Below are 287,681 nucleotides of genomic sequence, written 5' to 3'. Positions count from 1 at the left end.
ATGCTCTCAGATCCCCTTGAACCTCTGTAACGCCATGTGCCTCACCGGGGTTCAGCACGAGGTAACCTGGGCACCACGCGGGTTTCTGACTGATGAGGGGTTTCCATAGAACCCCAGCCTAGTTTGGGTGGGCAGGGACCTCCCAGCCCACCCAGTGCCACCCCTGCCATGGGCAGGGACACCCTCCACTAGCCCAGGTTGCCCAAAGCCCCATCCAACCTGGCCTTGAACCCTGCCAGGGAGCCAGGGGCAGCCACAGCTTCTCTGGGCACCCTGTGCCAGGGCCTCAGCACCCTCACAGGGAAGGATTTCTGCCTCACATCCCATCTCCATCTCCCCTCCTGCAGCTTCAGGCCATTCCCCTTGGCCTGTCACTCCCTGCCCTTGGCACCAGCCCCTCTCCAGCTTTCCTGGAGCCCCTGCAGGGACTGGAAGGGGCTCTAAGGTCTCCCCGCAGCCTTCTCTTCTCCAGGCTGAACAACCCCAACTCTCTCAGCCTGAGGTCTCCAGAGCAGAGGTGCTCCAGCCCCCTGATCATCTCCGTGGCCTCCTCTGGCCTGGCTCCAACAGGAGCAAGGATTTTAAGGAACCCTTCTGAGGGACAAGATGACATTTTCACGAGAAAAACTCTCATGTCTCAGCAGTGAATGAATCTATGAAATGTCTTTATCTTTACAGCTATTTATAATTACTTGCCAGTCATTTCCTTTCCAGTCATTCAGAGCTCCGCTTAAATAAACACCCTTCATTCAGCTGCTGCGATGAATGGCACCAAATAAAGCAGCTCAGCATTTCTTCCAGCAGCATTAAAAAAATAAAAGCAACAAACAAATATATCCTAACCCTGCGCAGGGTGATGCTGTTGCTGAAATCCTGGCGACAATTACCAGAGCTCTGCAAGCGGCAGGCGTAGGGACCGCAGCTCCCTGGGAGCAGCCCCTCAGCTCCCCTGCACCCCCCGCAGGCGTTGCCTCGCTGCTCCCACCGAACCCTTCGCTGCGGCCGCGGGCGTTGGCGGAGCGTGCCTTGGTTTCATGGTTGGTGTCTGGCCTGTCCCCCGCTGCCGGCCGCCCTTCTGCTCCAGTTACCGCTGTCCTCGTGGAGACAGCCCTCCCCGCAGAGGCGCTGGGAGCAGTTCGTCTGTCGGACCGTTGTCCCAGCTCCACTCTCCAACCGAGGGACTCCAGGGGGTCGCTGCTCCCTCTGTGGAAGTTCCCTTCACCCAGGGGAAGCAACACAGCCAACTCCGCTACTTCGAACCATAACCTAACAGCAGCATTCTCACGCTCGTGCTGCTGACCCTCCTGCCGTGTTTTGACTGGCCGTCCTGTTACCATTTCAGGGATGGCGGCCAGGAGAAGACAAGCCACGGAGGACTGCGTGGTGACAACGTATATCACACACTTGCTGGAGGGGACAGGCGTGGTGAGGGAGGGGGCTCAGAGGGATTTTCGGAGCAATAACCCTGTGAGTCATTTCCTCAGCAGCGTGCTGGGTACCGGAGCAAGGATGGGTTCTTCTGAAAAGGCTGGTGAAAAGGGGACTGGCAAGAATGTGCTTAATGGAGCCCAAGAGAAAACAGACTTCTTGGACCGACATCCAGACAGTTCAAAGGAGCTTCCCAAAGAAGGTGGTGACGAACCCCAACGTTGTCAGTCCCCTCTTCGTGCCATGCCTGGGTCCAGCTAGCCGCCTGGCCAGGGCTGGGCTCACCTCTCGCGTTGCTGGCGGGCACAGCCCAGGGCCGGACCCCCGGCAGCTCCTGCCCCCTCCTGAGCGCCCGGTCTCTCGTGCACCAGATTCCTGGTGCATTCGCTCTCTTACGGGGACCAGACAGTGGTGTGAAAAACAGATCGTACCCAGCTGGCTGGGGGAAAAATCAAATCTATGCAACGTTATAGCCCTGATGTTTGCCATACGGATGAGAAAACAACCCATACGCATTCGTGACTGTGACCCCAGAGGTGATGACATACCCACTGCTCAGACCAGTTTCCATCCCTTCGTGTGATGCCACCCAGGGGCCCAGAGAGCGCCCGAAAATGGACCAGGGGTTTGCCCCAACTCCACGTTCTCTGTTACCACCGCAGTGCGACAGCATCCCCCCGGCTTCCGCACAAGCACCAAAGCACCGGATTTTGGCAGGAGCCAGCGGTGCAGGTGTGGGTCAGGGAAGTGGACAATGACCTCCGCTAGCAGACGGCGTCCCCGGAGCTGCACGCTCCGAGTGCCCCTCACCCGAGCGCAGAATGGGAGGGCTGGGACCAGCCGCTCCTGCTCCGTTTGGTCTTGCAACACCCGGGTCCCCCGACAGCAGCACCCACCGGCGTGACACCCAAGGCCCTGGCAGCTTTGAAGGGTTTAAATTATTTGTGGTGAAAACAACCTGCTATGGTTTCAACTCTGATCCATGCCCAGCTACTGTAAATTGGCCTTTTTTTCTGTAATTTTCAGCAATTTGTATTACAAATTGCGCTGTCTGCGGCAGCAAAAGCCCAGTGCAGCTATTCTGATGCCTGGGAGGATGTCTGACATGCAAAAGCAGTAATTATCACTGCTCAACACCCTCTAAAGTGCAGATCCTTGGAAGTGTTGGGATGTATTCCCCCCCCACACCGTGTTTTCCCCCTCCTGCTGAGCAGACACTGCTGCAGGCGGGCAGGGGAAGCCTCAGTAACCGTACCTGCTGCTCCACCAGCGACGCTCACCTGTGGCAGAGAGGAGCTGGAAGATCCCGCGGGTCGTTCTGCAGCATCCCTCCCCATTTCAGGCTCCTCTGAAATCCCTTCAGCTGCAATCAGGGTCTTTCACTCTTATTTCTGGAGAGCACAGGAGGGAGAACAGCCAACCATTTTCAGCAGATAAATTATAAATTCGCTGTAGGTAGTATTTACAGGCAGAAGTGCCTCTCGTGGAGCACAGAAGCAGAGCTCACATTTCAGTATCACAGTGAAATGGTTTCAAGTGAATTATTTGCTCAGGCATAATCAGGAGATGTATTAAGTATTTAACAATGCAATTATTTGAAAAATATTTTAAAAGGCCTTTGTAAAGATTTACCACGCTAGCAGGGATTCCAGCAGTCAGGGAGGAGGGTGGCCAGGCAGTGCTGCGCCGTCTGGGGGAAACGTTATTGGTAATGAAGTTGCTTTATGACTGCGGCGCTCTCCGTTACTGTACGAACAAGGGCTTCCCACGCAGCCCGTGCCAGCGAACAAACCTCCTAGGAAAGTGAAATATTTTATTTTATTTCCGAACGTTGTGCAATGACTTCCCAAGCACCTGTGACTGCAGCGGAGACACCGCGGGTTGCCTTGCCGTGTGAGAGCGGACGGGACGCCCCCCTCGCCCGCGGACGGGGCAGCCGGGTGGTCCCAGGGCCCTTTGGACAGGACCGAGCTGCCGCAGCCGCCGTGCGCAGCCACCCCCGCAGGCAGGGAGACGCCGGGCACCCTGACCCCTGGGTGCAACCTGCCAGGTCACCCCAGGATGACCCATTCCCACACCTCCTCGGCAGTGCCGGAGCAGCAGGCGGTTAGAAACGTGGCCAACAACGCGACTCCCTGCAAGCAAAGGGCCCCAGATGTCGGTCTGTGCTTGCACACGTACGGGGTTACGCGGGGAGGAGAAGCTTTGCCGTGCCCTGCTTCTGGTGCACTTCAGCTGCGTAACGTAGTGACAGGAAGTGCAGCTTTACCTCAAATAAACCTGCCCCGCATTTACCCATCTTCAGACAGCTACTGAACCTCGTCCTTTAAACAAGCGACGGGGCAGAGTGGATGCTGGGGAGGAGCCGTACTCAAGATTTGGTGAAAACGGCAACAGGTTGTTTAGATGCTCAGCTTGCCTATTTGCCTTTTAGAAGCGGTCTCCAACTGGCTGCAAATATCAAAACAGCGATTTACAGCGCGTTTCCAAACGGCTCATTCGCTGGCAGAGGCTTTCCTCCAGCAGCCCCCTGACGGGCAGCCAGCGCTGCCCCGTACGACGCAACAGCTACGCGGGCGCTTGGCAGGACCGAGGCCGCAGGCGCCATCCCGAGCTCCGTGTGCCTGAACGCAAAACTCCGGTTCGGTCCTACAACCCAGGCTGAATCCTGAAACGCTGCCCTGGGCTTAGCGCAGAACTGTACAAGTGATTTAGAATTCCTGAGAAGCGGAGAGCGTTACACAGCTGCTCACCCGAAGCCAGCACACGTGCACGCACAGTTGGCAGCGAGGAGAAATCCTAAGGTAAAATTAAGAAACCAATTGTCAATTAGGAGCTCATTTAATCTCACACTCTGACTTGAAAGAGAAGATTCCTCGGGGCCTGTCTGGGTGTGCGTGCTCGTGTGCGCCTGTAAATAGTGTCACGTAGAAACGGTGGCTTTAGTTATTTATCTTTACAGTGAAGCAAGCGGGCTGTGCTGGTGCTGGAGACCTCTGCGGTTATCCATGGCTAATCTTGACTATCACTTTCTTCCTACAGTCTGAAAAATTAATTTCAGTTAAAAACTTCCTGATGATTTTTGGTTTGTAGTTTAGCTTTTCTCGTCTATCTACCTTCATACAATTTTATGCAAAGAATTTTTCTTGCTAGCAGCGTTGCTATTGACACACTACCATTTGCTGCAAATTTCAACTTTTAAAATTGCCAGCGATAAAACAGTGGCACGATGAAGGATGCGGAGATTTTTCCAAGAAGACTCAAATCTAAATCTTATATGAGACACCCTAAAAAGAAAGATTTCAAAGTCATTTGAAGTATTTGCAGTCAAACAATTGAGTTATCCTGGCTGGACAAGTACAGCAGCCTGGCCATGGGCAGGGTCCCTGCACACGCACGCACGCGCACGCACGCACGAGCCTGCAGCGACTTAGAGCTGTGCAAATGCTCTGGAAAGGGAGCGGCAGTGACCCTTGGTACGGCCTTTCAGCTGCAGGACCAACTCAAGCTGTAATTCTCTATCTGAACAGGCCAGGCAAACTGGTAGTAAGAAAGACCCGTCCTGAACCCGAGGAGCTGTCGATGGAGACCTCGCACAACAGGCGAGGAAGTTCCAGGAGCTCCTGGCTGGAACACGATGCGCAAAGCGTTTTGCTATACCCAAACCTGGGCCAAGCTACGGACCCAACGGCATCGGGCAACATTGTGCTTTACGTAAAGCCTGTTTGATGGGGGATAAAGGGAAACGAACAGTAAAACATTTCAAACCCATTGGCAGCAGAGATGAGCAGGTATCCAAATATTCACCTAACCATATCACTGCAATGATTTAATGAATTAACCCAGCGCCCAAGAGTCGATCGCTTCAGCAGCAGCCCCATTCCCCGTGCGACGCATGCAGAGAGGAACAGACATAACAAGTAATGCAGGAAAACAAATACATTCCTTTGGGGATAAATCAACCACAACTCTTACACTTTGATCTTCTCCCTAAAAAGATAGCAGCTTTCTGCTCATCTATCCCACTGCATAAATCTGTACTTTCCTTAGAGAATTTACAAGGTTGGTAGAAAACCTGATGCCCGTGCAGCTGATTGTGGCACAACATCGCATTTGCCCTCTCAGACTCACCAAGCAATTGTTCACGTACCAAACACATCAGAGTTCCTGTCTGTGCATTTGGGTTTAAGTGCACAATTGCAAACACTTTTCAAACGAGGTTTATTCAGCGTCTGTGGGTGTGTAGTTGAGACATCGCTCGGCGTCACAGGTGCCGTGCCACAGGCTGGAGATGACAAAGGATGCTCCCAGACGTGCCAGAGAAGCCGCCGGCATCGGGGGGGGTCCCCAGAGCCGGAGGAGACTCGGTGTTTCCACGCGAGGAGCAGGGCTGCTCGCCGCTCACCGCAGGGCACGGGTGCGACGCCTTGCAGAGCGATGTGCACGGGCGAGACGGGGCGGCAAACGCAGCCGCCAAACGCAGCCGCCCTCCCGGCCCCAGCCCCGGCGCTGACGGTCTCTGCCAGCAGCCAAAGGCAGCAGGCGGCTGCCAGCGGTGCTGGGGCACGTGCCCGAGCGCGGGGATATTTAAGGGTGTTTTTGCCTCCACGGTCTGGTGTTGTGGCTGGCACTCAGGCTCCAAACCCTTCAGGGCATTACCCAAAGGGTCAAACTTAAAGAAATACTTCAGGCATTTTTTTTTCCTTTTCTTTAAATGCACCTTTTAAACTGGTTTGGAAGGAGGCTGGGTTACGGGGTTGCCTTTTTCTGAGCTATATTCTAGCAGGCACAAAAAAATCCCAGGCATTTTCTAACAGATGCATGGAAAGGTCACCTTTCAGAGAACACGATGTAGCCAAATTTGGTTCTACATCAGTCCAAACACACAGTGCAAACACAGCCCATAATTTACTAAACCTGGGCTGAAATGAATACTGGCTATTTTTGCAAACAGAACAGCAAATACACCAACAAGGGAGTACTTGGGAGCTCGCTAAACCCCGACAATAATCAGGTTAATGCACCTCAGTGCCCCGTTACCCACCGTGATCCCGGACACGCGGCCGTGTGAGCGGCCGGACGTCGCGGATGTCAAACCGGCCAACGCAGCTTCAGCAGCCGGGACCGGCGGCATCGGGCTGCAGCCGCCCTCCGCGGCCGTTGTGCACGTGAAGCAACGGCTCTGAAACGGCTCCGCAGCGGTTCAAACGCTGATCCGCCCCCCCAAAACCAGAGCAGCCCCTCGGAAACGCTGCCAGCACGCTCCAGTCTCGCTATCAGCGTTGGCGTCGCGGCCGCGTTGCCACCCTGATCCTCCTTACCAGAAGGTGCTTCACGAGCTGCAAAGGAGAGCGGGAAGCGTCACGGGCTATTAGCAGATGTCAGCTGTGAATGCGAACCAGGACGCGTTATCTCATGACAAAAAAATGGTTTGGTTTTGCAGTGGATGGGTCAACAGGAGCCCAGAAAGGGTTCTCGTTCCTTTATGATCCGAACGCACACCTAAAATAACAGAGTTCACAGAGGGAAAAAAAAATAACATCAGTCTTGCAGGATGAACATCTCATAATGGAGTTTTTCACACATTAGAGTTAATATCCTGGAATTTATATATGATATTGTATTTTATCTGGTCACTAAATTACTCAATTTAAAGCTGCCTACACTGGAAAGTTAAGTTTTCTTAGGGAAAGGGATATTGCATTCCAGTGCTCTCCCTAAATAATGAGTTATGACAAATAAAATGCTTAAAGAAAGTGCAATGAGCAGAATTTAATGAAGATTTCAAGCAGGAGATGGGGTGGATGAGGTTCATTCCATTTATGACCACGCAGCTCTGGAAGCAGGATGGAAACCCCAGCCAGGCACCCCTCGCCGTGCAGGAGCAGCGGGCTCGGGCTCACGGCGTTCCCAGGATCACCAGACGCTGCTTCTGCAGACGGCAGAGCGCGGGATCTCACACACCTCTGCTCCCGACGAACAGCCGACCCCCTTCCCAAAGCCTCCCTTGGCCACTCGGCTTGCTTTTCCAGGACATGTGTGGGGATGAAAGGGCCACGATTCGTGCTTGGCGTTATTTGTCCCCTCAAGATTTTGCTCTTCTAGCAAAGGGGAGGGTGCATCCTCTGAATTCCTCCTTCAACGTGTCCTTGCCAATGCGTAGCACCAGGGAGAGTCCTGCACCTCGCCAGAGGAAGGGGCAGGAGCGTTACACGTGACTCAGTTACACAATAACAAGACAGACAAATTCTAAGAACAGGATTGCCAACGCAGCCTTGAGAATGATTTCCAGAGATTCCCCGTTCCTCGATGTCCGCACATCTGTTCAACAGCCCGGCACCCGTTCCCACCCCGGAGAAGTGGCTACCGACAGGGCTGCCCGGCTCGGCCGCTGCCTTAGCCCCTGCTGAAGCCAACGTGACCTACGGCAGCCGAACCAAGGGCGCAGGGATTTGCTCCGTCCCTCTCTGTGGCTCCCCGGTTTTCAGATCTGGCATCCAGCATCGCAGAGCACACCACCGGCACCAGCCGCACGGCCACGCCGGAGACACCCGCAAGGGCAGCCTTAAATGCCAAAACCAAAATAAAAACCCCAAACAGCCAAGACTTGCATTTGCAGAGAACATAGTAGATGCACGTAAGAAATAAACATTTTGGGTTTTATTTTAACTGGAAAGAGCTCTTTGGGGAAAACCCGCCACAGATCCAAGAGAGCAGGTCACGTTGTGGTTCGCTGCAAATGACAACAGAAGGGTTTAAATTCAAAACATTTGCAAAAGACTAAAACATCGTTCGGAAGGTTAATGTCTCCTCACATCTGCCCGGGCTGACAGGAAGGGAACCCGTGGACACACACATGAGGGACCGAGCTCTGGCTTTCTGCTCGGAGAAAGAGGCCCCGTGCGCGTTGTGCCGGGTGCCCCGGGGCTGGCGAGAGGTTCAGCGACCCGCGGAGCGGGACCAGAGACTGCTGCCGGAGCCGTGCAGGTCGCGGGCAGCAGCGACACGGTCCTGCCTCTCACAGAGTCTGGCCCCAACACTTGAAGGACACAAGAAAAGGTGTTGCCGTTGAAGGTATACTCTTTAATGTATAAAATGTCCTAAGCTTTGGAAGTAACTGTTTTCCTTCCATTCATTTGACCAAACCGTGACAGCTATTTTCTGTGTATGACAGTGGATATCATTGCCATATTAAAGAAAATGAAGTGCTGCTCACTCAAATATCATTAAAACAACAATAAAAACCTCTAAGGGATGCTGATGTAAACTGATATACACGCCACGAATGTCAAACACATTGACCGTTACGCACCCAAGCATTTTTATTCTCCTCTGGCCAACTGCACAAAATTTAAATGTCTTGTATTAATTGCTATGACACACACATCTGTGGGACTGGACAGGACCCCCCCAGGGCACTGAGGGAGCCGGTGGCAGTGCTCACCAAGCCACTCTCCATCATTTGTCAGCAGTCCTGGCTGACCGGAGAGGTCCCCGTTGACTGGAGGTTGGCCAACATGGCGCCCGTCCACGAGAAGGGCCAGAAGGAGGATCTGGGGAACTACAGGCCTGTCAGTCTGACCTCGGTGCTGGGGAAGGTGATGGAGCAGATCATCTAGAGTGCCATCACACAACACGTACAGAACAACCAAGTGATGAGGCCCAGTCAGCATGGGGTCGTGACAGGCAGGTCCTGCTTGACTAACCTGATCTCCTCCTATGGATGAGGGAAAGGCCGTGGATGTGTCTACCTGGACTTTAGTAAAGCCTTTGATGCCGTTTCCCACAGCATTCTTATGGAGAAACTGGCGACTCATGGCTTGGACGGGTGTACTCTTCGCTGGGTAAAAAAACGGCTGGATGGCCAGGCCCAAAGAGTTGTAGTGAATGGAGTTAAATCCAGTTGGCAGCTGGTCTTGGGGCCTCAAGTTGCACCAGGAGAGGTTTAGGTTGGATGTTAGGAACAATTTCTTCCCCCAAAGGGCTGTCAGTCCCTGGAAGAGGCTGCCCAGGGCAGTGGTGCAGTCCCCATCCCTGGAGGGATTTCAAAGCCGTGGAGATGTGGTGCTTGGGGACATGGGTTAGTGGTGGGCTGGGCAGTGCTGGGGCAACGGTTGGACTTGGGGATCTTAAGGGTCTTTTCCAACCAGAAGGATGCTGTGATTCTGCGATTAAAAGGCAGACCTAAAAGCAGGAGTCAATAATTACTCTGTCAGAAGGTTTGCTTGCAGTGAAAACCAACCAACCAGCCAACCAACTTCCCATTTTCCCTCTGCATCTACTTACCTCAATGGATCTACTACAGGTTATACTCACCACAGGTTTAGTCTGTTTTAAACAAAAATACTGCCTGCTACCATGGTTTGAGAAGGAATATTTTGAAAGCAAAGTGTCCAGTCCCAATTACAGCCAGTCTAGAGTCAAAAGAGACATGGCCCTCAAACAGATTTGGTGCTTTCTTTGCAGAGATCCCAACGACAGGCTATGCCCAAAGCTTCAGGACTCAGTAAGAACATCTTTGAGTATTTTGCATGGTATGTATTTTACTTACAAGATGTATTTTTACAAACCTACCTTGTTGCTCAGGTTAATTTTTTTTGCATTGCTTTATTTCATTACAAAACTCCATCATCTTCTAAGGAAGACAAGACCTTTTAATGCTAATACTTATTTTAAAGCTAGAATACTTAATGTCGAGCAACTTTGCAATTTCTTTCAAATTTAATGACTTTAAGCTGAAATAATGACACATACTCATGAGTAAGTTTACACGGACATATTCCATAAAGCCAAGCGTATTCATGTAGAACAGAAGAAGTTGTCTCTGTCCCTCAGCTCCCCCCACGCCTCCCCACCACCTCAGCCAGGTCACTGGAGCATCAGCGTCCCCCAAGAAAAACGCTGCCCCACAAGCGCTTCCAGGGGGGCAGGGGCAGGGCAAGCTCCCGCGGGATGGGAGCGGGGACAGCGGCCACGCAGAGCCACGTCCGTCAGCGGCCACGCTACCACGCTGCCAAGAACCCAGCTCAAGGCTGCAGCGGCACCCCGGTCATTTATGCCCCATCTCAGAGTTAGATGGCCCACAGTGCTGGGAAGAGAAACATCAGCACCCCAATCTGGTTATTTTGAGGCAGTCTGAATGACAGTTATGTGAAAATTCAGCATTTTAATAAGTACCCAGATACGCCGAAAACTGGGAAAAGCTAAGAAGTATTTCTCAGCGTTAAGCCTTCTGCACGGTTTTAAGCGTCGCACCACTGCAGCACTAGCTCTTCTTCCGCTTACTCTTGGGAAGCAGTTGATCATTTTCTGGCATTCGGGGCCGATGTGACTTTCTTTTGTTAACTTGCAGACCCAGAAAGTAGCTGCTGGGGAAAAAAAAAAAAAAAAAAAAAGGAAAAAAATACAGTTTTGAAGATGCTCTAAAAACACGGCAAGTACCGAGGGCTGTATTAAAGCACTGTAAGCAGTATGTGGGCACACATGTGTGTGTGTGTGTGTTACTGGTGATGGTGCAGAGAAATACTGCTCTGTCTTCTTGTTCGAAGAAGATGCCGGCGCTCAGGAACCATCCCGTTCACCCTGAGCCTGCGGGAACAGGGCAGTCACGGTCCCTCTCCGCTGTCACCAGGCACCAGTTTGGAACAGGAAGGCCCTGCAGCAACCGTTCAAATTCCTTGTCCATAAATGAGAAGAGCCCTTGGCGCTTACAAAGCCACGATTACGTTATATCAGAAAAGGTTGACTTGAACCAGAGTCATCCTCAGCGGCACAGGCACTGAGGAACAAGACGTGGTTTTGGTCACGGTTACCCAAGAAGGCAAGCGCATGGGACTCCCATCTTTAAACAGGCTCTCTTTGCCAAACGCTCTTCTCATTTATGGACAAAGAATTTTCCACTGGAAACTCAAAGAAGTGTTTTCTTTTTAGTCATAGAGTTAATTTTAAAGAAAAAAAAGTTAAACTAGCCATATTTAAATTAAGCAGCTAATTTCCATCATTCAGCCTCGGAGCTTAAAATTCCACATAGTGTTGACATGAAAGATATTGCTCATCTATCAATAGCTATTACTAATTAAACATTCCTTATATGCACTCTTCTTTTACCATTTGCTAGGATGAATCCATCCTGCAGGGACTATTCATTTGGCTTAAGCTGGGAATTCGCAACTGAAAATAACAATGGAAAGCTCTCAAATGCCAAACTCTGCATCTCTGTTGACTTTCAGAAGAGATATACTAAAAGTGATTAACAGGAACAGCCCGTATGTCAGAGTTCAGCTCAGCACCACGACGGAAGCAGAACTCCTGCACCTGAGAGCATTAACCACGTCCAGGAGGAATTCCAGCGGGAATGCCAACGCAATGGGATTCCGTCTGTGCCTCTGGAGACGGCAGCGATTAACTGCCCAGACATACCTGCAGGGTGCAGAAGGGAGAGATGACGCAGACGCACAACCCCATCCGACCCTCCCCAATCCTCAACCCTACACATCTTACGAGCGCGAGCTCTATCACGCACGAAGGCAAAGGCCTTTCCCTCCCAGCTGTACCCTCCAGTCCCTGAGTCCATCCACCTCCATTTAGTGGAGAGGATCACTCATGGTAACCTAGAAGTAGCTATGGTTTTAAATGTTAGTGAAATTAGACATTAACAAAACCCCTTTATAAAAACACCACCTTTTTCTCTGCTGCAGTTCACAATTTTGTATTATTTAAATTCAATGCAAATGCTAAGGCTGAGGTTTGTGAAGTCTCTCAGTACAGTAATGCACTGCCAAGGGCAGCCCCACGCCGAACGAAAACACACAGGCTAACCGAGGAAAGTATTCGTACATGGATACACAGATGTCTTAAGAGTGCCGTGATACAAACTACTTTTTTCCTTTAAATTAAGATTTAAAGCAGCTATCTTCAATCAAACCCAAGGGAGCTGTTGCTCTTTGTATCCATCATACCTAACTCTTGTATGGGGGCCGTATCTCTGTTCTAGGTCAAGGAGAATTTGCCTCTCCCCATCCAATTCCGCCATTGTATGCCAGAGCACAGGATAACTGACTTGGCGTTTAGGTCGTTATGAGCCTCTGACGAACGACACTGGAGCAGCACGCACCTTAGGGACCGGTAAGACATGGAAGTGACACAGTAGCCCTTCTGCAGAGCACAAGGCTTGGCCACTGATGAACCAAGGATCCCGAGCCGGATGGACACCTTGTCCGATGCAGCGTATCATCCATCAGTCACCTTTGCTTCCCCGCTCCGGGCGCTTTGCTAGCTCACGGGCAGAGCAGCCTTGGTCCTGCAGGCCAGGTGGAGCCCTGCAGCTGCACACGTTGGGGACCAGACGGCCGTGGCCTTGACACGGAGTTCCCCCAACCAAGACCACCTCCCTGCGGCCTCAGCTAGCGGATGAACGGGTGAATAAAATTAACTCCTGATGGTCTGCAAAGCACTTCTCGATGGCGAGACCAGCCCGACAAAACAGCGTAAGGGTTTTTCTCCAAAAACTAACTGCATTAAATAAAGGTAAAAATACATTAAACACTTAAGGTTTCTTTCCCTAAAATTAATTGCTGCACTTGCCCAGAGACATTATTTGCTATAAAGAGCAGAAAAATATACACAGACAAGGCTGTGGAAGAAGGAAGGGCTCTTACCAATTTTTAAGATCTCCTTGTCAGACACAGCTGGCGCGCTGGCGCAGTTTGGGAAGAATTGCATTGCTTGCTTACTAATGAATTGTTGAGGTCTGGCTTGAAATAACCTGTCTATAGGCTGACAGAAAACTGGTAAGAAGTAATTCTTGAGATGTGGTAAATTATTTCAAGTATGATTATATAATGAATATAGAGAAAGAATGTTTAGGGGCTCGTCTAATTTACTATTCACTATTACCCCTCAAGCCTCTCGGGATTGCCTTGCATTTTCTCCACAGGGTGCTGTGCGCACTCCAGAGGATGGGTTCGACAGTGACTCCCCGCTGTGCCGCACCGCACGGGGACTCGGTTACGCCGCAGAAAAGCACACGGAGCGAGGGGCTGCGGAACTCGGGCAGCACGCTCGGCGGTCAGTAACACCACGATGCCCTCACTGCCCTGCGCCAGGAAGGAGCTGGACGGCAGCGAGCGCTCGCAGGCAACGACGGCGCCGGGGCACGCAGCAGAGGTGGGTGACAGCCCCGGGCACTCGCAGCCAAGGATCCGAAACCCGGCCGGGTTTGCAGGGTGCGTTCTGAGGCTGCAGAATGAAAACCAGAGTTGCATTCGTTTGTACTGTTTTACGTTTGCTTTGGCACAGACCGTTCTCTGCCTTAGATCAGGATTCTCCCTCCTGCAGTAAATAAAAACCTGAACTTGATTACCTATTGAATACAGAGGATGTTATCTCAAAGGATTTCCAAACGTCCTTGTAGCTTGTGATGGCAAAGTAAACTCTCTGTGGCAGCCTTCATCTCCTACCAAATATCCCACTGACAAAATAATTATATTTGAGTTGAAAGCACTTGAGGACAACGGAATTTTATTTTTACTTCCATAAATACTTTTATAATCCTAGCTCTATTTATAAGTATTCATCCACTTTATAGATAACCTTACAGATATCACTTTCTACTGTCCTTTTACTATATCCAGATTTTGTTCTATAATGAAATATCTCACATTTTCTGCCTTTCTTTTGCTGAATTTAAGATAGATAATATTAAGATAAATATTAGAAAAATTAACATTAAATTAAATGAGGAATTAATAATTTATTTTCCATGCAAATAAAAAATAATTTAAAAAAGGAAACTGAAAAAATGAGGAAGTTAATTACAATTTTTAGTAATCTAAAGCTTTGTAACTACCACTAAGCCAGAAAAGACCTTGGTCTCAGAAATCTATTCCAAGAAATAACTGATTAGAATCAATCTATCTAAAGACCCACCCTGCAAATACTATGCCCTTTGTCTTAACTGGGACTGTTCACATGATTTAGAGCTGCTTGTGTAAGTCTGGAGAGCGCTTAAATAAGCTGCTGTGTAACACTGGAGCCCGAGGCGGCTGCGGGGTACCAACTCCACACCGCCGCACCACCCGAGCGTCACACCACTCCAGCTAGGTCCCATCGGCACACCCCGGTGTCAGTGCCGCTACGTATCTCGTTACGGTTTTCACACTTATTGAGCATTTCAGAAATAAACTAATAACTAATTCTCAGTCAGTAACATTTTAAGTTGGCCAAAGAGACAGAGTCTGCACCCAGTACCAGCGCTGGTGACTCCTGAGGAGTCTCGAACCAATTTGCACCTCAAATGCCAATATAGAACGTGCACGAAACCCAACCAGTAACGTATCTGAGAAAACACACGCCTGCACGGGAACCACTCCACCGAAGAAGTGTGACATTTCACTAGAGCAAGGTAATCGTGTCCAAAACCATGCTGGTTAATGAGGTTCTGCTGGATTATGGGGAACTTGTGGAGGATGCAAGACACTCGAAGGGCTGGAAAGGGGAAATACAGCAGCTGGGACACAGAGGGGCACAAACCAGACCACAGCACTTGTTTTCCATAGAATCCCCCCAGCAGGGTCAGCTGGAGCGAGGTCTCAGCTGCACCACCAGAACAGTGCGTATATGGCACGGTGCTTTTCCCCCATCGTCCCCTCCTCCTCCAAAGGAGGCTAGAAAAGAAAAACACCTAGAACATGACATGAGCAGGGAACATGTCTTACAAGGGAAGGTTACAGAAACTGGCTTTGTTTCCTCTGAAAAGACTGAGGAGAAATGGAAATAGTCTTCCATTTGTCTCCTTACGAGTGTCACTCGCTCTTCGGCAAAGAAATAACCACCCTTTTAATGACGGCAATAGTTTAGCAAATTAACACCAGGAGACTGTGGAATCCTCCCCGCTGGACATCAACATGAACCCATTAAATACGACGCAGCAGCCCCTTTCCCACCATCGCAGGTACAGGATTTATGAAGACACCAGACAAATGACTGGATGTCTAATAATTTAACAAAGCCCATTTGAGTTCCAAACTCCATCTGACAGTATTTTCACTATAGCTACAAGGAATACAGATGACTGCACCTGCAAAACTTTAGAGAGAAAAAATATTTTCTTATTCATCTGACACCTCTGTGGGTTTGTCTTGACCTGAACTTGAGCGTCCCAGATGTCAGCTATCAGCTCCAGACAGGAACACACATATCCTGACAGTCTGGGAAAAACCACGTAGTGTTGCCAATCCCAACTATCCTAGAAAGCAAAGTGACATAGAAAATGAATTCCTTGTCTTCTCAAGTGAGTCTCCAGCTAGCTTTCCCCAGCTTTAGCAGTGGAGAAGGATGGCAGCACCTGCAGAGCTCCCTCCTTGGCAGGCAGCTCCACCCCCAAAGAACAGGGGGCCCTTCCAGGCAGCAGCGACTTTTGGAACCCCCTGACTCGAATCACTCTCCTCAAGTGTAAAGGGTAGAAGAGAAAATACAAAATTCACTAAAAAAAATCTCTTTTGATTACAAAATATGTAATCACATTCACAAAAATATGATTCAGAGATTTACATTTCTTCCCAAACATCACTAAGCAGACTGGTACTGTCATCTGCAGACACAAAAATGGGTTAAACAAGTGATTGTTGCCTGGAGGTTTTGTTTAATAAAGCAATTTCTGAAGGCAGGGCCCATGTCAGCATAATGCTCATCAAGCCATGAACCTGCAGTGTTCGGCATTTGTATAATCCTACATGCCAGCAGCACACGGAGCTACTCAATATATAGCTGCTTCCAGGAGCAGGTCGCATGTGATTCAAATTTTTATGCCTCACCTATGAACACTTACCTGCACAAAGATGCTTGCTCAGGATTGGAACTTAATTTACATCTGAAAGATTAAAACCTTACTCTGTTTCTGAACTTGAATTTAAAACCACTTGTCTGCCAATAAAAATAAAGTCGCCAACAGCACAGACTAACAAATAAGTGTGGTTCATGGGGAAAAACAGGCAATGATTAGGGTATATTCAACTCCGGGAACGGGAGGCAGAGACCACAGGAAAAAAACCTGGTTGAAATGGGTAAAGGACTTGGTTTGTGGAGCCAGCCAGGCTGCAGTGAACGCATTCTTCTGAAAGCAGTGAGCCAGCTGTCCCAACATGAGCCTGGTTAGTACACGGCATCTTGCTAATGGGGGACTGCTGCTTAAACAGTATCCAGAAAGTTAAGAGTTAAAGGTGATTTTGATTGAGTTAGGCATGTTCTTCGCCCAAAGAAAAAGGAAGACAACTATTTTAATAACTAACTACAGAAAAGCAAAGGAGCATTTAACTCTGAGCTGTCTTACAGTGGAATATTTTAAAAGCACGTGGAAAAACGTGTCTCCACTGCATGGCTGAAAAGACACACTGAAGTAGGACAAAACCGAACGCGTTCTGATCTTTGATATGCTTTCTGTATCAGAGAGCTTTCTTTTTAAGAACTAAGGCAGTATTCAGAAGTCTTCCAAGCTCTGCACAGCAGTTAGGCATTTCAGAAGGCCTGAGCACCTACAAGCGGAGGAACATGCTCGGTGGCACTCGGTACAGCTGCTGATCCCGGCACCGGGATGCTCCTGTGGGAGGGGAAGGCACCGGCTGCAGGGCTGCACGGCAAGGAGCCACCGCAGGGAGGTGCCCGGCGAGGGGGAAGGTCTGGGAGCCCCATGGCCTCTCCACGCACACCTCCCTGTGCGGTAAGGACAGGGCTGATCGCTGCAGAGGTGGTCCAGCACATTCAACTTTGGTTTACGTTCATTTTAATTAGGGTAAGAATATTTCTGTACTCTTAGACTTTGAGCCACTGGTCACACGGCACAGTGCCACCAATATTAAAAACGCAAAGCAAATGTACTTGACCTTCTAGAGAAACGTGCAAATGTTAGTACTTTGGTAAGTCAGATCCCTTCCCGTGTCTTGTGGTGCATTTTGTAACGATGAGGTTTGCTTGTCTAGGGACACACCACACAGTCATTCATCCCCATCTCCGGTCCAGTCAGGCACGGATACGTTGCAATGACATTTCTAGCACCCACCTCACCTCAGGGATGAGGTGAAATTGTTTCTCACAATATCAAGGTACACTTTGAGGTAGGCAGGGATCCTGAATTGCAATACTGCACAATTAATGACTGACTGGCCTCTTTTGAATTTAATTTTTCTCCACACAACAAAGTCACATAGGAAATATATCCACCAGCTATCACTTTTGGAATTTCATTGAAAGCTCTACAGAAAAGCCGCAACTGTATTTAGCAGTGAAACTGAGCTGTGACTGAATTGCAAAGTCACTCTAAAAGCCTTGCATCAAACCCCACATTAATTTTTAGACATTCAGACCTGATATTGCCCAAGGAACTGACCCAAACCTGCCGTCAAGTCGGCAGCACCACTGACCTGTTTGACATCCACATCAGAGAACCGCGAGACTTTCCATACGTGTTCACCAAGCGGTTATCGACAGCCTGAAATGCTGCTTCAACTCCATCAGACACAGAATAGTATGAACTTACATCATCCCAATAACATCACTCCACTGCAAGGGGATTTGTTACTTAACAGAAGATGAGAAAAGCAAGAAAAAAAATTCATTTTGCAAGCTCAGAGAACACTGAAATTATGCTTAAGCAAGTTTCAGGAAAGGAATGAAGTTTTGCTAAAAATATGCTCCAAACTGCCACTAAAATATCCCTGAACTGCTCCATTTGTGCACTTTTACAAACAAATAGCAAGGATGCCATATGCAAATATTTGGGTTTACTTCTGAGCACTAACTTCTAATCTCTGTGTGTCAAAACGAAACAATTAGTAGAAATGAAAGAAGACTCTAGGGAATTTATGTAATGTCTCAATTTACATTAAAAGCTTGACAAAACAGACAATTTATTCTAAATGCAGAATATGAATGTTTATTGCTCCTTTATTAGATCTGTCATGCAAATTAAAATGCTCAACAAATCACTGTTCCACTGAAAAAGGCACAATCTCCTGGTTCAGGACTTTGCCAGGACTTCACACAGAGCACGCACCAGTAGTTACACCTCCTCCCCATTTTTGTTTTCTGTTTGTTTTCGAGAATTTGCAAAATACAGCTACCCTTGCAAGAACAAATCACATAGGACACAGGATGAAGCAGAAATCTCATTTAGTTTAAGGCTAGCTTTACTGTTTTACATTCTGCCCGTTCCTAGCTTTGATGCCTACGCTTTTGTGTGGCAGAATGGTAATCACCTGATGTTCAAAAGTATATTCCAACACAAAGCCAAAAAATTGGAGCTTCTATATCACTTGGTTCTCTTGCAAATATCTGATTAACTCCTATAAAGTAAGCTAGATGATACCTTTCTGGCATAACTCAACTTTTATAAAATCTGGGCTGGTTATGAAGCTGGCCATCTGTCTGTTCTTTGGTTATGCTGGCCTGTGCCCTCCCATGGCAAGTTTGCCAAAGCAAAGCCCTCACTCACATCACCACCGTGCCACTCAGCACCCTGCAGGATACTGTTCTGCAGTGAACAGAAAGAGTAACTTTCATCAAAGTTGTACATCTGCTTTACTTAGTGTTCTTCTGCACTCGTCTACCTGGCCAAACTCTATTACCACTCAACTTAAACAAACCCACCAAGTGACTGAGAAGTTTCCTGGGTGAAGGAAATTATCAGAGGAACAAATAATTTCGCTATGGATACATATCATAACCAATGTTAACGTCCATTGCTGCTAGGTAGAAACACTCCATCAACAAACACCAGTACTGTTTTATTATTGACATTCCCATTTCTTCTTCCACTAAGCAACACGTTCTTCCAACTCATGCGAGAAGATGCCAAACCCTTAAGCCACAGCATATTATCTCCTGTGCTGCAGAAAACAGTTCTGCCAGTTGGCATCTCCAGAATGGAGTTCAGGGAGCACAAAAAAAGAATAGACAATAATTTGATTGTGCCATCACCAAAATGAATTGCAAGTCACTGTCACTGATAAAGAAACTACAGCCCACCATCTGCGAGTCTAGAGACGGCAGGCAGTCTCCAAAGATATGGCAAATACGACTGGGAAGGTGAAGACTGTTGGCCTTGCCATTCACTTTTACAAAATTTCTTAAAAATACTTTCAAACTGGATGTTTTTAACATGTATGGTAGACTAGCTACTACCTGCAAAATGAAAGCTAGAAGTAATAAATAGAAGCCATATACTCCAGACATTACATGGACAATTAAAACATCATCAGAAGCATGTTAAACACCCTCCTACAGGAAGCACGGAATCATCAAACCCTGTTTTCCCTCAATAAGAGGCTGCAATAAATTCTTATAGAAAATACTGAGGAAGTACACAGTTCCCTATGGTAATTAATTACAGTCCTCCCACCAAGTGCACGTTTGAATTAAAAATATTGTTACCGCACTTGTTACTGCTCTTCACGCTGGTGCTGTTGCAGAACAATTCACTCCGTGGCCGTTCCCTCCCAGCCTGCTCCTGAGCCCCCGCACAGCCAGGCCAGCCCCACAACACCCACAGGGTACCACTTCCAGCCCCATCCTGCACCACCACGCAGAGCAGTCACTTTTCATGCTCAAAAGCTGAACTGATCGGGTACGATTTTATGCCAATGTTTGCATCCTGGTAAAGGTCACTGCTTTTAAGAGCAAGAGCACACACGCTCATCACACCGCCCAACGTCAGACACCCTCGCATCTTCACTCTCATCAGGTGAAGTAATTCTAACAGGTACAGTTTGAAGAACTGGAAGCAGTTCCAACCAGAGGTTTTTAGGCTGCTGTGAAATCCTGGTTTGTCACAGATAAAGCAGGATGCTTGCTACGCCAGCCCCGGGAACGCAGACATTCGTGTGGAGCTCTGCCGCCAGCCCCAGGACCTGCCCCTCCACGCAGCCGACCACTGCGGGACAGCCAAGTTCTCCGTGCCAGGCTCCTTCTCCTAAGGCTAAGGCTAGCCAGCGGGCCTGTTCTGGCAGCGTGCGCCACAGGCCATTCTTCCACATAACCAGGCTGTCTTGGCTTCTCCACTCATGGCTTTCACTGCTCTCCAAACAGAGGAGGATGCACTCAAAGGGACAGACACCCATTTTCTCCATCTCTTGCTGTGCATTTTCATGCCTCAAGCACCTAATCGAGACAACACAGGGAGCTGCAGGCTGCTGGCTCTCTCACTCGTGAGCCCTCCAGCTCTGGGAGTCACAGGTCCACCTTTCCTGTTTTGATCACAATTCAGAGCCACAAATCCTTATGGACTGGCTTTCATTCAGGACCTCAATTCCTAGCAGTCCAACTCACTGAGAAATAGTCAGCTGAGATATAATACTTGGCAGGTAATTGATAATTACACAATGAGATGAGGTGGTTACCAAGGACTTCAGAGGATCCCTGGCCCCTGTTTATCAGGGTCAAACATAAATCTTGTAGCAGGTCTAAAACCATCTGCGAAGACAGCTGTGGCTAGTTACTCTGACACACGGCAGCAGCAGATCATCACCAGGGGACCGGAGAGGAGCATCTGCAACATGTGCCACCACGTATTTTGTACTGCGGTGCCCGTCTCAGTGAGTCACTGGCAGGTACTACAAATAAAGTGCATTTGTGAGCGTGCTTCCAGTAAACAGCACTCACCCGCCCAAAGCGATGCCTCTCTCTACCGGAAAGGCTTTACAATTACTTTCTCCAGTTTTGCACTGGTGTACCCTAACACTGACCTCTGGCCCCACTGTAACCAAGGCCTTATCAGGGCTTCCATTAAAGCTCCTTAAAATCCATTAGATTATCTAAACACACATTTTAAGAGAGTTTCAAATGTTACTTCTGTCATTAATCACGAATTTTAAGAGCTGTCACAATCTATTGACCACACACATATGTAATGGCCAATACAGAAAACTGTGTCATAAATACTCTTTAAAGAGCGGACTAAGAGAATGAAATGCAATATGGTTGTCATCACGCCCCTAAGATCAGCTACCAAAGTGGACGGGACATTTGAAGAGAGATCCCAGATCAAGCAGGTTTCAGCTCAAGGGTAGACTGCGCTACTTTCGCAGACCCCGCTGCTCTTCATTCCTGTTTCTTTGTATAACAACTACAAAGCTTTTCAGCTGATCTAACACTACACTATTCCACGTGTCACTACAACTGCACACCTTCAACGCCCCCATCGATCCCTGGATTTCCTCTCCATCTCCATGTATTTCATTGGGTTACCTCAAGAATCCAGGGATGGTTTCATAGTATTTCTTTGTACAACACCTTGCACAGCTAGACCCAAATTTTAAATGTTACCGCTGTATAACAGAAGAGGATTTGAGGCTTTAATAAATAAGATGTTAAGATTTTAAAAACAAGAAAATGCTCTTCTCTCCTCAAACAAAAGTCAAAAAAGATGCTGCAATTCCAGCATGTTCCACTTGACAGATATGTAGGTGAGACTTAGCACTATGTAACTTTAAATACAATAGAAGATCAGATTCTCTTAATTTTCCATAAAAATCAGTTCTTTCATTATTTTTTTCTTTTTTTAAATATATAGTCATACTCAAATATACCTTAGAACAACGATTTTCAACTGGTCATCTACAGATCCTTGGAGCACCCAGGTATTATTTTCCAAGGATCCAAACCCCCTGACCAAACTGTACCTCCCACAGCGGTGGGGATTCACCACAAACCTGACTTTTCAGAGACATTTGCCTCTCCTGCAGGAAGCGCACAGGATTCCACAAACTACTGACCTACATCAGCTGCAAGGACTTTTCCACCTATACATTCTACTTACTTGTCAGAGGATGCTGAACATGTCTCAGGCCCTTGCAGATCTCTCAAAATGTCTGAACTGGAGCTGAAGGGGAAAATAAGAGAGACGTAAATTATTTTAGCAAAACCTACAGCAAAGGAGGGCTCTACTTAGCAAAGGCAGTAGAGTCCGTAGATGAGACAGACCCCTCCACGCAGCACTGGCAACAAGTAACTTCAACCAAGGAGAAATAATTTCAACCAACAGGACAGTCCAGACAGTTCTGGCTCCGTATCACGTAGTTTTCAGAGTTATTGCTGGGTCTCGTTTTCATTCATACAAGACAATTCTCTCTGCTCACATCTGCTTGTTGGTCACTACAACACCTTTATACTCACAGACCCTAGACCATTTTCCTGGAGAGGATTTGTAAGACACTTTGATGGGTAAAATACAACATTTCAAAGAGTAAAGGTGCTCTCAACCTCAAAACTTGATGCTTAGGCATAAGCTCACATTTTGACCAGAACAAAAAAGATGAACCAACATCAAAGGAAAAAAACCTTAACCTGCTGGGCAGGTGAGAAGCTTCAATGTAAAGGATTTAAGATGGTAACTCAAAATAAATAAAGCAAGCAGAACAACAACCCTGCATCGTGAGTTTTATGGCAATAAGCTTAACTCTACCAACCTGGCTAACACGGGAATCAAGCAACTCCTGTCAGTGCTCAGCAAGCCTTCCAGCCGTCGCAGTAGTGAGAGCCCAAAACGTCACCCCGGGCTGCTTTTGTAAGGGCAAGCATATAGATGCATAAAGTCTTTATGGTTAATTTGTTTCTTTTAAACCCTTAGGCCTGTCTAAGATGTAAATGTGGTTTTAAGGCCCCTCTAGCAGCGAAGAGTTACCTAGTGTTCACAGCACCAGAGGCTAAAGCTGAAGAGCAGCTGCCTGAGCTCCTGCTCCCGCTGCAGAAAGCAGGAGCTTACCAGGCGTGCCCAAAACGGCGATGGAGCAGAGGTTTGCTCGCTCCATTTGTATGTACTTTGCAGTAGTCACAGAGGCTACTTAAATCAGGGCATTTTTAAATTCAGCTATCACTACTGCATCACCATTGGAAGAATCCAGGCATGTGTAGGGATATGCACACATATACATACACACATATTTAATTAACTACAAGCGTGAGCTCAGTGATGTCAGTCAGACCTCTTCCCATGCTCAAAGTTAAAAAAACTCACTACACAGACGTTTTCAGCCTGTATTTTAAATAAGAGGAAAACTTTGTCAAATTTCAATAAAATCTGAACAGGTTTAACATGGAAACAAAGTCACCCAAAATTAAAAGCAGTGACCGCACATATAGGGAAGAATGTTTTATCCCCACAGAAATTATTAGTATCACCGCTTACGATAACTGGAAGAGGAGCAGGGACAGCACCGAGCCCAGCCCCGTGCGCGAGGGCTGGGGTGGAGGCGAGGAAGCCCCGGGACACAGCGACCGGAGGAAGAGGGTCATGAATCTTCCCAACTGCTCCTCAAAGCATGAGCCACACAGGGCTACACCTTGGAAATGCAACTGTCTGCCGGACCCACTGCAATCACCCGCACACCTCCGTTACCCAGCCTGCCTCTTCCCATAGCCTGGGCTCACTCCGGCAACCGCTTACATTTCTTATTTCAGCACCAAATCTAATATGTTCAAATGAAAAACATGGTAGAGCATGCTGTAAAAACAACGGTGGGTGGGGAAAGTTTTGAAGTCCAGCATTTTATTTTTACTCTCAAGATTATAAGTCCATCAAAACCCCATTTTTGGTACACAAACTGGATGGCCAAGGAATGAGTTGTTATCATACTTTTAAGTCCTACCCCAATGTTCCAGTTCCATTAAAAAAAAAGGGGAGGGTGGGGGGAGGACGACACGGGGCTATTTGTGTGCTTTTAGTCCCCTAAAATAGGAAAAGACAGGTTTGATGCCTGAACACGATGTACTTCCTTGCCTTGAAAAATGTAGCCTTATTATCATTTATCACCAACTGTGTTTGTCACAAGCAAAACAATGAAAGTGAAAAAATTTGGCTAACGCTCAGAACAATAATGCAAGTTCATAATTTGCATCTGTAATTCACAGTCTGTGCCTACCAAATTCTTTTCAAACCGAGCACAAAACATCCTAGAGCAAGTGCCCACCTCAGCCATACGTGTGGACGCGACCGGGCTAGCAGCTCCAGAGCCATCAGTCCCCCAGCGACCCAAATCAACCCGATGCTGTAATTGCACTGAGACACCAAGGATTTACGTACGTAACGTACAAAACCAAGCTGCAGGGTTATAAACTTTCCAGCTGTAGCTAAAAAGCCCTTTGTTTCAGAATTTCCTCAGACGATCCATTGTTCCAAGCCAGTCACTCAATGAAATGGTTCTCTGCATCAGGTCTCTCTCAAACATCAAAGACTGAGCTTTTGCTTGATTTTGAGTTGAAGTAATTACATACCTTTTTTCTACATGCAGAGGAAAAAAAAGGTTACAAATTAAAAAAACTCCTTAAATATGCCAGACAGTTGAAAAAACTATCAAAAAACATTTTCAACTATGCAAAAGAAATTTTGACCGCCAACTGAATTCATATTTTAAAATAATTCTTTTGTTTCCCCCTGAAGAAAACTCCTAAGCACTTCTTATCATTGAATAAATTCGCCTAAACTGGAGAAAATTAATTAAATAAAAAAGAAACAGCTACGTCATTATGTATGTTTTTTCTATAAATTTTAGCCTAGGGGTCCCAAAGAAATCACAGAATTTAGAATAGTTTGGTTCATTTCTTCAGTGTTTTCTGCCTTTCCAACACCCCACAGACATCTACCTGCACTGGGGCCAGACAAAGGAAAACGCATCTTCAGGCGTCATTCAGACTCCAAACCCAAGACAATTTCCCACAACAGGTTTTCTGTCCTTGTCTTTAAGAAAGGTCATTATTCAATCCTAAGATTTTACGTATCTGTTCCAGATGAGTAAATTTTTATAGCAAAACCATTAACATTCTGAAACTTAACTCAAGGTGCAACATGCTGACTGACAAGGTGATGGGGCGTGAAGAGGTTCCGTTTCCTGGACTCATGTCTCCAGGCTGAGAAAAGTGTGGTGACCTGGGCAAATCCCCAGTTCTGCCTCACCGGTCCGCAAGGTTGGCTTCTTCTGAGCACTTACAGATAATCAACCAACAGTAAACTATTCCTTTAACCAAGAGTAAACTCTTCCTTTCTTGACCATCATTTGGATCTGACTCCCCCCCAGCCTTTTTTTTTTTTTTTTTTTTTTAAGATAAACACACCACCTCAAAAATAGCGAGAAAAAAGCTGACGCAAGTGTGAATAACATGTCTTGTTCTAAAAATGAAAGGAGCAAACGTCTCTTTGAATTTGTTTATGTTAAGGCAGATTAAGTTCCTTCTTGGCTTCATGGTGAACAGCCAGTGTCCTTAAATCAGTCCTTCTTGCCATGCATTATGTACTTAGCGCTGGCTCGTGTATTGTGCATATTTTTCCTCAGAGCTGGCATGAGAAGGGAGCTACAGGCTGTCTCATTTTACCAATGTCATTTGAAGGTGAATGCCTGGTCGCAAGAAGCAAGGGAAAACGTTGTTCTCCACCTTGTGATCCTGCTTTCGCTTTAACCTGCCTCTGATAAATAGTACCAGCTTGCTGCTGGAGTGGCCATAACTCTTGCGTAACATCTGAGCTAAACTGGTCACCACAAAGTCTTCTTGGCTTCTCAGTACCCCACTTCAAACCGCACAGTCCCGGCATGGCTTCATCGTCCTGTCTCTGGAGGACAGCAGGCTTGCCACCTTGGACCCTCCCCAGGACTCCCCAGGGAGGGCTCTCGTCTAAACTTTACACAGCTTCCGCTCTTCCACTGCTTTTCTTGTCTTTTTCCAGGCTTTCTTGGCTTGCAGTGGCCCCTCTGCAGCTCGAGAGCATGCCTTTGAGGCTCTGCCTTCCAAAGAGAGATCCAGCACATCTTTTCAACTGCTTTCCTTAGGAGTCTGGCATCAGTTGGGTCATCTAGGCTAAAGTACTGGAGAGCACTGGTGTACTATCACTCCTGTTTTCAGGGTCAAACATGTCCAAACCCCATGGCTCTAGACTAGGGACTGATGTCCTTCTGGATTCGTGCCATACGTAATCCCTTCCCCGCAAACACATCTTGGATCTTCAGCTGTTGCTGTTGGAAATGACTTCTCCAGGACTCTGTTCACCATGCCTCACAGTTCTTGCCCATCTGTTATGGCTCTCAGTTTTTGGAAGAAAGGTGTGAATCAACAACACAGCAGAGAAGTATCATCATCCTTCCACAACAAGCCTATATTTGAGGTCAAAAATCAAAGATAAAATGCTCCTGTCTAACACTGTAATAGACATCATCTCTAAGCCACAGTAGTTCAAGATTTATTAAGTCAAAAATGTACTAAATAATTGAAAAAGGCAGTTATTCCCCTGATCAACACATTTTCCTATACTTCTCTCATGTGACAGCAATGGCCAGCCTAGTGATCAGGACAGTGCTTTCTTTAAACTCAGACTGAACGAAGGGCCAGGGAAGAGCTCACACAGCTTTTTTGGCCATTCCGTCCTGTCTCTTTGACAAACCAAGAGGTTTTCAGAGGATCGCTGCCATCCCGTGAACTCTAGACCAACTGAAGCACAGCCCCCTGTTTCTACCTCTTCTTCAGCTGATGAACTGAAGCCCAAATTCTGCAAAGCACATAAATCCAAGAATAAACAACTAGCTAAATCCAGATCTTAGATCCTGATCAATAGCTCCCAAACTGAATGCCAAAAAGCCCCACTTACTGCAAATGAGGTCCCTTGCCTGGGCACCACTCTCACCTGGCAGACACAGCAGTCGCTCCGCCTATTCCAACGGCAGAGAGATTTACGCAAGCTGTGGATATAGCACTTTTCCACCAGGATTTCAAAATTAAGTCACTGCGTTTCAGAGTACACCTTAATATCTCAGACAAGGCCAACAATATACATTGTCTACTGTTGTGTCATCAAGAACTGACATTCCCTTCCAACACAAATTTTAAAGAGAAATAATTTGTTTAAAAAAACTGAGTATTATCCCCATTATATAAAATACTTTTAATAGAATATTTCCTCTACATAGTTCATTAACTGGCTTATCATTGTCCCACCTAGTTTCTTGTCCAATTTTCCTATTGTTGAAGTAGTTGCATAAAATTTGGCTTCAGTCCCAGAAAGTCAAAGAACGCAATGGGACTATTTATATGAAGCATTAAAGTTCTATGAAAGCTTTATGTATGACTTCATGGCTTTGAAAAAATATCCTTTAAAAGTCATGGCTTTGTTTGGTGTTTATCTGTTTTACAGATTTTGCTCCCTTGCTGGGATCACCAATTTATGAAAAGACCAACCGTGCTTGGGTCAATGCTATAACCTCCATGCATGACCTCTATCTTTCTTCCAGCAGGTGTAAAATTTTCATTTTCTCAATTAAAGTATCAACGTTTGAATAATATCAGTACCTCAGTGATTATTGTACAATGTATGAATTTCTAATATTGACCAACTGCTCCCTTAGCAAATACTGATACGAGATTGACAATGGGCAGAAAGCCTTATGAAGGAGAAAACATAAGAATCATTAATTTACTTGCAGCATCTTTTTACAGAGCAAACATTTCAACTCTCTGACTTCCCGATTGTTTTGTTATATTCTACATGCTGCTCAAAATCCTAGTATTATTTTAATCCATCATAACATCAGCCCTCCATTTAGAAGTGCTCTCTTCATAAAACCACAGCACACAGATTTGGACTTCCAAATATATTTCAAGTTTTGACATTTCAATGTGAAAAACATTTGCCCTTGTCAAAGGATATCCTCTTATTATCAGAAATAAAATGCAAGCCTCAGAAAATCATTACTTGGTACAATAGCACAATGCTACTTGAACCCTCAACGTCTAAATCATTCTGTTTTGATTTGTGCTCTATTTATTTCACTGCACTTAACAAAACATTAACTCCATGGTAACCAGAGAGTGACCAAAGACATCACTCTCTTCCATGCAGTTGATAGGACTACACCTACTTTTTACAGTCCCTGAAGTCTCGCCATCGTTCAGGTCCGGTTTGATTACGCACAAAGGCGTAAGCGGCACGCCGGGAGCAGGAGCCTCGTGCAGCCCCAAGCTGGTCTGCAGATGCGGCAGAGCCCGGCAACGGCCCGGCCACTGCAGTGGGACAGCAGATCCGCTGGTTTCGCACGGCGCCGACCAGGAACGGACCAGCCAAGACAAAAAGCACATTTAACTCTCTTTCATAAGAGTTCTCCCACGTTGGCATTTGGAGATGGCGTGATCCCTGTAACCTTTGTTTCCCAGAAAACACAGAAAAAAGCACCAGAGTGTTCTTCAAAAAGGTACGGTTTGGCACGAGGAATGTCACGTCAAACAAGAGGGGCCTTCCGTGCATCACAAGGCAGTGTGTCACTTTAGCTAAATGTTCACTGTATTATCACTGCTGCTTTCATCTCTTTTTGAGCAGAGTATAAACCCAGGGTTAGGATGTAAAGGATGAGAATCTACAAGGCATGCTGCAGAGCCCAACTGCCAATCAGCTGAATTTAATATAACAGGGAAAAAAACCCCCTAAAATAAAAACCCCCAACCCCCCCACCACTTTATTGACCTTCTTGGCCAGTGCAGTAGCTAGCTTTTAAGGTTAAGCAAACTGCCCTATATTTAAATAAAAATAAATAAAAAACACACCACAGACATAAGCCAGGCGATATGCACAAAGTAAGAAAGCAAAGAGGAAATCCCAGAGAGATTCTGAAAAAACAATTCTGTGCAGACTCTAGTAATTCTGTTCCTGTTCCACAGGAGCTGAATTTAAACCACAGGGAGCTATTAAGCATGTTTTTTTTTAAAAGAAGGTCCAAATATCTGCAATGCATAGCCACTGGTTTGTGCAACCAAGAGATTCTGTGCTTGATTCAAGAAGTCTATGGAAATATTTCATTTGGAGAGAGTGAATGCATAAAAAGAAGGAATAAACAACTCCGCCTTGAGCCAGACATAACACAAACAAATGCACGCTTTCCAACAAAATCTGCCAGCTTGGTTCATGAAAGCACATTCAGATCATTAGTAACTGCCACATGCAAGTACCCGTTAGCAAACTTTCTTGCAGTCTCAGACACACTTTCATCCAGACTTTAAGTTTATACACACAAGCCTGCAGACAGACAAAGGTAAAGAATAAACGTTTAACTTTGATGTTAAAGACTACGGGGAGAATCATTCATAATGTCATTCACACAGCAAACTGGCAGCAAAACAGAGATTTAATGATACCTTGGATGAGCTAATACAAGCCCTTTCTACCTCCCAAGAACTCACTCTGTAAGATTAAAATCCCAAATTTTCCAAGGTCTTTAGTGCCAAAAGGTTAATTTGCAATCAAAAAAATAAATTAAGCAAAATAGGGAAGAACAGGAACACCTCATTTAAATTCTGGATGAAGAGCCAAGCTGAAGGCATTTATTCTGTGGAACTGAAATATCAATCAGAGCTGTAGGGCAACCACAACAGCAGGTGGTTGAGGATGAAGCAGCTCCATCTATCACCTGCACACCTGTCAGACGTGACACCGTGTACAAATCGGTGAGAGCTGGCCTTGCCCTAGCCCTGGGGAGAGCTCCTGCCTGCGCTCCTGCCTGCACTCCTGCCGCCACCGCTACACAAACCAGACGCCAGGCTCCTGCTGCCGCGCGCTTCCCCAGGATTGCCTGACAGCCGCAGGGCAGCCGTCGCCCAAGCTGCAAACTGGGACGCTGAGGCTTCAGGCATGTAAAACCAGGCTCTGGAACAAAGCCACAGGGCCAGTTTCTTCCCTTCTAAGCGGTCCCTGTAGAGTTGTTTTCCCCAGCCCATTTCATCTTTCAGTACAGATCCTGGGTGGAGCAGCTTCAAGAAGAGACGGTCACAACCCAGAAGAGCACAAGCCTACAAGAGCCCTCCAGGAGGTGCATCTCCCCCTCCGGTTTCAGGCTTAGTTCTCGGTCCATTTCTAAAAGGCTTCGGCACTTAAAATCAGAGGGGCTCTGGCCACAATCACAAGGCAGCACTGCTGAGCCAGGCACTGCACGCTGCCAAGGGCGGACTTCAGAGACACTCTGACCTGCGGTGTCCACTAAGTCCGTGCAACTCGCCACTTGGCACGTGGCTTCACACAAAGCTAATTCTGAAACCTTAATTCTTCTTAACTCTTCATTCTTCTAAGATTTAAGAGGAGCAGCTGAGGGAGCTGGGACTGTTTAGCCTTCAGAAGAGAAGGCTCAAGGGAATCTTATCAACGTGTAGCAATGCTCAACGGGAGGGAGTGAAGACGACAGTCTATTCTCAGTGGTATCCAGGGACAGAACAAGAGACAACAGGCACAGCCTGAAACACAGGAAATTCCCTTGAAACGCAAGAAAAAGCCTTTGTACTGGCAGAGGGGGCGGGGAGCAAACATCGCAGCAGGCTGCCCCCATCCCCAGGGGTGCTAGAAGACAGTGGCCACCCTGAGCTGCCTGCGCCAGCGGGCCCTGCTCTGCGCAGGGCTGGACCAGATGATCTCCAGAGGATCACTCAGCCTCTGCGATTCAGTGTGTCCTACCAAGATCGCCAGATCCTGCTCTGAAGAACACAGACCTGAAAATAAGATACCCAAATATCGGGTATTACGACATGCAAGTCTTCATGAGTCATCTCCTATGAAGATGGAGATAGAGAGAGATATGTATATACATATATATATGCACACACATTGCTCAAGGTTACTGGCAAAGCTGGGGTTTTTTCCACAAATGTTTGGTCTCATCCGGCACAAACAAGGGAGACCAGACTCTTCTTCACTAACCTGCTTGTTGACCCAGATGACAGTGAGAACGCAGGAGAGACCGATCTCTGGCCTTCCGCCATGGGAGCAGATTCACTTCTGCCATCAGGAGTTTCTGTTTTGATTGTCTGGGCTTTTCCAAGGACGAGAGCTAAGCGATGCTCTTCTGTATGTTCTACCAAGAAGAAAGACACAGATTAGCAAGAATGACAAAGCAAAATACTATTGTTCAAATTTTTGCAGCTTGAAGACAGATTTTTAAGAAAAAAAAAGAAGTTTTAAAATATTTAAATACCAATGCCTCATTCACACTTATTTGCTTCCCGAAACCCTCACAGTTTCAAAGGTTTAATTTCTTTTCCTGCACAGTATAAAATAAAACTCCACCCTCTAAGAACCGGAGACTGAAAAAGGAACATTTTGTTGTTATGAGTTTCAAACACAAAGAAGGAGAGAAATAAAGGGTAAGGATATTTGCTACATTTCATAAGATGAAACTTTATTTCAGAAATTAGCAAACACTTAATGAGGCAGAGCTGTTCTCTGCTTCTTGCTACCAATTCACTTCATCCACTGCACGAGACAGCTGGAGAGGGGCTGGTGCCAAGGGCAGGGAGTGACAGGCCAAGGGGAATGGCCTGAAGCTGCAGGAGGGGAGATGGAGATGGGATGTGAGGCAGAAATCCTTCCCTGTGAGGGTGCTGAGGCCCTGGCACAGGGTGCCCAGAGAAGCTGTGGCTGCCCCTGGCTCCCTGGCAGGGTTCAAGGCCAGGTTGGATGGGGCTTTGGGCAAGCTGGGCTGGTGGAGGGTGTCCCTGCCCATGGCAAGGGTGGCACTGGATGGGCTGGGAGGTCCCTGCCCACCCAAACCGGGCTGGGGTTCTGTGATAGCTTTAAAGTTTTACAGATCAAGTTAATAGGTTTGTTTTCAGTAAGAGAAGCATTAAGAAAGACAATGTTAGTCTAGATAATTGACATTTCCATTTTTTTTAATAGGAAAAATCATTTTTAGACAACACACATCAGACACAAATTGTAAAACCATTCCATTATTTTTGTGTCAAATGTTTTTATCTATAAAAAATGAACAGTTCTCTGAAAAGATACCTTCTATCTCTCTGAAGAGAAAGCAAATACAGACTAGAAAGTATGGTATGTAAAGATAAACTACTCTTATGCCATAGCCACAAATATTTTCGAATGCGTTCTTTAACTAGAGAGCTGCACAGGACGTTAGAACCGTACTGAGACCGATCTCATTAATAACCCTTACCATGGCTGGTCTGTCCACCCGCGTGAGCCAAGCCCTCTTCCTGCTCAAACCACTTTGACTTTTCTACCCCTCCAGAAATGCGTTTGACAGAAACGGCCAAACAGAGCTGTCATTACAGTGGGGAAGAGCTATACAGTCGGGAAGAGCTATACAGTCCTTGAGTTTTGCTACAGTTTGCCCTTTCCCTTCTGCTTAATTGTCTAATTAAATACCAGGAGCATATTTTTGTCTGTTGAAAACAACCGGCAGATTACTGTGAGTCAGTTGTCCAGTTAATGAAACAGAACTCCAAAACAAACAGGTTAAAAATAGCAAAGGTCCTGTGCAATAACCATCCCAGAAGAGGTGCATCACAAATATTTATCAAACTCTTCTGGTGCTTCCCCTTGGGCAAAGCAAAAACCTATGTTTAAAAGTTATAAAACATAAAGACTGGAAATCAAACATTTTAAGGTTAAGGATGCAAAACAAGGTAATGTAAATCAGGAAGGGATGATTAAAACATCACCAAAACCAGAGTGATATTTCCAGAAAGGTTTATGTCACATCAACCAATACACAGAAGAGGGCGATGGGAGATATGAAGGGTTTAAAAAAATATAAATAAATAAATAAAAATTATGTTTTAATTCTGTGCAGTTCCACTACTTCCATGAGAATCCAAATAAAGCGGGTAAGGAATGCAAGGTAAGCCTTTGCTCTTCTCAGCAGTCACGCTTTCAAATGGCAAGTCATCGGACCACTGCTGGTTTTCTTCTGTTCACATATTATAATTTCCAGTTTAATAAAGAGGTAATTGCTGTTAATAAGGAACACTGAGGAAACAGGCTTTAGGCATTTGTTCCTTCACCCACAAGTCTGCTTTTCATTTTGTTTTCGTTGTTAATGGTTTTCAAACAGTTAACCAGGTGCAGATGTTTGGCATAAAACTAGAAACTGAAATTTCAAAGATCATTGAACTCTCAGTTCACAAAAACCATAATGAATATTTTGCAGATTTGTCAGAACCAGACAAGGTGGCATCGTGTACTTAAGTCAACATGACACAGGTTGATACACCTGATAGAAGTTATTTTCTACCTGAGCACTCTTTTGGAAAAATTATATGGCTTTACTTCAGCTTCTCAAAGTCTGCGGTTCAGCACACAAAGAAAAAGCTTACGTAGAAGACAGAAACCCAGTAATTCACAGTAGCCGATCTCATCACAGAGCGTAGCTAGAAATTAATATTTCAAAGTCTCTGATCCCATTATCTAATAACACATTGCTTCTGTCTCTGCTATAGAAGAGGAACATCCCAGTAAACTATGTCAAACAAGATAAACTTTATCCTTGAGTTTCCTTAATTTTTCCCCTTCACATGGAAAGGATTATGCATTGCATTAAAGTCTGCACGAAACGATAAGGATAAATTCATACTATTATATTGGTATTTTCATTTATTTTTATTCTTGAGAGCTCTGCTAGAGGAGACAGCGCAGGAGACAGTCAAAGATTAATTCCGTTCAACTGAGGAAGAGCAGGGATTTGTGAGAGCTGACGCCAAATAAACTGCCGTATTTTCCCAAGGATATGGACAACAGTGTATCCAATTCTGGGCAATGGAATTCTCTCCAAAATTCAGTATCCCAAATAGATTATAACTCCACAAGTTACATTAGGTTGAGGAACGCTCTTCTAAATCACACATTCAAAGACAAATATGCACTGCCAAAGCAGCCAGGAACATAAACCAAATGAGACTGAACCAGCCCAGAGGGAACGAGTTAAAAGCCTACCCGGGTATCTCCTTGATGCTGTGCGGAGTGAGGATAACAAACATATGCTGGATGTTGTTCCTAACTCATAAAGAACTGAGTAACTGCAGTTGTGCATAAGCGCTTTTCACTGCCTTGACGTATATAAACACAAAATGAAGCGAGTTACAAAAAGAGAGGCAACATACTGTATAAACAGTCTAAAAGAAGCCAAAGTATTTTATTGCTTCAACCTCAGGACAAACAAATAGTTGTTCCAATCCACACAAACGTCTTTGCAGCTCCCAGTGACCAACTCCTTATCACGTTAACGATACAGAGAACCAAAACCCAGCCAGCAATACCCACCATCCCCTTCGTTTCAAAGACACAGACTGCCACATGTCCACTCTCAGCAACCTCAGCAGATCTGGATTGGAACCAAAGATCCCATTTCAACCAGCTAATTAAAACATGTACCTAAATAAAGCACATCTAGACACAATCCCACTAAAATCAAACAAATCATATGTTCATTACGGGTTGTGCTTATGTATCACACTAAAATCAATGGCAGTCAATCTTTTTAGGGTCTGTTTGATTTTTATGGGGTTTTTTTTCCTCCTTCAGGACTGTAGGAGAAGAACAATAGGAAGAAAGAAGATTTCTTTGGGAACCCCTCCCGCCTTAGTAGTGTGGATTGAAGAGGGGATTATATTAAATACCACCACTAACCTGTGGCCACTGGCAATTCTTTGACAGTGACGTCGTCTTTGTTTTGAGCACTTTCTGTTTTCCTCTTCCCATTTTTCTTCCACCGAGAATTTACTTGATCCACCAAAAACTGAAATTCAGTTCTGTGCTTGTTTCCTGAAACATAACAGTGCATTACTGATCGTTGCCGCAGGACCCTTAAGGTATACCGTAAAAAGGATGTGAACAGAAATACACACAAAATACTGAATTAAAAACATTTTTGTTACAGCAAACAAAACCCAACTCATCGCTGCAATATGTCCATATTCTATTAACGATCCAAATCTGTGTCTATGCTTTTACAGTTACCCAGTAGTCAGGAACACTTGCACAGATGAAAACTTAATTTTTGCACACAACAACTGTTGTTTGTTTCTTCTTTATATTATCTGTCTGTCTTTCCCCCTGTACTTGCTAACTATTGCAGTTACCACTGTGAGAACATTTAATATTGTAGTCACGTCACCAAGCCTGTCAGAGCTCAAGGAGCACCTGGACAATGCTCTTAGTCGCACGGTTTACTTCTAGGTAGTCCTGCGAGGAGCACTCTGCTAGAGAAAACAAGTAAAATCTCCTGACTACTCTGCAAAGTGCTTTAGAGTGGCTTTGGGTCTTTCCCCCATTTCTGCACTAAAGCGACGTCGAAAGCCTTTGTGTCATGCTTGCTATACTGTTTTGATTCAGATCCTCTAAATCACAGTTAATTCTTCTCTGGCATACTCTTTGCGCTTTCAATCACTTAGTATGTTTTAAGCAATCCTCTGGTACTCAGTCAAAGCAATGCTGGTTTTTAATCTAGATACTTCAAATTCTTTACTGGGAAATTCTGGCTGGGAAAACACCCGGGTTCCTCAGGCAGACAACGCGGATTACCTAACCCTCGCTGGGCACGAATGGAACACGTTATTTTCCCTGCAGAACGCACCAACTTCTACTGAAACAGCATATTTGAGGGTAGGTACCCACAGCTAGTACAGCACGAAAGCCCACCCGTCCATATGCATGGCTTTATATTGCCACCTTACCGCGAAGGCAGCAAATATGGATTTCCTTTCTTTGGAGGGGCTTCCAACAAAAAGTAACTCTGAGAAACAGATTTGTCCTTTTGAGACAAATAAAGCATTTCAGCTAAAACCTTTGGCCTAGTTTTTAGCCTACGGAAAAAACATTCAAAATGCTTTCCATGTCCGAGGCAGGAAGGCCCGATGTACATCCGAAACGTCCTTGGGGCAAAGCCGCTGTCTGTGACGGCATGGGACGGTGAAGCACTCAGTACCCTTCCTCTGGCTCCGAACTGCCCTCCCAGCGGTGCCTGGAGACCTCGGAGTGCCGACGCGCAGTAAACCCCCGCTCCCAGGCAGAGCGTTTGCGGATCCATCCTTGCAGGGAGCAGGACTGCGCAGCGGCAGGGACCCCCGGGCTCCCCCCTGCCGACAGAAGGCTGGCGGCACGCACGCTGTCTGCAAGGACGGCTTCCCGGTGATCGCCACACAGCGAGGCACTAAATAACACAGCTCCCGAGACGAGAGTACACCTTGCCTCGTACACCACTGCGCACACACAGTCTGTCGTTTCTTTGCACACGCAGAACTGATTGCTGTTTAAAGCCTCTGCTCTGTACAAGCCACACACGCACTGCCCGAGTTACACTTCCAGAGATAAACCCCTGCAGAGGGGACGGGCAGAAAAGTGAACGGGCATCCTCAGGACACAGGACACCGAGGGCTAGCCATGGGCAAACTGGGCCACCCACTGCCCAGCCTGCTGGCGCTGCAGGCCTGGCCCGTCCCACCGCATGTGGCCGGCTTGCCCGGGCACCCCCGTGCACACACAACTTCACACACGAGTGCCGAGAGCAGTGTCTAACTCATGGCAGCAAAGCAAACGTCCTGGTGAATCAGGGTACTTGGAAATCAACTTCGAGCCCAGCTGCAACAAAGAACTCCCTCATAAGCGTTCCATTTTGTTTGTTTGCTTTGGTTTTTCCTTTTTCACATCAGCACCACAGGGCAGGGAGAGGCAGGAACAACCCCGACCCTCCCCACAGCTGCAGCGCGGGCGCTCCGCGGGTTTCCAACCCACATCTCCCCATCACCCCGCGCTCCTCTGCGTGTGCCGGCAGTTCTCCACCTTCTTCCCTTCCTGCTCCCCACGCTCCCCCATCCCTCCCGGTGGGGTCTGGCTTCCCCCGCGAACAGCCCTGACCTGCTCCTTGACCACGACATCTTCTCACAGCACCGCCTGGCCTCAGCATCCTGCTCGGCACGGCCAGGGCGCCCGACGCCGGCCCAGGGCGCGTGCGGAGACGGGGTGGTCAGCGCCTCAAGGAGCGGATCGGTACGGCAGGTTTAAATAATGGCTGCACCTAACCCAGATCTACGTCCTGCTGCAGTGACAGGAGGGGGAAAAGCCAAGGTAAGATCGTACCAAGTTCTGCCCCCCAGATTTAAAACCGACTCCCTCTCACTGCGTAGCTGAAAACGCCACATAAGGTCAACAACTCCTTTCGTAAAAAGAAAGTTCTTCTCCCAGATACTTGTGTTTGAGCCGCTGCACATTCATTACGTAATTGCTTTGGCGCTTCGGTTTTTCCAGTATTACTATTTTTTGTTGTTTTGTTTTATGGCGTAACTACAAAGCTTTTCAAGTGAAAAAGAAATGTCCTGGCAAAGCAAGGCGCTACTCAGATACACTGTAAATCACCACTGTGCTGAAAGGACATACCACGCACATTTCATAAAACGACAGGCATTTCAATAATAAAACAACCGCAGATATAATTACAAATATTTAAAACACAAAAGATAAATCAGTAAGCCTCTGAATAACGTTGCAAATTAAAAGATTTACAAAAGAGCAACAGAGTAATTTTTTCTGAGCCAATGTTTTTTTTTTCCCCCTGCAGATTTTTAACTCTTTGATAGCAGCCTGCCCACGACACAGCAGAACGAGGGTGTCGCTGAGCTCCCAAGGAGCCCAGGCTGCAGGGGCAGCGGAGTCGACTGGACCTTCCAGGCACAGACGCTGGCGGCTGCTCAAGCAGAGCTTCCAGCTAACAAATAAACCATGCTCAGGTTCATCCAGCCAAAATATTCATTGCTATTGCAAAAGCACTTCACGCACAAAAAAAAGCAAAAAATACTAACAGTGTAATTTACAATTTGCCAAGAGCCTGAGAAATTGCAAAGGAGAGAAGAAGAAATAAAAGGGGGTTATCACAGCTGGTTTATCTCGCTTTTCAACAAGGCTGTTACATAGCTCCACTGTGCCGCGTGTTTCACATGGAAATACAGAACGAAGAGTAAATGGTTGGGGATTTTTATTCAGAACTTATGCCAGAGTTAATTCATTCATTAACTCAGCTGTGAATTGGGGACCTAGGGTGCAAATGTTGTAAATTAAAAGGGGAAAAAACCTTCATTGTGTAATAAAGCTTTTTAAAGTCCATCTGTGCTACAGTGAAAAAAAAGGCATTTGATAAAAGTTCTTTTAATCTCTGTCCTCTACAATTCTTTTTTGATGCTTATGATTTCTTCTCTATTGCTTTTATGAGAAATAATTTGCTGACACTAGTTAACATCGACCTCTTTGGTCAACACTTTTTATTAATTTTACAACCATGTGTTCCCATTAAAATATTCTTCTATCTTCTCTTTTTTCCTCTTTTTTTTTTTTTAATAGACTTTTAAATGTTCAGTTAAGCTGCCTGAGGCTAATTTATTCATTTGGAGATCCTTTTAACAGTGTAAACTAAATTAAATACCTGGTTTTGGAAAATTGAGATGGCACTTAATATCTAGTGTTCTAAAACGTGTACAACAGCCCCAGACAATAAAAGGAAGGACGGGCAGCGGCAGTGCCCTGCAGCCCCTGCCAGCAGCGTCCGGTGCCGAGCGGGCCCCCGCTTCACCCCCCAAGGCAGCACAGCTGCCCGCAGGGCTGCGACGTGGCCCCGGCCAGCGACCCGGCTCGACAAGGAACTTGTGGCCAGCCAAAACCCACAGAAAGCAAGCTCAGCGGTTCCTTGCACCGCATCGGTTGTCTGGTGAGAGGGCCGTGCGGGCACGGCTCCTGCGCTGCTGGCTCACTGCACGCCAGCCCCAACGTGCCCCGTCCGCAGGGACAGGGGCCGGGGGAACGTGCTCACCACCGGCTGAATCCAGGTACCTTCCTCGGACGGCGTTTGTTCGGAGTCGCCTTCACGTGCAGCAGAAGGCTATCGAGCGCAGCACTAACGCTCGTTACCAGGCCTGTGCTCTGCTCCGGGACCCTCCCGCAGTCACTGAACTTTGGATTTCATCTTTACAAGCCTTGGGGGGGGGGGGGGGGCAATTACCCAATTCGGGAACTAATCAGTTTTATGTTATTTTACTTTTTGGGTTGTTTGTTGGCTTGGGTTTTTTTTTAATTTTATTGCTAGAGATTTCTGCATGGCAAGAGAGTAATTATTAACTAGTTACTTGGAATTAGGAGAGAATGCTTAAGATTCAAAACCACAAAGAGTGCATGTGCACTTAAAAAAAAAAATACATTCTCAGGAACAGCAACAAAAAGCAAGGGAAAAATTTGGTAAAGATTTAGGGCCTTATTTAGCCTTCACAGAAACCCAACTAAAATCAACAAGGCTAAATCTAGCTGCATTATGGAATAATTTATATGCCTGAAGCAACACAAGGAAATTCAGGAAATAGAACCATATTGCAGATTTAAATACACCCTTAAGTATCATCAGAACAAGTTGTCCCTTCATGGCTTTGCTCCGCTGTGGCTGAATGCAGAGAAGTTTAACGTTCACTGAATGCTGTTTTAGCATTACGTGGCTAACTACCACGTTTGAGTGTGCAAGCAGCGCACAGGTGAAGCGAAATGACTGGGAGACAACAGGGAAGAGTTGTGAATAAGAAAACGCTGCTAGGGACCTAAGTACGAAGTAAGGCTTTCTGTGCACAAACACACAAAGAAGGGTCAGGAAACCATCTGTAAAAATCACTTTACATTAGCCATTTCTCTACTCAGTTACTACAACAGGATGCTAGTCCTGCAATCTTTAACTCTCACAGGAACGTTTGCTTCTACACTAACTGTAAAGATGGTTAGATGGTTCCACAGAGAGAGAAAACACTGTTCTCAAGTTTAAGCACACAGTATGCTGTGCTTTCCCAGGGTCAAGTTAAGCAGGAATCAGTTCTCTGTTGAAAACAAAACAAAAGAAACCCCAATAAATTCCCCCCGTCCCCAGAAAACCCACCAGAAATTTGTATTCTGGAACTATAGGTCTCCCTGTGATATTTTTCTTATTTTTTGTCTCTTCATTTCCTTAACTGTTTATTCCAGTTACACTTCCCGAAACAACTGCTGTCGCTCTGTCGGGGCAGAAGCAGGTTAATAACCAACACAGGCACGGGTCTCTTGCACAACCTGAGGGGCCTCTGTGCACAAGTGAAACACCACCACCAACATCACCTGGTTTGCACTGAATCCCAGTTGCCTGCACAGATGGAGGGGAAGAGTCAACCCAACAAGCAGAGTATTCTTTCAAAAGATTGCTTCAAAATCACAGGGCTGGCCAGGAGGGGAACGTAGAAAAGGATGCAGGGAGGAGGCAGGAACACGTGAGTGCTTGTGGAGAGGGGTATGAAGGAAAGGAGCGGATGTGAGGAGCACTGGGAAACCCTGGATGATTTGAGAATCACAGTATTGAAACAAAATATGGAAAAAGCATTTTTGGCTCAGTTAAAACATGCTTTTTTAGCAGTAAGGGCCACTTTGACAGCTGTAGATGTGTAAAAAACCCACACGGTTGAGGAAACACGCAGCCATAAAGTATTTTAGAAATGCCATATTAAATATTAACTGACAAGCAATGTAGCCACAGTAGTTTATGTCACTCTGCACTGGACAGCAAACCTAGAAAACTAAGGAATAGAAAGAGTAAATTTATACAAACTTAATCTGCTACAGGATGAGTTAGAGGACTTGGGAAGACCGACCACCACTCAGGCGCATTTTAAATAAAGCCAATGTCTGAACATTAATTGCGTAGGGGAGGAGGGAGTATCCTGAGTAATGGGAAAACCCATTATCAGTGTTACTGGGTGTACTGGTGAGTGCAGGGCCAAGAGAGCCAGCATTCACCCCGTCTTGCCAGCTCAGCACACTCCTTGTCGGCAGAGATGCCTCCCTGCGGAGTGGCCCAGCTTGCCTGAGGCTGGAGGGCTCACAGCCAGCAGAACTGCCCGCAGAGAAGTCATACAGGGCCTGGAACCTCAAAAAAGGGAGAAAACTGTATCAAACCTCAAGCTGAGGAAATTCTGTATGTATAAAAGCCCTCAGGAGTGCATGCCATTGTTCACAGCGACACAGCAGTACAATCAGCAAGTGACTTAATACACACAGGTTCATATGTTGCAAGCCCAAGTTCTAACAAAGTATAGAACTGGCAAAATAATTAACCAATTTACATGAATCTTTGAGTAATTCAGATTATTCTCTGACCATGTGCCAAAAAATCTCGGGCAAGGAAGGGTGAAATCTCACATGCAAAGCACAATCAGCTTTCCCTGCACTCACAACTGCTCCTCTGTTCTTCAAAACCAGCATCATGAGAATTGCACGGAGAGCCTTGCGCAGAGCAGGACGCTGAAGCAGAGCCCCCCTCCACGCGACAGCCAGCAGCCCAGGCAGCTCGAGGGGATTCGGCCGGCACAGCGCCCAGCACTGCTGGGTCTCGGGAGTCCTTTCAGAGCAGTTCTGCTCCGTATCCCTGCCTGAGGGCTCCCGGTGAAACCACACAGTTATGCGTCACACATCCAGTGCGGGAGACAGAAAATCTCTACTTCGCTGCTCTATGTCCGACAAGCGTAGGAGGACTGAAGAAGGGAAGCAGAAATAAACGGAGAGGTGCTAAGGAAGCAATCAGCTTCCATCTCAATCTTATCCAGCCCTGGCAGTGAGTTTTGTCAAATGTCAGTACTTAACAGAGACAGAGTTCCAAAGAGGAAGTTTCAGCCCAAACAGAGAACTTCCCGCTTTGATTTATTAAATGGGGTGTGGGGGAAGCATACACACATGAAAAGCATCACTTTTGTTGGTATATTTTAGTACAAAGGAAAAGGAGGTGAATTTAAAAGCAAAATAAAGTGAAACTTGTGTATTACTTACGATAATCAGTGTGGATCTCATCTATTTCTTCCTCTGTCTGGTTCTTTGTGAAGGTCAAGCTCTACAGAAATCAAACAAATGTTTATTTACAGAAACACAAAGATGATAAAGCTGCATACTTTAAAACTAGACACTTTAAACTGGAAGAAGGATGAACTGTCTGTTTTTTCCCCCACCAGCTCTCACCACCTCACCTGCAGACAGCAGTATATATTTAAAGTACGCATACATGGCTGGCTGCTTTCACAGAGTCAACAGGACTAAGCCAAGCCATCCCATCTCACACCCAGCATGTGTGACCATGAAATACTTCCTAACACTGTGCAACAAACATGCTCTAAAAGTCACAAAAGTATCATATGTCATGGGAAAAGACAAGCGCTACTGCTGATACGGAAGCAAGGAATTTGCTAGCTAAATCCTAGAGAATTCTAGGAAGCAAAATGTTCCCCACACTGCCATGGAGGGTCAAAATCCTCCAATATGACCAAGGGGAACATTTCTCAAGAATTTTTATTGCAATCAAAACAATGCTCCTACTTAAATGGCTTGGGCATAGAAACATCAACAGTACACAAAGAATTGCCCACGACAAATGAGCGGTATGAGAAAATAATGTTGATTTTAAGATAATATATGTGAATTCCAACGTGCAACCCAGGAATCTGGGAATTCCCATAATAAAATGATAGGCAAACATGTTCAGTGCCCACTCTGCAACTTCTCCTCTTTGAGAATAAAGATAATTAGCTTACATTTTCACCGGATTTATTAAATTCAAGCTGAACCCGAATCTTCTCATTCTTTTCCAACTCTTTAACAACCTCTGCAACTGTTTGAAAAGACAAGAAAGGGATCACTGAAACAGGACCTGTTAAATAAAAAGATGTAACAGCACTGAATGAAACTACCATGAATTTAAATCAGAAGGAGACGAAGCAGCAGTAGCTCTCCAAGAGCAAAAACCCGCACTCCAGTGACAGGCAGACCCAAACACCACGGTTTTACACACTGCTCGGCGGGCGTTTGCTCACGCAGAGGAACCGCTCCCAGCCGCGACGGCTGAGCAGCAGAGGCAGTGCCCGGGACCCAGGACCCGGCGGCAAGGCTGGGAGCCGTGGCCTTGGCCGAGGTGCGCTGCAGAAGCCCCGTGGCACTTGCCGGCAGCTGGCACCCGGCCGCCTCCTGCTCTCATTTGCTTTGTATTAAATCCACGGGAAAACACAGTCTTTTCAAATCATATTTGAATCTTACTCTAGCATGCTATAGCGTTTCTGTGGTGCACAGCCATGCCTTTTATAAAAAGTTTCCATTTCATAATGTATCTTTCAATGAAAGATAAAATAACGACATCTCCTGTTTATCTTACTTTTACCTCCAAGGACTGCCTTCCGAGGCAACACAAAACTGTCTGCAGGCTTGTGTCCAAAACCCATAGTCCAAAGATGAATTACAACCTACTCGAAAGATTAAGCCATACACCTCAAAAGCATATAAACACACATAGCTGTGGTTGCTTACATTTCGACTAAAACCACAGCTATGCAGGACCCTGCATGGTTTATTTTGACATTTACTTTTACAAATCTGTTTCTACACTTAATCATTTTCACAGAGCTACTAGGTAGCTATGGGTATTTATTAAAACAAACGCTTTCACTAGACAGTAAAGTAGCCAGAGGACAAAAGTTTATTAAGCTGTGAAGGAATAAAACCTGTTGAAAACTGGGTTAAGCAAAATCCAGGAGTTTGGCACCTGTGCTTCCTCAGAAGCTCAGCTATTTGTATTATATAGCGACCTTCGGTTCACTGTTACCACTGACAATCCCTGCCTGCATCTTAGTGCGAGTTTAATAATTCACCCTTTATAAATCGGTATGGAGCCAGAACTCAGCAGGAGTTTTGCATTATTTAGGGCAGACCACCTAAAGGACATTGTAACACACAGCGAAACCCTTCACTGAGCTAGCCTGCATGAACGACGCCGACAGAGACCTGGCGCTACTTCATCACCAGCATCACGTGAGGAATCGCCCCAAGAGCCGAGTCCCTCCAGCACGTTCCAGGCCTGACAGAGAACCGCCTGTTCTGCACAGCGTCGATTCTCGCACGCCTTGAGCGGGCACGAGGCTCCAGTTGAGCCAGCCTCCACTTCTCCCGCCGACCTTGCTGCGGCACGACGGCAGCGGCGCAACCCCACGACCCTTCCTTTCCCCTCACCCCGAGCTGCGCAGCTCCCGACCGGCCCGCTCCGCACGTTACTGCGGAACTGCTCCGCTCCTGTTCAGCCATCGGGCACGAGCGTACCTCCACGGCCTACGGCAGCTGTACGTCTGCTCCCGCGGCTGGGGGAACTCGGACAGGGGCTCTGAGAGTGCTTAATTAAATTTCCAAGATTAACACAAATCATAGTGTGATTGAAATTCTGACACAAGTGCTATTCTCACAGACTTAAACAAACTTCCTAAACTTCCACCGATGCTGAAGTCAAATACAATCTTAACTGTGTGTGCTGGTTCTCATCCCAGAGACTTCCTGAAGTCCTAGGAAACAATTTTTGAAAGCATTTATGTTTATTTTCTGAAGTGCTTAGACACAAACTTCTCAGTGACACTTGGCCCCTAAATCACTTAGGCACTTAACCTTCTTAGTCAGGTTCTTAAAATGGTTAAAGGAGCAAAATGAAAAACCAGATAGTCTTGGTTGCAAACTCGCTTTTCTCATACACTTGCTCCCACAATCCAAGCCAAGAGCTGGCAAGTGAAATCCAGATTTCAAAAAGCAGGAGCCTAAAGTCTGGCTGCTAAATTCCTATTTATAGCCCTCACTGACTGACTTTACTTTTCACAAAGCACATATGGTGGTACTGCCTCTTTATGAAAGAGTGGAACACCAAAACCATACTCTATTTTTGAAACACCACAGGAGCAGTGTGGATATTCAGCATTTCCAACCGTCTGATCACATATAAGGCCACGTGTGCATGGAGTTAACATCTGAACTTTTAATTTTCACTAGAAATAAAAGCTCCCCTATACTGTCAAAGCTGTTAAATGACAACTGATAAATGAAGTGGGTTTTACTCTGGTTAAATTTGGCAGCCTTCTCCAAGGGTACCTCTCACCCTGGCCCCAAGTTATTCCCATTACAGATAAGCAACAAATAGCAAACGTAAAATTTACCTGCACACCGCACTGGCACGCTGCCTGACCCACGGAGATGCGGAACCCAGCTCTGCACGAGCAGCTGCCCTGCCTGCGCTGCCCTGCCTTGCGCTGCCCTGCCTGCTCATTCAGTTCCCAACAGTCCCACTGCCAGCGAGACCAAAAATTTATCTGCTCCAAATAGTTTCTGAGCCCTTCAGTACACACAAAACCATTCAGAATCATTAACAACATCTGGAAGAAATGGTGAACTTGTGTTTCAGGACTTAAGTTTCTCTGTAAACATGAAAATTAAAGACATCAAACCACGCATGAGGAACAGTATTTCTCACCTTTCTGCCTTTGAAGTAACAGAGGCCAGCTCTTGCCAGCAGCAGGACCGACCTACGCTACAGTCCTAGCAGATAGCAAGCTGCATCCTGCAACCAGTGCAGAAAATGAAATACCAGCTATATGAGAATTTCCAGGACACTAACGGCTGTGCAGCTCCCAGGAGAGTAATATCAGAACATGATCGTGTTGGAAATTCCTTTAAAAGGACTGTTTGCCATAAGCTTCTAAGCAAATAAAAAAATAATGTAACTATAAATCTGATGTCTCTCTCTCACCCGCACATGCCAGTGTATTTGTGCTGTTACTTGCATCACTTGCAGAGCTGAATTGAGACATGACAAATGACACATCTTTAAAAAAGATGTATGCTTTCATCTTGTAGAAAATAGAATATAACAAGATGAGCTGGGACAATTCTCCCTCTAGCTCATACGTGCTATCAAAAATTTTAAATGTGGCCACACTGCCTACAAAACCAGGCAGCACAAATACCGTCTCGGATCTCATCCTCCCTCTTCCAGGAATTTTCTAAGCCTTAAGCCTGAGCACATGCAAAAAACAGACTGCTGTTTAAAGGAAGTTTATATTGCACTCACATGAGAGACTAAAACACGTTCTCCTTATCCCATACAGCTGTTTAATGCTAAATATAGTCTGAGTTTAATTGTATTAAATTGCTGCCAAACACCTAAATTGATATAAACTCCAGCAACATTAACACATTCTTATTAATTCATTCTAGCCTTTCCTATCATCTCCAAAAAGAAATCTCATTTTGAAATTAAATCCAACAAAAATATAGAAGTCTCAGTGTATAGAAGGCAGAGAACAAAGTCAGAACGAAAGATAAATTAATAATCCATTCACTCCTAAGAACCTCAGGTATTTCCAATATTTTTCACTAAAAGCCTCGGAGTCTAATTTGGAGGCACTCATTAAAATGAGCTCCAGTTTTCCCAAGTTTTCAAACCAGTCTTATTCCTATCCATGAATGAAGAGGAGAAATACATACAAATAGTTGGCGATCGTAACAACTTTCCTAGAATTTCTAACTTACCTGATTTGGGATTTAGAGAATCACACTGAGCATTATACATGTGCACAAATTCTTGGTGTCTCTTAATGAGCTGTTGTCGGGTGCCATGGGTAGACAGACCATGCTCCTTTAGTTTCTTCTTCAAATCACGTTCCGAGAGCAAGTTGTAAACAACTTTAGACATAGGCTTCCTTTTGTGAGTAGAACTGCAAAAGGAAAAGGAAACAAACTTTTTTTAATTAATACTCCTATGAAAAGCAAAATACTGGCTTACATTTTTACAGGGTATTTCACCCACGCTGGGTAAGAAACACCGGAAAGAATCATTTCAGCCATGACAGACTCACAACCAATTACACAGTGTATCGCAGATGCAACAGCAACAGCTCCTGGAAGCCAGAACACTTCTTCCATCTACCACAAAGGAAATTTCAACCGTGCAGAAAGCAATAGGTCTAGTCTGGTTTTCTTTAGGACACGATGCAAACACTACTCATGTAACAAGTACTGCGGCTGAGGTTCTAATATCTACAGCAAAAGCTTTGGAATCACATCAGCAAACACAGTATGGTTCATCTTCATTGGGATCAAGCCTTACACTCGCTCGGAATTCAAAAGGAAGTGCACTGCATTCAGACTGCTGAAACACGGGGTTTCCACCCACGTACTGGCCAGGTCTTACCTGAACCAGTTGGTGAAGTTTTAAAAGCATTAAAACTGCAAGCCAAAACCTGAATTAGGAAATTTTTCTGCGAAAATGACTTTGAGAAAGATAGTCATGTACCTGAAAGCAAATCTGTAGTTCCCACCTAACAGAAGGGCAGTTTGGTAATACAGAAAGTGACAGTAAAGAGAATTAATAGTGCTGCTCTCAGATGAACAGCATTGAAACCCAGAATTTACTCCTTCACACCAGAAGAGCTCAACGTTCCTGGCATAGCTAGGGAAAACATCTTAGTTACAGGAAACTGCCATAGAAAATTCAAGTCCTACTACAGCTTTTGTCATCTAAAATTAGCAGAACAGTTTCCTTCTGCACAAGTTAGCTCAGTCTTCCCTACACCTCCTGGTGAAACACACTCAAAACTACCCAACAAAGGTACTGAAATACATCTACTGCCTCGCTCATCTCCTTCAACTTTAATAATTTATTAGTTACAGAACAACACCATTTAGTTAGAAATTTTTCTTACTGCAGCAAAATAAAGTTCAGCTGCAGTGCTTTGAATCAAAGAGAAGTTAACAACTTTCCACTGTGAAAGCAAGAGACTTATTTGAAAACTGTATTCAGCACTTTCAACTTATGTTGAAAATAAAATCAAAGGGGAGAAAAAAAAAAGGCTTATGCAAAAATTGTCATTAATTCATTTACTCATACAGCCCCTGAGCATAGCTGGCAACAAGAAGATGCATTACCACAACACACTCTTCAGGAAAAGACTTTTTTCAGATTCTTTTGGGAAATACAAAATAATTTCATTGAATGATTACACCTTTTGAAAGTCGTAAAAAAGCTCTGTCTGTATTATAAATCACCAGCAGTGTGACCTAGAAGAGAGACGACAGCTTTGCGAGCAGACAGCTACCTAAAAAACAGTTCACAACAGTTTTGAATCTTAATGTTGGTGGTATTTTCCCATCCTTGAGAAACGCAGTGTTCTTTGTGAACATGCACTTACCTGTGGTAATTACTCCTGGGCAGGTTTGAGGGACTAAATTACCAATTCTGCTGAAATACCGCTCAACTGCTAACAGAGCATGCCATGTGCTCCTAGTTTGAGAATAAACAGAGCTAAAATTCCACAGAGAAGAACTAGAGATGTGCTGTTACTGAAACCCGACCACCACTGCCATAAACCAAATACATTGCCAAAAAGACAGCATTTAACACACAACAGCCAGCCCCTAAGGAGAAGTATCTTGCCTGATACTTCCTTAAGATCCAAGCAGTCTAGATAAAATAAGCAAAATTTTAAATTCTGTTAGGGATATGGGCTTGACACCAAAGAAAGAGCTGGCCTTTATTTTCATTCATTAAGAACAGAGAAAACACTAAAAACATCCCAAATGAGAATTTAAATGTAACATCAGATTTCAATATTAATTTACCATTTATTCATCTTCAAAGTCCTTTAGCTTACTGATTGCATTCCAAGCATCACTGGGCAAAATAAGAGCTTTAACATAAAATTACTTTCTCATTCAGGGTTCAGAGGAATTGGAAATACAAGCATGCAGTAAAAGCACAGGCAGTAAGAGTCCCTCACAGTTCTTCAGTCTGGTCACTTAGAAATAATAATGGCCTGAATTTATGCTAGTAAGTAAAACAAACCGAAGTCTACACTTCTGATGTGAACGTGGCAGCTGTGACAAATCCTAGGGTGGAGGCATAAAGTCAAAGGCATGCATTAATCTTATGGAAATTGAGATCTTAAAGAAACGACCTTGACTGGGGCAACTTGAAAAGAACCACAATGAGCAGACTGAGGTGCAATTTTTATTTTTTAACTTAACAGCTAGTGAGGCAATTGTCTTTGGGCCCACCTGAGTTGAGGGAAGCAATTCATTCACCAAGTGAAAAAAGGGAATAAGTGTTACCTGATTAGAATTTTAATGCTAGTGAGCAGAAATGTGACGAGAATAACGTGCACACTAAGTTTTACTCCCTGTGTTGAATTCTTTAAAACATTATCCAGTGTTTTCTTGTCACTAAAAGCCAAAAAGTAATTCTGCTGGCAATCCACAGACTTTCTTGAGAGGGGGAAATCACCACTATCAGATTTATATAGGGATTTTAGAGCATTCTATACAGCAGGTAACCAAGAAAGAAACACAATCCACTGTATTATAACCCATCAACTAATATTTCGTATTTCAGCAGTGCAGAAACATGGCTACACGCATATAAAATTTCTTAAAGTTGTTTCTTACCTTCTGAGGCTGTCCTTCTTCTCCTCTCGTGTCAAGCAGCTATCCAGATGTTTGTTTATATACTGCTCTGGAATAGTAACCTCACAAACAGGACATTCCACTGAAAGCAAGGGAGAAGCAATTCACTAGCGTGTATATTACAGCAAAGAGCAAATGTTTTTGTCTGAGAAACTAACTGTTGATTGAAGAAAATGAAAATCCAGAACTTCAGACTTCTTTTTTTAAGAGATCTGGCACGTCTATCCAGAATATTCATTGTTCACTCTCATTTTCATTCCATAACACTTATTTCCCTCTCTACATAATATCACAATGGCTCTCATCTTCCCTGCAGTCAGACAGAATGAAATCTTTAATAAAAATCCAGAATAGCATACATACTACACAGAAATCTAGGGGCTAACATAAACATAAGCATATTTCCATGTAATGTCTTTCACTTTTGCAGTATTCCGCTCCCAAAGAAAGGAAGCTGCTTCGTTTTGATAAAAGTGTAGCACAGGCTTTATTCCCATCAACATGATGCTCCCAGCCCATGGCTCTCACCAGGACTGTCAGCGCCCGAGTTAACTCATCCTCACAGGAACCGTGCCACCCAACCATGCCTTGCACTCAGTTCTTAGGACAGATAACTAGATTTTGTGACTTGGGCTCAGGGGCTCGCAAACGCCCCATAGCACAGTCCCACCCAACTCGGAATTCTTCTTGCATCATGTTTTCAAGAAGCACCCATAAATATTACCTGCAAAGACAGTCAAAAACCACAGACTTAAAATATTTGTCTTTAGCAAGCACATTATGTCAAGAACAAAAGGCTAACTTTAACTGCACGGTATGAGAAAGAGATCCTTTAACTGACATCCTCTGTAATAGTACGAGGGAAGTCGGGTTTGATTTAAAAGACAAAACAAAAAACAACCTATGAAAAACATTGTGAAATGTTGTGGGAACTGAGAGAGTTATCTGGTAACACTGCTTTGCAATTCCTCACTCCCATGACATCATATTCTAGCCAAAGGTTAAAAAAAAAAAAAGAAAAAAAGAAAAAAAAAGTTGAGACAGTAACATTAACACCATAGCTCTGAGCAGTCTGTTAGCGTAGTGGAAGTTAACATTTCAATTCGTACCACAGGAACAAAGAATACTTACTGAAACCATCTCAGTGTTGCCTCATTTCAAGTCTTTCATTTATATTGTTTGACCAGCTACTTTGCATTTGTGGAAATAATCTCCATGTAATGCAAGCTTGAGGATTTAATAAGGTCATAAAATGGTAAGCAAGTAAAAATTTCAGTTGCTCAAGAATAAATGAGAGGTAAAATTTAAATTACTAACTCAAGCAAGCCTGATGCATAAAACTGGAAAACATAACTTCTGGCTAAGTTGACGCCATTTTCACATGGCTATGTTTCAGCTGTATTACATCTTTAAGCAGTATTTACCCAGCTAATGAATAAATATGATCTTCATAGTTCCAACAGAATAAATTCTTAAACAGAAGAACAGGTAAATATGAACTAATAAGAATCAGTGGTTTACTCCTACATGGTCCTTTATTTTAAATCAGGCTTTCAATTGGGTCAATAGGATGCCTTCCATTATGTCAAAACTAAGGATTCTATCATTTGATTGTAGCTGATTTGTATAAATGGGCAATTTCGTGCTTCAAAATAAATTAATCTTACAACTGTAGAATTACAGAAAAATAAAGCAGATTACTTTCTTCTGGAGAGTGTATGAACAGGAATATTAACAAAACTGAAACCACGGTCATTTTGATTGTGGGTGCACCCCTCAAATAACAAACACATTATAAAATACCTTGCTTCTGGTTACCTAAGGATACGACAGCAGAATGAATGTCGATGTTGTCTGTCTAGTCATTAAGGGGAAGGAGAAAATTACTTCATTTTTTACTGAGTATGTCTATTGTGCAACCATTGTTTTTTAGAGTTGTTACTCAAAGCAAAGGAATCTGTAAGCGTTGAACTCCATTTAATCACTTGGCATGAGACCAAACTTCCTCATCAAGAATATGCTTGCGGCAGAGCCGTCCCACATAAGCAGTAACCTGGATGAAGCACAGTCTAGTTAAACGGGAAGCATCTGAACGTGCCAACGCAGATCAGAACAATGCAGAGAAATGAGATGATGCCACCTACTGAAGGTACTCTATCACATATAGCCAACCACCACCACGGACTTGGGGAAGAGAACAAGACAAAAAAACAGAAATTAAGCATCTCACCTTTCTTGACTACTTTTACCACAGATGTAGAAGGCTTTTCATGACTTTTGGTGCAGTCAGGACTCTCTTGTGATCCCCCTTCACTGTCTTTACCATCAACCTCTGCAGAACTGCTGTAAAAGTTATGGTCTTCCTCAGTTTTGAAAATCTTCTGATCTGTTCCTGCCAGGCCATCTGCCTTTGTCGAGGTGCAAACTTTTTCCTTTCTCAAGAAACTGTCAATCACTGGCACCTCTTCTTTTAAAACTGGCCAAGAAACAGGACTCGTAACGTGGCTTTTGCCAGCTGAATACCTGCTACAGGCCAATGGCGATGAAATCAGTGGAGCATCCAAGACCAACCGGAACAGCTGTTGTCTAGAAGCATCCAGAAGACAACGTGCAGTTAGCTGCATTGGACAGTATTAGCTTTTTCTTTCAGAAGAAACCAGAAGGAAAACAGATGGAGCTTCTCCTCCATTCCTTCCTTCTTTCCTCCGTCTCCCCCTTGCTCACACGCAGCACTTTGAATTGGCTAGCCCACACAAACCAGGAGCAGGAGCACGCCAGCTGAGCCTCACCATGCTCAACAGAATCCAAGCGTTATCTTCCCAGTTTTCAAACAAAACAAATTACATTTTGCAAATGTAATAAAATGCCTCTCAAAACATCACAGCGAACACAGTAAAGAACAAAAAAGTTTTCCCCGTTACTTGAAGATGGTAGATGACCATTTTCAAGTCAGAGTACTTCAAGCACTGTGTCACATAGCTGTGACAGGGGGTCCTGAAACCAGAGAGCTTGGTCGAAAGCGCTGCCATATTCCTTCTGTCCCCCCATGCTGTGCATCTCCTTAGCACAGCTGCTCAGTGCCAGTCCAGCTGAACAGAACCCCACCAAGAGATAACAGCATGCGTGTCAGCTCTTGAGAGGTACTGTCAGGTAACCCGAACTATTTCGGTCACATTTCATTGCTGATCAGCCAAAGAGCACAAACTCTCCATTCTTTTCTCGTATAAAATAAGGGGAAACCATAGCTGCTGTCAAGAACAGCCCACTTCAGTCTCCACCAGAACACCTACCATCCATCTATGCATGCTTTACTCCCCACTTGTACTCCCTCCCCTCCTCAGGGCTAGCAAATGTCAAGATGCAAGTTAAAGTCTCTTTTCAAAGAAATAAATTTTATCGGCAGGAACACGGTAGTAGCAGAAGGCTCATCCTCCTGTCTGTCTCATTAGTACTTCTAGCTTTGAGCTAATATGAAGAATTATAAAGTCACAGTTGTTCTACTCAGGCAATTGCATAAGATCTTAAAGACATGTTCTATTCCTACCCCCGCCCCAGGGGTTTCTGCAGAATCCTGTTTATTTTACCATGTATTTTATACAGATCGATCTAAAATAAATTAAGCTAGAGAGTGCATTCTTGGCAGGGAAACGGCGTAGCAATGCAGCTGTCTAGCCTGCCCGCATACCTCGTGGTTCACTTTCGCTCCTGTATTTGCACAGGTAGAGGGAAGGCTTTCCCAACTAACATCACCGATGCACAAACCACACGTCCCGCTCTTGCCCACCACTACTTTGGCAAGAGTCCTCCACGTCCTGAGGGTCACAACAAAGCTCCTAACACCCAAAAGCAGCCGGAAGAGCACATGCAGTCATTAACCTTTAATGCACTGCCTCTCCAGCATCCCGTGGCCGCCTGCACGCCATTCCCTGCCGAGCTCCCCAGAGCGCAAAGCCAGCACAGCTGCCCAGGGGCTGCTTAGCTTTCTGCCCGACTCGCTGCCATGCTCACAACCACCTGCCGAGCCCCAGCCTGCTGCATCGTCACAAGTCCTACCCAAAAAATAAGGAAAATGCAAAAAATTTTTTTTACCATCTACAAGCTCTGAGAAACTGGGACAAGTTACAAAAAATGGAAAATCTTAAAGGAAGGGCAGCATCTCTCTAACAACGAATGGAGGAGATGGGTTCACCTCAAAATGATTCTCTGTCCCCACTTGCTAAGTGGGGCAGGGAGGACCTTCCTCTCACCTCTCTTTATGGCAGGATGACACAAGCGGGATGGACAGGAACAGCTTTTGAGGATGCTGAGGAGTCTCAGAGCCTCTACACGGAAGGGCACGCTGCACCTCCCAGGCCCCGGTGCCTCCTCCTCTCCGATCCACACTGCACTACTCGCCGCTGCTGCAGCCACCGCGGAGCCGCAGGCCCAGAGCTCTGCGCTCGGGGCACAGCACAACAAGGATGGCGTTAGCTTCTGCCAGGAGACGAGCCCCGTGCACTAATTACAGCTGCACAAGATGCTCCGTACCCCTCGGACAGGAATGCACGGCCCCAAAAGACTACAAACAATCTGTAATACCCGAGAGTCCTCCTCCTTCCCATCTGTAACACATTAACTTTTTCAAGCGCTAGGATTTTTACTGCTGCCATTGCTCAGCAAGTGCATGCTCTTTACTGAAATGCCACGGCTTTACAGCTTTGATTGTGACACAGTTCACTGCACCTGAGGTGACAAAGCCTGTGAAAGCTTGTGGGTCCTCAACATGCAAAGTTTTTAACTCAAGAAGAATAAATAACAGTTGAAATAATTTGAATTTCTATTCCTTTTCTGTAAAAAAAGTTAAATAAAAAAATTATTTCTTACAGCACTTTCAAGAAGACACAAGGCCCAGAAGAAGTCTGAAATGCAGCTATGCTCTCAGATTTTAGAGTTGAAGACATTTCAGTATCAGCGAAGTACTTAGAAAACTTTTCAGTCTTTTAAGGTAAAGATTTTTCATATCTAAGAGAACAACTAAATAAGAACTGTCTGTACATATATAATTTAAAAAAAGTTCATCCAAGTTACCAGGTAGCCCCACAATTATACCAGTTTAAGAGAAGTTCCTGGTGAACCACCACCAGCTCAGCACACCCAACGCTCTGCTGCGGTTGTATTCAAGGCAGATTCAGAAGCCCGATTTGGAGTTTCAGTTTCCCAGATTACCGGGTGTAACAGCCACATCTGCCCGTGGCGACTCACATCTGTCCCAAAACGCTGACCTTCTGCAGTGCAAACAAGTGCAATTAAGCGTGGCAGCAAAACTATGTTTTTCTGTCTGCTCATGCCTAGATATGGACTGGAAGTTTTGAAGGAGGTTAATTCCCCGCTGACACAGAGCGGTCTAGCTACTGTTGGTGCAGGATCAACTCCACGGGGAGCTCAGGAGCTACTGAATGGGAACACACCGAGTGCCCTCACGCAGCCCCAGCCCGCTCCTGCTTCACCTTCGCTGGTTACACGGGGTATTTTTCATTCAGAAGTATCAGCGTATCGCTGCTCAACACCGCCATCAGCAGCAATAATTGGCAGATAAAGTATCTCAATTTACTGCAGATAAATGCACAGTATTCTTCAACTTCAAACTATCGCCTCAGAGACTTGTCACATCACAGATGGTTATATTCTACGATCAGGTTCCAAAGCAAACAAATTAGTTGCCTTTTATTCCTAACATACTCAGGCAAAGTTTAATCCTCAAAAGGATGCAGCTGGGTGTTCTACCAAAGACGTACTTTTTTTATTTATTTATTTTTCTCCCTTTTTCAAACAAGGTATTTATCTTTTGGTTATGCAAAAACCATCTGTTTCTTCAGACTCCCCCAGGTTTTCATAGAGGCAGCCTCCCATTAACGTAGCTAATCAAAGTCAACACACTTCTTATCACAGTTTTCTTTTGGCTGTTAAGCGACCATTTTTACACAAAAGCCCAGCATCCTATGCTATAGCAAGCTAAATTCTGCATGGTTCAGATAACACAAAATGGAGCCATAAACACAATCATTCGGCATCGCATCACAATTTAGTTTCCCCGTGAAATAAAGAACAATACAGCCCCAAAAGGCAAAAATATCTGAACAATTAGCCAGCTGCCTACATTCATTGCCTTCATCTAGAGAACACAACTCATCTCCCTCATCTTATCCGTGTATTTTCTATTGCTTTTGAGAGCTCCTCCTCTTGCCAAAGTAACACATTCTACTATTTGTAAACACCAACTATGTCTGTTTATTTTTCCTAACATGTATTCACCAGCTAAAATGTATTTCCCAATGTGTTCACGCTACCTGACAACACTTCTAAAATTCAAACATCCCATCAGTTTATCTTTTCACCAGGCTTCAGACCGATTCATGTGTCTTTTTCTCAGCATTTCCTTCTCAGGAAATATCATAATAGTACAGCTTATAGTACCTCGAATTCTGCGGAGCAGAGACTTTAGCGGTCTGATCCGTCCCTCGGGAAGGCCAGAGCTCCTGGCTGGAGCTGGGCCCGGACCCGAGTGGGCTGCAGCCCCCAGCGGGGCCATTCCGACGACGGCTGGAGGGAGGAAGGCAGCTCCGTGGCCAGCAGAAGCGGGCGGCAGACACACAGCAAAAGGCTCAGAGTGCAAAGTGCAGCATTTTGGCAATGTGTCCTGTACGAAAGGATAGGCTTCTGAACTCAGTAAAATATGATCTGGTATAAAACCAAGAGAGAGAAAGAGACTGGGGAAAAAAAAAAAATACAAAATCTATCCTAACGATAATTTGATAATAAAGGTTGCTGTAATTAAACCATTGGTCTACAAATAAACACACGGTGGTTTTCCTCATATTGAGGGATAAAGACTTAGGAATAGACTTTCTGAAGGGATCTGATTTTGGCACAGAATCAATGGAAAGAAGACTAGGATGAGAATATGAAAACTTGTTTGCCAGAACACACGTGAAATCTCTGTATACTTTTTTTTTTGGTGGGAAAATACAGAAAATGCTAGTAGAAAATTCAAAAGAGGAAAGCAAAGTCCCAGGCTGTTTTTCCCCGACGGCAGTATTTTGGGCATGCTGACCAGCTTCACTGGCCATGCAATGACATCTAGTGGCCCTGCCGGACCCGCGCCCCAAGCCCCAGCACCCCAAACCCCGGCACCCCAGGGATGGAAGAGCCAAGGAGCACCGTGGGCACTCCTCGCACCGCCCACGGCTCTCCAATAGCACCTTTATCAGCTGCCATTCCCCTCCCTCAACGCCAGAGCTAATTACTCAAATTTCTCGTTATTCACAGAAATTCTGATAGTTGTTACTGCAGTGATCCGGACAAGCATGACTAGACTGGAAGACTCATCCATCATTCAGAGACGGACAGCGGAGTCGAGAGAAAGCATGCCGTTGATGGAGAAGTCCAGCCCCTACTGCCCACTACCAGCTACCCCCTACCTACTGCCCGGCTCACCTACAAACCGAGTGATTCTCCTGGTAAACCTCAGGACAACACCATTTTCAAAAAGCTCTGCGTTTTGCACGCAGCTTTCAACATTATCTATTATACTCTTACAAACTGAACTCAGACTACTATCAGTTCTGAAAGGTTTTAGCAGATACAATTTTACCTTCCTGGCACACAAGCAGTAAATGCGTCACAGCTAACAAACCTCTGCTGAGGAGCACAGCCCGTTAAACACTGAAAGATCAATCAACAAGATGCTAGTGAGTCCTAACTGGCACTGTTATAGCCACCACCCAAATCCTCCCCTGAGACCCATCCGCTTTAATCGCTGGTGAGGGTTAGGATGGGGAGTTATGCCTCTCGGTTTTACTAAAAACAGACGGTCATCTTAATGCGCTGTATTCAGCATACTCTCTGCCAGGCATGCTTTAACAACAGCATAAACATCTTGCAAATTTTTTTTTTTTCTTCAGATCTGCAAGACCCGCAAAAAAAAAAAAAATTCAGGGTCGTCCTCCATCAAGATCCTGGTTCCCATTTTATGGTCCATTTACTTCTCCCTTGCCAAAGCAGCTATGAAGCAGAGAAAGTAGGTGGGAAATCTAGTGCTTCCACAGAAATAAATTCCGGGCAAGAGATGGGGTTGTGAATCTTCCTAGGAACAGCTCACACAGGACAGTGCTAACTGTACTAGAGGACAGTTTCTCTCCTTGAAATTCCTTCTGCACTCCTCCTGGAAGTTTAATCAGTGTATTAGAAATGACAGTACCTGCTCTCTCAAGCACTCAGAGTGGATGTGTTTATTCCTCTGACTCACTAGCTGTCAAGTAACCCTGATTAGGAAAGTAAGATATAAACTTGAAAGCAAAAACGTATTTTTCTTTCCTATGTATGAAAAAAAGCACAGATCATTTTCAGCAAGGACTAGTTTTCTACTTATGCAAGTATATTTCCAATTTCTGTTGCTGAATATTCGAACTAGGTGATGCAGAAACTGACTGTTTTCATCAAAAAAATCTCTTTATTAGAGGACAACGAAATTAATGTCTAAACAAGGCCAAGTTGGATGGGGCTTTAGACAACCTGGGCTAGCGGAGGGTGTCCCTACCCATGGCAGGGGGGTTGGAACTAGATGGGCTTTAAGGTCCCTTCCAATCCAAACCAGTCTGGGACTGGAAGCGAACCCCAAAACTTTACACTTACTATTTTTGAAGACACTAGCCTCACTGCAACTGATATAAATATTGTTCATAAAGGAAGGGTGGCACACACAGCTCTCCTGGCCTGGCCAGTGATGAATTCTGCCCGCCAAGCACAGCACAAGCAGCAGAGAGCAAGCTGAGCAAGGGTTGCTCTCGCCCTGACAGCAGCCTGTGGCGTAGCGGATCAGAGCAATGCACTCCCTTACTCACTCGCTGCTCAGGGTCTTTGTGTGCACCTGAACACCAGGGCAGGCAACGTGAATTCACACCTATTAAAGGCTCCTCAAGCTCCTCTACCCTTTCACACAGAATATAACGCTAACGAGCCATAATGAATGACACATCTTCACTTTTACTGGGAAACATCAGTCCACCGCTTCTGCAGGGAGGAAGCAGGACTCCCAAGACGACACTCACCGAGCACAAATGCTCACAAAGGCTCTAATTCTGCAAACACTTGTGCACAAGCTAAATGTTGAGCAGAAGTATAAATGGGATCAGCACTCAGGTCTATTTAGAATGATTTCCATTCCATGCACACACTGACCTTGGAGTGCAGCTTTTACTTTGCTAAGTACTACCAACATTAACATTTTCTTTCCCTACAGGCCTGACTTAAGAAATGTGTTTGCATTTTGTGAAATACTGAAAAGATTTAAGGCCTAATTTTCATAAGCGCTAAACTACCTGAGGCTCAAAGTCAAGTCAGGATGGACTTGAAGAGCTCAGCATATTTCAAAAATCAACGCCTGGTCTTCGAATTTGTTTTGGGGAGGGCCAAAAGGAAACAAAGCAGATGGGGAAGGAGGGGAGGAGAGAGATTTGTCCTGTACCAACATCGCCAGCGCAGAAACCAACAACGCTCTTATGATTTCACGATACTTGTATCACATAACACTCTCCAAGCAAGTAGTGTTCCCCTCGAACTCAGGACCAACTGCAGAGCAAATGCAATCCCAGGCTGAGAGAAGCACGAACGCGGGGTGCCCAGCATCTGAAGCAATATGCTTCAGATTTATTCAAAATCTATATTCCTATTACGAGTCTGTCTTATTAAAGCAGTTATCTTAGCAAGCCATTTGTTGTTGGGCCATTCTTATCAGATCCAGAAAGAATCCTGCACTGGCTCCCTCCCACTGCACCCCGTGGCTGGTGCAGAGCAGGGGACTACATTTTTTGTCTTATTGATCTAACTTTATATTGAGAAATTGATTGAACTCCAAGTCACAAAAGGAAAAATTATTAAACTATTCTGACTGGCAAGATTTATACCGATCCATTAAAGTAGTCAAAAAAATTAACATTTAAGATCAATATCATAATGGATCCAGGTCAGCACTACTTGTTCCCTAAAAAATTAGGCATTACCAAAAAAAAAAAAAAAAAAGTAATCCATTTATCACTAGGAAACACCAAAGACAGAGTTCAAGCTATAATAATGGAACTGTAGAATTTCAATTCTTCAAATAATCCATTCAATCTAACAGTGGACATACAGAAGATTAGATCTTCATCACAGAGAAACTCTCTCAAGAAACAAAGCCATAAACTGAACTATGCTTCCTATCACTTATGAAGCCAAGTTCTCATTGACTTCAAGCTCCAAGTTCATTTCAGAGAAAAAGATGATAGTGTGTTTGTCTCCTAGAGACATCGGAATACCTACAAAATACCTAGAAATCACTGAACTAGTTCAAATCAAAAGAAAACAGAAAGATAATACAAGAAGTCTCATATATCTACTGTGGTAAGTGTTTACCAAGTCATGCTTATTCTGTTGTTCCTGTCTTTCACAGGGGTGAAGAGATCAACAAAAAAAAATATTAAAACCAAAAAGTCAGTAAGAAATCCAGGTGAAAGCACAACACTCCACTACTACTCTTATCTAGGAAAACTCATATTTGCAGCCCCTCAATACCTACATTTTTCCCATCTAATGACTTCACCAAGAGAATTCTCTTGCAAGTTAACCATTACCACTGGACAAAGTCTTTCTGTTCAGAATTTCCCCTACACACATAGAAAAGATCTTAGAAGAAAATCTTTATTACCATTATTCTCCCTGTAGAATCCTGACACATCTGCTTGACTTCCTACACATTGGAAGAGACTCTAACCTGCACGGCAGCTAACCAGAAGCAAAACCAGAATAAGCTTACACAACCTCCACACATCACCTGAGCAGACAGTAACCTTCAGCCAAAAAAACCTGTAGGATTCCTCCAAAAGCATAAACATTCATCTTTGACAACATTTCTGCAACACCACAATTTTTTCACTCAGTCCTCACACTGCTCCTCACTCTGCTCCTCTACAAGGACCCCTAGTCTGGTCACACAACGTAAGTCACACCCGCCTTTCCGGCTGCCAAACCAGAGAGAGTAGTCATAAAATTACAGAATACCTTGCAGAATTAAAGCTCTTCACTAGTTCATCTAATGTCCGGTTATTTTTCAGGTCAGATTCTGAGACTGCCTATTAAAAAAAGAAAGAAAGAAAAGGGAAAAAAAAAAACCAACAAACATTCAAATGCAGTGAAAACAACAAGTACCTGGAAAATGTTGAAGTGATCAATAATTTGTTTCTTGGATCAATGCCTCAACTACCCCCCGCTAAATTGCTATGTGAATGAAGATGCATAACGTGTTAACATTTATTTCCTGAAAAATATCTCAAACGAAAATAGCTGCCTGAGAACTGTAAGTCTGGAAAATGACAGGTAATAGGTAAAAATGAAGCATAAAGTTAAAGCAACAAAATCCAGTGTACCCAGTCTCCAACAATGCTTTGTTGTAGCCCAGTTCTAATTATTTTGAAAACCAAACCAAGGATCCCATGAATGTGATAAGAACCTTAAGCAACAAGGCATGAAAACAGATGAAGGGAAGTGTTAATCTTCTGATTATGAAATGAAAAATATGAATTATGATATGGCTTTGTGCATTCAATTAATTCTTTTTAAACGATTTCTGATTTTCTCTCTCTGGCTGTCTGTCTCCGCTCTTCTTTTTTTACAAAACTTTTATTAATCTTGCTCATATTGATACCTGTGATTTTCAAGGTGGTAGTAAAGTATACCCCACCAAGTAGCCTGCACTTTTTGAATGTTTAAAAACTGGCAAAGCTACAAATAGATCTGTTTTCCAGACTTGAAAAGTTGAGTCTGGTTCATGCTTTAGAAATACAGAAGAAAATTACTTCTATTTTGCCAATATTCCTGAAGCGCCATTCGTTGTTTTTAGGCAGCCTACCATTTTTAGGAGTTCAATAAAGTCCAATTGGCTTAAGATGAAAAGTTAGATTAAGGCCTAGCATAAATTGCATTCTGTGTTCTTTAATCAAAAAAGGCCTTCAAGTCAGATCATAATAATCACCCACCTGCAGAGCAGGCTGAACCTGCCTCTAGTGCTTTTCACATTTAACCTAATTCTCATGGCAAACGCCTCCTCTCCCTGGTGCCTAACATAGTCCTCTCATCCCCGGAAAGGCTACACAGCCAAGTCAGCGAGGTTTAGGTCTAGGTGCTCTGTAGACACTTCTAAAAAGTCCTCAAAAGATGGACTGAGGCCACTCAATCACAGAAAATTTAAGCGCTTCAATTTCAGCACTCATATTTTAAATGACAGTGTATTTTAACAAATTAGGAGACAACATGAAATGTTTCACGACAGATTGCATACACAGATGTGAGCCAAAACCCAGGTTTGATGTTCCATCTACTTCTGCCTATGTTGGCAGAAGAGTAGCTCTGAAACAGGAGAATTCCACTTCGAAAAGCACCACACGTTGCCCACAGAGCTGCTCACCTAAAGGAAAGGTGGTAATACATGGCCATGATTAATTACTTAGCATAGTCCAAAGGGAAAAGCTCCAGAGATTTGCCAAACAATAAACAAAAAACAAGCTGAGGAAAACTAAAACACTTACCACACAGCATGCTGGACACTGAGTTTTGTAGGACAAAAACTTGCGTATACAAAGGGAACAATCTGGAGAAAGGAAATACATAGTTTGTAAACAGGCATTCTTCCAAATCCAGTTCAGCATCCTTACTAGTATATTTTCTTTTTGTACAATATATGCAAACTATTCCATGATACACCAATATTGAAAATGCACAATGTTTCCACAGAATTAAGATTACCATTGTAGCAAAAAATACATATTTTATGCAAGCATCTTTCAACATTCAATCTGAGTCCCTCTGTCAAAAGCAGATGTTTACTTTTGTTTCTTTAACACAAGACAAGGAAACTTTAGTCTGCTACCATCACTAAAAGCAGTGTCTGCACTGCTTACTCCTCCATCACCACTTTATTATTTTTTTTACATGACTAATGTTGGATTACATTCATCCTCCTGCAGAGCCCCAGACAAACTCTCTATCCTCTCTTTTTCCCAGCTGTTTCTTCTTCTTTCCAAAACAATACCAAGCTGTTGTTGAGGGGAAAGGCTAAAAAGGATGGGAAACAGCACTGGAACGCTGAGAGACGGCATAAATGTTTCCCAGGAAAAGCAAGTCGTATCATCATCACAGGATGTGTCAATAGACTGGAGAAATATGGTGTAAGCTTCATTTTGTTGCAGTAAATTCCTGAAATTATTCTACTTTCTCTACTTATCTATGAGCTTTCACAGCCACTTCAGGATGTAAAAAGTTTCATTACTCTCCAGTGAAACAGACGTTCACTTACTGGATCACTGCTGGTCGGAGTCTCAGCACCGTGCAACACTTAGCGACAGCTACCTAAGCAGATGTATTCAGACCCTCTCAGAAGGAGTCTGAAAAGCAGCAGGAGCATTAATGCACTAATTCAACACTTAAAACCGCAAATCCATCTAAACACTCCAAAATTACATTATATGCTAAGATGTGATATGGGGGGAGGAATCCATATAAAAAAGAAATAAACTTTAGCCGAATGGATATGAGTCAGCTCATAGATCTAGCCTGCCAACATCCCACAACCAGTGACCTCCAGCGAGCAATGGGACTGACCTGCTGCAACCATCACCGCTCACAGCCGGGGAGCTGAGCATGTCTGAGGACAGCAAACGACATAAACTCTTAGTCTTAACATCTGTGCCTAGGGCTGGCTCTGGGTACGTGCACAGAAGACAACAGCCTCACAATTCTTTGTGCCCAGTCCCTTCTCTCCCGCTCACCTCCTCTTCCTACGGGAGAAATAGCCACGGCCCAGGTCTCAGCCTGCCACTCCTGGGGTAACAAAGCAGGTCCCTGTCTACTGTACGTGGCACATACACCAAGAATTAAATGGTGCCACAACGGTCACTTCCATCTGCACTGACAGACCAAACCTGCCTGTAAAACCACATCTACCAAACTCATTATAAGATTCAGCCACAGCACTGTATTTCAGCATACAGAGGAGAATCCTAATGTATGAATTTAATCTGACAACCATCACGGGACACTTAACGGCAATGACAGAGTGGAATTATGCAAGTTACTGCCAGCAAAAACCAGTCTCCAAGTTTAAACTGGAAGTAGCGAGGTTGTGAGAAAAAAGCGGAATAAAACAAGCCTGGCAGGAGAAGAGTCAGTAATGCCACAATTTACACACCACACATCGAAGACCATAGGTGTTTTTTAAGTGAGCAAGCAATTCTGAAGCCTGCTTAGCTGGAAGTACAGTAGTAATTTCAATACAAATTTAAAGAAAGGAAAATACTGGATTAAAAGAAAGAGCTCCCTCCAACAGCTTATAGCCACTTCTAAGTGAAGAAGTCAAGCAGACACGGGTTTCCCTGCCCACCTTCCAAGCTACGCTGGCCCCAGGCCAGGGCTGCACGGCCACACTGCCGCCGAGCTCTGCTGGGGATAAAGGCTCCGACTTCGGCACGCTGCCGATTCACTGGGGCCGGTGGCTGGTCCCAGCACCAGCTCCATCCCTTGCTGGGGGGCAGCACCCTGACGTGGCAGAACGCAGAGCTGAGAAACCCTCAACCACCACCAGCCCCTGGCTGGTTCCAGCCGCCCGGGCTCCCCAGGAGAGCAGCACGTTCTAACAACCCGGTGCCAGTGCTCACACCCGCTGGGCAGCAAGAAACGGCGCTGGCAGCGATAACCTCTTACACCACCTCGGCTTGAATGGACTCAGTTGGTCATCTTGGACTGAAAGAGTAAGAAATCTCAGGGGCACAATTTACTCTGCCCTTGGTGAGATGCCAATATTACAGGAGACGTGCCATTCATATTTCTTTCACATAATAAAAGTGTCTGAAGATGGACATCTATTCTGTCACTAAAGATACAATCCAAAGCACTGCGGAAGTTGAACAACTACTGTCAAGAGAGCTACTGAATGCTCTCAAGTCACCCGAGAACAAGCAGAGGAGGAATTTTAAGTGGCTATAGGTGCAAACAGATTATAGAGATGACTAGAAGCCCTGTAATAGATCATTAAGAAAAAGAGAAACAAAACAATTTTGTAAGCAAATGTATTTCATCTATTCACAAACAACTACTCAAAGAAGCAGAGGGCTTTTTGCTCCAATTATACAATCTCAGTGGACCGAAGAGATTACATAGAGACAACTGAGAAGAAAACACTTCAGGGAATCTTGATTTATTGTAGAAAACTTAGGCTTGCTGCAATTTACAGGGGGAAATTCGATGTGTAATCTGTGAAAAAAGAAGGGAGACAGATTCTTGTCGACGTTAAGGGCCTCTGAACCCAGCTGTGTCACAGGCAGGCTGTAACACCAGCTACCGTAGAGAATTTCCAGTGCTCCCACCATACACATGCTGTTCTCAATGGTGAGAGGTTTGCCAAGCTAAACTGAATTTAATTGCTAAACTACAACCTCCTTCTTCATGTAAGGAAGAAGAAGTGCTACAGTTTCTGAACAAAACAATTATAAGCATTTATTTTAACGTGATAAAAGGCAATGAACTTTCCCCTAATCTGACTTTCAGCAAATCACTTTGCTGCCCTGTTCCAGCAGATACCAGCCTGAGGCAGACAGAGCAGCACAGAAAATTTTAGCTCATAAGACTTAATGCTCTCTGCCATACAGTTTTGCACTTGATCCACCCTCAAGATGTTATGAAAAATATTTAAATGAAGAATTGTAGTAATAGGTGGTGTTTAAGTGCATTAATCCAGATGACATGTGTTCGCGTGGTCGGAAGGTTACAACCATAACTGCACAAGGAAAGGCTGCTGGCTGCTTCACAGCTTTCATCCAAAAGAGCTCCTCAGAGGTAAACGTCCTTGCTGGCTAAGCCACAAGTAGAAGAGCTACATGTTTTCTAAAGGACATAAAGGATCAGTAATCTTTGCTCTACATGCCAGTAAATAATAAATACTCTAATGATGACTTGTGTCTGAAGCTCTAAAGGAGAAAACTCTTTTTTGAGGACATTTGTAACAGTTTTCTGTCACTCAGCTGAGGTGCAAGAGGATTTTGCAAGCCCATAGGGCCCATTCTCCAGTCCTGCATTTCGCAGGAAAGATGTATGAAGCCCAAACCATTCACTCAAAATTTGAGTGCCCCTTCTTCGGCCATACCTGTCTGCCTTAGTCTGTCAACTGAACAGCAAGTCAGGCTTAAAGAGAGTCACAGGGCCAAGACACGCTCCCATCAAGCCACCCCGGTACTCTCTGGAAGGTATGGCAAGGTGCACTTACATGAAATATGTCAACTCTAAATTCCACAAAACCACAGGACAGATGGAAGAACGACCTCACACCCTTTTGCTGACTTGGCACAAATGCCCCATTTACCTTGGCTCCTACTCACTCAAGCAATTGTTATTAAAACTGCTGTTTCTGTGCGATTTTTAATAAAACTCAAGTAAATTTAAACTGCAACCACCAAGTCAATAGTGATGTATTAATTGATCCTCCATAAAATACGTTCCTCACAGGACAGGAGGCACAGATTTACGATGAAAAGGAAGTAACAGTTTTGTGTTGACCCATACGAACTTAGTTAGTTCTCATGCCGTTAGCACACGGGACAGTAGGACGGGATGAGTCCCGCAAGAGCAAGAAATTCACACGCCGCACTTTCAGTGCGAGGAGTAACCGCGCTCCTACACTGTACTTACAGTTATGCGAACACTGTGGAATGATCATCGCAATGCTGAAGTAATCGAAGCATATCCCGCACCGCAACAAGTCATCCACTGCCTGCAATGAAAAGTCGAGGTCACTGAACAGCTCGCGGTCGGACGTCGTACATGAACGTGGCCTCCAGCCACGTAGTCTTTTGCTGTACGTTCTCACACAACGCGGGTTAAGGTAAATCGCCTGCATCAGGCCGGGATTCCGCGTCAGGGCGTTACGGCCCTCGGCTGGGCCGCGCTGAGCCCGGGACCGCGGACAGCCGGTGCCCGGCCCCGCACGGGGACACGCCGAGGCCCGGAGGAGCGGAGCGGAGCGGGCCCCTGCCCCGCCGCCGGGCAGAGCCACGGAGAGCGGCTCCCGCCCTGCTGCCGCTCGCCAGCCGCGCACCTCGCGGTGCAGAGCGGGGCGCGGTGCCGGCACGGCTCCGCCTGAGGCCGGGCCACCCGCGGGACGCTCCCCGGCCAGCCCCGCTGACGCCCCAGCCGCCATCTCGCCCGCCCGCCCGCCGCGCCGGCAGCAGGCCCGGCCGCGCCTCACGCACCTTCAGCGGGGACAGGCTCGGCGGCCACGGCGGCTCTAGCACCGGCAGCGCCAGGGCCATGGCGGCACGGCCCGGCCCTCGCCTCACGCCCTCCGGGGCCGGCCGGCAGCGAGTCCAAATCCCCCGCGCTGAGCCCTGCGCGCCGCCACCGGGCCGCGCTTCCGGCGGCGCCGCGGCTGCTGGGAGCTGTAGTCCGGGCGGCGGGGACCGGCACCGCCCTGCCTCCCTGTTTGCCTCCCTGCCTGCCTGCCTCCCTGCCTGCCTGCCTGCCTCCCTCCCTCCCTCCCTCCCTCCCTGCCGCCCGACGGGGCCGGGGCCGCCAAGGCAGAACGCGGGCGTGCGGACACGGAACCTGCTCCGGGCACCAGCGGGGCCGGTGCCGCTGCCAGCCGTGGCTGAGCCCGTGTCCCTGCCCGCACCGCTGGCACGGCAGGACGCGTACCGAGCCGCCGAGCAGCCTTTCAAACCTTAAACTGCTCGTGCCCCAGCTAGAAGGGATTCCATTTTTAATTAAACACCTACTTGGGAAATTTTGAAATCCTATGGATGACTATTAACTGCAGTAATTTTTCAGCACCAAATGCATCACGTACTGGGCATTCTCGGTACCTTCCTCTCCCTGTCGTAATGCGCCTGCAGAAGTTACGTGGTAACAGACACCCCAGAGGAGCTGAAGTAACAGCACTGATTTCTCTGCGTTCGTCACGTTCATTGAACTCCCACGGACACCTTAGGGATGCAATATAATTCTCAACCGCTGTGATAAGTTGTTTACTTATGACAAAGGAGATGTGTCATTGAGTGGTCCCATGAGCAAAATGTGAGAGTCTTCACCTGTGTCTTCCAGGAGACGTTCCTTTAAAAAACATCTCAGGCACTGTGTCAATGACATTCGGAAAAATGGTCCCCTACCTAACCTCCCTTCAGCAGCTAACCTGCTCCACCGCCTCGCCATCCATCCCACTTTCTGTTGACGTTTCTCCATACAGGTGTACGTCAGCCCTTTGCCATGGGAACGACCTCCTGCACAGGGCTGTGCTGCGTTGCCATGGAAACGGGCATCGGCACCATCACCTCTGGCCCCGGCACGGCCAGATCTGGCTTTTTGATTTCCACAGAGGGGACATCGCAAAACCCAGGCTAAAAATACATGGCCTTATGGATGAAAAACAAAAATATAGCAGGTAGCGATGACCGTGGCTGAGTACTGCAGATGTGGTTTCAGAAGGTTTAATAATTGCCCGGGAGTTCGGGGGAACTCAGCACATTGCCAGAGTCACGTAGGAAAACACTGCAAAGCAAATTGCACCATCTCGGTGCAGTTCAAATCTCGGAAGCCAGCCATGCACCGAGCCTCTGCCGGCGCTGCTCACGTACTGCCCATCGCACATGGTGCTCACTGAAGGGAATGACGTCAGCCGTAGCATCCCAGCATCCCAGCCCGGTTTGGGTGGGAAGGGACCTCCCAGCCCACCCAGTGCCACCCCTGCCATGGGCAGGGACACCCTCCACTAGCCCAGCTTGCCCAAAGCCCTATCCAACCTGGCCTTGAACCCTGCCAGGGAGCCAGGGGCAGCCACAGCTTCTCTGGGCACCCTGTGCCTGGGCCTCAGCACCCTCACAGGGAAAATATTTTTCCTACTTCACTGCACACTGTTAGGGATTTTCCTGTGGATTAAACTTCTTGTAGCAGAGGTTTTTTACACACAATGCATATTTAACTATTTTATATATTAGCCTGCATAACAATAACACCTCACTTTGCTTCCTTCATTTCACAGGTTTGTTTCAAGCACTTCATTTTTGTAGCCGCTAGTGAATCAAATGTGCTGTTGTCCATAAACCGTGCACACGCATGCCTGATTTTTCTTACAAGATGAGGTTTTGTAGCAGTGTAATTTCCATGGTCTTACTCCTGATTTGTGCTAGTCTGATTTTTGAATCAGATAAAGTCAAGCTCCATGAACCAGCACTCAATAATTCTTATACGTAGATATAAAAGGTACTCCATGACCCACATGGAGGAGGTCAGAACAAACCATCATAATGGTCTCTGCTGGCCTTACACGTTATGAATCTCTGAATTTATATATTTGAATGGATCTCATTACTGTCTGACACCAGCCAAAAGTGCTAGAATTTACAGAATAATTTTATTGCCATTCCAGTGCCCATTCTTTTCACCCTAAGGAATCCATTTCTTCTGCTTTCTCTGTGAGCTGTGAAAAATTAATGTATCAATCTCCTACAGTTCTTTTTCAATTTTCTGTTCTTTCTCTTCCCTCACACACTCTGCGGATCTCATTCCAGGTTCACACCCTTTCTTACATGAGCTTATTGGCTGGCAATTAACTCATCCTCCCCAGGAACGGACACAAGGGTTTCATCACTCAGCAACATGTTTATTTTGTACTTTGGTCAACTGATGAATAGCAAAGGGCAATGAGTTTATAGCCAAGCGCCTTCCACAGAGGCTGCTGCTGAATAAAACGCAACTTACACTATTCTGTGGTAAAAGCACTACATGAAAAAACCCTGGAAAAACCTGTGCTTTCACCTGAATCCTGTAGACTCAGAAGTTGGAGAGCATCCGCCTCGTTAGGCAGCGTGGCCAAGTCATCCCCTTAGCCGGCAGGGAGGGGCTGAGCTCGGGGCTGGGGGCTGCTCCGTCTGACGGGCAGCGTTTCGCAGAGCCATCCCGCAGCGCCGCTGGCTCCCGGTGCCTCTGTGCTGGGGGATCTGGGGAGACACGAGCGGGGCGGCAGGGACGGAGCCGGGTGCCATGATCAGCCGGGGGGTCTCGCCCCGTGGAGGGGCAGTTGTTGTTTAGATGCTTGCAGAAGTTTGCGGAAGCTTGCTCTGTCCGGCGGAGCTGTGGATGCCCACCCAGCCTTGGCAGCTAGAAGAACGTTATTTGGGAGCATTTTCCCGCAGGGTGCAGCCTGCGGGCTCCCTGCACAGCTCTCCCACCGCAGGGAGAGGCGCTGGGAAATCTCTCACCCCCTCCAGCCGTACCGGACTGCCCGGAGAATGCGGTCAGGCAAAACGCTCCTGCCTGCTCGGGTGGAGCCTGCCCGGGCACGACGGGTCCCAGGGAGCAGATTTAAACCCAAGGACTCCTGCCGAGCGAGGACAGTTTTCCTTCTCTGTAGGAGTGCTTCCCGCTGGTTTATTGGCACTTTGGTGTAGCAGTACTAAACTGGTTCATTTTGCTCAACTACTGAGTTACAAATTGTTATTATACACAGAACACCAAAACAGTGAACATATACCCTCCTCCCAACCCCCTGAAATATTCATTTAAGTTAAAATACCAGTAGGTATCAGTCTGCACTTCTGTCAGCTTATTGCTCTGTTCGGTTAGCAGAGAGGCATGTATGGAAAAGCTTAGTAGGAGGTGGAGCAGCCTGACACAAAACAAATCTCCAAAAGCTACTTAGTTTCATACGAACTGCTGAGACAAAGAAAAATATTTAAGTGGAGTTTTACATAGTTCCCAGCTCGTTGTGCACAACTTAATAATGTAAAAAGATCTTGTTCCCAAACGGTGCTCCAGCGCCGCTCACAGAACTGCTGCTTTTCCTGTGCTCCGACAGACAAGCGGCTGGTCTTCAGCTAGACTGTTCTTCAAACTAACACTCCACCAAGGTCTGCCTCATATGCGTGTGTCACTGGACACTTCGTGATTGATAGAAATACACACGCGCCATGGAAACAAGCCTCTGGGGCACAAGCATGGAGATTGGATGAAAATCTACAGAAGAACATCCTGTACTTCAAAAAATAAAAATACCGAAACCCAAACCATAGAACATTTTGAATTGATTCTTACTAAATAGTTTCAGAGATTCCTTAACATTTAAAGCAGTGGAAAGTTTCTCATCATGTCATTCCCAGCTAAAGGGAAGAGCCTGAATACCATGAGTAAGATTGTTCAAAAACATTTAACATTGACCTAGCTCTGCCCTTATGCTAAAGTTGGCGGTAATTTATTGATTTCTACCCAACTAAATTTAGTCTGATGTTGAGAATTTTAGAACAGAAAAATACCACCATGAAGTACTAACTCTTGAGCTGGGACTGCACAAAGTCCCTGTCCAAGCAATCCTTTCAATAGCGATCAGAATTAAATACGCCAACCAAAACAACAGCCTTCCGACCCACCATCGGCCAGCGCAGAACGGCCCGTCACACCAACGCAAGTTAACCAAGACGAGGTTTGGCCCAGGACTAGAGCTACGGCCCAGCTCTCGTCCAAAGAGCTTTACTCATTCCCTCCTGGACTGAGCCTAACGCGCAGCGCCAATCAAAAGCCTGGGGCGACGCGGCAAAGGCAGCCCGTAACAGCCTTCGGGCAAGTCGTGGGCGTGCGAGAAGGCTTAGCACTGCAGCGTGAGCTTAGTGCTTAGCGTCAAAGGTTACTTACGTGATAGCTAGCACACCCACTGGCATCATCTTTTTGTAATAAATAAATAGTTGTAGGTAAAAGCCAATACCACCTGAACGTACCAGTAATTTATGTTTTGTCTTGTTTCTACTTCCAAAGTTTTGCAAGTAGTCAAGATTATGACCTACAAATATATACGTATATATTTTAGTCAATACATGCGACCATTGTCGTTTAGCAAGTCACAAAGGTTCAAACACGGGGGGTAAATAGAGTCATTGCTGGAGGCAGAGGGGGTATTTCCAGTGTCCAGTGAGACGTTTCTACCCCAGTTTTATGCTTCAAGTGAAACGTAATCTAGCCATGACATTTATTGCTCTAGTAACTGGTAGCGCTAAACACCTTTTTTTTCCCTTCAGGAATCTGTTCACAGCCTGTTTCCCTCTGAATCAGACCTTTCAGGATGACAGAAGTGAACGAAATCGCACCGTTTCCCCCTCCTCCATCACCTGCTCCGTGCAGCCTTTCCAAGCAAGCCGCCGAGAGCCTGCTGAGGTGGGGTCCGGGTGGGAAGCGGGGTCCGTCCCCCCGACCCGCAGGAAAGCTCCCAGGAGCAAGCTCAGGGTGAGCCAAGCACGAGAGGGACTCGCTGCTCATCCTCTCGGTTTGGATGATATCTGATGATGATACAGCATCAGAGGCAGGAGGAGTTAGCAGGTAGCTCTGGCTGAGAGCCGCAGTGGAGTTTCAGACCCCCCTCTCCCGAAGCACGCTACCAGTGATTCTTAAAAGGTGTACTGTTGGAGTTTTATGTGGTAAGAAGTACGTAAAGCTGGGATCAAAAGTCTCTCTAGAGTGCACTCAATTTGGCTGCCTTAATCTTCTACCAATAGCCGCTATTACCCAGATTGTCATTTAAGAACTTCTGTTGACTACTAGAAAAAAACGCAGACAGACTTCTCGGGCACGAAGCTGAAGAGCACAGTTTAAATGAGACATATAAATTACTTGACTGAGAAGTTCACTCTGGAAGTATGGTATTACTTTACAGAACTAAATCTCTCTCTCCTGTCACATACCACAGCAGGGTGCACAGCAGGGTGCTCAGCAGCAGGACTGGCCTGGGACAGGGTAAGATCGCAGCTCCCACAGGCGCGGCCACGCTTGGTTCTTCCTTCGCACGTCCCCGAGGGGTACAAACGCTCTTCTGTGACCTTCCCAGGACCTGGTGCAGACCACAGCGCATTAACACCTTGCAAGACCAGGATGTAAATATTTGAAGTACTGCGCAAATATCACCGTATTTATCCTCTTAATATTCCTACAACAGAGACAGCATTTTCCGTTTTCACAGAGAGGAAAACTGGGACATTCCGATGCTCACTGTCAGCATCTAATTCCTAGCAAATGTCTAGCACTTGTGCCAAAGTTCTCTTTTCTGAGACAGAAAGAGCTATCAGAAGCAGGAAATGTTATCCTTTTTCCCCTTCTTACTTCAAGGCACAATCTGAAATGGTTCCTTAAAAATAATAGCATGACTCTAAAAGATTATGCAGAACTGTTTTCTCTCCTATCCTTCAGTGCCTCCTGTCTCTGAAAAGAAATTTAACATTTCTGCTTCAAGGATTTTTCACGGCAGCGAGACGATGCAGTTTTAGTACTTGGACCAGACGTTGTCAGTCAACCGGCGATGCTAAGCTCCGCTCGGCCGTTAGCGGCTCGCAGGATCAAAGAACAGAACCCACCTGAAACGGGTCAGGGTGGGCGGGCAGGCACCGCCGCAGCTCGCCAGCACCGTAAGAACAGGGCTCGCTGTCCAGTGCGCATGCCGTTTAATCGTCAAGGGGTTTAGCTGAGAACAGCACGTAGTGAAGAGCAGCATGGACTAAAATGTGCCTATGATGGTATAAAAGACCCTGCTCAATCTTTTTAAATTATAGAGAGCAAAGGCAAAAACAAAAAGTAAGAAATACATAAATAGCAAAACAGAGGTGGCTGTACATTACTGGGAATTTGAGGTGCTTTGTCCTTAGCAAACGGGAGAGGAGCTCACGTGGTGCTGCTCACCCGGGAAAGAGCTCCGGTTTGTAGCAGGACGGGGGCACAAGCAGCCAAATCCGGGACCGACTGAGCGGCGAGCGGGAGCTGGACCTGTGGCGGTGGAATTTCATCCCAGAAGAGCCAGTTGTGCCGGAGAGGAGAGAGCCAGGAACATTCCCCATTAACAGCACTTCTGGCAGCCCAGCAAAGGGCAAGGCAACGAACCGCACGAAACAGAGAGGGCTCCAGCTCCGCAGGCATTTATTTCTCAAACGTGGACCTCCTGTTTTTTAAACAAGCAGTATATGAAATTAATAGATGACCTGTAGTGAGATAATATATTAGACCAAAAATTGCAAGCCTTTTCACTAGATGTTTACAGCCTCTAACCTTTGATTAAATAGTTTAGTTCTTCCTACACCACCTGCTTGGCAAAGGGGCATTGACCAAACAAGCTATTTAGTGCGGCAGACAGAGAGGGGCTGTTCTGCTGGGTAAGCTAATGCTGCCGTCTGCTCCTACCGTCAATCTGATGTCCTCTAAATAGCGCAATTACGCTTGGAAGTAATGGGGCAGAATGGAAAGTTAAACTTTGTGAATACTACTTATTTGTTTCCTTGCAGCGGCTGTCAGGAAGTACTTCTGCCCGACGTCTTTGATGCTGTTTGGTTCAGTATGCTAACCTGACCAAAAAGTCCCTGTGTTCCCTTGCTTCACCCTCGGAGAGTCACACAGGCAGAGCTGGGCACTCCTGGCACCGGGGCATTTGTTCTGTGTTCCCATCATTTCCTCGGAGAGCTGTGAACTCGGCGAGTTAGCCCATCGCAAACAGAATCACCCGATAGCAGTGACCCACACCTCTGTCTGAAGCACACAGTGTCCAGGGTGTTTTGCACAATAAGGCACTTTATAAAAAGGAGATGGCGTTGTGTGGCAAGATAGTTTATGGCTGCTTTTACAGAATCCAATTTAAACCGCAATTCATCTTTAGTGGCAGTTTACAAATCGATGATCGGCATTTCCAGCTGACACGGGGGCCCTACAAGACACTCACGCACTTCACAGCCTCTTTCCCTCCCTCCGGGCTTCTGCGCAGCGCTCGGCAGCAACAACGTCCTCTGCCACGCCAGCTGCAGACGGCGCAGCGACCGTGGTGCCGGTGCACAGGCACCTCCTGGCCCTCCCCAGCGGCACGGGGCACCCTGCGCACGCACCGGCACGGCTCTGTCCGCCAACGCCAGCACCTCCCGCTTCCCACCGATGCTCAGCCCGAAGCACACACCCCATCGGCTGCCGCTGAAGCATCGCTGCTGTTCGGTGCTCAGCTCCTGGTTCCTCAGCAGGCGCTGGCTCTGTTCAGCAGCGGCTCTCTGGAGAGTTTGGGTCTATTCCCAGCTCTAAAACCCACTCGTGTAACTTCAGAGAAGGGTCACCCCTGTGCCTCGCTTGCCTTATCAGTTAGGCTGATCGGGGACGTCCCAGGACTGCTGGAAAGCTTTTAACATCTGCAGCTGAACGACTGCTTCAGCATTTACAATTTGTATTGCCATTTTTGCCATGCCTGGACACACAACCAGAACAAAACCATTGCATTATACAGTATTTCATACATTGCCCTCCCACGAGAAGTTCTCCTGATATGTATTTTTCAATTTCGAAAGGAATAAAATTTGTTGTACTGCTCTAACATCTCTTTGAGAGGTCAAAAATAAGATCTTTAAAGTTGAGGCAAGGAGCCAGTCGTATATTTGGATTATGATCTATCTCATAGGCTACTCACGCCAATCGCAAATCAATGAATCCCTTCTCTGCATAGGACACAAAGGCTCAAAATCTAGCCAAGTTCTTTGTAATTATACCTCACCTTTTCTTTGCAGGACAATTTAAATCATAATGCGGTGACAAATTCTCTCTTTTCCAGCCCACGCCGAGCAGGAACAGGCAGCGTGTTCGGGCTGCCCTCACCGTGCTAGCTTGGGAGATGGGGGGGAGCAGCCGTCTGCAGCAGGGCTTTGAAAGGGCCAGGAGCTGCAGCGATCCGCACACCTCGCCAGGCTCACTCCTCCTTCCACGGCTGCTCTTCCTTTAGCTGCCGCGGGGAATGGATCTGCCCACAGCAGAACTCAGGCAGGCTGCTCGGCTGCCGTAAACACCCACAGGATCTTCCCTCAAGCAAACGCACTGCTGAGAACGTCCCTTGCACACGGGAGAAGCGCGTGCAGCGGCTTAGACATGGGTGCCAGCAGCCACGTCCCCGACAGCCCGTGTTTGCACCCGGGGCTCTCCCGCCGGCAGTGCCCCCCGGCTCCCGCCTCGCTCAGCAGAGCCTCGACCCCCACCAGACCCTCCGGCTCATTCCTCCAACCAGGTGATCACATCCTGCTCAGCACAGCACCACACCTCCCTGAGCTCCATCAGGCCAAGCATCCATTACCAAATGGGATTTAAATGCACTGTTAATTAGGCTCTGGTGTTTGTTAATTAGGCTCTGGTTCACCTGTGCTTTGATGAAACAGGGAAGCCTGGGTCTGCGGAACAGGGCAACCAGGAACTATTTGAAGAGCCGTTACAAAAGTAGACCTCATCAGCCATGAAAGAAGCTTTCATGAGGCAAAACACACCTTCTGCTCAAAGCCTGGGCTTAACTTTTATGTCTTAATCAATCTCTGCAATTAGACTCCTGGCGCCATCGGGGACGATGCAGATGCGCTCAGCAGCGGGGCTGCGGAGGAGAGGGGAGCAGCACCCGGGGTGGGAGACGCTGCGCGGGCAGAACGAGCTGGAGCCTCGGCTCTCCTCCCGCCTGCTACTGCCGCTCCTCTGCCAGGGAAAAATCCGGCTCCGGATCCGAGCAGCCAGAGGAGGATTTCACAGGGGCGGAGTATCGGGGTGTCTGTAGGGGGGTGCAGGGTCAGCCCTGCAACGTCTGCGGGGCCGTTTGGACGTGCGTAAATCACCGTGAGGTTCAAAGACAACAGCCGGCACAGGCTGGTTCCGAGGGGCTGTTTTTCTCCCCTTGTCATTAGTCGTTGGCTACAAGCCTCCAGTTTAATCGCAGTCCCACCACCCCACCGCCGTTTTCTTGGCCAGCGCAGTGCAGCAGCAGCCAGCGATACCCAGAGCTTCGCCTGCTGCCTTCCAAGCACAAGCGGCCACAGAGAAATGCTAATAACCGTTCATTAGTCAAAATGTTCACAGCCCGTGTGCTGAAACGTATTTCCCACCGCCGGCCGAGGTTCTGCCGGCAGGTAACGCTGTGCCGAGCTGCACTCGGCTCCCTTCTGCCGCTGCTCATCTGTGCCGCAGGCCCGTGAGTGTCTGACTTTCACGCAGAAATGCCTTGAAAGCACAAACCAAATCCTTTCTTCTTTTAGTCCACTTCAACGTTTTTAGGCCAATGTAAATCAGTGGAAAAAAAATTACAGTTTTACAGAGCAGCATGGAAACTTCCATGAAAAAGCTGTCAGAGTTAGCGGCTGAAGGAGCCAGAAATAATATTTAAACTTTCTCTTGAACTGTTTTGCGACAGACACGATGAATAAAATCACTCTGGGCATTTCATAATAAACCGATGCCGAGCGAGTTGGAGCTGGCCGCAGGGCAGCCTGAAATGCCAGCGAGCGCTTGACTGGCAGCTCGGGCAGAGGAGGCAGCAGACCAACCCGCCGCAGCCCCAGCTCCGGGCAGGGACACAAATTCAGATCCTGAGCCATCGGTGAATTAGGCTTTGCTGATTTTGGTCTTCCGCCACAGCAGATGCTTGTTGATGCTAGAGAGCCATTGTTGTAGCACATGCAGATACCTCCCATTTGGGCACTGATGCTGATCCAATAAATGTTATGAAAATCATGAGTAATCTCACTAGCTCTGAGTTATTCCAATATAAAAACTATCAAACTGATAAGCTGTGCACAGTTAGACGCATTGGTAGGTCTGTAATATTTTCCATTCTATTTGATCATCTCCAACAGCTTACTCTTTTGCCAGCTTTTTGGTTTAGAGTCTCTGTTTGGCTGCTTGGTTCTCAGCCTGGGTGCAATTCCTTTTCTTTTTCCCAAAAAAAAGCTGAACAAAATTAATTCAGCTACTTAGAGAAAATCAAGGATGCTGCATGCTTTTGAGAAACAGCACCAGCAAAAAGACCCCATAATTAGCGTCCAAGCACCAGGAAAGGCAGCGCTCAGCCCCTTTGTTTCTCAGCATGAGATTACTTTACTTTCCAGTGCTAAATTTCTGTTAGTGATTTCCCGTGCAGTTACTCGGCGTCTCTGGGTGTGCGCAACATTCCGTGCTCTGCACTGGCCCCAGCGGGAGCGGCAGTTAAGGTAACAGACAGAAGCTGTCAAGTAGGAAACAACATTTTGCATTCCCACGCAGAGCAAAAATGGGTAAAATAGGTGAACTACAAAGGCAAAAATGTCAATACGTGAATTGAAGGGTTTCTCGGGCGGTATTTCAGCTCTCCTGCACAGATTTAGCCTTTTTCAGCTGAAGGGCTTGAGAGCAGAGTTTGGATACAAATTGTCCCCGGCCTCTTGTGCCACACAGCTGCTGATTTGCCACCAAAATGCTCATCACTGGGACTTTTTGCTTTTGCTAAAGATTATGTCTGGTTTATTCTGCTGCTGTATTTATCGTTTCATTGACACCTTCCCCGTTGCTGACTATTAAGCGGTTGTCAGCCGTTGCAGTGCTGGGGTAGCCCAGCTCCCTCTGCTCCATCCCCAGTGCCGGGGGGCTGCTCCCCGGCCAGGGCAGGGGTCCCCGCGCGGATGCCAAGGGCAGCACCGGGCAGGAGCCGGCAACAACGGCAGCGGTGCATTACGGTGTGACCGGGAGGGGAGCACTGTGCCCAGTGATACCTGTAAATCCCTAAGGTAAGATCCGTGGAAATCCATCTCCACCATGCAGCTTTAAATACTGCAACCACGAGAACATCCCCTCTGCCTGGGAAACACGGCGCGTCTTGTACCAGAGCAGAGCAGCATTTCACCCAGCTCAGTCTTACGGTAGCCAAAATCAGAAAGACGCTCTGGAGGCAGAGAAGACAATGTCTAAAATGCTGTATTGGGTGAACATACCAGAGGGGGAGAGAATCTTATTTCCTGCACTTGACCTCAGCAAGAGCTGGGATTTCTGCTCCACAGAAGGTGCCGGCTGTAGCCAGGACGGGCTTTGGCTAATTCTGTGCGGAGCTGAAGGGAGAAGCCAAAGGGCTGCGGAGCTCACGCCCGGGGATGCAGGTGCAGCAGCATCACCAGCGCCTGCTGAAAAAAGAGCTTATCTAGGAAGAAAGAACAATTTGGATAATTGAAAATGCACTCGATTAGCACACAGAGGGGTAAGGTGGGTGCCTGCACTGGGACTGCAGAGCCTCGGCTGGGCTCTTGCCTTCCCACCACCCCCTTTTTCATGAGCCAAAACTACTGAAGGCTCACGGGACCCCACGCTTCAGCGACGCAGCCAGGACACGCTCAGCACGGAAACCACCCCTGAGCCACCGCGCCGGGAGCAAGGCTGCATTGCTCCTGGGATGCAGAACTGGAGAGGGGCTTGGGGCGAGGCTCCTTTTCGTTTCACTGACTCGCTGAGGGTCGTGAGTTGTGTGTCTGTGGCCGTCCTAGGAAGTGCGAGAGGGGGTGAGTATCTTTTCACTGGGCTCTGGTCCCCTCAAGCACTTTCCAACTTTGGTTTCTTCAGGAATACAATTTTTGCCACCAAGCCCTCCAGCCGATTATGGCCGTTCTGCCGGGAGCTCCCCCGCCCACGGCCAGCGGGACCCCTGCCCCAGCCAGGCCGCTTGTTCGGCACCGCCGGCGGTGCCCAGCGCTTCCAGCATCGTCTCGCCAAGATGCTGACGAGGCTCCAGCAGCCGCCGAAGATACATTTCCCTGAACCACGGCTTTGCTCGCTGTGCCGCAGCAAAGGCTCTCGCTGCTCCTCGTGCTGCTGTAGCTGTCACCTACGATGCATTTCTCTCTTCATTTTGCTGGGTTAACTGCTGCTCATCAGATAAACGGGTTGTAGAATAGCTAGAACAAGAGAACTATGAACAGGCAGTTTTGGCTCCCCGTCAACTTAGCCTTTTTATGCCTGGATTTATGTATTAGCAGTGAAACTAAACAGGGAAAGAAAGAGCAATTTATAACCAGAGCACCTGCAGAACAAACAGCTCCAGCCACTTTGTGGTACTTGCAGTGCAGACGCCAGGCTGCTTTCTGGATGGTGATAAATAGATATCAATAACTCACCCTGCAAAGAAAACTCTTTTCCTGCCTAGGGTGAAGCTGAGATTCCAAGACTGTTTCCAGACCCAGATTCAGTGGGACTGAAATGTACAACTAGGGGGAAAAAAATCTACAATTTTTAAAAACGTTTGGTTCGGATTAACCAGACATTGCCACGATAATTTAAAGCACTTCTACTATTGCTGCTTCTGGTTTGGCTTTTTCCCTTCCTGTAATTCAGTCTTCCAAGTACTGACTCTTGCGAGAAAAAGTGAGGACATTTCATTTTGATATATTCAAAATAAAGTGGTTTTCTAATTTGGTGTCCAGTGAGAGTGAGTCCCCTTCCCATAAAACACAATAGATGTTTAATACTCGCTTCCCCACCAAAAACATCACTGAAAATTTTCAGTCAGCCTTATCTGCAAAATCAGGATACATGAACTTCTATGATATTTGCCCTTCTTTAATTTGCAATTTAATCAGACATCCCTGCTCATTAATCATCTATGAATGAACAAGCAGCAGCAAATGTATTCATACACTAACATATGAGCTAATTGCGCAGTGCTATAATTGACGTCGATGTCCCCTGGCTTTTACGTGCTGCTTTGTGGGGAACCCCTCTTCCCTGCGTCGTTGGAGCGATTAGCCAGAGGCCCTGGGTGCCCCTGCTATTTCTGCCCTGCCCTGGCAAGGGCACCCATGCCCGGGTCCCGCTGGCCCTCCTGGGAGAAAGAGGGTTAAAAAAAAAAAGAAAAGAGCAATTGTAGGAAGTTTCCATTTCTGAGCCTCAGAAGTGTTATGAACAGAGAAGGGGAATGGAACAAACCCGATTTTTACGTAGTCTTTACAGCAGCTGCTGCAGGGGCAGCTACAGCGGGTGGCGTGGAAACGGTGACCCTGCCGTGCGGATGCGCAGAGGGCTGCGATCTCCTCCGTCACACCTCCCGTCGCACGCCCCGACATGCCGCCTTCCATGCCCTTTCCCAGCACACGGACAGACGTGTGACACAGACAGACCCGTGCGACACAGACAGACCCATGCGACACAGACCCGTGTGACACAGACAGACCCATAGGACACAGACCCGTGCGACACAGACAGACCCGTGCGACACAGACCCGTGTGACACAGACAGACCCGTGCGACACAGACAGACCCGTGCGACACAGACAGACCCGTGTGACACAGACCCGTGTGACACAGACAGACCCATAGGACACAGACCCGTGCGACACAGACAGACCCGTGCGACACAGACAGACCCATGTGACACAGACCCGTGTGACACAGACAGACAGACCCGTGCGATACAGACAGACCCGTGCGACACAGACAGACCCGTGTGACACAGACCCGTGTGACACAGACAGACCCATAGGACACAGACCCGTGCGACACAGACAGACCCGTGCGACACAGACAGACCCATGTGACACAGACCCGTGTGACACAGACAGACAGACCCGTGCGACACAGACAGACCCGTGTGAGGTGGGACGCGGCACACCGTGGGTGTCTGGCATTGACACGGCTGTACAGGGTCAAAACGTCGCTGTCCTTGGAAGCTGCTCCTCAGACCCGCTTCCCGTCCCAGCCCTCTGCGTGACACCCGTCCCGTCGGAGGCACAAGCCGGGAGAATTGCATCGTCCCTCGGCGGCGTTGCCAAAGAGACTGTAAACTGTGAACGGCACCATGAACAGGCGCTCGCTCCCTGCTTATTTGTGCATCTGCTGGGCTGCTGGATGAGCAAGAGCCTTTGTCACCACTTTTCCCACCCGAACCCGAGCCAGCCCCTCTGTGAAATGAAGTCTCCAGCACAATTCCCATACAGGCCCAGAATCGTCTGGTTTTCTCCTCTGGTCTCATGTTGTCTGGGACTCCCAGAAATCATTTAACAGGCAAAAAGAGCTTGTCGTCGTCGCTGCCAGCCGTTAAGCACAGCTAACTCTTGCATTATTTCTTTCTCATTATTACCCTTCTGCATTATTACCTCTCCCATCTGTAAACCGCACAGTCGTTCCCCACCCCAGAGCTGTCCTCGCGGGGCTGCGCAGCCCCTCCCGCTGCCGTGGCACTCGGCAATACTCGCTGCCAGCTGATGCTCTGCTTGTAATTACTGGGGAAAAAAGAGAGAAAATAATGGTATTAATTAAAAGCCTATTGGAAGCATAAATCAGCTGAAGGTCAGCGTGGCAGATGGTCACAGATGTCGTGCCCAAGTTTTCTTGTTCGTTAAATAATTTCACCATAAATTTGCACCTGCTAAACTGTGTTTCCTTCTCTGCACGAATAGGGGTAAGAAAAATTGCATGTTTTACTTAAGCCAGTTTTCTCCACATTGCTCAGAGCTTCTCACTAAAAGGAAAAGCTGTTCCTGTGGTTGCTCCACTGCACCAGCCTCCAAGAAACCATTCGGTTCCTTCCTGCAGAGCAGACCTGAAGGCACGTAACCCCTGCGTTGTTACTGCTGGATATCGTTTGTATAGAGGCTTCCTTGCCGAATTTAACTGGATATGGAAACTTTATATAGGAGTCATCCTTCTCCCGGCTCCGCAATTCAGCTGATCTGGGGAGAAACAGAGTAACTGCTTAAAAACGGCGTACGGGTATTTCATAGCTTGGGGTGCGCGGGAAGAGAGGCGACGACTGGGATTCACAAAGCTCCTCTCTGGTCAACTGCCAACCGCCGCACACACGAAAAGCAGCGAGAGGCACCGAGCTGCCTTAAAGCAGGAGTGGGAAAAGGTTCGGGGGGGTTGCTCGGCTGTGCACAAACCAACCGGCACCCAGAGGATGCAGCAGCCCTGGGGCAGGGCGTCAGCGCATCAGCAGAGACCATCCCCACAGACCGTTCCATAATTTTTTCCCCAACCGATGCCGTCTGGGTCATTTGAAATGAATTCACAAGTAATTTGAGGTTGATAAAAGCTGTTTCTGAGCGAAGCTGTTATTTTCTGAAAAGACCCGAGCCCAGAAAACCCACGTGTATGTTTTCCTAACGCTTCTTCAGTGAGAACTTGAAACTCTGGTTCTAAACATACCAGGGTCACTGCAGATGCCGGAGTCCACAGAAGTGAGGACAAATCCGGTGGTTTCAGCCAGTCCATTCGCCCCAGCTCTAGAGGAGAGGAATTATCGTCTCAATATGGAAAATTCCTGCGTCGCCTTTTGCAGCAAACCCGTTCGTGCTGCCGTCGGCCCCTGGCTCAGCCCGGCTCTGCAGAGGGCTGGCTGCGCTCGGAGGGGTGCAGACCCGAGCCCCGCGCCGCCGCCTGTCACAAGCCTGAATTGCCCATTGGGAAGGTAAGACCGTCTTCAAGTACAAATCCCCAGCCCGTGACATCTCTTATAATGAAATGGGCCCTGCTTTCGTATTTGCAACGAGAGGTAAACAGCTCGCGTTTCCGACAGCTTGGCCTTTCATCGTGGCTAATTTGCACATTTGTATTTTGAATAAACCGGCGCCCGGCCGCTCTCCCCCGCTCAGTAATGAGATTTTTCCGCCCGTCAGACATCCTGCACGCTCAGTGGCTGACGTGTTGTCTAGATTGCATAATTTATTGGAGCTAATCAGCCTCACTACTGGCGCTTCTTTTTTCATACATCAGCTCACTGGTAGTAATCGGAAAATGTTCTTTGCTATAAAACACTTTGTTATCGTACTGAAAGCCTCTTCTGGAGAAGCGAGCTACTAAGACAAAAGAAATGGGAAAGCAGGTTCCTCCTCCTTAGCAATGCTTACCGATGTTTTCTTTGTCCATAGCACTTCAAGGAAGAAACGGTGCATTTGACCGATGTCGTGGAAACCTCATCTCTTAAAGCTGTTCCACAAAATGCTGCAAGTCTCCTTCCTGTCCCACTCCCAACATCGGGGAAAGGTTCCCCCCCACTACACTACCGCGATTTAAGCCCCTCGGCTCAGCAAGGACCAGCACGTGCCGGGGAAGCGGGGCGGTGGGGACCTGGGGTGGGGGAACATCAGCGAACGCTTCGGATCGTCCTGCCAACGCTGCCAATTCACGGGGGTTTCCTTAGCTTAACAGTATGCAGCGAGATCTGCCCACACCTACAGTGAACAGCTCAGTGAAGAAATGCAGGTGAATAAATGCGAAATCGAGTAAAAGCCACATTACCTGCAGCCTGGCGAGCAATATCGCTCACTGTCCCGCTTTCAAAGGGAAAACCAGTGAGAGGAACTCTATTCTTTTTACTACTAAAATTTCGTTGGGAGTAAATCACGATTCTCTGGCAAACGTCTAATGGGATACAGGCAGAGGGATGGCAGGCAGCAGCTGCTGTAAAAAATGGAAGGAGTCTTGCTATTTGCACTTAGGAGGTGGGGGAAGGAGGAGCCCCTTCCATACGGACGGATTTACGCTGCTGGACGGCAGGATATCCCCCGGGCCCCTTTTCTGACGCGGGAGGGCTCTGAGAATCGCATCGCCTACACACGGGCTGATGCTTCCTGCCCTGCCATCTGTGTGCCTCCTGGTTTCCACAGGCACGCAAGTCGAGCGGAGACATTTTAGTAACATCCCGCACGCTTCAGCTTGTAGCGATGCATCTCAAGAGCCCATTCTGGTAAGAAACAGAGAAAACAGGACAGTATGACTTTTATTCATTGACATCTTACTGAGCAAAGGGACCTATTTCTCCAGGGTCCCACCTCGCAGCCCGTGCCAACCAAACGCAGCGTGATTTTCCCGCGGGCACAGCGCAAACGCCGCTCCCTGCCCTGAAACGCCGCCTGGCTCCCCTCCGCGGGCAGCAGCACAGCCGGGGCACAGACATCGCCGCAGCCCCCCAGCCCGACCCCGCTGCCAACCAGCACCCGCAGCAAACGGGACCCTGCTGCCGCCCCGCGCCGAGCCGCTGCCCCTTCTGCCGGCGGTGCCCACCGCGACCGCAAAGGCTTCGCTCTTCTTCTCCTTCCCCAGAAGGAAAATGCTGCTGAAGGCAATCAAAGCTCTATGACCCAGCCATTTGATAGCGCTTTGTGCACGGACTGTATGCTGTCATTTGAAAACATTTTCGCGATTATCTTCAGTCTTCCAACCCCCCCTTCAAGTGTTATTCCCGTAAAATTACATTTATTTCATTCTCCAGAAAAATTGAAGATTACTCTAGAGCTTTCACGAAATAATTATAAAAATTAAGACCCTCAAAAAACTCAAGCCTTCTAGTTCATCTGTATTTGTCAGCTAATGTAATAAAAACAATTTAAAAATCTGATTACACGGTAACTTAGAAATAATCCCAGAACATAAAGCAGACAAAAAAAGATCAAAACATCACATTTGCAGAAATATGTAGAGCAGAAATAAATTATAAAAAGAAAACGATGGATGTCATTTTAAGGCTCTGCTTCCAAAGGAGAAAGGCTTTCTGGGGCACTCACCTGGGATTCACAAGATAACACTTTCTGTCCCCAGCTCCGCTACATCTCGGGTAACTCTGTGCCAAGGACGTCGTCTTGCCGTGACACCCCTCTCTCTGTAGGATGACGGTACCTGACTGCACCACAGGGATGCTGCAAAGGTAAACTAATCAGACCTATCTCAATTAAACAGAGCAACATGAGTTCTCAGGTCTCCACGATCCAAACTTTTTCCAGTGAAGCTGCTTTGCAACGGAAAAGCTATACATTAAACCACAGAAACACTGTCATGTTCTGATGAGCAATGTCCCCAAAGATCACTATTCAAGGACATGGAACAGACGGCTGGAGACAGATAATGGAAAATTATATTTGGACCAAACTGTTGGGGGGGGGGGGGGGGGAGGAGAGAGAGAGGAAAAAAAGGCAGATGTCATTCCTCACAAAAAAAAATTCAGTGATTCAGTGAGACATGTTTTCAGTACACACACTCTGGCTGAAATCAGGGGAATTCATGCAAAGCTCTAGGAAAACATGACATGCCGGTTTGATGCCGGCAGTAAAAACCAAAATGCCTCATATGTTGACAACTGAAACACCAGGTAATTACTTAATTGACCCCATGATTCCTACCTTGGTAGAGAAGCCTGCAGCACTCAGGCTAAAAGCAGCAGTCCATCAGTAATGCTAGCAGCGGTTTACTTCCCAGACCACAGGAAAGCAGAAACCGGGAGCGCGCCCCGTGGCAATGCAGTATTTGGAAACCAGAGAGACATGCTGCGTCCATTCAGCTGCTTCAGCCACGGCCGAGGGAAGATGAGCGCTGGGGAAAGGCATCGGCTGCAGGAGACAAGCCAACCCCGTTGTCCAGCCCTGCCCGTGCCTGGCCGCAGCGGGGTCCCCGCTCCAGCCCCCCAGGACAGCTGGAGCTCCGGGCGCTCAGGCACCAGCTCCTTCGTGGCCCATGGCACTGGTGTGCCTCATGCTGGGGTCAGATGGAAAGGTCGGATCATAGAAGCATCATAGCATCCCAGCATCCCAGCCCGGTTTGGGTGGGCAGGGACCTCCCAGCCCACCCAGTGCCACCCCTGCCATGGGCAGGGACACCCTCCACCAGCCCAGCTTGCCCAAAGCCCCATCCAACCTGGCCTTGAACCCTGCCAGGGAGCCAGGGGCAGCCACAGCTTCTCTGGGCACCCTGTGCCAGGGCCTCAGCACCCTCACAGGGAAGGATTTCTGCCTCACATCCCATCTCCATCTCCCCTCCTGCAGCTTAAACCCATTACCCCTTGTCCCGTCACTCCATGCCAAAAAGCTTGTTTTCAGAAAAGACCCTGAAATCCTCAGGCTGAGCAATCCCTGCTGGCACCTCCAGCCTTTCTGCTGCGGCCACGTGAACTCACACTAGTCTAAACAGAGCTACAGACCCAAAATGTCCAGAATTGAGAGATCCATGCAGGAAAACAAGAACAAAATTCAAGCAAGATATATCATTAAAAATTGAGCGGAAAAGTGATTCAGCCCAGCTCCCCGCCGGGTGGTCCTGGGCAGACCGGCAGCAGCAGCAGTGCTCCGCTGGGATGCAGGAGGGAACGGAGGGAGGGAGCCTGGCAGGTGACTTTGGCAGGACAAAGCCATGCTCTCAGCATCGCAAAGTGGTGCCCAGCTGGGCCGGGAACAAGAGGTTTGGGCTTTGTTGTCACCGGCTCATTCCAGAAATGCGGCACGGCAGCAGAGCGCCTTCGTCAGCTGGATCCAAAGCTGTTAGTAAACGCTGCGAGGTAATGGACTGCTGAACGCGAGGTTTGTCCCCAGAAGCCCTATGAACAATGTATAACTTTTGACAGGAAACAATCATTTATATGATTGCCGTGAACTTCTGTTGCCACGCCAGAGGAGGAGGGAGAAGGCTGGCCCATTAAGTCATGCGCTAGCAGATGTTTTGACTTATGTAAGATTTTTTTTTTTCTTTCTTTTAAAAAAAAAAAGGCTGCATCTCACCCTTGAGGCTTCCTGAGACCCCCTCACCCTCGGTCATTCCAGTGGTGGGGCAGTCAGGAGGGCTCGGGATTGCACAGAAAGCTGCTGAGCTGGGGCTCTGCTCCTGCAAGGAGTAATTCCGTTCCCTTTGCCGGGTAGCACAGGAGCGGCCTCAGAGGGAAGGTGCAGAGCTTTCTGAACCACAGCTGCGGAATTCCAGCCCGCGTTTCAGTGACCGAGCGCACTTGGCTCCGGGGCCCCGCGTGAGCCTCTCCCCGCCGCGGCGCGCTTTGCAGAGATGCCCGCCCTGGTTTGGGTGCGGGAGGTGATGGGCGCGTTCAGAGGCACAGGGCACCCCGACGGGGCTCCCCACAAGTGTGCCCCAGCCTCGTTGCACAAAACGTTCTCGTTTCAAAGTGGTGATGAGAGCAAAAAGGAGGCGCCTGCCACCCTGGCACCCCCCCCCCCCCCGTGCCTCTCTCCTGACCGCGCAGGACCGCCTGGCGCAGCACCCTGCCACCCGCAGAGCACCTGAAAGCCAAGCAATAAACCAGAGGGTGTCGAGCCCACCAGCAGTGCCTCTGCAGCCCTTTGGTCTCGTTGGGGTGTCCCCGGCCTGCAGCCGTGCCGCTCCCCCGGACAGGCCCCCCGATGCAGCCGCAGGCTGTGCGGGGTTCGGCCGCTGCCCCGCTCCAGAGCCGCTCTTGGTCCTGCTCAGCGCGTCCCCAGCTCTGCGCAGGGCTCCGGCGGGCTTCAGCGCTTCTTGGGTCATCATTACAAATGTCACTTTTAGAAAGCTTTCATGATGATGAAAAAGATGCGATGAAAAAAGAACCAAATGGATATGACAACAGTCTGAAGACAGAAATTCATCCCAAGTTTCATGTCTTCACCGGCAGCACGTGAGGGGACGGTTAAAGCTGCTCTGTCAAGAACATTTATTGCTTGCCGGCTCAGACACCTCAGGGTGGGAAATGAGGACGTTTGCTCCGAGCCAGCGTAGGCAGGCTGGGGCTGGTGGCCAGCGGGACCCTCTGCCTCAGGGAGCCTCCCGGGTAGCACAGGGCCCTTGCAAGAGCTGCAGAACCACATCCCACCACGGTCGTCAGAGGCTGCTCAAGGCTTCTGGAAGAGCAGCCAAAGCATCTGCGCCAAGCTCTCACTGTGCAGCTCCTGCTCATCTGATTTTCAAAATCCCCCAGGCAGTTGGGTATCTTAATTAAGATATTTATCTTTGTTAAATAGCACCGGACACATTTGCATATCCACAGAGACATGTCTTATTCATACTGATGGCCACTCGGGGTGGAATTAGGAGCTGTCAGGGGGTGTCTGGCCTTTGGATGCTGACAACACGCATGATTAGATTTAAAGGGCTGGGATAAGTTTTGCTCCAGTGCTGGAGCTTCATTTCCAAGACACAAACCTCCATTGATTTTGTAGCATCAAATACTCCAAGCCTAAGTCTCAGGAAGATTTCTGGGGAGGGAAGAAGTGTCTGAACAGTATAGAGCAATATCGGCTTACCTGCAACACTTACTCTGATCTCAGTGCGTGCGATGTATTCAAAATTCAGCAAATTCCATTTCCTGCACTTTGCTTTCCTGAAACACTTAAACCAGAACGCTTCTGCCACAGCTGTTGCCTTCCACCCGGCTGACAAGCGAAGTGATCCTGAAGTGCAGCGCTGTTTTTCAGCCGAGATGCAATCATAAAAAGGTTTCTGACTCCACACAGCTCTGCAGTATTTACAGAAGATGGATAATGCTGCAATCCCTAAGGCCTGCTGAAATCTGGTTTCTATAGAGAGTGAGTCTGTAGGTATATATTAAGGAGGGGAAAAAAGTTAACAAAACTTGGGGAAATACTCTTATTTTTCCCTCTGCTGCAGCGGCCAGCTTAGGCACGGGGTACAATACAACTCCCCCGTGGAGCAGGCGAGCCCAGCCCTGGCCGCGAGAGCTTCAGCAGAGGCACCCCAGCCACTCCAGCAGTGTCCGGTAGGCACCTGGGGCGCAGGGGCTCTGCCAAACCCCCTCCTGCCTCGCAGATGTCCCCAGGGAGGAGGGTTTCATGGCTGCCAGAGATGCATTGCTCCACCCGGGAGGGTGGACAGCTAACCCACCTGAGTGGGCATCGCATCGCTGGCCCTGCACCGCTGCCGCGTCCTGCTGGAGCCCAGCCGGTGGGCAGGGAGGGTGGAGGCGGCCGGGGGAGGCTCTGCCGGCAGCACCAGGAGCACCGCCGTGCCGATGGGCTCCCCAGCGCAACCTGCGAGATGCAGCCGCCGCACGTCAGCACTGGAGAGCCGAGGGGAGGGCTGCAGCGCCGGGGAGATGGGGGATATTGTCCTGGTTACGTGCTGGAGCAGGGAGGGAGACATTCAAAGAAAAAGATTACAATTAAAACTACAACCAGAATGCGCTGACACCCAGCACGTACCGCAGCGGTGCTAACTGGTGCCAGTTGCCCCACACTGGCTAGCTGTGGCCAGGCAGAGCCAGGGGAGTTTGCTTTTTAAAAACTGCTTTACCAGTTTCAGGAGCGGATCTCATCTGGCAAATCCTTTCTCCTCTCCACGGGAAATTAAAGAGATGCTCGCAGGGAATGCCTCCAAAACACGTGCACGTCCACTCAGGAAAACCTCCAGCGTGACGCGGGCCGTGTTCGCCCCTGCTGCCCGGAGGCCAGAGCTGCTGGGCAGCGCTGAGCGTGCCACGCACGGAGGGCATCGGGGAAGAAACAACCGCACTGCAGGGCCCAAGGTGGATGTGGTCCAACCAGAAATGACGAGGGCGTAATTAACACGGTCCCTTATCAACAAAGCCGTAATTAACATGGTCCCTTATCAACAAAGCCAAGGCAGCGGAGCAGCTGCCAGCTGCAGGCGGGTCAGGGCAGCGCCGGGCAGGTCGGAGCAGCAACCAGCAGCGACCAGCAGCGACCAGCAGCGACCAGCAGCTCTCCGCTGCCCGCCGGGACCCGCAGCGTGCCCGAGCTGTCGGCAGCAGCAGGGTCTGTAAAACCCCTCCGAGCTGGGATGTCCGGGGTGAGCCCCCCCACCCCAGCAGCCCCAGACCATCCCACCGAGCGCTGGCTCACGGGTGGGGGGATGCTCCTCTCGCCGAGGGACAGGCGCCCACCCCGATCTCTCACAGCGTGGCCCGTGGCTCCGTTTCAGGGCGGTCGGACTGCCGGGCGCTACAGGAGAGGCGGCGGGGGGGGACGGGGGGCGGGACGGCCACGTGCGGCCCCACGCCACGACCTGGCTGCAGGCTTTGGGCACGCCGTGGCTCCGTTTTTGTTTTAAGCACGGATGGAAAATCTTGACCTCATTTGCTAAAAGCACTTTAATGTCTTTACACAGGGAAAAAAAAAATGTATTACTAATTTGTGTTATTTAATTCAGTCAGCAAGACTGAAAGCACTTGCTGCACTTCAAGTCCAGGTTCAAAGCATTAATAACTCTAAATTCTGCCACCATTCCCTTTCCATTTCATTTCTGTGTCATTTTTTTCATTCATTAGCTATGAGCACGACAAGCGACAGACTGCCCTTAGGTGCATCTTTAAAGCGCGTACAGCGACTGGTTGTTGGATCCACCCAAGTATTGAATTACTGGATCCCCCTAAATAAAAGGCAAATTACCCCCGAGCATTTCTTGACAATTAATTACCCAAAAGATGATTGGCGGAGGCCAAGGTTTCATTTCAGCACTTCAGAGCTGTCTCATGTTGAACTTCCAGGTCCTCGGTGAGGCTGAGACACAAAGTCGGGCGCTGCCGCGCTCTCAGCACCAGCAGGATCTTTCCAGAAGCGTTCGCAAAGTTAAAAATAAGCGCTGTGCTATTTCTCTTTACCAGTGAAGAACAGGGCCGGTTGGTTCAGTGTTTTCCGCCCAGTCCTCTCTTTGGCTTCTTCTGGGTTTGCAGTTAAACCAGTTTCCATTAGAAGAAATCGTTAAAAGCGGGACGGAGATGGAGGGGCCCGTTCACCATCAGGCCGAGATGCGGCTGCGATGCCGCCGGGGCCTCTGCCCTGTGCATCACCCCAGCACCCCCCCCCCCCGGTGCCGGGCCCTGCCGAGGCGCATCGCTCGGTGAGAGCCAAGCCTGGGACCCGGCAGCGTTCCCGCGGGGTTCAGAGGAACGAGCCGTGGAGATCGGCCCCCCCCCTCCAGCCTGGCCGCCACACCAGGGCAAGGCATGAGCGTGAACAGCGGGTAAAGCATCAGCGGCAGGAGAAGACGCTGCTGAAGGCAGGTCGTGACATCCAGCTGTACATCACCAGCGCTGACATCCAGCCGCGCTGATCGGGGTGTCGCAGCGGGCAGGGACGGGCAGTGTGTGCCCTGGACCGCACCGAGCAGCCGCAGCCACGGGACCTGCTCCAAGAGAGCTCTGCCCACCCCCCCAGCACCTCCGCTGAGCTGCTGCGGCTCCCTGCCCAGCAGAGAAACTCCTTTTATCATACTGGGGGGTGCTGGGGGGTGCTGGACCACGGGGCTCCGAACAGCACCACAGCCAGCACAAGAAAACAAAGCAACAGAGAAAGGTGGGGCGCAGGGAGGGGAAGGAATGGGGGGTGGGTTTGGGCACTGAACAAGAGGTCAAGCCCAAAGCAGCCCCAGAAGGTGAAAAACAGATTTTTATCTTGGTTTTCCCAAAGAAAAGATTGGCTCAGAAATAACGGCAGAAAGCAGCCCAGAGGATTACCACAGAGCTGATGGGAAGAGGGGGGGTCACACAGCCCCCCCCCACCCAAAGACTTTAAATGCAGCGAGGACCCCGAGTTTTGGAGTTTGAGGGGCTCAGCAAGCAGCTGCGGATGCTGTGAGCCCCCGCCCCGCTGTAGACCTGACTGCTTCATAGGCGAGACATTATGCACAGCCCCCCCAAATTACTCTCGCCCTATTATTGCAGGGGTGCTGTTAATTCAGCGCGACACGCACTGGTTTTCCCCCCAGCAGTCGGTAATTTGTCTCGCAGGCTAACCACGCTGTGCCAGAGGGTGCTGGGGGCTGTGCCAGAGCCTGTGTCTAAATGCCTGATGGTAACGAGAAATGCCCCTCGGCACCGGTACAGGAGCTGCTGCTGCTGCGCTCTGGGGCTGGGGCGCAGGGAGCCCCGGCAGCCCGGGGGCTCCGCAGCACAGAGGGGAGCGGGGGCAGCACGGGGGGTGACAATGCCGGACCCCCCCGCTGGCCCCTGGCCTGCGGAGCCGGCACTACGGCCGTGTACCGCTTCTCTCAGCTGCAAACACCCGAATTCATCCTGCGATTTGCCACCTCGGGCAGGTCTCTTTTAGCTCGGAAAAGTTGGTGCTTTACAAGGAACCACCATTTGTTGAAAAGAAGAAAACAAAGGAGTCCTCGAGGAGGAATCGATGGGAGCTGTTTTCCCAGTCAATATTGTCTAAAAAAAAAATGGGTCCCGCTGCAAATCAAAGGTGCTGCCACATGTGCTCCATGAAATACTGCATTTGTTCCTGCTCAGCCACGCAAGAATCCCCGGCCCCTCTTTACATTATCACTCAAGAGTAATGTTGTCATCAAATTTTCTATGAAAAAAAAAAAAATCACAGCAGAGATGATATGCTATGATGCACATATTTCACAAAGGACAAGCTACTTCAGTTAGAGCAGCCTATTTAAAAAAGAAAAAAATATATTAAGTTCCCCTCCCAGATTACAGATCAGCATCATTCCTCCGTTGGCACCATTGTTTGAGTTAGTTCCACTGAAAAACGCACCAAATTTCCCACCCTGGGGACAAGGACAGCAAGTTTCAGCTGTAATAACTGTCTTGGATAAGATTTAGAGTCAAGCTTGAGGAAAAATTATTTAGAAATCATTTGTTCACTATCATGCTCTTTGTCTCTTCTTTGCTGATTTTCCCTTCTCATCAAAGACCCGAATTTCAGTATTAAGAAATGCTGAGAGAAAAGTTCTGGAGAAAGTTTAGCTCTTGTGCAATGCAATAGCTGCCCCTGGCATCAGGATGAAAACACACTGCAAACCACTCGGAAATAGCCAAACTAGATACTGTTTTAAAACAAAATTATTTTATCTGCAAAGTCTCAGGCAGGTGCAGCAACAAGGCAGGGCCCTGCCCCGGGGCACGGCGGCACGGCCCCCCCAGCGCGCCCCGCAGCACCAGGCACCAGCACCAAAGTGTGGCTGCCTGCCCGCGACGTGGGGAGTGTCCGAGCTGCTCGGTGGTCTCGGGGCAGGTACTCGGCCCGGTGTGTTCCTCACCCCGGGGCGGTCACAGCCGAGCCCCCCCCCCGCCTCTGCGCCCCCCCCCCAGCAGCAGACCGAGCCCCGAGGGGCTCCGGAGCAGCGCAGCAAAGAGCCACGATTGCTCCCTGCCCCCGGCAGCCAGGGCGCTGTTCGGTTACTGGGTCACATCCACCTGCGTGTCCAGCAGTTTGCAGCCAGAAACAGAACTGGGTACGTGCATGCAAATCAGCATGCAAATCGCCTCTCCTTTGATTTGCATATGCTGTTAGATTCATGAGGCAGTGCTCAAGTGGACCTGGCAGATAATTACGGTGCAATGCATAGGCCATAAATACACATTTTAATGTCCTTTTTGGTAACTAGCAAGGTAGTAAACCAAGTTAAAGGCACAACGTGACTCTAAATACCAAGAGTCCAGTGGTGTTTAACGCCCAAGTGGTGAGTTTGTCTCCAGTTTCCTCCCCGCTTTTCTTTTCCGGCGGAAATCTTGGTGGAAAAATATCCCTTATAACACATCTGTACAGATCTCAGTAATGGGAATTTCTGAATGGTTCTACAATATAGCGCAGACAAAATTACCCATCTTTCAAAAACCAGCTTTGAAAACCTTTGAAACCTTTACCTAAAGCCTTGCCTCTCTCAGAAAAGCATCACCAGCTTCAGTCAAGAACAAGCTTGAAGGATGCATTCCCAAAAATACAGTGAATTCTTCCTTAATGGTCCCTGCTGATTCGACTGCCTTCAAGTCTGGAAATACTATCTGAAAATAACGCGGTGGTTTCCAAGGGATAAACTCCCACCCGTACAAATCCGCGCAGGTGACGCCGCAGCAGCAGCCGTGTGCCCACAGCCGCGGCTCTCGCGCGGCTCTCAGGGACGGCACACATCCCGCGGGAACGGGCTTGGGCCGACAGCCACATCCAAATACTTCCCCTGACCTCGGCCACTGAGCTTTAATAAATCTTTCCTGGGGCTAATTTAACCTTCAGCCAGAACTCTGGGGCGTGCAGGGAGCTTTCCTCCGGCACAGCCAGGACGGAGCAGCCCTGGCCCACCCGTTCCCATCGCCGGCCCCCACCTCTGGCACCGCTGAGGGTGCGCAACCCCTTCCCTGGCTCAGCCGGGCCGCAGAGACCGGGCGAGCGAACCTGCCCCGAGGCTCGGCACGGAGATGGGCACGGGGAAGCCCACCAGCCAGCCCCTGCCATCACCACGCAGCTGGCTGTGCACACGCACACACGCGCACACGCGTATCCCTTTGCCGAGCTCCCCCTGCGCCCAGACCACCCTGCAAGAGGGAGGAACCGCGGCCGGGGAGGCAGCCCCAGGCCTGGCACGCTCCCGCGGGGTGAGGAACGTGGCGGCTCCGTGCAGTATCTCTCTGATACACCAGGCTGGGGAGTACTTACACATAGTTCTCTGGATTTTTAACTTCAGAGGGAAATCTACACACATGTGAGTGTGCAGTACTGTGGAAAGTCAATTTAAATGCAAATGCTGCATTTGCCCCATAGAAATTAAGTAATACACTCAATTTATTGTCGATGCTTGAAGTTAATGATTATTACTGCTTCAGCCAGGTGACTAAACCTGTTGGAGAGAAACGATTCAGGTCTCAATTTTCTGCTAAGCAGAAATGTGCTCAGGCCCTTCAGACGGGCATCTAACGCTTAAACCCGGGGCAGGCGTCTGAGGGGCCCACGCAAACACCCCGTCAGCACGTCGCGCCCAGCCACGCGTGCACCCACTGGCTGTGGGCGAGCAACGCCCGGGTCTCCTCCGACGGCCTCCGTCAGCCCTCCTGCCGCACACCGAGCGCCGGCCTGGGGCTCATCAGGTGCTCCCAAACCCACGCGGCCCTGACACAGGGCCCCACGCCGCAGCCGGACAGAAGGTGCCTGTTAACCAGGAAAGAGCCCGTTCCCGCAGCGGAGCAGCACGTCACCCCACGCGTGCGGTGCTGCGCAGAACGGCCGCAGAGGAGGACACAAACCTGCGCGCCCAGGAGCAGCGCCCAGGTAGCGCTTACACGGATGTCTGCAGCTACGGACCGCTCCGGGGCTGCTCCGCACCTCTCAGTTACCGCCCCCGCCCCCGCAGCACCCTCCCTGAGCCGACGCGTACTGCGCGCGGGGGGCCGCGCGGGAGGGCGCGCCGCATGCCCACGCGTGCCGGTGGGCAGAAGAGGGGAAGGGGGGGGGGGTGTGGGTCGCACCGCGGGTTCCCCGCCCACGCGGCAGCCGCGCGCTCCCCGGGGCCGGACTCGCGGGGGGCTGTTGCCACCTGCCGGCAGCGGGGCGCGCGGACGCGCCAGCCCACGGCACGCGGGGGCCGCTCTGGGCGCGGGGCGAACCCCAAAGAAGCAAGGCAGCAGCGGCAGGGTGGTCTGGGTCTCGCGTGTGCATTCGGGCACGGCCGACCCTGCCTTGCACGCGTTGCACCTTTACACGCGCTCTTGCTGCAGGGCCCGGTGCACGCAGCGGCCGGCGGCTCTCCTCCCGGGGCGGGTGCCCCGAGCCTTCCCCGGCACACCGTGCCCTCGGGTGGGGCGAGGGTGGGACTGTCCCGGCGCTGGAACCAGCCGCTTCCTGGTGGGTGGGCGAGGGTGGGTGGGCAGGGTAACGCTGGGGCTGTGCCCAAAGCCACGCTGCGTGACTGCGAGGACCCCGGGGGTCTCTGCCCTCCGGAGGTGCCGGGCGAGTCCCACCCGTGGCTGAGCCAGCCCTCTCCCCGTTAAGGTCCCGGGGAAACCAGTCCTAAAGCATCGCCCGCTCGGTTTCAGCAGCTGCCACACTGGAGAAATGGGGGAGGTCTCTGCCCCTGTGCACTGCCAGGACAGGGAGGAAAGTGAAGCCACAAACCAGCGGCAGAAAAAACAATGGAGAGAAATATAATACAGCCTCTGAATAAAGTGCCGGCCGCAGCCTCTCGTCAGCTCGGGTGTGAAGTGCACTCTGACTTCGCTGGAGCTGTTTGTTTAGATATGGAGCTTTTCATCCACTCAGCAGCTAGAAACACTACCCAGAGCCTCGGCTCTCCCAGGGCAGGAGACAGTGTTTGTTACTGCACGGGACAGGGAAGGGTGCTCTGGCCACGCAGGAGCGTTTTGCACCTCAGCAGTCTGTGCCGGGAGCCCAGGAGGGGCTGTGGGGAGGGCAGAGTCTGGTGGCAGGGGCCAAGGGTCCCCCGTCTCCCCAGGCTGCAGCATCACCTGCTTCGGGGTGACTCTTCCCCACCTTCCAGCTCCCCCAGCCAGGCAGCGGGACGGTCTCTGTCTCCCAGAGGTCGCTGATGAAGGCTGAAACGTAATGTCTGCATCACCATGCGATGCAGCGGTCAGCAAAGTGGCAATCAATCAGGAAGAATTATAACAAGGACTGAATTAAGAATGTACACGGATGGGAAGGGATGAAATTAAACATTAATAGCCACTCATCACTCAAGCTCATCTCTCTTCAGCGGCATGATTGAGTGAGGCCACACAAGCATAAGTGCAAGGCAATCCCCTGGCTAAATAAACGACTCCCGGCTCTCCCCATCGCGGTGTAATGCCGTCACAGCCGGGTGCTCCTCACAACAGCACGCGGCTGAGGGATCGCGGCCGGGCCGATGGCTGCTGAGCAGCACCAGCTGCTGCCCGACCTCGCAGGAACTGCACCAGGAGGCAGCCCCGAGAGAGAGTGGCCCCCGGGGGGGGACCCCAGCTGCCAGCGCTGCACCAGCAGCTCTGGGTAGCTCAGCCTGTGGTGAGCCCCACCGCGGCAGCACGTTTGTTACTCCCAACCAGCCTTGACAAAGTAAGTTTGTAAAGCTTGCCTATAGCCTCAGCCCAGGAATTGAAGTCCACCCTTAAACCCAGAGCCGTGGCATCAGGGCACGCAAATGGCAGTGAACAAGCACAAACTCGGAACAGCTCCAGAAAGGCAAACAGTGCGGGTTTGCGGTGCCGCTGCGCAGCGAAGGCAGCAGGAGCAGCCTGATGTGGCAACTGGGCAATGCCCCAGTTCTGATATAATCCACGTTGTGCAGAAAGTGCCTCGTTTCCCTCTTCCAAAGCATCGCATCCAAGGGTGTGATTTCCTGGTACCAGGAAACCAGGGTGTCCCCTGCCCTCCCCCCCAGGGACAAACACACAAAACAGCCAGCTGGCCCTGGACAGCCGCAGCGGGACCCAGCCTCCCCTCCAGCCCGGCACACTGCAAACAAGCAGCCTCTGCGGTTGCTGGTTGGTGGGGTTTTTTTCTTCTTTATGTTGTTCTCATTCTGCTCTCTGCAAAGCCAGCTTCTGCCAGGTATTTAGTCTGGTTCCTGTAGGTTTCCGAAGAGAGACACAAAATGAGGTGTGAAGCCTCTCCCAGGCTGCAGAGGCAATGTCCTGCCGCTGCCAGCGCCGAGCCTTGCCTCTCTTCCCTTCCCTCAAATTTATAACCTTTTCTACTCAAAGTTTAGCCAGAGTTGGGTTGAAGTGGTTGCCCTAGGGGCAGTGAGACAGAGCTATATCCTGTCCTACTGATTCTCTCCTGAGCTGTCTTTAGGGATGTTACCCGTTATTTTTCATCACAAATACATTGTTCCCCAGCATGAAACACGTTGTTTGGTGCCGAATGCATCCTGCCTTGGAGATCGTGCCACGGAGTCAAGTGATGAAGGCCACAGCTCCCAGTGCCCTTTTAATATCCCAGTTACGGCACTAAAAGCCTCATCAGGAGAAGAAAGGATAAATAGCTTAACACAAGCCTGTATTAGTTAGAAGTGCTGGGGAACAGGGACATTTAATTGGAAATCAATTACCAATTTACTGATAACGTTGACATTTGCTCCCAGACGAAGGCTTCATTTGGCTCATTAAGTACCAGCGTTACTGTGGGGACCTTCCCCACCCAGAGAGCCCAGCAGCAGAACAATTTGGACGCAGGACAGACCTTTGATGAAACCAGCAGTGCGCGTGCATTAGGGAAACTGTTTAATTGTGCCGCTTTGCTTTACTTTAATAAATCTCATGGGTTAAAGCCGCCGTGCCGCGAGGTGCTGCACATTAAGCGCAGAGCCCCAGGTGGGGAGTGACCCAGCGTGGCTGGGGCTGCCGACGAGGCGGTGACCGATGCTGGGAGCTGATGGGGCTGGGCAGGGCTGCGGAGCCCGGGCACCTCCACGGCAGGACGCCGGCTGCACCGCGGGGCTGAGCTGAGCACGTAGTGGGCTGCCACGGGCCATGGCCTCCTGCACTTGCCACGGTTTTCATATCTGCTTAGCTGGCTTTCGTTAAAAGCAAACGCCGGGCCAGTCCCAAAGGCCGTGGTGCCGCCGCAGGAAGGGCTTTTGTTCGTCTCCTTGGCTCGCGCAGCCCCCTGAGCCCCCTCGCTCCTTCCCTTTGGAAGGAGATAATCGCTCCTGTCCTGCTTGCCACAGAGCGAGCACTAAATCATCTTTGGTTTAAGCTCATTTTGGCATCTGCTTTTGTCTGACATCGCTTGTGCATTGCAGACACGCATCCCCTTCCTGGAGCTGAGCGCGACACGTCCTCCGTGGCAGGGCTGGGGGTCCCCACACGGGGAGCTGGCAGCGGGGGGGACACTTGGATTCGGTTTTCCAGCAGGTCTGCCATGGACCAGGGGAAGCAGCTCTGGCTCTCGGCCGCTGACAGTGGGTGTTTGCGGGGAGGGGGCAGATGTTTGTTGGTAACAGCCATGGGCACAGAGCCCCTGGGCCAGGGGGGGCAAAGCCGCTCAGAGGGGACCAGTCATGGAGGACAGGAACGGAAAAACACCCTTTGACATAAGGATGAGGAGCCGTCACAGATCTCCATCCCTGGAGAGCCTACGGGCGTGAGTGGGTTCAGGCAGCGAGTGGCTGGAGGGATGCGAGAGCACCACGTCGTGGTCCCCCTCTCTGCCCCTCCAGTGATAATTAACGTCTGTGTAATCAACTTTCGAAAAGAAAAGCAAGCCTACCCTTTCAACGCTTCCCTGCCAAAGCTGCATCTCAAGAGTGGTACCAATACTGCTGGGGCAGGCAGAGGGCAGGGACGCGTCTCTCCGGAGCAGACACGGAGCGCGGCTCCCCGGCTGCCACCCTTGCCGGCCCCATTCCCCGGTGGGCAGTGATAAACCAGCCCCAGGCGCTCTCGCCTAGCGGGAGCTTTGCAAAGGTATTTCACGGCCCGAAGACGGGCACAGCACCCAGGGCTGGCAGCGGTGCCTGCGTCAGGGGCTGGGGGAGCACGGAGCAGCCCTTCCCCACCAGTCCTCGCCCCAGGAGGAGTTTAACACTCTGGTACGGCATCTTCCACAGCCTTTAATTACCACGGTTTCAGTGCAGTGAGCTTCAAAACAAAGATTTGCTCAAAATAAAACAAAAGAATATTCCCGTTTTTACCCAAATGCATTTTAAATAGAATTTAAAAGAAGAAACACCACCTCTGAAATGCGGGATACATCTCGACTGGTGTAGATCAGCACAGGTCCTCCCACACCAATGGAAATGGGCAAATTTACACCCCCTTGGACGTGTTTGGGGGTTTTTATTGGCCTACATCTCTCTTCCCTGCGTATTTTCACCATATGCCCAGGGCTGAGAGGAAAGAGCCCATCTGTACTCTCAGCAGTTCATCTAAACAAACCCAGCAGAAGACATGAAGTCAGCCGTGGTGAGCGACCGTGCGCCAGGCTCACGGTTACGGGGGAGCTGCAGCCAGGAGACGCGGCCAACGGCACGGGAAGGTGCTGCGGAGCTGCTGCACGGCGGCTCTGGCCGAGCACCCTGGCCACCACCTCTGACCGGGGCTGCGGGAGACGAGGGACGGGGAAGTGGCTGGCGCAGGCAGGGGTGCAGGCAGGGGTGCAGGCAGGGGTGCCGGCCCACACAGCTCCCAGAGGCAGCAAATATTCTGAAAGCACAGCCGGCGTTTTTGAGAAAAGTTAAGCAGTTTTATTCAACAGGATGGAGTCCACACTCAACCAGTGGCTTCATCTACATGGCATCATCAGCATACATGACAGAGGACGCACTCAGACACTCTAGCTGAACGGCATCTCACCATACGTTACAGAGACAACACCAGAGGAGGAGGACGACCGTTACAAAGGGCAGCCAGCCCGCGGTTTCCTACGGCTTCCCGGCGTAACCAAACCCGTCCCCGCCAGACCACGCAGCCCAGCCGCTCGGAAGCAGATCAGGCACGGGACACCTACTGCCGCACTGCAAAAACCACAACACCGCTAGCGAAATAACACAGTCCAGGGTTTACAAAAACGACCTACCAGGGGTACTTCAGCCTCAGGACAAAAGCGCACTGTCATCACCGCCCCGGGGACCGACACACTTGCACGCGATGCTGAAGAGTCTGTACAGAGATCGGCGCGGGTGCCGCTGCTTTCAGGTCAGCACCATCGGAGGCGATGCCGAGCCCCGGGAGGGTGGGCAAGCGCCAAGCTGCCCGTCCCCGAGGCAGCCACGGCACCGCAGGACCGGACGGGATGGGGCAGGACGGGGCAGGTCCGCGGGGACCCGGCGGGGTCTGCGGGAGCCGGAGGTCGGCCCTCGCTCTGCACGGCAGAGAAGCAGCTGCTCCGGGAAGACGCCTGCTCTTGGTCACGCCGGTCCCTGTGGCCCCTCGGGGAGAGCGCTCCCACCGCCCGCCCACGCGACTCGACCACCGGTTTTCACAGTGAAAGCTCTGCGAGCTCTCTGAAGCCTACAGTCTTCATGCCTCTGGAGAGGTATCGGGGGTCAGGGTAGAGTCGCTCGTGAAACACGAGCGGGTTCCAGTTACAATACTCCTACAATGCACGTGTTTCAATTTTGTGCCAAGTTAGCTTACAGAAAAATACATTTCTTCCCTTAAATTTACAGTAGTTAAAACTACAATTTGAATACCATATTAAAAAGGGGTAGTTTATTCTTCAACAAAATGTCTCTTTTCTTTTCTTTAAAAAAAAAAAAAAAGAAAGAAGAAAAAGGACTTTAAAAGCAATCACCCCCAGCACAACGCAACTGTACAAAGGAAACCATGATGTGTACAGCTCCTAGGACATTAACTCCAAGCATTTGTTCTGGTGCTCAAAAAGGCACTTAAAGATAAAAAAAACCCAATTGCATTAAAAACTCACAACAAAACAAAGGAAAACAAAAGGCAATAATTTAATAGAAAGACACTGGAACTTGTACCGTATCTTCAAAAGTAAGAAGGGAGAAAAAAAAAAAACCCACTCTAATAAACATGGTTTTGCTATCAAATCATCTTCGAAAGTATATAAAAAAACCAGAAGACTGGCAAAGTGAATGTTCTCCAGGAACTAAATGGAAAAAAAATAATAATTACTGGCAACGAATAGACAGCTCTCGTGCCAAATGGGCTGCTTCCCTCCCCTAAAAGCACATTTGCTGGTTCATTACTAGACCAGACCGACAGACTGCTGGAACATCTGCTGCCCGTACCGACAGAGGCACTGACCTCAGGGTCAGCCTAAGTTAGGAAAGGGGGGGAAATTATGAAGAAAAATAAACATCAATATGAACTAATTGTGGTAATTACAAATGTCAACAATGTTAATAGACAAGTACATAAACACCACTTCCCCTTACAGCATTATACGGAGGAACAATGACAGAATCACTACATACAGTACTTCTCCCCCACTGTACACTGAAAGGTTAGCTTTGCGGCTTTTTTATTTCTTTTTTTATTATTATTATTATTGGGTTTTATTTTTACATTGAGCTACCTACCAAGTGCAAAGATTCGGTGAGTGGCATTGGCTTTCATCTAATCTTAGCCTATTTTTGTACAGTTTACATGTTACCAGTTACTTTCCAGCATTTAAGCAAGTACAGCGATATATATACACAGACCGGCAGAGGCGGAGCGGGGTGCGGAAGGGACACATGCTCGTGCACCGGGCACGGGAACAAACCCCGGCGTGGAGGTACGCGCTGCCTCGCACGCACACGGGGACGAGCGGGCTGCGGCAGGAGAGGGGGCTCAGCCGCCCCAGCCGGCACCTCCGCTGCCTTCTGAAGTCCGGCTGCTCCTCCGGCCGGGGGCGAGCTGGGGGCTGCAGCGGCGCTGGAGGGAAGAGGAAGATGAAGGGGGAGAAACAAAAAAAAAAAAAAACCAAAGCCCCGGGCAGGGGCCGGTGACCACTGGGCGAGGCAGGAGGGCTGGCTGGCTTCCCTGCCCAGGCACAGACAGAACAGCAGAAATCAGAGCGCGCGGGAAGAAAGGATGAACGTTTAGGAGCCATTAGTGCGGCTTTTCTACACAGCTGAGACTCACCATGGCCCGTTTCACGCTGGGGTTGTACGTGATCATGTGGAAGTGACCAAATTAAAGCACGGGCCACTGCATGGAAATCTGTACAAGAAAAAAAAACAACTGCAGGAGAAGCACAGAGTGTCTTGAATTCAGCGATCACAGAAGAGACTTGATTATCAGACAAAGTACCATGCAATCCCCTGCTCTTTCTGCATATTTTTTTCTCTGGGTTAAATGTTCAGAGGAAAAACAAAACGTAGGTTCTTTTGCATAAACTCAAACTGTTGTATTATATAGTACAGTACAGAAAGTGCAAAATATCACCCCATCAGATGGGTTCCGCATCTGATATGGTCAAATATGGCTCATGCTTTTCATGCAAGAAGATGCAATCTGAATCAAGACCCTCATGTACTGCTGTGCAACTTCAAATAAAGGAACGCTGTTGTACCCAAGCCTCCTCGCCTGTTTAGTCCCATCTGTCAAGACACCATTAGGTGTTTTTTTGAAAAGAAAAAGAAAAAGAAGTGTGTGGGGAAAGGGAAATGAAGCATCCCAAAACTGCGTAAGTTACTCTATTTATGCTTTACCACAGGTTCGTCACTAGTCCTTGTTCATTCTGAAATCTTCAGGGAAATCAGTCGTATGGACCTCGCGGTGCAGGCAGGGCAGCGCCGGTGCAGCAGCTACGTCCTTCTCGCTGCCAGAAGCCGACGGAGCTCGCCTCGCTGCCTGGCCCCGCTCCTCCGGGGCGTCATGGCACACACCAAGGCATCTCGGGATTCAGCTCGAAAAGACTCTCCGGCCGGCCTGACACACTGTCAGTGGTGAATCTCAGCTCTTCTCCGTAGGCCAGCAGTGAACAAACCCCACTGGATCTACCCCACCCCCCCTTTTTTTTGTAAATGCCTAGAGATGCAGAAAACAAATTCCAGGGTTGGCCTTGTATTGCTCAATGCACAGCTGCTACATACCTCCACGCACACACGCACACAAATAGCCTGGAAAAAAACCCCAAGTCAACCCGACATCTCTAGAGAGGACATTTCAGAGCCAGTTTCTGAGGTAAATCTACTTTTTAAAAAAGTCACCGAATTCTGTACACTTTTTTTTTTTTAATATATACTTCTAGATATAGTGTGTATTCTCCAGTGCCAACACGTAGACCCGCCGTCTCCTCCTGCCGTAGGACTGCAAGCTTGGGAAGTGTTTCTGCATGGATGGGGGTGTGTGTGCACACACACGTACATACACACACACACGTATGTACAATCAACCATCAGGCCTAGACTACGCACTTGTTCCCCTTTTGGAGAGTTTCCTCTTGAGCGCGGTTGTGCCTTCCCTTGGCCGAGCAAGGCTTTGCCGAGCTGCCGGCCCTGCTCCCGCCATCCAGGCGCTGGCTCTCCCGCTGCAGTCCCAGCCTACATGGTGCCTGATTTATCCGCCGAGCTGCTGGGGAAGAGCTTCTCGGTGGGGGTGACGGCAGGGCTGCCCACCCCCGAGCTGCTGCTGCTGCTGGAGCGGTGCTGCACCACCGGCCGTACCGGCCGCATCGGCGGGGGCCGCAGCTGAGCCCCGGCCAGCCGGGCCGACAGGGCCGGCTTGAAGGTGGTCATCATCTCCGTGGTGGAGCTGCTGCTGCGGCGCATGGCGGCGTCCGGGTCCCGGATCAGGATGGTGTGGAGGGGGCTGGCGGGCTCTGAGTTGGCAGCGCCCATCGGGGGGTTCTTCATGGGCTCCAGCGTGTCCAGGACCACGTCGGGGGCCTGCTTGGCCGTGTTCTGCCTCTCCAGCTCCCGCAGCTCGTTCAGCGCCGTGCTCATGGTCTTCTCGATGTCCTGTGAACGCCACCGACAAAGGGACGTCAGCACTGTGCCACAGCATCGCCCTGCTCTCCTGCACCCCACCCGCCCCCCACCCTGGCACGGGTTTGGGTGTGGGGGGGGTCTCTGATCTAAGATGGGGCCTCGAGGCAAAGCCAGAGCTTTAGGAGAAGATGCAAAGCCCAAACTCTGGCCACACAAAGGCACCCCGCATCTCCCAACTCAACAGGAGTTTGGTTGCCAGCTCCAAAGGCAGCAAACCTTGAGCGCCATGGGTGATGGGGCAAACACCAGCCTGCCCACATCTCCAACGAGACAGGGCACCTCCACACCCTCCCCCAGGCTGGTTCTTCCCAAAAGCAGCCGCCTGCTGCCTCCATCAGAGGTACGGGACCTCTGCTGTCCTCTGCCTACAGGGCAATGGCACCAGTGGGGACGGAAATGCACAGGGACATATTCGGAGGGAGCAGCACGACAGCAGCTCGCCATAAATGAAAGAGGCAGCGACCAGGGCTCTCCCTGCGCTGGGAGGCGGCCGAGGTGGGACCGGCCCCAGCCCCTCACTGCCCACCCACCCTGGGTCGCACAGCCTCCATGGGTCCCTGTAAGGAGAGCCTCCGGAAGGTGAACCCAGCTCAACCAGAAGCGGCCATTTAAAGGAAGTTAGCCAACCTGCTTACAACCGTAGTGCTCACCGTCTCGTTCAGAAATAGGGAGGCCCTAGTTTGGCGTCACTTAAATCCGCCTTAACTGAATTAAGGGCACTACCTCAGAAAGAGACCGTCTGAAAAGTGAGTTGAGGGAACTGAACCAATCGTTTGAAAAGTGGCTCTAGTTAACTCTCCTCGCTGTCCTGGTGTATGATTTTATAATGCGTGCAAAATGCTCGGTGGGCCCCAGATAATGTTCAGAGGATCAGCAGAAGGGAAATAATTATCAAGTTAGCTCCAATTAATTCTGTTAAGCTGTTCAGATAATGAGTGAAAATATTCTCCCAGAGCTAAGCCTCAGGACTACCAAGTCCAGCAGTCCGACAGACTTCAAGGTAAGTACTTATTTACATCAGCTGAGTGAGAATCTTTTCCAAGGTTTAAAAAACAACCCAAAAGCCAAGAAAACCGTGCATGTTGTGCTCCGTCCTCAGCATCGACCTGTCCCTCCGGAGGCTCCTGGAGCCCAGGGCCCTGCACTGCCCCTGGGGAACGCGGCCCCGGGCACCGCTGCGGGGTGCCACGCTGCTGCCCATCAGCTGAGCCCGGGGACGTGGTGCGTGCTGCTATCCCGGCCCAAGGCGGACGCGGTGCCCCGGCTCAAGCCGTCGCTCAGGGCACATGCTGCGCTATGACCGTAACTTCGTAAACTGATCACACCAAACGCAAGCTCTTGATGGACAGAGAAGCTGGGTAGCGTGCTGCAGAGCAAGAGAACAAGGAGCGTGGCTGGTGGAAAAGCAAACAGGACAGTGAGAGTTCCTCCTTTCTGCAATCATCATTCATTATCCCCCTGCAAGCAGTTGATTCGACATACAACAGCCTGCCAAACCCTGTGGCACACGAGCTTCTGCCAGGCGGTGGGCAGAGGGCTCCCCAGCAGCTGCACCCCTCTACAGGGGCATCACCGACCGTCCCACAGCTGCTGCTCCCGCCGGAGGTGGCACGAAGCAAACTGCCTGGAAACTGCTGAAACAGGGGACGGTGAACAGCCCATCCATGGCGCTCCCGGCCCCCAGGCCCCGAAACAGCCCGACCTGCGGCCGTTCAGACAGATCTGCGGGGACTGTGCCTGAACTAGGTGGTCCCCAAGAGGCTGGACAATTCTGCAGCCTGCTCCATGAAGGGACTGTTCTCCGAGATGTGAAGAGGTTTGGTATAACCTGACAGACACCTGGCTGGGGGCCTCCTGCCAGCGGTAGGGAGAGGAGACCCGCAGGCTATGCTGGACATAACGTGAATTTAACGAGCACTGTGGAACCGATGGCCTAGTGTGATGCTGACAATGTTGCGTGGCTGGAGGTCCTAGCTACAACGGCCTGTAACAAACCTGAAGCACTTTTCTCCCAACACTGAGCATCAGTCAAATTCTGATTTGGCAAATCGAGTTTTCTCCTCCTAAGCTCCTTATGGAGCATCAGATAAAGATAATGCGCTTCCCTCCCTGCGGGAGCTAAGAGCTGCCAGCGCATTTCGGTGGTGGATCGAACGCTTCTGTCTACTGTTTCAATGAAAGAAGGTTTTATGGAAGGAGGCAGTATCTTTTATTGGACCAACCGATACAGCTGGAAAAGCAGAGAAGCTGTTGGCTGCTCATTTTTATCTTTAAACTGTCACAGCTACAACAGCACTGTAATTCTGAAGTGTGTGGCGATGGAAGGGGCTCTGCAGCGCTACCCCAGTGACTTTTAGCCTCTTGATCCCTGGGGACCGAGAGCCACTTCACAACCCTCTTACCTCAGCAAGCGCTTCTGCTTCTAGAGATTTCTGATCTCCGAGACTACTGTGTCTAGTCGATCCACAGGTCGATCTCAGCGGGTGGCCATCAGACAAGGCCTTTCTGTCTGGGAAATTGATGCTGCCTGCACTGCCGAATGTCGCCATTCTGCGCTTTTCAGGACTCTCAATCCTGCCCCTGTTAAGAGGTATTTTGTGGGGGCTGCTAGGGCAGGCCGCTGCTCGAGGAGGAGTGTCTATGCCAGGACCCATCCCTCGGGGTGGGCTGTGGGTGTCCCCCCCGCTTCGACGGCGAGGGATAGCTGCACCGTCAGACCTCAATCTCACTCTGCAAAGAATCCATCACAAGACTAGGTCACCGTCTGTCAGATCGAAAGCATCTGGTTGCATGCTGTAAGACAATTGCTCAGCTCTGCGAGTTCGGATCAAACCAAACTCGAGCCTTTCAGCTCCAGAAGACTAAGGCAAGAGGGAAGACAGACATTTTAGCCAGTGCCAAGAAAGGGACAGCATTGTACCTTCTTTACGTGTTAAGATCTACATTAGCAACGCACGTGAAAACCCCCTCCATGCTCACATTATTCTGCAGTGCTCACTGGAGCCTTCCCTTCTGTCTTGCCCTGCACCACACGCTGACTCTCCCCACACGTGACACAACCACCTCTGTGCTCACAGGAAAATGAGAGTTTCCCTACCGGCCCATTACTCCTCCAAAGCCATAGTCCACGATATGATCCGTTGGAGACTGGATGTCGTTCTTGGAGGAGGCTTTATCGTCCAGCAGCGGTCCGCTGCTTGCCTCGCTGTCCGCCTTCTGACTCAGGCTATCGGAGAACGCATCATCCCTAGGAAAAGGAGACCCCGTCAGTAAGAGGGCTGTGCCCCAGCAGAGAGGCTAGGGCCCAGCCACAACGCGGGCCTGGACATCCCCACTCCAGCAGCTCCAGACGTTGTTAACAAAAGGCTGGACCAAGGCCACCACTTCAGACAGTACCTGGGGCTTGGAAAAAGTGTCACCATATCCCCCTGCGCTGTACTTGCCATTTTAATGAATCCGGCCATGGTACTTGTATCAGAAATGGCATCTGCGAAGGACCCGGGACCTGCCTCCAGGCCAGGTGGGCACCAAACAATGCCAGGTAACGAACAGAGGGGACGAGGCCAATATTAAGCCTGGGTCACACCACTTTGAGGAGTCAATGATAGACGGGGTTCGGGCACCCTGAAGTATGGTATTTAGTGCTTGGCTTTATCAGCTTGAACAAGAAACCATCTGAGCCAAAACATGGAGAGGCAGATGTGAACAGGTCCAGATTTCTCACCAAAGTCATTAAACCAGGGAAAATCTGGCCACCTATTTTAGGCGGCTAAAGATGAACCTCATGTAATTATGTGATTTTTAACATCCCGGATCAACACACGCCACTTTACTCACATGTCCTGCACCACAATGTACTGGTGGGGTATGAGGCCATCCACACCGTTATGTCTCCCTTCCCACCAGTCTTCTGATGCCCGATGGTACAGGAGGAGCGAGGCCCCTTTCTTAAAGGAGAGCTCTCGTGGAGATCGTCCAATGTAGTCGAACTTTGCTATGGCTTCAATCTGCTCCACTTCTGCAAAGGAGAGAAGCACAGACAGAGAAAAGCTTAGTTCAACAGTCACAAGGGCACAATAAACGCTAGAAAGAGACATCTCACCAGAACACAGTAATGCTGCTGCCCTAGCTTCCCCAGAGCATCTTACACCGAGTACAAACCATCTTATTTTCAGACTGATCAATTCTTTTTGTTCTTCCAGCCTTCCTGGAATCTCTCGCAGACTCACAAACTACCAGCAATTACAAAAAGCTACAAGCCAGATGGGGAGTAGTTGAAATTTCCCTGTGTGCATATGGCATCAGCACCCGCACTCCCATTTTCTACCCCTAAGTGATTTCTTTGGTTACAGAACCCCATTATCCTCCAGACTGGGATCTTGTTAAGCTGTGTCAGATACTGTGATCAAAGTCCCGCTTCCCTTCCCTTCTTTTCCTTATCCTGGAGACAGTTTGGCCTGAATTATTGATGAGTAATGAACCCCCTTTGGGGATCCCCATAGAAACGATGCTAGCAGCCCTGGGCAGGCAGCTGCTCACATCACCCCCCCCACATCTGCAGACCTTCCAGCACTCAATCTCACCACTTCTTTGCTTTTTCTAATTTAAGCTCTACCACACACCAGGGATTCACAAATTGGGAGCTCAGGGCCTGAAATTCAAGAGGGCTGAGGAAGGACTTCTCTTTGGGCGGTCGGGAGCACACCAGGAGCCTTTGAGCCCCTGGCCAAGGGCACGACAGCGGGAGCGGTTGGTGCACCCGAAGGGGAGCCTGGCTGGCACTGAGGAGCCCATGGAGGAGCCCAGCTCTTCTGGAAGTCTGTTCCCAGCTGGGAGCGCTGAATCCCAGAGAAAGCGCTGCAGCGATTGCAAGCCAGCAACAGCATTTCTCTCCACACTGGCAGGAGCAAACTGCACTCCACCTCACTTCACTCAGACTGGGGTGAAAAAGCAGGTTGCCACCACTCAACAACCTCTGGCCACTATCGGAGCCAGCCAGCGGTTAACGTACCTTGATTATTTGAAACACCCGATCATTTTAAACCCCACCTGGAGACGGGCAGACGAGCGATGACAAAGCTAAACAGGGCGAGTGCGCCCAGTTCCTCTAGATCTGTCACGTTTTCATTAAAACATGGAAACTTGCTCTGCTCAGTCTGCCTTGTCACTAACCACAGGCTTGGCATCAGCAGACATCAGGATGTGACCCATCGCTCTGCTCAGGGACAAAATCCACACAGAGGAGGAGACTCCGGAGGAAGATGTGGGAGATGCTGATTCAGAGCCCTGCCCCCTTCCTCGCCTCATGCGGGACAGGACAGGTCACTTCAGCAGAACTGGTTTTCCCCAGCTTAAAATACACATCTGCACCGAAACGAGCGGCAGGGTGTTTGGGATCCTACTGCAGGGTCAACGGGGATTGCGCTGGGGGAGGCTACCCGGAGGGTTTCACAGCCCTGATAAAATATCGAGTTTCCCAGCAGGGAGGGTGCACGGGGTGAGGGAGAGGGGAATAAGGAATATATAAATTCACAAAATAAAGCTGCTCCTCTCCTCTACACTTGCACCACAGTTAATCACCCAGAAACTCCAATCAGAGCTATTAATGTGACCACCCAAGCATAAAATTAGCTAAATGGCAGCTTGCTCTCCTTCATCTTCTAGTCCTGTCAGCTCCCGTTTGTAGCCGAAAGCAGGTCCTGAGCTGTCCGGCCCAGCTGCGCCCTTCCCCTCCTCCCCACAGTGCCCACCAGCCGGGCAAGCTCTCCTCAGAAGGCAGCGGCGTTCTGTCGGGCAGGATGCATCTGAGGAAACAGCGGCCATCAGGAAAGCTGAGGCATTTGGCTGCCCAGTGCCCTTCCGCACAGCATAGTCCTGCCATTAGGCGGGTTGTGGCGGGTTGCACGCTCACGGCCCCCCAGCAGTGCCAGTGGGGTCTCCCACACCCACCCTGGGCTGAGCTGCCGGTGCCTCCGGGCCGTGGGGGGCACAGCGCTTCCTCCTGCTTTGGTACTGCGCCCTGGAGCAAACACGCTTCTTGCCCAGCTCTGCCAGCCCCCTGTTTCCACACTCGCCTTTGTGAGCCTCAGAGCTTCTACTGAGAGCGTGTACGTGAAACTGTGAGCTGGTTTACAGAGCAGGGCAGGCAGACACACGCTCACGGAAAGCTGGCCCTGAGCCTCCTCCAGAGGGTTACGAAACACTGATGACGCACCCCGTTGCACGGGATTCACACCTGGCTGCACCCGTCCGCACGGTCCTGGCTCACAACACGTCCTGCTTCACCCTCCGAAGCCAGGCAGCTCCACGGGCCTGACACGAGCAAAAATGAGCAGGCGGGTACTTTGTCACCCAAGGAAACAGAACTAGCTGCGGGGAAAAGCAGGCTGCAGCTTGCTTGAACACAGAGGCATTTAGTTTCTGCCAAGGAGATGGCTGCTTGGCAGTGGATGATGCACAGCCTAATGAAATGAGCTGGAAGACCCCCTCACTGCAGAGGGCCCCCAATGTGGCCGCTGACGGTCACTGCTTTCCCCACAACATATCCAAGGGCCCGCAGCAAACAGAGCTGGTCGCCCCATGTCAGCCTCCCATCTCCCCTCCTGTTCTCGTGAGCCATTTCACAGAGCGCATCCTCACCATCGCACGGCTGCACAGAAGCACAGATGACAAGGAGAAGGGAAAAAGAAAATCACGTGTGGGACTAATGGACTCTCACAGAAGAGCTCCAAAAAAAAACTCCCTGTATCCTGCCATGGAGTCAGACCACTGCAAAGGTGCAGGCCCATCCTATGATGAAAACCTATACGCAGCATTTATTAATATGCATATTCATCGCTAAGCACAGAAAAACATTGTCCCCCACGAAAGTGCCAGACACTAGTCCAGCCCCGTATCTGATGAGGAGTGAAGGGCACACTGCTCTCCTGCATGCACAGCTCTTCTAATACAGACCCGATTTTTGGCTGCTCACGTCTGCGCTCACCGTCATCGCTGGTGTGTGGCTCCGTGCCGTTGTCATGGTCAACTTCATCGATGGTGCCTGGCTCGCTGTGCGGGCTGTCACTGAAATAAAATACACCACACTTTAAAAGAGAGAAAGAGATTCTGTTCCCAAGGCACTGAGCAAAAGTATGTTCTTGAGGGAAATTCTGGCCCCAGTGACACTTGAAAGAGTTATGGTTTTAGTTTTTATAGAACTGAGATGGTCATTTTAAATCAAGTTCTCTGAACTTGCTTTGAGAAGAGCAGACACTCGCACCACGATCTTCAGGCCCAGAATGTCACATTCTGTTGCTCGTGTTTCTTACTCATATTTGGCAAAACAAATATAAATGGATACCAAGTTAAAATGTTCCACTCATTCACAATGAATTTTAGCATCAGTCAGGGTGGTGGCAGGTGATCAGTGTCAGGCAAGATTAGGTCTCAGAAATGTGTAAAACTTGCACACAAATCAGTTCAAGTCTGTTATAAATCCTGGTTTGTTAAAACTCAGATCTGAATGTCGGTTTAGAATTCCAGTATTCTCCAGACAAATGCGTAACATCACTTACTCTTCCAATGTCAGAGTTTGTTTACGGAGTTTTCCTATCCTGGGTATACCAAGTAGTGCGAATTGTGCACCAGAAAGATGCGATGTGATGCAATCGCACACGGCTGATCCCATCCATGGCTAACGCAAACTCATCTGTCTTCTAACACTGACCAAACAAAAGGAACTGGAAGGTTCAGGTTAACTTTGGCCTAACGGAGTTCATCCAACTAGCAAATTATGATGGAACTATGGGACTCTACTCAAAAATTCCAGCCCAGGAGGAGTTTGGTTAGAACTGATCTAAAATTCAGTTTCACTCTGAACACACTTCTGTGAATCTGCAGGTAAAAGAATTTTCATAAATATTAACATTCATTCTGGAACAAAGTTTCTCCTGAGGTTTATAATGCTGAGTCAGAGAGAAATGCTCGGACTGGCAAGGCTAAAATCCAAAGCAAAGCTGATGTAAGTAAGTGGAGACTAATTGGTTAGGTGTGCAAAATCCTCCTCGTTTTATGAACGCATTTATAACCAAGAACCACGCAGACAGCCTGGTACAGAGTAAGATTCTTAACCAGCGTAAACCAGCACAAGCATATCAAATATGTATCACTTGCACACTTAATTCATAATGTTTAACAGGAATAAATGCAGAAAGGCATGCCCCTTCTGCACAGGGGCAAATTCACCCCAGCACTGTGCTCAGCCTAGGCCTGGCTGCCCCGAACATTAAGCCTGAACCTCCCCCAAGCTCTCCTCACACCCTCCCTCTCGGGGATGTGCTCCCCACAGCCCTTCTCCTACACTCGTGGGAGCTGGAGTCAGTTCTCTGTCTACCAGGAATCAAGCCAAAGCTCTGCATTTTGTCACAGGTTCACTCTTCAGAGTGCCAGAGGATAACCCTAACGAGGGGATCTGGCTTGAAGTTCTGCAAACAATGAAGTCCTGTCCCTGCTCCTTACCAGTACTCCTCCCCTCCAGTCATGCACTTCTCGTAGACAGGTCCTTCCAGCTCTCTGTGGCTGGGGAAGATGCCCTCGTGGTTAATGATGATGGTTTTGATGACCTCATTGACATGGGCTTGGCAGGACACCGGATCCTGCCCATCTGGAATGTGCATCAGGGTGGGCCCAAAGCAGATGGCCAGGTTGTAGGGATCCATCATGTTCTCATCGCTGTACTGCGACAAGCTGCAAGCACAAGCGTTAGGGAGGTGCGGTGTTGACTTTCCCCATTTGCTCACAACAGTCTCCCACAACAAACCCCCGTCGCCCAAAAAAGCAGCGATGTGAGCTGTACACCTTCCCTGAACACACAGCCATGGCTAGGCAAGGCTGAGGAAGGAGCAAAACACAATTCTCCATGGCAATATCGAAAAGGACTTGTGCCACAGAGACAGGGAAACCCTGGAAAAAAGGAGGTCAAGGAGAAACTCAGTGAAAGAGGGGGAAAAAAAAAAAAAAAAGACTCACTGATTAAGGAAAGCAAAAAGGTATCTCATGACGACGATGACAGCCCGAGGCAGAGTGACGATGATTTGCTGGATCTGGTGCACTCTCTCGGTGGGGTTCTCAATTTCTGGAACACATGGATAGAAAGCAGATCTTTAAACCTTCTCAGGACCAGACAACACGGCACCAGAGGGACTTGTTCCAGATCTAGTAGTCTGCTAAGCAAGGAAAACAACAGCCCGTTTCCAGATTTGATCCACTGGTTTGGCTCTAAGGTGCAAGCAGAGAATTGGGCACAGTGCTCTTCCACGGGTGAATGCATACGTACATTCAGATACGGTGTAAACAGCAAATAAAGACAGTTCCATGGTTTTATTTTTAAAGTAACTGTTTATGCATTATTTAGTTCATTCCTCAACTACTCTATTTCTCAAAAGCTTTAGTCAATCTGGCACTGGAAAACGGAGCACTGCTTGGTTTTCTAGTGCAGATTTTTAAATGAGGTTTTTATTCACGTTACTCTTACGGGTTAACCATCAGGTCCTCCTGAGCCCTTCTGCTCCAGTCTCCCACTGGTCCTAATGGGAATTTAGTCTGAACCGGTCCTGAGTCAGCACTTTAAGATTCACTTCTCTCCATGGCAGCGCAAAAAACCCACAGCTGCCACCGGAAACCAGCTCCGTTGTGCAGGACAGAGCCATCCTGCCTTCCGTGCCAGCTCACCCGCCCCGGGGACCCCGCGCTGCCCCCTGCCCTCCCGCAGCAGGAGGGGGCTGAAGCCCCTGTGCAGCAGCCCGCAGAGCTGCAGGAGCCCTGAGACAGGGGGCACCGACCCGCTCCAGCACCGACCCGAGCCAGGGGGCTCAGCGCTGCTCCTGCAGCAGCTGCGCCACGTTCCGCCCCCAAGGCTTCTGGGTTTTTAAGCTAGTATCTGCTCGATGCATTATGGAGATAGTTAATCCCATGGCTTTTATTTTACAGAAAGCAGACAAAGAGCACCAAAGCTTTCCTGAGAGCAGTCAGCCTTAGATGCATGGAAGAGATGCTTACTTTACTATGCTGGCTCAAACTCTGACACTTGCTAATCATAATAAAATCCACTGATGACATGTAGCTGGGCTGCCATTTGTTCAAAATTCTGAGCAAAATTTGGCTTCAGTATAAAGATGGAAATCTTTATACTATTTCATTTTGGAAATTTTTCCTTTTGAGGAATGTATTTATCCCCTGTTACTGCCTCCTCAGTTTGGTTTTACTTAGTTAAGAGGACGTTTGTAAAAAAACACCAAATAAATAAAAACTGGATAAAACCCTACAACAACAGATATCTGTTCTAAAACCCAGAGGAACCAATCGTCTTGCAACACTTGCCTTTTTCACTTAGCAAAATGTTTCAACTGGCTGTAATTCAGATGAATTCATGGACTAATCATCAATCACTTGACAATACAGGCACACCCCTGAATGAACCCTTGCAAACAAAGTGCCTTTTCTATCCATCTATTTCTCATGCGCGTTTGAGAAACGCTTCCATGTGAACTCCCTGTCCCCCACGAGCAAAAGGCAAAGCCAGCCGTCCATCTGCCCCCAGCAAGCCTGGCCTCCCCGTCACATCGGCAGGGAACGATGCGGCTCTGCAGCTTCCAGGGGCACGCGGAGGCCCTGTGACGCGCGCTGCAGCACCTGCCGCAAAAAACTGGCTCAGAATACCTCACCAGGAGCCAAGGGAAATGAAGGTGGCTTTGTGGGGCACTGCAGTGGACAGCTCAAACTGCTCGGCTACGTTTAACCTTTCCGCTGTAATTGCAAAATGAGACAGAACATCCTGCAGCAAGGGTGGCATTTTACTGAGCGGTGGCTCTCAAAGGAAGGTTTCTTCAGTCTGTTTAGGTTGGGACACCTATCACACAGCTTATATTTATGTGGCAGAAAGTCAGATGCATTTAAGGTCAGATTTTTAATGGGAACAAGGCACTTTAATTCATTTAAAATCTATCCTTAATTGAAAGGTAGGAACAGCAGCAGGAAAGGGAAGGAAAGATGAGGTAAAGGAAGATTCTTGCTAAAATGAGGAAAAAAAAAAAGAGAGCAGAGACTACTATCCAGAAAATTAACAGACTATGTTTGCCACAGAAAGCTTCCAAAAGCTTAATAAATTGTGCAAATTAGCATTAATTAGAGATGGTTGCAAAGCACAAGCCTATCTGCAAGCACACAGCACATCCCCTGGCACTGAAGGGACCCGTCCCCTTTCTGTGGGCTGTGCCCTCCCGGGCTGCCCGCTCTGCCTGCTGCCAGCCCCCCGGGGAGGGCAGCCGGAGCGAGCACTGCCAGCCAGGCTGAAAATCCCTGTCAAGGGCAGGAAACTGGTGCGGAAACAGCTTCCTTTGTCTGCTGTGTTACAGGTGCGCTGCACTGTTTTACGCATCAGAACTGAAAGGCAACAGTGAATTTCCTAAAGCAACTATAGAAAACAACCATTCTTGAAAAATAAGACCACATTCTTCTCCTTCTGGAACAAGCCCATCCCTGCGTCATTCCCCTCTGGATATCATCTGTCTGTCTTGACACCACTAAATCTCTAGCAGTTATGCACATTAAGATTAAGGAGGGGGGAAGGAGCCCTGAGCAGTGAAAGCCAAATGAAGAACGTCAGCATATGTTCACCAGTCTCCCCCCCCAAGCTACACACGTACCGAGACACTGGAACCCCCAAACAACCCCGACGCCTCTCCTGTAAAATGAGGTCATCCCGCAGCCAAAGTGCGCAACACGCTCTTCCATCATCTCTGAAACATCGAATTCATTCTGCCTTCTTCCTTTCCCCCAAGGGAGTAATTTCCACGACTTGCCAACAAATAAATGTCATCGCTACAAGGTACTGAGAGAAATAAACCCCAGCTGGGGTATCGGTTTCTTCAGTTGCAGAGGAACAAGTGGAGCTGGGAGGAGAATTCAGGACAGAACAAGAAGCAACCAGGCTCTCCCTGACATCAATCCCAGACCTTCGTGATTAAAAACCCTCAGCCTCTACCTCTGTTCACATCCCAAAGCACTTTCCGGTTTTCTTTGGGACGGGAAATGCACACAGCAAACATTGGAGAACAGCTGATCGAGTGAGGCTGAAACCAAGTCTGCAGACTCAAGGGTCACAGAAGCTTTCCAAGCAGCCAAGAGTTATTGGCCTTCACTACGCTTAGCAGAAGGCACTGAGCTAAAGCAGCAAAACTCCCTTGGGTCCCAGGAGCCACGGCTGCGTGGCACTGATAGGCAGGTATGGGAACCGTCGTTATCCACAGAGATCTGTGCGGGCAAGACAGCAGCCGACCCTGTTCAAGCAACTAATGACCCTCGTGTGACCCGCGAATGTGTCTACGGGCTTGCTGCATGTGCAGCCCGCTGGCCTGAGCTTGGAGATGACTCTGGTGATCCTCATGATGCTAGGAAGAATTTAAAAGAGCCAAAAGAGCCATAGCAAGATGCTTTAGCTCTCCCTCGCCTCCAGCATTGCCAATGTGCACTCTTAGTGTCTTTTCTTAACAACTTCCATTGCAGACCTATGGCCCTTCTTACAGCATAAGCTGCTATTTGCAAAACTTGGGTGTACTTGCCCCCCATTTATTGCTTCTCCTGTCCCACCCTATTCTCTGAGAAGAGCTGTCACATATACTTACTTATAGTAGATATCAAATCTTGAAACCTTTCCTTAGGAAAGAGGGGGTTTTCCAGTCCTCGGAAATACAGCTTCAAGACTCCAGCCACTGAATTAATGTCACGTTCATTTTGATCATCAGCCAGGGGATCTTCACCTGCCCAGAGAAGAGTTTTTATTTCCAGCATTACTGTCAAGTTGGACTAACACAGCAAGTGCGTTTTCCTGACTCAGCGGAACACCAAAATTTCCCACAGTTCAGAAAACCCTCCTGTGTGTGCAATGGTAATGCTATGCATTTTGCCAGCAAGAGGAGAGTTTAATAAGGTTCTGTTACACAGCATCATGCTGAGCCCTGGTCCTTCCGATGCTGCTCAAGGATCGATGCCACCAAGGCGGTGGCCATTACCCCTGTTTAGACCATCCCTTTCACAGCTTCACCTTCACTCGGTGACAGCAGGATTGCTCTGCCCCGTCTTGCCAGCCTTACGTCTTCGATGTGGTTTTCTCAACAGACTCACTGGCAGCTCCACGACCAGCACTGTCACCAGGTAACGTGGCAATGCTGCTCCCCCTTGACAAACTGCTGCAGGAAGGAGGAAAATGGATCCCCAACAAACTATTGTATGGCGCTCATCTGAGGCTTTCACGCTCTTAATTAACGACAGTGGAAGAGATCTCTGCACCTACTCCTACTTCTCATACTCTTTCCCTAAGTGACTCTTCGCTATTGCTGGAGATACAACACTGAGGTTCCTAGAAGGGGATAAAGCCTCCTCGTGTCTTGAGCAGAAGGGCCTTTAGCACAGGCTTTACACCAAGTCCAACGCACCCAGCACACACAAGCTCCCACCAAGGGCCTCTGCTCAGACATGGCATCCCAGCTGTGGCTGCACACCCTGCAACTCACCTCTCTCAAACGAGTTCTTGATGTCATTGACTTCCACCTGGGAGCCGGGGACTCTGAAAATGCCCTGCTGCTGGAGGCCTGGAAGAGAATGACATTTTGGAAAAGATTTCTGTTACGCAGTACTTTCTGGTTAAGAACAGCAGAAACTAGGAGTGGATGCACCCGGGAAGGTGCAGAGCCAGAAGGGGACAGCCTGCTACCATGCGTTTCTGCTCAGTCTCCAATCAAGGCCCCCCAGACCAAAGCGCTGAAAGGGCTCCCGTTGGCCTGGGGCCTGAACGCACCGTTTCACCTGAATAAGTGCTAACAAGACCTGAACACGTGCCAGTTGTCCAATGCTACACCACAGTCAATGCCATGTAATTATAACCTGAGCCCACGTAGCAAGGGCTGCGGGCATCTCTATTAGACTTCACTGCTAACTACAAGTACTTAATTTCCTTTGCAGAAAGTTTCTGTTGACATTACTAAATCAACTTACCGTACAAATTGATGTAACGAATGCAGCTTTCTACTACAAGTGGAATAGCCTGTCCTGAATCCTTCATGAAAGGAAAAGAATAAGTAAAAAATTACCGGTTTATCAATAACAAAGCATGGCAAATGCATTAATGATTGCAAAAACAGATTGGAAAATCAGTGCCATTGAGTTTAGTAAGAGGACAGGGAAGAAAAGGAAGCGTTACACACGTCAAGCCATCAAAAAGTGCTGAGTATACTATGTGCACAAAAATTATGCACTAAAAAAGCTTTCACCAAGGTGTGTGAAAGACTGCTGCTCACTATCTGGTTGAGACAGGGACTGATGCAACGGGATCAAAGCTATTCCATTTCAAAGGTGTAATGCTGAGCCGAAATAGAACTTGTGCTACACCTGTCTGATGAAATAAGCTTCCAGTAACAGAGCTTACAACAACATTTCCACCTAGAGAAAGTGCCGTTGTCAACGGATGCTAAAAAAAAACCCCAAAACACCACAGTGTATGAAATTAACTGCCTGTATCTGAACCTGCGATGAGCTTTGGCTTTTGTTTCAAAGCTGCTTCTCTCCAGGCCCCTCGTTGAAGGAGCTCAAGGGGGAACGTGAGCCGTGCCTGACTGCCTAAGTGGGCATTTATTTTCCTTAGGGTCTTTGGTTTATTTTTCCAGCAGAGTACAGTTGCATCTCTCTGGTTAATTTACTCCGTCTCATAGACGGGCCTCCAGTAAATACCTGGTTTCTCGTTCGCGCATTCCTCCTTCCTCTGAGAACACAAAAAAGCAGCAGAGCAGGGAAAAAAGAAAAGATTAAGCAAGGATAAGTTCAGTTAGAGGTAAGCATCTCTTTCGGAGGCCATGAACGCTCAAATGCAATGGCAGCTTAGCAAGGTCCAACCCAGGCCTTCAGGCTGTCCACCCTCCCTCCCAAACCCCGTCTTGCACACTGCACCCGAGCCTCGGCGACCTGCAGGAAGAGCCTCTCGGATTTCTTCCCTCTCTGAACCTCGCAGGAGCCCGAGGCCAACGCCAGCCCCTGCCCGGGCGCAGGCAAGGCTCCGGGCAGAGCCGCGGGGGCACCAGGCAGCTGCCACAGCCCCGCACCCCGCCGGACCCTGCGTCTCCCAGGGCAGCGCGCGGCCCCGAGCACCGCTCCAGCAGCACAGCACCGTGCCCCGGGAGTCTCTGCGGGCGCGGGACAGCCCTCCGCTCAGACAGGTTTCCGCTGCAGATAATTCCTCCTCCACAGTGCTGAACACGCTGGGCTTTAATGAGCATTACTTTTTTAAAAATCAGTTTAAGTAAGGAATAATTGCAAGTATTAAAGGGATTACCAGCTTTGTCAGTCGGGCCTATATATTACTTGTGACAGCACACTGTTTATAAACACTGCCCTTAGGCTTACGGTTGCACTAGAAGAGCCTAAGAGAATAAATCGGAGCTGGACAATGCCTATTAGTTTACCTAATCCAACAGTTAGTCATTTCTGCTTCCTACAGTATTTTCACTAAAGCTTTCTTCAGCGCAGGATTAAACACTCTGAGCAACCAGAACAGCATCGCTTCCTTTGGAAATCCTTCCAGCAGCCAGGCAATAGCAAAGTGCTGGATTTCAGAGGATCAGCAGCTAGATAGCTGGAGATATCCTTTGGGACGAATCCCACATCCACATCTCTTCACTTTTCTCAAATCTCTCCTTCTGGGTAATTTCCTGGGATAAGAAATGCCCCCTTCCATGGGGACCGCACTGATATTAACTGAGTTCATCTGAGGTCACCCCAGCGTAAGTGAAGAAAATACTTTGGCCCACATTTATGAAGGCCGCATGCTACCAGCGATGGTTTGGAGGAAACCACTCAGCAGCCCATTAGGAATTGCTTTGCTCCAATGCTGGAAGCCAAGCCCATGGTCCTGGCTGGGCACTGGCGTGGGTCGCAGTCAGCGTGCAAGCTGCAGCATCTCCTCTCCTGGAGCATTCGGAGGTGACAGCCCCCCGTGGGACAGGCTCACGGCTCCACACCAACACGGCTCTCGCCCGTCCTCCCTGCGGGTTAACGCTCCTCTGTGGGCTGCGGGAAGGGGCCTCCAGACTCCCAGCAAGTGCCGAGCTGCACGAGATGGCATCGGCCACCTATCACAGCTGGCACTGAGATGAGCCAGCCAGGCTGGCTATCATTAATAAATTTTGTTCAAGGATGAGGATAGCGTGTCTACCCTCCCACGCAGCCACCCGTACACACGGCGTTTCAATTCAAGGCTGCCAGTCCTTACAACTGGGAGACACTTTCTGGAGCTTATGAGTCATTTTATCTTCCTCAGCCACGGGGGAAGACGACCACCAAAAATGCGTGGAAAAAGGGAAGGTGGGGGATCTGTTGATCCTTTGAGGGGGCTGGGCTGCATTGCCCTTGCTGTCTCATCTCCCTTCCCAGGATGGGTGGAAGCGGCACTGGATGACAGCAACCCTCAGCCAAGAGCACCTCGTGCCACACAGCCGGCCAGCACGGCCGACGGCCACCAGTCGTGAGGGTCCTCGCTGCTACCCTCGTCCTGGGGCACGCAGGCGGTGACAGGGCGGGTAACACAAGGAACACACGAGGGGTGAGGACAGCTATGGAGAGAAATCGTCACCGAGGCAAAGCGCGCGCTGGCCACATCAACTGGGTGCAGGGCGGACAGAGAGACCCCGCGCAGGAAGGAAAGCAGGCAGCAGTTAGGACAGGAAAGCCACCGTTACATTCACAGCGTTCATAAACTCTTACTGTCAGCCAGCGAGTACCTTAATGAACGTTTCCATATTGCCGTTAAAGAGTTTATGATTATAGACTGAGAGAGGCCTAGGTCTCCTCATTTTCTGTGGCTTAGGGGGAAGACATGGGGGCCTGGGAGAAAATGGAACAAAATAAATCAACAAAACACCAACATAAATGCAATGACAGGGTGAGATCTCAAAGGTTATGACCAAGAATAAAAATGTAAATCAAACAGAAAAATCTCTCTGTGAGGACTCAACACACAGCTCCACGCACTCTGCAGCCGCTCACGCTTCAGCATCCCCCCCACTGCATCCCCCCCCCCCCGCCCCGGGCACCCCATACGTCCACATTGTGCACAGCGCCCACGGCTCCTGGGACGTGCCCTCTGCTTACTCCAAAGCCCGTTCCAGCAGCCTGGGGCAGACCACCCTAGCACTAACTTGGCTAACTCATTGTGGAGCCGTGCGGCAATGGCCTCGCTCTGCAGATGCTGAAGGCCGGGCTGAGCCCGGGTGCAGTGGGCAGGCACCCGGACGGGCAGCAGAGCTAACCTGTAGGCAGCCTGGAGCAAATTCAGAGAGGTTTGCTATATGCTGCACACATAATTTCAAGTCAAGGTCAAGACTGTGGCCTCTATTTAAATAATAAATTCAAATTAATGTGGATAATAGAAACATTTAGCAGCAATAAGCCAACCTACTCATTAGTTTCCATCCCCATAATCTTGCAGTATTTCCCTATCAGCCAGGGTCTAACCTCAGCTGCAGCTGCGTACAGCAATCTAACAGGCTGTTGCTACAGGCTTCCTGAAGAGTCCTCGTTCCTACTGTAAAAACCAGCCGACTCCAGAACTCAGATGGTGACAGAGCAGTAACTACACCAACCACCCCGGCTTGAATGAACGATGGGTGATCGGCAATGCTCTTCATGCAGAACTTGCTGCGTTCGTGCCAGAGAGTAATAAAGCTCCTAAACACAGCCAGTCACAACTGGCGTTGGTACCCACAATGTGCAGATACAATTCTCCCTCTCTGAGATGCCAAGTATCAGAACTGCTGCTCAGTGTTTGTGCTAGTACCAGGGATGACATTTTAGAAGTGAAACAAAAGAGTTGGTGCTCAGCAGGACTTTTAATACCTGCCTCCTACCTCCACCAGCTCAGCACTCCGTTGGCCTGAAAAAGCACCAAGAGCAGCTGAAAAGCTGAACTGATTCCTTGATATAGCCCAAATAAACCACAGCTACCCCTGGAAACCACCAGGGCATTCCTGCGTGTTCCTATATGGACCTCATTCTGCTCAGATGGCCAGGAAGAGGAAAGTGGGAACACCTTCACCTCTCTGTAGCTAACTTCTGCTGGGAGACACTTACAGGGATGTGACTGGTCTTTCACCTTTCTGGCAGGCATTCCCAAGATTCAAACCACCAAACAAAAAGGTGAGCCCAGTCAACACACAGGAGCAAACCCACGAGCACCTCTGTAAGAACAGAAAAGGTGGGCATACGCATTTGGAAGTGGCGTGACCCTACCCCTACTAGCTAGTGACTGAGGGTCCTCATCGGTCACGGGGAACAGACCTGGAAGACCCCGTTGACTTCAGCAAGGGTAACGACACCCATTGCTTCTGGAAATGAGGCCATGGAACTGTGTGACTTATTTAGTGCAGTGATCAGGACTTTGGAGGGCTGCTTTCGTTAGTGCTATTCACATTTTGATTTCTTCTGATAAGGAAGGACATTAAGACCCAAGTCCCTAGATCTAGAAAAGGGAGAAAAATAGCATAAAATCTCTAACCGATTTCTGATCTGTCCTCTACCCCCAGGCTATATGCCTGTAGAGTAGAGATCATGACTGCAAACAAAAATGAGTGCTAGGAACCTTCACGCAAAAGTTCTCACAGAGCAGAGTCGAATGGACACGTACAATTTACACAGAGCTATGATGCCAAGGTGACAGTTGTGATCCACTGGTTCCTTAACCAGATGCCTTTAATTAAGCAATTTGACTCTACCCTCCTACAGCTTCTAACCACTCCTTCAACCAGTAACTGAGGAGCAGAAATGACTGCTGGCCCGTCGAGTGCCCGCCTGACCCTCCGCTGAGCAGCCTGTGCTGCAGGCTAGAGACCCAGTGCTGTTTGCTGCCGTAATCTCCTCTCCTGGGGCCGGGCCCTGGCAGCCTGGCCTGCGCAGGACCTGCTGGGAAGGTTGCTCTGCCTGCGCTTTCTGCCCTGCCTCACACAAGGAGGAGATTGTCTTTTGTTTGTTTTCCTTTGGGAAGTAAAAGCCACTGCTGAAACAAAAGCAAACAGAAGCAGCAGGGAGCTGTGCCATCATCCCTCACGGAGGAGGCTGTTCTTCATTCCTTTGATTGTTGGCCTGCGCCACCACTACTCCAGGGCACCCACCCCGATAAACAAAGCACTCAAGCGCAAATTCTCCCCCATTTCCCCTAGCCCTTTGGGTGGGCTTTCCCAGCCAGCTGAGCAGACAGCCCTGCCTGGCAGGCGCAGAGGGCCGCAGCTCACCTGGCTGCCTGCAGCTCACCTGGCTGCCTGCAAGCACACCGGGGCACCCAGGGTGTCGGGGTGCCGAGTCGCAGCTCTCCCGGGACCCACAGGGACAGGCAGCGATTGCAGCGGGGGAGCGGCTGCCGGGACGGCCGATCCGAAGGGCAGCTGGGAGCGCGGTCAGGGGCAGCTCCTGGAGCCACATCAGCGCAGCGACAGGCTGCGCAGCCCCCGCGCCCCGGCCTGTGTGAGGGAAGGCCCCTCTGTCTGGATGGCACCTCGCTTCCCTGCGCCGTGGCCCCAGCGGGTGCCCAGCCCTGATGCCACTCAGCCTGGCACCAGCAGCACGGTTCCCTCCTGCCAGAAGGCGAGGCCAGGCAGCCTGCACCCCGCTGCCCTCTGCAAAGGCAGCCTCTTCCCTGCCTGCTAAGGCAGCCCAGGCTTCGCCATCTGCTCCGGCATTTCTGACATGGGGCGGGGGGATTCGCTGCTATTGCACATTTTAGTAAACACAGAGACAGGGTTGCAAAAAGATAACACAGAGCGTTGCACGTCTTCTGGGGAAAAGTTTGGAGGCTTTGCTGGCCCGCAGCTTACCGCTAGAACACCAGCACACTCGTAGCAAGCCACCAGAGCTCTGTGGAGGTGCTTTGTGGACTGGACACAGATCAAAGCCTCCTCCCCGTTACATTCACCCCTAGCACTATCTCCTGCTGCAGAGGGATGAAAGTCTGTGAATACAGGCATGCTCTGCACTCCTAGGCAAAGAAGCCAGAGCTGGGAGAGGCTTTTGGGGACATACCAAAGTCCTCGAATGAACGGGGATGGTAGGGAGCGGGTGGACACCCTTGTGCTGCACTGTCTGAACACAACCCAACCTCAGCTATGCTACGAGGCACTGCACCGTGCTGACACAGCACTTCCAGGCACTTCAGGGCCAGTCAGCCAGAAATTAAACTGCAGCAAAACCAAGGGCCTGTTTGTCATCACCCTAATTAAACCACTTTAGGCAATGCAGCTGAGAAGCAGGGCAGTGATGTGGGACTGCCTGCCCTCCGGCCTGCCAGCTCAGGGCAGCTGGGAGAGGGTTAAATCTGAACCCCACCAAGCTGCATCAGTAGCAAAGCAAACCACCTCCCCACAGCCACCCTCCTGCCAGAGCGAGCCCTTCCCGAAAGCAGAGGAAGTGGAAGAAACTGCTCACCTGGTTGTTCCACATTCGGCTCTTTCACCTATGAAGAAACACAAGTTTCCATCATCTCTCCACATTAGTTGCCACCACACGACTGTTAAAGCCCATTCGCACAGGCACACACACGCTCCTGGTTCTGAAAGCCCCGAGCTAACGGCTCCTGGTAAAAGGAAGCTGAACATGCCCAAGGGCCCCGCAGGTTGGGCAGGTGCTGAGCTTGTTGCTATACAAGCCCCCGCCACTAAAAGATGTATTAGAAATCCAAGACATAGCCAGAACAGAGGGAAAGCATCTTAAACTTTTAATATCAGTGGGAACTGATTTGCCGTAGGAAGCCCATCTTGTAAATAACCGACGCACCGCAGGTCCTCTGCGGGAAGGGCTCCTTTGTGCTAGCTGGGGACTGGCCGAGCCCTCGCAGGAAAGGCACAGTCTGACAAGGGCTGAAGCCCCCAGGGAGGCCCCTGAGATTATCCCATGCCTCGTGGAGGACCACTAACAGCACCTGAATTCAGTTCCCCGGCTTTTCCTGCGAGATAACAGCCCATCTAATCACCCGCAGGCAGACTCTATTCTGGCTGTCAGTATTTTCATTCCCTTCCTGTATTTTGAGTGCTGGGATTTCATATAAACAGCAGCATATCACCACTGATAAGATCTGTTCATTTTTTAAAGTATTTGTCAACCCACTGAAAAAAACCTAAACTAATTTCACATGCTGTTTGTGCCTTTCTCCCAAGGCCAGGAAAGCTGATTTATTCTTCCTTTTTCTAAGACACATAAAAGGAAGCATTTGGCTGCACATGCCTCCTTCCTGCTCTCCCTTGGCACCTGCGGAAAGCAAGCTTGCAGCCAACTCCTCACTGAAAAAGAAAAGAATTCCACATGAGTGTTTTGCATACCCAGACTTCTTCCTAATGAGAATCAGCTCATGCTGAAACGCAGTATTTGGCATTTCTGGGCTAAATATTTGCTGAACGCCTACATAGCAGGATGATCCCATGGCCTGGGAGAAATTCAGAAAGTTTTCATGTGAAAATCTTCCATGGCTGCTTTTGCACAACTCTAGAGAATTAAAATGCCTGACCCTGCACTCTTCCTCCTAATTATGGCAATAGTCAGCTCTTGGGTGAGAGACGAGGCTGGTGATCAAATTAATCTTCAACGGACTCATCACTCCTTGCACCAATCCATAGGAGCCTTAGCACCGTACCCAATGCACAGAGCTCTTTTCTGTATCACGATCTGCGATCTCTGGGACGAGCCTAGATGGGTCCAATTTCTGCAAAGCGCACGCTCCGTCCCCCTTGCCTCTGTCAGAGCCCGAATTCAGACCCAGCAGCCAGGAGCCCTGAGCTGGCAGCCCCGCCTGCATGCAGCACCCACCCGGCCTCGCACAGCCGCTGCGGAACAGGCTGCCCCGGCGAGGACGTGGGAGGGCTGTCACTGACCTGCTCTGCAGGGTGATAAGGGGTTAAGGCAGCTACAGGGAGCACAGAAACTCCTGGGAAAAGAAATATGTTAATGGAGCCCTACGCATCTACCCTTGCAGCCTTCCTTGGGCTTACATTTGTGCCTTGACTGGGGTCAGCGTTCACTGAGTGGAATGTACCACAGGACCTAAGTACAAGGTGGATTTTAGAGCTAAATAAATTTGGCAGAGAAAATGTTTGGCGAAATAGCCAGGAAAGAGCTATTCTTTTTTTTTTTTTTACTCTGAGATGAGGAGTCCAATGTTTGTATTGTTAAAACACAACCGTGAGCCATTTGTGTATTTTAATTTAAATATATTCTCTCCAGTTGGAAAATCAGGACACTAACTCATCTCCATCCTCTTTACACTGGAAATAATGCAATTTTTAAAACCCTTTACAAGAGCTAAAATCTCCTCCCAGGGACATGGTTGCACATCACTACCCAGTAGTGGCGGATCCCACCTGGAGCCCCGCACTCCTGCCTCGCTCAGAAGTTACTGCCCGCTGTGTTGTCTGAAGCCTGTTGGGCTGTACGTGCTCTAAACCAATCTTGTGAAATTATCTGGAGTAATAAAAGCCTGCTACAGAGAAGCTAGTTTAAAAGACAAGGATGATTTTGCAGTCCTGGTTTAGAGCAAGTCAAAAAACTACAGCCGCGGGGCAAGGGGCCTGTTAAATCAACAAGGCTGCTGGCAAACCTGTAACACAGAAGCACAGCATCAAGGACAAGAAAACGCGCGTGCTCAGGGCCACGCTAGGAGGGGAGAGAAAGGAAAAAGCCAGGGGCTGGAGTGGGTGGGAATCTCTTTGCTGCTGGAGAAGCAACACAGCACTTTGGCACACAGTGTAAGATTCAAACAAATTACTCTATGCATGCTCCCAAAGAGAGGTGGGAAGGGAGTAATATTCCAGGGAAATAACAATTTTGCATGTCACTGGATAACCTTAGCAGTAGCAGCCAACCACAGAAGCCATCAGTCACTCAGGGAACGAGACAGCAGGTAAGATCGAAAGATGACGCCTGGTTTAAACTCGTCTCACGGTGGAAGGATCCTCCCTGGACCTGACCCCACCACTCACCTTCTCCCAGAGTCTGCTTCAGCAAGTCATGTTTAGCCTGCAGCTTTGTGATAAGGTTACTGCCATTCAAATACTCTTTAAATTTCTGCAATGAAAAATAAAACAAACAAGGTAGGCTAAGACTTTTGGCAAGAACAGTCCATAATTGACGTACACTTTTGCCCGGGGCGCTGCTGGAGGGGCGCTCGGCGAGGCTGACAGGCTCTAACAAACCCGACGTCAGATGCGCCGCAGGGCTGAGCACGGTCTAATCACTTCTCACTGCTCCAGCCACGGTCCTGATGATCTCATTACCCCGGTCTCCTTGGTGCTGCACCTCCTGCCTGGGAATGCAAGGAGCTCCAAAGAAAAGAGTTCAAAGCAAGCTTTCTTTTGTCAGGCTTCTGGGAATGGCCTGGAAAATCAAAGAGGCTTTCCCTCCGCTGACAGGCGCTTTGCCTTTGTGCAAACAAGTGATGCAGAGCGAGAACTCCCAGTGCATGAGACCTTCCCAGGTCAGGGACCATCAGGCGCTTTATGCGCTGGGCGACACTAACTGTGCAGCACAACTTCTCATTTCATTGTGAGGCTGTCTGACACCCGGTAACACTCAAGAGCGAGTAATTTTACAGATAAGAGGAGCAAAGGAGAAAGAAATGGAAAATGAAAGACAGACAATGGGAGAGATCAAATTCTTGCAAAAAGCATTAAAGAAAATCCAAGCACAACTCTCAACAAAAACTGCAATTTTTTCCCCCCGAATTGGAATAATAATACTGTTAAGAGAAAGCAGAAGCTTTTCTATGCATATGCAACATATCACAAGATTCTATTAACTTTAGCCTGTTAACTGTGCTTAAATGAGGGCTACTTCTGCTGAACTGATGGCTTATTGCTTATATTTCCAGTGCTGTAACAGAGAACCAGCAGATCTGCCTGGAAGCGAAGGACCGGAGCAAGGCTGCAAGGGAGACACGCCGCACAGCCGCCTCTACCCGGCACGCACCCGCCAGCGAGGCACTGTAGAGCCAGGCTGCCAGCCTCCTCCAACGCCCTGCACCAGACACCATCGCCCGGTTGGCTCATCCGTGGGCAAGGGCAGACGTTAGCCGGGTAGGGCAGAGAAGGGAGGCTTGGCCGATGGTTCAAACCCGCGCAGGCCTCCAGAACAGCCGTTGCATGGCGACATGCTGCGAGGCTGGCCAGAGTCTGCTGCCCTGCTCCGAGCCGCTCCTGCTGAGCTCTCTAAGGTTCTGGTCACAACTGGGTGCTCCAGTTGTTCCTTCACGAAGAACAAGGCAGACACTGGACTGACACTCCCAATGCACTGCCCTGCCACTGAGAAATGCATCCCAACCCCAAATCAGACAGAAGACAAATACTTCAAGAGACTGAATCGGTTCTTGCTCTTCACTAATGAGCGCTTAAAATGGGACTCAGCCCTAGCAATTAATGCTTCATGCCCTGTATCGCATGAGATAAGACTCACTGTAAAATAGAACATTTCGGTTTCCTGCTGGTTGGCTCTCCTCTTGGCGATGTTTATTTTACTCATGTAGGTCTCTGATGCAGCTGATTTGACCGACTCAGTGGAGCGACTATGCTGGAAGGCATCTGAAACATCAAAATCTTCCACCGTCAGCATGTCCTGCAAAGTCTGCATTGTGGCATCCAGAGTTTTTCGTACCTATCGGAAATAGAAGACGGCATGGTTTTGAAGCAGACTGGCAAAGTGACACATCTTGAGCAAAAACAAGTGGCCAACAGGCAGTTCCTAAGCACTGGGCTTGCTCTTGCGCTAGCTGCAGGCAGCGGGAGCTCCCCGCACTGCCGCTGGAAGGGGTCTACACCCGAGCACACCAGCAACCCCCTGCGTACCGGGCAAAAGGCTGAGCAGTGCTGCCTACGAGGCCAAACACCAGACCCAGACAACTTCTTACCTCTTCATTCTCTATCTTGAGGGTGGCTAGTCGCGACTGCAGCTGGTGGTACCGCATCAGCAGCTCGGTCTGCACAGGCTGCTGGGCGCTGACCTGACACACCTGGGACAGGAGCGGTGCCAGAAAGAGACAGGAGAGCATTCAGTGGGTTATGCATTGACCAGACATACACATTTAAATACCTAAATGATTCTCTCCAGCACTCACAAGCTCCTCACAGCCTCCAGGGAGGCTGCGTCGCCCAGTTTCTAATCAGCAGTGCCCTGGACCCAGGCCAGCACAAAGCATGTTCTACCCAGCATTTGAAAGCTGCACTCTGAAGTCTTCCAATTACAGCAGGTAAATCAAAGCTCCACTTTACAAATCTGTTGGGCAGTTCAGCTGAGAATCAAACCACAGGCTTCCTAATTGGGAGAGATATGGAGCAAGAGGCAGGCTGAAAGGAGGAGCCCTAATGAGGCAAGTGTCTCGTTAAGAAAGGAAACACGAATAGCAGCGTGTGAAGACAGAATAGAAGGATGGGGAGTCAGAAATCATTTAACGTTGATGGTTAAGAAGAGGAGGAAGCCAGGCCAGGCCAGGCTGTGAGGCACCTCAACAGCCCCTCGGGCGAGTACACTACCTCATCCCCCATGTGAGGCTGGAACTCGAACTTCAGTGGAGGGCAGAAGACCTGGTTGCACATGTCCATGATGGTGTGCTTGTCGCTCCGTGCATCCAGGTTGTCCACAGCGTTCTCAATGATGTCCAGGCCCTCATGGCGGGAGGTCTCCAGGTTGTACTCAGCAGACAGGTACGTCCTGAAGGTCCGAGCGAGGCTGGCGTGGAATCCCAGATCACAGCACTGAGAAACACCGAGGAAAGGTCTGGTCATACAAACATTCCCACCCTTGTTCTGGAGTGTCATGTGTATATTAAACGCCAAAAAAAAGCACTGTATGTCCAGAGAAACACCAGCCCTGTCGTACTGGGATATATTTAACAGCGTACCGCAATACCATATGCAAAGGCAAGAAGGAAAGAGGACTGAAGGAAAAGAGGTAGCAGGGAACAAACAGCCAGCAGTGACCCTGTGCTGGACCCCACCACGGCACCAGGGTTTAATACCCTCTGTTTCACTGGGAAGGGCACATGATCTTCTCAGACAGGACAGAGGAAAAAAAATCATCCAAAAGCACAGTTCTCCGTGGCTACCTGCACAGCCCCAGGGCCAGCGTGACCGCAGGGACCCCACCGATGGCAAAACCTGTGCCCTGCAGAGGACCCCGGGAAAGAAGTGGCGATGGGGCCTGTGCCGCTGCTCGTCCTCAGCGCTTTCCTTCTCGCCTTGTGAACTGCCCTGCAAAGCACTTGTTACACAAAGAAACCACTTTGCAAAGTTATCAAATACAGATGGATGTTCAAGCAAGGTGGCACTGAAAAACGTGCCCTGCAGTATGTGCAAACCCTTTTATCCTCGCTAGGAAGCCGCCTGCCTCTCTCATGATGGAGCAGCTTCTCATGCGTAACTGATCGTTCTCATGTTCACCTTGGGGAAAATGATAAAACTCGGAGCTAATTGCTGCCAAAATACTGTACATTAGACAAAAGCCTGTTTTTAAATTCTCTTCTCAATATAATTGACTTTGGCATGTTAAGTATAGCAACAGCATAGGGATTTGCTGCTATGAACACTTAATCACAGCTGAGCAAAAAGCAACTCTTAGCAGCCCTCCTCCCAGTCCCCACCAGGAGCCCTGACACAGCACAAACCCCCGCAGGGCTCCACTCCAACCGGCTGGCCCTGCTGTGAGCAGGCGGCAAGGACGGGCACCGAAGCAGCACCCAAAATTTGGAGGTCAACAGAGGTTGTTCTGTGAGGAAAGGCAAGACAGAGAGGATGCTGGAAGCAGGAGTGCAACGCATCAGCCTGAGCCACGCTCGTGGGGCTGCAGCATCAAACTAACCATTGCCAGCAAATTACTCTTGAAAACTACCACAGGAGGATTTATATTACAGAAGTTAAGATGCTTTGCTGCTACACAGATTAAAGAGTGAGTAGGAAGTCCTCGCTGTCTGAGCTATAACCAAAACCACCCCGGCACGGGCAAGCGTGCGGTGAGCCAGCCTCCGGCCCCAGTGCAGCCCCACCAAAACCACTGCCAGAAGGATCAGCACAGCACAAAAAGCTACAGAAAAGAGAAGGATTGCTAGTGTAATGTCAATGACCCAAAACAAAACCAACTTTTCCGCAGCAGCCAAAGTCCCTGTTGGGAGCTGGCATTTCAGAGGCACCTTCTCCAGCTCTGCAGCATCCGCAGGCGTTACTGAACCGACGCAGAAAGGCACAAAAAGTGACTCTGCATCAGAACATCAGTATTGATAAACTCAAAGTGAAATATGAAAACTCAGCTGGTGCCACAAGCAGCTCCAACCAAAGAAGTCATCTCGTGCTTTCTGCTGATCCGAAGAGACAACCCTCAGCTCAGCTCAAGTCACAGGCAGAGCTGTAGTGGGTTTAGTCTGTGCTGAAAGCAGCAGTAAAACCACAACGGGCTGATTCCCGCTCACAGATACACAAGCGCAGCCTGCCTATCCATCCCCATCTAGTCCTCTAAGGCAGTGAAACCACACAGGCAATAATGAGGATTTTTGCAGGAACTATCAAAAGGTCATAATCCACCATTTATCCTGCTTCTATTTAGCTTCTAATCTTATTAGTTGAAAATACAGGCAGTTAAGGACTGGTATAGCTCTGCCTTCATAGATCAGCAAGCAACACAAAAACCCCGAGGAATCAGGGTGAATTTCTATTCACTGCTTGGGGCGAAACTTTGCTATAGTGCTGTGAGTCTCTCCCATGAGACAACTTTAGCATGAACGCCTGTGCGACTGCTCCGGGGTTGCACACAGAAACCAATGAGTTGAGACGATGCAGCCCTGCAGCTGCCCTGCTCTTCTCAGCTGTGTTTCAATGCACCCCGAGCACCCCACAGGCAGGGCCGGCCACGGGAGCAGCGGTGCACAGCATCCCCGGCAGCTGCGGGGAAAGAGAGCCGAGCCCTGCGCTGGGACCATCAGTGGGGATCTGACCCCACAACCCGCCCGGTTTGGCACGGGCAGCTGGCAAGCCATCACCGAGGGGGCTGCCACACGCGTGGAGAAGGGTCCAGGGCCAAGATCCCCGTGCCGATGCCAGAGGAGGACCTGCTCTCCCGCCACGACAAGCCGACTGCTGTTCTGCGCCCTGAAAACAGGAGTGCGCATGGCTCCCAGAGCACCTCCCAACCCACCACTGTCGTTTTCTCACCCCCTTGGCAATTAGTGCTACTTGACTACAAAAAGTAATACCAGGAGAAAATATCTGCCACTGTTCAAGGGTGGGAATTCCCAAAGAATCCAAAACTGAGCTATTACAAAGGAAAATCACTGAATGCCACAGAATCCAAGGAGACAGGGCTCGAGTTACTGCCAGATGCCTTTGAGAAGAAATTCCACGTGAAATCTTCCCGTTACTTTGAATGCTGAACTCAGGCAGAAGCTAGCAGGTATTTGCAATGCCCAGAAATCGGTTGCTACTGCAAACCAGGGCAGGCACTTTCCTAACGTGCTACCGCCCTTGAAGTCTCTGGTGATTAGCACCGTGCCAGTGGCTTCACACACTGGTGCCCAGAGAAGAAAAGACAGAGCAGGGACTTCCACAACATTCTCAGAGAAACACACAAAGGGGAGGGGAAAAGAAACAGAAAGAAAAAAAGAAAAAAAAAAAAAGACTTCAAACTCCTGCTCCCAGCTCCAGAACAAATGGCATTTTCTCACCCCTCTCATCCCTTTGATGGAAAATAAATTAGAACCACAAATAATAATCCTTAGCCCTTCTGCAGCATCTTTCATCTGGAGAGCTCAAAGCTCTTCATATATTAATTCATTAAGTCTGGCAACACCCCTACAAGGGGTGGAAATATCACAGTGTTCAACTTGAGAAACAACCTGACATCCCAGAGCTTAAGCAAGTTGGTTTTGGCCAAAACGCCACAGAAGCAGCCAAATCTGTGTGTGTGTCTCCCACCGCCCCACCTGAGGAGGGGCTGGGGGCTGCAGAAGACCACCGCTGGCCATTCACCCCAGGGCCGGCAATCCCATTTTAGACACAGGAGTGGAAACTGAGAGATATTAAAAGGTTTGCCCAAAGCCAGGGAAAAGCCGGCAAGTCTCCAACCCTGCACAAGCATCTCAGCATCTTCCCTCAGCAACTGCAAGCAGGCAGTTCTCCCCCAGGACTTGGTCCCGCCACCGTGCCGAGGGTGAACTCTTGGGAAAATCAGGCCTGGGATGGTCCAAAGCGACGGGGCGATAAGCAAGTCGTGCCACTGATCACAACCAAGGCACCAAGCTGCACCAGCACAGGAAAACGAGTAACATTTTAAGAACAAAGCAACATCAGCAGGTGGAAAATATGGGAGCCTGAACCACTTCGCATTCCAGCAGTGACCTTCAGTCATTGCTCAGTGGTGGACAGAGAGCTGCCCCATCCCTGCAGGACGGGCAGACGTTCCCCACGGGACGGGCAGACGTTCCCCACGGGACAGCTCTGCTGCTCCGTTCACCCTCCTCGCGTATTCGGGCAGGTTGAGAGCAGCTCCCCTCAACGCACCAAGCCAGCTGCTCCAAGCCCCACGAGTTAGACACTGTCTTCAGAAGAGAGGTGATGGCAGCGAGGACGGCGAGTGGCAGGTCTGGACAAACCTGACGGGGTTTAATATGAATGACGAAGCTCTGCAGAAACACTGCGGGTTTTTACATAGCCGAGGCTGTGACAGTACTGGGCTCCAGAGAGAATGAAATGCTTTCCAAAATACTGATGCATCTGTCTCTTCCTCAGTGGCTAAATAGTTAAAAGATATTTGATGTATCTGCCACACAGCATAAAATAATGTTTTACCAGGACCATGTTTGCACTTGGCAATGACAATGCTGGGTACTGTGTGAAAGCCTAACTCATACCTGAAAGTATCTTCTGATCTTAGGAGGAACATTCAAAGAGAATACTAACTGCTTCTGTTCTAACTCATTTTTATGGAGAACATTTATTTGCTAAGTATTAAATATGCAGAAAACAAAACAGTCACACCTTCGCAGCCTGCAGTCCCTGCACTTCCCTCAAAGCAAAACGGTGTCAAAACAAAAGGTATTCCAGCCAAGGTATGATAAATGCTTGTAAAAAAGCAACACTCCACCTCAACAAACAGGCTCTGCATGCTGCACGAGGGATCCAGGCAGCAAAGGAAATTCAACCACACCAGGAGAAGGCAGAAAGGGCTGAGACGCATCAGCAGCCACAAATAATTGCTCAGAAAAGATGGGAAGCAGCAAATAAATGCAAGGGCTGTCTCCCTTTGATGAATACTACCCCCAATATTCCCCAGCACATTTGATGCTGGGCGGCAGCCGGCTATCGGGGTGCTGAGGCACCCACTGCGTCCTGCTCGGGGGGTCAAGGGCCACTGAACTCTTCAGCACTGGGAAGTGGGTGCAGCCCTAGAAAGTGCAGCATTTTAAATATAAAGGCGATAGCCCCTGGACTGACCCCACCTTTCAAGCTCCAGCAATTTGAGGTCTATCCACCCCTAATGAGCAACTCCTCTGCCAAACGAAGAGGGTGCTGAGGGACCCAGAAACCAACCAGAGCGCAGGGCCCCTCGCCGCAGCCCAGCACGGCCTGGGAAAATCCCTTCTCTGCCCACAAAATGCCAACGCTGGCATCACCCCCGGGACATGGACGATGTGGAGGGGGCTCAGCCACAGCTCAGGCTGCGGACGTCGGCACTGCGAGGGAACGGCTGCATCGAGCGAGGCTGCCACTGCGGGCCCAGACCACCCTGGATGCCCTCCGTGAGCTCCCGTGTTTCTGACTCACAGCAAAACTGTGCCTGTTATTACAACAGCGTACGTAAGCTGCCCTAACACGTTAAACAAGGGACTACCGGGTTTTTGTGGTCTGAGGCCAGGAATCAAGAAGCCCATGCCATAACGCCAGGTGATGCGATGTACACTACCAGGCTGGCTTTCTCCTACACCCATTGCCAAGCACGTTTCTGAAGCGTTCCTGAACTGAGTGAAGGGTCCCCCACGCACGCCATGGCCTGGCTTGCAGTGCTCAACAGTTACCGTACATCTCTTCCAAAGGACAGTCTTGGTCCATCAAGTTCAGCGTTTCGCCTGAGGCAGCACCAAAACATGAAAACTCCTGAACAACGGATTTAATTTTAGCTAAACAGGGAACAGTGTGTGGATACGGCAGGGGAAGGACAGGATCCTCCCCGACCCCTGCAGTTATCAACTCGTGCCCTGAAGTATGAGATTTGATTATTTCTAATCAAAGGTTCCTTAACTCTAAGTATTACAGAGTCAAATATTATGATGTCCTTTTTGAATTTATCTATAGTTAATTAACTCTATGGTCCCCAGAACAGGTTTCTTTCTGGAGGATTTTTAACCGACATTTTATTTTGCTCCTTAGTCTCTCTCTAGCAACTCCCTCTCCCATGTGTTTTTTCTTGGGGCTTTTTAATGGGGTTTTGGTTGTTTGGTGGTCAGGGGGTTGGTTTGCTTGGGGGGGTGGTCTGGTTTTATTTTAAGATGAATGCATTAGTAAGTTAATCTTTTAAAGGACATTAAGACCTAGAGGCTATTCTTTCAAGCTACTGGGAAAAGGAGCCCAAAGTGTCAAGAAGAAATTATTTTCTCTAGAGGAAAGTACTGTTGCTTTTTTGTACCAAGCGAACAAGGTCTATAAGGCAAAGACCAATCATAGTCTTCAGGCAGTAAAATTTACAGACTGCATGACACTTCTAAATCATAAAACAATCAGCACATGTGCTTAATTAATTTAGCAAGCCAACTCCAATGTCTGTGGTACCCACATGAAGAATAAATCATTTACTATGCACAAACTTTGGCAAAAAATGAAGTTTTGCCATATTATTAAAGCCAGGACCAGCAAAATTTAAGAAATGTGTATTGGTTGGATTCTTTCAGTTTAATATAGTACTCTAAGAACAGCTTAATAAAAATTATTGTTATTAGAGTATCATGATTTATGGTTGCTCCTTACAAACAGGTAGCTACTATTAATAACCTGCACATAGAAGAAGAATAATATAAGTTTACTAAATCAGGGTAATGGTATATGAAAAAAAAAAAAAAAAGGTCAAACTTCTGAAAGGAAAGCAAGCAAATGCACCTCCATGCCCTCCCCTCTTCATCCACAGAAGCTCTGTGTTGAAAAAGATCGTACAAATCTAATCCTTTTTCTTCCATTTATTTTCTTAAAATGCATGAAGCTTTTAACAGCATATGGGTATTTCTGGGTTTATCACCCATTTCCACTGACCATCTCTGCCCTGCCTGGGCAATTCACAGGCCAGGACTACTGCCCAGGGCTCCCGGCAAGCTCAGGCATGTTTTGTTGCACCCACCTTAAAGCTCGAGGGTTAACTCCGCAGCTGAGGTTTTTGCTCTTCAGCGACTCGGGCACCCAGCCAGCCCCGCATCCCCTGCGCCTGTGCAGCAGTGCCACCGTGCACCACGGCGCTCACCGGCATCCCGGCAGCCTCCCACTGCAAAGCACTGGCACTCCGGTGGCTGCGTGGCACCTCTAGTCCCTCGGTTCACAGCTCCCTGCAAAGTTAGGTAGTGACAGCACCTCCTAAACCCACATATTTTCTAGTTCCCAGAGTCTCCTCCCCGGCAGCAGGGAGAGCGGACCGGCTGGGGTGCTGCGGGGCTGCCGGTGGCATTCCCCAACTGCCACCTCTGCGGGAAACCGGGTAGGAGGGACACAGCGGCCGTGCAGTGAAGAGCACTGAGCCTCTCGAGACACCTAATTCCTCCTGATGGAAGCTGCTTATTCTTTTTATTGCTGCACTGTTGACTTTATTTGAAATACCCTGAAGCCAGATCTCCTAGCTGCAGAGGCACTGCACGGTACGCTGAAGCACAGGCAGAGCTCCCCAGGTTTTGAGTTACTGATGCTGCTCTGCGTGACAGCGCGGTGACAGCGGTGCTTTGCATGGAGTTTCCATGATAAAACATACCTGGCTCCTAGGGCTGGCAGGAACCTGGTGTCTGGCAGAAAGCCCACTCAAAGGACAGTGTGGGAGGAACCTCTGTGCCTTTATGGAACTGAAATGCTCCTTATGCTGGAAAAATTGCTTCAAACAACGGAGCAAACCCCCGAAAGAGACCCTCCCATTTTATAAATCAGTATCTCTTCATTAAAGCCAGTGGCATCCCACAGAGCTGCCCAGGCCGGGGGAAGCTCCCCACACAATCGCTCGGGGAAAGCGCTGCACAAAGCCAAGCTGCTGCGGGCGCTGGCCCTGCAGGCACAGGCGTGCCCCGGCCACGAGCCACCAATGGAACAGCCATGACACGAGGTGCAGGACATGCCTGAAAGCGGCCTGGGGCTCCAGCACCTTCGAGTCTCCCTCTTACTCAGGAGGGAGCCACGCACACGAAGTTCAGCCGTGGTGTCCCACAGCCCAGCTCAGCCAGGCTGGTGATGGGGCAGCCAGGCTGACCTGGGCAAGTGGCAAACCCTGGAGTAAACCCTGAGCATCCCAGTAACAGCAGCCTAACTCCTAGTTTTCCACAGCACCCACTGCTAGCTGGAAACAAACAGTTCTCCTTATTTGCTCTGCTCTGGTCCCTTTTTTCCCCTCATTTTTTCTTTATTCTTTCTTTAAATATATATTCTGCATTTATACATATATTTCCTGGCCTCTACTCTCTTGACATTGCTGCAAAACCTAGAGCTTTACTGTGAGTTAAGTACAGCTAACTGAAGATTTTGGGCATAACAATTTTGACTGCTGTTTCTGTTTCCTAACTTACCTAAGCATCACTTGACCGTGCGAAAGATGACAATGGCATCAGCTAAGTTTTCTAGGGACCGAACAATTTGGCAGTAACATGTAATATTAAATTCTCAGAATTCCCTTCCTTTACTTGCTGGCTTGCCTCAGATATGGCAAACACACAGATCCATAGAGAAGCAAGCTGCTGTTTCAAAAGGATTTACAGGAGGCTGAACAAGTTTTGGTGGATCAGTACGTATTGACACCAACTACTACATTTTACTCTGCTAAATCTGGCGATATCTTTCATGTGACCACTTCAAAATATTTTGCAGCCATTTCCCACAGGACTCCAGAGGGATGGATAAGCAGCTTTATCTCCACTTCACATACGTGGCCAAAGAGATTAACTTGGTCACATAGTTAATGACAGAAATGAGAGACGAGCCCAGGCGTTTTAATATAAACACATGCTTCTTTTTAGGGAAGAGGCACAACGGTGTGCTTTAAATCCAAGTCTAATTTGATCTCTCTCTATATTCTTCTCTTCCTTTCTAAAGCACAAAACAAAAAGGCCACTGGAGACAGAGGGAGGGACAGACGTGCTCTGTGCCACTTCACGGCTCCTCTGATCGAGTTTTACATTTCTCATTAAAACCGCAGCCCTGGGAGGACTCTGCCCTCTCCCAGAGCAGCTGGGACCTTCTTTCTCGCCAGAGCGGGAGATTAGCAGAACGGCTTTGTTATAAAAGTCACCGTTCTGCAGTGATGCTGAGGGCACAAGAAATGTCAAGGCTGTGCCTAATAGCTGACACTGAGCCATCTGGGAGTTGGGGGAAACGCTGTTAAATTAGCTGCTCCAGCGTCCTGACGGTTCAGATTTGCGTACAAATCAAAAACCTGCACATGGCAATTTGTGCTTGATAGGCAGGGTGTGCGAGAGCCCCCCATCACCCCTCCTCTGTCCCGGAGAGACAGCCTGGTACATCGTTAATCATCCCCCTTGGTGACGCAGGGCGGAGGAGCCAGGAGAATTTGCCTAACTGCAATACACGGGCACTGCTAGGATCCTAGTAAAACACGGTCAGCCAGGTTTTGAGCTAAACCAAAACTCTGTTCCTACCACAAAGCCTCTCCGTGCTCGGTCTCTTCCTGCAGACCTGCTGCTCCCGCCGGGCACAGCTCCCTGGCACAGGCGCCCACCCGGGGCCCTGCATCGCCCTATTCCGTGCACACTGCAGCAGCCAAGGGCTCTGCTGGCTCTCCATCAAGGGCAAAATTCGCCTTCTCTGCTTCGAGCCCCTCTGCTGCCTCCTGTGCTGGCAGGGCTGCCTGGGGGAAGGGGACACCGCATCCTGCCCCGGCACAGAGCCCGTGTTCACAAACAGCACCGGTGTTCCTGAGAGAGAAAGGCACTGTCGTCTTGTCGCTGTTAAATGCACAGAGATTAAAACACTAACCTTACAACTACATCTAAAAATACCTGTTTTTTTCATTTTCCTTTACGTGGATTACAGACCTAGAGAAAGCCCAGCGCTGCTGGATCCGATGGCTGTCTCTTCTTTTGGCCACTTTCAGTACCCGTGGGACACACGACTGGGATCCCCTTCTTCTGGGCGTGCTGAAACCCTTCTTGCCATGCACTTGCAAAATATACTGAATTTGTACAAAAGTCTGCTCAAATAAACTGCTCTTCTTTTGGGGATTTCAAATGAGGACATCCCTGTGCAGCTCACGCATCTGATACTTTGTTTTCTTTGGTGAAGAGAATATATAATTAGGGGAATTTAGCTGCACAGAGTTGAAGATGCTTTAGTTAAAGTCCCCTGAAGGGATTCCTGGAGTGCAGAATAAAAGCCATCTGCTGACTCCAGTGCAAGTGTCAGCAAGGAAATAAAGTTGGGAGGAATAATATAAACATCCAGAACTACAATGGAACTCAGCAACTCTCCAGGAAATCAAAGTCCCCATTCTTGCTTAAAAAAATAAATGAGACAGAGAGAATATACACAACAAAAAGCAGAAACCCCACAGATAAATCAAGGTGTTATCATACTTTGCTATTCAAATGTCTCCATGACCAAGTTAATAGCTTTTTTTAGTATGGCTAAATACATCTTAAATAATACAGAAAACAAAAAGGACACACTGAGAATATTTTATCGTATCTCAAAATCTTGAGATCATCAGGGGTTTTGCATCAGACTTACTTTAATTAGTGCTTAGAAGAATAAATATATGTTAGTGGGTTAGTAAAGGAGATAAACACTCCAGCACATTTTTAAATTATACATTTAGGTACTGATGAAGCCAGAAAACTCAGCACTTATAGATCAGTTATTTATGCGCTCATTGAAGCAACTCTAGCAGGAAGAAACTGCACAGCGCAGTCTATACCACTGTGAAGATGCCTATTGAAGGACGAACTGGGAATCCCTTCCCTTGAATCATTTAAAAGCCGTTCGTAGGAGTGGCTGATACACACGAGTTCCAATTCCTACCATCACTATGAAACCTGCTTCCAGCAGCTCCTGCCCTGAGGCTACTTCATGCCATGAGCACTTTGGGTACAGCTTTTCCTGGCCGGGAAAGCACTTCCACACGTGCTTCTCTGCCACCAAAGTTGAGGACAGCGACGGGCCTGCTCATACGGTTAGAAACTGCAGAGGCGTGGAACGCAGCCTACCCGATGGGCCAGGGGAACCTCAGGCTCACCTGGCTTGCCCCAAGGCAAGTTCTCCTCCAAAGGCTGTGGACTTTGAGAAGCTCCAGCTGCAGGACATCCTGCTGTGTGGGAGCCACAGCAGACGAGGCCGTCGCTGTAACCTGAGGGAAAGTGCCCGTCTGCGCGGTTCCGAAGGCAGAGCCCGCACACACTGACAGCCAGACCTGCGTGTGCTGGTGACGCAGCGTGGAAGGGGCAGAACACACTCAAGCAATTTCTACTTTGCAACTGAGTGTTAGATGTGCCTGCACCACACAGTTCAATGCGCAATGCTTACGCGCTCAGGAAAGTGTTTGGTTCAGGCTGGTTCATACCCTGCAGTTATAACTAAAAGCTTCATCTTTTTTCCCAGCACTGATGAAAGAAGTTTATATGTAGCTTAAATATGATCAATTACTTCGTAATGTGATCATGTGGCCACCATAAAGCTCAGAGGTGACTGACTCAGCATTGCCCAGAGAAGCTGTGGCTGCCCCTGGCTCCCTGGCAGGGTTCAAGGCCAGGTTGGATGGGGCTTTGGGCAAGCTGGGCTAGTGGAGGGTGTCCCTGCCCATGGCAGGGGTGGCACTGGGTGGGCTGGGAGGTCCCTGCCCACCCAAACCAGGCTGGGATTCTGTGACTCCCATATAACAGCAGCTCTAGTTCTGCTCATATACGCCTTCATCCACTGGGGGAACGTCAAATGTCTGCGTGCAGCAGGGGAGAAAAAAAAAAACACTACATGAAAAAAAGATCCAAATTTACAGCACATTTTCAGGCCCCAGTCAAGCAGATGTTAAAGCCCCAACAAATACCCCTTCATTACCACCACATGAGAGTGCACTTAAGGACCAAACCATGCCTAAGATTTAGCTGTGCACTTATCAGTGGAAAACAGGCAGGATGCAGGCAGGAGGAGGAAGCACTTACATCAATGAGGTCAGAGACGTCGTGGATGTAGTATTTACTGACAGCTGCGTTGGTGGCTGCCAGGTTCAGCAGGTAGTCGTTCCTGGCTTTAGTACACTTCAGCTTGTTTTCAGAATACTTGGCTTGTCTCTGAAAAAGCAAAATGGAGCGTCAGAGCACAAATAGGATGCTACTTCCACAGCTTCTCTTGCCGCAGGGCCCTGCAGCACCCTGCAGCCTGGGTGTGATGTGTTCATTAATAAAATTTGGTATCAGGTATGAAAACAGACACCCTTGCCAGGATGGAGATCGCATCTGAACATCCCTGGTACTGTCAGCCAACGCACAACAAGCCCTTGCTGCTCAGATGTACCCAGTGCATCCCAAGCACAGCTGCTCCGCCTTTATCTGTGTATTCGTTGAGGTTTTGGCATCAATCAAAATTAGAGGGCCCAATTTTCCTCCCAGATACGATGACATACATTTGGACTTGCTCCAGATTTATGCAGCTGTATCAAAGTGGAATCTGGCCCAGAGGCCCAAGCTACAAAATTTAGAACAGGACCCAGAATTCAAAACTCTGTAGGAAAGCAGATGTGCTCAATCTGGGGCATTTGCTCAGGCAGATCCTGGTCTAAAGGTTTAGCACAAAAGATTAACCCTTCAAAGAGACTTGTCGCTAGACAATGTCCTGGTGCTGGGTCAACATGCATGCAAAAGCTTCCTGGCTAGGGCAGCTACTGCTTATTCTCAGAAATTAACAGAAAATTTAAACAGTTTTGGAGATGCTCAGATCTGGGTGGATTTGCTGAAGCTGGAATGGAGTTACGTGTTTTGACTAGCAAAGCCAACTGAATGCTGCGCTTTAACTTCCAACAGTCTGTGGAGGAAGAAACACGGTTATTTTATATACTCGACCCTTTTTTTGCTCCCCAGGCCTCTGACTGAAGGAACCTTGGGACAGCTATTGTTCTTTATTTAAAGCGTTGTTTTTAAAAATAAGACGTGAACAAACCGCAGCCCCCGTGGCAGCCTCCCGTGTGTGGATCTGAGGCGTTGCTGTGCCCGGCCAGGCACGCCGGTGCACTGCTCTCCTCGGGGGCAGCGTGGCCTCTCGGGTCCCAGCCAGGGCACGGCAAGCCCCCAGCGAGACCCCCGGGCCACAGCCTCAGCAGCCGGTGCAGGAGCACGTCCCACCACCCGTCTCTGCCGTACACTCCCAGAGCAGCCAGCCTGCCCCACTTCCCAGCCCTCCCTCCAGACCAGCCTGGAAGATGGCACGGGTTGCCACACGGCTCCCATGCAGGTCCGCCACCCCATCCGAGGCCGCACTGCCCGATGTCCCGTGTCCCCATCTCTTGCTGAGCAGTGCCAGCCTGACTTTGGGTCAAATCCTCAGTACCGGCTGGTGTCGGCACATCTCCACAGCCAGGAAGCAGTGAAGAGACTCATCATGGCCTCCTCAGAGCACCCTTCAGCAAAGCACGCACACCAGTCAACACCCTCCCTAACGCCCTCCCCGGGACACAGGAATGGCTGCACAGAAACAAAAGGGCCGGAGCCAAACCCTCCGCCTGCAGGGAGCCCCGGCCTGGCTCCTCATCCTTCCTCTCACTCACCTTCTCCTTCATCTTCTCGATCTTCTTAACAGAGCTGCGCCGCTGAGGCCTGTCCTCGTGCCGCAGCAGGTTCACGCTGATGTCCCCTGACTTGTTGAACTGCTTTTCCTCCTGCTTCTCCGCCTCCTTCAGTTTGCTCTCAGCGCTGATGCTTTCTGCATGGTACATGTGGTAGGTCTTCATCACCTGAGGAAACAGAAGTCTGAGAGTCGCCTGCCCCGTGGCCACGTGAAGCACAAGGAGATGACGGCTGTGGGCAGCATGGAGCAGTCTCAGCTGTGCCGGGGCTGTTGGAGACCACTATGGCACCCAGGAACAAGGTGGGAAGGAAAAGCCCCTAAAATTAACGCCATCGCTAGCCCTATTTCGAAATGGCACAGAGCTGGTGCAAGAACAGTCTTCCCCGCTCGGCCCCTGCTGTGGGGCCAGGCTGAGATGTGCCTCCAGCGCACACCTGCGTCTCAAGAGCGCTGCGGATCTTCCTACAGGGAAATGGGAAATAACTTCCAGTGCATCGTGGCTGGGATAAGGGTCTCCATGGCAAGAGGTGCTGAGGAGGCCAAAACCAACCTGAAGTCACTTTTGACCCAAGCCCTCTGTCCCTACACTGGAACTGGCTAAGCCAACCCAATGTGACCGCTGTTCTACCATCCTGACAGCAGATCCCACCTTGAAGGAGAAATTTTCCAAGCCGAAATGGAGCTTGTCTCCTATCACCACTTCATTGTCCTCTTGCTGCCGCCGGTAAGCACAGTCAGTCCCAGGGTGGACTGCAGCAACATCTAGTCCTTTAAGTTCAAGATCGCAATCTATTGCCAGGAAAACTCCTGCAGGCAAAACTTCTACCACAGCCTTTCCTTTCAGATACAAAAGCCCAAAGGGCACATTGTGATCATTTTAATGGAGCTGGCAAGAGGAACACATCTGCTCTTCTCCCTTTATGCCTTTAGTCATGTTGTCCCCTTCTATCATCTCCCTTCAGGATCTGGATGTTTTATTTCACATTGCCTTGACGAGGCTGGAGATGCCTGACTTCTCGCTGAAGATCAGTCTCAGCAAAGTGCCTGGGCACGGCCGGCAATGGCACCAGGACAGGCTCGCCTCGAGGCCCGTGAGTTAAAAAGGAGCAGGAACCCACAAAAACAGAGTAACTTTGCACAAGCCTTAATGAAGAAAATACAGTTTTCCTCAGCTGCGGTTGTCAGCAGGAACCAGGAGTGTTTAACTTGGACGAGGTTAGGCTGAAACATATGATCTCTCCTCTTGCCAAGCACAAACGTCAGCTGCAAACGAGCTCCAAACGCCGCATGGAAGCCTGCACAAATGTGCCATCACTGGGAGTTACAGTTCTAGGCAGCGGCAAAGGATAGTAAGCAAAGGCTTGTGCCTTGTTTCTGAGCTGCTTTATTTCAAAATCCTGCAAATTCTAACACGGATTCGAGCCACGTATTTCAAACTGCAGTTTCTGCAGCGAACATCACAGGACACACACAAAGCAGACAATTTCTGGGTTTTTCCTAAGGGGAAAGACTAGAGCCCTCCTCATCTTCACTGTCTCCATCTTTTTGTGAAAAACAGAGAGGAAAGTGAAAAAGAGAAGTCCTGCACTTCAGTGCAGTCGGCAGTCACAAGAGAGGTTTTCCCCAGCACCCAGAGAGGCCCTAACTCAATGCAACAGAAAAGCCCAACAACAGTGGTCCGAATTGCATGATTTTTGTGAAATCTATCGGTTCCAAAACAGCTACCTAACCAGAAAGTCTTCAGCACAATTCACCCGTTGTCTCTGTTCACGCACGGCTACGCCACTCTGCCGCAGGCCGGGGACACGCTGCTGTCACCCCTTTTCCCTTGGACGCCAGTGGTCCCACGGCTGCCCGGAGCGTGAGGCAGGACTCCATGGCACAGAGAGCTGTGGGGGCTCCCAGCCCCACTGCCATCGATCAACAGGCTCTGACTTATCTGCTAATGACCTGAGAAACTTTCCTTAACAAAGGCCCTTTTTCCTCCTCCATATTTTCTCCCTGCTTGAACCTAAGAAGGTAACACAGGAATCAGATTTACAAGTCCTCTGGAAGTCTCTTTAACAAAGTGCAAAGGATCTAATATCCATTAAAATATTTTCCCCAGACTTCAGCATCCATGCTGCAGAAATAGATGCTACAAACAGCTTGCTGTGCCAACCGTGTTCCTCCTCAGCTCACACTTGGAAATTCAGCGGATATTTCTGTTTGTTTTAATATCTGCCTTAATTTTGAATGGGGACTACCTGCGCTGCAGCATTCGGCACTTTGATCCGCAATTCCCTCGTGCCTTCTCGGCGCTTGCCATCGAGTCACACTGTCCCCGTCTTACGCTATTGTGTCACAAAGAAAAACTGCCACAGCTGCGTCCCCGAGATCTTTTCTGCAAATAAGTTAATTAGCGGCAGTGGAGGGAGAAAAATACGTTCCGATGTTCATTATTTAACACCACAAATTGTGTTTTCCAATATTAACAATATCCTTCTGGATAAAGGCCATTGCCAAAATACTGGCCATCAACGGCCCTGTTTGCTGTCCTCAGCCAGAAGGGCTTCCCATTTCTAACCAGCTCGTCGTTAAGGCTCTGACCCCGCAGAGGAGCCAGACCAGAAACCGGGTGACCGGTGCTAAGCACAGTCTTAGGCACTCCTGAAGTCGAGGAGACCAAAACAAAGCCCAGCACCCGGGGAGGGGCAGAGACCAGCACGGCCGAAGGCGCCGGCCCCCTCCTCTCTGAATAGAGCCTATGGCACGAGCTGAGGGACGCCCGTGGCCTGAGAAAGGGACAAACCCATCAGACGACAGACGCTGACCTCCACCTCCCCGGTCTTTTAAGAAAGCATGAAAGCAAACACGTTCTTTTCAGAGGGTTTCTACGGCGTGATGCGGAGCAACATATCACTGCGTCGCTACCGTGTGATGCGGTCAAGGATTTCTACAGCGCGCTCACAGAAAACACCCGCTAACCACGGAGGTATGGCCTCCGTCACCGCAGCGCTCCCGATGGAAAGGGAAGATTTGCTCCAGACAATTCACGTCCTGCCACACAGGGAATGGTGACTGTTACTATTGGTTTTAACCTGGGTAATGTATCTGTAGGTATTATTCTAATTAATACAATTCTTTTCACAGCTATTAATCCTCTTCCATAATACCTTGTGACAAAGCAGCGCACCGGTTCACATCACAGTGCTTCTACGACAGGACTTCAAGCTGCCTTCAGCTATAGCTGTGTCCCTGCGTTATGGCAAACAAAGCCCATATACCTAATAGCACGTCGTTAGTGCTGGACACCAAATCGCACATCACTGCCAGAGCTTACAGAAAACTCTACCAGAACGCTGCTCTGGGGTTACTGGTTTTCTTACCCCAGTTTTGGCCTGACCTCCTCTGACTGGAATGCATTCAGTAGAGAGAGGGACCTGTGAGCAGAGGAACAAAGAACCTCCAACCTTTACGGACCCCAACTTGATATCTGCCTGCTGAAGCCTGTAAGCAGGAATGAAAAGAATGAAGCTAGCTTTAATTCACAGCTAAATTATTTCTGTGCAGAACTGCTCACAAACAACTCCTACTTCAGAACGAAAGTAATCTACTTCCTTTTTAACTAAAATCAGCGTGGTTTTGGGGTTTAGTTCTTTCCACACAGAGAGTCCACAGGGTGACTTGGATCAGAACAGCAACAAGGCTGAATTAAAATCAATTTGGTTATTTTGGCTTAAGTTTGAGACAGTGAATGACTGAGAAGCCTGTAAAAAATTATATAGTTTCCACACAGTGCGTAGAATTCCCCTCTGAAAGGCTTAAAAAGCTGCCTAGCCAGGGCACAGACGTACTAGGGATACAAGGCTTGGCCGCAGGCAAGATAAACGACTCCCTTGCGTTGACAGCAGCCAAATGACATTTTACAAGGAGCAGCTTGATGTCCTTTGAGCCAGGGGTCCTTATTGTCTATCTGATTCTGCCAGCAGCCACGGTTATTGAATGTGCTGCTCTGGGTACCCAACACGTTGCAATGAACACGCCAACTACAGGTCAGTCCTGAAGATGTCCCAGAACAACGCCAGCATGCTGGATCAACCTGCAAGCCAAGTACGCAATTAAGCCCGTTTGACCCGATGTCTCGAGGACAGAAAACTACTGACTGGAGGGGAGCTGGCGTGCACTGAACAGATTTAAGAGGATCTTGTTTGCCCAACAGGGCCTGCTTTTTCTTCCTGTTTCATTGCAGTTTCTGAAACAAGCGTGTCTCTTCCCAGCCAGATGACACAGTTGGTTTGCTATCTTAGCAGAAAGGTCAGTTCAAAGAAAACACAAAGCTCTTCCAGCCGTTCCAGTCTGTTTCACCATTCAAACACATTCTGCTCAGCATGTGGGAGCAGAGCAGTGAATGGGGGGAAATCCCAGCTCCAGTGAACAGCGGGGGGAATCTCAACTCTGTGAAGATGAGTTTTGCCACAGACTCAGCAGGGGCAAAATTACTCTCTATGCTCTTCTTTGGCCAACTGCAGGCACTTTGGACCTCAGCCCACTTCTGATCCTCCAGCTGACCTAACCATGTCCCTCTGGCTGTCCCATGTTTGGGTTCTGAGTACTCTGGTCCACAGGTATTAGGGTCAGCCCAGCCCTTGTTAGTCTTCCCTTGTTTTGCATCTGTCATGCTGCTGTTGTAATTAATCTTAATTAGTCACCACCACTAACACAGCTTGTGACATTCAACCATCAACGCATTCCCAAATCTCACGCAAGCTTTTTAATCCAACCTGGCTGTCCACCCACACTGCACGTCTCACAGAAACGGAATCCTTCAACAACCAATAACAAACCTGTTGAGAGAAGATTTATGGCAGGAATTTCAAAGAATATCATTCATGCTCTGTTGTTTAAGCCTATTTTTAAAGAAGATGGAATAAAATGATTGTTTAGGAATAAACGTACTGCAGTGTTATTTATGTACCAGTAACAGATACAACCAAAGAAAGCAAATATATCATCTCAATTTTCCAACACAAGACAGACTTTATATTGTTTTCTTGATCCTACACCACAAATAAAAGGAAAAAAAAGACAATTGCTACAGGGCAAGAGACAGAAGCAACACAAAGGCTTTTACTGCCCTACTATGAAAACCTGCTTGTAGAGCGATGTCTTGAATAACAGTGTACGATTTCACCTGGAGGCAGAGACAGCTCTGCAACCAAAGTGCTCCCTGGAGCAGGGAGATGAAGCTGAGCACACAGGAGCTAAAAGTTTTATGCCTTCCTCAGCAGAAGGTCACGTTCAGCCATCACCCCCAGGCCACCAGGCTCACGTGAGCAGGGCAGGTTTCAGCCACAAGTTAGCACTGCCAGCCCAGAGCACAACTGCTGGGCCGGTAGAAATCACCAACTGAAAACCGAAAGGGGCCTAAAGGCAACACGGTGCAGAAAGCCCGGCAAGTGGGAGCATTACGGACACCAGGGATCGCACCGGATCATGCCCAGACATCCCCATTTATGCTCAAGTGAAACGGTTATGTGGCATGATCCGCTGCCTGATGCGGCCGCAGCAGCCCTGCACGGCAGGACCGCTGGGAAATCCCCCTCTGCTGCCGTCAAAACCAGTGAAGAATGAAACGTTTCTAACAACTGCAAGAGGAACAAATGGGCTGTACCACAGGATGGCGGGAGGGAGAGAGAGCCTCCTCAAGTCACTGAAACGTTGAACAGACATTTTGTTCTAACAAATGACATTGCCTACGTTCCCCTCGCTGCACAGGCTAGGCATGGGTAGGATCAGCTCATTACTCACCGTGTAAAGCTCATTGGTGACTTTCAGGAGTTCTTCATGCATCTGTAAGCCGATCTCCTTGCTCTGGAAGACAAAAAGAAGAGTTGAGACTCCATTATGCTCACAGCATGCATTTCTGAAAGGAAAACACATTTTGGAGGGAAGAGTAAGACTGTATGACTTCCGAATGCTCCATGCATATGCACCTTAATCCTTTTGCCCAAGCTGCATTCACAAGAGCGGTCTGCACACGCTGTGGACAGCACTGTGATCGCACAACCCTACCAGCAGCACAGCCGGTCGGCAGCAGCACGTTGCCATCATGGGCCTGCGCAGGTCGAGCACCGGCAGCAGCACACCGATGCTCCAAACACCCCCAGCACACCATGGCTCCGGAGGACCTCACGCCACTTGAAGGGCATCAAACTCCAGAGACAGACAGGAGGTGTGGAAAGGGGAAACGGGGTCCCTACAGTCGCCCAGTTCAAACTCGGAAAGAACTGAGGTGACAGGTTTTTTCCCAACTAGCTGACCAAAGGTACACAGAAGGTCTGCAACGCTGGCAGAGTGCTGGTACGGGACAGCATGGCACCAGCAGAAGGAAGAGAGTCTGGGGACACTGGTGAGCTGGTAGGACAGGGAAGCCGTGAGTTGTTGTTCTCCTCTTTTCTTAAACCAAGCTACCACCCTGATCCTGACAAAGGCAGAAGTACTTGTTCCCAGCCCCACCACCCCTGTGCCCAAGCAGATCCTGTTAATCTCCAGCAAAGGCTCCCGCACCCATCCCACAGCAAACAAAACCACAGCAACCTCTCCGGTGCCCGTGGGGATTTTCTGTCCTCCTTTCAGCTGACAGCGGCGTAGGTGGACCTTGGCAGCACGACAGGCTTTTATAATGCCCGTCCTGAATACCTTCTGCCCCTCGGAGATCTGCCTCTCCTGGCTCCCCTGCCAAACACGAGACATGCCGTTCTTTGCTCTGCAGCGGCGGTAACAAAGCCATGTACGTTTTAATTCTAGATATTATTTTAAAAAACAAAACAGCCCCGCAGCATGAGAAATGCCCCAGAGGCCTTATTTACACCACTTCAGAAATCCTGCCTAATATCTTTCCTGCTCCGGGAGCTGAAAGACATCAACAGGGCTGCCAATCCACATCTGGGCTCCGTGCTCTCCATTTCTAAACATTACAACCAAAATACAGATGGTTCCCTCTTCCAATCTGCTTGTGACAGTGAAGTTTAAAAGTAAACTGGCATTTTGCTTTCCTTTAATTTTCTACAAATCCTTAACAAAATAAAATGCGTCATTATAAACATGAACACATACAGTACAGCAAATCCTCACGCTATTTCAGAATTGCTGCATTTTCATTGGAGGTCAATGTTTGTCCATGGATCACCCAACCTGGGTTTCAGAGACCATGATGCAGAACATCACACAATTTAATTTATTTATCCTGCAAATGCACAGGGATGACTCCGGAATTACAGACAATATCACTTTGCCCTTCCGCTGGCAGAACTTATCTCCAGTCCACACTCAACCCACGTGTGGATCTAACACACAACGCCCTGCCCCGTTTTGGAGACCTGCTTCGCGTTAAGACTGGCAGAGTGCATGAAAGCCGGGCCTGCTGCGTAGCCAGAAGAGTGTGTTGTAGCCTGACTTCTCCTGTTTTTAACAAAAGCTGCATTACTGGATGTGGGTTGAGCGGCTGTTGCATTCTCCACACAGGGCTGGCTGCGTGTTAGTGCTACATTAACTCCTTGCACTACTTAAATTATACAATAAATACTTGTGGGTACATGAATCGCTTCTGTTTGCATTCTCCAGTCATACCCTATCCCCTGTCAATTTATCTGGATTTGATAGATTTATTAAAGATAGTGCTGCTGCACTTGCAACTTCCAATCAACTGTTTCAGAACGCAGATTATCAGGGCTTCCCAGCCTGAGTATTTCAAGTTTAGGTTCACCCTGACCATGACCCACTCTCCCTGATTTGTCTTCAGTAGCTCAATCTGACCCGAGTGAACCAAAGCCTCTCTGAAAAAGGACATTACATTACGAAATAGCTACACCACAGTTATATAATAACGTTTCCAATTTCACAACCGCAACAGCCGAAGTTCAGCAAGCTTAGGAGAAAGCTCACTGCGGGTGTAAAAACTCATGGCATCTTCCGCCCTCCACCCCCCGTCTGCTGAAATCCTGTTAGCAGTTTGTCTTTTCACTTCTCCTGCCAAGCAGGATGCAGTGATCCAGTCGCCTACCTCCTACAGCACGGGCACGGCGTTTCACGGGAGAGGCCACGACTTGGGGAGCTTGCTGAACATTTAAGCTTGGCTGCAGATCAAGTCAACTCCTACTCAGAAATCCAGCGGTTGGATGCTACTGCAGATGTGCATGCACTGCTTTCCTGCCTCCCTTGTAATTACACTCCTCATCTTTCTGCAGAATCTTCTTGGCCAGGAAACAGTTTAAACACATCTTCAAGCTATAATAAGTATAGACAGCCCCCTCTCCCCACCAAAAAAAACCCAAACCAAAAAAACAAGCAGTTTCTTTCAGATTTCCTCAAATAACTCCATGCATTTTTGTGCACGCAGTCAGGGAAAACAACAACCAAGCAGCTTCCTGGCTGGGTAGCTAAAGAAGATCATGACACAAAGGCCTTTTAATTAAAGCTAACTGGACAACCTACATACTTGAAGAGTTTAACCTCAGATTATTAAAAGTTAGAATTGAATGCAAAGAGAGAAGCAAGGAATCTAAGGAGTAAAAGCACTCTGCAATCAGCGACTAGCCAGTAATTATAGTTTATCTGTGAATGAGTGTCAGGGCATTTGGAAAAGTCCCATCTTCAGAAGCGCGATGATGCACGCTGCTCCCATTCTCACGTGCGCGAGGTGCCAAGAAGATGCCAATTACCAGAAGGTGCTAAGTACCCCCAGCCATCTGGAAACCTCGTCTGCTGGAAACCCCAGTCCCTCTCCCCTCCCTGCCGACACCGGCAGTCACTACCGGCTCTCGAAAACCTCACTGTGGCTCACTAACGAGCAACAGAGCTATTAAAAGCACGCATCCCTCCCAGAAAAAAGGGAACATCCAGAACATGAGTTATTTAAGTCAGGGTCTACAAAGGGGGGTGTCGGAGCCACGGGGCCCCCAGCCTGCCGGAGTTGAGAGTCGCACGTAACCCTCCAGCTGACCCTGCTGTCACGAGTCGGAGCCCGGGCCCCGAACTGAGCCTGCCCAAAGCGAACGGAGGAGGACGGGCTCGTGGTAGGAGCAATGGCCCAGGCTCCGCTACAGCTCTTGCCTCTGCCCCACATTTCCTGTCTGGCGGAGGGAGAGTCCACAAAGCTGTAATTTTCAAACTTAATTTTAGACTCCTAAATAGAGCAACACAAAACGGCTGAGTTGTCAGCAGTGTGCCGTTCCCATGAGTCACGCTGACGGGGGGGACCACAGGTGGGTGCTACATTTACAGACCCATTTGCTTATAGACACGATCCACCAAACGCCCTGTCCTGTTGCTGGAGACCAAAGTGGTCTCTGCCATCGTCAAAAGTCTCCCAGCGTCCAAGAGGGCAGTGTCCAACCTCGTGGTGCTGGAGCCTCTTCCAAACGCAGGCGGGCGGGAAGCTGAAGAAGCTCTGCTCCGAGTGTGCTGCCTCCCCCTTTTATAACAGAGAAATTACATTTGTGTGTTTATGGGAGACAACACCAAAACGCCATTCAGTTCCCTGGCACCACCTGCAAAAGCCAAGCTCCAATTTAGCCACATGCTTTATGCCTTCCATTCCTACTAAAAGCCACAGTTGCTTGCTGGGATGGCAATGGCTTCAGTTTAGCAGGTTTATTAAAATTCCTGCTGCTGCGGACAAAGTAAGGGGAAGAAGCAACATGGACTACTGGCAACGAAGAATACTTATTTTAGAGACAAAGAACTCCCTTCCACACAGACACCGCTTCTTCATTAAATCTCCATCCAGGGCACTGCAGCATGGGGCATAATTAAATTCACTGTCATGGAACGTAATTAAATCTCACACTGGGGAATAATGCAGCACGGTTATTTCGGACATGGCAATGCTCTGTCTCAAATGTATAATTTCCTGTATTCCGTACTTGGAAGAAGCAGCAAACTTCTTTCCTCCCGCCACAGCAGGAGGTAAAAGGGGAGACAACGCCTGCCCGGCGGCACGTCCCTCGCCCAGGCTTCGCCTCTGCCAGGAGGACACGCTGTGAGATTTCATGGTGACGGAGACTCACTCCGACAACAGATCAAGTCAGATCTCTGCAGCGACATATCTTAGCATCTCCATTTATTGCCTGCCTATTAGCAACACTAACACTTGCCTTGATAATTTCCTCCTGCGCCAGGAACATGACTCACACTGGAAGCTCCAGGGAAATTTGCCCAATTGAGTTTTCTTCCTCCACTTTCCTCATTAGCAGGGCTTGCCTGTCTGCTGGAGCAGGCAGGGAGGCTGGCTGTTCATTTCAACTGCACGGGCTAAGCTGCAGGCCAGGGATGCTCGGACAGGGGATGCTGGTCCTCCGTGCTGCGGCGCAGCTCCCCCCCCTGCTCGCAGCTCCCTCGCAGCACCCTTTGCAGGAGCTCTGCGATGCCCGTCAGTATCTGCGCAGCTCCGCAGGACTCGCTGACGGGACACCACTCAACACAAGTCACCAGCGCTCCAGCTCCAGGTCCTACACTTCCCAGGAAGGTTTCTGCTGGGAAAGGAGACAATAGCAGAGAGGCCGCGTGCTCCCTGCGTTTTGCATTTGCAACCCAAGCTCACCTGACCACATCTACCTTGGCCTCAGTGCCAAGGGCCAGCAGCGAGCAGGGGCAATCCCTCAAAGCCCAGCCCACCTCCAGAGCCGGTGGCAGCCACGCTGAAGAACCAGGAAGAGCTGGAGACTCAAACCACATATCCCCTCTTGACTTTCTGCAGCTCTGTGCCCTCCACCCAAACCACCCGCCTTTCAAGCCACGCGTGGCACCAGGCAGACTGCGAGGAGGAGCTGCAGGCTGAGCCACCACCGAAACGAAGCCACCCAGAGCCTCTCTGAAGTGCCCTCAGCCCCAGGGCTCTTCCAAGCAGTCCCAGCTCAGACAGCCTCCCCTGGCTTGGTCTGCCCCTCCCGGCACTGGTGAATGCTTTTCTGATGGAAAACAACTGCGAGACCCGGCATGCTGGAGGTAAACAAAATGAGAGAAACAGCAAAGGTTTTCACGGGCTTCCCTGGCCCCAGTCTGGCATCTGCAACGTTGCGCCTGCAGCTGAGCCACCCGTGCGTGCTGCAGAGAGGAGCAGGACAGCTGAAACCCCGTCCCAGGGCGGGCACTACCCAGACCGGAGAGCACTTCGGACATGCCATCGCTGCACGAGTCCAGAGAACCGACTCAAATACATGGCAGAAGTCTGAAGGTGAAGATGCGCCCCATCTTTCATGTCTTGTACTGACAGATTCAAAGCAGGAGACACAAGTATTTCTTGGCCTGTTTTTAACCATGCTGACCGTGCACCCCAAAGGCACCTGCCACCATTTAACCAGCAACGCCGTGGCATTTCTGTGGCAAACATCTGTGTTTCTCTTTCAGCCTGGATACACGGCTCCTGGTCTCCCGGTGACGTTGTGCCTGACGAGAGGAGGGGTTGCAACTCTCCCGACAGGGCCTCCTCCTCGCTGTCAAAGCTGACAAAGGTGCCACTGATGAAGCCAAAAAGGAAGTGATCCACAAGCAGAAGATGGCTTCTGACCCCAGCGTCACCAGCCTTAGCTGAGCTCACCCTGCACCCGTCAGACCTGAGCTCCTTGGCTCTGGAGAGACCACGGCCTCCCTGGGAGCAGAACCGCAACCCCCCAGGCACTGCTGCAACTCAGAGCGACCGTGGCTCGCAAACACCCTGCAAGCTGTCCTGCCACAAACGCAGCCGTGGCATGGACCCCTGCTTGGCCCACAGCCTGCAAGAACCGACACGCCAATGGCTCGAGAAATGTAACTGAGCTTCCTCTCCGCTACCTTTGACAACTAACTCACACCTCCGTAAGCCCTGCTGAGGCCGGTGCAAGCCGTTGCTGAGCTCAGCTGAGGTGAGGCCAGACCTGGAGATGGCTCAGTGAAACGTCTCCAACCCAAACACTAAAAACTGAATCCCCACATGCTCCTAGTCCTCCCTCTCTCTTAGATTTGGGTAAGCTGAAAGGCTCTCCGGCCGGCCCCGGCGAGAGGTGTGTCAGAGCGACGCACGGCCGAACGGCAGGGACTGTACGCTGCCGGTCACCGGGAGGGCAAAACACATCGGTGGAGATGAACAAAAGGCAATGCCCCAATTTCCCGATCATCGACCCCCGCTGCTGCCAAGCACACTGAGGGGAGCCGAGGGGAGAAGCAGCTCAGCACCCAGCATCTTTCTTGGCAGATTCCCACCGCGCTGATCAATTGCTTCTCCGTTGTGAGCATCCTCATACCCCAGATATTACGTCTCTGCTGCTTTGCTGAGATTGTTTACATCTACATAATGAAAGCACAACGTGCAAAACCTTCCAGCCCCTCCGTGTACCCACAGCATGTCACAACCCATTAATAAATTCTAGATGGGAGGAATTAAAAGTGACATCTCTGGAAAAAATGTTCCCCTAATTTACCATCAAAGAGCAATTTAGAACAAAACCAACAGCTGAACCACAACTGCAGATGCCTTTAACCCTTCTGGAGCCGGTTTATTTGTCCAACAGCCATGTAGGGTACAGTGTCCCCAGGAGGAGTGCTTCACGCACTTATCGCACTCAAAACCAGAGCAGATAAACTAGTGAAAGACACCTCCTCTGAGCAAACCCGTACCAGCTGCAGGGCTGGACCGGACGTCTCAGAAAGCCTTTTACCAGGATGCTCTTATTCCCACACACGTGCCTAAGGCTGCTCACCAAACACTGCTGCCAAGGGGGAAGCATAGCCCCAGATCCCCTTTCGGGCACAGCGTGCAATAGGTTAAGAAAAATAAATAACCTGAATATCCCCAAAAGTGTCAGCCTCCCTATCAACATTAAGGGCAAATGACGACACAAAATAAGCCTTTTCCATGATTTAGCTGAGCATTGTCCCAGGGACCCGTGAGTCCTGCTGCAATGTAAACCTCAAGGGACAAATGCGAGTGAAATCACAGCTCCCCCCAGCCCCGCTGTAAACCTCCTTTGGAGGAAAGGCAGGCGGCTGGCTTGGCAGGCTGCAGATGGAGGCACTGCTGCTGCACCTCCCCGGCAGCGGATCAGGGAGGAGAAACGTGGAGCAGCAATTTCCACCGAGTATGTGTTGTGCCCTAAATGCTGAAATTCAAAAAAGAGGAGGGAGGGAGAGACGGAGGAAAAGCAAACACAATCATCTTGTCCTGGCTGAGGATTGACCTACTACAAGAAAAACCCTTCAAACACTGTATTTATGCCCTTGTTTGAACATTGACTGGATTTGTCCTGGGGTTCAAAGTGAGATATACCATTCACAGACCTAGGAAGGGTAAGCAGAAGGACAGTCTTAGTGTACATCTCAAAAACGGGTTCAGAGTAAACTGCAAACGGGAGGGAAATTTTGAGACAGATTTAGGACTGAACTAACCAATATATCCCAAATCTTTCCAATTTCTGGAGGCCAGAAGGACAGGAAAAGTGATGGTGTGCCTTATCAGATCAGCAAATCCAAACTTGCCCTTGCGGTTTAATTTCTAGGTCAGATCTATAAACTACAGGAAGCTGGCCATAAAAATATCACATTAAATTTACTCTCCAGCTGGGCTAAAATTTCAAGATAACCACTGATTTGAGAGCCCTACTCCTGTTTGGAGAGACAGGCATCTCAGCAGGCTCGCCTGCTCACTAAGTGCAGTTCTCCAGCTACCCCTGTTGAAAACAAGTGACAAAAATTAAGAAAAACGTAAGAGCCATAAAGGCAGATGAAGGGTCCACCTAGCCCGGCACAGTATCCCTGAGGACGGCCAGCAGCAAATGCCCAGAAGTGGAGGAAAAGGGCCAGCGACGCCACCGAGCACGTCCGCGGTGTGACGAGCTGCAGGGCTGTGACTCTGAAGCCCGAAGCTGTGCTGGCAGCGGGGCCGGGCAGCTGCCGGTAGGGAACACTGCTTCACGTCCATCTGACTGCCTGCGGGCCCAGGTTAAACGTCTGGCTTTCAAAAACACAGTACGAGGCAGCAAACATAGCATTATCCATAGTACTGCAAACGTAATATAGTAGATATAGTACTAACGATGCTAAAAAGTCTTCCTTTTTTACCGTCTCTTCCTGCCCAGCGCCTGCTGACCGCCCATGGCTTACCTTAGCAGACGTGACGAGGTCCTCACTCCTACTCGCTTCCTACAAACTGCCTGTGACCCTTCGTGCTCTTACCACATTACACACTTCCCCTTCATCTTCAACTGAAGAGTCCTAGTCCACCTGACTGAGATCCCTGCGAGTCTTTGATGCTCATTTTTGATATGGTTATCATTAATAACTCTGTATCATCAGCAGATTTTGTCATCTTACTATTCATCCTTTTTCCAAATAATTTATTGGGAACTCCACTGCAATTCTCCTTCCTTTTGTTCCCTTTTAACCAGCCATTAACCCAGAAAACAACCACTCCTTATTCCTGAACAGCTTTTTTCTTCAAGCACTTCAGCGAGGGACCTTTTCCAAAGCCTGAAGCCACTGAAGGTACTGTGCCACCTTATTCACACAGTCACTGGCTCACAGAAATCCCTCCACTGGATTTCTGAGGCATGAATCTTCTCTTCAGAAAGCCACACTGACTCCTCTCTTGTATCTGCCTACATGCCCAACACTCTGCTCTTTAGTAAAGTTCCAACCTACACGTCTGGTTTTAAAGTCAGATTGCTGACCTGTTCTCTGAAGCCCTCCAGGAGTCTTTAAAAAAGTCATCATGTTTTCCACCTTTCATTTCGCTGGCACTGATGCCAGTTTAAGCATTAGGTCGCACCTCACTCCTAGTCACTTGACAGTTTTATATCTCAGTTTCTTTAAAATTCTTGCATAAATATTACCTGGAAAGACTTACAAGTGGTAGTCCCTTGTACAGATTTGCTCTGCAACATCTAATGACAATTCAGTTGGGTAAGATTCCTCAGGCTGGTAACACTGCCGCCCCCCCAAGAAAATCTCTAGTCTAAGCTTTTCCATAATGAGTACCAAGGTAATGAAAAAAGCATCTCCAGTTTGTGCAGAAATCCATGGTGAGCTGCTATTTTAGACTAAAATGCAAGGATGGATCCTCGCTGAGCAGAACTCTCTGCTTTGGTTACCTTTTTAAAGAGCCTGATGACATCCTCACTGATCTGCGACAGCCGGACGATGACATTGTTCATGAAGATGTCGTTCAGGGTGGCATGATCTCTGCTCTCTCGCCGGGTCTGCGTCAGAACCAGGTACCAGCAGTTCACAGGGGAAAGTAGGTGCTGATCTTTCCTAGGGAATTGGAAAAAAAAAAAATCCAAAAGGTCAATTGAACAAGTCAAAAAGGCAGGTAATTTTCAAGTGAGTGCTGTCAGCATATCAACGATGCCCTCCTCCACCATATGCATCTCTAGAATCCGTCATGCCCCCAGAGAAAAGCACGTGAGCTCCTCTTGGCTGCCCCCCGCCCCAGAAACCGCTGCAGCGTCTGGCCAACACCTGACGGCCCCTCAGCCCAGCTGCCGGAGAGCCGGCCCGGCACGACGGCCCCTTCCTGCCAACGGCTCCCGACAGCACGGCTCACAGGGCACACAGCACAGTCCCCACCGACCTGCAGGGAGGACACCCGGCCACAGCATCTCCTGCTGCTGCCACCCCTCGCCTCCTCCCCAGGGCCGCAGTTACTGTGGGCAGTGACACAGCTCTGCGATGGAGGCGACCGGCGCACCACGGACTCTCCACCAGCTCAGAGCCGCGTCCGTTTGGCAGACACCACGGCTCAGCGGTGCTGGCGCAGAGCGGCTGCCCTGAGCGGGATGGTGGTGCGACCTGGCAGACACCCCACGCTCAGACACACGGCCAACTGCCCAAGGGCCAACCACAGCGGCACCTCCTCTTCAGTACAGGAAAGGTGCTTAAATATCTCTGCCAACACAGAAGCTCCCAGTCTAAATATTATACACAAGGGTTTCAATCAAGCCAAGGAACTCACATTCTTTGCCCCAAGCTGCTCTCTCCCGCAGCTTCGTCCTTATTTACCAGCCTCCGACAGCTGCCGGTGGCAGGACAGAGGTTTTCTGTGCAGGGGAGATGGATGCTCTGACGCTGACCCTGGGAACAGCCCTGTGCTTCACACAACGCGCACGCACACACACACACATGGATCTTTGCATGCAACCTGCCCTACACAGCCTTATTTTTCTGCTCCACCTCAACTTCTTGGGGCACCCACTGAGCTTTCTGGACCACTGCTCTGTGCTTACACTTTATAGAGGAGTGGTCTGCAAGGGGCAGTTAGCAATATTACAGTAATACAGCGCAGATACTCCGTGCAATGGCTCTGAAGGACCTGAAAACATGCAAGTTAGATGGAGGCAACACAGGAGCTGGTCCCCTGCTCCAGCTGGGCTGGGAACCCATCTATACCCTGCTCTGGCTTCCAGGAACCTCTCCGTTTCTTTCAGCCGTTCGAGCGCTTCCCCGCAGAGATGCACACGCCCCAAACCAGACCCTTCCCAAACCAGGTGCTCTGGGAGATGGTACAGAAGAGACATCTCTGGCAAGCCCTTCAACGCTCTGCAAGGGAGAGAGAGTTCTGCTTCTTTTTTCCTCTTTGTGCTATTAATACAGCTGTCACTTTCGTTTCAGAAAGAGCCCATTTGCCACGCAATCTGTTGTACCGCATTTAGTCCACTAAACAGGGCTGGAGAAAATGTTTTGCATCCAGCGTTAACACGAAGTGTCTGTGCACAACATGAATACATTCATGTATGCTGAATATTTATGATGGTCTTAATCCAACGCGCACTGCAGATAACAAAGAGATTGCCGTGAGCAGCATCGGGGCGGCTGACCTGAAGCATCTCCGGGAGCCAGGCAGCATCCCCAGAGCAAGCGAGACCCTCCCGAGGGGCATCCCGAGACCCTGACTCACCTGGAAGCCTGTGGTAAAAACTCTCTTTTGAGGGAAATTTCAGGGAACATTCCACACTTGATTAGAGCTTAACTAATTTTGATATATTCCATCCCAACACAGAGAGAAACCTGCATTGCTCTGCACATACTGCTTTTAGTACCAAAGCAAATTAATCAAAAGTGAATCAAGAAATGATACAACTGAAACAAAACGTTTCATGTTGTCCAACTGAGATAGATCCTCTAAAACGAGGCAGCCAAGTGATCTGTTCCAAACATTTCACCTACACCCTGTTCTCTGGTCAAACCAACGCTTTCCTACAAGACGTGCTGGTTCCAGAGAACCGGCCCCTTTCGGCAGAGCCCTACCCTGCCACCATCCCGCCTGGGCAGGTCTCCCCGCGTGCTAACAGCCGTGCCTGATGGATGCATTCAAGCCCCAGAGGCTTCTCCCATCCCAGCACCTAAAGACACCTGCCAGCTGCCCGGCGACCGCCCGCCACTTCGCCCAATGGGAGCCAGGTCTGCTGCGCACCGACCGGGGCTCGGCAGCCTGCACGCACCGACAGCGCTGGCAAGGCGGCCGAGACGGAGACGGGCCTCAGACCCCCTGTGCTCAAACGAGACTGACCTTCCCAAGAAGTCCTGCAACGAGAAAGTTAGCCCACGCTCGCTGCAGCTACGCTGTGCGGCCAAAGCCTTCACACACGTACTCCTCCTCATCTAAGACGTTCTTGCCCGTGGTCCTGGGGCAGCCCACCTCACCACTGAACCCATGCAGAGGAAGGCATGGTGACTCCAGAAAATCTCTGTGCGCACGTGCACACAAAATCACCACATGTAAAAGTACGAAGGAGTCTGCCAGCCCGGAATGGGCACGACCAGCCCAGCAGCAGCACCGCGGCAATTACCACCATTACGGGCTGGGCACAGCCTGCTGCACACGGCAGCGCAGCGACAAAGGAAGGGCTGAAGATACCGTACGTCTTCAGTGTCAAAAGCCTCATCAGAATAATGATGTTCAAGAGCGAGCTGGGGAAACATAGTGCAGATGAACCTAACAAAGGGCAGGTACAAAGCACTCTGGAAGAAAAACATATTAAGGGATTCTCTCTCAAGACGGAGTGAGACAGTGAGGACTCAGCAGAAGTGTGCACTGAAATCAAGCTGACCCTATTAGCACTATCAATACCATCACACACCACCACACACTTGTGCCTGGGCATTTTACTGCGGCAGAGAATCATTGTCACCTGTAGGTAATGCACAACACAACGCAGCATCCTTCCAATGCTGTACACACAATAAGCAACAGGAGAGCAGATACGGCCCACAGCTGATGGGAGAGGCACACGCACACAACGAGCCTTCGTGGGCTCCATCTCTGAACAGGAGCACCTTCCCCAGCCCAGACCGGCCAATTCCTTCAGGTATCCCTGACGCTCAACACAGCAGCGCCAGCCCGGCCCCACACAACTGACAAGCAACAGCCAGCTGTAAAAACAAACAGGTAGCATTCAAATGGCAATTCATTTTGAGCAGACTTATGCATAAGACAACTAGAAAAACCAAGTAAACAGAGTAAATGGGATTTAGTAATATGGAATAAATAAGATTTAGTAATGTAACTGCAGAAATTGCTGCTCCTGCAAAAAAAAAAAATCACAAGGGGTTAGAGAAAGAAAGGCTGTGAAGAGCCAGGGGCTAGCAAGGTAAAGTGCATTGCACAGGCAAAAACCTCCGCTTTCTGGGAAAGGAACCAAACAGCGGCTGCAGTCTTTGGCCACTGAATTGAGTGACGCTAGTTTCATCCTGAGTAAAGGGCGTAATCCCAGTTGAGAGAATATTTCATGGACACTGCTGTCAAAAGAAGAGAGACACACAAATGGTACGGCCATGGGAGGCAAAGGTAGGGAACTTCAGCTGGCGTGCTGCAGGGGAAGCAGCCAGGACGAGCATCTGCCTCTGCGCTGCAGGCGCCGCTGCATGGCCCCCGGGGCGCAGACCCTGCCCGCACCACTCGCCCGCCCAGCGAGACCCCGCACCCCGAGAAACCACCAGGGAGAGCCGGTCCTGGCAAGGAACACAACGAGTGGCACAGAGGAAAACCCTGGCAGCTACTGACACACACATGTGAACGCTGAGCGCCGTCCTGCGGAGCCCAGCCCGACGCCTCCAGCCAGGCACACTCGAGTGCACCCAGGGAGCAGGGACCGGCTGCCCCAGCAGCGACGGGACGGGCGTTCACAGGAGCCTTGAAGCCACGGCCACCAACCAGCCGGCATAACAGCACAGCCAACGTATCCTCGCCACAAAACACAGCGACCTCCAGACTTAAATTCTGCCTCGAGGTTGTTTGGCTTTTTTTTTTTTGTTTGTTATCTTTTTTGTTTTAGCCAAGCTTGGTTAAACTGAAAGGAGGCTGCTTTTGAAAACTTGCACATATTCACACATTCATGGATTTTACAATTTTCATCATCAGTTTGAGTTTCACACAATTCCAGCATCCAGTTCATACTTCCTATTTCAAAGCTTTGTTTCAAAATATTTCCACTACGGATGTGCCTAGCTGCAACATTGTACGGGTGTGTACACAGAAAACAGACATACTTCATTTTAAAAACTGCAATAAATAAGACTTCCAGAAACTGCTTCCAAGTTGGAGCCTGTAAGCAGGTCTGTGTGCAGCGTGAAGCACCCTGACATCTAAGAATTGGACTACCTGCAGAAACCAAGGGTTATAACAAGGGCCTACCGTTATTTGCACAATTAAATTGGTGTCTGAATTCAAGCCTCTTAAAAAAATCAAGAGGCTTGACTCCTTCATAATCCCCGATTCATATTTTTATCGTATTGCTCAAAGAAGCCCATAGTAAGTCTAAATCAGGCAGCACAGGTCAGTAACGCTATGGTGAAAGTCTTGGAAAAAGCCGTTTCTGGCTCTTTTGGCGGTCCCTGCAGAGATACACGACAGACAAGGTCACCACTGACGCTGCTTAGTTCACTCCACTTTCACACTGTGCAGCTGCTGCAAACGAACATCCAGCGTTCGAGGCAGGCCCTGGCCCGTCATTTTGCACCACTTTGCCCCTGGAAACTCTTGCTTACTTGAACTGGTGCTCTCTGGAGCTGCGTATCTTGGAGGAGAATCGTTCAGCCAGTTTCTCCAGGCTCCTGGAGTACTCCAGCTCGATCTCAGCCTTCCTGCGGAAGAACTCCTGCAGGTCCTGCAGCAGCTGCAGGCGCGACTCCGACTGCTGCTCCAGACATTTGAACTGCTCGACCAGCTGAGTTCGGATTTCTGCATGCACACAGGAGAGGAGAAGAAGAAAACACAACGTCAGCAACAAACCCTGGCCGGGAGGGTTGTCTTTCCATGTCTCAGAGCAAATTGCACAGGCACTGCTAGAGCAGGCTCCCCTGCGAGCTACAGGTTTAATTCAAGGCTTGCTAGAGCAAACAGATTTTTTTGGGTTTTTTTTTCCAAGTGAGAGCTGAAGAATTTCATTCACTGGTCTCACATTAAAACCTTGTTCTTTGTCAAAATAAACAACAGCCGCGTTAAGTACACAAAGACCAACCCTGAGAGCTTTTCAATTGCCTTTCTGAAACTAGAAAATGATACTTCAATTTATCTAGCACTACCTGAAATCCTGTGTTCTCTGCATATAAACTAACATACTATTTCTTGATAACTGATCACCTGAATGCCTGGAGAACGGCCGACAGAGACCTGAAGGAAGCTGGCACTGTAAATCCATGCTGCTCTTGCCCACAGCCCCCAGCGCTGCCACGTTAACCGGCAAATCAAACTTGTCTTTGGCCCAAAGGTTTAAAAAGTCCTTCAGACCCTCCAAACTGCAGCTCACAAACACTACAGACATCATCTGTTCCAGGTTTGTTTGCTTCCTTGTAAGGACCTTCAGACACTGCGACAGATACAGCACAACCCTCCGCAACCTCTGCCGACCAGGGGCTCTGCGGTGCCCGAGGGTGCCCGTGCCGAGGGAAGAGGGGCCGGGAGCCTCGAGCCTCGGGCAGCCCACGTCCCTGCTGCGGCATCCCCAGGGCGCCCGCTGCGTCCTACATCGAACAAGCATCCCGCAGGCAGCAGACAGGCCTGTTCTCCAGTGCTGACCCTCATCTAGCACTGCCCGTAACCTCAGGCACGCTAATTCTGTTCGGCATACGCAAATTACTGGAAGACTGGTTTAATGTTTTCCCCTTCATATGTCAGAGTTGTACTTTTTGCCTTGACCAGCCTCATTTTGAGGCTACTGCTCTGCCATGGTAGAAGACCAATTGCACTTTTTCCAGCTCTCCCTTCTCACGTAACGCAGCCGAGGCTGCAAATCCCTGACACGGGGTTGTATCCCAGGAAGACAGGCAAGCACCGGACACAGAAACGCTGCTCACGAAGCGCAGTCAGACCCTTCGCCCTCTGTGCAAGAGGAGCAGCGCAGCACCCGTGGCACGGGGCGTGATGGAAATACACCTTCCAAACCGCTTCCCAAACACAGGGAAGGTTTTTAGCAGCTCTTGGAAGTGCTGCGCAGCGAGGAAGCCTGCACAGGGACTGCCTCTCTTGCAGGAGCTCTGGCCTGCAGGGAGGAGGCATGCAGAGCTGGAAATGGGAGGAAAAAATTAGACTAGACAGCAGAAAAAAAGATGTTCAGAGTGAGAACGATCGGGCTGAGCAGCACAGGCTTCCAGAGGGGACAGCTCTGCAGCGAAGGCATCAGACAAGCCAGAATCAGAGAGGTCGGATGATGAAAGGTCTGTGCGATGACCGCCTGTTCCCAGACCCCAAGGAGAGAGCAGAGCACCCCCAGAATGCAGCTACACAGACACCTCAGCTGAGTGCCTTGGCTCCAGCAACAGCCTATTGCTACACGTGCTCACCTTGAGGAACTTAGCTTTCTCCCCCCCTTGCAATAAAACCCGTGCACAGAAATGCACTCTGTGCCGACGAGGCGCTTGCAGCCATTTTAGTCCATCCTCAGAAATAGCCTTTGTAGCGCTATGAACATTTCTATAAACAATCCATAATAAACAACATATTCTTCATATTTTCCTAAGGTTTACGATTAAGTATATTTTCCTCACTTTGCTCAACTAGCATCACATCCCAGCTGGGACAGTGTCCGGGCCACAAGTCACAGCTCTTCCACCATCACCTTACGAGCTTACAACGTATTGATAGTCAGCTCCCAAACCGAGCGCATCACCAAACGAGATGAAGCACGTACACACCACCACGTACATGTGCACACATGCAGGAAAACACAACTTGTGTTTGGTTACTGGAACAGCTGTGCCTCGGGGCTCACTGAAACGGGCAGCCCAGTTTCCTTTCCCCAGCACATCTCTCAGGCTTGACTATCAGCCAAGAGGCCCAGGGACAGGACAGGAGGAAGGAAGATGACGGGGATTTGTGGGTGCTTGTCTAGTGCAGATGCTTCTCCGTGCAGCTCTGGGATTTCACCGTGCCGCAGGACAGCAGGCTCCAGCGTGCTCCCAGCCAGCCCACGCCAGCCCAGCCCCGCCAGACTGTGGGCACCTTCTGCGAGAGGTGCAGAGCCCTCGCCCGCCCTCCGCGCTGCAAGGGGGTGCTCGGCCGCCTGCACGGATGACCAGGAGGGGACTGCAAACGCAAGCTCGTGGGTGACTTTCTGCCTAGATTTTCTGCAACAACAGGAACCGTACTTTCTTAAACTTCTGGTGAAAGGCTGCAGCACGTCCAACTGTTGCTGCCTACGTGATAAGAGGACTCAGTCTGTATTAATAAGGAAGTCCTAAAATTGGTAAATCACTTTGGCAAGAGGGTTAGACCTCATCCTTGGTTCCTTCTGCAAATCCAGCATGGTAAGAGAACAAACAGTAACTTACCCACAAGAGCCACAGCAAACTAAAAATACCTGCACAGCCTGAGCAGATGGACTGTAAATTGCTGCATCCTAATTGGGAAGCTCAATGACCTGAACCAAGACAATACAGTGGTGCCATTCCAATGCATGAAATGATCTTCAGTATGCATATATATACACACACACGGCAGGCTGGCCCTGCCAGCATCAGGCTGTCCCACAACTTCACAGCTACAGCAAGGTCCTATCCAAACAATTACACACTCCATACTGGATGCTGAACCAACAAGTTATTAAGCGATGATGATGCAAAGCACTCACTGAAATCACAAGAGATTTATGGACAATTTCAAGCTCTTTAAATTTGTGAGGATCCCACGTGGAGGAGGTTAAAATTGCCATTATAAGAATCCATCGATCTGGTATTTTTCAAAATTTCTTTGTATAACGAGTATCATGCGAGACTGAGCCACTTGCTGCCTGCCAGGTGAACTCAGAGAGCTGCAGGAACAAGGACACCTGCAGCAATCTCATTACTGGGTAATTTAACGATGGCAGTAATGGGACTGGAGGCTGCAGGCTGTGTGAAGGTCACCTAAAAACCGAAAGCTCCTTGGAAATAACAAATGCTGAAAGCTCCAAAGTTAGTCGCCTTATGTGGGATCCTCCATGGGCACTGCTTTTACAGCATTTCCTTTATGTTCTTGACACTTTATGAGAGGATAGCACAATTGTTCATAAAAATGCATCTGAGACTCACAGACAGCCTTGGCGAGGGACTCGACATGCTGCACTTGGCCACAGCAAAGCCATTTTCCACTCCCGAAGTCTGCCTGGATAGCCGTGTAGCCACCCTGCGGTAGCCAAAGCACTCTACCCCGCTTCTGACCCACGCCCATCCCATCTGCAGACACGAGGACGCTGGGGGCAGCGGAGGAAGGCGACGCGCAGCAGGGATGCTCAGCACAGCTGCTGCCTCGGCCCCGACGGTGCTGCGTGGTCAGGGCTCCCCCGTGACTCTGGGCATCTGCCGCACACAGGCGTCAGCCCCCATTCACGGCTGAGCTGCAGAACACCCCGCAATGAAAGACAATTCCACAATATAAGCAATGCTAGAAATACCCTTTAAAAAAAAAAAAAACCAAACAACACATTATGGCTGCTAAAAGAACAGAGAAGAAATTAAATTCTCATTGCAAATGAGGTCTCAAAATGACTGGTGTCAGAGTGTCTTGGTCTTTACTCCTGCATCAAAACACGCAGTACGCTATCCCTGTGGCGTCCAGCACCGTGCCGGAACAGAGCTGCACACAAACAGTGCTGCTTCTCCATCCCTCCTCTTCATATTTGCACTCACATGCAGAAAATAGATTTGCTCCACTTGCAGTGGCACTTTCTGCGGCGGGAGGGGAAGAACACTTTAATGCCACACAGCAATATTTACCCTGGTTGTGCTGCAGGGATGTGCGGGAACGCCTGGAGAAGCTGAGTGGACTTCCAGAAAGCAGTGCTTGGTCATCACACCTGAAAGCTGGTCCAGTCCTTGTAGCTGGGACTCCAGCATTTGCTAAAAAATAGCCTAGGCTTTACAGAACGATCACGTGCCCGCAGCACTGCGGCTCTGATTTCATCAGGAAGACTGCTCTTCAGGGGCTCCGCGTGGGGCGAGAGCTGCGATGCCTTATGGGATCAACAGGAGACAACCACCTACGCAGTCATGGCTTCCGACAGCTCCCTTGCTTTCCACCCTAGCAGAGCCAGGATGCGAGATGGCAAGCTGGTGCTGTCATCCACCGAGCTCGTCAGAACGGCTTCCCGGGGTACGGCACGCCTGCTACCTTACAGCGCGCGTCAGGCGCGCCCCTTTTGAAGACAAGCGCTTTCCCCATTACACAATTTGTGCGGTTAACGATGGCATTCACCGGAGCCGAGGGTGGCAAGGGGTAACCGTCTCTGAAGTGAGCCTCCTAAAACCCCACTGCTACGTTCCTGCAGGATACAAAGGTACCAGTTTCACAACAAAACATTTTTAAAACCTTCACATTCCCCTGCTGACAAGAGTTTCCTTCCCACACAAGGTCAGTGGAAATTGCATTACATCCCATATGGATTTTACATTCCCACTCCTGCTGGTGCCAACACAGGACTTGTTTTACAGAGCTCTGCTTTCCTGAGCAAGTTTGATATAAATTTTGCTTAAAAACACACAGATTTGATCTCTAGTTCTCTTTTCATAGTGGATTACTACCCGAGGTGGTCTCCAGAACAGCTCTTAATAATCCTGACAATGCACAGAAATACAAGGAATATCAATAACATTTCTCCAATCTTTTCAGTTTCCTACCTCTATTTTTTTTACAGATCTGAGCAACTGCTGCTCATCTGATCTTTGTATCTGGCACAAAGATTTCTCCTCGCCTCTTAGAGGGGTCATTCGAGGCAGTTCACACAGCAGCCAACGCAGAGACTCGCCAAGGCTCCCGTAGCTTCGCCACCCCCTGCTCGGAGTACCGGGAATTTGGAGGCTGTGCCCGTCGGACAGCAGCCTGCACCGCGAGCCCGGTGAGGGTCATCGCCCCCTGCACTCGCCGGGCACTGGCGAGCTCAGCACCGGCCCCAGGCAGGCAGGACCAGCTCCCTGTCCCGCACTGTCCCACGTGCGCTGGCTCACCCCACAGTCCTGGTACCAAGGAGGAGTCAGCAGTGACAGCTCAGTCCCACCGGAGGGTGAGGACGCTCTCGGGCATCCAGGTTTCAGAAAGGCACGTTTTGACCCTGGTCAACAGAATTTCTTTGTTCCCCCTGGTCCGTAACGCGCTGCTTTGACGCTTTCAAGTTTGCCTGCAGAAGTTCAGCCAGGACAGCACCAACTAAGTGTGCAGAAGCAAAGGGCAGTCTCCCCGCACACGGAGAGCTCACCAGCCGTGACCCTAAAGCCACAAGCTATATGCAGTCACACAAACAAATGGAGATGGCCACTGACCCCAGGAGCTGTTGCTGCATGTTAAATGGAAAAGGTTTGTGGTAGGAAACAAAATTAAGGGCTGCTGGCATCATTAATGCAAAGACAAAAGCAATAACAGAGAAAACGACATTCTTCAGCGCTCCGAAGGTCTCCGTGACTCAGCCACTCACAAACACAGCCCCCGACAGCGCCTGCATTGTCGCTCCCCCGCTTCCATCGTTACTTTGCTGCTGCATTTAAGAGGCACCCTCCTTTCAATTAAAATGAACTTGCTCTTAAGTAGCCTTTTCAGATAATCATGAAAAAATACAGGCAGGCAAAAAAGCCTTTTTCCGCCCTTCGTGCCTGCTGCCTAGGGAACAGGCAGGAGCACTTGGAGGACATCCATTTTCTCTCGCCTGCACAGTGGAGCTGGAGACCAGCCCTGCCAACGGAGCAGCCACCATTTGCTTTTTGATCCTGACACCCTCCATCCTCCTCCTCCCTCTAACCCAGCCCGTTCACGCACCAGAGACATAAAGAGCCGATCCCCAGATGCCCAAACCCAACAGGCATCTCGTGCCATCCAGGGTGCCACCTCGACAACCCAGCCCGAAGCCTGTCCATCTTCACCAGCGCTGTTGGTGAACCATTTTCTGCCCAGCAGCATCAGCAAGAGCTGCGTCACTCCTTCCGACACGGGGGGATTAACAGGCCTTTAATTATAGCCTTCAACCCAGTGCCAATTATGTTTTTTCCATGTTAGACAAAAAACTCTTCAGCGCCTGACCCCAAAACTTTACATTCTAGAAGACAGAGCTAGAAAGCAGGGGACGCTCACGGGAAGAGATCGCTAATTGTGTTTCTATAATTGGAGGGAGGGGGGTGATCTCCAGGCACTCCGTGACGTGCCTCACGGAGAACCGGCTTTTAGAAATGGCTCGAGTGAGACAAGCCCAAAGCAAAGGCAATTGGGAACAGGAAAGTTCACATTTTCTTGGGCTACAATAAAGTCTACAAAGAAAGAGCTAATTTGCACTTCTCTTCCCCAAAGCCACCTCGCAATTCGTGTTTCTGAACTTGAAATTTATAGGAACTTCCAGCAGAGATCAATAAACAAAAAAACCTACTAAACTGCTTAGGAAGAGCTGAAAGTGTTTGCCAGAAAGCAAAACATTAAATAAAGTTGTGTTGCTGGTCGTGTTTCCACAGTAGTTTGTCTAAAGAGCTCCCATGATTTAATTCACAATATGTGAAACCGCAGACAGTGCCAAAGGAAAGCGAGTCAGCCGTTCTGCAAACAAGGGTGCAAAAAGCTCCTCGAGTCCCCTTGTCTGCTGGACAGCTGGCTGTCAAGACTTGCTGCTTTTTTCCCCCCCGTTCGTTTGGTTCTGTTCATAAGGAGGTAGTTTCCAGCGTGAGCAGTCCTGTTATTTAAAATGCAGAATCAGAGACAGAAAATGCAAGAAATATGATTTCCTCAGCTCTTCTGAAACGCAGCAGCAGAGATGTCGGAGAAAACAAAATTCCTTGGCAAACTAAGGAGAGCAATGATGTTCCAGACGGGCTGCGGGATTGCTAATCCAGGCGGGAGAGGGAACATCTGTAATCAGAAGGGCTGGGGATTTGGCTTTGTAAATATTTTCAAATCAATTAGCCCATATCGTGGCCAATGACTGTTCGTTATTCTTAGGCCACGCACGTAACCACGTGAGATGTCAGCAGCGATCAGACTTCCCGAGGAGATGCTCTCCAGCCCTGGGGCCCGGCAGCCTCCCCGGGGCGGCAGGCAGGATGACAACCACCGCAGCCTCCACGACCACGTTTAACGTGGCCCAACACGGGGGAGCGTGGCCTGTGGGGGCCCCCAGTGATGGGTCCCCCCACCAGTCCAGACTACCAAGATGCCAGATGTGGCAGAAGACCCTCGGCAGTCGAACGCAGAAGGGAAGCGAGGGCGATTGTCACAGCCAGCCCCGCGACAGAGCACCGGGCACGGGCTGGCGCACCTGAGCAGGGATAAACCCGCTGCAAACAGCCACCAACAGCCAAGAGGTACAGGAGTGTTACAGAGAGATGAGAAAAACGGTCACATTCAGCCTTTGGCATGTTTGTAAATGAATGGCAACGCTAAAAAAAAAAAAAGCCAGAAAAACCCCAAGCCCACACCCAAAGACTTGACAAAGCTATTCAAAAGCAAGCTCAGGAAAATCACAGCTGAGGGCATACACAGCTGCTGTCTATGGGGAGCAGACCCAAGAAAGGGGCAATTTAAAACTGAAGAAAGAGTATTAGCATAAGGTAAAGCGATGTAAACTTACCATGAAGAAAATTAGGTGAGAAATTGGAAAAATCGGTAAGATTCTGGGTCAGCCAGCTGGAGGCATGGGAGAACACACAGCCATTCTGGCAGTCGGTAACACCGTGAGCGTGGTAACACGGTGCTGGCACGGCCAACGGCTGGCTGGGATGACTAGTCCCTCACAGCCCGACGAGCCTACGGCCAGGGGCTCAGAGGTGGCACGTTGTGACGTTATGGTGCACGTTGTGACATTATGGTTACTACAACCCAACTACACCGCTAAGCCTGGCAGAAATTCTGCACGTGGTTTGCAGCAAGACACCATGCTTCTGCAGACAACTGCAAAGAGCTGCATGGAGAAAGCAATCCTTTTTCATACGGGTTTTGTAACGTTAGGCACTGCCACCCCTCCCGTACAAGAAGATTTACGGCCCCTCAGACGGCGTTTTCTATCAGACATCAGCCTCTGCGGTGTCAGCGCGTGAAGGCAGCGCTCCACATCAACGGAGAAGCCTGTTGCACACGGTGCCAGAAAGATCTCCAGGGAAAGGTATTTTTTGGTTCTTAATCACCACACAGTCCGATCGTCACCAGCACTGGACACCCGCAGCTCTGCACAGCAGGAGACGGCGACGCGGTGCCCAGTCCGGCGTGCCCACCGCCCTGCCTGCCCGGCCCCCACCTGCCCGGGGGCTCAGCAGAGCCATCAGCAAAGCCCAGGCTTACGGCACAGCACCGACAGCGGCTCACGTGGCGTGCTGAGACGAGCCGAATCTCAGGGGTGCTTCTGTTGGACTTTTGGAAACACAGACCTTTAGAAATGCTCACCACCACAGCAAGACCAATTCTCATGCCTTGACGGAGGTCCACATTTGGGTTGGAAACTGCTGCTCCCTGGTGTTGCAGTGACATTACAGTGAAGGCACTTCCCCAAACCTTTCCAAGACTTCAGAGGACTGTTGTTTGGGTTGATCTTGACATCTTTGCCAGTAGATCAGGGTAAGTCTCATTTTTTCCTCTCCCAGGCTGTTCACCTCCTCCATTCTCCAGTGAGGACAATGCTGGCAGCCATGCGCAGACCCGAGAGCGATTACACGCATCCAAATAGCATACCTCTGACAACATGGATGATGCAGAGCTTTACAAAGAACAAAATTATTTGGGACAAACCGTGGCCAATTTGAGCACTCATATTAGAAGTTACATGCTTATGTGGAAAGGTCAAGATGAAGACAGCTCCAGCTCATTATTAACATGCCGCTACTTCAACTGGTCCCACCCTCAGCTTGCTGAAGGATATTTTCCATATGGTCTCATTTTTTAAATATAACAATTAAACTCTAGATGAATGCCACTAGATCGATGCAACTTTTATCAGTGGTATTCGTTGTTATTATTATTCACTTATTCCTTGTGTCCTCACACAGTTCAAATATTCTCCTGGGCAGGAGAATCTCTGAATTTCAGGCATTTACAAATATCATGTTGAAATCCTGGCCCCAGCTGAGACAGCGGCAAGACTCCCACCAGCTTCAATGGAGTTAGGATTTCATCCTTTGGCAGCACATGGAGTGAGACAATCTTGTTCTCCAGCAGTTATTTTGCAAGTTTCCCCCTGTTCCAATAACCCCTGGCTCCAAAACTCCTTACCCCAAATGCTGACAAGGGCGGCATCAACCACAGTGGAAACCAACACCAGCAGAAGCACAGTGCTGATTAGTGGTGTACATAGAAGTTACTTGCTTCATAAACAGTAAAACATCTTAAACAAAATGTTTGAGCGAAGCAGCCATGAGCTAAGTGGCAGAAGGTGCAATGGTTCACAGCCACGTTTACTTGCGCTTGTCCCGTTGTAGGTCCAAGCACCGCACGAGACAAACAGCGGCACTTTTTGCTGCTGTACCTTCAATGCGACACAGCCCAACACCGTGGCTTTACAGCTTGCACAACTACTCCAGGAGCAAAAATTGTTAGGTCCAGGCAGAGCCCATTGCCAGAAGAGGTGAGACTGTGTGCGGGACCCAGGACCAGCCCCTGGACCCGTTGCAAAGTTCACGTGCGGGCAATGCATGACAAGCTTTGGACGGGCTTATAAAATAAACCAGTTCTATATGTGCAAAAACTGGTGAACACCAGGAGGTGGGAAAACCCAGATAGCTAAGTCTCCCGAAGGTGCATAGCCTGAATCGAAATGCCACAGGAGCCAAGCGTGTGCAGCGAGCGGGGAAAGCCTGAAGCCGCGGTCGTGGGGACACGGCGATGCTCCATCCCACAGAGCCGTCCAGCTGGGAGCCCCGCACAGCCCAGCCCCACCACCTGCGGCCCACGGCCAGGGCCCTGCAAGCGTCCTCGCCAGCCGGGAGGGCAAGACCCCCCTCCTCAGGGAGACGAGGGTTTTGGCATGCCGCCCCTGCCCCAGCCCCCCGCCGCAGGGCCCAGGCCAGGCTCCGGCTGCTCAGACAGGGACAGACAAAAGCCGGGGTTTCTCTAGCAACGAGCTGCGCTGAAAGCTTTCGGAGACCTCCTCCTCCTCCTCGCCCAGCAGTACCACACACTCCCATGGGCCAGGCACAGCTGGGCAAGCAGGACCAAGCCCCGCTGCCACCAGCCCGGCTTCGGGCACAGCCCACCCCAGGTGGGCCCAGAGCGGCTGCTCGGGGGACGCCGAGGTACCCGTCCAGAACTGCGTCGTCGGCTGATCTTCCAGACGGGCAGCCTAGGACAGCCGCTCCTCTAACATATGTTTCACCCCACTGATTTGTGACAAGTGAGAAAATATGCTTGGCAACAAAAGCCATTATTTTCCTCACAACTGGGATTAGACCCAATAGTTTATTGCAAATATAGCATGGCAAGTTGGACTCAGAGGAAAATCCAATTCTTCTACAAATACGGCATACACTAAGAAGGCCATTTGAGTCCCAGTTTCTTTTATTTCCCCCTTCAGACTATTCTTCACCGTCTTCACTCAAAGCCCAGCCCTCTTCACCGCAGAATTACCTCTTGTCTACTTTCTAGTGCTTTGTCATCCTGTTTTTCAACGGTACGTGCCGTCTCCCTTGGAAGAGCCCTCGCACACACATCTAACGCACCACTAGCCTGGATTCGTTATTAAAATGCCAAGCGGGCCGTGACACCAACCGAACCCACCAGCCCCAGGCCAGAACCCCCTGCGGCACGATGCTCAGGGAGCTGGGCTCAGCCTCCACGGCCAGCTAGGTGTGCATGGGGACGGCAGAGCCCCGACAGCACGCACGGTACCAGGTGCCCGCGGGATGCTCGCGCTCCCCTGCGCCTCCAGCACGGTGCTTTTCACCCACTCGTCTCACCTCAAACTAAAGGCACTTCCGCCGAACCGCCCCGGTTTTGCGATGAGCCCTTACGGCATTACTCACTCACTGGGCTGTAAGGCAACCTCTTCATTTGTGACTGCTAAAAAAGGAAGTGAAAGTGTGAGACATTAGATCTTGAACGGAGTGACTTCTTCCCTCCTGGGAATCCCCTGCCCTGGAGGGAGCCCGGGGGGGCTGGGGGCAGCGTCCCCCAGGATGAGACGCCGGGTTTGGCAGCCCAACTAGCAGTTTGGGGCAGCCCAGGTGAGGAAAATGCCACCTTCATTTTGCTGCTAGCCAAGCCGGTTCCTGGACCCTGCCCAAGCCCCTGCACACTTGCCCCTCGCTCCCAGAGTGGGGGGGCATGGCCAGGTCCTGAGGTTTCCTGCAAGCCCGGACCAAGCATCTCGGCGCACCCGGGCTCCTGACCACGCCTGCAGGAAGAAAGTGGCCAAGCCATGAAGAAAAATTCCATTTCTATAGGGTTATTTGCATAAACTGTTTTAAACAAGCAATCCTTCCCTTCAAATTAACTCCAACTGAAACAGCTCGATAGAAATGAAGCGGTGGTGCTGGTACCCTCAGGAGCAGGGCAGGTTATACCAGAGGGTAGGCGTTCAAAGTCGCATGCCCCTCCAGGCCCATGTTTTAACACCTAAAAACCTATAGCCCCGAAAGCTTCGCGAGCAGCCGTGCCACCGCGGCGTGGGGAGGGGAAGGTGAAACCCTCGCAGCTTCTCCTCCCGGCAATGCCCCTGCCAGGCAGGAGGTTACTGCCTTCTCCTGCTGACTTTGGCAGCCATGCAACTGGAACACGCTAGCTCACGGCTTAGTTTTCTCCCTCCTGCTCTCTCCGGTTACCTACACATTTTGTTTCTAACAAGACTCCCCTGAAAACCCAACTCGCCAACAGAAAAACAAACAGGTAAATAACAGGCTCAGCCCTTCTCCACTGGCCCATTTCCTGGGCGCAGCAGCCCTGGCCAAGACAGGCACCCACGGACTGCAGGGCAGGCGGGTGCAAACCAGGGTGCACTCTCTAGTGTTTTACTGTCCTTCATTAGGCTTTTTCCATTAACGTTTTAATACTGCGGTCAGCCCATCATATCAGTGGCTACAAGAATTATCTCTGCGTGCATCACCTTTGAGAGGCTCAAGTGGAGTGTGGGTAAAAATGGGTTTATAATGGCTTTCTAGCCATCTCCATGGAGCGTAAATCCCATCTACCGCTCTGCATTCCCGAAACAGCGTCCTGGTGCAATCCCTGTGGGCTGGGGCCTCCTGACCCCACGGGAACTCGGCCAACACGCGGAAGCTGAGGCAAGGGCAGCCAGTGCTACCCTTCTTGTGAAATCGGTTTGCTCCAAAGGAGCAATATGAAGAAGCTTTACACCACCGTAAGTAGCTACTGGTCGGAAGGGTTCAGCCAGGCACTTGTACTTTCCCTGGCAGGTAAGCCAATGCCTTTGCACGGGGACAACACGCAGCAGCTTTCTGCAAAGCAACACGACCAAAGATGCTCACGCTCTCCCAAGCAGAGGCACCATAACATGAACCAGTGGAGAAAGAGCTGCCAGCCAAGTCAGCCTCGTCTTCCCACACCCCTCCCCAAGAGTCTGCAGAAACCAGACCAAGAACCTGGAGAGACCAGAGCAGATACCAGCACAGTGGTCTGGAGAAACATCAAGAGCCAGAGGAAGCACCAGAGTCTTTGCTCATGGCCACCTCGCTCCCCACTCCTCTCCAGGCCACAGGGTCCATGCTGGGGCTCATGGCAGAAAGCAACTGTGTGGTCAGAGGAGGGATGGGGAGGTGGATGCCAGAGCAGAAGAGTTGTCCCACCTCCTTTCCTCCACCAGCACAGTGTGCAACCCCCCTGCAGCGAGGATTCAAGCCACACAACACAACGTGCGGCTACTCAAGGCCTTAACACAGCACGTAAATGGGACCTAAGAGAGAAGGAACCTTCCACTGAGGTGTGTTTGAACCACCCGATGTGGAGATTCACAGCCTCATGTCAAAGGGGCAGCTCCCAGCTCCGCTCGGAAGGCAACGCTGCAGCCTTGCATCAGCTGTGAAATGCTCTTCCTCCTCACCACCTCCTCTTTTGAAATGGAGCATAGACAAGGCACCCTACGGCACCCAGCACTCTGCTCAGGAAACCACTGTAGCAAGCACAGCAGGTTAAGCCAGATTTAAGAAAACATTGGTAATTTTTGAGGTTTTTTTAAAATTTTTCACAGGGATATTCAAAGCGTGAATGAAAAAAGTCATAAAATTTCAAAACCAAACAATCATTTTTTGCTTTTTCACTTTAAGAACACAAACTAGGATGGCATCCTTCATGAGAAAAGCAGATGTAGAGCAAGGCTGATCAGAAATAGGTGATGATCTTCCAATACTGTCTGGTCAGAGCTAACATAGCTATTTCCATTTTGCTGTTCACCCGCACTTCAGAGAGGGGAATTCCATCTCACTTGAAATGATACACAAGAATTCACGTATCTTTCTAGGTCATAAAATATCGTCCCAGATGACAAACAAGCCTACTACCACAAAATAATTAAAGACAAAATGCAACTGCTAAGACAGCACAGGCTCCCACCGTAGGAGACGGTACGTGCACAAGGTCTGTCTCGCCCAGACGTTTGCTGTGATGCAGGACCTGTAATCAAAATCATCAGTGGCTTGTAAAGCAGCCAGTGGAGCAGTGAACAAAAGGGCGAAAAAACCCCACAACACTAATGCAATGATGACTCTTCTCTGACCTGTATTTTCTTTATGGAAAGTTTCATGGCATCAACTTTTCCCTAAGAAACCTCTCAAATCAAGCTAGTTAGTCCTGGTTTAAGCAGATACCACGCTTACAAGAGCACTGAATTTGGCTTACGACCTATGCAATGTCCTCTTCCTATGGCCAAAAGGTGTTTAAATAATCCCGTGGGAACATTTCAAGCGGGCACGAGGCAGGCAGCCAGGGGAGCGGTCCCTGCAGCACTGTCGTGTCCCACAGCTCCTCGCCCCGTGCACGGCACCAGGCTGAGCAGCGCGTGGCGATCCCAGCTCCGACGGAGCAGGGAGGGTCCCACGCGGCACGTGCTGCCTGCTGCGACGCAACAGCTTCAACCACGATCCCACCGCGATGCCTGCCGGCCGCAAGCCCTCTCACCAGACACAGACACCAGACAGCAGAACTGGCCCAGTTCATGTTCCCAGAACATTATCACTTTGGAAGCAGAAACACTCCTGAAAAACCAAGGTTTTGCTCAAAGCAACATACTGGCACTGAGCTGCAGCACGGCCAAGGTTGAACCACTTTGCTCAGCGTTCACCAGACGCTGCAGCAGACCCCCCTGAGTCCCTGAAGGTGGTCTGCCCAGGCTCTTCCACATGCCAGCTCGTAGGATGAAAGAAGTCTTCGAAACCAACAGAATTATTTCCACCGGCCTCTCCTCCCACAGGACAGCACTCTAACAGTAGCAGCAGCAAGAGCGATGCTTCTTTTTAGGCCTGTCCGAAACGCGCTGGAGATGCTCAGCCCCCCGTTACCTGGGGAGATCCTCCTCACACCAGACACAGCGCAGCCCCTCGTTTTATGTAGAGAGCAAAGGAAGATGAGGGCAGCTCCTCAATATCTGGGAATAAAGATCAAAGATGAAGTGGCGACAACGAAGTCTTGAAATAATTAAAAATAAGCTGGGCAAGCACTTAAGAACAAAGGAGCCACGGCTCCCCACTGAGAGCCGCTGCGGCAGCAGGTCTCGCACGTTGGTCTTCACATACTCCCATTTCTTCTCCTGACCCACGCACACGACGGCGGCCGCTTCAGCTGGCGAGGTGGCAGCATTCATCATGAGCCTTTGTGATCAAAACCTACGGAAGTTACCGAGAGCGTATTTTCCACACAAACTGCCCCGGGATGCAGATCCGGGAACGGCCAGCCTGGCTCGTGAAGCAGCAGCAGGGAAGAAGCAGAGTTTTGGGTGAAGCAAAACACCCAGATTTCCTCCATTTGCACGCAGCATTGCCACGCTCAGACAACTCTGTCCTGTAGGACAGCCTGTGTTCCTTGGACAGGAAAGGGAAGAAAACCAAAAACCAGCCAAACAAAAAACCCCAAACAGTGTTTATTCTTAACTTCAGCCGAGCCTCAAGACCAAAACTTTCCATGGATAAAGACTGTCTGACAACAAATATAATGGTGTGTTGCAATTAAGCTAAATTTAAAAACAGAAACAGAACCTCAAACCACACACACGCGCACCAGATGGAAAGTGTAAGCCCGCCGTCCAAGAGCCGGCCGGCGGGAGCGCGCGGACCAGACACCGACAGGCGTTTCTGCCGTCGGCCGCAGCTTCCCCACGCCTCGGGAACAGCCACCGCAGCAGAGCGCGGCCGCCCCCCGGGTGCTCTCGGCGGGAAACGAGGTGTCGTCAGGAGATGCGTGGTCCTTCCTTCCTTCCCAAGACCAAGGAGAAGGCGAACCCGCTTCCAGGAGAAAGCCCCGCTCGGAGGAGGGAAGGCTGCCGTGCTGTGGAAGCAGGCTGGAGAGCAGCAGGTGAGGTGCCAGGAGCAGCACAGCTCATGCTACCTGGATGCTACACTTCATCACAGACAAAAAGCTTTTCTGATATTGCCTACTGACTGTAAAAATTAGCAAAGGGAAATTAGTTCTAAAAAAAAAAAAAAAAAAAAAAAGAAATTTAAAAAGCTGAACTCCAGAGTCAAAATATCTTTTCCTAATAAGAAAAACAAATTCAAGTGTGGACAAAAACCACCCAGATAAATCCATAAGCAAAACTGGGTCCTCAAGTGAATGTATTGCAAATTTTTCCATGGGGCGTCAGCAGTTCTTACGCACTGTCTAAATGCCAACCCCTAATGAATTCAATGCGCCGATGACTACACTGTTTTCTAAAGGACTTGGCAAAACGTTCAGCATTATTAGAGAAGAGAGGAAAAACAGAGCAGAACTCAGTCATTTAATACCCTATCTTCCAATAACTGAAGAAACATCCCAGTCCCACCGAGATAACTACGGACACTTCATCAGAGGCAGGATGATGACGACACAGGAAGGACTGACGGGAAGAATGGCCAACTCCACACATTTGAATCCAAACTTCCTACCAGGAATGTTTGGGGTTAGAGTTGTTCTGAGACACACGCAGGATCCTGCAGTTTTCACTAGTCCCTCAAGAGCAAGTCATTTTTGTCCTGCCCCAGCAGGGACGCGTTTCGCAGAGCTTCGCGCCAGGACCAAGCGATCCCAGGTTAGCAGCCGTGCTGAGGACCAGGTGCAGGCTGGACAACGACCTCACACAAAATTAGGAGTCATGGATCCCACCTTCCCGACTCCTCCTTCTTGGGGTGTCTTTGGCACAGACCTGTATTGGTTCAGTAACTTGATACGTTATTTTTTCATTAATCTGCCCAGTCACTTGCTGGAAGGGGTGAACTTCCAGCCCGGAGAGCAGCCACAGCAGCAGCATCCCGCTTCCATCACCGTCAGCTTCCACCAGCCAGTAACACCATCCTGTCAGGCCACAGGGCTTCGTACGCAGAGACGGCCAAACTGCCAGCGTGCTTTCACGTTTTATTCCCTTTCAATGGAAACGGGGTCTCCAGCCTCCCTCGGCCGCCTGAGGAGCTCCGCTCTGCTCTGCGGGTTGTCACAGCATTGCTGCCCAGCTCAGCCATGGCGCACACCTTCACTGCGAACGCCATCGCTTCTCGTCCTCAGCCCCACTGCCCCCTCCTCAGCACACGATTCTCAGGAAATCCACTGCAGTCACGTCTCCTCTGACCAGATCTCTGTCAGAGCCCCAGGAGTGAAAACGGGACAGACGTAGACTTCAGCACAGAGCCCAGCTCTGGATTTAGGTCCCACCATGCTTAGTCTCACCTACAGATTGGGGCTGATGGACAGAACCTCTGCTTCCTGGTCCAGCTGCAGATCAGGTCTTCCAAGAGCAATTTTCAGCAACTGAGCGCTTGAAATCTGTACGGACACATGAGTTTTCCTGCACCATAAGGTCTCCGATTTCAGTCTCTAACAAGCTTTGGCCAAAGGTTTTGTGAACAGTATGGAAAACCCAACCACGTGATACCTTGAAAAACAGGTCAGGACACTGATTTATCCAAGTTGAATAATTTTCCTCCTTTTCAGAGTAAGTAATTCTTTTTGGAGAATAATAATTTTCCTTCTTTCTTAACAAGAATTGCCATGTCAGTCAACCAGAGATGACTCAGGATTTTGCAACAAAATTCTGGCACAAAAAGTACGCCTCGAAACCAGACTGTAACGCAGCAAGTAGGAGCAAGAGAGAGTCGGTGCGTGTTCACGTGTGAGCGTGACCACGCGTGTGTGTCCCTTCCTCCAGTGGTGGGAATAAGGAGCCGGAACATCCGACCCCTACGGAGCACACAGAGCGGATTTACAGTGTAAGCACAGGCAGTGCACTGGCGGGTGGGTCAGCGACGGGTGTCCACTTGCAGCGCTGCGGGACGGCAAGCAGCACGCTGCGGACACGCGGAGCACCGCCCCAGATGCCCCAGTAAAGGCAGGGGCAGGCAGGGACCGCTGCCCGAGAGCCCGCTCCTCCGGAGGCCTTGCTTCCAAACAGATGAGATTCACAGCAGAGCAAGGGACAGCACGATGACGGGGGGTGAAGAAGCCAGGGACACACATTTGAAGCAAGGAAAGCACAGGACCCAGGTAACAAACTTGACAGCCGCCATCAGTACTAGTTTTGACAGAAAGCATTAAAATAGAAATTAAGGCAAAAATCACACTGTAAGTAATTCAGTGCCCCAAGTCCCTTGCTCACCACTTCAACTAGCTAGGCTCTAACATTTAGAGTCAGGAAAAATGCGATATAGTCCACCTAAAACCAGCACAAGGGGTTACTCCAGGATTACTCCAGTGCTGGTGAAGGTAGAATCCAGCCCAAAGGAATTGCAGAAAGAACACATTTAATCAGTCTCTATAAATACACCTACTTTTTATAGCCGCCTCTGAGCAGTATGGAACATACGTTAGCAGAGATGTGACTGGTTAAACCAAAACGGGCAAAGGCAAGGAGGAACCGAGCAAGAAGTAAAATCAGCCCCAGGATGCAAAAGCTGGAGCAAACCCACGGGCTCTGTGCAGATGGCAGCTCTGCTGGAAACGATGCCCTGGCCAGCTCGGGTGGCTGCGTGGCCAGGAGGCGCCTGGCCAGCCCCAGTTTGCAGTCAGAGGGGACCAGGTCCGGGGAGCCTGCATGGGCCAAAAAAAAAAAAAAATTAAAAAAAAAAATCTCTGCAGCAACAGAGGAGAACCTGTTTCCACGGAGCAGTTGTTCAGCAGAGCTGTGCGCTGTTTAGCGGCAGTATCCGAGCTAGCTTTCTCAGACCCAGCCTGGGGTACCTCCCGGCACTGCCTGGCCCTCAGCACAGGGTCAGTTTTATTTCACTCTGTACCACAGAAATTAAGCACATTAACCCAAACCGTTTCTGTTCCCTTCCTCTCTCCAGGGGGGGAAGCATGGGCGCAGCCAGAGTCCCTGCAGCAGGTATTTATTTACCCACGTCTTGTCAGAGAGATGTTGGAGATGTGGCTGACCCTCACTTTCAAGCTGTGGTTTACCACGAGTTGCTGCTGGGACCAGACAAGCTCTGGGGGCCAAATTTAGGCAGCAAAAAAATGCATATTTTCATGTTTTCTCCCACTTTGCGAGGAAACCAGCCAGAAGCAGGATTAGCATTCCTCGGAGAGCAGCAAGGCAGGTTATAACCAGACACCGCTCCACTGCGGTGCCTCACTGTGGGCCTCAGCCCAGATCTGTCCCGCGGCTGCAGTAAAAACGCCTGCCTGCGAGGCGCAGGGCAACGGGAAGCACGGCAAGCACAGGCGCAACGCGCTGCTCCTCCGTGGTCCCCTCCCGGGAGCACCGGCAGCTCGATGGCCGCCCCAGCCCTCTCACTGCTTCCCTTCACTTTTGCTGCTTCAGCTGCAGGAAAGATCACGTCAACGTTCTGGTCTTCGCCCATCCCGCCTCTGCCGACCGGCTGAACGGGGTCCAGCAGCCTCGAGGCTTTCCTCCTGGTAAAGCCCACCTAACACATGGGGACACCAACACCGACCCCAGCAAGAGCGGCCGTGCGATGAAGGAAAACCACCAGCCGTGCCTCGGCAGCGGGCATCCTCCTGCTCCTCTCCCCGCCACAAGCCCTCGGCACCCTCCCGTTTGCTTGCGAGCAGGGCCGTGGCCAGCTGTGATTCACAGCGGCGGCTGCACAGCCCCGTCAGGGAAGAGCTGGACACGACCGCTGCTGCCCGGGACGTGGCCAGGAGAGCTCTGCCGAACTGTCCCGTCCTCCCCCCGCCTTTCCCCGCAGGCTCACCAGGAAGCTCGTGCCCTGCGTTCGGGAGGTCAAACCGCACCTTGCAGAGTGCCCGAGCTGCGTGGGCCCCTCAGCGAGGATGCTCAGCAGGAAATCAGCACAAACTGGCACATCTGAAGAAGGGGGGGGGGGGAAATAAAATCGCCCCAAACCCACAAACACACACCACGCACTGACATGTTGAGTCTCCTCTTCTCAGAAAGGCACCCGAAAAACGCAGGATGTGCTGACTCCTGCCCCTCTCCACAGAGGAGGTAAGTACCGCAAGACTCCAGGAGAAAACTGCAGAAGCTGTCTGGTCACAGGTGGTTTCGCCCTGTCAGCAGATGGGTTAGCCAGACACTGCGCGCAGGACAGACGGACAAATGTCAGCCTTTATCAATACCACACTAACGTGCTCAGAGAAGGAGAAGCACGGCTCTCAGTCGAGTTAGAGCCGCACAACCTGAACCCCACGCCTGCCAAACACAGAGATCTCTTCCGTCTCTGGGCTCTATACAAAAGAGGAGACAGAGCAGAACCCCCCGAGGCACGGCCATGCTTGAGGTGCCGCACGGGAACACCTCGGGCACCCTCCGTGCATCCTCCCGCGGGAGCACTGCCTGCGGCGAGGCAGCACGGATGCACGGCTAAACACAACAGCCGTGAAAAGCTGCAATAAATGAGTGAACAAGCTAAAGAAGCAATTCTGGGGTCAGGACTGTGGACAACAGATCAAAGAAAAACCACTGGCATCACCAGAAGCACTGTAACGAGGGGAACAGGCACAGAAAAATGTAACCGCGTTGTGTTTGCTGCTGACTTTCCCTTCGGCCACTCCTGTTGTACAAAACGCTGCTGTCACACATCAGAACCTTCACTGCTGTTTCTTCTATGCCAGCAGCACGTAGGCATCACTGATTAAAACTGAGACAAAAGTTGGCACCATTAATCTGAAATTCTATCACTACTCTCCTTCTTGAAGTTACTTATGGTTGCAGTTAAGTAGCCTAAGTTTTCCCCTTACCATTAAAAAGAATACATTTTCTTTTCATGGAGTCTTTCATAGGATCTTTTAAGCAAGCATAAAATGAAAAACCACTAGATAAATGGGAAAACCAGCAGGGCCAGGCATGCCAGAGGAGGAGCAAATGTGGAAGCTTTCACTGCGTCCTGGTCTGTTTTACTCTGGTCTTCAGGACAAAACAACGGGAAAACCCCCTAAGGCCAGGCCACCACGCGCGGCACCTCCCCATCCCGGCCAGGCTGGGACCACTCTGTGGAAGACCAGAATCGGACGCACACCCCCGGACAGGCTGCAGCCTTTTGGAGAAATAAATGGGACATGGAATGTTTGTCAGACTGCCAAGTTTGACTGGTCTCTCCACTCAATACCGTATTTTTATACCTTATTGAGTTTGCTGACAACACCAAGCTGTGTGGTGGGTCAACACACCGGAGGGAAGGGATGCCACCCAGGGGGACCTGGACAGGCTGGAGAGGTGGGACCGCACAAACTGCATAAAGGTCAATAAGACCAAGTACAAGGTCCTGCATGTGGGTCCCAAGCACAACTACAGGCTGGGCGAGGAATGGATGGAGAGCAGCCCTGAGGAGAAGGGCTTCCACAGTTCTACTACCACAACTTGACATGCCACCACCACAGGGACTCACCAGCTCCAACAGCATCACTGGCCACAACGCCCAAGATAGAAAGAGACACTCAAAATGCTATAGCACAGAAATAAACAGAGAACTCCCGTGCCCTACTTTATCCATTTTCAACCCAAAATTCATATCTGAACACAAAATAAGGAAACTCTTTGGAGAAGCAGCAGTCTCCAGCAGCCCAGAGGGGTCATACTCTTCACAAAAGTCTTCACTGATACCACTGGTTTTGCAACTAACAGTTACTGCAAAAATAAGGTTAAAATGGTGCAATTGCATAGAAGAAATTGTTCAGTGAGAGTCAGCTGCTCTCAAAATGAAGCACCAAGGCAAAGCCCACCCACCACAGGATTTCCTCCACGATGAAGAGCGGCCACTCACCCCAACGCAGCAGGAGACTCTGATCCTAGATCACGCTGAAGTCTTTGCAAACCTACCCGCATGTGTGGGTGCCTGTGCCCGTTACGCTGTCTGTCCCACGAGCCCCCTCTGGGGAGCAGCGAGGTGGCAAGAGGTCCCCGCTGCCCCGGGCAGGAACCGCTGGCCTCATCCAGGCACAGAGAGGCACAGGGCATGCCGCCCCGCACAGCCTGCAAGGACAGCAGAGCTGCACTGTAAGGCAACCTGTAAGCACAGGCAATAAAATAAAGACCAAGTCTATGACAAGAATATGGGCTACCACAGCAAATTAATTAAATTTTGAATGCAGACAGAACAGTCAGCAAACCCCCTACTGCTGTCACCTACAAGATCCTTAATGACCCATTCCAATCACACCCTTTCTTGACGTCCCTGCTTGACTTTCATACATCTTTCCTTTATTTAATCATATTTTCTTTCCTTTAGTCCTCCTCCTCCTGGATTTTGTGAGGGTTGGGCATGCAGCTCTAAGGAGAAATCCACGTAGACCACCGCAAAAGGAATTGTTTTTTCTACGTGAAGGAGAACAAGCATTCTCTGACGCCAAGGGATACTCTGCATTAGAACCTGCAGGTGCACAGCGTGCGTTCACGTATCAGCAGCCAAGTGTCCCCTGTGCATTACGGCAAAGTTACGCACAGGCTGAATTGGCCGCATCTGTCTCCACTTTTGTCTGGCCATCAGCAACACTGAGGAAGTAAATCTCATTTACTCCCCGATACACACCGTTGTCTGGGCTACGCGGCCCTGTATTGATTACACCAATAGCCTGGGAGAGATAATTTATAGGACTGAAGGTGGAACAAGCCCAAGGAAATACTTAGCAACACAAGACTCTGGGGTGGTTTGGGTTTTTTTTAAACAAGCCAAACTTCTACCAGGCCAATGACGCTGGCTCTGGGGGAAGAGGTCCGTTCCAAGCCTCCAGCATCCGGACACTCCCAGCAATCCTTGGCTGCCTGTGTCTTTTGGGGGATCCCAGCCTCCACCAGCACCTCGTGCACCACAGCCAGGAACGCTGCCCAAGTGAACTCTGTCCCCAACTGCTTCCTAAGCAGGAACATGCCGAGAAAGAGGGAAAGTGAAACAGCTGGCTTCGCTGGGTTCGTTCCTCCTCTTATTTTTCTTGCTGGGAATAAAAGGAAGATGCAGGAAATCCGTAAGAACTGGTTAAAGTATTAAAAAGAGACAAACAGATCTGTTGTTGTGTTTGTTCAAGACTTAAGAAGAACAAAAGGAAGCCTCACAAAACCAGATGGTGTTTTTCCCCCAGAGAAGAGATGCTCTGGCTGCCCTCCTGGCGCAGGCTGTGCAGGCTCCAGGGGCTGGGGCTGCCCACCCCATCCAGCATGAACACCACAGCGGTTCACCGGGCTTTGTCTCTGTGGGATCGGATGGAGAAAGTCTTTTATGCACTGAATGCCCCTAAATGACATCACCAGAGCTCTGTGCTTTGGGGCTATTAAGATGCAAAAGAGAATGTATTCAAACTGGGAGAAAGAAAGAGAGCTGTACAGGAATGTGAATGACGCTTTGAGTCACTGAAATGGAATAAAGGAGAAGATGATCATTAAATGGTTCACTCCAGCACCTCGCATTCCTTAATCCAGACATGGACAGATTTCACAGATCATTAAGAGAGCGGAGCTTTACAGTTACTAGAGCTAGCCGTGGGTATCTGCATAGATACGAGCTACCCAACTTCTTACACAGCAGTAACAGGATAAAATATTATACACAAGTCAGATCAGATTATCCAGCAGCACCTTCTGGCCTGAAAAATCTGTGCATTTGTGGATCCACTGAACTAATTCTCTTCCAGGCTAATACTTTGCACCTCTACATGCATTAAAAATACATAATAATTCCTTATAGAACTTCTCATCTAACATCTCAAAGCATCCTATAAATTGTAATCATCTAAGCCTCAAAATCTCTGAGAAAGAGGGAAGGATTACTACACTAATTATACAGATAACAAGCCTTTCCTCGCGGTTCTCTGCCCCTGTTCTGTCCCCCACTGTGCCATTTTGTAGTGGAAACAAGCTTGAACTTCGCTCTAAGGCCGAACTGCTTACAATCTGTGAAGGACACAAAGAATGACAAGTAAAAACCAATTGCAAAACGGTAGACTCAAATTTAGGAGCGTGTAGAAATCGGCATGTCTGACAACAGCAGTTGCCCAATTTCTTGTATTTGCTTGATTTAATGTTCCTAAAAATATCATGGGCAGCGGGCTCCCTAGAGACATGCCCAGCACTCCCCAGCAGCACCAACACGGTCAGCTCGATGCCAGCAGCACCCTACCCACGTCCCTTCCTACAGCCGTGGAGGGAGACCTCCCTCCCAACCCACTTGGGGTGACTGCCCACCTTACCTCTTCTGCTGCCCCCACCAAAGCAAGATCAGCCGGTCAGGAAGGACAATCCTCACTAAGAAAGGCTTGGGAGGTTTCATGAGTTCAGGCCCACGGGTGGACGTGGTCACGGCGAGTGTGCCACAGCTAATGCCCACTGCAGCCAGCAAGCTGGTCTCTGCCGACGGGACCCTCAGCTCCCAAATCAGCTCAGCTCCTCCAACTGCGGAGCAAGTTTACCCCCCAGGAGGGTCAGCGGAGTCAGCGGCCACGGGCACAGGAGGAGCACCAGGCAAGACACACACCAGCCCCTCCGCAGGCATCCCCAGGTGTGAAAGCAGCCCACGCATGTTTTGATCGGTGGCCAGGGCATCAGCAGAGGCTTATTACTTTTAAAGAAAAACGGCCAGAGACAATAGCCTCAAAGCTGTGCGTGAGGAGGAGAGAGCGCAGCAGCGGAACAGACAAAGCCGCGCTCTGGTCCCACCGCTCTGCGTGGACGTTGCAGAGGCTGAGCCGCTTGTACAGCGCTACAAAAGAGGGAGATAAAACACAGGGAACGCCAACATGCAAACCATGTCAGAGGGAGGGTTCAAGCAACCTCGAAGTGTAGAGAAGCCTGAGAAGGGCTGCCCATGAGAAGGTTAGCTGTCAGACTGTGTAACCCACCACCAGAGCACTCCAGATTCCTGCTACGAGAAATTCTTGAGAAGCTGACTTATATATCCTATATACTTGCCTCTCTCCATACAATCCCTTACTCTTGGCAGGTGAAGCACCCCATATACTTCAGGCTGCCCAACGCTTCCCATTACAAGCAGAAGAATGAGTGAGGGTGCACACGAACACCCCGCATGCACACTCTCTAATCACTAACCAAATTGCACAAGAGACCAATTGTTTTCCAGTCTGCGGCCAGCGCAGATGTCTTGCGCATTAGTTCACAGCTCATCCAGATCCCAAGGACTGTTACAGCTTTTCCTCAGGGCATTGAAGTGTTTCCCCATTTAACGTTTCGCCATCCATGACTGGTGAAGGGCTGAAGGCAAGGTGTGGGACCAGCCGAGGTCACGTCCCGAGCCCGCTGGGGTGCGGGGACCCTGCCTGCGTGCACCTGGGAGGAGAGACCAGCAGGAGCAGTGCCACGGATGGGACCAGCCCGTCCTCAGCAGCTCCCCAGATCACCCTGAAGGTCTCCAGCTACGGGCCTGTGCTGTGAGGCTGGAGGAAAAGCAGGGATGAGAGCAGTAACTCCAAATACAAAGCCATGCTCTCCTCCTTCAGCTGAAGGAGGTGGCTGTGGTTGTCCCACCCAGACTCTGCTACACAGGAATCACAATTAAAATGTGAAAACTCCCACCGAAACGCCTGAATCAGTGGCTTTGTAACACAGACTCACTAGACATGAAGGTAATGAGCGTATCTTTCAGGAGAAGGGTTAAACCAAATCACCTAGCAGCGTAACTGCTGCACACAGACCCTTGCAGAGGGAAAGCCAGGGATGGGATGGTACCAAGTGACACGTTTAATATTACGCCTCCGGTCGAAAATGCCCTGTGCATTTCCAGGGGCTGACTGTGCTTCACTCGAAGCACGTCCTCATCACCTAGAAACACTGCTCTTCCATGTCCTCTTGGTTAATTATCCCCACTGTGCATTTGCAATTGCAGCACGGAAGAGACGGGTTGAGGGCAAGCGCAGGGTGCTCTGCCTGCTGCCTTCATCAGCGCACAACCGAGGAAACCTCATCTGCTGCCAGGGAACAAATGGTGCTGCCTCCTCCAAAGTCTCTGCCTCAGAATAAGCAGCCAAACGTCAGCCCAAGGCTGACGCTCCTCTTCACTCCTCCTTCCTTCCCAGAAAAAGCATAATATTGGAATAGCAAGGGAAAACTATGGCATGACCAATGAAAGTACGTTATCTGTCCTCAGATCCAGCCAGATTGGAAACTGCAGAAAGGAAGCATAACGTAAAGATAGGAAGGAATTTCATCTTTCGGTGCCTCCGAGAGGCAAGAACCAGCACAGCCCTCCCCGACGCCTGCAAACCCAGCCTCAGACTGCGAGCACAGGCAGCTATGGCACGGGAGAGACCTGCTTTGGGCTTTGGAAAACCGAGTGACACGTGGTTTTGATGGGGCCCCAACCTCTTCAAACCCTCATCCCGGGGTAGGGACATCACATGTTCACGTGCAGGGAGGACGGCAGCGCCTGCTCCCTGCCAGAGCCGAGTCGAGCCACCCGAGAGCAGAGACCCCTCGTGCCCCCGACTGCAGCTCCGGGCAGCCAAAGGGCATTTCACACGGCAAATACAGCCCGCAGGCTTGCAGATCACTATTGTTATCACAGAGATGCAGTTAATAGATAACCGATGGGTTTTCTTGATCCGATTCAGCAGATGCTTTAAACGAAGGGGAAAATTTCCTCCAGAACGGGCAGGCAACACTCACTGCAGCGCTGCACTCTGGAGTAGCTTCGTACTTGATGAGACACGTTTGCTCTCAAAATTGGGCCAGGTTTGGGTGCCCATTCTCATACGCTGGTCTATTTTTAATTGAATTCAGTTTTAGGGTTAAGACAGACCTGCTCTATCTTACTATTGCACGGCAGAAGGATTGTGTGGAGATTGAGAAGATAAAGAACATGGATAGAGAAACCAACAGCTGTGGGGAGACGGTCTCCAAAGGGCTTTCTGTACCAGACAGGATCCAGCCAAATGCTTCACAACCTCATCATGAATTCATCATCTACTACAGACCTGGAGCATGTTTCAGGCTGTAGACGGCTCGACTTGAGGCTAATAATATGCATCGTGTTGGGATCGCTGGATTGTGCAGCTGCCACCCACAAAGCAGAGATAATCGCCCTCGGTTGCTCCATTTCTGAGAGAGTCATCACATCCTCTGGTATGAAGCGATCACATTACTCCCTTCCAAAGGGGGGAAAAATCAGCGTAAAGCATATTGTCTCCTCTCACCACCCTCCCAGCATGCCAGGCTTTATTTATTAGTGGGCACAGAACCAGATGGTTATAGATAAACAATACAAATGAAAACACAGAAGTAGCCTGTTGTAGTACAAGAGTGCTAACTTCCTGCCCAGAAGATAGGAAAGGGCGTTAGTGCTACAAAGGTACTTGGGCAGCTCACAAGAGGAAGCAAGTCAGCAGGCAAACACAATTGGTGTGCACAATGTATGTGGCTTCTTCCTGAAGCACCATCTGAACAGAAAGTGCTCCCCAGCAGCCGCAGCTCTGGCTAAAATCAGCTGTCTCTGCAGGTGTCCGTCACTTCCAGAAACAACCCCTCAAACACTCTCCTTTATTCCCGTGGTATGCACGTAGCCAGCATTTCTGCAGTGCTCTCTCTGGAGGACTCTCCTGCCGTGCTTGCCTTTTGTCACACGTGCAAGGAAGACAAGATCTGGATGTAAGCATTCCTTCTGTTAAGGCACTGTTTAAAAAAGAAAATACCTTCCTTCTTTTCTGCTCACATTCAGATGTGCAGAATTCTCTGATTCTTTGAATTTATATCCCTTCACACAAGGCAAAAATATGGGGCTTTCAGGTTGATGTACCAATCAGATAACAACATTCACTTAAAAAAAGTAATGCTGTCCTAGCAGGGTGAAGCAAATAAAGATTTTCATGTGTTTGTTTATTCAAACTGCTAACTACCTAGGAGCAGACCTAACCTTTGCTCAAAACTCCCACACAGCATCAACTGGAGCGTGCCACCGCCCGAGCCCCCCCATGAGCCGGCGTTCCCACCGGGCCCCGCAGGACAGGCTCCCGCAGCCCCTGCCCTCCGTGGGGTTGCGTGGCCTTGTCCAAACCTCAGCCTGGACACGTCTGCCGCTGCTGTACAGCGGTGCTGTCACGTCTCCCTTCCCTTATCCGAGGCTGAGACCGCACCGTCCCTCCGAAATACAGCAGAAAAAACCAAGCCCAGGAAGCCCCACGTTATTTATTCCGGCTGCGGGCTGTCAGCAGAGGTGCTTGCATCTCACATCACTGATGTTTGTCCACGCAGCCCCACAGGCGTGGGGATATGCTGGCTGCGAGTTAGCGAGGAGCCCTGTCCTTTGCATGCGACAGAGCTGGTGGCTGGTTTTTTAATAGATTCCTCCTGAAGCAGATTGCTAATTACTCCCGATTTTTGCTCTTCTAAAATAAGCTTAGACTGCAATCTGCATAGATGTTGCAGAAAGACTAATGAATTGCCCGCCCCCCCGAAATTCAAACTTTAGCAAAACACAGAGGAGAAGGCAGACGTGAAACCGGTACCAGCAGCCCTCACCGTGCCGCTGCCACCCGCCCGGGCACCCCTCGGCCTTCAGACGCGATCCCAGCTCAGAGATCCAGAGAAACCTCAAGGACCCAACGCCACCACACGCGGCAAAGGCAGGAACTCCATACGGACACCAAAATTCACCCATTTCAGCACATCGGCAGAACACCCTGTTTGTGTCAGAGCCCACATGTGCCCAGAGGCTCTCGGAGCACCCAGGCAGCTGCCGGCGGATTTCCTCCAGCCTGGCTGGCAGCAGCCGCGGCGGCAGAGCCGATTCCCTCTGACCGCTGGGCCAGGGCTCGGACCCCTGACCAGGGGCAAGCCCCAGGCCCCCCGCCACGGCAGCACTCCGGGTGCTCACACGGGACGAGGCGAGCAGGGGATGCGTGAGAACCGATCCAAATAAAGCAGTGGATTTTTACCTAAACTAAGTACTGAAAAGGAAGACTAAAAGGAAGTGTGAGAAACTGCATCGCTCCATCACTCAAGCAAGCGTGGGGAAAGCACAGGGAAGTGTGTTGGTGGGCACAACCCGCAGTAGTGGGGCAAGTGGGGGGTGAATTAAACCTGGCAGCCCCTGGTTTCTACCATTCATTTTAAAGAAAAAAAAATAAATATGGCCGCAGATGTCCACTCCAAGGAGCAAAAGGAAGCAATTACCTAAACAAATCTCCCTGCAAATAAACATCTCACATAACACATTTCATCACTTTATCACCAGATAATCTTCAATAGCAAAAGCACACTGAAATATTATTTTCCCTTTAATCTTTCGGACTTGTCAGCACACCCCACCGCCCAGCACCAGGGCACGCTGCTCCAGACGCTCTGCCAGCCACCGCTGCTGTGACTCTGCTTTCAAGCACAGGACCACCACCAACTCCTCCATTTGCCGCTCTGCGGGAGGATCAGAGTGTTGCACACTCATTGAACTCTGTGACACTCCCATGGACCAGAGACTCACCGCCACGTCAAGGTAGGGGAAACTCACGCGTGAAGCCTGTAAGCCCCTTATTTCCAAATCACCTGCCACACAAAAAGCATGCACAGTCATATCTATACAGAAAGCTTTCGGTGAGCACAGGGCAGCTGCACACATAAATCAAGTCCCACACTTAAATATCCTCATCACTGCACAGTCACGGCAAACGCACGCGATGCATGCATAAGTGGGCACGCAGGGGACAAACACTCCTCAGGTGCACGGCAGAGCTGACAAATACCACGCTGACCTCGGGCACCCGTACAGCCGCGGGGCAACACCACGGCAGGGCTGGCTCGCCTTACCCCGACAGCCAGCACCGCTCACCCTGCCCTCTGTCACTGTGTGGATTTCCTCTCTGCCTGCCCACACACAAGGACAAGGCATCTTTACTGTCAACTTTTAAATATTTGAGTTGGTGAAAAAACAATAAAAGAATAAACAAAGCCGATGCTTTCCCCATAAAGAAAAGCCCTACAGCAAAGCAGGCTTAACAGAAAAGCAAGTGTCTCCTCCAGATCAGTTCTTAGAAATAAAACCCCTCAGTACACAAGGGAGGAAGATGCTGTCTAGCTCTGCATTAGCTGTGCTCCCCACACCACTGACCTCCCCCAGCACAGACTCCCTGGGAGAACACTTGACATTAAAACCACCCCTGCCCCAATCCTGGCAGGTATTAGGAAGCCTATTGCTATTTGGACCCTATGCATTACTGTTTTTAAGACCACGCAATGCTCCCCAACAAACAAACAAACAACCCCAAAGCATTTCAGCACTCGCACGCCTCCCCAGCCTGCTACAGCAGAAATCGGGGCTGTCGCCCAGGGCAGGGCTCCAGCCCCAGGAGGAGAGCTGCAGAACACAGCCCAGCCGCGCCATGCCTCAGCCCTGGCCTCCAGCCTCCCCCCATTTGTTTTTCAGGGGGACCAGACAGCTCCCTTCCTTTCTCCCCCACTCTTTCTTGCTGCAAACACAAATCCCAAGCCTTAAGGAATACCCAAAAATATTCCCATTTATCTCATGTTCCATATACTTCCTCATTTTGCTCTGTGTTTTAGTGGAAACATCACCTTCACAGATCTCCCAAGCCTCTCCCCTACTTAAGTACACCTATTTTTCAAGGTTTCTGCTTGTTTTCCCACCACTGCTGCCCCAGCTACAGCGCACCGGTGACATGCCGAAGCGCAGCTCCACACAGGAGCCTCGCAGCAGGGATGCAGAGAACGGTAGCTCTCTGTCCCGCCACCTTCATTCACACAGGCAGCCTTGTCAGTGCTCTCTGCACGGCAACGCTGAGGAGTCAAGCCTTTAACCCGTCTGTTCCTCCCCTTTCAGCTAACCGGGAACGGAGTTCAGCCTTTCCTGCTCCTTTTCCTCTCCGTCCCCCTTTGGCATTCCCTCCTGCATTCTCCTCCATTTCCCAATGTCCAGCTCTTCTGCTGCTAGCGCTGCTGCCCCGGCACGAGTCCCTGCTGAGCCAAGAGTCCGCTGGAGCCCAGCACAGTCTTCTGACATCTATCCCATCCTCATATGTTTGTCTGGAATAATTAAAAGATTCCACACTCCATTTTATTTACTCAGGTTAGACTTCCAGTAGGAAACTGCCCTGTGGGCACTTCAGTTCCACAGTCACCTGGACCTCTGCTGCCTTGCTCGTTAGGTGTTAGTCGTCTGGATGAGCGTGGGTGCGGCCGAGCGCATCCTGAGCATGGTCAGACCCAAAGCTTTGCGCTCCTCAAAAATAGCACACCTAGCTAGTTACTGTAGATATTCTGGTTTAAAACTCTGTTAAATTAAGGGCTTATTTTCTGCTGTGAACTATCCCTCCAGAGCAGTGGAAATACAGATGTAAAAGCGTCAGCACCGTTGTACCAGTGCATGTGAAGTCCAGAGCGAATCTGCGCGAGCTCCCTTCCTGCGGAGCTGAAGTGCAAGTCTGGATTAATGAAAAACCTGAAACAGTGACTCAACCTAAGGAAATCAGCCATTTAACTCCATACCATGCATCATGAGAGCACCTTGTAATTACCAGTTCTGGTTCTCTTCTATCCGACAGCTTCTCTAAATACCCTGCGGATCTCTCGGTACATCCCAGAACCTCCCAGCTCACTTCTCCCAACTGCCATCCCTGCTGCAGCTGCTGCATCAGCTACGGTATTTATATCCCCCCTCTGCTGATTCACTATTGTCCCTTGCCGATTCAGATGCTGCTTTAACTATATTTGCTTTTGACACTATCGCATTTATCACTCAAACGTGTAATTTTGACACTTTGCCCTTCCAAAACCGACTCAGAAGAGACATCCTTTGCCTCTTTCTGTGCGGAGGGGTGGGGGTATCACGTATTTCCGTGGGTGCGCTTTCTTTCCTCCTCCCCGCTTCAGAAGTTCAAGGGAACAGAACCTGGCTACCTCCATTCGAAACAGTACCGGCTTGGCCACAGACCCGAGTCACGTAGGGCAGCCAGCTCGGAACGTGCCCGATTCGACGCAGGGGGCATTTACGAGCAGAGATGCGAAAAGGCACCAAGCTGCCGCTGCCTATTTTGAGCTAACGGACAGCTTCTTTTCGACCCTCTCCCCTGTGTACCTCTTCAGCTGGTCTTAGGATGCTTATTCACACGACGCTAATATTGCCAACGCTAAGTTAGGCTAATTGGAAAGAGACTAAAGAAAGCAATCAGAACTGGAATTGTGTTACAAAGAGATGAGGGATTTTCCACAGGTTGGCCAATTAGAACTGACAAACGGCATTTTTTCTCATCTATATTTGCCATGTATTCATGATAACAAAAAGGGGTCTGTTCAGAAATGATGTTTCTTCAACAATCAAGTCCTGCTCAGACTGAAACACCCACCCACCTTTTCCAGAGCACAACCCTGATCCTTGGAGAAGACCTTTGCCCAACAGACCAGCACCTATTAAGAAACTGCTAGGAATTCAGAATTTAGAACAGACGTATATTGACACTTAGATAAAGCATAGAGGTTTCAGGTAGCATCACAGCCTCACATGCATCATCATCATCATCTTTTAATGCATTATTCTATGAGTCTGTGTTCCATACAGAAAATTCTTTTTGAAACACTGAGCTTCTCTGGGCAAGTATCACAAACTTCCCTTGGCCCCAAGACCATCTCCAGGGGTCAATATCCTCAGGTAATTTTTTAGGACAGGGTTTGACACTGGAACAGCCTTCTAAAAACACAAGGAACCGACCGTCCCCTGCCCGCTGCCAGCAGCGACCGATCAGAGGCTCTCGCCTCCTCTCCAGAGCAGCCCGTCTGCAGTCCTTCTCCTTCTCTACCTGACCTGCATGGCAGGAAAAAGCTGCTTCTGATTTGTCGGCCTAAGAGTGAAAAAGAAGTAAAATGACTTTGGAAAGTGTTTATCCATCGTTGCTGCATGTATGACACCCCCACTGACAGCTTGACGGAAATCTGGCAAAATGTTTTCCTTCTAAAGTAAAAAATTTTTTTGAAGAACAAAGTTGTTAGACAAGTACCTCATGGTTATCAAAGCACGCAATGAAATTACCTTAATAACAGCAGCAAGTCAAGCTTAGCAAGACGACAACTTAATGTTCTTAATATTTTGCTTTGTCCAAGTAGCCTGTAGGCTCAGCTATTTTAAACATAATTCCCCAAGCCTATATAATACATGTGCAATATGTTATACATTGGCAGCATTCCAAACACGTGTTATCTTTTCTGCTCTAACCGGTCTCTTTGTTTTGAAGGCATCAGCCACAATTCTACTCATCTTCGAATAGCAGGATTCAGCACCGGAGCTTCTTTGGGAGCGCTCCTCCCCGAGCGGCAGCAGCTGCCCGCCGTCAGGCTCCTCCTGACACCTCCGCTCTCTCCCTTTGTGCATCACTGTGTCATCATTTATTCTGGTGAACAGCGGTACAAAGGACATCGTCCCAGTTCTCACGGCAAGTGCATCAGCTCGTTCGGTAGCACCTTTAACCTCTGCCCTTGAGATACTAATCACCACTTGCTTGGATTAACTCTCTTAAGAACGGAGCACCCTCCAGGCTCCTCCTAAGGCCATCCTTCCCTTGCTTTGCTCCGTACGTTATTCTCATTCTCTCCCATACATCAACTTGCCCAAATGTATGCGACTCAAATTTGTTTAGCACCATCTCTTCACTCAGCAGCTAGACCTAAACTAAAGCCTAAATCTCATCATCTCCCCACTCAACATACCTTTGTTTTATAAACTGCCTCCTCTGATGATCTCTCCAGCACCACAGCCGAACCACGTGCGTAGGCAGACAAAAGGCAGCGTGGGAAGGTGGATGTGGGTCTGTCCTCTTGTCGCACACAGGGCCAGGACTCGGACCCCAGAGCAGCCTCTCACACGGCACCGGCGGGTTTGGGGTTCAGACCAGACTCCCCATCCGCAGCATGTATTTTACACACACGCTTCCACCCTGCCCCTAAACTGTCTCTTGTCCATCTCGGCATAAGCCTGGAGCTCCCGTTGCAGGGAGCGCGTTCTCCCTTCCCCACTGCACTATTCTTCTTGTGGTTTGCGCCGTCTTTTAAACATCACAAACCCCAGTGCCCCCAGTCCTCTGTTTTCAGGGCTTTGTGCGGTTCAGCAGTCCCCTTGCTGCTTCCCCACCCGCTCGGCAGAGCACTTCCCACACAAGTCACTACTGACAGATCCCAAGTATTTTCAGTATCACCAAGATGCAAGATGGACAAGAGAGCACATGGGAACAGCAAGGGCCGCTTCTGCACTGAGCGGTACCCGTCAGACCAGCACCAGGGAAGAGCAGGCTCCTTGAAGTCTTGGGGCAGCAAGATCTGTCGGTCCAACCAGAGAGCACCTTACCCAGCTCACCCTGCAACAGCCATCGATACGGTAATGCTAAATCAACAATTACAAAAAATAAATCCCTAATCAGCACTGGTTTTAGAACTCAGCCCTGCATATTCTTATCCCTAAATGTCATGAGCTCTCAAGGATACTGAAGAGAAAAATCTGTATTTTCAATTACTCTGTGGCTGTACTACAGCCTTACTATAAAAGCAGGCACCACAGACTCCAGGATCAGGACTGAACACCAAAATTACCAAGTCTGGGAGTTCCTCCCCGAACCAGCAGCAGCCACATGCCCTTTTAGACCCAATCGCATCGTACTCGTTTCTGTTAATCCAAGGTTCCTACCAGTTGAGCAGTGTACTACAAGCCAATTGGCAAGAGGGCCAGAAACACGAGCCACGCAGCATCCTCGGCAAGGCAGCAGTCCCATCCCTTCCCTGCACCGGGCAGAGTAAGGCAGGAGCAACCCCCCCGCGCTGCCAGGCACCGCTGTCAGCCCAAGATGGGCACGCTGCACCGCGGGCTGTCAGCCTCCATCACACATCACGCAGAGACACCGACACCTCGGGGTCCGACACACGCACCTAACAGCAGCAGCACAGCACCCAAAGTGACTCTTCGCTGTTCTGAGCCCCTGCCCCTACAGCCCTGGCTCTGTGCCACACGCCCCCACACACCATCCCCGAAAGGCGCTGCCCATCCTCCTGTCCCGGCACTACCAAAGTCTCTTCCGTGGTAAATCCAACGCCGGCAGAGCAGGCAGCTCGCAGGACTGGGGTTTGTTCACATCCCATCTCTCTGAATGAGATTAAAGGTACCGCTGTGATTTCCGCAGTGCAAGGGGCTCAAAAGCGCGCCCAAGGACAGCGTTCCAGGCTGGCAGGGCGAGGAGGGTCCTGCCGCGGCTCCGCAGGCAGCCTGAGCTGCAGCACGTCCCGGCGGGGGTCCCGGGCTTACTTCGGCTGCTGCTGCAGAAGCGTGGTCAAAACCCAAAGCCACCGAGCAATGATGACAAGCCCTTCCCTGCCTGATGCGAGATTTATTTCAAAGAGCGTTGTAGCTCCTCGTTGGCAGGGCCAGACAAAACCCGCCAGCGCGAACAGCTCGCCATCAACGTTCAATAGCACTTCATGGACTGAAATCCCCCCTGGAATTGCAGCTGCTGCTGGAAAGGGGGAAACGCGGCACGGCCGGAGGAATTCCTGAGGCCCCAGACAGCGGATCTCATGTGTTTGGACCCCAAAGTAGAGGAAAACATTCGCAATCTTTTTATTTCAATTCATTCTTTGCTATTGCACGTGTTTGCTTAGCAAATAATTTATAAATCAAATTAAATATTTAAGCACTTTTGATAGAAAGCTGTATTTTCTTCATATCCTTATGCTGTATACCGACTTTTTTAAATATAAAATTTTAAACACATAAAGGTGGCAACATATTGTGACTGTTCCTCACATGCATTCCTGATTTTATGATTAAATCCTGCCATCAGTGCTAGGAATAAACAAAAGACTGTAACCAGACAATAACTGCGGGATTGCTGGAACACAAGCCTCTCTGGTGGAAGAAGTCAGACACAGTGCACAGACTCAGAAAGCATCCTTCTTTGAATTTGACAGCACAAAGATGCAGCGGTGAACAAATAAACTTAGGGGACTTGCTGATTTAGCTGTCAATAATGAACGCAGAATGTGCTACAGAGTACTAATGATTTGCAGCAGAATACACGAAACCAGCCTGAGCAGCACCCCAGCTCCGGATCTACCGACAGAGCGTGTCACCTGGGACTAATCCAACTGACACCCAGCGCAAAGCATGTAACCAACACCCCGAACGGAGATTTCTTCTCAGTTACTAAAATTTGGTCAACGTCAGCACAACAATCCAGGAACTACATCTGATACAACTCACTGCATTTGGGTTTTGTGCAAGAGCCATTCCTTTTCTCAGACACTCACAACAGAAGATGATTTGTGCTGGGTACGAGCAGTCACTATTGACCAGTATGGCCCAAAGCTGTCAGGCTGCTCCTGCAGAGAGCACAGCTGATCAACCACCGGCAGCAATCACGCACAGCAGCGGGTTCAACCTCACTAGAGAAACGGAAGAGATTTATCTCACCGAATTGAGAAAACAAAGTTTCAACTGCTGAAGCATAGCGAGCACTAAGCCAATATAAGGTCATTATTCTTCTCTTCCAATACGCATACAACCATTGAAGCCTCCATCCACACTCCACCGCTCACTCTGTCCTTCTGACAGAAGAAACAATCTCGCCGTTTCTTGCCCTTCTCTAAGGATTACTCACCCACTATCTTTGCCTGCCAGGGCACTCTCATTTCATCACATCACATTTGGCTTTCGCAGCAGCAGCTACCCACTGTAACCCAGAGCAAAAAAACTCAGTAAGTATTTTTAGGCCATGTGTTTCATGTGACACAAGGGTTTTCTTCTCCATTGCCTAGTTCAAAGTCAGGAAAGACCAATGGTGATCTAGAGACAGTAACACTTAACAGCACGCAGAGATGTGTGACCCTCCAAACACACGCCCGGATCTGACCGTACTGTCACAGCGTCCCTGTCCGCACCCTTACAGGAGGGGGAGCAACGGGTTTAGGTGAAGAGCAAGCTTCAGTGCCCATCCCCGCGGCCAAAGGCGGACAAGAATGTGTCGTATTCCGAAGCTGCAGATGTTCCCCGATAATAAAAGCACTTGAGAATTTAAACCTCCCCGTTCAGGGACCGGCAAGCAGCTTTTAATGGCAGAATGACATAGTGCGTCTTTCTGTCCACTTTCATACCATCGCCCCGTACAAAGATGTTTTCCCTTGCTGAAGAGATACGCGAGTGAGGTGAAGAGCATGAACAGACTTTTGAGGTGGGGAGCACGTTTAACGGATGGCCTTTAGCACCAACCATCAAACCGAGTTCAAATAATCACAGTTTGCAGGAAAAAGCTGACAGTGACTTGACATGTCTCCTACATAAAACTGCACCACATCTCCTTTGTGCCATATCCGTATTCACTTTGATGCATTATCATTCCCTGCTCCTCTTGATTGCTTTTCAAAAGCGATCTAAATTAACGTGAATCGGTAAAGGGTAATTATCCCTATGAATAATTAGTGCATGCTAATAAATGCAAAATAGGACAAAACACTAAGTTTTACCAGAGCTGAGAGCTCTTGTTCGTGACATCGGCCCCGGTGAAAGGGCACCGACTGAACGCTGACAAAGGACCAGGGAGGATAGCTGCATCCTTACTGCAGGAGCAAGGAGCTACTCTGTACAGCAAATGACCAAAGCACGGCTCCTGCTTTTTGTCTAAAGCAGGATCTTACCGTGGCCAAAGAACATCGCGTTTTCTCTTAGCAAAAGCCTATAGGAATCTCTATTATTAAAGATACATGACACTACCAAAAAGAGGAAGAAGAAGATATTACCAAGAAGAGAAAGACAAAGATACTACCAAGAAAATGAAGATATGGCCAAGAAGAGGAAGAAGAGGGAAGGCTGTACTCATATAGACATTTGTCATTAACTCTCACCGCCCTGCTCCGCTCGTGGCCACGCAGAGCTCGGTGCCAGCGAGCCCCGGGGCCCGGCAGGGCAAGCGGCCAGGAGCGGGAACCGCACGCATCGACTCTGGCACTGCCACCAAACGTGACCCACAGGCTGTGCTCCACAGCGTGCCGTTCCGTTACCACCTGCACAGTGCCCCAAGTAAGCATTTAACATTTATAATTTCCATTAAACCTCTTTAAACTGAATAGCTCCACAGCGCGCTATTTAGAGAGACCTCCAGCACACTAATTGGATGAAACAGCCCACAAGAACCAGAAGAAACATTCAAGTGCCTTCTTCGCAATCGTAGGGAGCTCCACAAATAAGAACATGTCATTCCGGGGATCCCACTTAAAATAAATAGCGGTTCAGTATTTTCTCCAAATTGCATTTGCTACCTCCTCAAAGTCATGACAGATGTTCTGACATCATGATGGGAAAGACGTTAATGAATTACGTGAAACATTTTAAATCCAGTTGGAGCCCAGCCCATCATTATTTTATTAGTGCACTAAGAAATTTAACATGTAACAGTATCATGAATCTAAAAGGGCTGTTTCCCCATCTTTTGAAAAAAGACAAATTCAAAGCTGCACACAAAGCCATCACGTTTGCACTGGCTATGCACCTCTCCTTGCCAAGGAGAATTATAAACGTAGCACAGTCCAATTAGCAAGAAGGATGGAGAAAAAGATTCAAGGTTGGTTGTTGGTTTTTTTTAATCAGACAGTACTTACTAAGGTTACTAGAGGCTGAAGCACTCAGATGGCCCTCCCCGAGCCTCTTCCTCCCCAGCCTGAATGGTCCCAGCCCTCCCAGCCTCTCCTCATGTGACAGATGCTCCAGTCCCTTGGTCATCTTCATGGCCCCATGGCTCCTGGGTGTCCACGTCTCTTGCCCTGGGGAGCCCAGCGCTGGCCCCGGCACTCCGGATGTGTCCGAGGGCTGAGAAGAGGGGAAGGATCACTATCGCATCCCTCGACCTGCTGGACAAGGCCTTCTTCACGCAGCCAGGATGCCGTTGGCCCGCTCTGTTGCAAGGGTGCATTGCTGGCTCGCGTTCAAGCCCGTGTCCAGCAGGACCCCCAGGTCTGTCTCTGCAGAGCTGTTTTCCAGCTGGTGCCTGGGGTTGTTCCTCCCCACGTGCAGGACGTGGCACTTGCCTTTGCTGAACTCCACGAGACTCCCATTGCCCATCTCTCCAGCCTGTCGAGGTCCCTCTGACGGCAGAACAACCATCGGGTCTGTCAACTGTTCCCACTTCAGAACACACGGCAACTTCCTTGAAAGCGTCAGTCAAATATTTCAGGTGGAAGATTCCGGCAATGATTGCTTTCTTCACCTAGGATACAACTGGACTCTAAGAAAAGTTTTATGATTTGTCTGAAGCAATTTTCTCCTTAGAGTCTTGGTGCTCCCCTGTGCTGCCCCTTCTCCTCAGGCTTAGTCTAAGAGCTGATAACGTAATTTCCAGTTGCTGAGGCCAGGCCACACACCGCTCATTGCCAAGTCACCACAGCACACAGAGCGCACCAGTCGATGCAGCTAATGAGCCTGCCTTAAACAACATGATGAACGCACATGCTGATGAGCCACGGCACCACTGCTTTTCCATTTGTGCATCTCCATGAATGATGAGTTGTGAAAGCGTCACCCATCATCCATCACACTGAAACCTACTCACCAGGTCCAAAAAAAGCAATTCACATTTCCCTCTCATTCACAGAGCAATAATGGGTATAAGAGGAGATTTATGCCACCTTCTAACCATTTGCTAAGCAAAGTAATAACACTTTAGTCCATGTAACTATTCGCTTTTACAAAGGATGTCTACTTGGTTTAGCACATGGTAGTACAGATGTTAATCTGATTTACAAGATAATTAAACCAGGTTTAGCCTGGATCCATGGTGTACCTAACCAGCAGAAGTAAAGTATGGTGGAAACGCAGCTCCGGTGCCACGGCTGCCTTTCAAGAGGGAAGTTTTGCTCAGCCTGGGAAAGACAGGTCTGGAGGCAGACACACCAGCAGCCTTCCACTGCACGAGGAGTTGTGCAAGGATGGTTATCAACTGGTCTTCATAAGCACCGAGGGAAACACAAGTCAGCTTCCTTTCACGAAACAAAATTCAGTTTAAATACTGGCGAAAAAAGCAGTCTAATCAGAAACAGTTAACAGAGCAACCAGGGAGGATGTCAGATCTCCCATCACTGCAGGTTTTTATCAACAGATTAGATGAGCATCCGTCAGACATATCTACGCTGCCGGGAAGATCTAAGGATACAGAAGAGAGACCTTTTTTCAGGGAAATAATACACGGTTTAATAAGCCAACGGATAAAACACCAGTTTGAAGGAGGGAGGGTTGAAAAACATTCCTGGCTAAGCAGGGGGCCGGGGACAGCGGAGGCGTGCTCCATGCCTCCGGCGCAGGGCTGGCCAGACCTGCCCAGGACATCGGGGCTCCCCGGGGCTCCCGGGCCCCTGGCGCCGGCCGCAGCGCACGCTCAGCCAACCGGGGTGCTGCACACACCCGAAAAGCACAGCTGTTGGTGCAAAACAGGTACGTACGGGTAACGGTATTTTAGCGAGATACCCGTGGCACTCCCCCGGAGCTGCACGGGGTGCCTCTGAGCGGGGCTGCCCTTGATCTGAGCATACCGAGCAGCAGCCAGAGCTCGCAGGGCCTTCCTCATTTTGATGGCCTTGTGCTCATTCCCTTTTGGGGAAAAATCACACATAATGGCCTTTAGGGAACTAATTAAGTAAAATATGCTGAAGCTGAGGCTGGCAGCAGGCTAGGGACAGATCAGCCAGGGGAGGCAGAGTGCGTGAAAGAAAACATCTGAGACCCTTACAAGTAATCTTATTTTTCTAACAACACTGGTAAAGTAATTTTAAGATCAAAATTGATATTTATACTTTTCCTGAAAGCTTTTAAAAGGCAAATTATGAATAAAAATACTATCACTTCAGTGAAAAGGTGGAATGTTACATAGTAACATTTCCCTGAAATAATGTCAGCCTGTAAGTTATGTGACTGTATCTTATGAGGGATTAATTCCAAACTCTTGAATTCAGTGAAAAATCTCCCTTTAACTTAGGAGCTTTTGACTCAAACCAACACTGAAACTGAATAAAAACAAGGTAGGGAAGTTGTCCAGCCCTGTTTTATTGCCCAAACTGAGATGCAAGTACTAAAGTAAATTTAGCCATATATTTTATTAATAACTATAAGCAAGTGCATTTTTTTTAAATGCACGGGTTTTATCCTAACAATTTTACTGTAAATATGAATGGATTATTTTCTCTCCCACCAAAAAAATGTCACAAGATCTCTTCACAAATAAATTATGCCCAGTAAGTTACCTTCAGCTAGGATATTTTATTAACTGCTGGATGGAGAACAGCTGTATTATACAGAGACAGAATTATGTTTTAAGGAAAAGATCACCATCATGGAAGGCTGGTTTTCTATTCGAATTTAAAGCTAGTGAACAAAATCAATTCCCCACGCTAATAACCACGTGCAAGCTCGGTCTCCCTTTGAGCATCTCCATATTCCTGTCTTGCTTTAGCGTCTGAGCAGACACACTCGTTGGCGGGGCGGCGGGGATCCAGCCGAAGCCACCGCGTGCTGATCAGCTACCGAGAAACAGGATGTCAGCGGAAATCTCCACAACCTCCCCGCAGCCTGGTCCGCCCTGCCTGCGGGACACGGCCGCTTTCGGCATCGATTCTCGTAAGAGAGAAGGAACAGAAAATACAGTGTTATTTCACGCTGCAGCGGCCCGAAGAGCCGAGCCCTGATGCATTCTGAAAGCTCGTGTTACCAGAGACCATGCGAGTTCTCTTTTCGTATCGCTATTCTGCTTTCTCTCCGCATTTCCTCCTCCTGCTTTTAGCCGTCCGCTGTACTCGGTGGTACGTCCTAATTTGATTGATATTTAAAGGACCAAAAGAGAGGCGGGGGGGGCTGCAGAACGTACCCCTGCCGACGGATTACCAGCAAACTGTCACTCTGAACTGTACGCTACGTGTCTTCACATTAATTGTTTTGTCAAAAAATGGTTTTCCGCACGAAGCATCATATCTACATTTTTCAGCAATAAACTACAGCTTGTTAAACAGGAGAAAAAAGGGGAGAGGGGAAGAAATCAAAGGGCTGTTATTTGTCTCTAATGAGTTTCAGAAAATTTCTTATTAAAAATCTGTTAACAGCCCAGCCAGCACAGGAAACAGGCACCGCTCGAGAACGCCGGGGAAGCCATGGGCTATAGCACAAACGCTAGTTTTGCCACAATAGCAGTTACCAATTTTAAAAAGCCCAACACCAAAAGCCCACGTTCATATGACACTAAAGATCTGAGCTAAAACAGAGGGTTCAGAGACGGCCACCGTTACTGCTGGCACGGGGCGGCACAGCACAAGAGCGGCACAGCATCCGTTCCCGTCCTGCGCCAGCAGCTTCGACCCGTTTGGGGAACATCTGCCACCAAAACGGCCGACCCGGTCACCTCGAGCTGCAGACTACTGCCGGGCAGTCCCACGACGCTCGCAGCTTGGGGCCGTTCTCCGCCATTTCGGTCACACAGCCACCAAGGACCACGGAGTCACTCCGCGCTACTTAAAAGCCAGTCGGGCAGCGCGGAGCGGACCAGGACCACTGTGCCAGGAGAGGAGTTAGTGGCACCGTGGGGCTGCCCAGCCATCCACCCCACACGCGCCCCTGCCCGGCACGGGCCACGTTACCCTGCACTTCTGCCACAAAGTGATGGCAGGAATGTCTTTTCACAACCAGACCTTTAACTGGCCAAAGAGCTGGAGATCACTTCCTCGCACTGACAGGGCCAGGCACCAGCCCTGGCGGAGGAGGATTTGGGTTCAACTCACTGCGGTGCTACCCAGTCCCCCCTCTGACTCCACACCCCCCGTTTTCACAGCCCCTGCCAAGGGACCGGCACCCCGACGTTCTGGTCCACCATTGCAGCCCCTGGGGGTAAAATGAAAGTGTCCTATCTCACACTCACATTGCAAGGCTAGTTCACCATTATAGAAAATGTTCAGTTACTATGGTGATGGAGAACAGAAAAAAGAAAAACACTTAGATTCATGTAAACACAGGTTTTCATATGCAGATTGCAGTATTCTGTACTTCCAGTTGATACTGATTTATGAATTTTCAGTTATTCAGTCAGCCAGCAAAAACTGAGTGATTATTCATAAATATAAAAGTTAAAGTTCATTCCTAGATAAATGACAAACAAAAACAGGCCTGAATTTATCATATATATTATTCACAATGACTAATTCACTCACCTCCACTTATATGTTGAAACCTAGTCATGCTAATTTTAATTACTTAATTTAGGGAGTAACTCTTCCCTGTTTCCCTCACGATAAATTTGTTTATATACGTATATGTCTGTTTTCTACCCGTTGTGGATAACGTACACAGTAAACAAGGAATAGGTGCTTTTAGTGAATGCTGCTAAAATCCACTCTATTCAGCTTTGGTCTGCTGGCCTGAGGGTGAAATCAGTACTGATTCATAATGTCTCAGATCTTTTTTAAGCTGCAACTGAACATTCATAGAAAAATGAGAATAGTCTGAAACAGTCTTGGCTACCAGCTGTGATGATTTTTAAGTTCCAGTGTCCTGACACCAGTCATGCATTTTTCTCCTTTTCTGAGCCTTTTCAAGATGGGTTTCCAGGAACACACAGAGAAATAGGAGTCTTGCACCCCAGGCGCCCACCTACTTCTCTTGCCTGTTTTCTACATGAAACCTATCGGGAAACTGCCAAGGAGGAATCCAGTCCTACCTCACCAAGTGAGTTTCGGGAAGATTAGGAATCAGCCGGACTCTTCCCAGGTGCCCAGCAATCCTGGTTCCCACAGCTGCCGCGGCAGCCAAGAGGCACAGCACGGACACCCAAGTGCTATCTGCCTGTTCCAAACAGTTCAGGCTTCTCAGCTTCCCAACCCTTGCACGCGTGCGTGCATGCTCCTCCTAACATCGACAGCTACAACTGCGCTTCGCTGCCGCTGGAGCGTGGCCGAGAGCTCACCCACCCACTTGCGTGGTGCCGAACGCACCGGGTGTCAGCACACTCCATCGTGTTGCACACTCAAACGTGCCGCGAGGCTCCACGCTGGCTGATGCCAAGAGACAGTACTCTAACGTTTTATCTCTTCGGTTCACATAGGATTTGTTACTTTAAACATTAATTCCCTCTGTCCTAGAAAGAACACGCATGCAGCAAGCCATCGTGCGGCTCCGGGCGATGCCAGCACGAGAACCCTTCAGTAACTCAGCAGCAGCAATAAAGGCCTGATACTATTCTGGCAGTGATATCAGACAGTCCACAACCAGATGGATGTATTTGTAAATAAGGCAGATCAGTTTTGTCAGGTTGTAATTGGTTTTAGAACAAGCAATTCCCACAATGACAAACAACAATTAAAGAGCACAGAGCTCCCACAGCGTGCAACACGGAACGGGTTTTACGAGAGGGACAAAAGCAGAGGAGGAATGGAAGTGCTACCAACACCACGCAGACTGTTTCATCCTGAGACAGGCCTAACGATGCCACCCTGCAGCACGGGAAAACCCGGCAGCACTCTCAGGGTGACTCCAGAAGGAAGCAGAGCCTCTTCCACCACCTAGATGTCTGGTGCCCGTTCACGCTGCAACCAGAGCCACAGCGAACACCTTGGCAATTCGGAACCCGCAAAGATCAGCTGTCCTTCCATCTTGGCAAGTCATCTGGATGGCATGCTTAGAAGGAACAGCTAAGCTACTGCAAAACTTCTGGGAAACTTGAGTGTCTTCACACAAAGGTGCTCTTGGGGACAGGGAGTTCTTCCCAGCGAGCTCTGGACACGTGCACTCTGGTAGAGACCCCAAAAAAGTTAAGGAAGAGGTCACTGAAGATTTTTAATTTCTTTCAAAGGCATGTTGCCACCATGAATTTCTGCAGGCTCAGGAGTTAGCTTGGTGGCCATAAACATCTTTTTTGTCATTGTGAGGTACACCATGTACAAGGACACTGCAGCAAACACCAGTGACGTGACCAGCCTCCACGTAAGCTCTTGGCACGCTGACGACATTTCACCACATTCAAACCAAAGAACCAGTTCTGCTGGCATGCCTCATCTTTAGTACACTGCCTTAAACCCCCAAAACACTATCCCACCTTATGAAATCTCTCAGGTGTCACCCACTCCAAGAGAAAACATCATTAATCCCATTCTCCAGGTGAAGAAACTTTGGTGCAAAGAAGCCTCCCTGCTCAAAGCCACAGCACCAGCCTGCTCTCAGGCCTGGCACAGGAGTCAGGGGTGCAGACCTGGGTCCCTGTCGCACCCCCTAACGTCAAGGAGATGCCCCAGGCACGTCCGCTGCTCCCGTTTCCAGTGCCACAGCACCCAGAGGTACGATGCGCTTGGGTGCAGTAAGATGCACAGCTAGCTGGACACGTTACCTCGGATCTGGAGTAAAAAAGGACATTTGCCACTAGCTGTCAGAGCCCTGGCATTATGTCTCCTGTGGCGACACAGTACATTTCAATCTGGACATGGAAAATGGCAGACAAATGTTCGTATCTGTGTGAAGCAGTTTCCAAGAAAGGTTCTTGAATGTTTTTTTAAAATCCCCAATGAACATTTAATTCTGAAGAAGTTATTCTCTGGTTTTGTGACCTGCAAAATTATTTCCTTCCGCCCAGTGCCTTGGGAGAGGTAACGCCATCTGCTACACGTTCCTCTCCCATCTGACACGGATGCCATCTCACCGCACTTGAAAAGCGTTTGTACAGCGGTAGGGAGCTACATCAACAGCACAATCCATGAGATGTACAACAACGTGCCGTATGACTGGGAGGAGAGGCAAACAATGTGCATTTCTTTTCCTCTTCTTCCCACTCACCCTTAAGTTTTGAGCTGACCTCTTACATGAAACAGTTATTGTTATTCCAACAGCGTATCTCCAACTGCCATCCCACAAGAACAATGACTACATGAGTACTCTTTTAGTTATGGTTTCACTTTCAGGAGTTTATAATACGCCATCTTCACTTACAGTATGTTTGCTTATTGTTTCTTTAGGGATTTTAGCAAGAGTAGGTCAAGAGCACAGAAGCACTGCACAGGAAAAACTGCCTTTAGAAGTGTCAATCACTCCGAACCATCAAGCAAGGATGTTAAAAGAAACACAAAATGCTTCGGAAGAAGCTGCGGCTGAGAGCCTGCTTCCCAATCCACTTGATACACTCAAAGTTAAAACTGGTTCAATGCTGCTATTTAATTTTGTTCAGTTTTTGCCACACCTCCTCAAGTTTTGCCTTGAACTACCCAAAAAATACAGTTACAGCAGAGAGTCTGATTTCCAGTTTCATTTATTACCACAGTAGAAGTCCCATTCACCTTCGCAGTAAAAAAGAATAGGGCAATACAACAGTCCCTACAGAACACCGGCTGTATCCAGTGGAAAGTAAAATAAAGAATGGTTAAAGGAAAATCTGGCAAAATAACAGGTTAACCTTGCAGAGTTTCCGTAGATGACTGTTACGGTCATTTCAAAGAGCTCCACCTGGCATGTCAACACTCTTCCAGTTTCCTCTAGGTGCAACGCTGAACGTACACAGACCTTCACGGCGCCGTCTGCTGCAGAATGACCTGTGCAATGAGTCCTCCTCTCCATCTCTCTCTGGCTGATGTATGTACAGAGCCCTCGCCACAAAACACAGTTCAGTTCCCCTGAGGTGTGAAACGAACTGGTTTCCATCACAGAGCAAGGCTAGCTGTCCCAAGTTGTCGGTGTTTCTGTACAACACCTAAACAACTCACATTTTCCTACCCGAGATGGACGTAACCTCAGACTGCAGCTTGCTCTCTCCCGGAGCTGCAGTGCATCTCTAAAACGTGAAGTTAAGCATCACTTGCACCGTGGTGGTGAAGATCCATCTACTTCTGCACCGCAGGCAGAGGAACACTTCGCCCCTGCCCCGAGGAGCTGACAACCTCACTCGAAAACAGGAAGCGGCAGCTGAGTCAAGCAAACAGGCGAGAGGCGGCCAGGGACCTCAGCGCAACTTATCGCCACAGATCAGCCGATCAGACAGTTTTTTAGACCTCACGAAACAAGCAAGTTTCAAAGAGATGGTTAAAGGAGAATCACACAGCACACACACTACCCAGCTGCTGCGGCAGCACAGAAGACACGTCCGACAGAAGCAAACGGCCGGTGCACAGGCAGTTTCTGGTCCTTGCACAAGACGCAGAGTTCAGGGACCTGACTTCTGCTCCTGACTACCACCCTCCCGCCCGAGCCTCCGTGCCTCTGCATCTCCATCAGCCAAACAGGCAGAACGCTCCTGCCTGCCTCTCGGAAGCGCTGGGAAAATAAAATCATTAATACTCTTAAACATTTTGAAACTATTACACGCATATTTACAGAAATGCCAGTGTTATTTAATCCAGTAGCCTCTCTCAGAGCATTGCTTTGATGCTGCAGGGGAAACTATAACATATCCAGCCAATTGTGTAATGCTCTACACAGGGATAGAAATGGTTTTCTGATCTCTAGCAATCACATTGCACCCTGAAGCACAATATTTGATTGTTGCTGACCTCAGCATGCTTAACAGTACATAATATTGAGTGTAAAAGTACTCAGTCCTTTTGAAAACATGCCTGTCTCCAAAACCAAACAATCATGAGGCAACATTGCAACATAAAAACACATCACTATATTCCTGCCTATACTTGGTAAGTTTAACTCTATTGAGCAGCCACATACAAATAACTTCCCAGGAAACAATTAGCACCCTCTTGTACTCTACATTACTGCTGAAGTACTCGCTATGACAACCAACAAGGCCTTTTACCTACAGAAGAGACATATGAAGGAGACGACCTTCGCCAGACTTCCCACCACCGCCCATTTGTGGAGGGGTAGATGCAGACAGGCTTCCACCACCATGGTACGAAAAGCAAGGCGAAGGATGCACTGCAGCCTTTCTAACCTTGCAACGTACATTGCGTGACCCCTCATACAGGCAGGGATTTTGGCACATGAAGCACCACATGCCGAAGCTGATGGGAGATATCCCACCCATTCCAGAGGACTTGCGTCCAACCCACAGCACCATGTTCGACAGCAGCCCAGCCATATTTTCAGACAAAACTCTCTAATCTTTTGGCCAGAGCAGGACTTTCCCACCCCTTAACACTCATTTAGGGCATGCTGTCCCTCCAGAGGAGTCAGCACATCCTCCCAAATAACAGAGAGGCGAAAACAGCTGCCTGCAATAACATTTTCTTAGAAGGCCCAATACGTCTTCATCAACTAACGGCCTATCTCCTTCCAGTGGAGGTCACTGCTGATAAGTGCTGCCCAGCATCCTTCCACAGACGCCGTTGAGCAGACATCCCCATCCAGCTCACAAGGAGTGGAGACACAACTCCACCATGACCACGGGTCACATGCTGCAACACCAGCATAAATCTGGAGTAACTAATCAGCTTTCAAGGGCAAACAAGAACAGAAGTCGGGGAGTTTAAGAAAAAGCTAAATATACTCTCTGCTCTTGGCAGGATAATCTTGCAGACAGTACTTCTTCCTTCAGTAACTCACCAGCCAAACAGTCTCTTTCGATACTCTCGCACAGCGTTAGCGTACCACTTCCCATCAAGGACACAAAGCCGTCTGCAAACAGGTCAGCAGCAGTTTCCATCTCGTCCTGTGCTACAGCCCGCCGGTTCCTGCCGCATTCCCGCTCCAGGCTACGCTCCCGAACAGGACTCGTCCGCACCAAGCTTCGCCTCCTCATCACCACTGTCTAGCAAAGCAACTCCACGCTCTCTTGCGGCTTTAATCCTGTGACACTGCCAACACTGTAAAATGGCAGCTGGATTTTTTTGTCTCCAGATCAGATCAAAGTCTGTATCTTTCAAATTTCAAACACTAACAAGCTGTCTTGAATAAAACATCATTTAGGCTCTTCCCAAATATCAATTAACCTTTTTTTTTTTAACACAGAGAAAATCTTGAATTCTCTCTAGAGCCTTTCCCAGCACAAAAGCTTTAGACTGCCACACCAACAGTTTGATCTCTAGTTCTTACTCTTTTATGAGGTCTTCTGTAATCTCAATGATTAAATTATAGCATCAGAGTTAAATTTCCACGAAGTAAAAAAAAAAGGGGGGGAGGGGGCAGGAGGAGATTCAAATGCAGATTTCTTCCCAAAACCCAGTTCATTTAAATCCATTAGGTCACTAACATTGGACAGCAAGTCCTACCTACTGCAGTAGGGTCTTGGCTGGGCCAGAAGCTTTAAACATCACCATCAATATAAAAAGTAACTCGTTGCCATGAGTTCCCTCAGATCTCAGCTGCTGGCAGACTGCAAGCTCACACTGCAGAAGCTTTTCTGAGAAGAATTTAGTCGATCTGGTATGTCAGCTTCACCATATGGTAAGGCGGAATTCTAGTCACCTTGGGCGGGGGGAAGCATCTTCATTCCATAGCAAGGGGTTTTATTCCCATGAAACAATTTTTGATTAATCAGTGCATTTGACAGAGAGAAAAGCGTTGCACGCACACAAGGCCAAAATTATCTAACTGGTGATCTTGAGCTAAGAAATCTGTTCTTCAGGTCACCTCCTCTAAACGAGCGTTTCAAGTAGCAGAACATCACCTCAGGCTCTAACCACACCAAAGAACAGCCTCAACGCCACAAATAACTCCTCAAACAAAGCTAATCAACACTACGTCATCTGAAAGATATCTAATCTTCGGGGCTCTTTCATGGTAAAGGGGAAGCCACTGTCTCATGAAGTCCATGGCAGGGACATCTGTGGTCCTCCAACGCGTGACGCTGTTCCACAAAGTTGGACCTCGAAGGTGAAGTTGGTCTAACAGACTAGAAAGGCGGTGGAAAACCAAGCTCCCTCTTCCCTGAATGGGAATCATTACAGCCAGACCTCCATCTCCTGATCTCTGGTCATTTCATGGGTTTGTACCCTGTTGTCTTTTTAAACATTTACTCTTAGAATACAAGTAAGACAGTAAAACAATGCTGAGTCTCACCTAGTCGCTACAGTTAGCTTTGCTATCCAGATAATAACCAAAACAAGAGCCATATGGATAACACGCTCGCCCACGAGAGCGGCGGCCCCGCACATTCCCAAGAGGGGCAGGACTAGCACCACCCAAAGAGCTGCGTCCCCTCTTCTCCGTGTGTTTTACGGACCGGCCGCTGAGGCTCAAAGGATGCTCACCTAAGGAGCAACCTCCTCCCTAAAACTGTAGTCTTTCTAACAGAAAACTACTGACCCTCCCTGCACACCTTCCATTGCTACAAGATGAAGCAGTGTTTCGTAGAGCTACTTTGAGAAGCCAGATGTATTCGAGTGACTGCAATCCCTTGCCACGTACGTGACTGTTCCTCCCAAAGGCCTAGGTGAAAAAGGAAAGTAAAACCCTTGGTTTTTTTCCAAAGCTATTCTTCTCTCCGAAGGAAAGAAAAGTGATAGACACTAATGCAAATTCTTTTCTGAAGCTGCTGGACACAGAGAGGCTGTGCAGTTTTCCCACACTCTCCAGATCCCAGACTAACAGCCTGCAGCACCAAATGTCTTCATGGAGAACCTCCCCTGAACGTCAGCGTGGCTCCAGCAGTCAGGAGAGGACATCGGTGGAGCTAGCAGAAACAGTTCTGTCGTCCAGGGAGGCACGTTGTTCTAGGGCTGCTCAGCAGCGCAAGATGCGTAAGCCAGAGAACCTCGCAGCCATAGCTTCCTCCCAGTTTCCAGCTCCCTGGTCCCCCCCAGGCCCTGCCAGGCCAGGGGTTCCCGAACCGGGGAACTCACACCCGTGCAGACACACACACGTGAGCACCAGAGGCACTGCTGCTGCTCCCCTCTGGCGAGGCACAGAGCGAAACGTGGGGACCCCCCTCCTAGAAGAGGCTAGGACAGAAGCACCGATTTCCGCACGGGAGTTATAGCACCACATCTTTTCACATATCTTTGTTTTTAAAACAAAGGGGAAGATTTAAAATAAAGAGGATGATTTAATACAAAGGGAATGATTTAAAACAAAGAGGATGATTTAAAACCTCTCCCTCCCTGCCATGGACGGGATCCTAACAGCTGCCTCCTCATTGATGAGTAATGACAACACCGGGACAAACAACAAGGCTGCCTATTCCCCAGGCTGGCACGCGAGGGCTGCCCTGCTGTTGATGGTGCCGTTTTTCACATGAACTCTAAAACCGGCTGCTGACCGCTCTCGGCCGTTGAACGATCCCGCAGCACTGTGGCGGCGAGAAACACACCACCCCATCACACCGACTCGGTCCCAGCCCAGGGAATCGTACTACAGCTACATAAACTCCCTCAGCAACGTTATTTCGATCCTCCTCTTCCCTTTCTCTCCCAACACCGTGTGTCGCAATACGCTGTTCAGCAGCGGCCTCTTCCCAAACCCCTGCAGCTGTCTTCCAGAGGTGAGAAAGGGACACCAAAATAAGTCATCCCGGGCCAGTTTTTCAGAGAAAAGTTTATGAATCAAGCTCTGGGAGACACAAACAGCTTAAAGCGCATCCAACAACCACAGGCACAGAGCGGGAGCACCGGCTGGGGACCGGAGCCCCGAGGAGGCCATCAGCGACAGGTACAAAGCACTATTACCAGTGCTGCGTGGGCTCGTGCTGTTCACTCGTTTCTGTGTCCTCCCTTCCTGCTATGATACATACCAATACAATACAGAGAGGCGGGGCACACACCACACAATGGTTATTAGTAAGAAATACTCATCTTTTTTAAAGAGGAAGGTTTGCTGGCAGCTCAGCAAAAGCCTCCTGGGATTAAACCAACACTCGGGATCACGTAGCCACCCAGGCTGTCAGAGAGGGGAGATTACTTCATGCCAGTTTTGCTGGCGAGGGACACGAGGGCACACGCCGCTGCGCCCTCTCCAGCCCTGAGGCCAGGCGTTACCTGCTTGGACCGCTCCATCACCAGCCGCCGTCAGGAGTACGAATGCCTCTGAGTCGGTAAATGCATTTCAGGGGGTGATTGCTGCTGCGGCCGTGGGTGGTAGCTTGGCAAACAGCTACTGAAACAAAGCCAAATTCAGGCAAGAGAAAATTTAAGAGCTCAAGGGGGAGGGTTCTCCCCCCCAGCTTTGACGGGCCAGCAGAAGGGGAGAGTAAATCCTGCTCCTGACAGGCGCTGAAACTGTGCACACAGAACTTAAAATATTACACCTTGCAGAGGCTTATAAATATCTGTTAAGCACCTGAAGCGCATTTGGTGCTGCACTCTTACGGCCCTTAAAACTCTTCACCTGGAACCAGGACTAGCTACAGGCCATGAATAAGTGTTGTAAGAGGTTTTTACCGTTACAAGGAAGAAGGGTAGATTGATAAATAACACCTGCTGCACCCAGGTACCTGCCAGCTATCAGAAAAGAAAATAGCCAGGCTTACAAGGATCAAAACCCCTGCTTTTCTACTGAAACCAGCTCCCAGCAGAGGTGCAGAGCGCCGCAGGACCCCAGCTCCTCACGCCACCAGACCCCTTCCCGACGACAAGCCACGACCTCTGGGCTGGACTCATCGCCCGGCGCCCCTGGCCACCGCCGCAGCGAGATGGCACACGGGGCACGGGGAGGCCGGAGAGTGGCCATCCCTGCTGCAGGCTGGAGCTGCTGAGGGCGCAGGGACCTGCTCATGGGCAGCGTGCCTCGGCCTCCTGCACGACACACACTCGCTCCTCCTGGTCACGCTCACTCCAGGGCAGGGACACAACAGGCCTCCGAAGCAGAGCGAAGCCCAAAGGAGGCCTCTTCACCGCCATGCGCTTACAAACATGGATTTCATTTTTGTAACACATTAGAAGAAAGTCACCTTAATGAAAGAAATCTGAACCGAAATGTGACGGCTGTGCCCACAGCTGCCCCATGGGAAGCGCAGGCTCTGCCCCAGGCCATCGGCTGCAGGAGCAGCTTCTGCTTTATACAGATGCTCCCATGCAAACCCAAGGGTTTAACAAGCACGGCTGCTAAATGCAACCTCAGCCCTGTTCTGGGGGTCCAGCCATACTAACAAGCTTTAACCCAGAGCTTCAGCTTCCCCGTCCCTCCCCAGGCAGCAGGAGAAGCACAACCTCCCACACCCCAACCCAGCCACGTCAATGCGCCATGCGGTGCTGGGTGACAAAGCCCAGCCTGGCAGCAGAAGCCGGGGACCTGGCCTCTGCAGAAAGGAGTCCAGCAAAAGGTTTGTTGTTGGTCCCTCGGCCATTAGAAAGCAAGCAATGCTTTCCTGCTGACCCCGCCAGAGGCACCTCCACCCTGTGCTGTTTGCTTCAACAGCTTCGGCTGGGGCCAAAGAGCTGCCTGTTAGGAGGCAAAAACACTTTAATGATGTCACCTTTTTCCTAAGTATCACCCCACATGCAACTAGAAGGCCAGCACACAGGCTTTCAGAGCCCCAGCTCCCCATTTAAACCGAGCCGTGCCCCTAGAGAGTCGTTTAGTGATGTCTGGACAAGACACAGCAGCCACAGTGCCTCAGAGGATTCCACTCCCACCGTCTGCACCAGCGCTGCGAGGCCAACCGCCCGGCCCCGGCAGGCAGCTCTCGGTGCTGTACCCATGCTCCTACCCGGCGGGCACGCAGAGCTGGCGGCGAGAGCATTGGACACCGTAACAGCTGCATGTGACGCGGAGCAAAGCGCCCAAGCTCCACATACGCACGTTTCTGACCCGTTACTGCGAGCTGGCGGCTCCTTCCCTCTGCCGACCGCGGAGGCGGCCCAAATCCAAGGTATGTGAGGAAGGTCCATCCACCAGCAGCCGTACGGAGCCGTTGACGGTCAGTTGCGTGCAGAAGCCTGCTGATTCAGTCCAACCATCCCAGCCTCTGCCAAAGCGCTCAGGACTTCAGCTTAGCAGGAAAACATCTCTGATAGATTCAATTTGTTTCCATTAGAGACTGCCAATTAATCTTTATTATGAATCACGTATATACTTCTCTGCTATTCTGCGCACATGGCCCTCCCAGTCCCCACGCACGGGGGTCTCATGTAAAACCCATCTGCCAGGACCACGCTGTCAGACCCCACTGAGGAAACACAGAGGATAAGTGGAAGATAACAACAAATCAATCTATATGGGAATCAACAGAATAAGGAGCAACGCTGAGCAGTTATTCTGACGTCTCACAGTAGAAACTGGATCAGATTCATCAGGATCTGCTATCTGTTGCAGATGACTCCACTAAAGCTGACAGAGCTACGCCAAGGCATGCCAGCTGGCCCTCAGGTCGCACTTCCCCACATTTTGTTAAGCAAGACAATTAAGCCAATGCAAATCTTATCACCTGTTTCTGTGATTAATATTTAGCAGTTTCCTACCAGCCCACCCAAAGGGATGGAACTTTCTTCTCTTTTGCACAGAACCATTTTATTAAATGGGCTGTCAAGTTTCAAGCCTCGATGCCTCATCCAACTGGGAAGCAAGCTTTCCTCCTGAGCAAGCCATAATCCCAGTTGGAGCGAGTCCAGAGGAGGCCATGGAGATGATCTGAGGGCTGGAGCACCTCTGCTACGGAGACCTCAGGCTGAGAGAGTTGGGGTTGTTCAGCCTGGAGAAGAGAAGGCTGCGGGGAGACCTTAGAGCCCCTTCCAGTCCCTGCAGGGGCTCCAGGAAAGCTGGAGAGGGGCTGGTGCCAAGGGCAGGGAGTGACAGGCCAAGGGGAATGGCCTGAAGCTGCAGGAGGGGAGATGGAGATGGGATGTGAGGCAGAAATCCTTCCCTGTGAGGGTGCTGAGGCCCTGGCACAGGGTGCCCAGAGAAGCTGTGGCTGCCCCTGGCTCCCTGGCAGGGTTCAAGGCCAGGTTGGATAGGGCTTTGGGCAACCTGGGCTAGTGGAGGGTGTCCCTGCCCATGGCAGGGGTGGCACTGGGTGGGCTGGGAGGTCCCTGCCCACCCAAACCAGGCTGGGGTTCTATGAAAATAATTTGGTATGGGAATTTTCCCAAAATTTTCTGAGTAAAGTGGAAAGAGAGCAATAGGAAGGAAATGAGAAAGATACATAAAGGAAGGGATGCAGCTACTGTGATAGAAAAAGTAAAATGAAGCTAACAGGCAATGATAAATTAACCTGGGCGGCAGTTCTCCTATGACAATGGGAAAAAACACTTTTTCTTTGGGCCCAGGTTTGCAAGCCTTTTTAATGTTTTTATATGCTAAATCTATCAAAATTCTAGTTCTATTATCAATTTACACAGCAACTAAGAGTCCTAGAAGTGCAAGAAATCATCCCTTTACCAGTATGCAGCCAGATGCACTGTTTAAAGACTGCCGTCTTTAGGATCACCAGGGATGCTTTTCACCTGCCAGCCATATGACAGAAGATGATGCTATTGACTCACAGCAGTCTTCCTGCCAAGAATAACCAAATAGATCATACAACGACCTGAATTTTGCCAGGGTTAAAGAAAAGCTTCAGGAAGCAATATGAAATTAAACAGCCAATCAACAGGATGCCCAATTTTCTGCAAGATTTACAATGCTGTGCCATAGACGGTTGCATCTACGTAATTAAAACTGGTTAGTTTTGCTGCATTGAAGCAACAAATCACGCATTCAACAGTAATGAGGAAGAGACATTTATTTATCATTCTGGCCAGATAGACCAATTAAAATTGTACGTCTGAAAACACTCGCTTTAAATTGTGCATCTAAGAATCTACTGTGTTCTGTATTCTGCAAGTAGTCTTAATGTGGCAGTTGTAAATACATGGCCATATCTTTATTGGCATTTATTTTTAATGCAACCACTCCTGTCTGCAAATCTAAGACAGACAAATAAGAAACCCTGCCCCCTAAAACGTACCCTTAATATTTTCTTTCTGGTACCGTCAAGCGAGCATCTGCTGCCAATGCCGGGGCCAGCTCTCTCCTCCCTGACAGCTGAAGGAGGCAGATCGGCAGCAGAAGAGGACGGATCCATGGCGCGATACCTGACAGCAGAGACCGCAGCACGGGAAGGCGCCTGTCAGCGGTGCGTGTGTTCAGCAGAGGTCATGGAGACAGGTCCCCGTGCATGGGCAGATGGCAAACGCTGCGGAGGGCTGCAGGACAGGCAGCCTGCAGCAGCCACAGACAGCGACCATCAGGTATCTCCACTCCCAAAAACAGAGCGGCACCCACCCAAAGCCTCAGGCACCCTGCATCACTACTGACACCGCGGAACCGTGCCCCAGCTATCACCCCCAGCCCTCTCTAACGCCCAGCAGGAGTGTGTGCAGCAGCCAGCACTCACAGACCTGCGTGCACACGCAGGCACACACCCCGCACACACCCTCTATCTTTTCACAGCATTGTCAGACAACTCCTTCCCACCACGAGAAAAGCAGACACAATTCTCCAGGGAGGGAAGGGAGATACAGAGTCATTATGGCTGATAAATCACCCCTGTGCACAGAGATTATTCACCAGTTAAACTCGACTTACGCCAATCAAGCTCCCCACACAAAGTGTGGGCTCATCGATTTTTTTAACCGAGGCCGCAGCACCCCGGAGCACAGGAGGTCGGGGCAGGGCTCGGCTCCCACGCTGCAGTTATTGACGGGCTGTCCCTGAACCATTTGAGGCCTTTGCTCTACTTCCCAACAGCCTGAGCAAGAGGGCTTTCAGCAAAACTTTCCTAAAAATCAGTCTAAGCAATAGCCTTCTTTTCCCCACCACGTTATTCCCAGTTGCAGGTCAGGCTCCTCTAGTAATACTTGGGTAACTTGGGGGTTTTCTGCCCTTCAGGCACTCTGGACGGTCGTTGCCGTGCGGGAGCCCCAGGCGCCGGCTGACACCTTACACCTTCCCGGCTGCGCTGGCCCACCACGCTGGCCAGCACCCTCACCCTTTCAATCCTCTCCGACATCTATCTTCCAAATGCATTTTAAACACACCTCCTCTGCAAATCACTTTCGCCTCCACCCATGCCGATGTATTCCCTAGAGCTCACGTGCAGGGCTTTCACCTCTCTCCCTGCTATTTTCTTGACCGCACCATGGGGACCACCACAGTGCTGTGTTCGCCCCGTCCTCCAGAACAAGACATCACTTCTTCAAAATTTCATCTTTTATCATCTTCATATGTCAGCTCTTCTGTGCCAACACTTTGTTTCCATTAGTCTCCTCACCGCTGCTCCCCTTTCTCTTTCTTTCTCCCTCACTATTCCTTTTCCATTTTAGTCTTTCTCTGGAGATTTGGGTATTCTGGTTCACCAGGGTAGCAGGGGTTTAGATACGAATAGAATAATGCCTAAATCCCTACAGGAAACAAACGGGGTATCTGGATAATGAGGCGGCCCAGATGAAATCCCCAGGTTGAGCCAAGAGATCAGGCCTTGCAGAAGGGGAGCAGAGGTGGAGGGGGATGTTTATGGTCCCTGTCACAGCCTCAGAAGAAGGTTTAGATGATGACAAACCCTGCCCCATGTTGGGTTTTGCCGACGCCAACCACATGCAGACCTGTCGCGTCTGCACACGCGGTACACGGCTAATGGAAGCAGCAGCCCCATCCCCTCCGCAGAGCATCCTCAGCAGCCTGTCCTCCTTGGGTCCCTGCTCACCAGGGACCTTTCGCTAAACCTGCCTGCCGGCCACATCGTCCCCCACTGCCCCTATTCAGTGACAAACACAGGCTACGACAGACCTGCACGCCAGCTCCTCTCGAGGTGGATGCTCATCCTCCTCCGACAGTTTAGCAACACGGGAAGGTCAGAGCCGGCCCGGTCCCCGCAGGGAGGTGACAGCGAGGGTGATGGCTGTCAGGAGAACCCTCGAGCACCGGAGCCCCTTCACGGGACCGAGGTCACCCTGAGACCACCTTGGCCCTGCCACAGACCTGCGGCCTCTCGGGGATGGAGGTGCCACCACCTAGAAGGCAGCGGGCGGGCAGCACGTGCAGACACTGGGGTCTGACTGTTCCCACCTCGCCCCAGCTTCAGGTAAACCCGACCACACCCGAATTAACCTTTATTCGGATGAAAATACAGACCGAGTACCCTAAACTAGAAAATGGGTATTTCTGGAGGTATAATTAGGCACAGAATAGTACCAAGGAAGTTATTACGGGCCCATCAGCTGGCCTGCGTTACAGCTGCCCAGAAAAGCGGCCCAAAACGTGATCGCTGTGGTGCAATAAACACAAGCCCAGCATTAACTGTCTAACATATGGAAACCATGAGGCTACAGAAGTCGGGCCAAGAATGATCACGGCAAATGAGTATTCCAGTTACAAACAATAACAAGAAAAAATACTGGAGATTTCTGCAGCGAAGCCTTTGGAACAGATCAGACCCGTATCAACAGATTGGAACAGATCTGGAACAGATCAACCCCTCCGCAGCCCTGAGCGCCCAAGAAGCGGGAACCACCCGGCCCAGGACGCCTTCGAGAACAACATGGGAACATGGGGCAGTCTCCACCAACAAATGCAAATCCCCTCCCGTGAAACAGAACAATACCACAGGCTAAAAGAATATTTCATCCGCTTAACTGCAGGGTGCAATAACATCAATTTGCCCAAATTACACACAAGCAGAAAGGTAATTGGCACTGAGCAGAGCGTGTTGTGACTGTTACATCACTCTTCAAAGCCAACTACAAAAGACTGAAATGCAAGAAAGTAAACAATGGCACGAAATCAACAGACAGCCCCTTCCCCAAAATCCCTCCATCTGGCACTGCACCGCAGCATTTCAGCAGCTACTTTTTCAAAGCGCTGTACGTGCAGATAAGACATCACTCAGCTCAGCTCAAGACCCACCACACTAAGCGACCTCCAGAGAAAACAGGAAAGGTGTTTCGTTTGTACATTCGCAGGCTAATTTGCAGAAAAGCTATATTTTTATTTAATTCTGTCTTAACCAGAAACTTAAACATAACAAAATGGTGAACAGATACCTACATAAAACAAACAACGAAAAGGAGATGGGAGCCAATTTTATATAATAGCAGGGGGACTCGAAGGAGGCGACTTAATGAGAAGGCGTTAAGTAAGCAGTTAAACATCCTCAAGCTGAAAGTGGGAAAAGGAATTGCCATCAACTAACAGAATTAGCAATTGTTACAATAATGAATAGATTTACAAACAGAAGTTATGCAAAAATATCAGTTAATACAGTTTGCCACTGACACTAAAATTCCAAATTTTGTAATGCAGAGGAGGTTACACACACTAATCTTTTTCTGTCTGGCCGCACGCACTCTAACGTACTTGGTCTTTCACCAGGCTGCAGACATTTGTGATGTTTCAGAGGGTGCCAACTTTTCCATAATAAGTCTAACTGTAATAAAAATTAATTTGGAGCCTGGTATTTGATGCTTAGCGGTCTCAACAGACGTAACCTTTAATTATATGCTTCTCTAATATTTAGAAACAGAGCGGTCAGCTTCAAAGCTCTTCGTCCTGCAATACCGGGACTTGCATAATAATGGTTATGTCCCCTGAAATCGCCGGGCCCGATGTCCGCGAAGTTCCTTACATAAGACCCGCACGATCGGTGTGCCTCCTGGCCCGGGCAGCCCCGGGCAGAGAACCGCCACCCCCGCGGTCACCCCCCGCAGGCAGGCTGCTCAGCCGGAGCCCGGGGCTGCGCGTCCGGCGGCGCTGCCCAGGTGGGCGCAGGGCGAGGCCGGGGAGCCGGTCACGGCCGCGCACCCCCCGTTAAAAGGCGGCCCCATCGCCAGCGCTCTCGGGGGGGGGGGGGTGGGGGGGGTTCGCTCGGAATTAACGCCCGCAGCCAGTCCGCACCCCGAGCTTCCCGCTCGGCGGCGGCACCGGCGCCCACCCCGGGGCCGGCAGCGCCCGGGCGGGCAGGGCCGGGGCTCCCGCGACCGGTACCTCCGCGGAGCCGCCGCCTCGGCCCCGGGGCCGCTCCCCGCCCCGCGGCGCCGCACTCCGCGACCGCGGCCTGTGGGGCGGGAGGTGCCCGCGCCCGGCGGTGCCGCAGCGCCCGCGGAGGAGGCGCGGGGAGGGGGAAGGCGCCGTGGAGGGGGGGCGCAGAGCGCGGAACGGCGGCGGGGGGGCTCCCGCAGCCAGGGCCGGCCCGGCCGCCGCGCCCCGCCCCGCACACAAAGGCGGGCACCGCAGCCGTGCCCCGCCGCCCGCCCCGCGATGCGGCGGCCCCGCTGCGCACCTTTGACCTGCGCCTCGTAGTCGGCGATGATCTCTTTGTCCTTCTTGAACTTGCCCTGCGATGACATCTTGCGGGGGGGCGCGGGCTCCACCGGGACACCCGCCCCGCCGCGCCGCTCCGCTCACCGCACCGCCGCCGCCGCCGCCTCACCCGGCCGCGGCCCCGCCGCCGCCCGCGGCTGCCTTCATTGGCGGCGCCGGGGACACCGCGCACCGCCCGGACCTCGGCGGGGACCTCGGCGGGAACCTCGGCCGGAGCCGCAGCGGCAGCAGCACCGGCCTCAGGAGCGGAGCCCAGCCCAGCCCGCGCGCCGCCAGCCGAGGCGGGGCCCTGGCGCCCCTCCCGCGCTCAGGTTGCGCGCGGGAGGGGCGGGGCCGCCGTGAGGGGCGGAGCGGGGCGGGCGTCCTCGCGCCCCTGCTCCTCCCCCTCCGCCACCCGACGGGGGGTCCGGGCCCTGCGAGGCGGGGGGGGAGCGGCCCCGGCATTGCCCGGCCAGGGGGGCAGCGGGGGCGGCTGGGTACGGGGTACGGGGATACGGCTGGGTACGGGGTACAGCTGGGTACGGGGGTACGGCTGGGAGCGGGGTACGGGGGTACGGGGGTGCGGCTGGGTACGGGGTACGGCTGGGTACGGGGTACAGCTGGGAGCGGGGTACGGGGTACGGGGGTGCGGCTGGGTACGGGGTACGGCTAGGTACGGGGGTACGGCTGGGAGCGGGGTACGGCTGGGTACGGGGGTACGGCTGGGAGCGGGGTACAGCTGGGAGCGGGGGACGCCGAAGGCCCGCCGGGGGAGGGGGGGAAGGAGCCGCCGGCTGGGCACAGCCCCCGTTCGGCGGAGCCCGGGCTGGTCGCTGCCCCCGCTGCCCCGGCCGCGCTGTGGTGCACCCCGGGTGCGGTTCCTGCACCGCAGATGCCGTGTCCCCCGCCCGGCGCGGCTCAGCCCTGGCGCTCGCAGGGACGGGTGCCGTGGGCCTCCGCACCGCCGGTCCCCAGACCTCTTCCCACGTCCTCCAGCCTCCCGGGGCTGCACCTTCCCGGCTACGTGGCTGAAGGCCTCGGCCGGCTCACAACCAGCACGATCCCGTACTGCAGAGGTACGGGGCACGGGGCTGCTCCTCGGGGGGAACGTGTTAAATGTCACGGGATGGAGCTGGCGGCTGGGGTACCCGGGCGATGAGCCGCTCCGAGCTCCCCGGGCCGTGCCCCCAGGACCGCAGCGCGCCCAGGGCACCCATCTCCTCACCGCCCCGCGCAGCTCCCCCTCACCGCCATAAAGGCACGTCCGAGCCAGACCCACCCGCCAAAATTCAGCCCCAATGGATTTACCGACATAAAAGCAGTAACAAACGTGAGCACGGCAGCATGAGAGGTTTACGGCGCACGTTTAACCTGAAGGCTGTTCAGCTCCAGCCAGAATTTCTTCTGACCAGGGCAGTCTTTTAAAACTGCATCGGGAAAGCTCCAGGTCCCAAAACACAGCAAACCCCATTGTTCAGAGCAGCAAACGAAACTTTGCTTTTGCTTTTCCAGCCCCAGGCCCAGCACACACATAAAAGGCCGTTCTGAGGAGAGAAACTCCTGCTTTGGGTAATCCTTAGAGAGCATCACCGCGTGGTATGTCTGTAGGTTAGCTTGTGGAGGTAGCAGTTCGTTCTCCCCTCCGTTAATCCATCGTTACATTGACCCTGGCTCCTTGCTCAGTCACTGAAGTACGTGTATTTTAGGAAAACCATGTTTTGAAATGTATGACGCCCACGGCTGGGCTCTGTGAATGCCCCCGTGCGGCCCAGCCCCCGCAAGCACCGCTGCACCGCTTCGGCTTTGCTCGAACCCTGCCCTGGACACCTTGCTTTCTGGCACTGCGCTCCCCCCCGAGTTTGGAAGTGTGGGAGTCCGCGGGGCAAAGCTGATTGCACACCAAAGTGGGATCCAACCAAACCGCTGTCCGAAGGCAGAGATTTCCAAGCAAACACACGCTGCAGCTCGAGGGGGTGCCCATGCAGCCCCGTCCCTCGCTGCCCGCGGCCGGGTGAGCAGAGGCGATGCTGCGGGAGCCGGCAGCGATGCTCGCTCCAGGCAGCAGCCGGCTGGAGCAGCCTCCCCTCCCGCGGGGCTGGGAGCCGAAAGCTCACCTCCACGACAGCTAAATTAGGGGCATAAAAGTTGGAAAATCTCTTCTGTGCGGGCACCACTTCTGCAGAAACAGCGCCTCGCACATGACGGCAACGCCAACGCTCACTGCAGAGCCCCTTGCCAGATCAGGGTGTGATGGACGGGCGACCAGGGAGCAGGCAGACGGAGAGAAACCCCCTTTGCAAACTAAGGGCCTGATCCTAATGAGTTCCCCGATTTCATCCGGAAGCTGTTTTGAGAGAGGGACTGCACTTGAATAGATTTGCCATTTTTTGTTAACAATTAGGAAAAGGAGGGAAAAATGTTCATTCTAACAGAAGCAGCAATACTATTTAAAGCTTTTTTCCAGGGGTTTTCTGGCTGAGTAGGAAAGAGTAGTTGGGACCCAGTGTCATGAAAAAACCCACGCGCCTTTGTCAGCAATGAGTTTTCAAAGCAGCACGTACTAGTCCTTGCGCTGGCAATGCCTGCGCATCCAGGCGCTTGGGAAGCCAGACCCACTGTATGGTTCCTCTGTCCAGCCCCAGCTACGCTCCGATTACTGCTCTGCACAATGAATCCTTTTGTTGGTATCTTGTGCAGAGGGAATTCGGGGAGATTTGATGATTCACAGTTATTCTGCCAGCTTACAAAAAATAAACCAAGCCTATTAAACAAATAATTTACCTAGCCCTAGCAGGCAACACAGAAGAGCATTCTGCATTTCCAGCAGCCATAAAAAGACCCAGAGAGGAGGGAGACAAAGCAAGCGCTGCTGGGGGAAGCCACCGGCTCTGCAGAGCGCGAGGCTCAGGGCTGCAGGGCTGAGCAGCCATCGCTCCCCGACCCCCTGAGGGCTGAGCAGCTCAGAGCCTTTCGCAGAGGGAGGACAGCAAGCCACTTTGGACACCCGCCGGGCACAGGGACTCGGGGGAAGGAAAGGGCGCTGCAACGGTGGCTGTGAGCATGGGTCAGCTCTTTGTGGCAGGGGCAGAAGCAGCCGGAGAGCCAGTGACGGTCTCCAGGAGTAGTTGTGCTGCATGGATGAAGCAGGGCAACACACGGCTCCGACGGCCCAGGGCTTGGAGGAGCAAACCTCTCTGGAGGTGAGCAGGCAGGGACGGCAGGCATGAAGTGACAGGGACAGCAGCAAGCGATTTGGTAGGGCTGCTCTGTGGGATTCGCTTTGTGCCAGCGTGCAGACCCACAGAGCAACCAGGGTCCCCGAATCGGCGGCTGCAGAATAGAGGGACAAGCTGGGAGGAGCAAGGCGCAGGGCAGCCCCGGGCACAGCACGGTAAAGCAGCGGTGCGGTCTGCGAACCCCCGATCCGGCGGAGCCAGGCACAGACGGACGGAGGAAGCCAAGAGGGGAGAAAGGGTAAGAATGAAGGATCTGACGGGGGCGGGTTGGGTGCAGCCAGCACGAGAGAGGCAGGAGGAACAAATGGGAAAGAAAGATGCTGTGAGTAACCCTGGGGTGGGCTGAAAGGATGCACGAGGGACCCGGGTGCAAGGACGGCAGGGCGGGATTAGGGAAACATCAGCGAAGGGGTGTCGACACCTCAGTCAAGGACAGCTAGGAAGTCTGCAAGAAAAAATAGCAGTTGCTGAACTGAGATAAAGAAAAGGGATGAGAGGGGGAAAGCTATTAATTTGGGATGGGAAGCCAGAAGTTGTGCCCACTCTGTGCCCAAAGAGGTGTCCATGCGCCAGCTGTACCCCTCAGCCGTGCAGGGAGCACGCTGGCCCTGCCTCTCCAGCTTCGCATCACTCACCCGTACCCGTGATGTTTTGTGCCAACATATCTTTGAAACACAATTTCGCTTGGTCTGAGCAGTTTCACAGCGCTGAGAATGGTGGGATAGGAGAAACGAGCCGGCCAGCAGTACGGCACGTTATTGTTTAGTAGGATGGACGATGCAGAAGGCAGACAAGAACGAGTAAAATGCCGTGTGCAGGGCGGTGGCTGGGAGATCAACTTATCTCCAAAATTTTGCTTAGGTTGGGTGAGGAGTTTTTGGTGGTGGGCAATCTGACAGCTGACATGGCGACCTGAAGAGAGATCAGAGATCTAGTAAGCTCCTAGCAGCCGTGATACAGGAAAATAACACAAATTTATACAGAACAGGAACATGGCAAGATTTTTCATTGAGAAGGATTCCGTCCAGCAAATCAGATGTGTACAGACCTGAGGAGAGGAGCAGGCTGAGCAGGGCTCGGAGCCGACTCCAGGGTGTTTGGGTGCAGGCATCAAAACAAGAAAATAGTAGGACATTGTAACTGAAGAAAGGAGAAAATGGGAGTGTCTCAGGCTTTTTACTGGCCGTACTAAATCACCTATCAAACAAAAGGTTCAGGAGATAAACCTCAGTCCGCTACAGAGAATCCGCACAATCCTCTCCATTAATGCGCTGCTCCTCTGCACCATTCACACTAAATGTTTATCTGCTGCTCCAAAAGCACGAGTTTGGTAGTAAATCTTGCTCTACAGAAAAGCACGGTTTTTGGCAGAACTACTCTAGTGGGAAAGAAGAAGAATAACAAGCATTCTGCACGCCAAGCGACAGCCCTGGAGCTGTTGGGCTTGGTGGGACCCGACAGCGATGCTGCTGGCACCCCAGACCCGTGCAGGGCGCTGCCGCTGCCGCTCCCCACGGGCGGGAAAGGATCTACCCTACACAACTGCGGTATATAATTTCCCAAAGCAAGGAAGGTGAACTTACATAACTGGGATAACGATGTTGTGTTCCTCTGCAGCAAAGACCAGTACGGTTGGGACCTTATCATCCGGAGCTCGCTCTCCGCAAAAAAAAAAAAAAAAGAGAAATCAAACAGAAGAAGAGAAGCACAGGCCGTTTTATAACTGATTAATCCCAGCGGCAGTTACTTCTCCTTGTAACATTCACAGGAGAGCAAGTACCAAAATTTTCTAATAACAAGCTGTGTCACAGGACAGATTTTGATTTTCTTGCTCGATTGGTTCAAAGGTGTGTGGCTGCCTCTGAGGTCAAAGTTGAGTATCTGAGGATGTTAAACATCTTCTATCAGAATGGTCTGCAATACCAAAAAGCCCCAAACAATCGTGAAATTACATAATAGTGTCAGGATTTTCTGCTATTCAGGTATCACTAAGAATAAAGAAGCAGCAATGTCTGAAGAAAAATAATCCAATCACAAATTAATGATCTTTAATAAATATCAATGTCTAAGATCATTTGCAGAATTTTTACTTAAAACAGCTTTTAAAAAGGAGGGATTACATTATAATTCACTTTGTGACACTTTCAACACAGAGTTTTTACAGGAAGACTGGGATGGGATGGGATTTAATCGCAATAAATACTTCAAGCTTGAGGTATAGAGAAACCAACAGTAACTATGGCAACGTGGTCACTCCAGTAAGGCTAATGCAGATTATTTCCAGGGCAGTAGCCTTGTGTGTGCTCAGGAAGCAGAGGTAATGTTTGCTTGAAGCAATTCCTACATTAAGGAAAATTCTCCAGGCAGAAGCTGTCCTGCACTCTTTGTTTCCAGCTCCAGACTGTAAGTGTTTCATGATGCGCTTACCACACGCAGCTGCCTGAGCAGGGTAGGCAAATACCAGAGGTCCTCCCCTACCACCGCTCCGGTCACCTTAGGGAGGCTTTGGAAAGGTAGGCTGGAGGCAGGCTGGATGGGCACGCAGCCCCACTGGGTACGGACACCGGGCTTTTGTTGGAACCCTGCACAACTTCATGCAAGCGTTAACAGCTGCAGCATCGCCGCCGGTTACCCAGCCCAGGGTAGCTCAGACTACCTGACCCCAAATCCTCCTTGGTCTCTCTGCCTTCCTGAGACCTTCGAGAGGTGGAACTCCCTAGGCCATACCTTGGTTTGATGGAGTTGGGGAAGGGGAGGATCATCAGGACCCTTTGCAACCTACCTGGGAAGTTGCCGTAGACCCATTTGGTGACAGACTATTCCAGCTTACGCTGAGGAGTCCCCAGGAGATGTGGGCTCTTCCTCGGGCTCGTGCCTGCAGCAAACTGCTGAGAGCAGCCAGACTCGGAGAGATTGCTCACGCAGGAGAGCGCTCAACTTCAGTGGGGTCATCTGTGGGATAAAATCTGCGAAATATGAACTGGGGAACCAGAATCCCAGCCCTGATGGCTTGTCTGCTCTGCGGTTATTCAGGGCACTGGTATAACTGAACTGCTGGAAAAAGACTTCCACATGCATGTTTCCCAATGTAAGAATAAACTGGTTGGAGACATGTAATGTGGGAGCTGTTTGTGCTGCACTACATCACCTTTGTTTTTTTGAACCTTACATACCCTTTTCTGCCAGCAAAGTGCTGTTATCTTGTCCTACTAACAAGTAAGAGAAGTAGTTCTCCTTCTGTGCTGTTTTCATCTGCGTACTGAAGTGCCATTGTAACTTGGCACTGCCATAGCTGTATCGATGTATCCTGCCTTTGCACCCAAAATAACTGCATCCAAAGACAAGTCTGGAGTTCGTGATGCCTTAGGTTTTCCATGTGAGAGCTCTGGGACACTCTCCATGGGAGACTGCAAGGCGTAAGACATTCTTGAGCCATTTGAGATGCCCAGATGAAAAATGTGTTGCGTTTCTCTAGGACAGTACTGGTGTGGTTTCTTCACCAGACACAGAGCTGGAAGAACAAACTAGGGAGCAGATCTAGGAGAAAGCAGCCCCTTCCTGCCCATGTTTCATCTTGCAAGTGCAGCAGGATCTCGATAGCCTGCCTACTGCCCTCAGGACCTGCATCGCTGAGTCAAGCTCTGACTCCCAGCCATCACCTGCAGATTCCTTCCCTTCCCCAGTCCCACCTGGACTGGAAACAGCCCTTCCCAGCAGCCCCACAGTAAGCAGCAAAATACCCAAAACCTGTCTGGGTGACGGTAACTGCGTCGTTACGGTCCTTGCGAGGCAGGGCACCCGTCAAACGGCACGGGAGAGAGCAGTCTCCGTGGGGTGGTGAACGAAGAGAAGCTGCGGTTGTCAGAGGGGCAAAAAGGGAACCAGAAGCAATTGTATTGGCTTCCATCTGCGGCCCTTCTCGCACTGGGCAGGTTTTCCAATGCAGAGCGGCAAGGTACCGTGACCGACCCGGACCCCCTCCTTTAGCAGCCCTGGGAGCGGTGCTCAGCACGGGCCACGGTGGAAGAGCTGGTGGCAGCGTCAGGGGCACGTCTGTGCTGGAGTTCTCCGTGTGTCCTGCGACGACGGCCTCGGGCCAACACCGCAGCCTTGGGAAACTTTTGGAAAAGCGATCAGTACCAAACAAGACTCGGTGCAGCAAATTTTCTACAAGGAGCTTCCACCATCTCTTCCGCAGGTTATTTGCAGTTTACCTGCACTAATGCCCACTGGTAACAAGCCTGCTTTTCCTGGGAACTCTGAGCAGAGAGGGCTGCTTTGCCTCCCAAACAGTTCTCATAGGAGGATGTAATTTGGGAGCCAACATGTTCCTTTTCAGGTAGAGCAGCCCAGAAGTTTGCTTTTTTATTTTATTTGGGCTTCCAACAGCTCAGTAAGTACAAGGACATCTTCAAAAATACAAGTGTCGTATCTCTGAAGACATTCATATTCAGAGAAGTAAAACAGCACTCTAAAAATATGAGGCCAGCTGGATACCTGTCTTTTTCACTGTTACCCTTTTTAAGCCTTTGTAGTAGCGGTAGAATTTAGCATTATGCTGGTCAATAATTCAAGTCACTGCAAGCAATGGGAATATTTACTTGTGACTAAAAGTGCGAGGTATTATGATAAACAACTTGGCAACAGCAATTCTTCCCGGTAGCTATAATTCTCCTGTAAAAGGCATTTGAGACACAATCTACTCAGAATTTGGTGTGACTATGCAAGGCCACAGTTGCACCGCACGTTGCTTAAGCAGTTGTGAAAGGTCTCTTGCCAACAGCTTCCTGCTGAAGATCTGTCACCTCTGATTTCCTCAGGGAGATTACCCGGACCATGTGGTCAAAGCTGCATTTTCGTTTCTCTGCTGCGACCTGCAGATCCTGCTGGTGCTTCGGGGAAGGGGCACCCAGCGCCCGCTCCGATGGCACGCAGCGCAGGGAGACAGGCGGTGGTGGAAGGCGGCTGAAGACACCCTTCCTCTGCACGGGACCCCCCCAAACCCGCCCACAGCCCGCCCCTGAGAGGCATATTCGCAGCTGGCCCTGCGAAAGGAAAGGAGGGAGGTCTGCTGTCCCAGGCTCTTTGGGAAGGACATCCCCTGCACAACGCTCTCATTTGCACGTTAGCATCCAAGGTGTGCATTCGAAATCCAAGCGGCTGTTTGAGTCCTACCCGTAGGACAGGGTGGAGTCCTTTGCCCTGTACTACTTAAGCCCACAGAAATGTGCATTTTCACAACAGCTTTCCGGGAAAAGCGGCAGGAACCTTGTTTCTGGTTCACTCCGTTGCTCTACTTCCTTAGATTTAATCTTGTACTAAAGCCACGGTGGCCCAGACCTCTGCTTGGGCTGGTGCCTCCTGCACACACCGGGCTGAACCTGAAGCTGCCAGAGCGACACTGTTATTTATACTCCCACTAATTAGGGGTAAAGCTAAACGTGTAATGTTTCCTGTGCGACAGCCGAGCCCCTTTCCCGTACGCCGCCGTTCCTCTCCATCTCCGTTTCCCCATCCTCTCCCTCCCCAGGGACGAGGGTTCCCCCAGCCCACCCCGCGCTGTGCCGCCCGCCAGCCCGGCTTCCCCTCGGCTTCCCGGCTTCGGGACCGACCTCTGCCACGTGCTGCGGCTGCAGCTCGGCTGTGATTTCACCTGTGCTTTGCTCCCGTGGGACGGTGCTGTTCTCCCCCCGTTACCTGCTCCCAGGAGTCCATCACAGCTTTAGTAGCAGCCCGCGCTTTGTGGCCTCTGAGACAAACCTCACTGGCCGTTCTTGCCCTTGCAGCCGCTTTCGCAGCGACGACCCCGTAACCCCGTCCGCAGCAGCGGCGCACGCAGACGACGGCCGAACGCAGAGCGACAGCGCGTTCGCTCCGAAGGTTCAGCTGCAGCCGTCTCCGTGCAGAAGGTCTTCACCTCCAGCAGCCGAGGGTTGGGGCTCAGAGGGAGACGGTCCCGCCAAAGACAATGATGCGGGTCGTTTGTCAAGCCGTGTTCTACCGTAACGGGGTGATTTTGCACGTGCAGAATGAACCCCGAGGTTCAGGTGCGGTGGCCTTCTCAGGGTCTGCCCTACAAGAAATAGAGGCTGTGGGGCACGGGAAAAGGAACTGGAATGCAGTACTGCTTTAAAAACAATTTTAACATTCGTAAATTCAGGTGACCTCCATTGTACCGTAATTTAATTGTACATTTCTGATCTACACCATTGGCATAAATGGAACTTTGCCAAAACCAAACTTGCCAAGAACTGTGTGTTACTTTTTAAAGAATATTAAGGCTTTGGGGATTTTGGTTCAGAATATGAGGTGTGGCTTAAAATACACGATGTCCACATGCAGAAGAAATAAAGCCAAGAAATCTAGCGTTTATAATCACCCACTGGATTTAAATAAGTTAATTTGATTTAATTGGTTTCTAAGGGGAAGGAGGAAGAAGCAACGCAGGAATTCTTGTCACAGGAAGGCATGATTTCTATCTGAAATCTAACACAATTAGTGGAGTAGGATTCAGTTACTGAAGGCAAAAAAGAAGGCAAATCAAGAGTCAATTGAGTTGCTGCAAAATTTAATATCTTGCTGTCATCTTTGTTCTTAGTAGAGAGTTGCTGTAGCAACAGACCAAAAAAAGAACTTGCGCTGGAGGAGGAGCTTGCTGTTCTTTTAACAACGTCTTTTTATCATCCCTGAATTACTGTTTATGAACAGTCAGTCACATCCAGCAGTATCAATGACTACAGATACAAGGCCAGATCCTGCAGATATTAAGCCTATCACACAAAAAACTGTGTTTTCAGCTCCTCTCTCTAGGTTACACGATGGCAATTTTCTTTTGTAGGATTGAGCCCATTTTTGTCACACGCACGATGCAGCTACTCCTCCATCCATTTACATCACCAGCGGCTCCGCACCTCGCAGATTAGGACTGCTTGTTGCTGCACATCCTAGAAATAAGAAACAGCTTTTCCTACCACTTTCTTTCCGGACGACGCAGCCCCCGTGACGGGCGCAGGGGCAGCACCGCAGCAGCCTGGGGGCTGGTTCCACGCGGCAGACCGACCTCCCAGAGCCGCCGGCGTCGGGTCCAGCTGAAGCCAAAGAAACGCTCCGGCGCGTCGGCGGCTGTCGGGCACTGATTTGCTTTCTGACATTTGGGTCACTGCCATTCGTTGTTTGTAATTAATTTAGTCACTTGATGATCTTAACGGTCTTTTCCAATCAAAACAATTCTGCGATTCGATGGTCCCTGTTTCTCCACCTGCAATATGGAACCCACCAATGGCATTTTTAGGCACTGTGGGATCCAGAGCTCGTAAGCGCAGGATGGCCAAAGCCTGGACCTGCTTCGGGCACGGTCGGAGGGCAGCAGCGTGGGAGCTTGCCTGTGTGCCCCTGCGAAACAGCCCCCTGGCCGCCCCCCCCAGCCCAGCGGGACCAGCACCCTCCCAGCCTGGGCAGGATGGTCCCCGAACATCCCTGCAACAAAACAGAGTCCCTGCACATCACAGCACATCCACCTTACCTGATGCTTCATTTTATTTGCCAACAATGCACAGAAATAAGGGTTGATACCCCCCCCCCCCCCTTCACAGCCGGCGCGTTTCCGACAGCAGCCTCTGTCCTTTGGCAGCAGCGAGGGGCACGAGGCAGGAGGAGCGCGCGGGTGGGCACGGGGCCCACTGGGACAGAAATGGGTCTGATCTGGGACACCGAGGTCTCGGGCACGCCCCTGCTTCCTCGCCTGTAAATGGAGTTAGCATTCCTGCTTTCTCCTGGGGGGTACTCGTGTGTCTGTGGGCGCAAAGCTTGTGTGCGGGCTCAGTGTCACCGCTGTCCTGCCTGCACTAACGAGCACCACCGACTTGCTGCAGAGATTCGGCCTGGTTTTATATTCTTTTTGAACTTCACCCTGTTGCTGCTCGCTCCAGCACCTCTGCCTGCCCTGAGCAGCGCTGCGGAGTCGCAAGTGCCGGTGTCAGGAGAGCGGGGACGCCGGCAGCCACGGAGGCCTCTCGCAAGCTGGCAGGCTGTGGGGTGCCGGCATGCTGCAGCTCCCCGGCACAGCCCGTCAGCACGCTGCGGCACACCGCCCTCGCCGGAGCGAGCCCCGGCTGCCTTCGTCCCCTGTTCCCAGGGGCGCAGCGCCCGCCTGCCCCTGCAGTTGGAGGAGCGGCGGCTGGAGCCCTGCTCGCACCCCGGGTTGCGTTTCGTGCTGAAATGACTCGGGTCTGTTGTACCTCAGCAAACGATCGGCCGGTACGTGCAGTTGGGCCGGGGCGCTGGGGAGGGGGACACCAGACCTCGCCGCCCAGGGCTCCCAGCCCCTCGCCCCCTCCTTTGGCGGCCGGCGGCAGCCTCTGCCCGCTCCCGCATCGCCGGGGCTTCCAGCAGGAGAGGGGAGAGCAGAGAGGGAAAAGCCTGGGAAACTGAGCCTGCTCTGTGCCGCTAACACAAAGCGCTATTGTTCGGGGGCGCAGAGATGCATTTTTGTAGGGCAGCCTGTCCTCTGCGGAGCGCGGCCCCGGAGCAGCACACAAGCCGAGGGGAAGCTGCGTGCGGGGCCTTCTGTCTAAAGTGACAGCGATTGATGAAGGAAAAGGGGCCAAGTGGAAAACACGCCTTTCAGGGAGAATTTAGCCCTCTCATTAAAGCTGAATACAGCTGGCCAAGGGGCCTCCTCCTGGAGAAGCCCCGGGCTCCAGCCACATTCACGACTTCATTGTAAATTCCAGCACGACGACGACGGTGGCATTTCCTGAAACAGGGTGGAAAGGTTTGGGGTTTTTTTTAAGCACCCCTTCTCAGTACCACCCGGCTGAGGAGGAAGCCCTGCCTCTCCTCCATGGCTCAGCCGTGCAGCCCTCCAAACCTGCACAGGGAGGGAAGGAAAGCCGTCAGTGCTTTTTTTTTTTTCTTTTGAGAAAGAATGATCTTGCTCGCCTCTTTAATTATTATTACAATTTTATCTCTTAAAACAGAGGAGACCATGTTCTTGTTACAGTTTCCTTGCTGCTTAGGACAGTGAAAAGCATTGATAAAGGGGAAAACATGAGGAAGAGAAGAGCGGCAAAGAGAAGAAAGAGATCAAAATGAGAAATTTCAGTGTTATTGTCCACCTAAAGACCGTAGCAGGTTGGGTAAACACACTTGCATTGGCACAACTAGTCAGACGAGGTTCACAAACAAGCACACCCTCGTGCAACAGGAGTGAACCAGGGGTGTACCAGAGCCTTCACTTTGCATTTCACTATGAGCTCCACACAGGGCCCATTTAACACATTTTGCAAATCCTTCCACTTGGCTGCGACTCCGTCCCTGGGGCAAAACCAGACCGACATTAACACGTCGGCACCTTCACATCCCGAAGGCGCAGCCAGGAGCTGGGACCGACGGCCAGCCTGACGAATCTGCAAGGGCAGAACATGAAATTGAGACCGGGGATGTTTTCTGAGCACACCACCGAGCTGCAAACTTCTTCGTGCTCCCTCTTCATTCTCAATAAACAGCACGTACAGGTAACAGCTACTGAGAGCTTCTGCCCCACCAGAAAATGCCTCTGCGGCACAACCGCGTCCATGCAAGCCTGCACCAGGACTGGGCATAATCCAGCACCCCCAGGACAGTGCTGTCCTCGGTTGTGTTCCCTCTGCCTTCCCCTCCGCAGTGTTGTCTTCACAATTAAACAAAATTAAAGTTGCTGCTCTGCCCAGATAAGGCAGCTGCTTTCAAAAACAAGCTGCAAGGAGGGTGAAACTCCCCCCAGCACTAGTGAAGGAAACATGATTACCAGCAAAGGTTGGACAATATTAATTATATTGCTCGATCAACAGCAGCCGTTGATTGATTATCCCAAAACCAAACCTGCGTGAGTCCTGGGGGAGCTCAGCTGTTTACCATCAAGCTCCCCGCTGCTGGGTCAGCAGCTGAAAAAAACGGTTTGGAAAATACTCGAGGACGAGTGGACGAAAGCACCGGGAGAGCCTGGACCTGCAGCCAGCAGCAGGCTGCGTACGCCGTGCTTCCACAGGAACCGCAGCAGGGTGGGACTACAAAGACAAGCACATCTAGGGCACCATTGGAGTCTGGATCGAAAGCCACTGAAGTCAATAGATCATCTCCCACGGATTCCAGTTGGCTTTGGGTCAGTTTCTGATGTATTTGGAGGGGGGGGTGTCTGAGAATCGAATAGACTCCTGCGGCCCAGAAGTATTGGATCTGGCTGAAGAAAAGCCAGGCTCCCTTCCAGCGTGTACAACCCCCGCAGGTATTGCTGGCGTGCCTCCCTAATGCAAGTCGCAGCCTCTGCTGCAAGCGGCACTGCCACGGTGCTACAGCCAAGCTGCACCACAAGCACCGGGGCCTGAGAAAGCACAGGGGCTTTTCCCTTGTCCTAATAAAGCTGCTGCTTTGCGACTAGAGCAGCTGATCCTCCCTCTTTAAGCAGAGTCGCTGTTACTGCCAGCTAGCTCTGCCCCTGCGTCCTGGAGGCACGGCCCTGCCGATGGAAAACCCGAACCCAACGGAGTCGTGCTGATAGAGACGTACCTTCCCATCGAGAAGAAAGGCTATTGACCATAGCAGCATAAATCAAGCTTTCCTGGAACAGCAGAAGCAACATGAGCACTTTGCCAATATATGCTATGTCAGCACGCCTGGAACGGGGCAAGTGCCCTTCCTGGCTCTGCAGAAGGGCTTGGGCAGATGTCCGCAGCAGTAAGGCGTCACCGTGCCCGAGGCGTGTGCTACCACCCTCAGACGAGGGTCGCTGCGCCCTGTCCCAGCTGTGATGCTCCTCGCCGCTCACTGTCAGTCCTGGCACCTTCACGCACGCTGCGGCTCGGGCCAAGCCCAGAGTAAGGGCTCGGAGAGCCCACGCTGCTCACCGCCACGGGGACGCTGCTTCTGCCACGGGGATGGGAGCGGCCAGCTGGTGAAGAAGGGGAGCAGTATTGTGAACGGGCACAGTAACGAGCCGCGGGCACATCTGCCTATGTGGTCTCCCCTGGTTGTGCCTGCAGAATGCGAAGTGACTCCAGAAGTGAAGCAAGGACAGCAATCTGCTTTTATGCCGTGCTTTTAAAGCTCTGTTTTCTGCCCTCTCTTCCCAGCATCACTGTGCTTTGGTTTGAAAATTTGTGCGCATAGTGAATCTAATTTGATTTTTATCACTTTTGTCTCCCTCTTTCTATTTTGCACACTACATTAGGCTTTTGTTCCAATGCAGTTAAAGACAGATTTACTGTGTGATGAGACACTGCCTAGCAGTGGCTGGCAGAGCTTCAGAGGAAAGACCGGTGTCACATAATAGATATGCTATTGATAAGCTGGGGAAGGTTTCACAACAGGGAGACCCAGGAGAGCAGGGATTTTCAACAGCAGCAGTAAAACCTCTTGTATTTGACCAGGTTCTTCTGGTTGGAGAGCTGCACCGAGGAAGCGCTGCGTTCGCCAGAGCTGCAGCGACCGTGTGGGGCTGTGTCGGGAAGGCTCCAAGAGCGCTGACAAAAAGAGCAGCCCTGCTGCTGTTCAGTTACACCCTGATGTTTGGTTTCTCCTTTCCCCTTTTTTTAAACTTGCCATGCATTGGCCAACTGTGCTGCTTTTGCAGCTCTCTGAAACATGAAGGTGAGGAGAGAAACAGCTCGTTTGTCGCCGGCGGTCTGTTCCGGCAGTGCTCTGGCACGCGCGGTGGGTCTGCCCCGGCAGAGCTGTGCATCAACCCAGACTGGGCCGGTTCCTCTCGTGATGCCACCTGATGAGGTGCATGTGAATCCCGCCTTATAGACAAGATCAGGAATGTCCTGGAACGTTCTAAGTATAGCCATGATTGCTTTCCAGAGAAAAAGCTGCACTAATTTGTGTTGGCACTGATTTGGCATGTTTCTAATGTGCCAATCATTATGATATGTTTCCTTTTCCTGCCCTTCCCCTCATCACTGCAATAAGAAAAATCGGATTTATAGTGACAGTGGCATATCCATTAGCTATTATTTAAATGTATACAGAGTCACAGATGCTTAAATGTACTTAGATTCAAATGCCTCGAGGAGGAAAAGAGGACAAAAGATATTTTGTCACAAGATAATAAAAAGTACACAGTATAAGGAAAGCTACTGGTTAAACAATACTAGAAAAAAATTTTAAAAATATTGTGGACTTTCAATATCTGTGTTTTTCAGTCTTAAGGAAAAAGACCACCCTCCCAAAGCAAGCAGAACAATGCTCAGAGAGGCAGTCCTAGAGGAATGAAAAGCTGAGCCAGACCGGCCGGGATAAGCAGCGGGGTGCAGGAGCCCCGGGATCAGAACGCCGTCGGTCCTTGCTCCCCTGGCAGAGCCAAGGTGCTGCTGTTAAGGAGAGACGCACCCGAGCGAGTCCCTGCTGGGGCCGAGTGGCCGGAGCCAGCGGACCCTCAGCGCAGCTTCACGCCGGGCTGCAGCAGCCTACCGCCACGCCGCTGCCGAGGGGCGCGCTGCCTCCTCACCCCTCCTCTCCATCCTCTTCCTCCAGCTGGCACCACCGCCACGCACTGACCCAGCTCACCGTGCCGCACGGGCTGAGGACTGAGCCTGCCAAAAGTGCGCTGCGACTTTTGAATCCACCCAAGTTGAAGAACCTCTGAAGCGGAAAGTGACGGGGTATGTGGGCCAGCGGAACGGGAAGCGACTGGGCCCGTCGGCCAGCGGCAGCGTTCCCGAGGCACAGACGACCCCTCAGGACTACGCTGCTCCAAAACGGAAAATTTCATCTACTGAGGGCTCTCCAAAAACGCAGCCCAGAAATCAAGGTGCTGACCTCTCTGAAAATCAAGAGTTAGCTATCTCCAAAGGCAAAGTGGAGACGCAGCCTGTATACTTTGGGTTTCAACTCCTCAAACAGCCAGACAGGCTTTTTGGTTCATTTCGCCCCTAGAAAACACGGCAGCAACCCTGCCTACCTGCACCAGGTGTGAGAAGGGTCTCTGTTCTCTGGAATTCCGCCGCGCTGAGGCGTGATACCGTTAGCTCTGCCCGTAAAAACACGTCTCTTCGGTGAGAACACAACCCCACGTTGTGGGGCAACTGTTCCAAAGCGCTGGCGTCTCAGGGATGTGCACTGGATGCAACAGCTCCAAAATCTGAGGAGTGGAGTAAAACACACGTGTAAAGCAGGAATTCGCCAGCGCTCTGCCAGCTGTCCACACGCCCGGAATCGGTGCGATGGTGCTGTCAGATCTCACTGGCACCCTCAACAGCAATACAAGCGACAACACAGCTCGCTCACAGGGATTCAAGGCCAGTATTATCATTTCTATGAGAGGCAACATTTTGGGGGGAGATTTTAAATTAAAATTAAAGCTGGGGTGAAGAGAGAAGAGCTCTTTCCTTTTTTAATTTAGAATACTTCAGAGAGGCATTTAGCTCTTGAGAAAGAGATAAACCTGATAATCCTGTCCTGACAAAATGAAAATCAGAACAGACAGGATGAGGTGAGAGGAAACAAAGGCACAAAACTCGCTAGAAATCACACCGCGCGTCGCCAGCAGAGCCCAAAACCGGTCCCAGACCCCCCGCTCCTCGGCCCTCATCGCTCGCTTCAGGCTGCCCGGGGCAAGCGGCACTTGGCGTGCGCTCGCCAACTGAGTCACTGCACGGCATCGACCAAGGGCCGTACGCCGATTTATCTGCACCTAGCTACAAGGCCAGGCCAGTCTGCCTCCCACCGCGGCCTCACCGGCGGCTAACGCCAAGCCTCTCGGTGCACCGGGCCGGCCAGGGAGCGGGTCGCACCTCGCACCGCCCAGCAAAGGCGGCGAGACCCAGCAACCGGCCAGCAGAAAGCGCGGTGCTGCCGGCTGCGCAGAGCAGGCATCGGGCGGCACGCCGGGCTCGAGCCGGGCAGCCCCGGGACCAAGGCTGAGGTGGAGCTTGGCGGTCAGCAATAAAAAATTAATGTTTCATTTCAGTTTTTAATTAAGTTCTCCTGCCTCAAAGCTGCAGAGAAAAATCCTGAAAAATATAATCCAAGAGCATAGTGAAGGCTCAAATGTCAAAGACAAGCAATATCCTGAGCTGCTGGTGTTGTAATTTCATTATTCTAAAGGAAGCACCATGGTTTTCAAGGACTAACTCATGATTTTCTAATGCTTGCAGTCTGACTTTCTGTATGAGACATCAAATGTCAACCAAGTCGTACGTGTAAGCCCACACTTTATTCTTGTCACAAGATGCTGATTTACCTGCACTCAGGATATTATTTTTCCATCCTCTCTCACACTCACTACTCACTCTCTCTCTCTCAAACAACTCAAACAGAGCTATTTATATAGCTCTTCTCATGTCACAGGCTGAAGGACGTATTCAACCCCCTTCTTTCTTTATGAACAAGTTTCCAGCCTCCCGTGCCCAGGCAGCATGACCCGAGCGCTGCGGGGTCTCACAGCAGCCCCTCCTGTAGTCACTGGACACACCACCAACCCTCCCATCTCGTATTTGCTCATCTTCTCATTCTCTCTTCACTCCGAAGTAGGTGTGGAACAGGGTGTTTTCACGGAGGTTTTGCCTGGGATTTTGGTTAGTTTTTTCCCCAGGCAGATACGCAGATAGCCCAGAAATATTTACAGAAAAAGACTAAAAGTTGTCTCTAGCATTACCAGCTCCTTTCCCTTCTGCTGTACTAAGGAAAACTGTGCTGGGAGATGCGGTCCTCTCTCAGTCACCATCCTGGCAGCTGCTGTCTCTTGTTTCTGCAAGCCTTGGCATCCTTCCCGCGTCCCCTTTCGCTCCTGGTCTAGGTTCTTCCCAGAGCTCTTTCATTGCCAGCTTTTGGCATCTAGCCCTTGGCATGCACTTAAGAGGAGGAAATTGAGCTGACACCAGCACCAGAGCCTGCTGCAGCCTAATAGAGAATATGCTGTATGCGCACAGACCCGGGCCAGAGCAGAGGGAGCGCTATTTCCTGAGAAAATCACCCAGCAATGTCACTCGTTTCATAACCAGCAAACTTGAGCCAGGCCATAGAAGAACAGCATGCAAAACACTGCAGCCCTTCAGCTGCAAATGTTTTAAAAATGCTACAAAAGCTCTGCATCAACACTGCAAGAGTTTTGCTCTAACATATTCTGCACAAAATTAAATACCACTAATCCACAAATGGCTTGCAGTGTAAGTGCGGCTCAGGTCTGAACACGGGGAAGGGTTGCTGCTCCCTGCTCCCTCAGCCGTCACTTCTCATCCAAACCAGCTCCAGTTCACAGAGTGTCCAGGTTAAAAAAGAAGAACCCGGTCAGCAGAAATAGTGACTGACACCTCCATAGTCTCCTATGACGTGAAAGCACTAGGGAATCGCCGGGCAAGGAAAGCCACAAATTCGGGAAGACTGGCGCCTTCCTAACGTTCACTTCGCCGTGCTGATTTACCCCACACAATAACACACGACTGATCGAACAACACCTTTCATTCCCCCTCGGGCGCCACATCTGACATGAAGTAGTGTAAGAACGCAGGTCGTTTTTCACTGCAGTCTTCACCAAAACGCAGGGAAGTTGGTCCCCTGGAAACTGTATCACCCGTACATTATGTTAAACACACGTAACGCATCACAAGTACAGCTTCTACCAAGGCAAACTGCAAAGGAACGAACACACGTGGGTAACGGGTGTAACTCTTCGCACGGATTTTAACGCCCTCCAGACCAAAACCTTACAGATAGGAATTTGGGTGAATGACCTGTACCAGCAGTAAATCGGATTCATTACTCCAAAAGGGTCATCCTCTGGCCCTATGAAACAAGTCTGATGATCCGTCATGTGCCAGAATTCCAAAATAACATGTCTTGATCCTCTGGCTTCATTGTTTTGCAGCTAAGACAAATCACTGTCTTGGGCTGAAGAGATTCCTTCAAGCACAGGGCAAGGCACGCTGGTGGGGCAGCATTAGAAAGCGAAACAGCCTTGGATTGGGATCCACAGCCCAGGAGACTAACGAAATAGGAATTACTGTGACGACTGCAAGCATTTCGCATGAGCCACATTTGATGAAAAAAGTCTGCTTCTAACAGCTATGTAGTCATGGATATAGAACAAACAAATCACTAAAATGCACAAAAACGGTGAGAAAATTTAAACCTGGAGTTTGTTCTAGACTCTGCTCCTCGTGGAGTTGCACAACTTTCCTGGTTTCACTTTAAAATACATTCATAATTTAATGCCAAATAGCTGGGGCTCAAGCAAAGTCTGGATTGCCCGCAGTTGATTTCACAGATTGAGTTCAACGACATCTAACTCAGAAGGCATCTTCCCTCAGCCTCTTAAAAATGCAGTGCTGTAGAATCTGCTAAGTAATCAGTCAGATATCTGCTTAGAAAGAACATTCACCACAGCGCAGTAATAGTGAAAAGTTCATATGTAAGCCAGAACATGCAAGAGGTTTATTTCTGGCCTAAAAGAGCACATAAATGTGTGAAGAATTCATACAGATCAGTGGCGCTTCATGAGACCCCGACAGTGACCATAGGTTTGGGATGGAAACTTAATTATCAAATCTGAGTTTTCATCTTTCTTATTTACATCATCTTTTTAAAATTATTTAGGATGAAGGTGTAGTAGTAAGTGTATGTGTCATTCAGGATTACTTCTTTCCCTAGAGAAGGAAGGTCTGTCCACCCACAGAAATACGAAGCACGTATAACTCCCTGCAAGTCACCGCGTGAACTCTGCCAGTACCGAGGACCGAAGGAGCTGCTGTGCTTGGCAGAAGAACAAATAGTAGAACACGCAGAGTTTACACATTGCTATTTCTCATCACGATGCTCCCTGCACCGCACTTCCAAAAGAGAAGGGGACCGCATTGCAAGCAGGCACCTTCCCGAGAGCAATATGAAACACAGACAAGATTGATAAAACGGTCACTCCGCGTGCAGGGGAGGGAGAGGGGAGTCCAGTGGCAAGGCACGTGCAACGACTCAAGCCACAGATTCGAGCAGCAACTGCCAGCACGTAGAATAAACACAGCGGAGGGGGAATGGGAGGGGGAAAAAAGTCACAGATTTTCCTCAACCGCTCCAAAAGCTTTCCAGCTGGGCCTCGCAGGCAGCTCCCATCTGGCGGGCAGATCCTGAGCCCGCGCTGCAGCGGGGGCTGCGTCCTCCCTCCTCCCCGGCTGCCGCAAGGAGGTTAAACGGCAACCGTCCTGGGTGCCCTGCGCTCGGACGTGCTGTCCGTTCCGCTTGCTGTCAAGTGCTCAAGAGGAGGTAACCGAGGTCTGCACACTTTGTTTGGGTTTTTTACTTGGTTTAAGCCAGCATTTACATAGCAGCAACTCAAAGCTGTTCACATAAAACGCAAGCAGAGAGCACGTTGCAAACTCCCTGTGTCGCTGCAGAAGCAATGTCGGGAACAGGAATCCCACTGTAACAGACATATTCAAACTCAGAACGAACGCAGGCAGGCTCCAAAACCAGTCACATATGTGGGTGGTGTTCTTTTTAAAAAAAGCAAGAAAGATATCACAACTTTTTTTTTAATTTAAAATGGCCATTTCCCCTGTTCTTCTTCTCTTTAAAGTGGGGGTGAAGGTACTGAACATTTTTTTAAAGAATGTTTTCAGAATTGTTCAGAAGTCTGGCAGCAGTCAGCCACATCTCTTATCGGCTCCCCTTTTTATTGTGCCTAAATGTAGAACAGAGATTTCTTGTAGCATGACTATTTTGAACCCTCGGAACCCCACATGCCTTTCTTCTTCCATCTCATGTTCCCTAGCAAGGGGGAAGCACGCAGACGGTTTTCCACTTCGTACTTTCTTCCAGTGGTCTTTCCATGTCGGGACTCAAGTATTCTCTCCACATAATAATTTATTTTTAAGAAAGAGTGAAACACAGATAGAAGCATCACCTGAATCGTGATATAGCTTTCACTACTCTTCATGTACAAATATGCTGAAAAATTACTTGTAAAGACATGCATTTTTTTATCCAGCAATCTCAAAGCACAAAGGAACTTTGTGCTCCAGGTTAATGCAGATGCGATGTGACGCTCAGGCAAGTCTTTTCATCGCACGCTGGCTCTCACCTTGGTTCCGTTCTCTGTTTCATGCATCTGCAGCATTCAGACCTCTCACTGTCCAGATGGTATTTCCTCCTGAGATGCACCTTTCTAAATGAGATTTCTGATTTGCACATGCTAGCGCTCCTAGAGCTGAAAACACCTCTGTTGTTAGTAAACGAGCATAGTTCCTGGACCGAATGAAGTACTTGCCACATCCCATTAAAAGGCACAGATGAATTTGGATAGACCTTGCACTGCACATGTTCTGCCTGGTTTCTTTGTGTGAGTTATACAGACTCACAGAGAGTAAGATTCAGTCACTTCATCCATGGAAACCCCTTTCCGAGTGACTCACAGTAGGACCAGCTTCTGTCAACACAAACTCCCGTCACAGGCTCTTCTGAGCAGCTCTTCTGCTCTACAAAATCACAAGCACAGGGATACGATTCCAAAGGTACATTTTTGTGCAAAACAGAATCCAAGCAGGTGATCAAACAGTTTGCTTCCATGTCAAAACACAGTTCAGGCTTCCCACTTGAAAGTAGTTATGTTTAAAAGAGAAATGAATTTTTACTAGTAGATCAGTTTAATAGATTTTTAAAAATAAACCCCAAAGCCCCAGGATCCTCAAAAGGTCTTTTAAGTATGTTAGTGTGTGCCAGTCTTCTATCAAATATTCTTAACAGAAGGATTTCCATTTAGTAACATAATTTAACTCTTCTATGTAGGACATTTTTGAAGAAATCAGATTATAATTAAGCTAAACTGTTCGCAGTCGTATTCAGGTTATATGCGGGCTAAGATAATTCTCAGCAGAGTCATTGTCAGAAAGGACACTCAAATTTTCACCAGCTTCTGCTGTTTAAGAAGTCGTAATTTCCCAGTAAAGTCAACGGAGCCTCACTGCGCCACGCACACGCCATATGGAGTGCACTGTACTTATTAATTCCCAATACATCCAGCACCTCACGGTGTAGTCTATTCGAAATGCACTAAAGTAAGTTTGCTTTTTCTACCATAGAAATGACTAATGATGAGTTGGAAACAATTGACTAGCCATGAACAAAGGTCTGAAACAACAGCTTTTATGTACGGACAGTTTTACTGACAGGTGCTTACTACGATGACTTCAGAGAAAGAAAGAGGTCAAAGCACATATGTGCCACCACATTGAATACAACAGCCTGGTTCTATAGAAAAGAGGCTGAAACCGATTTTTCTCAGCTCAAAATATCAGAGGTAGCAGGACTGCTGAGCATCTCATACAGCTTCTGAATGTATGGTTTAACACGACAGACGCTAGAACAATAGCTAGGAGTCTTATGAATCCTTGCATCCCCATAGCAGGGTCACAGAGAGTTTAATGGCAGGTAAAGTAATAGAACTCTTTTGATACTGCAATACATTAAAGGTCTTGTGAGATTCCATCCTAGAAAAGAATTTAAAAGATTTTATAAGATAGTGTTTCTGGGGGGGGAAAAAAAAAAAAGAGAGAGACTTTATCATTCTATTTATAATTCTATTCTGGGCCCTAAGTGGTATTTGGCAGGTCTTTTAATATGCAAGCCTCAATTTAATTGCTAATAAATTAGCTGTTAGGAAAACAAAGCTTCACATGAAAGGTATTAGTAAAACACAAATGCAAGCTATGACGATGCTCAGCAGTATCGTGGCATCGCACAGAAGTTGTATATTCTTGCAGCATGAGTATCCTTTTGCTCTCAGTTAGGAACCAATCAGACACATCAAGTGTAACAGAAAACGCGACAATGCACGTTGTGGGGGCACAACGAGATTATCCCCCCTCCCAAATTCTGAATTAAGACTAAGAATTAAGAATTCTGAATGAAGAATGAGGAATGGGACTAGTAGGGAGCCTCCTGCTTCACAGGTCCTGTATCAGCAAGAGGAGTTTAGGTACCTACCTGTCCGGAAAGTCTCCTCCATCTCGTGCTCCAGTAGTCTTAGGCTGAAGAGTGGGGAACAAACTTCTGGCATTTAATCTCAGTATTTATAGCTGCAGTTTGAAGGAAATAATGTTTTGACCTTTGTGCCAACATGGACAAAGGCAAAAGATTGTTCCTTTGCTTTTAGCTTTATAGTATTTTTAAATTGTGTTATCCTTGCACATACACCTCCCCACACACTATTTCCTTCTCCCATTTTTTTTAAGAAAAGACAGTTCCAGATTGATCAAATTCTCTTACAAGTCACGCTTTTTAGACTATGCTGCTGTCAACTTTTGAATACTCTCCATTATTTGGAAGTGCAATGCTCAAAACCAGAAACATCCGAGGCCCGTTAGAGCCGGTACGAGCAGGCAGACCGCATCGTCCGCTCGCAGGTCATGCCCCCCTGTTCATCATCCCAGCGTGAGGATTGCCTTTTTTCACAACACGGCACTGTTGGCTCACACCCAGCTTGTGATCCGCTGTAGTCCTGGGTTCCTTCCCATGCAGCGCTAGCTCGCCACTACAGCCTGCCCTGCTGCAGCTGCATTTCCTTGCTCAAGAAAAGCCCGCCCCGCACACATCACTGCTGACCAGCATTCTGGTTTTCGGTTCCTTTCAAATCCTAATCCTCTCCTCCAATGCTCCTGGAGTCCCTTCAAGCTCAGCGTTATCTGCAAACCTCATAAAGCCCTTTCTCCAGGCTGTCATCCAAGCCATTAATGAAAATACTGAACAGGTGTCGCTGTGGGCTGCCTCGCAGCGTGGACGGAGGGTGACGTGGACTACGCTGGGTCACTACACAAATGGATGAGTAGCCTCGTGTAGGCATCTCCACCCTGCACCCATGCTGGGTCACGTAGCCTCTGCAGCGGGTGCCCGTGCAACACCACCCATCCCCTGCCACACCACTTCCACGTGCCCACACCGTGGGACAGGCAGGGACGGTGCCCTCATCGCAGGAGCAGGCTGCACCAGCCACACCAACGCACAAAGCCCACTCTGTTGCACGATCAGCACTCACGCATCTTACCACGTGGCGCAGGACGCCCGCTCTGGGCTCACTGAGCAGCAGAAGCGTCCTGGGGATGGGAGAGCCATGAGCAGACTTCAGGCCAAAAGAACATGTTCTGGAGTTCAGATCGTGCCTGAGGGGCACAGGAACACAAACCTAGTGCAACACACGTGCTCTGGGCAGCTTGTCTCTTGAGGAGTTTTGTAATAGCAGGGGGACTCGGAAAAAGGCAAGGAGAGATTAGAAGAACCGACAAAAATGGAACTGTTTATCCTCAGCAGCAAATGAAGAAGGTATATTATAAAAATATATTTTAAAAAAACACTCCAGAGACAAAGATGGGCAAAATGGAAGTTCATGATGTTGGCAGCAATGAAAACAACAATAAATAAATAGAAAAATAAATAAATAAATATAGTGGCAAATTTCAACAGCCGTTAGAAAATGTGCTCCCTATCCCCTTAATATGTAATCAGACTGATGTCAAAGAACATCAGAGGAGAAAAAACTCAGCAAAACTCAAGATAATTGGTTAGAATAAAAAGAGTAGAAGAAAAAATAAAAGTAGATGCTAAAAAAGAGACTAAATTTCATGCTTCGTGGCTGAAATCAACCCAATTAGTAACAACTGTGAGGTTTCCTGGCCTGCTCCAGAATCACCCCATTCTGGTCACTGAAGCAGTTTACAGTGGCTTAGAGATTCAGAAATTTCACGTAGGACCAGACTCTTTCAGCGAGCAGAAATCATCCAGGCTTGGTTTACACTTGAATGAGGTTAGTATGGCTATTTCGGTTAGGGTGAGGAACGCTGTCCCTAACAGGCACAGCTAACCCACCACTGATAGAAATCATTTCTAGCAATGAAAGGACCTTTGCTATTATGTCCAGGGAACTGGTTTTTGTGTTGAGTTTTTTCTCCCAAAACTGTTCATTTCTGTTCTGCAAATACCCAACAGTCTGCTCTGGGAGAGCCTGGCAGTCCACTCCGCTGCCTTCACTCCATCAGCCAGTCTCGGAGGGACAGATACATCCTTCATCACTGGGAGGAACTTCCAGGGCCAGCATTTCCCCAGAGCAGGGGAAGGCAGGATGGCGGGTACCGGGGCTGTAGCGTCGCACAGGCGCCTCAGGCATCTCCTGCACCCAAGGACACACCTGGCACAGCACCTTTCACGACTTGGGCAACCACAACTTCAAACACCGTATCCTCACCAGAGCTGCAGAAAGCCACAGAGGAGCTAGCAGTAAAGTTGGAGGAAAGATGGAGCCATAAGGATTTAAGTTTAGCAGAATTTCTTTTATTATTAGAGGGCATAAGGGGCAGGGGGTAAAATTCAAACCAAAAAGTTTCCATGGGCTTTATTCCCCACTCCTCCCACCACGGCTATGATTAGACCAACTGAAAGTATTTTGCCTTCAAACTTTGCCTCATAAAAGAATTAAACAGGTTTCAGGTTCAGAAACGTACATATCCTGTGATAATGCATTCATTAAAACAGCCAGAAGTTGCAATTTGAACAGCAGTAACTGGGACAAGCAGATCTCCAGTTTAGATTCTCATTATTACAATTCCCTTTCAGTTAAACAACTTTCTTAAAGTATCAGAGAGAAAGCAGAAGATTTGCTTCCTTTAAATTATCCATCAGTCGGTGGCAATGGCCTCTTTCTGCAGCCCTTCTCTTGTGTGTGGTCTTGAGCAAGGTGCTTTATTTAAAACACATGAATGCACCCTGCTCGGTCTGAAATGCTGACTGAAGCCGAAACACACATGAAAAAGCCACAGGACAGAGCTGAAAAGTCCTTCTGACTCAGGCCTCTCAGCAGGAGGCAACTTCTTATACACACGTACTGCCACACATGAAAATGAAAACCAGCTAGCAGGTAGTGGCCAAGTCGTGTTTTGGTAGAAGCAGAGGCGGTGTGCTGAGGGGGGAAAAGGGTCTGTCTGTTCAGACAAAAGTGGAACACGCTGATACCTGCAGTCTGCGCGGACTGAGACAGCGAGTCCGGCACTCTGGGCTGCATCCGCGACCATGGCCCCGTGGACATGCTCCACGCACCAGCACCGCACCTTCACCTCTGCACCCAGACATGCTGCTGCCCTGCACACACTCCTGTGCAGAAAGCCAGGACTTTGCTGCAAGTCCAGTAGTGCACAAACCCTGCACCAGCAGGAGACTTAAATGGTCTCCTGATGAAAGAATCAGCAAATTTACATAGAGCATTTAATAAATTCTGAGTGCAGTGGACAATGCTGCAGCTAGGGTAACGCCGTTCGCATCACCAAGGTCAAATATTGGTTTTTTCCCAGCCACGTGTGCTGGTCCTATGGGGAGGTTCTGACTGATGATGGAAGGACGTGACAACCCAACAAGAGTAGGAGCTGCTTCTTCTCTCAGCAGCCACCTGTTGAGGCTTAGCTGTTTCCAGCAAAAACTCGCAAGGACACAAACTGTCATTAATGGAGAACGTTTTACAGACCTAGGCAAGTGCTGGCAGTGGCTCGGCAGATGCACTGCAGTAATTTAATGACCTCCTCTACTGACAGCAGTGAAGCCTGGGTATGTTTTATGGGAATTGATGCAGAGGAACTTTCATTCTGCATCATGGCAGGCAGGGAAGCCATCGCAGCTGTTGTCCAGTGAAGGCAATTTCAACAACAGACGGATCGAACATTGCACAAACCTGCCTTGGGTTTTGAAAGACCCTGTTTACTCAAAGATCCTATCACAGGGTGTCCTATCACAAGGAACAAATGTGTTTGTGTATACCACACCTTCCCCCTTTCTCTTCCCCAAGGAAAGTGAGTCCAGGTACAAGGACTGAAAGTATTAAAAAAACGTTGTGGTTTTGCTTCCAGAGCTGTTAAAAATAAGTTTCGGGATTATTACTTTTCCAATCTTTAAAACTTATGCAAGCTCAGCAGGCACTTTGGCAAATCCCTGTTTTCTGGATGTCAAAGTGGATCCAAGACCATGAAGTCGTATTCCCGACTGGAAGAGCAAGAACTGCTGAACTGTGCAACCTCTTCTCTTCCCCACACAGGCCACCGAGACAGCACAAAGGCCTGGACCCCATTAGACCTGTCTGACTGGTTTGCAGCTTACACCACAGGCTATTTATCCACACTTCATTCAGACCTTACCAGCACCATTTGAGGTTAAAATCCCATGAAAAAATTTGAATTGTAAACTACTTCATCTTTGCCTTCTTTTTTATTTATTTGTGTGTGTAAGAATTTTCTCTTTACTAAGTTATCTCAAAGTAAACTTGACTGTCAGTTAGGAAGTAGATGCTTGTAGGTTAAAAGGTTAGCTGAACAAATCCCAGTACTTAACCCTCACTTCTGTAGAAAATCCATGGCAACTTTCTGTGTAGCAGTGACATACAGCAGAAGAGGGAGTAAAAGCAGTACCAAAAAGCATGCAGCAAGAGTGACATTTGAAGAGGAAGTGGTAAAGCTATTGCCCAAAGTCCCTGAAAGGAGTGCTTTCTTAAAGAGGTTACAGAAGGAAAGAGCCTGACACCCTCACGTGCGTTTTTCACTGAAAAGCTTTCTGTACTGCTCAGAACTTTTTTATACTGGAAGAGCAACCTTTTGATTTCACTTCTTGATGCATATATTTCAATACAAAACTAGATGCCCGGCAAGTTTGCTATTACTCCAGAAGGAATCAGAGCAACAAGAATGATAGCGCTGTTCAGCCAGCTTGTTTCTAAAGGCCGTTGGCAATGCACCCACACCACAGCAGAGCAGCCACTGAAGGTCCACCAGAGATGTGCATTAGCAGTGATTAAAGTGCTGGGAGTGAAGAAGTGACAGGGAGTTTAAAACAGGATTTAATTCTCTGATCTAAGACAGTCATTCAGGATACCCCAGAAGCAACAACCAGAGAAAAAAAAAAATGATCCAGAGGTCAGAAAATCACAGTGCCTGGCCTTCTTATGGAGCCTTCATGCTGTCATTTACAAAGAGACGTTTAATCACCGTATCTGAGCAAACTAATCCATGAGTCCCAAAGTCTCCTTTCTAGGTGAGCTGTTCCCACCTAAGGAAACCACACATCTGCACCCCTGGTAGGAGCATCAGCCCCATGAACACTGCCTCCAGATGGCTGGCATAACTATCTGGGTGCACTAGAACTACTGTACAAATCAAACTAGATAAAATCCTTTTTGGGGATGAAAACCTTCTCATAAAGAGACTGAGACTTAATAGATTCATCAGAAAGAACACAAGTGAGAAGATTTGAGGTGATTCAGGCAAGGAAACTGGGAAAGCCACAACTCCAGGGTCCTTTTCTCAGCCTTGTTGTTGATATGTTGTATGATCTTCAGCAGGTGTTGAAACACTCAAGCCTTGACCAAGACCTGGGAGCAACTCTGATCCATCAACATGCAGGTACCAGCCAGGCAGTTTCTAGAACACTCCAAAGACTCTGGTTGCTTCTTTTGGAGACATCTTAGCTATTAAGGAATGGAAGAAAGAAAGAGAGGGGTTTTTGTTTTGTTTTTAGTACATCAACCAATGTCGTCATAGCAATAAAGACAGCTTTCAATTTAGCTACCAACCTGTTGTACAAGAAGCTACAAGTAAAGTTTAGCTTTTGATTTTTCTTTCACAGTCTTCTTGTTCAGAAAAACAGAGCTTATTTCAAAAAGAAGACCAGGACAACTCAGCTTGGTTCCCGCAGAGCATGGTTTGTGGGCTTTTTGCTACTCTCCCCTCTTCTGTTTAGTAATGAAGGTATTATCATTGTCCATTTCGTGTTAGAAACCTGCCATTCTTTACTATCAGTTACTCAAGCTAAAGTTCTTGTCTAATGAATCACTCACATTTACAAACGCCAGGGAAGTTAAGTGACTAGCCAGTGAGTCACTGCTGTCACTCTTAGACCCTGTTTGATTGCCTGAGTCACGGGCAGTGCAAACCATACACATCTCCACTAAACTGGCATGGCAGTGCTCTGTCATCTCTTCGCATTCGGCTACACAAAATATCAATTGAAGGAAATGTCTGTCCATTGTCCTCTACGAGGTCCAGGAGTCCTCTGCTGCCAATTTGTTACTTCTGCTCCCTCATACCCTAATTACTATGATTTCTATGTCAGACTTTCTTGCTGTGCAGAATGTCCCCTACCGTATTTTTATCTCCCTCCATACTGACAGTCGCACTGTGCGCATTACAGTACTATTGCTGTAGTTGCAGAGAACTTTTCTGTTCCCACTAAGCAGCTACATGAAAATTACTGATAGCGATGGATGAATGCACAGCAAGGCTCTCCTTGGCCAAGGAAGGGATGGAAATCACCGACAGGTTACATGAAATACAATAGAGCCCAGTAACATCCGGAATGTCCTTCTCCAAAACTGGCCTAGCAGTGTTCCCAAGTCCTAGAAACATTTCACCCATATGTGAAGCAATAATCGAGTTTTACCTCAGGTTTAAGCTTGTAATATGACCGGCTGCAGGAGCTGGAAGAAAGAAATCTCTGCCACATGTCAGGGCCTGGCGATATATTCATATGCGGAATGAGAACAAACATTCTGCTGTTTCAGATATTCCTCTGTATAGAAGATCTAATTTATCAGGGACAATAACCTGATCCAGTATAAGGAATTCTGCAGTCTTAATCCAGGGGGTAGCTTGTCTGGCTGGAACATTCTCCTTTTTATGTAAAATCGCCCATCAAGGAAACAACTTAGACTCTGACCAGCAAGATACAAGACAGAACTCTGCTCCAAAGCTTTGGAAAGTAGTATCGGGCACGCACTGTATTTAACAGACCTATAAAATACTGAGTCCTTGTAAAAAAAAACCAGTAAGAATAATTAATCATGGGAGCAGTTTAACTTGCACATGAAGGATTCTCTACCAGTTGATGGTTTTATGTGAAGGTAACTTTTTCAAAACTAAGCTATAGGCAAACAGAAGATACAGGCTGGATGCAGGAATTACGGAGTGCAGCTTCATGTAACAGACCTGACCAAAAGTCACAAAAATGGCTCCGTCCTTAAAAGCGAAGTTCAAAGAATTTTACATTGTTTTTAAGGTAGTATGCCAAACCCACACAGTTGTAAAATATATCAACATCTCCTCTCAGTAGTGAAGGAGCTTGATTTTTGTCTACAAGATCCCACACAGTTCTCATTCTCAGTATCACAAAGGATCCCCATAAAAATAAATGGCTAAGGGATCTATTCTGTCAGCTTACAAACTGGAAGAACCTATTCTTTTACACCCATGCCTTGAATTGTCCTTCCAGCATCAGGCTAAGTCAAAGCCTACTTTCCAGCTAGCTAGCAAAAGCCCCAATTAAGTGGTTTGACAAGGAACACGCTGTGCCAATTTCTGATGTCAGTAACGGACCGGTGTAGGTGTTGCTTTGAAACAATGAAAAGCCCAGCTCACTCTACCTATTTAATAGCTTCAAGCTGTTAAAACATAAATATATTTTTAAAAAGCACCCTCTGGAGTCAGTGGACAGCCCTGTGAGACATCACATATGGCTTCAAGAGAACAAATCTGAAGCCACAGATATATACTCTGTCCTCCAGAAAATTATCTCTCTGAGGCCCGTGGTTACAAGTCCTCAGAGATGGATTTGGTAGCGCTGGAAATCAAACTCACCTTCTCCAAGTTCTTCTAAATTCTGGGGCTTGTTGAGGACTGAGCCCACAAACCAACAGCCAGAGCAGCTCAGATCCTTCACTGGGGACAGGTTTACGGCCAGAGAGCATGCAGGCTGCCTGCCGTAGGAAGAGAGGAAAAACTGCTGGGAAGCAGAACATAGTGTTTGGCATTAACTTTTAGGAAACGAAATCTACTAAATTACATTTGAAACCACTGATCAAACCCCATTTCATTTCTGAAATTGCTTGCCTAACTGGTATTATTTTGCTTTCCATTCCCAAGAAAACAAGCCTGATCCAATTAAATCCAGCCCTATTATCAGCTAGTGTAATTTTCCATAAGGGGAGTAGGAAGCGTCCTTCCTCCTGCAAAGCTGAATTCATCTCAGCAGGCCCTCACCTGCTAATCATCAGATCTTTAGTGATGAAGAAGTGAAGCAATTATCATCTGATGGCTGTCACATTAGCATAATTGCGGACTCTAGGGAGCGGTGGATGAACAGCTCCCTGAGCGCCGAGGAGTGCCACGTCCCAGGGATAGGACCCCAGTACCTCCCGAGGTGTCAGACCACCGCAGGGGCACAGGGATGGCCCTGCAGTGCCTCTGCCTGGGGCACACATCTCCTGGCACACCGGGATTTAATACAAGGTAAACGCTCCAAGTGTCGATCAAATGAGGTGCCAGTGATGCAGGTTTAGCTTCAGACTGCACAGAAAGGTAGGGCATGTGGAAATCACAGACCTTTACAGAAGACACACACACTGCCTTGCTCTAAACGCCAGCCATGGGTGGCCACTGGCTTGTTTGTAGAGTTTTATCAGGGTGTCTGGCATCTCTGGGCTACTCAGGGTTCAAACACCTCTTTGCTCTCTTTCTCATTGAGTGTTTGTTTATTTATTTACCACAGTATTTGCCCGCCTCATAGTTTCACTGAATCGCTTCTCAAAACTCCTGAGGTAGAGGTGTGCTATGTGAGACATTTTAGAGGTGGAGCACTACGACAGAGAGGATAATATTTTCAAATATGTCTAAATGGCTTAAGAGGCTAAACTCCATTTACAGTGTGCAATCACACTGGAACTCAACACTCTGAAAATCACTGGAATTTGGGCTTTAAGTGGGTTGCTTTATTACAGGGTACGGTGTAAGTGCTTTGCTGCCAGGGGGATCCACAGTTCAGACAGGGGCGTGCAGACAGGCTCCTTCACAGTGCCACAATGGAGGGGAATAATTAAATACTCAAAAAGGGACCTAGAAAGCCACCTAAACCTAAGCTAGCAGCAGGAAGTGCAGAGAGGGGAGGTATGGGTTGAGCCCTAAAGCAGTTAGACACTTCTGAGTTTTCATTTGAAAGTCCCCGCCCGGCCTGTGGCACGTAAGACAAATTACCTTTTCCTGCAGAAAAATGGCTTTCCCCACTGGCTGGAGCACACCATGCTCCTCTGCCAGGTTTGGAGTAGAGCTGGAATCCAGGTCAGCTCTGTCCCAGGGAAGCACCTGGGCTCCAAGACCAGTCAATGGTCCGGTAAGCACCGACACCCAGAGAAGTAACTGCAGCAGCAGAGGCTTAACCCTCCCCCAAGGCTGGAACAAACAGCGAGGGCACCCAAAGACAAGACTTCTCCAGGTCATGTGGAAAGGAGCTTTGACAGACCCTCTTCCTCTTCTCTTGATTGACAAGACAAAAGACAGCCCATAAAGCTAACCACAAAAGGTCTCAATATCTTTCTTTTGGTAGGGGTTGGGGTGGAGGGGAGGTACGCTTTGATTTAAGTAAGAGATTGATATCTCTGGATCAGTCTCCATGGGCAAGTTGGAGAAAGAGAAGGTCTTGTCTGAGAATCCTCCCAGGCCTTGGGCATGAACTGATGAACAGCTTCAGGAATTCAACAGTTGTGTTGATGTCTGCTGACAGAAATTTAGGTATCTGTACCTTTTAGGTACCTACAAGATTAGGCAAGACTTCTCAGTTACTGGAGGCACCTAATAACTGGATTTGGATGCCTAACAACTGCCTTGCACACATTCACAGAGAAGGAAAATGGTAGCTCAAGAATTTGAGACCAGGTTGCTGGAGCTGGGAGTTACCACTGCCCTGCTCTTCTCTGAACAAAAGACCAGCCCAATCCATTTCATGGGATCACAGAATCATTGAATCATTTAGGTTAGAAAAGACCCTTAAGATCACCAAGTCCAACCGTTACCCCAGCACTGCCCAGCCCACCACTAAAACATGTCCCTAAACACCACATCTACACGTCTTTTAAATACGTCCAGGGATGGTGACTCCACCACCTCCCTGGGCAGCCTGTTCCAGGGACTGACAACCCTTTCAGTGAAGAATTTTTTCCTAATCATCAATCTAAATCTCCCCTGAAGGAAGGTTTATTTTTTGCCAGAAGCAAAAAATGCAATCCAGATCTGTATTAGCTGAAATAACAGGCAACTCTTTTCCTGAATGTGCTTTTCAAATAATTTAATTTTCTAAAATAGATATTCATTCAAAATCAAAGGAAAACTTAATAATAATGGGATCTCACTCATTCATCCTCAAATAAAGCTTCAGGCTCCAGTTACCTGTGAGTACAGCTTTTCAACCACCTCTGCTCCAATGGAGCAATGGTCTATAAAAATCTGCACAAGTCTGGAATACCTTGGGAACCCATTTTTAGTAACATTCAGCGTTATATGACTATTCATTTTGTTGGCATTTCTCTTAACAGCCACACACACAGTGCAGTAATTTCCTGTCCATGTGCAAGACCTATATATAGGGCTCACTGGTGGTGCGCACTGCATTAGTTTTCATTAAAGGTAAGCTGATATGATCTCTGATATGGAGATCTAAGATAGCTCACCAGAGAGTGAATGCTTTATGAATGTAGGAAGAGATATAAACAGAGCAAAAGACTACTATTTCTTGAGTTTCTTCTGATTTTGATTACCACAGTGAACCCAGGATTGCCTTGAGATGAGCCTCAAACATATCTAGTGAAGCCAATGAGGTTATCCCAGAAATTAATTCACTGTACTATTTTCAGATGTATTTTAAAAGAGCTATGGCTAAATAAGCAGAATATAGAAAGTCAGTCATTCTTACATAAATGTGTGATTTTCTTCATATCCACAAGAAAATGTGTGGAACTGTGTTTTTGCTGTTCATGAATTTGGATCTAAAATGTTTTGTCACCACAACCGAGAGATAATCCTGCTCTGTCCTGCAGCGTGGCATGCTAATACAAGGACAGAGACACAGCTGGGAAATGTTACATATTTGTGATTTGCCAGAAACAAAAAAGGTCTCATGCAGCACCAAGTTGGAGGAAAAAACCCACGCAGAATAGATTTGTACTAAATCCAGATAAGATCTACACAGCTCCTACTACAGCACCGAATAAATGCAGCAGCGTGGTGCTAGTGCTAGCAGTGCTGATTACCATGCTGCTTCCGCAGGACACAAAAAAGTCATTTGCAGCTATCTGGTAATTCCCAGAAAGACAAGAGTGCTGACTGTTTTGAGAGTGCTAATCCTACCTGAAATCAGTCCTTCTAATCTGTTTGTGTTTTCCTTCCTCACTGTCTAACTGGCATTGTTACTGTGGTTCCCTCTCAGCAAAAGAACCATTTCTAGGATGGTTGAAATGCTTCTTTCCATTCAAGGACGCTTCAGGTAACCGACTCCATTGGCCCTGAGGTTTAACTCACAAAGTCTCCATGAACTACCTCAAATAAATGAGTGAAGATAACAGTTCCTCTGCTAACGAAGTTAGGTGCAGTATGTCTGGAACCAAGGATGCTTGTTTTTTTCCACCAGGCACTCCAGGCTCTCCACAGGCAGGACCCTGAAAACCCTGACTGCTTCATCCTTCCCAACAGCCTCCAAGAGCACAACGGGACTCAGGGACAGGTGAACCCAGAGCCATGAAAACTGAGCGACACCCAGATCACTTTGGCAGACCCAACACTCACTCGCTGCTGCTATGACACCAAGCCCAGGAGATCTTTGGACAAAAGACATCAGAGAAGCGCTGGCTGCACATCATTAATGTAAACAGGCTTTTGCTTGACTGAACGACCACATCTGGAGTGACATGTGGCAGTTTACATGGGACTTTGCTATGAAGGCTGATGCTAATGATTTGAATTAATTGTGATGTTTAATTTGGATTAATTGTGATGTTTTTCAGTCCAAACCAAAAGTTGCGATGGTCTGAAGCAAAATCCAGACACTGAAAAAGATCAGCTGTCTCACTTTAAAGGTTTTCTTTGATGCGGATTTCTTAGGATGATATACCATGGATATTAGATTGTCCTATCCTCCAGCTTTTCCATGATGGCCTCGAATATTTAGAGATCCCAGCACTCCTTAATGCTTTCTTAAAAGCTGGGCTGCTCCGAGGAGCCCCACTTGTATTTTTCTCTCCAGGAAGACTTGGCTCCTCCTTAGATACGTCTTAGGAGGCACAGGCTTTGCAGCTCTATGTTGAGGGACTGATTTGGAAGAAAACATACTTCCTTGCTCAAAGAACTTTAACCCTTGCAAAACCAAGTGCTGGATGGGATTTACACAACACATCCCTGTTACTGCAAGACAAACTGTACCGGCTCACACCAAATTAATTCTACAGCTCTGAAATGAAGTCAGTATAAGCAGTTTCTCCAGGCAAGGCAGGTGCAGACAAAACTTTGCACTTCCTTATTGGAAATTCAGTGCCATCTCTAAAATTGTTTATGCCCTACCAAATTAATTAAACCAATCAAAGAAGTTAATTTCAGTTACTCTGGTCCAAATTAAGCAAGATCTTTGAACACCTTTCACTGCTTTCATGAAACTGTTAGTGGTGCAAAGTCCTATATGCACATGAAGTTTCTTGCTAGATGAGGCTCCCTCAGCAGAGTTTTCATTTAACAAACCTTACAGAGGACAAACCTCGGTTTCTCTGGGCCGAGGTGTACGCGGCACAGTTCTGAATGGCTTGATCAGTCTGACATTTTAAGCACATCTTTTACGTTTTGTAGTATGAGCTTCTCATTCTTGTATCCCCTTATCACTCATCTGACTTTCCAGAACACGCAGCTCTGCAACCACCCGTGCTGCCCATACAGAAGTTGCTAATTGTGGCTTATTTGTTTATGTGCAAAATCTGCTGGGGACAGGAAAGGTGGGACGATCCCCTTGTTAACAAAATACCTCCAGAAATAAGGGTTTGCAATACAATTTCTCACTTTAAGTTGTTAACTTGGCTTATCACCTGCTAGCCTCAGTTCACACCTCTTCTGACTAAGGCGCAGGGCTCACCAGTGGTACAATAAATACTGACTAATTCTTCCCCATCCAGTAACCATTAAGTTGCCAATTCACCCCTCTTCTGATCTCTGGATTTCAAAATAACATTACTCTATACTTCAGCTGGAGATTCCCAAACACTCTACCATATTATCTTTCTCTCCCACAGATGGAAATAGTAAAACTCGAGAAAAATTAACTGACTCCATGAAGAATGCTGCTGACGAATGGCTTACCAGTTCTGCCTCCCAGCCCAATGCTCTACCAGCCTCGTGTGAGGAAGAAAAGCCACGAGGTCTCAATTCCCCAGACCATCGCTCTGTCTGCCTCACTGCCCAGCACTCCTGGTCTCAAGAGCAGGCTCTTGGTCCAGCACACTAGAAGGCCGGCACTGAAATTTCAAACTGCTCCAAGTGTACACTGGACCGTGCCAGCCCCTCACCACCGGCACAGAGAGCAACCTGCTCTTGCAAGCTGTCTGACTGACAGCGGCTTGCAAACACACAGCCATTTCAATCCGTCACACTCCGTGCTACAAACTCCCCCAGCCCCATGGTTTTTGCTGCAACTTGACTTGCTACAGTGCACAGTGCATCCTTCTGCCATTGTCCTACAGCCAACCAAGGATTCATTTGCTTAATTTTTACTTTTGAAATTCAGGACTGCTGACCAAGGGACTCCAGAGACTTTCTGGAGAAAACTCTGATCCCTGCAAAATAGGGGAATGGTGGTACAAAACCAGTCCGAAAGTGGCAACAGAACTTTTGAGATAGGAAAGTACTTGGCTGAGTTGTTTGAGGTTCTTGGGGTTTTTGTTTGTTTGCTTGCTTCGTTATCTGTAGTCAAACAACATTTTTGGAAAATCATACATTTCTGAAAGATTTGTCACCTGAGCTGCCTTATTTAGGTATGAACTGAAAGAATTCGTCCAGTTGTCTAACAGGTCACCTTCAAAAAACCCTGAACACCCAAAAAAGCCAGAAATGCAGAATCTTCTCATGTGGAAAGCTAGTAACAAAAATTAAAAGAAAACCTCAATTCGTCATATAGAGGTCCAAACCATGCTCTTTTAAAACAAATTTGCAAATTATGCTTAAGTGACTCTTCCAAAGTCACAGAGCAAGTCAGTGGCAAACTAACCATACAGCTGCTGTGCACAGTCGTATGCCTATTCTGAGGTACAGGACAATGCAAAATCCAGGTTATTCTTCTTTTATATTCATCTTATAGTCCCAATCATAGGATAAATTATTGCTTTTAGTAAGTTCAGTTTATTGTAAATGTTCTTCAGTTATGTGCCAATGAGACAAATAACTTACTCCAGGATAATATTAGGACACTTTTTTTAGATGGATGATTGCTATTTCCATCACTCTGTTGATTTAACCCTGAAGAGCAAGAGTGAAGAAAACCACTGTATCCTCAGGGATGCAGCCTGCTGTCTGAAGCGTGCCTTCCAAATGGACAGACCCAATTCACCCGGCGTACAAAACCTTCCAGAGGAACGGTCAGCAATGTTCTTCTTCAGGTATGTACTAAACCAGCCATGAAATCGATGCTGCCAGCTCACCAGGAACTGCTGTTGTCTGTAAACGAGTCCAACAGATCTACCCAGCAGGTACCTTCTTGCTTTCACTGAACGTTTCTTCTTCTGGAAGCCAATTCCATTTCCCAGCTCTGGGAAAGGGGGTTCATAATGGACATGAAAATACAACTCTGGTTTTGACTTGAAGACAGTTTGTAATTTTTTCTCTCCTACCAAAACACAGGTCCGATATTGTCTAAATGGAAAAAATATATTGGCTGTTTGGATAAATGAGAATACGTGTGATACTACCAGTCTGACAACGCACACTGACTCCCACAGAATGGCACAGCAAGAGTTCCTTTTTCCACCTACATTTGCAACACTATGTCCCAGCTTACATATTTATGCAGCACCAACTACCAACATATCTATGGTCTGCTTCTACAGAAAGAGATAGAAATGAGATAATACACAGTTGAAAACCAGGGAGGTTTATCTCAGTCATTTGAGAAGGCTTTGAAATATACAGGAGCTTTCTATAACCAAGGGCTGATCAAAGAATGAGAATTAAAATACTTTGATTCCACAGAAACCGTTCTGAGTTTTGCCAGGATCAGCTCTCTTCTGTCCCATGAAGTGCTGAGCAGATGCTGTCACCACAGTGCCTCCCCACATTCCCACTGAAAGCAACTGCAAAATTCTTGTGAGGGTTCAACAAATGCAGTGATTTTGGTGGCAGCCAAGGACATTCAGACACTCACGGGCTGAGTCTGCACCTCTCAGATCACATGGGAGGACTGCCCTCTAATTCCCCATACGGGACCCTTCTCAGGATAAGATCTTAACAAAAGTATTAAGGCAGTTACATGTACTGCGCTGCCCATGTGCCTCCCACATAGGAGGGTTTGTCCTGAATCCTTAGGCGAAAATTTCTCCTTATACCCACTGTCACACATTGTGCCACATGGTGCTGGTTTTGCATCTGCAATTCATAAAGGGAACATCTCCACCTGTTTAAACTGAAAGATGTTTCAGCCTTACATTTACAGAGCACTTCAGGAGTTTTCAGGAGGAAAGCTGCAAGCAAAGTGTGGTATTATTCTAAGAAACAGTCTTGCATGGGTTTTAGACAAACAGATGTCTTCAGCTACTGTGGGATTTGGCCACTGGCAGGAAATAATTCTGCGAGTGGTGCTTGGACAGGTGTCAAGAGCTGAAGCATCACAGGCTGATTACCGGTTCTCACCTTTCAATCTGAGACCAACTGAGAAAGGTCAGACCTGCAGCTGATAGGCCAGACATACAGAACTCACGTGTCTGGCAAACACCTTCAACAAAATATGCTGACAGTTCTGCTATTGAAAGTAGCTCAGCAAGCCGAGCCAAGCAAGTACGTTATCCCACTTGAATCATGAAGCTCTCCCTTGCTATAGGCATTGTGGCAGCACAGAGCTAAGCAAAATCTGTAAAATCAATGTGAGCAGCAAGACACAGACCCTGGGACCTGGCCCACTTGGGTTCCCTGCTGCTGCCAGGAGAGGCACTGACCAGTTCAGTGCTGCGGTGCCGTGTCCATGCTGCTCTGCAGGCACGGAGCCCATCAGTGGCACGCTCTGTATTGCGCTAGCCAGCAAACCACACCGACGTTATCGACAACGTAGAAAATACTGCGCTAAAGGCGTAGTGTCCCGGGCTACACCAGCAGTCGGCAGGGACACACCGCATGGGAATATGCAGTTTGTGCAGCCACCGTCACACCCCGTATCGCAGTGCTGTCCCCACATTGCAGGGTGTCAGCTATGGTTTAGAAGAAGATGCAAATGTGCCCAAGAGGTTCTCTCTGCTTCAGCTTATTTTTAAGTTCTCATCAGAGGAGCCATTTCACAGAAACTTTCTCCAGTATGTTTATGACCCAAATTCCACAGTTTTAATTCTATACTTTCATACTTGAATCACAAGGTAAAAATAAACCAATGGAATAAAACCCACACCTTCCCTCTCTGACACACACTCACACGCACGCTTCTCATGAAAAGCAAAGCGATGCTTTAGGTTTAATGGCAAGAGCAGTGCTTCAGGCACCCTGCTTGTTATTAAAGCGTCACAGCGGAATCAGAACCTAGGTGGGAAAACGAAAACAGTGCTGTTGCCAGTGCACGCTGCAACTGCGGAAGACCAAGCTGCAGGGACAAGTTGTGTTTACATTTATAAATCCAATGCTGGGAAAAGGTAAAGACTAGGAGATTTAAAGAAGAGAGGAGGACAAGGGAGAACAGTGCCTCTGTGGCTTCACACAGTTCATGCTCTGCCATACTGACACAGTCATGGCCATAAGATATTTAGGGCAGCCTGTCTCTTTCCTTCTGTGTCTCCTGAAAAAAAACCAAAACATTTTGCAGGTAGTGTTTTATTTAAAAATCAATTCTAGCGCTGCAAACACGCCAAGGACAACAGCTGGAAGATCAAGGAAATTCAGTACTTTTTATAAGAAGGAAAAAAAAAAAAGGAAAAAAAAAGGAGCAGAAACTTGAACGGACCCCACGGCCTTCACGGCTCCTTCCTGCCTCCCCTGCACGTTTTCCCTGCCCACCCGGACGAACACCTGCCCCTTCCCGGCAGCAATACTGTTCCCTGGGCGACGGGCGCAGGCCACCGCTGCTTCACCCGCACTGCCGCCGGTCTCCTCAGGCGGCGGGCGAAACATCCTCCTCGCCGGACGCCGCGCCCGCACACTGGCGGCAGCGCCAGGGGGCGCTGCCGCCAGTGCGCGGGCGCGACGCCCGGCCCGGAAGCGGAAGGGGCCGGTCGGGCGGCGGGAGGTCCCGGCCCGGCGGTCACCGTTAGCCGGTGTGTCCTCGGTGGCGGGGCATGGCGGAGGCGGCCGACGGAGCTGGGGCCGGTACGGCCGCGGGCCCGGCTGAGGAGGGCGCGGAGCTCGCGGCCGTTATCGGTGCCACCGTGCCCACCGGGTTCGAGCAAACGGCGGCCGAGGAGGTGCAGGAGAAGCTGGGCTCGGCCTCCAGGATCAGCAGGGACCGGGGGAAGATCTACTTCGAGGTCCCGGCCCGGAGCCTGCCGCAGGTCCGTGCGGGCTGCCCGCCCCGCTCCCCCTGCCCCGGGCGGCGGCCCCGGCCCGCCGCGGCTCCCGCTGCCGTGGCCCGCTCCGCCGGGGCGGCCGTGCCCGCTGTGGTGGTCGGTCCGGCCGCGCCGGACGGCTCTGCTGGGCCTCGCCCCGCGGAGGCTTTAATGCCAGGGACAGGGTCCTGCCCACCGTGAGCGACGTACGTTCGGTTAAAGGCGTTCGTTAGGAGTTCTGCCCTGGCCGTCTGGGGTTCCAGAGCTGTGTGCAGATTTGGGGTTGAGGGGTAGGTGAAGTCAAAGATGGGGCGCTTAAATCAGTGCAAAGAACGCTTCCTTCTGGCTTCGCACGTGAACCGATAACCCCGTATAAACAAAAAACGTGGAAAAATGTGGTGGTGTAAATCCAGCTGCAAGATGACAAAGCTCTAATTACAATGCACAAATCCCCTAGACGTACATGGCTAGTGGCACGACACCATGGTTTCTCATTTCTTCTAGGTCCATCGTCTGAGGTCAGTGGATAATTTATTTGTTGTTGTTCAGGAGTTCAAAGACTATCAATTTAAAGAAAACAAGGTGAGTTACTTCTCATTTTTCAATTAGTTCTGGGTTCTGGAGTGTCGTGGGTTTTTTAATTTAAGACTAGTTTCAGAAAATATTCTGTTTCATGAACAAGGGGTTTTTATTTTATTTGTGGCGTTATCCCAGTTCCTCTTTGCTGGCACGTAAAATGGAAGTGTGGTTGTGTTGTCCAACATAATTTCTTCAGTTATATATGTTGCATAGGCAAAATCTAAGATGACAGTGATGCCACGCATGTAGGTCACACTTAGAACAGCACAGCATCACTTCGGTCACTTAATGTTAGCTGTTTCTGACACGATAAGTGATGAAATACTTTGGGCCCTGTGATGTAAAGCGCAAATCAGTTATGGCAAAAATTACACAGAAATTTTGGGTTACGTGTTTAGGAAACTAATTCAAGAGACTTAAAAAAGGATAGCTTTTAAAGGGAGGGAATGACTTCAAAGCACAACTATTTTTTGTCTTTTAAAGGAGGATGCTCTAAAGGATTTGGAAGATTTGGTTAAAAACCTGCCTTGGACCGATCCATTGAAAGTTTGGGAGCTGAACAACAGCTTAAAAAAGAAAAAGATAAAACGCAAAAAGCCTAGTCTGCAGAGTACTGCAAGCAAAGAGAAGCTGAATGACGATGGAGAAGAGGAGGGAACAGATCAAACAGATGCCAGTAAACAGGAGGACTGTGCCCAAAACGCTGCAGGGGTAGAACCCGCTAGCAGCCAGGATACGGAAAAGACACAAGGAGTGGCATCCCAAAATGCGGGGGAGGAGGAGGAGGAGGACAATGAACAGTCAGATGCTAAAGACGAATTGCAGGCGGGTTCTGGGGGTGAGCCCATGGCTGGTGATGGTAAGCCAGGTGAAGGAGAGGTGAAGGTGGTGAGGTTCCGTGTTACATGCAGTAGAGCAGGAGACAAGCACAGCTTCACGTCCAACGAGGCTGCGAGAGACTTCGGTGGAGCTGTGCAGGAGCACTTCCAGTGGAAAGCTGACATGACTAACTTTGATGTAGAGGTATAGTGTTGTGACTTAGCAATACCTACATTTCTATTGTAAAAATTCTTAGTTCTTAATTCTGATGCTTAGAGACCTCCAAAATGCCTTCAAAAGATGACTCTGGAAGTAAAAGTTGGTAACGCTGAAATCACAGTGGCGGCAGATCCCACCACTTGCTAGTGCTTTGGCTATGCACAATCATACCCTCTTTCATGGCCTGTGTGCACACCCCTCCTCTTCCTCAGGTCCCCCTCTCGCTCTGCAAACACAGTTGTCTTCTCCTCGGGTTAACTGATTAACATCACTAAACCCAGTACAGCTGAGCTGGTGCTCAGACGCCTTCCCCTCTCCCTCAACTTCAGCAAAAGCTGTGGTACTGAGTGTTACCTATAGCGTTTGATCTCGTTCATATTTAAATATACTGTAGGTGCCTTCTGCTTTGCATTTACCTTCATTGCATCTTTGCTTGATCCACTGTTTTATATTGGTGTGAGTTAACAGAAGATATTCCATCTAGAAGCTGTAGTTTTGTGGTTGAAGGGGACTAAAAGGGTTAACATTAACTGCCCGGCGTTTATTTCTTATCCCAAGGAAAGCAGAGAGTTGGAAAGGACGTCCAAGAGACATGGTCGAGCGATGGTGTGCGACCACCGTTTCGGAGAGGCAGAAAAACTAACTTTTTCTTGCAGGTCTTTTAAGGGCTGGCCCACTGTCCTATAACAGTATGTTCACCTTTCAAATTAATATGGTGGAGGGGACCAAGAATGTAATTTTTATTGCTGCTTTGCAAATGCTTCACTGTGACTTGCAGGACTTAGCCGACTTCTCCCCCATACTTAAAAAACAAAACCTCTAAAAAGTCAGCCCAATGGTTATAGCACTTCTAGGAGTCTTGTGTAAAAGCTGCTGTGTGAATGAGAAAACGTGTGACCACTCTCCTGGACTTTGCCCACTGTTGCCATTACAAATGGTGCATTGCTTTTCTTCCAAGAATGCTGTTTTATACGTATTTCCTCTTCTTTTTTAAATTACTGCCTAAGATTCTCACAGTTATTTACCAGGTGTACTATGGAAAACTGCTGTTACTACTGAAATTTAGCACTCAAGTTCTTTTTTAGGTTCTTCTGAATATTCACAACAATGAAGTAGTTGTGGGCATTGCCTTAACTGAAGAGAGTCTGCACAGAAGAAACATTACACATTTTGGACCCACAACTCTTCGTTCAACTCTCGCTTATGGCATGCTTAGGTCAGTGCATTTGCATAGTTTTACATTACTCTGTTAATGAGTCATTTTGTTTCAGAAATTAGATCCTTTATCCCCCCCCACTGCTTCCTCAAAAGCCATTTCTGTTAATTCTTAAAAAGAAAAAAAAAGGCATAATTGCTGAAACAGTGTGCTTTGTAATTAGCAGTGGATGCTTTCTAGCTTAGTAAAGTAAACGTTTACTGTGATCCATTAGCCAGTTTTCAGTTTCACATTCTTGAAAGTATTGCACTGTATTGCTGCTTATAAAATGCTAATTAATGAACGGAAAATATAATGACATAGAAGTTGTTCCATTAGAAGGGTAGTTCAGTTTTCCTTCCTTAGAGAAATTCACGGTTTTAGGACTGTTCTCACCACATCTTTTTTTCTGTTCCTCAGACTCTGTGATCCACAGCCAACAGATATCATAGTTGATCCCATGTGTGGTACGGGTGCAATACCAATAGAGGTGATTCTTCCTTTATTTTTTAACTTAATAAAACTTGATAGTATCTGCAACTGAATAATATGTGTAAGTTTTTTTTGTAATAGCTGAATAGCCAACTCCAAAAGTATCTCACGAACTCTTAAACAGGTACAAGTGCATTTTTTCTAAACGACCTCATTTTCCCTCCCAGAGCTGTAGCAGGAAGAAACTGAATCCAAAAGTATTTTGAGCTTTTATGATGCTTAACAGCTATAACAGATACCTGTTACAGAAGTTTAAAATCATTTATGTCCGCTTCCAGTTGCTTTGTTGTATTCTGTCATATCTGAGTAATTCTTCTGCTTGTTTGCTTTGGTGTTTTTTTAAAAATTAAGCAATGTTGATGCTAATGTTGCTTATTATCAATATTTTCCCCCAGGGAGCTACTGAATGGCCTAGCTGCTATCATATTGCTGGTGATAACAACCCACAAGCGGTAAAGAGAGCAGCAAATAACATCTGTTCTTTACTAAAGAAAAAGGAAAATAAAGAAAGGTGAGAAGAGTACACGTGATTTTCTTTTCCCGTAGTACTAGATGTGAAGAAATCCATTTTGCACTGCTGCATTTGACTATCTCATTCATATTTCCCTGTTTATTCTTTTGCTAACGTTATAGCCCTCCTCAATTTAAAAATATTCTCAGAAAACCATGCCTGAGATAAACATCTTTGCACTTGCAGCAGTACTTCCTTGGGCATACCCTTAGACATCATTCAGTGGGACATTTGCAATCTCCCTTTGCGGACTGGTTCTGTGGACGTTATCGTGACAGACATGCCATTTGGAAAGAGGTGAGGTACCACTGGTAAAATTACTGCACTTAACTGTTGCTACTGCCGGGGCCTGCCTGCCAGGGGTTAGGGTTCTCTCTACTTAGTTACTTAACTGCACCTAATTAAGAAGTATTATTGTCTATATTGAAAATTCAGGTTGAAATCATTAGTAAATGTGGTCCTGAATGAACTAATCCATGTCTGAAAGACCAACAGGAGTTAACTATTTTTCAGTGATCACAGAGGGGATCTTAATTTGCTTTGCAGGATAGGGTCTAAGAAGAAGAACTGGGACCTCTACCCAGCCTGCCTTATGGAGATGGGGCGGATCTGCACGCCGGGGACAGGCAGGGCTGTGCTGCTTACACAGGACAAGAAATGCTTTGCCAAGGTACGTTCTGTGAGAGAAAATCAAACCCATGAAAATATATTGAGAAAAAAATTGTAAGGTCACTTCATTACAGAAGATTATCTATTTTTAGAGCAATAATTAGTAACTTTTAAACGCAGTTTTGAACCTGAAGAGTCATTTGACATTGCCATCAGATGTGATTTAGAATAATGAAAAATCATTTCTAAAGCAAATGCACCCATACTACCTTATCTTGAAGCTGCCACCACTCTGGCTGTTTTTTTGGATTGTAGGCCTTGTCACGAATGGGACACATCTGGCGCAAAGGTCAGACCGTGTGGGTGAATGTAGGGGGACTCCATGCTGCAGTGTATCTTCTGAAACGCACCTGGGAAAGAGCAGAAGAAAAGAGGTCATTCTGGTAACCTGTGTGGAAGAGACACCTCCAGAATTTGTTGAATAGCAGTCTAGTAAAGCAGACACCTGAGAGCATAGGTCTGTCAATTCCTGAGGGGGGATAAACCAAACAACCTATGTAGAAATTGTGTAACATGAGTATTAAACCAGAGATTAACTTGAGAGCTACCAGTTGTACTATATGTTCTAGAACCTTGTTATTTAAATCACCTCTTTCCTCCCTGCCACCCAAACTGAAATTCAGTAGTGGAATTAGTAATGCTTTCCTTTGAGTCTTCTCTACCATGTACATTGTATTTTTCAGTTAAATATTTATTTCTTCCGCTTACAGTAGAAAACACATTGAGGCAGCTTTGGAGGTAACAGTGAATTTAGTTCCCAAACTGTAGAAATTGTACATGTGTCTTAAAATGACTAACGAGACTACTAAGACTGGCATCTTGAAGGGTTTGGAGGTAGTATCTCCTTTAATGTAGGGATTTTCCCAACTGAAGTTTTCTAATTAATACCATTGCCCAAATGAAAACTAAGATAATAAACCAGTATCTGCTTTTTCTGGTCTGATAAGCAAATGCCAATTAGTCAACAGTATGCTGGTGCTACTGTTTTTCTTAGCTGTTACCTCAACTTAGTGCTAATTATTACTAAATGTCTAATCCACATTTTAATGTACCACTGCTGTGGGGGCGGGGGTGACACACACAGCCTTAGCAAACTGTCTGTAGTTACTATTTGAGAACAGAGATACTTCTAGCAATTATATTAAAAAGTTGAGGTTGTCATTGTCTGCTGTAGACACATTGAGGTGGCGGTATCTTTAAATTTATTAGGTGATTTAACTGCTGTAGTTATGCCACAGTATTTACAAAACTGTGTTACCTGTTGAATAACTTGAAGTTGCAAATATTTTTTTCTTCTGTAAATGTACTGTGATTTCTCAGGCCTCTTACTCTTTGCTCATCAGAGGCTGAAAACACTAGTTTGCCATTTTCATTGAAGTGTATTCATGCTAAGTGTGTGTAAGTGTTTAGAGGTGAATTAACAAGTATTAAAGTTTTACAAGTTTTGCATAGGAGGTAAGTCTTAATTGTACTCTTCTTCTGGTCTGTGTCCAGTAAAGGATAATGCAGCCCTTTATTTACTACACAGTTGTCTTTCTGGGTAACATAGTGCCAGGAGCATCCACTTAATTCTTGCCCACAATGCATGGTTTATGACTGTGCCAAGGTGATGCACGCAGTTGTTGCATGAGGTGGCTATCTAAATACTCCTGCTCTACTGAACTTTACAACTTAACCTGGATACATTACATTCTTAAAATGCATTAACACCTTGGTGGTTTGTTATTGTTGATACCTTTTTTTTTTTTTTAAAGACGACCAAACACAGTAACATTTTTCTGACCTTATAGCGTGCTTTTTTAACTAGTTTTTTTTTTCTTGACTTAAAGATCAGTATGAGATTACTATAATGCAAGTCATCATTTTTGGCCTGAAAGATGATAGGGTCATGTTTTATTTTTTAAAACCACAGCTACCATTAAATAGATTCAAATCAGATTGACGTGACGTGGCAAACTAGGCTTTGACCCACATCAGGAGATGGGAGCTAAGATTATTGACCGTTGCAGAGAATTTCTATTTGATTTTCAATACTAGTCACACTAAAATTGTGTCATTTCATAGGAAACCCTAAGTTTGAAATCACTAAAGAACTTGGGAACAGGAAGATATATATATAAAAAATACATATATAATTGTACATCTCTGCTGTCTTGTAAATCTGCTCTGAGTTGTACAATTTAAAGCAGTTTATCTTAAAGATTACAATTCTGTGTCAGTTAAGACAATTGGCCTCATTTGTCTATAAATGCTGTGTAATCCCACAGTGCTGCGCACAGTTTCTTACAGTGAGTATTCGAAATGCGTGCCCCTTTCGTGATGTGAATTTACTGCTTTCCTCTCGTAGAGGGAAAGTGGAGGACTTCCTTTAAACAAGGGCGGGGAAGCACACCTCCCCAACGGTTCTTACACATCCAGCTGTACTGGAAAAAACCGAACTGACAGATGATGGCTTCTCTTCTGTCATTCTCTACTGATTTCATAGTTCTCCCTCACAGGCTGCTAGAGGGACAGTACAGAAATTACAAACGTGCCCCTCACCTAAGTCTTGTTGCAGAATGTTAAGTATTGTAAAAGAAAAAGCTGATAAGATGTGTTGAGACAGCCAAGGAAAAGGCACTATTGATACTTGCAGCATTGTAACCTGCCATGACTGCGGTGAAAATACGCTAAACTGCTTTCAGGCACGAAAATCTGTGTTTTGAGGGGTATCTTGAAAAACCAAAGCATCCTCTGAGGAAGTGTACCGATCTTTCCAGGAAGGCTGAAGGCCTTTACAGGTACAGGGGACCACAACGCTTCGTCAATCAGGCCGGGACAGAAGCTTCACTGCGCTGACTTTGCTGTTCCGCACTTTTTCCCCTTCAAATTCGGACTGCGGGCTCATGCGTGATGACCGTAAAACCCAGCGTACCGGTCAAGGCCCGTTAACGCCGCTTTCCAACCCAGCTGCCGGTACCGTGAGGCCGCTCTCCCGCCGCTCCGCCCTTCGCTCCTGTCAGCCGCCGCGGAATGGCCCCACCCGCTCCCCGTCGCGGACGGTGAGGCGACGCGCATGCGCGGCGGGGCGAGACCGCCCCGCCGCGCATGCGCGTCGCCTCACCGTCCGCGACGAGGAGCGGCCGCGGTAATGTCGCCACCGGGACCGGGGCCTGAGGGAGGTGGCGGCGGGCCGTGCCTGCGCTCCGTTAACACGCGAGAACTCTCCGAGGTCGTCTTCAACAACCGCAGCCCCCGCTCCGTTCTCCCGATCTGGGTGGACTTTGAGGGCAGGCCGCGTTACTATCCGGTTCTGCAGCCGCGTACCGGACGGATTATGCATAGCTACCGGGGTGGGTGCGGCCGGGACGGGCTGTGGGAGTCGGGATGGGGTGGCGGAGGGGGGGGGTGCGGCCTTCGTTCTGTGGGGGGCCGCGGCTGTCTGCGGGCGCCGGTTGGGTGAGCTGGCGGCGGTGGGCCTTCCTCGGGCCTGCCCGCCCGTGCGGGAATGAAACGCCGCCCCGTCGGGGTCCGGGCACGGCTAGCCCGTGGGGCTGTCTGGGAAGCAGAAGCCGGCCAGGCACCCAGTCCTCGGTGACATCCCCCGGTCGCACAGGCAGACGGGGCCGCGGCGGTGGGCTCTCACCGGGGAGCAGATCGGTTCCTTACAGGCAACCCTCAGAACCGCTCGTTAAACGGAGCGGTAACGGCTGCGTTTCCACCTTGTTCTCTCCCAGGTCATCTCTGGCTGTTCCGGGATGCGGGGACAAACGATGGCCTCCTTGTCAACCAGCAGGAGCTGTTTGTAGCGGCTCCCAATGTGAATAAAGCAGACATCACGCTGCCAGGTAAACGGAGTGGGACTGCCTCTGTGGTGGAAACGGACGAATTTTGTACTTGATCTCTTTGGACTTCAATGTAAGGATCGAGGGAGAAATCAAGTACATAAATAATAAAATCTGCCTCAGAAATAGGAAAGAATCCTATTCTAGGGTTTCTAGCTAGAGCTGTGTCATTGTGCTGTATTGAGTAGAAATGTTGACACACCTCTCATTTTAAAGCTGTCTCTGATGGGTTTTGTAGGGTGCCTCGCGACAGGAAACAACAAATTCTTTTACTCTCTAGTGAATTTAGTGTGTTGTGAAAAAAAGCTGCTAATGTTATGTTCTGTATTCATGTATTTGGAGAAGTGCTGTCTGTGTTGGAGGCAGCGGCTAACGAGAGCCCTTGTGATGAGGTTGTGTTTGTTTTTCACCTTAGTGTTCACCCTGAAAGAGAGATGTCTCCAGGTTGTTCGCAGTCTGGTCAAACCGATGGATTACAGGAAACTGGACATTGTTCGATCATTATATGAAGAGCTGGAAGATCATCCAGATATTAGGAAGGATCTTCAGCGACTTTCTCTGGAGAGAAGTGAAACATTGAAGAATGGAATTCTGGAATAACATGATTACTCACTCCAGACTCTTTAAATAGCAAACCACTGAGTTTAAGCAGGAGTAGTTGCTGCGAAACATACCAAGAACTAATGTCTGCATTTTAGGTTCTGAAATATAAACTCAGTTAAATTGAAGAAAACTTGCTGTGATGCTATGTCAGATCCAAGAGACTGAAGAGCACGTAGAAACACGCCAGGTTCCTGATGGTTCCGTTCTGTTCTTCGTTATGTGTATTGCAGAGCGATGACTCTAGACGCCTCACGCAGGTGAAACTCAAAGAAGTTTTATTTGGACTATCTCGGAACACTGCATAGGGACATAGATCAGGTCATCTGTTTGGAGAATATGCATACAGATCAACTTTCTTTGTAATAGAAAGTAAATTACACCAAGGATTAATTTAGGCCAGACTCTAATGATTGTAAGTGGCACAACACCATTTTTGCTTGAATAATTTGTTTTCAATGGAATTTCACTCTCTCACGCTTAGCCCAGATTTGCCTGTGAATCACAGAGCGTGGGGGGTGTTTGTGTACGCAAGGGTTTCCACCACCACCTCCTGAGGGCCTGAAACGTTATGTTGGTGGGAAGGTGGCACGTGTAAATGCTTGGGGGCTTTTCTGCCTCTGACCTTTGCATTTATAAACCCATGTCATGCCTGCTCTGGGGCCAACAGATTTTTACACAGATCATACCTTGAATGCCTTATTTGCTCTTCGTGATGGATTCTTGCCTAGTTGATCTCAAGGTGATCCAACCTAGTCAGCCGTATAGCCTGGATCCTAGTTTTTGGACACCTTTCTCCTCAGCAGCTGCTTCCCCAGCTTCCTGTACAGGTGTATCGGGTAAGCGTTCAGAGAAGGTAGATGCTTTGAGTCCGACCTTTCCCATCGCAGCGCAGCAGTTGGGGTTGTAGTGGGAGGCCTTTCCGGGGAGCATGGACCACTCAAGCTGTTTGTGTCCTAAGGAGCAGACAGCAGACTGTATCAGCTCCTACGGGCCTATTGCTAGATCCAGCTCACAGACAGAGCCACGCTTTATTACAGGCTAGATAAGCAGAGAAAACATTTCTTTTCCTATATGGCGTTTCTCCCGTACCTCAGTTAGAATGCATATTTGTGTGAATGTACACCCATAAATCAAAGGAGCGCTGCTTTTAGCAGATCCGTGAATTGTCCACCAAGTAACAGACGTAGTGCTGTTCAGTGTTAGAAGCAGGTTGATAGGAGATTATAGCAGGTTATTTCTGTGGCATACTTTTCTTTCCAGTTATACATTCTTAAGAAACACAGCTGTGAAACTGAGAATATCAAAGTATTCTGTAAGTATGAAACGTCTCCCCTTGTTGTATACTTGTTTTTCTTACATATTTGAAGTGTACGAGTTGATCTTTGTCATAAAAATGTAAATCCATGCTAACATTTTTACTGTAATTCAGTCAAATAACTTCACAGTGCTTGGGACCATATGCTTGTATTCCTGCAATACCCCTGAAAGTCGCCCTAGTTGAAACTGTTCAGCCCCCTGTTGCTGCAGGACTGTGTGGTAGCTAACACTAAACTGCTACCACAACTTCAGGCAGCATCTGTGCATAAATGTAGCTACATTACAATTCCTGCTCTTACCACCGTTTGCAGATCTCTCTCAGAGGAACGTGAGCCTGCGCAGGCCTCGGCAGCAGACGTCAGTGAGTCACCCAGCTCATCGGGAGCCCTTAGCTTAGAGGGTGCTGCGCTGTCCTCCTGCAGGTGCAGCCCTGCGGCTGCCGGAGTGGGGTGTTCCTCCTGATGTCCTTGCGATGCTGTGGTTACAATCGATGTGGCAGCGCTGCCAGCCAGCTGCAGAAAACCGGCTGCTTGACTCTGCAGTTTATGTTTTAATGTAGTAGGTATTAGGTCTTAGGTTTAACAGATCTGTACGTATCATAAACATTCTGTATGTTTCTGAGCTGTGTGGGGTCTGGGATCTCTTGTGTTGCTTGTTAGAACAATTTACATTTACTGGACTTCCTCCAGTATACAGCCAGCCGGTGGCACTTTTCTAGTACAATGCTTATCGCTGCTAAGGGATCAGGTTCCTTGGATTCCGGAACGTTGGAGGACAGAAAAGCATACTTACGTGACGTGCCAAAAACAAACGTACAAAAACTACTACCCCATGATGTCATTGCTGATAGAAGAATCCTGTCTTTGCTTAAGTTTTAGTTGCATTTACTGAATTCCAAGACAGCTTAAGTCCTTAGCTAAAGAGAGCTCCTGATAGGCAACAATTAATTGGGGATGCTTTGTGTTTGTTTGGTGTGGTTTGGCCCTTTTTCTAAGGGATGCTTCCTGTCCACTCTGTGGAAGATTGACTTAAGGGCAGTTTGTTACCGTGTAGAAATGAACCGGAGATCCGTCAGTCCATAGGCAGCCTGACTGATGAGGGTACACCCAAAGCAGAGAGCGTTGGGTTGTTAGTCAATGACTGTTCGATTTAAATTGCAGAAAAATGCAGAAACAATTGTCAGGGTCGAGACAATTGTTCAGATACGTGCTGTAGTCGGCAGTTATGTATCTACACAGTCGCTCTACCATGTTTCCCTCACCAATTTGTGTTTTGAATGTGAAACTGATTTGATACTTTGGAAGACTTGAGTGCATTTACCCACGGAATCCCAAGTAGAAGGTGGCATTTCCCTGAATCCTTGAGGTATGTGAGTCCTAGGACAGGAATTTGACGAACCCTGCGTCAGTTCTTTAGCTTCAGCATTTCATTTAAGCGCAGATGCTGCCCTTGCACAGCAGGCCAGCCGCTCTCAGTCCCCTCCTGAGGTGGCAAATGCCTCTTCCACAGAACACAGGCCAGACAGGGACTTTTGGATTCCACAGCAGGCAGCTGTCCCTAAGTAAGGCACTGTAGCATCTGATTTTTAGTACCAAAGGACATTGTTTGGATCTGGCTTCACAATGTTACACTGTCGTTTCATTCTGCCAACAGTAGCTGACTACTCCTTGCACAGCCACTAAGAGTAGGAAGTACTTTAAGCAAGAGGCAATCATTATTTTAAAAATAATGTATAGCAAGAGGCAATCCATACTTGAAATTTTATACTTTCCCTATACAAGATAACAAAGGAAATTCTGCTTCCATTTTGCAGATGACATAGAGTTTTCCAGAGTTACGCAAGAAGTCTGGGAGAGTAAGGGACTGAACAAAGGCAAAGTCCGATGCAGAACCCTGTTCACGCAGCTGCCTCCCCTATTCCTCCCACAGCTCTTTTCATGCAACGTGGACACATTTTCTTGTGATAGGAATTCTGTAACTATAGCTAATTGTAGCTCTCATGTGCCATCTAAGTGTTAATTTTCCTGTTGACAAGTCATGAAGTACCTTTTTTTTTTTTTTCCACACATCAGGTTTAAAAACTTAGCAACTTCCTCTCTAAGATGAGAAGCACTTAAAAACATGTCTCTCAAATATCTGACCAGGTTTTATTTTTACAGACCACCGAGTCACACCTGATGTTACACTTGATCCTCTTGCCGCAGTCTGACAGTACTGTTACAGGTCTGGGGTTTTTAACCAGCGTGGCAGTGACTGTGAGCATGTTAAATACCACCTTCCTGTAGCTGGGCTAGTCATGAGGCTCAAATTGTGAAATGCTCACAAGACCCTACCATGGACTAAGTTCAGTAACAATATCAGTCCAGCTGTGTATCTTCTTTTTTTTACTTAGAGGCATTCTAGCATAAACCCAAATTGATTACATATTATTTGTCATTGGAATGCAATAGGTCACAATATTTCTCATATCATTTGGGTTTCGTTCTTCAGCCAAAGCCATGGCTCGAGCATTCAAAGTGGAAGACAGATGCAGGGAACTAACTGATGTAAAAGCCTCGTCAATTAGTTAAAGCAGGTGCATAAACATTATCCTAGAAAAATTTGGTCAGTAAAGAACTCCTATTGATAAAATATGTTTAAATAATAAACAAACCCAGATGTTATAGATCAGTAAACTTCTGGAGGAATGATCAACATATGCCAGAAAGTCTCTTTATTCTGGAGCGCTCCTTTGGGTCAGAACAACAAAAGACTAGAGGAGACCCCAGCTGGCTCTAAGACGTGAACATTGGAAAATGGAGCCTCCCACTGGTTACTCAGCTGGATCAGTAATGAGTGAAAGTTGCCATGTACTTGTGACAGCTACATTAAAAATTTGGGTAGTTTTCAGTGGGAGTCATGGTGCTGTCTCACTGGCAGTCCCCGAGCAGAGGGAGCTGAGCCAGAAGTCAGGACAGGACGGAGAGCTCCTGCTCGACACGGGTCAGTGTGGTGTGGTGGGAACGCGCTGCTGCAGGAAGTGGTGTGTCACGGCTGAAGGTGAAAAACACCGGGGAAATAACAGATGGTTCTGAGATTCATTTAGTGTCCAAGGGCTCAAGGAGAGCACGCAGCAGTGCAAAGCCCTGCCTGATACCTCGTCATCTGAAAGCAAAGGCTAAGCAACAGGCAGGTATAGGACCATCCTAGTCTCCATTTGAAAAGGTACATGTCAGTTCCCTTGTGAAACCTTTTATTACAATGGTTGGTGCGAAACTGAAGCCATACGCAGAGCTAGATGCTAGCTAGAAACGAGCATTCTTTCCCCTTGTTTTCGCATGAGGCAAATAGTCCAGATGGTTTCACAGGTTTTTTCCTGTACCCAAGGGAAAGAAGTTTCCTTTTCTTCCTGATTTTATACGGTTCTTTGCAACACAAATGTCAGTCTCGTCTTACGTGACTTTCAGAGATGCTCTGATCGTCTTCCCATGACAGAATTTAGATAGGTGTCAGAGGGATAGTAAGCAGGGAGAAGGGAGGGAAAACCCCATAAATTTAACTGCTATTGTTGAAATAGTACTACTGCTAAAACAGCTAGGTCCCAAGGCAGTCTTTGAATTGTGATAGAGTTAAGTAATAATACACTCTGGATATTTTTGTTTAGGGTTTTTTTCTGTCTTTTGACCTTGTAGCTACATTAATATCACAGGTAAGAAATTCACTGTTACTTTAATGGTATGTGAAAGGCTCATGATTTCTGAGGCAAGAAGTACAGAAAACTGCCAAAGTTTGAAACTTTGATACTGAAAACAAGGCTTAGCTGTACTGTAAAATATATGCAGATTATAAAGAAATCATAAATTAAAAGCCCTCGAAACTTACAGTACTGTTTGCACGTAATACAAAAAGACCAGAGGGAGGAACGGGTTACAGTTACGTGTGCAGTTGTGCAAACTGTCCCATGATGGCAGAGGTACAGCTGTGAGGCTCTCCACGTAGATCATTTTGCCAGAGGCATTTGTAGCATGTACACTGGTGAATCAATTGATGATAAAACTTTCTCAAAAGCAGGTTAAATACAAAAAAAAAAAAAAAGGCAAAACCTAAAAATTTAGAAAGTGTTGATTTTTAGAGCACAGTTTAAAGCCAATCCTTGACTAGCAAGACCTGGGCAGGTGACCGCTTTTGACTTCTCGCTACCTGCATCTGCGGCTGTACAATAACTATACAAGTGAAATCCTGTATGCTGCGATGAGTGTAAATCCTGGCAAGGGTCAGGCTGGCAGCAGGCTCGCTCTCCGTGTTAGCTGGCTGTGCTTTTTACTGCCCTCTCTGTCGGTACGCGTTTCTGTCTTGGATCTGGTGGTCTTTGAAACTTTCTGGATCCCCGACTGTACGGCACCCAACACGGTGGGGAGCGTGGTTGGTGTGGCCCTCGGGGGATCTGTGTTTAAACACGCATATCTATACCCACATGGGCCAACAAGCCGCAGCCGACCGCCCTGGAGATGCGGCCAAGCCCGGGCTGAGCGCCGCTCCCGCCCTGCGCGCCGCTCCCGCCCTGCGCGCCGCTCCCGCCCTGCGCGCCGCTCCCGCCCTGCGCGCCGCTCCCGCCCTGCGCACATCTGGCTGTGCTGGGAGCAGCTGTTGCGCAGGCTGTCGGCAATGCCAGCTGCGCGTAACCAGCAGGAAAGCATCTTTCACCTCTGCGTCACGTGAAACTTAGTTTGGCAACCAGGCTGGAGCAATAAGCGCTCATGGAAAGGAAAATCTGATTTGCCTTTGGGGCCGGGGCCTGACGTCAGCCGGAGCAGGAAGCGGCGCAGTGTGGTCTGACGCTGCCGAGAAACGCTTACCTGTGCCGCCGGGCGGGCGGGGGAGGGCCGGGCTGCCGAGGCCAGCCCCTTTGAGAGGAGGAAGCTGTCGGAGAAAATCAACCCTCGGCAGCGCAGCGCAGCGCACGGAGGAGGCAGAGGCGGGGGAGCGTCGCCGCCCGCGGTCCCTGCCCTGGGGACCATGCCCGGCCGCTGCTGATGGCCGCGGCGGGGACGAGGGGCTCGGCGGAGGGGGGCTGCGAAGCAATGACCCTGCGGCAGCCGGCGCCGGCCCCGAAGGGGGGCTGCCCCCCGGCCCTGTACGTGCACAGCATGCCTGCCTGGGTGCTGGAGGATTTCTGCCGCAAGATGGACTGCCTCAGCGACTACGACTGGATGCGATTTGGTGAGCGGGGGGGGGGGGGCTGGCCGGACCAGGGCTCGAAGGCTGAGAGCAGTGCGCAGCCGTCCCACGCCACGCAGGGCAGCCGTCCCACGCCGGGCCTCTGACCGAGTCGTTCCCCGGCGCCATGAGCACAGGCAGGGAATTCCCGTGCAGCGATCTGCTTTGGGCATCGAGCGAAAGCTCTGATGAATCGCTGGAATTGGACTTGTGGGCTCCCTTGGCTTCTCCCGGGCAGCCAGGCTCCTTCCCCTCGCCCTCTGCTGTCTTTCGCCCTCCCCTCTCCGTTCACACTTTATCTTCTGCTACTTCTCACTGCGTGCCTGTTTTCACAACATCCCTCACGTGTGCTTAGATGTCCTATTTTTTTCTTTCTTCCTTTGCTTCACGTATATTCCCTCATGCGTACTGCCCCTGTTTTTCTCAGTCCTGGCCGTGTCCAGTTAATGAGTATAGGGAATGTAGTCCCTGAGTTTTTTATTCTCTTTTCTGTATCCCAGTCCAAACAAACCTAACCTGCATCTTTTATCAGTTGGCCTACCTTCCTTTATTTAACATGATTTAATTTTGTTCGAGACTTTACTAACTCTGCTGAGTAAACTCTTACCCCAGTGAAACTTGCTGACCGAGGGTGGGATTTACCTTCGCCGTCTTCAGAAGCACAAAACTGTATGTTGGCGTGCTCCTAAAGCCCGCTGCGGTGTGAACTCGAGAGTCTTTGTTTCCCCGCACACCCCCGGCCCCCAAGCCTCTCCGCTTCAGGCTTGCGAAGCGAGGAGCACATCAGGTGGGGTCAGCTGGGAGGGTCTGAGCTGACGGGCACCTTTGGTGGCATCTCCCCCGGGACCACAAATGAGCACAGCTGAGCTGGGCAGATCCCAGGACAGAGTGACAAGGCAGCCCTGTGTCACAAACCGCTGTTTCAGCACAGTTTGCCCGGTCTTCTCTCCCCGACCCTCTGCCCGAAGGAGCCAGAGCTGCCACTGCCCGTCCCGCAGCCGCAGAGCTGCCCGGGGCAGGCAGAGCCTCTTGCTGCCGTCGGGCGGGCGCTGGCGCGTGGGGAAGCTGGGATGTAGCCCCATCCCAAACATGAGCATCCTTAGACACGTTTGTGGTTTTACTGTTCTGGTTACTTCACCCTCCCCAGCCCACGGCGCTTTGCTGCGGCCGGGTGCATCGGATGTAGTGGGAGCTAAACGAGGGAGGTGGGTGACATGATGGTAAGCGAGCCGAGAAGAGCGCGGGGGGGTAACCAGCACACTCTGCACATGCAGCAATCGGGACAAATTATGTAGGGTCAGCTTTAGCACGGTATCTCCCGCTCTTAAAATAGCTGCATTTCACCAACAGGTTTATCTGACTGTAAATAACACCCAGGTGATTCAGTTACTATTTGGCTTACCCTAATGTTGGTATTTAGTAATGTAGACAGGAGTGCAGTCTCACCACTGACTTCTGTTACCTATTTTGGGAGAATCACACCAGGAATTTCATCCGAACTTACTTTGGTACAAAGTACTAAGGTGAAGGAAGGTTGGGGAGAAAATATGCTGAAAAGTGTGACTGGGTTTTCTTTTTGGGTCTCTGATATAACAACATTTTTTCCATAATAGTCAAAGGAATAAAAGGAATATCTTACTTCAGAAACTGAATTTTCTTCATGTCCACATAGCTAATTTATTGTGAGCCTTCCTTGTAAAAGCGTGCAAATGAAAAAGTGTGTCTCGCACCTTAGCTTTCCCTGCTTGCACTTGCTTGTTTTTTCTGACTTTTAAACAGAAATATCCATTGTCTCCCACTAGCCTCGTACGTGATAACTGATCAAACAGAGCTACGGAAAATCAAGTGCATGGAGAAGACGGGGATCAGCATAACCAGAGAGCTCATGTGGTGGTGGGGAGTGAGGCTGGCGACAGTGCAGCAGCTGCTGGACCTGCTGCAAGGACTGCAGCTCTACCGAGCGGCCCAAGTCATTCTGGACTGTGAGTAGCTGCTGTTCCTCCTGCGGGGAGTCTGCGCTGCTTCTCAGGGCACCCAGACCCAGTCCTGTAAATCTCTCTTGCCAGCTGAAGAAGCTTTTTGCTGGAAGCCCCATGCTCAAATTCTAAAATTTCTCCTCTGATTCTGATTTTCTACTCTCTTAAAATTTGTGGTGGGAAAGGGAGAGGTGATGTAGAGGGGGAATCACTGGTCCCTCTATTTCATCATCCCACCTTTGTAGTGGCTGTCTTCGATGCTGAGAGGTGCCAAAGAGAGACGGGCTCTGCTTTGAACCAGGGGTGGTACTTTCACGCATCAGACAGGGTTTCAAATCAGAGCTTAGTTATGAATGTTTTAATTTTTCATACATTCTTGTTTCTCCCTGAAATTTTGTCATCATACTCTAATTGTCAACAAACTTGGAGTAGCAAAACATATAAACAGTTTAGCCTATGCAGCCTGCTTTCCCGCACCATTGAGAAAAAGGTTATGAAAAGGAGAAATGGTTTCTCGACTGCCTGCATCACTATTTCTTTATCCCACTTCAGATTTTCTATATCCCTATCATATGTTCTCCTCAATCCTTCCATTAATTAAACAACTGTTCTCTTTTCTAACTCTTTGCCTGTAATTCTTCTCCCCTATCTCCAGGTTGCTCTATATCAGATTTATCTTGCTTGAGGTAGGATGACTCGAGTTTGAACTCAGTGTGCCTAGTTGGAGTAAACAATTGCCTTGTAGAAATCACAACACTTTTAAATATAATTTTCCTTTCCACTTTTCTCCATCGAAAAATTCCAGCTGTCCATTTTTGTAAAGCAAATTGTACCTTAATCCAGTTCTACCATGAAATCTGTTGAACCCTGGACAACATGCTGTCTTTCTGTATTGAGTTGCCCCAAAAAGTTGGGAGTGGACCACATTCCCCTTTTCACACATATTCCCACCCAAAATCTACTTTCTGGAAATCAGATACTTGCATGAATGTTGCTAGTTCTCCACAGAGAATTACAAGAAAGAAAAATTACAGATTTTTGTTACGTGGCCAGAAATGCTCGGAGAAGCACCATCTGGGTGCACATGGGAAAGCTCAAAGCTTATGAGGGCGTACGCATCCGCAGGTGGAAAGGTGCTGGAACCCTGTCTGCTTCCCACGTTCCCTGACTGGTGGCCGGGGCTGGCTGTGGGTTCCACCGGGAGCAGCTGTTGGGAAACAGCGGCCGGCCCGGCACTGCTCAGGGCTGCAGCCAGCATCCGCTGCGCAGCAGCTGGAGGCATTTCTCGTGGAAAGTCCAATAATGCATCATGGGTTTCTGTAGTTTCCTGGCATTAGCATGACTTTTAACCTTCATTTTGGAATGCAGACAAAAATCTTTAACAATGGTACTCTAAATTTCTATTTTCTTTTTTTTAAAAAAGGAATATTAATTACTACAGCACAAGCAACCTTCAAGCAAATTCTGCCTTAGCTCATCAAACACCATAACCACAGACCCTACGTGAGCTTTGCTCACTTGACAGAGCTGGTTTTGGCATCGCCCATACGCAGCCTGGATCAGCAGATCCACTGTCAGACTGAATTCAGTCACAGTGTTCAGCTTAGGAGACTCTAACAATTCTTACTCCTCATTCCTCAGCAAAGCGAGCTACAGGGAAGCGAACTTGAATCTGTTTTAATTTGTATGTCAGTAATCCAATTGTCAATTTAGTCACGTTGTGACTTTGAGGGTCCAGTCTGAGTGGACAGGATTGAAAACAAAATCTTTTTTTTTTTTTTTTTTTAAATCTATACATTGAATAAATCTGACCTAGATATCACCAGTGCAATAAGCCTGGCTCCCTGATAATGGTGGTTTTATGGATCCTCTGGAGTACAGGGTGACTTCCATGATGTGATGACACTTTTGCTCTGTGCCTGTTCAGTATTTAACACTGTTGATTCCTTGTCCATAAACGGAGTGTGTGGGTGCTCTTATATAACACAGTATAACCTACCACACCTTAAACTCTCATTAGTTACAGTCCTTGCATTCTTTCCCTGTCAGAGCACATCCTGGGGCCCACCTTTGTTTACGGCTGGCTCATTTTGGTGTATTCCTTTACAGACTTCATTGACATTTCTGTAATCCCACCTTATACGTTGTGATTTAATTTAAAAAAACCCAAAACAACAAACTGCATTTTCCTTCCATAAAACATAAAAACCAAAATAGAAAAATTATGGAATGGTTTTACCACTACATAATAGCAGCAACAATTTTCAACATAGTTTTTGTCTGTCATGGAAAAGGCTGGGTTTGTTCAGTTAGGTATGATGCCTTTTCTTTCCCATGTGGGTTAATTTTGCCGTTTTTTGCAAAAGCTGAGTTCAAAGAGCTTAGAAAAATCACTTGCTGTAACAACTGAGATGCTGCTGCTTTTACCCCAGGGCAGAGGGTTTTCTCTTCTCTTACAGACCTTTAAAACAAGACCATGAGTAGATTTCAAATGGAGATTAGTTCAGCACATTGCAGTGGTGAATCACTCCCAGAGAAGCTTCATGTATTTAATTTCAGAGAGCTATTTCTTGCAACCCCCAACACCGTTGGAGCCAGGCTGATGTATAGCACCTTCCCCTGGCAGCCCAGAGGCTGCGCAGGGGATCTCTGATCATTCGGCCTGGTCCTGTGTGCAAATCCAGACAACAGCACTAGATCGAATCCTGAGAGGCCGCGTTTTAAAGCCCGTTTTAAAGCCCCTGACAAGATTTCTTACACAAGAGCCAAGTAAGATTGGTCTCTCCGATTATGTAAAATGCAAAGAATTAGGCTTCCAATCCAAGAGCGGCTTCCAGCAACATCGCCATTAAAAATAAAGACACAGGAAAAATAATCATCATCATCGCTGCACAGAAACAGTCATCATCCTTCTGTTCATCTGCCTGGTTTTCTTTGAAGTGGTATGTAAATATCGGTGTGGCTTGCACAATATGCACCTGACTTCAGCCTCCGTGCAAGAGGGGATTACCTGCTTTCGCTTCTGCTACTGTGATTTACCTTTTTTTTTTTTTTGAGCTTTCTCAGAAATATTTCTGGGACTGCTGTGGTTTAGCCCCAGCCGGCAGCTCAGCCCCACGCAGCCGCTCACTCGCTCCCCCCCGGTGGGATGGGGGAGAGAATCAGAAGAGTGAAAGTGAGGAAACGCATCGGTTAAGATAAAGACAGTTTAACAGGTACAGCAAAGGCCGTGCACACAAGCAAAGCAAACCAGGGAATTCATTCCCGCTCCCCACGGCAGGCGGGTGTTCAGCCATCCCAGGACAGCAGGGCTCCATCGCCGTAACGGTGGCTGGGGAAGACAAACGCCGTCACTCCCAACATCCCCCCTTCCTCCCCCAGCTGTACGTGCTGAGCGTGACGCCATGCGGTACGGGATATCCCTTGGGTCACTGGGCTCAGCTGTGCGGCCGTGTCCCCTCCAACCCCTTGGGCACCCCCAGCTACTGGCTGGTGGGGGGTGAGGAGCAGAACAGCCCTTGGCTCTGTGCAAGCGCTGCTCAGCAGGGATAAGCCATCCCTGTGGGATCAGCGCTGTTTCCAGCGCACACCCAAACCACAGCCCCGTACCACTACTGGGAAGAAGCTAACTCTACCCCAGCCAAAACCAGCACAGAGACTTTTTGGACTTCACTTGCCACAAGCTGCAAAAACTGAGGGTTTCCCCTCTGTTAAAAATAAAACCCAATCAACTTCCTCCAGGCCAGAGCAGTACACTTTGTGATATCTAAGAAGCAGCTTCATTTCTAAAAATTGGAGTTGGCTGATGCAGGTAAACAGGAGTCTTTATAATGATTTCTGCATGCTAGACAGTAAATAGGGAAAGTAAATACTAAGAGATCATGGCAAAAAATGGACATATGCAATACAGCTCCCTAAGGCACTGAACTGATGTAATAGATCTAACAAACCTTTGTTTCTCTTTGTGACAATGGGTGAACTACAACATTGGACCGTTCCACGAAGGGCGTCGTAAGGAGTTAGCAGTGATTTTGGGTTTGACTTTGAATTCTGTAAAGCACTATGAAGATAAAGAGGGTTTAAAAGAGGATGGAAGAGACAAATCCTGTGGAGAGATCAAATTTTAATTATGTTTCTGGATGATTAATATTAATTTTTGTCCCAGATCAATTCAAATGCAATAAATTGCAAAACTACAATGAAATGATCTTTTTAAAAAACTTCTTGTAGTTGTCTTTTATATTGGAGTCCATAGCAAAACTTCACATTAATTTAAGTGGCAGAAACTCCAGATTATTTTGTTGTTCTGCCATGCGGAAGTAGGGGGTTTTTTCTGGAATTAACCCAAGACGGGCATTCCACTGTGTGCTCAGTCAGAAGCAGAAGTGATCTCTAGCAGGATCGGTTTAGGTTTAGACAAATCTTTGAAGTCTTTACGCTCTATTTCTGCTTTTTGATCTCTATTTATCTGAATGTGCTTACTCAGGTGATTCCTCTTGGGCAGATATGGAGAATAATTGCTTTTCAATGGGGCACTGTAGAAAACTAAGTGGTCCTTACATCACCATAGTTCTATTTGTTCTGACTCAAAGGAATCAGACACAACACGCAGATAGATTTTTTGCTGGCAGATCACTTCCAGGAGAGTTCTACCTCCCTTCAACAATTTCTTGCACTCCTCTAGTTCGCACTACTGAATGTCCATGATAATAATTCTTTTCTTATGTCAGTTCTTTAGCTTCAGCGTGACCTGTTTGTCTGATGTGCAGGAAGTTGCAAAATTAATGAAAAACCCTGAAAAATAGGTTGAAAGAGGGAAGTGATTCTAATTTTAGAGACTTCTACGTTAACGTACAGGAGGGAAAAGCCAACAACTGCAGAATACAGGACTGTTGGTTTTGACTAAAGGCCTGCAGACTGTTCGATAGCTAATTTCAAAAACCCATAAAATCTGGGATTTCGTGGCATTCTGACACAGTAATAAAGAAGCATACCTGATTCTTCTGAGTTGTACTTTGAAGACCTAGTTTCATTCAAACCTGCGTTCATAGGTGCCACTGAAGAACATGGATACAAACCCCAAACAGAGGTCAAAGGAAGAAACTTGCCTGACACGAACATGTCCACTTCTACCATCGTGGCTTTTCCTACACTCCTGCTCTTCAAACCTGAGTACGCTGAAACCGCCATAGCTGTCTTCTCTTAAACAGTTCTACTCAGTCTTGGTTTATTATAAGGAGCAGAGATTATAAATGAAACATACTGCTTCCCGCTTCGTTCAGAGATTCCCAAGGCTTTGTACGAGAAAAGCACACAAAGCGGTTATCTGATTTCAGATGCAGAGGGCTGCGGCTTTTGATGCCAAGATCACTGCCATGCTTGAGATACAAAGCTGATAAAACAGCATGGCAACCCCCCCTTGTATTAATACTTGTGCTTATTTGCCTTTATATCAAAATAAAACACTCATTTTGATTTTTAAGAAAATGCTAGATGTATTGCTGATAAAAGGTGCCAGGTGGAAATGAAAGTTTAGAACTACAACCAGGAAAATGTGGTTATCAGGCAGTAGAAAGTCCTTATATCACCCCTAGTGCACACTGGGCATTTCCAAGCTCCTTTTAAATGTATTCATGGATAAGAATTCAGCTGCTTCTTCAGGAGATTCTGACAGCATATCACAGTGTCTTGAATTTTTTTTACTTTATTTTTTCCCATCCTAACTGTAGCCTAATCTAATTTCAGTAATTCCCTCTTCGAGTCCCTGTACGCTTAAAGCATCTTTGTACTTCTTTTAACCAGGCTTCAGGTTGCTTTTTCAGGCCTGATGCTGAGATTTTACCAAGCTATATACAATACAGGATCTTTTAGAGTTGTAGTGAATCAATAATTTGGCCTTTAATTTTTCCTTATATATCAGCAAATCTTGACCTTTGACCATTTTTATGTTTTCCCTTGATTGTCTCCAGTTTGTTTCTTTCTGTTCATAAGTAAAAGTATGATTCTTTATTGCAAATAGTTCTATATAGGAAGGTGTTTTCTGGGAATGAGCATGGTCATGACACTGAAACTGCACAATTGAAAATAGTCTAAAATATTTAACTGACTAAACCCAATACAATTCTGTCAAATTTCCTCTCAGTCCCATGACAATGAGCAAAGAACTAGATGCCTTCTTTAGGCTGGGAGATATTTGTGATGATTGCCTGAAGGATGTCGTATAGAAA

The 287,681-nt window shown here is 49.2% G+C and overlaps 5 protein-coding genes across 10 annotated transcripts in view; 3 read left to right on the top strand and 2 right to left on the bottom strand.

The window, feature by feature from the left end:
* Positions 1-10,193: 10,193 nt before the first annotated feature.
* Positions 10,194-66,990, bottom strand: RAD18 (RAD18 E3 ubiquitin protein ligase). Of its 2 annotated transcripts, none has more exons than XM_054838585.1 (13): positions 66,823-66,990; positions 66,263-66,344; positions 62,113-62,174; positions 60,590-60,660; positions 51,747-52,102; positions 49,499-49,598; positions 46,589-46,773; positions 42,790-42,866; positions 42,035-42,095; positions 34,853-34,987; positions 31,130-31,283; positions 22,235-22,297; positions 10,194-10,796 (listed from the first exon to the last, which is right to left on the bottom strand). In XM_054838585.1, exons 1-13 carry the CDS (start codon positions 66,880-66,882, stop codon positions 10,694-10,696), a joined length of 1,509 nt encoding a protein of 502 aa, XP_054694560.1. In that variant the 5' UTR covers positions 66,883-66,990; the 3' UTR covers positions 10,194-10,693. The 2 variants fall into 2 exon arrangements, with proteins under 2 accessions (XP_054694560.1, XP_054694561.1); XM_054838586.1 differs by having other exon boundaries at positions 10,194-10,793.
* A 32,813-nt stretch (positions 66,991-99,803) lies between these two features.
* Positions 99,804-223,639, bottom strand: SRGAP3 (SLIT-ROBO Rho GTPase activating protein 3). Of its 3 annotated transcripts, none has more exons than XM_054838437.1 (22): positions 223,289-223,638; positions 163,249-163,441; positions 158,355-158,517; positions 149,044-149,106; positions 143,234-143,419; positions 141,636-141,764; positions 129,787-130,008; positions 129,165-129,266; positions 128,714-128,911; positions 127,246-127,330; positions 124,703-124,730; positions 121,012-121,114; positions 118,238-118,298; positions 117,757-117,834; positions 116,869-117,003; positions 113,216-113,321; positions 112,706-112,933; positions 111,192-111,271; positions 108,044-108,224; positions 107,304-107,453; positions 106,609-106,936; positions 99,806-104,176 (listed from the first exon to the last, which is right to left on the bottom strand). In XM_054838437.1, exons 1-22 carry the CDS (start codon positions 223,353-223,355, stop codon positions 103,760-103,762), a joined length of 3,303 nt encoding a protein of 1,100 aa, XP_054694412.1. In that variant the 5' UTR covers positions 223,356-223,638; the 3' UTR covers positions 99,806-103,759. The 3 variants fall into 3 exon arrangements, with proteins under 3 accessions (XP_054694414.1, XP_054694412.1, XP_054694413.1); XM_054838438.1 differs by lacking the exon at positions 121,012-121,114 and adding an exon at positions 118,970-119,000 and having other exon boundaries at positions 223,289-223,637; XM_054838439.1 differs by lacking the exon at positions 106,609-106,936 and having other exon boundaries at positions 99,804-104,176; positions 223,289-223,639.
* Positions 223,640-263,753: 40,114 nt separating this feature from the next.
* THUMPD3 (THUMP domain containing 3) lies at positions 263,754-269,992 on the top strand. The gene is made up of 9 exons (XM_054838581.1): positions 263,754-264,060; positions 264,559-264,636; positions 265,117-265,656; positions 266,757-266,887; positions 267,287-267,356; positions 267,754-267,869; positions 268,056-268,166; positions 268,416-268,539; positions 268,794-269,992. The coding sequence occupies exons 1-9, from the start codon at positions 263,848-263,850 to the stop codon at positions 268,923-268,925; spliced, it is 1,515 nt and encodes a 504-aa protein (XP_054694556.1). The 5' UTR covers positions 263,754-263,847; the 3' UTR covers positions 268,926-269,992.
* Positions 269,993-271,617: 1,625 nt separating this feature from the next.
* Positions 271,618-274,375, top strand: VHL (von Hippel-Lindau tumor suppressor). Its single transcript, XM_054838633.1, has 3 exons — positions 271,618-271,870; positions 272,255-272,365; positions 272,778-274,375. Exons 1-3 carry the CDS (start codon positions 271,669-271,671, stop codon positions 272,960-272,962), a joined length of 498 nt encoding a protein of 165 aa, XP_054694608.1. The 5' UTR covers positions 271,618-271,668; the 3' UTR covers positions 272,963-274,375.
* A 4,703-nt stretch (positions 274,376-279,078) lies between these two features.
* IRAK2 (interleukin 1 receptor associated kinase 2) overlaps positions 279,079-287,681 on the top strand; it is a 19,391-nt gene continuing 10,788 nt past the window's right edge. For all 3 annotated transcript variants that reach the window (XM_054838527.1, XM_054838526.1, XM_054838528.1), the window contains exons 1-2: positions 279,079-279,481; positions 281,281-281,460. In XM_054838527.1, the coding sequence (XP_054694502.1) occupies positions 279,295-279,481; positions 281,281-281,460 (367 nt within the window). In that variant the 5' untranslated portion in view covers positions 279,079-279,294. The remainder of the gene's footprint in view (positions 279,482-281,280; positions 281,461-287,681) is intronic.

This window comes from Grus americana, chromosome 11 (assembly GCF_028858705.1).
Source record: "Grus americana isolate bGruAme1 chromosome 11, bGruAme1.mat, whole genome shotgun sequence".
NCBI lineage: Eukaryota > Metazoa > Chordata > Aves > Gruiformes > Gruidae > Grus > Grus americana.
The sequence above is the reverse complement of the archived record's forward strand: the minus strand, read 5'-3'. Positions and strand labels throughout refer to the sequence as shown.

Bases quoted from the DNA above. Each gene is read 5' to 3' on its own strand.
- RAD18 (XM_054838585.1), bottom strand. From the start codon at position 66,882: ATGGCCCTGGCGCTGCCGGTGCTAGAGCCGCCGTGGCCGCCGAGCCTG. The intron at 66,345-66,822 runs GTGCGTGAGGCG...TTTTCATTGCAG, and splicing joins CGAGCCTGTCCCCGCTGAAG to GCAGTGGATGACTTGTTGCG. The intron at 49,599-51,746 runs GTGAGATGCTTA...CCTTGCTTTCAG, and splicing joins GGTAAAAGTAGTCAAGAAAG to TGGAATGTCCTGTTTGTGAG.
- SRGAP3 (XM_054838437.1), bottom strand. From the start codon at position 223,355: ATGTCATCGCAGGGCAAGTTCAAGAAGGACAAAGAGATCATCGCCGAC. The intron at 130,009-141,635 runs GTAAGTGCTTCC...GGTGTTTCTCAG, and splicing joins ACGTCTCTGACCTCATTGAT to TGCTGTGATCTGGGATTCCA. The intron at 117,004-117,756 runs GTGAGTTGCAGG...TTCTCTGGGCAG, and splicing joins CAAGAACTCGTTTGAGAGAG to GTGAAGATCCCCTGGCTGAT.
- THUMPD3 (XM_054838581.1), top strand. From the start codon at position 263,848: ATGGCGGAGGCGGCCGACGGAGCTGGGGCCGGTACGGCCGCGGGCCCG. The intron at 264,061-264,558 runs GTCCGTGCGGGC...CATTTCTTCTAG, and splicing joins CGGCCCGGAGCCTGCCGCAG to GTCCATCGTCTGAGGTCAGT. The intron at 268,540-268,793 runs GTACGTTCTGTG...TTTGGATTGTAG, and splicing joins ACAAGAAATGCTTTGCCAAG to GCCTTGTCACGAATGGGACA.
- VHL (XM_054838633.1), top strand. From the start codon at position 271,669: ATGTCGCCACCGGGACCGGGGCCTGAGGGAGGTGGCGGCGGGCCGTGC. The intron at 271,871-272,254 runs GTGGGTGCGGCC...GTTCTCTCCCAG, and splicing joins GATTATGCATAGCTACCGGG to GTCATCTCTGGCTGTTCCGG. The intron at 272,366-272,777 runs GTAAACGGAGTG...TTTTCACCTTAG, and splicing joins AGCAGACATCACGCTGCCAG to TGTTCACCCTGAAAGAGAGA.